This window comes from Phycodurus eques, chromosome 13, assembly GCF_024500275.1.
Source record: "Phycodurus eques isolate BA_2022a chromosome 13, UOR_Pequ_1.1, whole genome shotgun sequence".
Classification (NCBI taxonomy): Eukaryota; Metazoa; Chordata; class Actinopteri; order Syngnathiformes; family Syngnathidae; genus Phycodurus; species Phycodurus eques.
In genome coordinates, this window is record NC_084537.1 from 19,641,121 (window position 1) to 19,863,770 (window position 222,650).

Consider the following 222,650-nt stretch of genomic DNA (forward strand, 5'->3'; position numbering starts at 1 on the left):
ATCGTAAATATGTTTACCTATATAGTATATTATAAATATATTTATATATAAATATATTTGATATTTTGAATGTTTTAGTAGAAGTAATATCGTTCTTGTTATTATTACTATTTTATTGCAGTTTATACAGTATGTTATCATATGTATATATGTATCCCAAAATTATGCCAAGGAAGTAATGTGTTATTATTGCAATTCCCCATTAAAACGCTTATGGCGCTGTTGCGCTCGCCACCAATTCCTGTCTGACTGATTCCGTGTCACCCCCCCGAGTGAGAGGTAAGCGCGTGACCGGTCAGTGACGTCACGTCCCTCTCGGTCTCGCGGTGTTTTTGCTAATCATGTTGCTTGCGGTGTTGTTTTGACGCCGGTGTGTGTTTTTGCGTGAGGGAGATAATGAAAAACACACAATTCCCGTCAGATTTACGACGCTGCTCCGAGTCCCGACGACGTCGTTTGTGTTATCCACAATAACACTGCACAGCTTTGCCTCGTCGTAACTGCGGTACGTACTTAACGACGGACGGCTAGCTGTCAACAGACGAGTCGAGGCAACTCATGTTTGTGTTTACGAAAAGCGTGTGTGTATATACGACGGTGTCACACAACTCCGGGAGAAATGTTGACGTATTTAGTTTAGCTAATTGTTAAAGTTTATATGTTGTGTTTGTAGGATAACTATTTGGCGCCGTTGTGCAATTTTGGATAGTAAAACGAACAAACTCACAATTTAAGATGGAATTAATTTTTTTTTATATTTTCTTATGTTAAGGTAGAAACAATAAGGCCGTAATTAGTGCATTTTAAATTGTGTACTGTGCCATTTAAATGAAATGACTAACCATGATGGATGGCGCGTGATGATGACGTCATTAATAGCAATTTCCACTTCTGGGGCGCAATGAAGGATTATTTTGTCAAATTTTTGCACAATATGGATCCCCGAAATAAATTTTTTAAACATCCACATGCCAACTATGGCTAATATATTGATGAAGTGGATAATTTTTTTTTTTTTTAAGGATATAACCTTAGTAGAGAACTTTCACGCTTCACTACTTAAGGACAATTTAGTTTTGATCCTGACACATTCATTCATTCCTTCACTTTCCGTACCGCTTTACCTCATTAGGGTCGAGCCTATCCCAGCTATCTTCAGGCAAGAGGCGGGGTACACCCTGAACTGGTCACAGGGCACACAAAAAAAAAACATTTGCATTCACACCTACGGGTAATTTAGAGTATTCAATTAACCTACCACGCATGTTTTTTGAATGTGGGAGGAAACCGGAGTACCCGGAGAAAACTCACGCAGGCACGGGGAGAACATGCAAACTCCACACAGCCGAGACTGGATTTGAATACTGGTCCTCAGAACTGTGAGGCAGATGTGCTAACCAGTCGTCCACCATCCTGGCACAATCTTAAAAAAATATATTCCTCAGTCGTAGATCTTTTCCAGTTATTTTTGCTATTGTTTATTTTTTGATAGCTTACTTATCATTATTAATAATTTTTAGAGTTTAAAAATTCCTGTCAATAACCCTGATTTGATTCCAAAGTAATATTTAATAATACTAATCAATAATAATTAATTATTATAAACAATTATAACAAGTAGCTGTAGTATGAGTGTAGTTATTGTCTATTTTTAAGTGTTACATTTGTTTAATCATGCCAATAACACTGACTTTATTCAGAAGTAATGTTAAATGATTATTATTACTTATTGCAATGCTGTTGTTATTTTTTTTTAATTATAATTATTATTTTTGGATTTAAAATCCTGCCAATAACATTGGTGTTTTGTTAGTATTATTGTTGTTTATAAATAAATTAATATTGTTTCAAGTATTATTATTATAGTTAATTTTTGAGTTTTTTTTAAGTTAACTTTTAGAAATCCTGCCAATGACCCACATTTTATTCTGATGTAATGTGAAATTGCTCCTGTTTATCCTTATTATTACAAGTAGTGTTATTATGATTGTTTATTTTTTTACCCACAGCTTGCCCAGCCTTACTAAAGGCTACAGTAGTTAGTTATTTTCTTTTCATTTGGATAAAACTGCCTTGACGTTTTTGCTTTTGCCACGCCGCAGTATGGAGAACTCCGAGGGTGGCATATCATCCGAGCCCGACGGCTGCACGACGCGAACGTCGTCCCGCCCGGTCCGAGCGTCCGGGTCAGCGCGGGCCTCCTGCTCCTCCTCCGGGCACCGTGAGCCCAGGAGACGGCGTGAGGCCAAGCAGCAGCAGCAGCAGCAGCAACAACAACAACAACAACAACAACAACGGCGGCGACGGCGGCGGCGACAGGGGGATGGTCAGGAACAGCTGCTCCGGGAGACGGTTCGCCGGAGGTTGCCGGGCCAACGCGAGCACTCAGAGGCGTGCGGCTCAGTGAGCGACGCAGCGGAAAGTTCGCCTAAGAGGTTTGCTCGGGCCAAATGCCAGCTGGTCGCTCATGCCACTGGCACAGGTGGGTTGACTTGACTTCTTCCTTCTACCTCCGCAGGAGAGCTCACTTCCTTCATGGACCCTATCCAGCCACTCACTTCGGACCCAAAGCCTGCATTCTACCTAACCCCACTTCAGTCATGTAAGCGACCTCGTTTTTGTGCACTGAAAAAAAAAAAGTCATTTGAATTGACTTAATTTGTACATGTACTTTGGTTTTAAATGACTAAAATTTGATAAACTGATATAATTTTCCCCTCTTTTCCCGACTTAAGTAATGCTTGTAAATCCAACAAAAGGGAATCATGTTAATTTTACATTTTCTTTATCATATCGTCATCATGTCAAGTTAAAAGTAATTTCATCACATCCAGGCGACATGATTTTAACTCTCTATTTTGAATTCTTAATGTTGATTTTAATTGAATGTATTATGTGACTTTAAAGGATCTCTAGGCTTTAGTACCCCTTTTAGCTCTGTAAATATACTTTTATTTTTCAAAATTTGCTCACACCTAATGTATTGTTGACATAACACAACCGATTGCAAAGTCAGTCATCTGTCTGTCTGTTTACATCCACTGCTAAAATTGACAGAAATATATTGATACAAATCACATATTCCAAATACATTAAACAAAAAACAAAAAAAAAAAAATACTGCAGCTTTTTTTCCAGGCAACACAGAGTAGTAATTGTTACAAAACTCACAACCGCAGAAAAGGTTTGTGTAAAAAAGAAAGAAACAATTTCTACATTTAAATTTTTTGTTGTTGTTGTTGGCAGTGTGTGTGTGTGGACATTGACACCGAAAGCCTTGTGTAACCCTGTGAGATAAGATTAAAAAAAAAAAACCCCACACAACAGGACCACTGTGATTGGTCGTTTTGCCTCGAAATGGGAATGGCTCACAGAGGAAGCGCCGACAGATGCTTTATTATCACCTCGTGTCAGTTTATGTGTTTCCCTTGGAGTGTGCGTGTCTGTCTGTTAACACAATGCCGGTGAGCCGTCGCCCTAAGGAGGAGCGAGAAAAAAGGTAAAAGAAAGATAGAAAAGGTAGTTAGTTAGTCATTATGGTTAAATACTGAACGTACCCGAGGAAATCGAACTTGTATAACGGCTAAGAAATTCTATGTCGCGACGGGCACTAGTGACAAATGTGCGTGTTTGTGTGTCTCAGGCACATCCAGGACCCAGCAAGCCAGCGCCTTACCTGGAATAAACCTCCCGTCAATGTTCTGGTCATCAGGAAGATCCGAGACGATAGCCTGTTGGAGCCTTTCAAAGAGCTGTGCCGTTTTCTAGTTGAGGTACGTACAGCAACACGTGTCTGTGTTTGGATAAAAGAATGTGTGTCTGTGTGCATGACCACTTTGCGTGACTGTCGCCGACAAACGAGCCCTTTGTATGCATTTGTACCACGGCGGAGACATTTGCGGCTCAGAAAAATGTTCGATGCTGGTCCGCCTTCAAAAACTCAAAATTCTCTAAGGAATTAGTTGCTATAAAACTTTGTTCCTCGCTCAAACTGTGGCCATTATAAAATGTTAACAACATTGTAACAGACTTCACTGGCAAACGAGTGCAAAATGAAATCCACCATTATAATGTAAAATGTTCAGACATAACACACACGCGCATAAAATCACCACCTTTTGATCGCAAGTGGTAAACATATGACAGCTACCTCGCGACTAGTGCGGGAAACTAAATTGTAGTCTGCATCTTCACTCATTGCTCCTTCTTGACAAACAGATTGATTCACCGGTCACAGAAGATCCAAATCAAAGTCCTTTGTTCACAAAAAGCTAGTGATAGCGGTTCTGGCTGTGGGTCCGCTCGAGGCCACAAGAAGCCAGCAACTGTTCATCTATCAAACTAAAACTAGTCGCAATGCAAGAAAGATGGGCTGAAATGTCACCACAGCGGTCATAAAAGTTACAAATCAAAGTCTTTGTCGACAAAATGCTGGTTGATACCTGCTACGCCACAGAATTCCATCAAGCTCGAGGGGAAAACCGGAAGTAAAAACTTAACGAAATAAAACCAGTAGCAGCACAAACAAATGGACTCAAATGCACCACAGCTGTCACAGAAGATCCAAATCAAAGTCCTTTGACCACAAAACGCTAGTTGATACATGTGAGCCAACGAGATAATCCAGCAGTAGAAATCTACTCGAGACGAACCAATAACAGAAGCAACGCTTATGCCCAATGATTCATGTGACGGAGTCCTCTGTTTACAAAAAGATGGTCAACAGCACCTCTGGCGGAGATTCCTATTAAGCCAACAAGAAAACAGGAAGTACAACCCCAATTCCAATGAAGATGGGTCGTGTTTAACATAAACAAAAACGGAATACAATGATTTGCAAATCATGTTCAACCTGTATTTAATTGAATACACTACAAAGACAAGATATTTAATGTTCAAACTGATCAACTTGATTGTTTTTAGCAAATAATCATTAACTTAGAATTTTATGGCTGCAACACGTTCCAAAAAAGCTGGGACAGATGGCAGAAAAGACTGAGAAAGTTGAGGAATGCTCCTCAAACACCTGTTTGGAACATCCCACAGGTGAACAGGCTCATTGGGAACAGGTGGGTGCCATGATTGGGTATAAAAGGAGCTTCCCTGAATGGCTCAGTCATTCACAAGCAAAGATGGGGCGACGTTCACCTCTTTGTGAACAAGTGCGTGAGAAAATATTTGAACAGTTTAAGGACAATGTTCCGCAACGTACAATTGCAAGGAATTTAGGGATTTCATCATCTACGGTCCATAATATCATCAAAAGGTTCAGAGAATCTGGAGAAATCACTGCATGTAACCGGCAAGGCCGAAAACCAACATTGAATGCCCGTGACCTTCGATCCCTCAGGCGGCACTCCATCAAAAAAACGACATCAATGTGTAAATGATATCACCACATGGGCTCAGGAACACTTCAGAAAACCAATGTCAGTAAATACAGTTCGACACTACATCCGTAAGTGCAGCTTGAAACTCTACTATGCAAAGCAAAAGCCATTTATCAACAACACCCAGAAACGCCGCCGGCTTCTCTGGACCCGAGCTCATCTAAGTTGGACTGACGCAAAGTGGAAAAGTGTTCTGTGGTCCGACAAGTCCAAATTTAAAATTGTTTTTGGAAATTGTGGATGTCGTGTCCTACGGCCCAAAGAGGAAAAGAACCATCCGGAATGTTATGGATGCAAAGTTCAAAAGCCAGCATCTCTGATGGTAACCCACCAAAATAAAGTCACTAGCAGCCCAAACCGGTGGGCTCCGAACAACATGAAACTTATTTGTCCACAAAAAGCTGGTCAACATTCTGCATGCATGCCGTCACTTTTTAAGCGCACATGTTTTTGCTTGCGCTCTGGTGAGTAATGGGTGTGTGTGTGTGTGTGTTTTATGTGTGTGAATCAGGAGAAGCAGATGATGGTGTACGTGGAGCGGCGAGTTGCCGACGACGGGACGCTGTCCAAGGACGAGAATTTTGGCTCCATCAGAAACCAGCTGTGCACGTTCAGAGAGGGTGAGTTTGCGTGACTAAGCGAGTGAGGCTCAGCCTTGAAAGCATTTGATTTAACATGTATATTATTATAATAGACAGCATGATCAAATGATGGGTGTTCATTGCAGTACTTAAGATCTCAACATGGGACTAAGATGGTACCGCTTAATTCCACGTCTGACCAAATACGAGACAGCTTCTACGGTCTTAATGCTGCTTTCATACGCTGGAATGTACAGTAATCCCCCCTCCATGGTTTCCATAATTTTAGCTTTTTTATTTTTATTTTTGAAATTTTTGCCATAATTGTTATAATTATTTAAATGTTGTTTTCTCTTTTTTGTCTTTTTATATTTTTGGCCAATAAGTTTTTTATTTTTTTCTGAGATTTTTGTCATTTATTGTTTGAAAAAAAAAATATTCTTATCTTTTTGTATTTTTGACAGTATTTTTATATTGTTTATTTTTTTGTCATGTTTTTTGTCTAAAAATATTCACAAAGAGTATTCATATGTTGTCAAATAACATGAGCATGGGCTCTGAGTAAAACTGCACAAGTGTACCTAATGATTTGACTTGTCCCACTCCCATTAGAAAATCCTTGATGTATTTCTTTTAGGCATACCTTGATAATCTTGCTAAACCAACATCATCGTGCTCACTGTAATGTTGATATGAAATGATCATGCCGTTTAATCTCATAGATACAGAGATCAAGACAAATCATTTCAAAACTTTCTCCACCATTAATGTGACTTATCACCTGTATAACTCAATTTATTTAAAAATATATATTTTCAACTTAATGTGGTTGCACAAGTGTGCACACCCTTTTATAACTGGGGATGACACATTCAAAGTCATGTTAAATGGGAGTCAGCACACACCTGCCACCATTTAAAGTGCCTCTGATTAACTCCAAATAAAGTGCAAATCTTCTAGTTGCCACAAAAACCTGGCATTTGAACAGGGGTGTGTAGACTTCTTATATCCATAGTATTGTCTGCTTTTGTGACCCATCGCAGGCTACGACGACATCTCCGACTGCATTGACCTGATCATCTGCCTGGGCGGAGACGGCACGCTGCTCTATGCGTCCTCTCTCTTTCAGGTACGACGTCAACGTGGCTCTTTAGCGGCTCGTTACCAATTAGCATCCACGCGTCGCTTGAAGCCACGTCAAACGTCTCTTCGTCCAGGCCAGTGTCCCCCCGGTGATGGCGTTCCACCTGGGTTCCCTGGGCTTCCTGACGCCCTTTAAATTTGAGTCGTACAAGACCGAAGTGGACAAGGTCTTCGAAGGTAGGCTACACTTAAAAAATATATATATATATTTGTGTACCTACAAAGTCTAATAACATTTAATACAAAATGAAGTGCTCTGGAAGCAACATAATAAACAGTGTTGCACACTGTTGAGGGGACCAAGCCCTGCCATGAATAGCGAAAATCCGCACATGACACGCCCCTAAAAAGGTTTTTAATTGCCTATAGATGCCACTAGGTGGTGGCAAAGCACTACTTTTTTTCTATTAGACAAGGCGATTGTCTCTCTAAGATGAAGCTCCTCCCCTCAAGTTAAAGTAGTTCCGTGGCATTAAGATGCCACGAGATTGTGTCAAAGCACTATTTGTATATTAGACAGGGCTTTGGCCCAAGCATGAAAAAATAAATGAAGTCTTTTTTTTTTTTTTAATTTTTTTTTTTTTTTTTTAATTAATGAGTTGGCCGTACTCTATGCACATTTGCAGCTCATTTTTGGCTCATTGTTAGGCTACACTCCCCTCCAGAAGTATTGGAACAGCAAGGCCATTTCCTTTGGTTGTTTTTTGTTGATTTGGCATCAAATGTTGAAAATGACAAAGAGCCAACTTTTCAGCTTTTATTTCCATTTTTTCCCACCACGATCAGATACTCAACTACACCCAACTTTAGACATGAGCAACAATATTGGAACAGTTCGACTTAAATTCCAGTGAACCCCCGCTATTCGGAGGGGATAGGGACTGAACTCTGTTGCCAGTAGTGAAATTCAATGAATAACTGACACCATCCATCCATCTTCTTTACCGCTTATCCTCACAAGGGTCGCGGGCGTGCTGGTGCCTATCCCAGCTATCTTTTTGGCGAGAGGCGGGGTACACCATGAACCGGTCGCCAGCCAATCGCAGGGCACATATAAACAAACAACCATTTGCACTCACATGCACACCTATGGGAAATTTAGAGTCTTCGATCAACCTACCACGCATGTTTTTGGGGTGTGGGATTTGAACCCCGGTCCCCAGAACTGTGAGGCAGATGTGCTAACCAGTCGATCACCGTGCCGGCATAACTGACACCCTTTCCCCTAAAAGGGGTTTGTAATTGCATATAGATACCACAAGATGGTGGCAACGCACTTAAAAGGGAAAGGATCATCAAGCATCAACACCATGCATCTAGCATGTACACAAACATGAACCCATGTTACTTATAATCAGTAATTCAATTATTCAACAAAAACAAACAACCTTCACATGAGGTTCATCAACAGTATTCGCGTTAAAAGTCGCCCCCGCTCCTCCTGCTGATGTCTTCAGGAAACGCGGCCATCACTTTGCGCAGTCGCCTGAAGGTGAAGGTGGTGAAGGAGATGTTTGAGAGGACGGCCGCCGTGCCGCCGCCGCCGCAGCCGCAACGAGATCAGCAACAGGAACACAACGGCCTCGTTCCTCAGCGCTACACCAGCAGCGAGGCGGGCAAGGTCACCCTGCAGCTTCAGGTGAGCGCCTCTCGTCTTCCGTCATCGTTGAAAACTCTACATATATATACACTGTATAATGTATAAACAGAATGCTGTACTATATACGTAGAAAAAGCAGCAACTGTCGTCGGCAGCATTGCCCAGTCGACATCCATTGCAGCCTGGTCATCGTGAAACGGGGATTCCTCCATCTGCGGTCGCTTCTCGAGGTTTCGTATTTTGTCCCCCAAATGGGGTTCGAAGTTTTCCTTGCCCGATTGCGGGGCTTTAGATCAGGGCATGTCGTCAATCTTTGTCAACGGTGGGCCTGTGAAGTCCTTTGAGACTCTTTTGCGATTCAGGGCTAGTATGCAAATAAACTTGACGTATGTAACAAAAGCTTACGTATTTCAAATAGTCTATATAAGCATAAACTATACATGTATACATGATATCAAAAGAATATTGTAACTGCAGATGGGATAGTGAACAAAAAGCAACAAGAAGCATTGTCATCAGCGTTGTATGTCGCAAAAACTACACATCCAATAGTTGGTATAGAAGCAGGAATTGACAACTATACATGCATAAATATGTACACTGAATACAATCCTATGATGTTAGTTGCTTTCAACGCAACAGGGCGATTGTGTTGAAAGCGGCCTATAAAAGCATGTACAATTGCAGCGATATGTTCCGCTTCTGTCAGAGGCTTTTTAGTTTCCCGTTTCCTTTTGCTCCCCTCTGAATTGCTTGTTGTTTTTCTTTTTTTCCCGCCCCTTGTGCATATGCTGGCTGCGTTGCCGTGGAAACAGTCATAATAAAGCTGGCGGGTGGAGGAAGGTGGACGTTTTGTCGTGTGCTTGTGTTGAGGCCGGTTGCCGTGGAGACGGTGGCGTCAACCGCGTAGTCGACGCCAAATGGATGTTTAATGGAGTCTGCTAGCACGCGCGCACAGATGCACACGCACAGCTGCAGTGGATCATTTCGCCCTTCCTCCCCCACCCCTCGCCTGCGTTGCGTGTCTGGTCTCATCGATAGAGCGCAGACGCTGATTGATGATTCTGCCGTCACGGCCTCAGTCTGACCTCCTCCGGGGGGGGCCGCGCTCTGCGGTTGACGTCAGCGCACCTGTCAGAAGTCGTAAGCGTCTGACGCGCGGGACGCTGATCTGTATGCGCCGCACGCGGCCCTTGATGATTTCTTGTTTGGCTCAAACTAACACTCAGCGGGAAGGAATTTTCATGTGGAAGACTCCAGCTGTTTCTACTTCTTTCACTGGATCAAGTGTCCGTCTCTTCTCGTTCTAGCCAAGCTCAGTTTTTGCTCTAATCTATCCACCTCACAGGCGTGGTATAACTACATGCTGATTAGACAACAGGGATTTTGCACAGGCGTAGAGGTGCAACGATTCATCGACTAGTCGACAGCTAATCGATTATCAAATTAATCCATAGCGAATAATTGTTTTGGAGACCTGTCCAAATCCTTGGAATCTCATTATTCCATTATTTGTTGCAGCCCAACAAGTGACCATTAAGCAAAGTCTCTCCTGACCCATGTGTGTGCGCGTGTGCGTGCAGGTGCTGAACGAGGTGGTGGTGGACCGCGGGCCGTCGTCCTACCTCTCCAACGTGGACTTGTACCTGGACGGACGTCTCATCACCTCCGTGCAAGGCGACGGTGAGAGCCCACCTCCGCCATTATGTGCTCGTCTAAGTGTTTCCGCTGACCGTCGCCGTGACCGTCCTCCGCCAGGCGTGATCGTGTCCACTCCGACGGGCAGCACGGCTTACGCGGCGGCGGCCGGGGCGTCCATGATCCACCCCAACGTGCCGGCCATCATGGTGACACCCATCTGCCCGCACTCGCTCTCCTTCAGGCCCATTGTGGTGCCTGCTGGAGTGGAGCTCATGGTAGAGAAGAATAGGAAGTTGATTTCATACAGTACCCACATATTATTAACTATTTGTAACAATATTTTTTTTTTCTTAAGATCACTTTGTCCCCCGACGCAAGGAATACAGCCTGGGTGTCGTTCGATGGCAGAAAGAGACAAGAAATCCAACACGGTGACTGGTACGTTCACTACTTTGAACATAATCATAATCATGATTGATATGAAATACAGAAATAACAGCTACATAAAATAAATCATTTATTCATTTCTTTGAATGAATAAATATTTTTACATTGTAATGTTTCAGTAATAAAGTCAGATTTTTTTGAGAAAGCCGTAATATTACCAGAACAAAGTCATAGTTTCTTAGATAGAAAGTTCTATTTTTTAAGAAAAAATTTGTAATATTATTAAATTGTTTTTTTCCAGATTAGAAAATCTGACTCTTGCAGCAGTCTTTTTTACAGTAATGTTTTAAAATGTTAAGATAATATAGTTGTATTTTTGCTGTTACAAGAATAAAGTCGTAGTTAATTTTTTGAGAAAAACGTTACGAGAATTAAGTCATATTTCCCATTTAAAAAAAAAAAAAAAAAAAAAAAAAAAAAAACCCTGACTTTTGCAGCATAAACCTTTTTTACTGAAGAAAAATAAAAATAAGAGAATAGTGTTTTTTTTTTCCAAGCTTAACATTTTTTTTTCGGGTTTATTTTTGTTATGGTAAAAAAAAACATTCTCGTAGTTTGCAATAATAAATTCACTTTTATTTTTCAGGGTGGTAAAATGCTTGACTAACGAGGGGTCAGTGGTGTAGCAATATTTCCAGACACTAATTTCTAATAATAATCCACCAAAACCTTTTTTTGTGTGTGCGTGTCCTTAGCATCAAGATCACGACATCGTGCTACCCCGTGCCGTCCATCTGCTGCCACGACCTGGTGTACGACTGGTTCGAGAGCTTGGCGCAGTGTCTTCACTGGAACGTGCGCAAGCGGCAGACGCGCCTCACCGAGGCGTCCGACACTTCCGACACGGAGAACTGAACCCGGAACGCGCCCCTCCCTTCGCACCCCCATGTCCCCTCATCGCAGCTCCTGAGCCAGACGCCTTGCCTGTGACGTATTTTCCTCCCACGGCGTCGCCTTTTTTACATTCCACATGGTGTTGAATTAAGAGAAACATCTTCATGTATATATTTGTACAAATTAATATTTGCGTTCCTAGTTATTTAATGACATATTTGTATATTTTGAAAGAGTTCCACACCACCACATAGAGCAGTGTTTTCCAACCTTTGAGCCAAGGCACATATTAGAAAAATCTCACAGCACACTACCAAACCCAACAAAAAGTGTATACAGTGAAATTGGCGCTATCCCTAGGATAGCACTGCTCTGAATAGCTAAATTCGGTAAATAATTGAAGCGTTTTCTGAAAAGGGGTTGTAATTGTATATAGATGCCACAAGACGGCAGCAAAGCAAACGGAGCTCATAACGCATCAACACCGTGCTTCTAGCATGTACACAATCATAAACACATGTTACAAAAACAACTTTATTCAGTAGTTTAATTGTTCAACAAAAACAAACCACCTTCACATGAGGCTATCACACATGGGCAAATACATATGTGCACTAGATGCTATAAAGTGATTGAACTTGCCTTTTTTGGATTTACACACAATAAATGTTAGAGAGTATAGGAAAATTGTAATGGCAAAGGAGACTATACGGGCTATTAGCAGCTTCATCGAGAGAGATTTTGCATTTGGCGATGCATGGTGACCTCGTGAGGATAAGCGGTACAGAAAATGGATGGATGGATGGATGGATGATGTGCATTCACGGAGCGCCAACAAAACAACATTGCAAATGCAGATGAAAATTTTGCCAATGAATTCGACCTTACAACAACGCCAAGATTTCACCAGGTGGCGCTAAATTAATATTTTAATTGCTTTGGCCTACACGGACAAACAGCAAAGTGACATTTTCAAGAGTGGAGTATATTCCAAATATTCGAGAAATTCGCAAATGCCGAACTGCCAACGTGCGGGGGTTCACTGTCTGAGGAATGATCATGATCTTGTCTGAATTTACTTCCAAATGCACTTAGTGTGAAATCTCGTCCTGTTAAATCGAACACAAAGCAATTATTCTGTTGTATAATTGACAACAGGTGGCTACAGTCAACTGAGCTCTGCCACAAATAGTGGAAATCGGTGAGTACAGTGGATCCCCGCTATTTGCGGGAGATACTGACCGCAAAAAATAGTGTTAATCTGTTGCCTTTTTTTTTTTTTTTTTTTTTAATGCCCAGACTTTTTAATTACGGATAAACCGCCAATTAGCATTTTCAGGATTGGTTAGCCCCATAAAAGAATAAGGGAAAAAAAAAAAAAAAAGCAAATAAGTGGATCGATGGGTGCCGAACTGCGAATGTGCGGGGTTTCCACTGGTAATTGACACCCACTCAAAAAAGGCTTCTAATGCCATATAGATGCCACAAGATGGCAGCAAAGCACTTTTTCCCATTAGACAAGGCTATGATAAGACTGAACCTCCTCCCGTCACTCCAGATAGTTCCTTGGCAATATTTTTCTATTAAACGTCTTTGACCTGAGCACAAAAACAGTGAAAGGGTGAGTTTTTCAGCAAATAACGAAGGATAGCTTGCCAAATAAAGTCCATGAATAGGCAAATTCATGAATGCTAAAGTACGAGTTAGGTGAGATTTACTGTACAATGTAAATTGTACCTCCTGCCATCTAGTGGAAGAACCTTCCTTCTACAATTGCTCTTCCTGACAATTGTTGGGCAACACATTATTTGTTGTAAATTATAGTTTTTCAACCAATTAATTGAATAATTTACCACAGCACAGTAGTTGGGAATCATGAATATTGTCAGTAGAAAAATAACAAAAAAAATGAATAAAGCTGAAACACTTGGTGCTTAATGTTTTTACTGCAATATTTCCAGACATCCATTATTCTTTTTTTTTTTTTTTTTTTATTAAATTATATTCCAATATTGCATGATAATCTAATGTGAACAACTATAGGCAGTCAAAGAGGACAAAAGAGAACATTGACATCTACAACTTTTCACCCCCAACCCGCCCACTGTGCGATGAAGAGAGTCCTTTTAATAGAATGTCATATAATAATATCATACTACATTGTACGGAAGCAAGTGGAGAGAGAGAGAGACACAAGAATCAACACAAATGAGGACTACAAGAACAGAAACTGGTAAGAACAAAAAAAAAAATTGAATAAATTAAAGGGGCTGAAAGAAAAATGGATACATTTCTACTGTTATTGTAACAAGTATAAAAACCAAACAAACTTGGCAGCAGGACAGGGAATAAAGATGTATATTTATATATATTTAACACCTCCTAATAATAGAGAAGACGCAAAGAGGCAGTTACATGGACTGCAAACATGGTATGCATAATTATAGCTCATAGATCCGAATATTACCAAGAAGTAGGAGGGACACGCTGAATAACACCAACACAACAGTAGAGGTTCATTCTTCGGACTTCGAAAAATTTCTCAAGGAAAAGAAAGTTTCAAATTTGTATGATATTGAAAAAAAAAAAATGTCTGCGAAGAAAACATTACGAGACCAGTCATATTTAAGCAAGAAAAAGCCTAGGATAGTTTGTATTTTTTTTTTCCGTATTACAACTGTCTCAAAAAATGACCGTGAATGAAGTCATTTTTAATGAAAGTACTTTTTGGAATAATCGTAATATTGAGACAATCATATTTTTGTGAGACAATAGTCAAAATTTTACAAAAATAAAGTTTCAAAAAGATATAATATTTCAAATTTTGAGATTCTTATAGTAAAATAATCTTTAAAGGTACAATTTAACAATTACTATTCTTATATAATATTACGACTGTAATTTTTCAGGGTGGTAATTTTACGAGAATAAAGTATTTTTTGACCCCCCGCCCCCGGCGATTTAAATCCTAAAGTTTGACGTTTATGGTCGTAATTTTCTTCAATAATCCGCTAAAATTGAATCAAGGCAACTGGATTATTCTTATTTGTCGAAGACGTTTCACCTTTAATCCAAAAGGCTTCTTTCTTCAATTATAAATTTTAGGCATGGTGTCTCCCTATTTATTGCTCAGTGGTTTATTCAGGAATTCTTGTGAGCAGTCAGGTTGTTCTTGTAATATTGCAACTTTTCCCCTCAAAAAAAAAGAAAAAAAAAAAGTAACCATTCTTGTAATGTGACAACTAAATATTTCTATTATGATAATACTATTTATTTTAATTTTTTTTTAAGAATGCTATTATGAGAAAGAGCTATTTTACACAACTCATTCAAACTCCTGACATGCTTCACTGTGCTTGTAAAAATACGACTTTATTCTCCCAATATTCCTAATATTCAGACTTTGTTTCTTGGAAAATTACAACGTAATTCCTGTAATATTCCAAATTTATTCTTGCAAGATTAGGCTCTATCCTGAAAAAAAAAACAAAAGTGAAATTATCTTTTTAGAGATGAGAATTTGTTCATCTAAAAAAAGACATTATTCTCATAAGATTATGACTCCACTCATCCACAAAATGCTTTTTTGTGGTGTAATTTTATTCTTTTGAGTGTGCCCCAACTGCTCCTTAGTCAAATACAAATGATCCATTTTCAAATGTGATCCTCCTCAACACTTCCACACTGTGCTCGTTTGTTGGGCGACGTGAATCGTTTTCAGATTGGCCGACATCACACCCCCCCGGCGTTGTTTGGCACCTTTTTTAAATTTTTTATCTGGACTTTTACTTTGAAACTGTACTTTGTTTTTGGGAACCCCGCACCTACACAAAGAAAAAAAAAAAAATCAAGTTCACCTTACAAGACAAGTTCAACTCCCTGCTTGCCTTTTTAGGTTCCTTAAAAAAAAAAAAAAAAAAAAAAAAGAGTTTGGTCCCTCAAGGTGTGTGCTGTGATGACACCCAAAAAGAAAAGCGGGACAAGAGACCGTTGGACCTTGCTGTGTGAAATGTCCCGTGTTTTTTTGGGGGGGCCAGGTGAGATTCCGGTAAATTTCCAGGGGAAGATAAGAGGAAATTCTGGAAATACAGTATTCCAAATTCTAAACTTTCCATGGGAATTGAGGGAAATTAAATGAAAAAGTAACACATTCAAGCACGAATAGATTTTTTTTGTCATAAGCAGACATCTCAAATCGAGAGCTCTCCTTGCCCAGCGCATTACAGTAGCTTAATTGCTTTTTCCCCACTTCATTCGAGCGCCGGTGTATCTAAAGCTCAGTCCCAACTAAAATTTTGTTAACTGTGAATCCAATGTGCCCCAAACCTTTGCGCGGTCTATTTCTTTACAAAAACAACTTTTCTCATGATTTTATCATTATTATTATTTTTTTTAACTCTAAGATCTCAACCATTTGGTAGATGCTCATGTTTTAAAAACTATTTATGTTTGCTCTATCTGCCCTAAGGAAATATAAAATGCAAACTTTTTTTGGATTGGTTGTTAAAGGGTTACGACTAGGCAACCTTCAATTTAGTAAATTCCTACTTTATTCTCAATTAATTCCCATGAAAAGTTTCCACTTTTGAACGTGCTGAAAATTGAAATGACACAAGAACAGGATGGCAAGATGAGCCCGTGTGGGGCAGGAAGTCAGTCGAGCGCGACGGGATTATTTTTTGGGGGGAGGGGGAGTTTATGATTGAGCCGCGGGGACTTGAGCGTCTTTCCGCTCCTCTTTCCCCGCTTCTTCTTCGCCTTCATCTTCTTCCGTGTGCTGGTCCAGTTCCTCCCTGGTGATCATCTCAAAGTCGTTGCCGTTGCTGTGCTGCGAGCCGTCCTCCTCCCTGCGCTCGCTGTCCGTGTCCGAGCGCCGCCCTTCCTCTTCCTCGCCGCTTTTGCGCTCCTTGTCGTCCTCGTCGTCGTCCTCCTCCTCCTCGTCCTTCTTCTCGCTGTCCGACTTGTTGTCGTCGCTGTCCGACTTGCGGGCCTCGCCTCCGCCGCCGTCCTTGTCGTCTTTGGCCTTCTTGCCGCCTCCTCTTCGCGGGCCTTTGTACTTGTGCGTGTACAGCGGGCGGAAGGAGTCGATGAAGCCCACGTCGGCCGTCAGGTTGGGAAGGAGCCAGAAGTGGTGACGCCCGGCCGTCACCAGCCAGATGAACAGGAACAGGATGCAGCGAGCTGGGAGAAACCGGGAGAAAGCCAACCTGGTCAGAAGGGGCTTCGCCTCCAAAAGAAAAGCAGTTCAAATAGTGGGGACGAGCGTATGACCATCAGGCCAGATTTGAGCATATTTCCTCCTTTCCGGTCAAAGCGCGCAGACGGCCGATTGTCTGGTGTTTCCAAAAGATTATCCTGCGCGATTATCCAATGGTATGGGGTGTCTTGAGCCATTTCCCCAAAAGTAGGTTACGTACATACCAATAATCAGGCATTCTGCTTCCCTTGCAATCAAAATCAGCAAAGTAAGTAAGTAAGAGGGATTTTTCCTCCAAAGCAGGCTGCACACATTCTGCACAGTTCCAATATCAGGCCAGATTTGAGCTTTTTTTTTTTTTTTTTTTTTTTTAGGATCGCTTCCAATCAAGGTCAGCAAAAAACAGATTGTCGGATGTCTCTGAAAAAAGGACTTTTGGTGTGGGGTGTGTTAAGAGTGATTTTCTTCAAAAGTGGTTTCCACATAACAATCAGCCGGATTGAAGCATTTCAACCCATTTCTGATCAGTCAGCGCAGGCCTACCGTTGGGTGGCTCTGAGCGATTATCCTGTGGTGTGTGTGGTGCTTTTAAAAGTGATTTTTCCTTCCCGATCTGCTTGGAAAACGGTCTGGGATGACCATCGTAAACATTGCAACTGTTCAATAGTTAGCAATAGCAAATTCTTGTGCGTGTAGTCGACACACATACAGTGTTTGTATAATGTGTCTGAAGTCGCGCACCGCAGTAAAAATGACAATAGATTGCCACTGCAAAGTAATTACCAGACGAGCCAACGGTTAAGGTAGCGTATGCAGCTCAGATCAGGGTTTTAAACCAGGTTAGCAAAATTAAAGTTTGAAACCAAGGTACTCGAAAACTACCAACTCTACCTTTCAGCTGAGCTTCTTCTAATTCTTCTTTGTATTTTCTCACTGTCAGATTTGACCGCAACTGTAGACCTGCAGTAACTATTTTAATACACTTAGGGGCAGCAAAAACAAGCACTTGGCCTGACTGCTGCTAGCAAACTGGCCTACCTACATTCAGCTGAAGCCCTTTTTTACTTTGGCTCTGATTTAGGAGCGTTCGGAGGAGTTGTGCTTTCGACCTCTGTGCCTTTTCACCTCTTTCAGCTTCTTTTTCTGTGGGAAAACGAGAGTGAGGCGAGCGTTCCTACCGACGGCGAGGAGCAGAATGCTGGCCACGAAGCAGCCGGCGGTCACGCTCATGTAGTAGACACCCACGCGCATCTCCGCAGGCCACAGCGGGAAAAGCGTGGCGGCGATCACGGCGATCACTGACGACGACGACCACAACAACACGTTGAGACTCGCAAAGACATTCGGTGGGTAAAAAAAAGACAAGTGTGTTGGGCTAACTGACCCAGGATCAGCCCCATGGCGAATGTCTTGAAGTGGACAGGGTCGTAAATCCACACGTACACCTGAAGAGATGTTTGTTTCAGGTCTTTATTTACAAAATGGGTGCCTGGGTGACCGGCGGGTGGCTTTATACCTCGTTTCCGTCGAGGAAGAGCTGGTCCTCGTGCAGCTCCAGTTTGAACTTCTTCTTCACCTCCTTCTTCTTCTTGGGGCTGTCGTCCTGTAAGCAATATCGCGTAAATCAATCGCTCCCCTCGAAAGTCTGCCGCGATGGCCACGACACAAATAAACAACTGCAGCGCCGTCTTGACACACGCAGGGAACTCAATACAACTCACTTAACGATATTCAGTAGTTTGACCAATTGGGAGCAATTCATCAAAAACAAGCCTTCCAGTTTTGGGGGAGGGTGAAACAGATTATTAGCATTTCCATTCATTTCAATGGGAAAAGATGATTTACGATGAGAGTGTTTCGAGTTTCAAGTGTGGTCACGGAACAAATGGAACTTTTATCTGAAGGCACCACTGTACTAGCATGAATCCACATCTCCACAAACAGACCGCAGCTACCTTAATCACACACTGGGACAAACCACCCCAACGTGTCATATAATTCATGCAATTACTGGCGATAAGCGCCACCTCGCACAGAAGACATTTACACAAGAACGAGAAATAATTCAGAGTTTAATCAAAAAAAAAAAAGGTCCATCAAACGTACGCCTTTGTCCTTCTTAGCTTCACCAGCGTCTGCCGCCTCCTTCTTCTTGTCCTTCTTCCCCTTCTTGTCCTCCTCCTTGCCGCTGTCGCCTTTGGACTTCTTGTCCTTCTTGGGGTCCTTCTCCGACTTCTTCTTCATCACTTTGAGGGCTCGGTTGAAAAACTGCTTCTTGAGGAGTCTGCGGAGCCGGGGAAACGGCACATGCGGCTCAGCCGTTCCGTAGCGGTTCGGCCCAAAATGTGTCGGCGGCGTGCATGTCGTGTGGCTCGCTGTGCGGGTAACCTGTTGCAGTAGACGAGCACCGAGTCTCGGGTGGTGAAGACCGCCTCCTCGCCCTTCTTGACCTTGGCCCACTTGGAGTCCAGTATACAGTCTACCGCCTTGGACGCTGGTTGAGGGAACACACGAAACAAAACATTTATATATATATATATATATATATATAAAAAAATGTATAAAAATGTTTTGCATTGCCCACATATTGTTAATCCCGAGGGATACGGTCTGAGCCCTGTCGGGATTGGCGAACAAATTGACATCCCCGCACCCCACAAAAGGTTTATATACTAGGGCTTCAACCAACAAATATTTTAATCATCAATTAATCTGTCAATTTTTGCACTACATTCCTCTAGCCTGAGATTGACTTTGATAATAATAAAAAAACAAAAACAAACTCATTTGGTTGAAAGAATGAACAAACGAAGGAATTCTTTTTAAACCTTTATTTTTTTCTGTTTTCAATTGCCCATATATATTTATACCCACAAATAAATCATACATTGGGTAACCGAAAGCAGATCGGCAATTGCATTTTCCAGGAAACGACTTTCTTCTGGCCTCCGACAGGCTGAAAACAGCCACGGGCTTTGGGGTTTCTGTGGCTTTGGCGAGCACTCACCGGTGAAGTAGTCCACTCGGTGGCCCATCATGTTGGTGGACTTGGTGGGACAGTTGAAGCGCAGGTACTTGGCCACCGCCTTCTCCTCCTTGGTGGGCTCGCTCAACTCCTGCACGCACAAACAATAATGTTCACTTTTGATTGACAGCCCTCTCACTTTTGTACTGCCCTCTCAATGTGTTGCGCTTCCAAGCGTGAACAAAGATGGAACAGATAGCCAAACTCCTTTTCGTGAAGATGAGCGTCCTTGCTCCTTTTATAACTTCCACATGTTGGCAACAATGAATTGGGAGTGAAACTAGAACAGAAAAGTGGATAAAAGTAAAATACCACTACGATACATCGCACGTGATTACGATCATAATGTTTAGACAACGGTAATGTCCGATCGGCACTTCCCGCTACTACTGTGCTCGTATTTACCCGCAAACTTCACCAAATTGAACGCCACACGTTTCACATTAACACCCAGATTACGCAACACTCACAGTCATTGCGTTCTTGCTACTTCAAAGACGCAACGGATCGAAAGGGCCCATCAATAACCGACAGACAATAAAGAGCCTAACCACAACACATGACACATCACTCCCGTCAAAGGTGCATCAACAACTATGGGCACAATACACATTTCACAATGTACATTTCACAATATGCGGTGTGTAATTTGACTCTTGTGTTACCGCTCATAAACATGAAGACGGCACACATTAGGGTATGTATTACATGGATACACTGTAGCAGGCCGGCTGAGCGACATTCGTGGCGGCCACATTGGCGGGGGGCAACGTTCCTATGAAAGGCAATGCATGCACAGCGGAACCTCGTTTTAAGGGACCCCAATTCAACAGATATCGGAAGTAACGGACTGGCGCCGTGAACTACATAGCTAATTTACATGCGCCAGGACGCATGCAAATCACAGGTAAATTAGCTATGTTCTGGTGGGCTGGCTCGCTGCACTCTTGAAAATGGCAGGCCCGGGTTAAAACCCGGGCTGGAGGAGGTAAGTTTGGATAAACTTTTTGATTTTTCAAAAATGTTCAAGCTTTTTTTCCCCATATATATTTATAATAATTTTGTAGTGTATTGTGTGTTTTAGGCCACGAAAAAGTTTAAGACAATAATTTGGTACTGTATGGTTGTACAACCCCAATTCCAATGAAATTGGGACGTTGTGCTAAACAAATAAAAACAGAATACAATGATTTGCAAATCATGTTCAACCTATATTTAATTGAATACACTACAAAGACAAGATATTTAATGTTCAAACTGATAAACCTTATTGTTTTTAGCAAATAATCATAAACGTAGAATATTATGGTTTGACAAATTAGCTAAAATTAATCAGAACTTTCTCATTTCTCAACCAACTTTCATGAGGTTTACTTTTTTTTTGTCAAAATCATAGCATGTGCTATTAATACGGAACATAAAAAAAGCCCCCCCCCCAAAAAAAAACTATTGGGGTTATTCCCAGTTAAAAGTGCATCTAAAAAAGATAAAAGAGTATCGCCTTCATTTCATACTATCATACATAACAGTGTTGGGAATGCTGGTACAAGCTGCAAAGTTTATTAAAAGTTTGAGGCATGTATAATGACAGAATATATCTGTATATTATGTAAAATGACGAATTAGCTAAGCAACTTCATCAATAAGAAACTGTTCTTAATGTTCTATCTTGCAAAATAAAAGTCACAAATTATCTCATGTTTTGCATATACCTTGCACACTTCAAGCTGGAAGCTAATGATGGCTGTATAAGAGCAGCGCCTTCCTGGTGCGATAAACTGCAACTTACACATCACTGGCGTTGGGCAGAATCCCCATATATCCAAATCTTTCACTTTTCAATAAACCAAAAGAAAAAAAATGCATGTATGCTGTGCCATCCTCAAAGGGAGCAAGCCATTTTCAACACTTGAACATATATGGAACGAACCAAATTTGGACACAGGAGGTTACTGCACTGACGCCAGTGATATGATCCAATAAGTTGACTAACCGCAAAAATAATCAGTGACGAGCTGGCTAAAATAATAATTTTTAAAATTTGATCAATAATAAATCCATCCATCCATTTTCTGAGCTGCTTATCCTGACAAGGGTCGCGGGAGCGCTGGAGGCGGTGTAAACCCTGAATTGGTTGCCAGCCAATTGCAGGGCGCATATAAACAAACAACCATTCGCACTCACATTCACACCTACGGACAATTTAGAGTTGTTAATTAACCTAGCATGCATGTTTTTGGGATGTGGGAGGAAACCGGAGTGCCCGGAGAAAACCCACGCAGGCACGGGGAGAACATGCAAACTCCACACAGGCGGGGCCGGGGATTGAACCCCGGTCCTCGGAACTGTGAGGCAGACGCTCTAACCAGTTGGTCACCGTGCCCAATAATAAATCATAAAGGATAATAATTAATAATAAATCATTACATCACCATTAAATAAATTTAATGGTAATGGGGCGGAAAAAAAGAAAATATCACTGCAAAAATAATTAGTTTCTCAGCGTTTTCTATTAACAGATATATGTTTGAGTTAAATGGACATTTTTTTTATTCTCTAAAGTACAGACAACAAAACTCCCAAATTCCAAATACAAATGTCATTTGGAGCATTTATTTTTTACAAATAATAAATACATACTATATATTATGTTAAATAATCTTGTAAAAATTATTTAACTTTTTAAAAATTATTTGTATTGTATTATTTCGGGAAAATATGAACGCAGTAGTAGTGCTGGATAAATTTTGATTGTAATCACGTGTGCTGTACCGTAATGGAGCATAATAAATAAAATCAAATAATGATTTGTGGCATCCCTCGTCCACGTACACTCAAAGTGGCGCTAATCAATACATCATCAGGGATTCCTGGGGGAAATGGAGGCAGAGCTGGTACCATTGTGATCATTCACAGATGCCGTCCTTATATGGCTCAAACAAACATTCTTATTTTGAAAAAAAAAAAATCGTGTATTTTATATTACTGTTCAACTATATCATATGGAGCAAAATAACCCAAATATCACTAGCTTCTACAAATACTGTACTCTTCAGTGCACCTGTTGCTGTGACGTCTTCCTCTATATATTGCGTTTTCTTTCCTCACTAATGGTCCAAAATGAAGACAACGATTGCATATTGTTGCAACTGAATTGCTGCACAGAGCCACATGTTGCCTCACATTATGTAAACACGTCCCGCATTAACATTCGAGCTGACGCGGCTTTAGCCACCAAACACCGCAATTGGTCGCAAACAGACACGACAGACAGTAAGATAAGAGTCTAAAATAAACGAATTCTAATGCTTCCGGTGGTTAAATGAGCGTTTAAGTCAGTAGACCTGGCGTTTAAAGTCGCATTTGAGCCGAGCAGCGCGGCTGCAATGTAGTTGTAACGCAAGCTAACGTTAGCCACGTTAGCATCAGCAAGCTTCCTCTAGCCGGCAACGAACAGTCTTCGTTCGGGCTCGTGAGTCGACGAAAGGCGGTTGCACGTCGTCGCTCCACCGGCCCAGTGGCAGAGCTTCGAGACAGGCAGAGAGAAAAAAATTCATCCTACCTGGATCCGTTTTTTGTGCCTCCTGCGCTCCGCCATGATCGTCCACACACAGCTCAGCTTCGGCAGACCGAGATCGCGTGGCGACTATCGCGAGACTAAGACAACGCCGGTGGGATGCTTTTTGGCTTTCAAATGTGCTGTGTATGTATTTTATATTTAAATTTCAAGTTTTATATTGAAAATCAGGTGTAAACGTCCATACATATAACAGCAAGAGTTTTATTTCAATTAGTTCAATTTAAAAAAAATTTTTAGAGCTCTTTATTGAACGTTAGATATAAACAATCCTATAACACCAAGTGGAAGTTTGAGGAGGAAAAAGCCAGAATGCTGACAAGGTGCCAAAATGATATTAAACAAAATTATTCAATTTAAAATGAATCAAATAAATGTGAACAAATATTGAAATAAATTCATTAAAATCAGATTTTTTATTTCAAAATGTATCTACAATTTGAAGTCTGAATTAAATATAAACAATATAGCAACAGTACTAGTTTGTACAATAATATTTGCATATTTTTAGCTTTTATGTGTAAAAATAAATATAAAAATCACATATTTTAAAAAATATACAATTAAAATCTTAAGAAATTCAGGCATTGATGCGTGCGTTTAAGTTTGTGTATTTCATATATGTAACATTTAAAATCAATCTGAAGGTATCCAATGTCAACAATATAGCATGAATACTAGTTTATAATAATAAAAGTTCATTTTCACTGGATATTTTAAACATTTCCAAGTTTGTGGAAACAGTTTGGAGATGGCCCCTTACCGTTCCAAAATTCACGTCTGAGTCAAGGCAAGTGAGCAAATACTTATCGTATTTATCTTATTTCTGAAACGCTCCAATATAGTGTTGTTTTATAATGGCAATAAATATCTGCCAGTCTAATAAGGGAGGATCACACCTTCCAATGTAAAAAAAAATCCAAACAAACAACCTTTATTTACAATCCATTTAAACCATTTAAAAAGTTTAAAAAGCCAATTTCAATGACATTGCATAAATATGTATTCATTGTAGCAGGTGAACTTTTCAGCTTTGCTATTTGTGCCATGCTTTTGTAATGCATACAGAACCCAAACATGGACACACACAACATTGTCGCGCGACCACATGTCGGAGTCTACTGGAACGCTAATCGTGGTTGCATATCCACTTAACGCATGTCCGTCTTTAACCGACCACGCTGCTTGCGGTAGGTGCTGCTGTTTTGGTTAGCCATGGAGTTCAAATGTGTTCGGCGGTTAACTCTTTAGCATGAGGGGAATTGTTGCCCGGCTCGCAGAGGTGCTCGGCGGGTTTGAGGACGTCGGCGGCCTCCCGGGGGCTCGCCGCCGCCGCCATCATCATCATCTCCTCGCTGTTGCAGTTCACCGGGGAGCCCATCTCTGACGAACGGTCACCCGGCTTGTCGGGGGCAGCTTGCAGGGTGCTGGCGGGGAGCGGGAGGTTCATCATGTATAACATGTTGCTCATGCGCCTTGACACCTATTGGGGTGACAGTGTTAGTACACAAGATTGCGTGATTCATTGTTTGTATTTGTAGTAAAAATTGTGTTGACGTAAAGCACATGTGTCAAACTCAAGGCCCGAGGGCCACATCTGGCCCGCCACACCATTTTATGTGGCCCGCGAAACCAAATTATTTGAATCAACTTGTATGATTCTTGCTGAAATCTGTACCAACATTTCAAATTGTTGGATTTAATAACAACGTTGAGATATTACAGGTATAATCGAATGTTGTTTTACAGTAACTTGATCAGTAGTTGAACAAACAATTATTCCTGACTTCTGTTTTCAAATAGAGTTATCCATCAATTTGTTGTGTGGACCGGGCCAGACCATGACTAGCAAAACTTCACGGATAACTGATGTCCAGTTTTGGGAAAAAAAAAAAAAAAAAAAAGAAAAAAGCAAGATAGCAAAGAAAGTTCATAAAAATGTTATCCAACTATGTATAGTATTACATTTATACAGCTTCATGTTGTGGTCGCTGAGTTTATATTTAACATTTTGTTTAATTTAAGGAATTGTATTTTAAATTAAGAGAATTTTTGTTGATTTTAGTTATTGCTTATTTTATAATATTGCAAAATATTTATTGAGTGTAGTTTGTGCTTCATGTATTTTTAGTTAGTGTAATTTAATTTCTATGTTATGAATTATGTTTAATTGATTTCTGTTTACTTTTATCATCATTTATTTAATGCTATTGATTTGATTCGATGTAATTGTTATTTTATTGATTATATTATATTTTTATCTTAATTATTTATATTTATTATTATTGAGTTTATTTCATGTAATTTTTATTTTAATAGTTTTTTTTATTCATTCATTTTATATTTTATTTAATTTGTATCGTATGAAGTTTTGATAGATTTTTAAAAAATTCTATTTCATTATGGTACAATCTTTATATTTTTTATTTGATGTAAATATTTTAAGAGTAATTTTGATGTATTTTATTTGATCTTAATATAATTTTTGTCAATTTAATTGATTTTTGTGGAATTATTTTATGTTTATTTAAATTTTATTCAATTCAATCTGTATTATTATTTAGTTTGATCTTATTTTAATAAAATTTTGCTGTATTCCATTTATTTTTTGGAATTTGCATTCGGATTATTCTCGAGTTTATTTATTTCAATTCATTTAGTTTGTATTTGATCAGTTTTCTTTCATTTCATTTTGTTCCGTTTTCTTACTCTGGGTAATGTTTTATTAAATGTGTATTTTCAAAATGGTCTTTAGTTTAATTTTACTGTGCTAAATTTTAATTTTTAATTTTTTTATTTTACATTATAATTTTATTTTTTAAATTTCATTTTGTAACATAATTTACATAGCATTACATTACATTACCTGTGAGCGGATCTTCAGAGCAGGCCCCAGCTTTAGGCCCAGTGTGTCCAGCAAATGTTCCTCTGAGAGGAGCGGCAGCGTCTCGCCATCAATCATGTGGTCTTTAAACGTCTGCGCCGTCAGATGGTTTCTCACGTAAGCTTGACAACATTGACGCGATGACGACAATGCAAAGTGCAACACCCACCTGAGCGTACTCCGAACACGTGGGGATGTTGTTGATAAAGTTGTAAACGTCGTTGATGCTCCACTTTCTGATGTCCTCAGACACCTCATCACCATTTAGGAAGAGATTGGGCGGACCTGAGGAACGAATATTTTTAATTCCAAGAAACACAAAACTACAGAGCCCCAGACATGACATGGGTGCAAAAATATATACAATTTGTGGCCACAATACAGGTATAAAGTGCACACAAAATGTTAATTTGTGGCCACGAATTAGATATGATATGCGCACGAAACACTAATTTGTAGCTAGGAAATGGGTATAATGGTTGCACAAAGTAAAAATACTCAAAGGAGGTATAATTTGTGCAAAATTAGCATTTTGTGTGCATGTTATGCAGTATCTAAATTGTGGATACTGATTGAAATGTTCCCTCTCATGTCATGTGTGGCGCCCCATACAGAACAGAGCAAGGTTTGTTTTCCAAACGCACCAGGCGGAAGGAAGCCATTCCCGGCCACAGGGAACATGTAAGGCATGCCTCCCGAGGGGTACATGAACTTCTCCTGGAAGGCGGCACACTGGTTGGGAACGTCTTTGTCGTTGGCTACGCTGTTGCTGGCGTCCGCGCATTGGTCTGGAGCGCCGCCCTTCCGCAGGCCCGCCTCGCCCTCTTTGTAGCTCTTCCTTCCTCCCGCGGCCGCTTCAGTATCCGCTTTGGCCTGGTGGTGCGTCTTGCTGGCGGAGCACTCCTCCCCCACGTCCCCCTTCACTTCCAGCTCCTTCTCCTCCCCGCCGGACACGCACCCCGGACTCCGCTCCACGCTCTTGTCCTCAGCCGGGCCCTTTACGTGACCGACGGGGTGGTCGGCGCTCTTGTGGACCGCGGGCCGCCTGCCCACCCGCCGGCCCCGTTCTCTGTGCAGGGTGCCGATAGGGGGATAAGGGCTGGTCGACATGAGGATGCTGTTGGAGTGAAGGTCGTCCAGGGTGGGCCGGTGGACAAAGACGTCGTGGGCCTCGGGCATGCGCTGGCGACTTCTGAAGGCTATGGGGTTGGAAGGGTAGGACATGGGGTTCTCCATGCCCATCATGCCCTTTTGGTGGGCGTTCTCCAGCTCTTTCTGATGCAGAATGGCGTTCATCTCTATTCTGAACACAAGAAGAAGATAGAAGGTACTTTTTGGTCAGGTCTTTACTCCCACATTCCAAAACCTTGCATGTTATGTCAATTGAAGACTACAGTGTCCACAGGTGTGTGTGCGTGTGAGTGTGAGTGAACCGCTGCCCTGCAATTTTTTACAGATTTGTGGTGCTGGGTTTGCTGGGATTCAACACAATTCCATCCATCCATTTTCTACCGTCTGGATTGGGAGTCATCTCCTTTCTATGGTGAGGGGTTTAAGTATCTCGGGGTAGCATTCGCTTCACCGTACTCTCGTAATGAAGAGATTTACCGGTCGATCGACGCTCCCACCCTCACGTGTAGTCACGATCTTTGGGTTAGTGACCGAAACGTCAAGACTGTGGATACAAGTGACGGAAATGAGTCTGTCTACCTTGCTGGGTGTTTGATCTCCGCCATCCAACTGGGACTCTGATTACCGCCCCTAAATCTCCTCGTTGAGAGGAGCTACAACAGGTTTACACAGACTGGCGAGGTGGGTAGACCCAGATCGCGAGTCACTTCCCTTCGGAATCAGCTGCCCCCTTTTCAGGAGACACCACCGACCCAACAGGCTCATCTGACTTTTATTGTACTAGTTAGAATCTCAGGTCAGATGCTGACATAACACTCACCTGGCCATGTTTTGCTTGTGAATGAGCTCCTGTCGCCGGGCAACCGTTTCCATGGGCTCGGAGGGTAGGAAGCCATAGCCAGCTGAGGAAAGGAGAAACATCAATCTGTTGACCTTAAAAATTTCACACAAAGTGACTGCAAACTTTATGCATTATTTTACCTGCGCCTGGAAAGTTTCTCCCCGGTAGGACACCAGCATGTGGCGCCAGAGGGGGGCCCAGGTGAGGTCCCAAGTGCATCTGCCTGCCGTCGGGTGTCACCATCTCAGCCGGAGGGACCAACTCCCTGAGAGAGCCAGCAAGTTCATTTGTGACAAATGTACTTAGAAAAGGTAACCAAAATATTAGGGACAGATTTCCGAACCTTTCCATGAACCGGGGTTCAAACGGCGTCGGCACCCCCTGTAACCTTTGCTGGCCCTGGGCGAGGATCTGTGGCGCCATGGCCATCTGGTTCCTCATGATCATCTCCTGTCTCTGCCTCAGCTCTGCCACACACACACACACGCACAAGACATACACTAGGTCACCCAGTTGCCATTAAAACAAACAACACACACTCCCTTCCTTCCTTTCTTACCGTTTGCCGACATGCCGTTGACCAGGCGGTACCAGTGTTTCTCGTCCAAAGCTCCCTGCTCTCCGAGTGCCGTCATCTTCCTCAGTTGCTCGCGTGGGGTCATCGTACTCTCCTCCGGCCGCCACGGGGATGCTGGAGAAAAGCAAGAAATAAAAATAAATACATAAAATCAAATGTTTGAAATCCGGAGTCTGGAAAATGCGGCTCAAAGCGTACCAATGAGTACAATGTACTTATTGATGAAAAGAAAAATCCTTTTTTTCATACGTATAAATGTAAACATTGCAGTTCTCCACATGCACCACCAAGAGGCAGCAGTTAGACATAAAAAAACAAACAAAACCCGACTGAATGGATGAACAAGAGCAAAATAATAGTATGAAAAAAAACCTAATAAATATTATAATATACATACATATAATAATATTCAGGGTAAAACAGTTGCATGGCAAAAATATTGGTCAAATTTGTATTAGTTGTGTAATAGTAAGAGAATGCAATCGTTAATTAAACATTTATTCCTATTAAGATAAACGAAAGAAAATTTGAAATGAAAAAATGATGAATATAAAATAAATAGAAATATAAACAAAATGTTGCATTCAAAATACAACAATTTAAAAATAAAATACAAATTTAACCCAGGTTATTGTGACACCCTCTTGGATTTAAAATAACAGGCAATAAGGGGAGTGAATTATAATTATCCCCATCCCGGTTCCAAAATATTTTTTTAATATTTTAATACTGGCTCAGCAGAGAGCACCGTTTTCCTCCCCCCATTCAAAGCATGCAGCAACATCTCCGACCTCTTTACTGTTTAATTTAAGGGTGCCTTTACTACTGAACTAATAAATGTGAGTCTTTCATGTCAAGTCTACACCCTTTCTTTTAAAACCTTAAATTTAATAAACATAGGGTTAAAATCCCCATAACATTAAATATTTCATACATATATTACAGGTTGAAGTTGTTTTAAAAGACCAATTTATTTAAAGTAGATTCTACAATGCATATTACAGAAGATTTAGGATTATTATTATTTTATTTCTTTTCTGAAGTCTTTGCAGGATCCTCTTGAGCGAAATGAGCCACACTGCCCATTAGCGCTGGAATCCCATTTCCCAAAAATGACAGAGCCGTAATCCAATAATCCAACAAAAATGTGAATAACAGTCCACACTTGACTTTCTACTACGTTTACCTTTCCACACTGACATGATGTATATGTCAAATGCAGTAACCCTGCACCTAACCTTTTATTATGACAGCCTCTCAAATTCCCTCTGAAAGCATCTTATCTGAGGCTCGTAATCCACCACGGTAGTCTGCAACAGTCTGCCAGCTACATCTGCTGACCCCCTCTCATCCCATCCCTACCTTCCCCATGACACCCCCCCCCCCCCCCCCCCCCCCCACAGGATCTTATTAGCTAAGTCGTGGCTATACAGCACTTTAACGGGATGTGTCGGAGGTAATCCACACGTTTAGAGTTTTACCCCCAGCAAACCTTGCCTGTAAGCATCCTGGACAATACACCCTGAGTGCTAAGCCTATTAGCCCCCATTAGCACCCAGGATGTCCTAAAAACACCTCAGGGATAAATATGGGGGGACGCAATCGGTTTATGTGGTGCTATGTGGGCACCACAGCACACCTGTGCCCCCCCCCCCCTCCATCATTGCCGAAGACAAACGTCACATCACCACTAATGTACTTTTATGTACACTCCTTTCCTGTGAGGAAAGGCACCTCGCTTGTTTAAGGTTTAGCATCTTATCTCAACTGTTAAACATTCAAGTGGTGTTAATCCTGCCACATTAGTGTCAATAACAATTTGAAAAAAAAAAAAAAAAATCAGTATGAATACAAAGTAAATATTTCATGAACTCACAGGCAGCAAGCTTAAATGAGAAGCGCTTTTAATTCGGTTACAGGTGGAGTTCAGAATATTCAGAGGGATATGTTTGGTGTTGTTTAACTAGCAATGTTGTTCAAATAGTCATGATGGCAATTTTCACAAATAAAGTAAAAAATATGAATACAAATAATAATCCAATTATTTAAATGATTTCAAGTGTACACCTATTTTGTGTCTTTTGGTTACTATTTTACTCGCTTCACAAATTGAAAGAATTTTCATGAACAAATATTTACAAAATAAAATAAAAATTGCAACAAAAAAAAATCTACATTCAGAATTATTCTTTTAAGAATTTAAAAAAATATAAACATGAAGTACTGTGTATGCCCATTTTTTCATTTCTCTTTGCTTTATTTGCTTATTTTAAATTTTCTGGTAAATTTCAGAATATCGTAGCAAATTTAGATAATCTGCCTCAAAAAGAAGTTCAGAACAATAAGAGAGATTATTTAGAATTGTTTTTATTCAAATAAAATTGTTTGAATGGTGACAGATGGCAATAATTTCCGCTAAATGTTTATTTGAAAACAAAAACAAATCCTTTTCAGGGTCACGAAATACAAATAATCTAAAACCATTTAATATTACTTTTCTAATTATTATTTAAATGATTGAAAACAGGCCAATCTTTTTTTCCACTTGAATATTTTTTTATTCTTCTTTGTGCAAAATGAAGCTGTCACAGCGAGTTTTTATAAGTGGCACTGTTCAAAAACCTTCAGAGAATATTTATATTTTATTCAAATATTAGTGTTGAATATTGTTTAAATAGCCATAAATGACAAGACTTGTCAACAATTACAGTTCTTAAAACCCCCAATAAAAATACAAATACATGAAAAAATAAGATTGCTATGATAATTAAAAAAAACCTAATATAATTATTAGTAAAACGATTAAAGTATGCATCGATTTTTCTTGCTGTTGCTTATTCATATATTTTTGGGGCAAAAACACTGCCAGGCCAGAAACAGGAGTTCAGAACATTCAGAGCGCGATTCTCCCATTCCATAAGTAATATTATTAATTTAAAAAGAGAACATCGTAATGAAAGGTGAGCGAGCGCTCAACGTATTTGCGCGACAGGCTGCTGCCTAATGCGCAGGGGATTGGACTCCTTGGGACTTACTGTTGCCCGTGTAATCCCATTACAAGAATGAATTAAAGGGAAAAATTGCTGACGACTTAGCTGAAGCCTGAAGGAGGTCATATCAGACATTGTCTCGCCCCTTCTTAACCGCCCGCACCCCCAGACACACAAACACACACACACACACACACACACACACACACACATACACGCGCGTGCACACAAACTAAAGCCTCACATATTCTCAGTTACACATGGACAATTCCATTATACACAGCTTGTCAGTGGTAAGCACTGATTGAACAATTAAAGCAGGGTCAAGGCCTGGAATGGGTCGCAGGGTAAACCCTATTGCAAAACTCAGCAACATACTCTAATCTTCCATAGGGCATTCAATGAAATATAATTAAAGAAAAACACCCCTTTAACAATTTTCTTTTTTTTTTTTTTTTTTTTAAATCAAAATTGGCATGACTCAAATTTAAGTTATAAAAATAATCTTTCCATACAAAACGCTACCAAATAAAATTTTTAAATAAATAAAAAATACATGACACAAAGAACAATTTTAATACATTTGTGACTTTATCAATGTTTAGTATTTTTTAAATTTTATTTGCTGGGAGTAGTCACATGGTTCTCCTGCCTTATATTGAGGCGCGTGGCGTCTATTCTGACTCAAGTTACCAAATATGGTTTCTTGTCATAGAAAATTCAACACATTAAAAAAAAAAATATTTTAAGTGATCTGCAACTTTATAAATCTGTTTGTTTTGTGAACTTGCTGATTGGCTGTCACATGGTTGTGCTGCCATATATTGAGGGGTGTGGCATCCAGTATGACTTGAGTAAGCTTAGGTTACCAATATGGTTCCTTGTCATTCAAAATTATACAAAAATATTTTTAAAAAGACAATTATATAGTTTAAGTTGTGATTTTAAAATGTGTTCCAATTTCTCTTTTACCTTTGCTTATTGGCCAGTAGTAATCAAATGAGTGAAGTTGCCAAGTATGGTTCCTTTCCCTCTGAATTTATTCAAAAATAGTTTTTTGTTTTTTTATAATATAATTTTAAGTCTAGTTGAAGTTATTTGTGACTGCATAACGGTTTGTTTTTTCATCTGCTGATTGGCTGGAAGTAGTCACATGGTGCTACTGCCTTAGCATTCAGGCATGTGATGTCCATTATGGCTGCAGTCTCAGTTACCAAACGTGCTTCCTGGCCCTAGAAAATTATACATCAATATTTTTTTAATGATTAAATTCATTGCAAGTCATTTGTGACTAAATAATTTTTTTTTCATTTGCTGATTGACTGGGACTAGTCACATTGTTCAACTGAGTACAAATAAAACCCAGCCAATAATATTTTTCCTTTTCCTTTTTCCTTCATTTTCTTGCTCATTCTTTTTTCCTTCATATTTGTATTTATTGATTGGGGCAAATTCATTCAGAGGCCAAGCTTAAATGAATCTAATGATTTTAAGTTCACTTTACGGATCAATATGAAGTCAATTCCATAGATTTTAAGGTTGCTTGTCAAATTCCCTTGGCCTTTAGATCAATTAAAAGCAATTTTATCATCTACATTTATTCACGTTTGACAAAACATACCATCGGTGCATTATTAAAACAAAATAACAGATAAAAATGAGCAAAATTGAGTTTTTCGGTGAACAGGGATGAGTTGTAAGAGTTCGGAAGGCCTCACCTTGAAAATCCAGTGAGTAGATATTTTTTTTCAATTCAGTACGACCAGAAAACGATCAAAAATGTCAAATGAAAAAAAAAAAAAGCCTTGAACATCCCACAGGAAGCGTCCCGTCCCTTGCGTCAACTCTCCCAGCTTCCCGCCACATTAGCAAAGTGCCTGCCAGCCTAACTGCCTTAACTAAAAAAGACCTTTTAAATACCGATTGGTTTCATCTCCATTAGCGGGCCTTATCCGAGGCGGTAAGCCCTCCCTCCTCCTGACATCACCGTGATCTCCTCCGTCCAACTGCTCGGGCGCACCTTGCAGAAAAACTCATGTGTAATTACTGAAGCAGCACTGCTCTTTAAGCGCTAAACCTCTTTGTACGTTTACCTCACTAATCCCTTGTTAGCACTTTAGGCCATAGTTAAGACACCTAAATGCTTAGCTCCCTTTTTGCACCGGAAAAATAGGCAAAGACCTCCTGCTCGGAGGCCTGATGCCGCGACGCTTAGAAAATCCTTTGATAAGTTTTGTTTGTGTGTGTTTTTTTTTTTTTTTTTTTTTTTTTTGGAGTGTTGACCCAAACATGCTTGGTGGTCATTTATTAGAAATCCGTCTAAATTGGCAGGATCATGTACTCAGACCGCCTAAGCTGACAGTTTGTGCTCACCAGCCACTTACTGCCAGGGGTCTGTACTTTGAGGCACGTCTACATGGAACCGCTGTTGACGGTCTAGTTGGCCGCAGTTTCAGCAAAATGAATGCGTAATGGTGGAGTCCACATTTATTCACCCATGCCTTTCACACAGAACCCAGCGAAGCGGGACAAATGACGGTGGGCGGATAGCCATGATGGCCTTATACTGTATGCCTTATATGGCGGGCTGCAGTGGATAGATGAAGTCATTACACCTCCTTGATGCCAAGGTTACACAAAAATGGGTCTAACAGCAGAGTCTGCATTTATTTACATGTGCCTTGCACACATAACCCAGTGAGGCAGGATAAATAACGGCGGGCAGCCAGCCTCGATAGTCTTCAATAATAGATTGGGCTTCAATGGACAGATAGACATAATTCTTTCATGCCAAGTTTCAACAAACTGTGTAACAGCAGAGTCAGCATTTATTTGACTGTGCCGTTCACACAGAACCCAGCGAAGAGGGACAAATTCAGTAGCACTGAATAATAGGTAGGGCTCCAGTGGATGGTCATTTTGACTCTTACATGTCGAGTTTCCGCAAAAACCCCAAACAGGCGAATCTGCATTTATTTAGCCTCACTATCCTTTAATAATCAATTCTAGAGTTTCCACAAAATTAGCATCACAGCAGTGCCCGGAAAAAAAACATTAATGCACGCTAAAAGCCTCAATAATTTGTCGGGCTACATAGGATATGAAGATGGATAACTTTTCCGCAGTTTTGTCAAAACAGTAGCGTCCGTATTTAGTCGTGTCTCCTTTCATACATCAGCATGACTAATTACGGCATGCTAATGCCCTTCAATATTGGATCATTCTGCATTACATAAAAAACAAATGACTCTTTCATAGAAATTTCACTGAATCGGCGCATCAGAGGCGTAACAGTAGCATTTTTCTTTCACACAGAACCCAGCATAGCCCCCTTCATACAGAGAAATTGGACATAGGCTCTAAATCGGAATTGGTCACGAAATGGACTACTAGCATCGTTTTGCGCTCTGAATGGCCTAATAAAGGACTTTGGAACTAAGCATTAGGACTTAAAAACATCTAAACCAGTCATTTAGGAACCTTTGGGCTGCGTAAGCTTTTTATGAGGGATTTCTGTCCATCTTGTTTGCAGGCAGCATTATAGAGTCACAGCGAGGCAAAGGGATCACAGCGGGTTTAACCTCCATGGCTACAAATTGACAAACAAGACACTCTTTCTGCTTGGCCCTCTTCTAATTACAGCTACAATCTGCCGTCCGGACGTTTCACGCCAGGTCCTAATCCCGCTAAAGTGGAAGCCTTACGTCTTGATCAAATCTTGTTTAGGTCTTGTTGTCCATGAGCTGATTGTTTAGGTTGAATAATCCCAAAAATAAGCCTTCAATCTGAGAGGTGGCAAATTCAGGAACATGCTGTTGTCAACAGAATACAGCAGGAAATGGTAACAAAGGTTGAGGACTATTAGCTTCTCTGTGCTTGATGAGCTAGCACAGTGATAAGCTCCAAAATGGCGGACAAGTCAAATGCTCCATTTTGTTTCAGAAACACTATTTGACTACAAAAACAAAATACTTTGCCTTAATTTGAAAGGGGCTCATGTCTTAAGTAGGCTTTCTTCAGCTATGTTGAGCTCAACGTAAGCATCAGCTTACATTTTTTTGTTGTTGTGTTAGCAGGTTAGCATTTGCGAGCCAACACAAATTTGAGAAGATCAAGCAGCTAAGAGCTTAGCCATATTTTAGGACTAAAAAGATGTATTTACCTTAGCAAAACGTTTTCATTCACTGGTAGCTAGTATGTTATTAGTGTATTTTTTATTAGTTTAACAAGCTACTCAAACTAATAAACAGTAATCACAAGTAAGTTGTGGACAAGCTTGATTCATTTAGGCGACATTTCGGCACAAAAAGGCTATATTTCACCACCATTTTACCTTAATTTGAAGGGTGCTGCTGTCTTAAGTTATAGGCTATGTTGAGGCTAAACGTAAGCGTCAACATACATTCAGCACCATTTTGTGTGTTATCAGGTTAGCATTTCCATGCTAATGCAACAAATATGACCAGATTAAGTTAATGTAGGTGTAAGAGTTTAGCCATAAATTAGTCGGGATATTTACTAATTACTAATGTCACTAAGGTAAAGTAACCACATATGCTGATGATTTTTTTCTGCAAATGAAACCAATCATGGACTGGTGGGGGGAGCGTAATCAGATTTTTCCACCATTAAATACACTACCACGCATAACTGACGCTTGGATATATGTGACTGACTGGCCAGTGGGGTGGCCAACAAATGTATAGAGGGGACCGTGGCCACCCCTGGCCACCCCCTCATGGCACCCCTGAAAAGGGGCTCTCGGCAAAGGGCACTTTTCTCATCCAAAGCAAAAAGGGAGATCAGTCACATGAGCTGTGCCATTAATGGAATGAACGCTACCATTGGCACTATGGTGCGGGGGACGGGAGCAGGTGGTAAACGCACTTTTTATGAATGCATTTTGTTTACACAATAGCCGTTTTACAGCACTGAAAACATGAAATAGTCAAAGCTGCATTCACTGCAGCTGGAACAGAAATATTCCACTTGGAATTTCAGAGGTGGGCACTCAAACTGTAACAGTTGGGGGGGGGGCTGAAAATAATATACAAACTTTTTGCTTGCCCTGTTAGCTTTTGTAGCCAAAATAAAAATAATAATATCGATATTCAATTATATAGTGCAACAGGTTTATCTTGTATAAAGAGTTGATAGAATCTTTTAATTGACATTTAAATTGAAAATGGGCACCGCCACAAATTCAGGTTACACCAATTTGCCAGTTTTCATTTTGACCTGTCACGCTGCGTTTTTGGAAAAATGGAAAGTTGGAAAATTCAGAGTCCGAATTTAAAGTAGGACGTCGCATGCTAAAAAAAAGGTAGTCAGCAATTTTTGTTCCCTTTAAGACCCTGTAAATTGATTTCTGTTATTTGTTTCTAAATACTGTACTAATTTCCTAGCTGTCCTGAATGGAGCATAACATCAACGTACTGTCTCTAATGTTAACACGCTTGGAAGTTCACGAGAACAGCAAGTTCTTCAATTTCCCATTAGTCTTGAAGTAGTCCTAAACAGCCAGATCTTCAAATGTTTTTCTATCTTCACTTTCCACATAGTGCTTTAGTTTCCTAGTCTCCACCTGCCGTGAACACAGAATAGTCCAGCATCGTCTCTGCACAAGCACGCTTTAAAAATGCTGTGTAAACATACTCTAAAAATGCTGATTTTAGAAATGATCGTGTAAGTTATTGATCCATTTAAAAAGGGTACTCACAGTAGTTCAGTGTTGAAGACGCTCATGACTCCCGGGCTCATCAGAATCAGAATCAGAATCAGAATCCTCTTTATTGCCAAGTATGTCGTAAACACACAAGGAATTTGTCTCCGGTAGTTAGAGTCGCTTTAGTATGACAAAAGACAAGCATTTCGACAGTAAATACTTTTGAGATATAAAAACATAAAAAAACACTACAGAGAGTCACTTAGCTTCCAGTTGTGATTTTAATGTTAGCTCATAATCAAATACTCAAGTGAGCGCCCCCCCCAGAAAATGAAAAATTCAGCCCTGGAATCCAGTTTCACTCAGCAACATGAAATTCAGTCAGCACATCTTTCATAATGAGACCCACCAAAAAGTCTCAAGAACCAAAGATGTACTCTGATTGCTTTGTACTCAACTCAAATTTGAGTTGAGTTCAAAGTTTGAGCTAAAAGTATCTTCGGAATTTAAACAAATGTCTGTATTGGCACAGCAGAGGCCCAATCAAGATTGTTTCATAACACGTCGTGCTGTGTCCCCCATGACTCCAATTTGCTAATCGTTGCCTACAAGTCTGAAATAAAGTGGAGTCTGCAGCACAAAAGACACCATTGATGACGCAGACGCGCACTGTGGACCAAACCTCACTCGCTGCAACACTTCTGTCTGACCACCTCCGAGGTAAGCACTCACTCTTTATCTGTTTATCATCTTGAATTACACACAAACTGGCATACACTTATTTTTTTAATGATTGTTTACAACTGTGGCTTTTTTGTGAATTGTGTCTTATCACCAACGTCTCTCACAGAATGACACAAAAAGTGCACTGATGAATAAAAAGAATAAAAGGAGAAAAGCCACAGTTGTAAACAATCCCAGCGTATCCTTGCGAAGCATTCTCCACTTGTTTTTGATACTTCATAGTGTGTGTAAGGTGAGGTCCGTTCTACATAGGAAAATCTTTCATTAATTGAAACAAAATATAAGTTAAATAGTTTTTTTTCAACTCTATTAATTTATGATCTCTGTTAATGAAAATTTGAAAACAAAACGATTAATAAGATGAAAAGTATAAAGGCAAGGCTATTGATGAGCACAACATTTCCTACCGGATGTCTTCCAATTGTTAAGTATAGCATAAAAGTCGAGCAATTAAACTGTGAATGTTCCACGAAGAATCCAATGAAAAAGGGGGGAAAAAATGTTCTTGTTTTAACAAAGATTAAGCGACATTTACTGGATGTTTCCTATTATATGCTAATTGGCTTATTTCTGGTTTAGTCACGTTGATTCCTGTAAATTACGTGGGGGTTTGGGGCGTATTTGTGTTTGGCGACATGTCGACTGCATGCGTCACATGCAAGGATCTGCACACAAATTGACATGTATAAATTGGCTGCTTGGTGATGAAGTGCTGCTTCCACGAATGAAAATATATATATTTTTTGGAAGTCAAGGCTCAACAAGTAGCCCTGTCTTACCCGCCCCCATGGTAACTAAAATGGGAACGGTGAGCAGTGGCATATTTGCATGAGAAAATAGTCTACAAAAAATGAGGGGAAACTGCTGTTATTCTTTATCCTTCGGGTGTTTTGTCAAAAATGTGTCACAAATGTGTTTTTAAGAGACATGGGAACTGTTTTAAATTGTGAAATAAAGCACAATATGTTTTCTTTAATGCTTACATTCTTCATTTTTTGTCAGGCAAAGCTCACCATGAAGCTATTTTTGGCACTGGCGGCTTTCATTGTGCCACTTGTCAGAGCTCAGGTGCCTCATTGGGGTCCGTGTCCAGAACCGGATGTTCAACCCGCTTTCAACCTCAAACAGGTAATCTCTCCTTGTTTACGTAACTTTGTGTCGCCAATGGTAAAAGTGTTGTTCTGGAAGCTTTATTTCTACGTGAGTCTGCAGTCACATTGTTCTGCGTAGAAAAATGATCACCGCAAAGGTTCGAGGTAGAGATTTTGTTTTGACTTTTGTTTGGAATTGAATTATTCTACTTAGTATTTGAATAATCGACGTCAATGAGAGAGTGCCGCCCATATCGCCCATATCAGAAAACGCCCCTTCGTGGAGTTGACACAAGCAAAAAAAAAATACAAATAAATAAGAAAATGTGTTATGGCTGTTACAGTTCATGGGGAGGTGGTTCGAAATCGCCAGACTGCCGACGCAGTTCGAAAGGGGCCGCTGCATCGAGACCAACTTCACTTTCAAGGTGGACAAATCCATCCGAGTGGTCAGCTCGGAAATACTGTGAGTGGGGGGGAAAAAAAAGATGATTATGATAACATTTCCTGAAATTGAACAATAATTGTGTTAATGGACAGGAAAGGAGAGCTAAGGAAAATTGAAGGAACAGGTGTCATCGAGGATCAGAAGAATCCAGCCAAGCTGGGAATAAGCTACTCCTATGGTGAGATTTCGGAAATCATGTAAAACACTTTATTAACGCAACAGGTTTTAACAAACATTTTAACATCCAGTGGTTCCTTGAGATATGAGTTGAATTTGTTCGGTGACCACGCTCATTACTCGTATCGCGAGTCATCTTTCTCCGTTGAAATGAACGGAAATGCCATTAATCTGATCCAAGCTCCTTAAAAAGCCAAACCCAAATTTTGTAATGTGATTGAAACTAGCACTTTATAAAATTGTACATACAAAATACAGTACCGATAGAATTAAAATAATTGAATCCCCACCCCCCAAATTTCTTGCTGCAATTTAGTGGACATTGTAGTGCTCCTTCTGGTGTGTGTGCCTTGGTCACATGGGGGCAAAGAATATATGAACATTATCATATCGTATTATATCATACAGTATCTCAAGGCACAACAATCCATTTTTATTTTTTTTCCCGTAGCTTTTATAACTTAAAGGGCATTTTTCGCATTAAAAAAATATTATTATAATTTTTTTTGCCAAGGTTAATGGTAGGGAAAAAACAGTTTCAAAGATTATTTGGCATTAGGGGAAATAACAAAAAAAGCAAAACTTTTTGCTTTTTTTGTTATTTTTGCAAAATCCATCCTTGTATACTGTATGTATCTTTGTCCACCAGTGCTGCCATTTTCCCCCTACTGGATTCTGTCCACCGACTACGTGAACACAGCCCTGGTGTACTCCTGCACGGACGTCCTGCGTCTCTTCCATCTGGACTTCGCCTGGATCTTCAGCCGCACGCGCACCCTGCCGCAGTCGACCATTGACAGCGCCAAGGAGACCTTCGCCAACAACAACATCGACGTGACGCGCATGATCGACACCAAGCAGCAGGCCTGCGACAAAGAAGCGCCGTGGAGTGACGATCAGCTATTATAATACATTTTGTTTGAACTGCACTTTAAGTTAACAGTTAAAATTGTCTAAAAATATATATAGTACAGTACAAGTATACTACTGTATGACAGAATATAGCCACATGCTTCTACTGAATCACTGCTTCTACACAAACAATAATTATAAAAAAAAAACCTACACCATCAAATTATGCTAGAAATAAAAATAAAGTGATAGTTTTAGAAGGTTGCTGCGATACAATACACTGTATAAGTTATTTTGTTATCTGTCACATGCCTAGAGCCTAAACTGGAGACACAAAGCTGGCAATTAGAATGAATAAACCTTTTAAATGCAATTCATGTGAGAGCTCTTGTTAGTTTTCACTATGCATCATTGTGAAGCTTTGGCTAGTCACAGAATAATAACATCGAAATAAAATACACGAATAAAAGAAGAGAAAAATTGAAATTGTTAAAAAATGCATCATAGTTTATTATTTTAAAGGAGACATGTATGCATTTTTTAGAATTTAAAACAGCTCCCAGGTGTGTTGACAACATGTCTGCGTCATGTCAGAACATCTACTTCTGGTTTGGATGTCTCCTGCAGCCCATCAAGGCAATAAACATTTGCTTCTTCTTTGGATATCTTCTGCAGCCCATCAAGGCAATACACACAGAATTACACGTTGCTGGTTTCTGTTTCCTCACAACATAATCTGATTGCTTGACACCATTCGTAGTGATGTCTTCATCATGCCTATCACTGTTATGTTGTGACACATGTTTTGATCAGTCTGGCTCCATTCAGTGCTCACCACGCAATCCTTTGAGATGATTTCAAAAAGGTGCCTGAGCATGAGAATCTTTGAAAAAGATGTTTGGAGCCCAAATGGAAGCTTCTCGCGTGTTTGTGGTGACGCAGTGTCTGGTGTTTCGTCATAACTGCTGGGTTAGTCGGAAACGTTAAAAGCCAGAAAACATGTCAGTCTGACAAGCAAAATCAGTAAGATGCTTAAAACATCTGCTGCTCTAACGAAAGGCATCACATCAGTAGTTCCCGCTAATTGTGCCGCAGAGTGTGTGGTCTAACGCACGCTGGCATCGTGAAAATGCTTAACACAAACATGAAAGTCTCCAACAGCCTTACAGTAATCTTCACATTTGGTGCGCTTATATCAGAGTTTGAGATCTCAACATGGGCCAAAAATAATATCATTACTGTATGTTTCTATAAAGTCCAATCTTACGCGGTGCTATTTTCCTTATTAAAAACGATTGGAGATGCGAGTGTTGTGCGTTACGAACGTGATCGCAGCATGAATTCAATTTGTATCTCAAGGCACCACTGGAGTTTGCGGTTGAAATACAGTGGATAGGGACCGGGCCTGACCACGAATAGCGGAAATCCGCCAAACATTGACAGCCATTATAATTCGGCTGTCAAAAAAATAATAATTGGAATAAGCAGAGATGAATTGACAGTAGGCATTTTTGGGGTTGGTTCGCCCCAGGAAAGGAAAAAAGGAAAGAAAAAAAGGAACAAAAATTGGGGGAAAAAAATGGGAAAAGAATTCAGGGAATAGGTGAATCCGTGAATGTCGAACCGCGAGTACACAGGCGTCCACTGTATATCTTTTGTGACGGCAGTCCTGGCGCACCTCGTACAGTAGGAAGGGGCAGCAAGCATTCATCGTTTTCACTTGTGCAGATTTCGAGGAATCGTTCCTTGACGATGGCATCCAGTGGCAGAACGCGATGGATCCATCGAGTCCGGACTTCTGGGCCTCCATACTAAACATTCTTCCCGGTAAGAAACAGACCTGCCATTTTGCTCTGATGTCTTAATGATATACAATTTTCCTTCCGTAGTCACCCTGCTTTTTAAACCTCAGTCTGCAGATGTTGTTGAATTCTAAACGTCCCAAAGATTCTTCTGCGAGCGCAGAGCAACACCTGGCTGGTAATCATACATATGATGGGCTCCCGCAAAGCTGTACTTGACATGATGAGTGGCGTGCTAATACCGTGTGACGTACAGAATGTAAGATTGCATCGTAACATTAGAAAATGAAAAAAAAAAAAAATGGGTTTTTGTGTGTGTGGGTTAGGGTCAGGGTGAGCCCTCTCAACGCAGGTTGTCACAAAGTGTGCCTAATTCAAACCCTGGTTTGTGCCCCCCAATTTAAAACGCCAACCTTTCCTTCGGTTCCTTATTTGAAACATTAACCTTTGCTTGAAACCCCAACTCTCGTTTGAAACCTTAATTTGAAACCCTAAATAAAAGCCTAACGTTTGCTGCAAACCCCACTTGGAAACCCTTGGAAAACTTTGCCTGTGAACCTGAGTTTGAAACCGAACCTTGTTTGAAACCCTAATCTTGTCTTGAAACCTTAACTTGCAACTCTACCCCATCTTCAAACTTGAACTTGAAAGCCTAATTTCAACCCGCAGCCTTGGCTTTTAATAGAAATTTGAAACCTTAAACTTTGCTTAAATTCCTTATTTATTATTTATATTATATTATTTATAAATAATAATATTTATTTATTATTTAGCTAATATTATTTAGCCCTAGTTTGAAACCCAATTTGAAACCCTAACCCTAACTTGAAACCCTAATTTGAAACCTTTATCCTGGCTTGAAACACTTACCTTATTTTGAAACCCTAACCTATTGAAACCCTTATTTGCTTCAAACCCTAATTTGAAACCCTAACCTTTACTTTAAACACTAACCCTAGTTTCAAGCCCCAAATTGAAACTAAGTCTTAAACAATAACCTGGGTTTCGACCCCTAATTTGAAGCGCTAACACTGTCGTTTCAAACCGTAACACAGGCTTAAAACCCTGACCCAAAATTGAAGGCCACATTTGAAATCCCAGCCTTGGCTTCAAAGTCCTAGTAATCCTGCATTTTACACAATGGCACTCCCAACATCCATCCAAGGTCCAAATATTTAGTCAGACACAATGTGGAGTGGCGCTCCTCAGGGAAATGTGTTAGGTCCGTTCGTAATGTATAGATACTGAACTAAAACTGGCCGTGTGGCTCAACCCAGGCTTAGAAACCTAAATGAAATCCTAATTCCAACCACCAGTTAATTGTGTTATTGTAAATCCATGGTAGAGGTGTATAAGGACAAAATCATGAACACTCACTCTGAATGGTCCAAATATAAGAATTCTAGCACTTACTGAGCGTCTAATCCTATTGCTTTGATTTCATTCTCTATACTGCTCTCAGCCACTAGGGGGCACATTTGCCTTGTATCTGTGAGGATTCCTGTGGTATGCAATCATATACGGAACTGTATTATGAACTTTACTCGAGTAGTCCTGTATTTAGTTTACTCATTGTCTTTTTCAGCTAGCTTCACTGAGTTGAAGTGTTCAAAAACAAAAGACAAATTCATACTTAGGTAGTTGAGGAAATTAGCGAAGGTAGGCATCTGATTTTGCGCTACATATTCTTGGCAGGCACCGCGGTCGTGTTTACAAGAGTCTGTCTTTTCATGAGCGTCTCATTCACAAGCAGCGTGAGGCTGTTTTACAGGCTCCAAGCCCACCATTTCTTTTTTGGAGCGGTTGCCGTACACAAGGAGACACAACGTCTCCACGGAAGGCTACGTCATGGCAAAGAGGAAAAGGGTCATGATAAGCGCAGCACGGGCAATTGATTTTACTGCGACATAGTGGAACCTCGGCACATTTTTGGCAAGTGCTTAACATAATTTTAGCAAGCAGATGTTAACGTGATTAGCACGTAGCTGGAATCATAATGACTAGCATGGATCTTTGCGGCGAAGCAAACTTTTTCCTGCTCCCTAACCTTTGCTTTAAACCCAAATTTGAAACGCTAACCAACATTAGAACTCTTGTATGAAACCCTAACCCAAGTTTCAAGCCCTAATTTGAACTCTTAGTCCAGGTTTAAAAACCCTAATTTGGGAAATGCCATTAATCCACTCCAGGATCCCCCAAAAAACTACCGGTAAAAATGTTTGTAATTTGTTTAAAATAAAATGTAAAGAATTAAACAGTTTTGTTCCTTTTTTTTTTTTTTTTTGAGGGGGGGTTGGTTCAAGACGTACAGATATAATACAGACTTTCTGAGCTCCTCAGTGAGTCGCAGTAATATTAGTCATTTTTCACAGAGGATTAAGAATACAAGCCTGTGAGGATTGTCTGTCTCCATGTTACACTTATTGTCTGTCTACATGAGTTGCTTCACCGTGTTCCAATGTCTGTTGCTTAACACCGTGACACGGATGTTATTCATTAGCCCGTTTATGTGTTTGATAGCATTAAGCCCAACAGACTTCATTCTGACAAATCTATGCGGTTGTTTTAAATAACAACATGCAATTCTCTTCGTTTGATGTTATGTTTGACATAAACATTTAACTGGGAGTGGCAATAAACAGCTTGACGCCTCATTTTTTTGGAATAATTACAGTATTTACTATCTGCCAAACTGCTGCTCGCTGGTAACCGAGTTGAGTTGAGTACACAGCCAACCAAATGACGGCCGTATCTCAAATTTGACAAAGCAAAAAGAAATCTGCCAAAGGATGCCCTGATGGTCACTTGTATCTCAAGGCACCACTGCACTTTTTTTTTTTTTTTTTTTTTTTTTACAGTATACATATATTTTTAATCTATTAATGACCTGGCCCATCTATCCATGAAAAAAAAAAAAAAAAAAAAATTATAAAAAAAAATTATTATAAAATCATTATTTTTTTTAATAACTTTGCCCACCACCCCTGATGTGGTCAGAGCGGTCTGCGCAGGCTACGTGGCATTCCTAAGCATCGCGGACTAAACCCTAATGGCTCAACTTTCCACATAGTAGCAGCAGCAGCATGATTTAGCTTCATTAGCGTGCCTGGTTATGGGGTTTGCTTCCACTAATGACTCCTCAGAGCCTCCACGATAAAAAGCATGGCGGTGCTTCAAGGAGAATCATAAACATGATAATAATGTATGCGTTCTATATTTTTATAATGGGGTGATGGTTAACTGAATAGTTGTTTTACAGTGACTCGCGAATCTTACTTGGAAACATTTTGGACAATTGTACGCCTCTAACTTTGTGGTAACACTTACCTCAACCTGAATTTGAAACCCTCATTTGAAACACTAGTGCAGGCTTGAAAACCTAATTGGAAACCATAATATGAAAACTTAATTTATGCTTAAAACCCTAACCTCTGTTTCAAACCCTAATTTGGAACCCTAACCCTTGTTTCAAACCCTACCCTTATAAAAAATTCGGAACAATTCTAACCTAAATTTGAAATCCTAACCCCGGCTTGAAACTGGGGATAGGATTTGAAACCCTAACAATTGTTTCAAACCTAAATGCTTATTTAAAACTCTAAACCTGGCTTGAAACCCTAAGCTTTCAATAATTTTAATCAGAATCAGAATCATCTTTATTTGCCAAGTATGTCCAAAAAACACACCAGGAAAAAGCTTACACCGACTTGAAACCTGAATTTAAAATCGTAACCTTGGCTTTAAACCCTGATTTGGAAGCGTAAACCCTTGTTTCAAACCCTAGCCCTGTCTTAAAATCCAAGCATGAAACCATAACCCTTTTTTCAAGCCGTTACCCAGGCTTGAAACTATCATTTGAAACCCTCACACTTGTCTTGAAACCCTAATTTGAAACCCCATCCTTGGCTCCAAACCCTAACTTAAAACCTTAACCCTATCTTGCAACCCTAACTTGAAACCCTAACCTTTGTTTCAAACACTAACCTGAAACCCCAACCCTAATATGAAACTAAAGTTTCAAACCCTAACCCAGGCTCGAACCCCTAATTTGAAACCCTAACCCAGTCTTAAAACCCAAATTTCCAACCGTAACCTAGCCTAGAAAGTCTAAGGCCTAATTTGAAACCCCATCCTTGAATACAAACCCTTAGTAATCCTAAATGTTACACAAAGACACTCCCAACATCCATCCAAAGTAACGATAATCAGTATGTTACAATACGGAGTGGCGTTCCTCAGGGAAATGTGTTAGGTCCATTCATATTCTATAGAGCCTGAACTGAAACTGGCTTTGTGGCCCAATACTTTAGTGTTACCACCCAGTATAAGCACCATTTTGCAAGGCTCCTGTTTGGTTTTGACGGAGGTGCGCTCGCTGTGAAGCTGGCCCGCTTCCAGGTGGGCTTAATAGCTAACAGCTGTTCACTTCCACCCAATAAGCCCATTATGTAAAAGTAAAAAAATCAACAGATAGCAAAAATCTGCCAGGAATAAAATGTCCTCTTGTTAACGCGTCCCTCTGTTCAGCCCGACTGCTGATGATAGGGCTCCCATTGGTCGGGGCGGCAGCCAATCCGGCGGCACTCAACAGAAACCCCCGTGGCGTTGTCGTTTTTGTTTTTAATGATCCAGGGGGCCTCCTTAAAACCACCGCCCCTGCCCGCCTGTTCCATACAGGGCGGCAGAGAGGCGCAGGGGGCCACACAGTGAAGGCCACAAGCAGAGGAGGACGTAGAGACCGAGACCACTTCAGCACTGGTGCAGGTAAGACTTTCTGTCAAAAGTCCGAAAAATTCAGCGTCTCTGTGAGGATTGTTAACACTTTTTGTTGAACACACAGGAAGCCCCTCAAAGCAAAAATGGCATCACCTTCCCTGATCCACGCTGGGCTACTTCTGGCCGTCATTTTCTTACCAGGTGACAGTTTTTTTTTTCAAGCTTTTAAAATTCTTAGACAATTTCAAGCCAATACTTACGGTTTTAGTAGCTTGAGTGATCATAGGAGGGCTATAAAATGTAATATGCTTTCTGCCAGTCAATTGTGAGAATATTGTCAGCTTCCGAAAATAATGGCCTGTCATTTTTTAACTTTTTGATTTTTTGGGGCGACATAATCTCCTCATGATGCTGGCCACCTCTGCTGAAACCAGAATCCTCAGTTGGGATCTCATGCTACACATTATTATGATTTTATTATTAATAAACCAAATATATTTTGCGTTTGGTTCTGTTTTTTGGGGTTTGATGGAAAAATGAACTTATGACAAACCATATTTGATTGTTTTACACATAAAACCAAACAATATTGCTTTTGTGTTGGGTATGTATGGTATAATTTGTTGCCGACGGCTTTAAGGAAGAAGGAGCATCGATTTTTGACTTAGGAAAGCCTCACATGGCTTTAAATAAATGTTTTTCCAAATGATAAAAGTCAATAATTGCATTTAAATAATACAAATAATAATAATAAATAATAATAAAAAAACTCACTGACTAATTATTATTTGTATTTATTTATATTTTTAAAAAATAATTAAAAAAAAAAAGAAAGTTGAATTTAGCCTGATGTTCAAGACTTCATGAAGGTCAAACTGACTTTCTAGTAAAGCTGCACAGGAAATACACGCTAAAAAAAAGTCATTTTCTTCTTGTTTTAATTATAAATGTGTATCATTATTGTTGAATTTGCAATCACCCATATATGGTATATTAAATATGTGACATAAGAGGTTAAAGCGTGGAGGGGGGCTGGGGTGGGGGGTGGGGGGGGGGGGGGGGAAGGGGGTGTGGGTGGTTTTGGGGGATTTTCCAAAACAGTATTCACGAAAAACAAGACTTTCACAATATTGACAGAAATGTTCGTAATGAAGTGTCTTTATTTTTATTATTTTTTAAATTTATATATTTATTTATCAAATGTACAGCGGATCCAATTGACCCATTAACATTTCTGGTACAGTATATCAAATCAAAAACATAACCAGGAGGGTTCCATTTTTATTTGTAGCAGCCTAAATAGTTTGGAAGTACGGAAAAGGATGAAAAATGTATATAATCTCCTGTAGTTTATTTAGGAACTAAAAGTCGAGTTTTCATTTGCTTTAGGCCTCTAAAAAACCTAAAACCTTAGTTTCGCCTCGCATGGTTTTACGTTTGAAGTACATCTGGCAACAATAGGTTGAAAATGCCAAAAAGAGATGAAAAAAAAGTAAACTTCACTAAATAATTGGAATTTATTTATTTAAAAAAAAACACAGTAAAAAATAAGCACATTTATGACTTCTAAAAGCCCAAAAGCCAAACTTTTAAAAAAATAAATATATTTTTCTGGAATCATAAAAGTAATTGCATAATAATAAAAAAAATAATTAACATCTCAGTTAAATTTAACTAAATTGGAAAAACAAAGTATAGCGTAGCCTTGCAAGGCTTAAAATATGAATTTAATAAAATGTATTAAACAACATGAAATAAATTAAGATGTTAAAAATATTCATCAAAATAATTTCAGTAAAACAAATTAAGTTGAATTTGGCATCACACCACACCGCACCACATCACATCACATCTATTTCTTTAAATTAAAACAATTAAAATTAAATTCAAGTAAAAAAAAAAATAACATAAAATACATTCAAAGTTGATTTTAGCATCACATGGTTTTAAATCTGAATATATAATCAGAAGTAAAACTAATTCAATTCAAGTGTTATTCAAAAGAAAAAAATATTGTAAATAAAATAAAGCAGGGCGGCACGGTGGAGACTGGTTAGAGCGTCAGCCTCACAGTTCTGAGGACCCGGGTTCAATCCCCGGCCCCGCCTGTGTGGAGTTTGCATGTTCTGCCCGTGCCTGCGTGGGTTTTCTCCGGGCACTCCGGTTTCCTCCCACATCCCAAAAACATGCATTCATTGGAGACTCTAAATTGCCCGTAGGTGAGAATGTGAGTGCGAATGGTTGTTTGTTGGTATGTGCCCTGCGATTGGCTGGCAACCAGTTCAGGGTGTACCCCGCCTCCTGCCCGATGACAGCTGGGATAGGCTCCAGCACGCCCGCGACCCTAGTGACGAGAAGCGGCTCAGAAAATGGATGGATGGATGGAAAATAAAGCAGCATTAAATCAAATTCCGTTGTACCACAAGAGTCAATTCCGACCTAAGAGTAGTTTCAGGCTTTGGTTTGACATGTAATATTAAACATGTATTTTCCAAAATGTAGCACGGGCACTGGAAGAACTGCAATGGCGTCTGATCGAGGAAAATGTTCCCCTGCTTTAAAAGCTCACGAAAAGCCATTTCCAGATCCCAAGTTGGTGGCCTAATCAGCTGAGCAGACAGTTTTACTTTCACAAGTGCTAAACCTCAGAAGGAAACCCCTGGTGGAGCAGAGGATATTCCACACGGGAATGCACACAAACATCCGCATACAGTTCTTAATTATTTTCATTTTTTTATTTTTTTTTACAGCACAGCAGTAACTAGTTTGTGTGAGGGTCCGCACTTTGTAGTTTTACAGGTGGAGGTGGCCCCCGGTACGTGTATAAACACACAGACGCCTGTTAAAAGCGAGGGCGGGTGCTGCCAGGGCGCCACGGTCCGGGCACCTGCCGTGTTCTGCCCCCCGGGAACTCTTTTGGGCGGCTCAGCAATTTTTTCCTGTGTGTAGAGGGAAAGCGAGACATCTGGTCCTTGTCAGTGAAGGTGCCTGTTGCTCGCTAATGTGACTCCTGCTTGTGTTTTACAGAGTTTCTCGGGGCCGTCCCGCTGGAGCAGCACAAGGAGGAAGAACGTAAGGACCTTTGGACGTGTCACTGGGGGCACTTTAGTGGCACCACACCCCACTTTACAATATTATGAGGGCCTTTGATTTCAATTCATTCCATTTTGAAACGTTACAATAACGCAGACAGGCCAATGATAGTCGAGCAAAGTTCGAGTTCAAAGGTTTATGTTGATATTTGATAACAAATATTACATTGGTATGTAATATCAATGTAAAGTTTCAAATGCAGAACTGTACATTCAAATTAAACATGCAGTGGATATAAAATGTCTACACACATCTGTTCGAATATGGCAAAGTATTGCCATGTCAAGGTCTGTCACATTGAAAGTCTTACCCAAAAGGACCGAGTGCTATAATATGAGCCAAAGGTGCAGCAACAAAGTAATAGTTTGAGGGTGCGCATTTTTATGCAACCGCATTATCGTATGTTTTTTGTTTTTGTTTTCCACTTTAAAGGATTGTTTTTGCCCCCAGTTGAGTTGTAAAGGTTATAGGTCACATTAATGCTGGATAAAAAAAAGAATATATATATATATATATATATATATATATATGTATCTTGGTCTCATTTGTTTATATCACAAAAACATTTCGACTATATATCAATAAAAAAAATAATTGTATTCATTGAGAATAATTTCAAATTGAATTATAAATAAAAATACTAATTGAATCGTAAAAAATGTACTTTAATTATGAATGAACATATTATTCAAAGAAAAAAATATAAAGTGTTGTTACAATTAAATGAAGTAAAATTACATCAGAAATAAAAAAACAAATTTAAATTAGAAGCAAAAATTACATTTAAAGGATCGAGAAATTGCATTCAATTTAAAAAATATATTAAAGTGAATATGAACTCACATTTAAAATTACTGAATGTAAAATTTATTTAAAATAAAAAAATATGACTTAGATTTGATTTAAAATGGGGGCTTAAAATAAAATAACAATAATAATATTAATAATAGTAATTTAATATCAATGAAACATTAAAAATAAATATTTTCTGTACGGCCTATCCTCTTTTCTTTTTAAACAATTAACATTTAAAAATATATTCATAATATAAGACATGAAAATGTAATCAAAACTAAAAAAAGATCGCCATAGTTGAAGTGAAGCCTGCAATGTTCTATGGCCTGTACCTAATCCCAATATCAATTATGCATGTGAATTGGATCATCTTTTTCCCAGTCTTTCATCGCATCCGTGACATTTCCGCACAGGCTAAACAATCCTAATTAGGATCAGTAGCAAATCCTCATAGAAATCCACCGCCGAAGAGCCGTGCATTATTCATGCCAAAATGAAATCAAATGTACTCCAGTAAACAACACTGAGTTCTTAATGGTTATGTGGTGGTTGTTGTTGTTGTTGTTCATGCAGTGTCTGATGACGGGAAGGCTGACGTCATGGCCAACCTGAAGAAGTTGGTCCGCCACAGGAGGAACGCGCCCGTCATGGCCGTGCCCCAGTTCCAGCACCTCCCTGACTTCTGGGGCTGGTACAAGTACTTCATGGACAGCCAAAACCAGGAGGGGGTGAGTGAGACTAGTATTTATTATTTAGCTTTTACATGAGGTTTTTTCTTTTGTTGAATCACTTTTTGCTCATAGAAACTTTTAGCAAATGTTCCCCAAAAAAAAAAAAGAAAAGAAAAAAGAAAGTAAATTATTGTAGATTAAGGGCTACAACAACTTAACCCTTGATGGGGTACCCTAAAAAAATTCTGCTTTGGGATTGTGGGAAAATACAGTACATGGATCCTTGTGACCTAGAAAAAGCTCCAAACTAGGGATGTAATGGTACAACAAATATAAAGGCTCAGTACTTGTCTTAGTTTTAGGGTCACTGGCTCACAATGTAGTACAGTAAAAGGAACACAATGCAAAAAATATAAGTGATTTTCTTTTGTGTAAAGGGGATCATATTTAATGACATTTAAAATGAAACATAAAAAACTGCTAGCAGTAAATTCTCCGATAAATAAAAGGTTCTCAAATACAAAAAAAAAATTGATTCTTGCCTTGATTACGCCTTGATTACAATTCATTTAATTTTCAAATTTTCCAATCATGCAGACAGGCCAATGAAAGTCAAGCAAAGTTCGAGTTTAGAGTAAAGTTTAATGTTGATATTTGCTAATAAATATTACATGGGTATCTAATATCAATGTAAAGTTTCAAATTCAGAACTGTTTATTCAAATTAATAACACAGTGGATATAAAGATTCTACACATGCTAAAGGTGCAGCAACAAAGTATTAGTTTGAGGGTGCGCATGTTTAAGGAAACACATTATTGCACGTTTTTTTGTTTTTTGTTTTTTGCATGCAATGAAATAAAAACTCGTAACTTTAAGAAAGAGCAACTTCAATAGTTTGTTTTTGTTAGAAGTAATAAACCACATGAAAAACTACGAGCTGCTACCAGTAATTCCTCCTACAAAATAAAAAATGGCCATCACGATAAATTCAAAACAACCTATTATTATATATACCAGTTTGAATCTTTTCTTTGAAGAAAAGTGCAACTTCAATAGTTTGTCCTCTTTGTAGGAAACCGAGGAGGTTTTTTACCCCATGAAAAATTGCAAACCTCTCTACAGTAAATGAAAGATTGTCAAATGAACAAAAAATCTATCCAAAAAATATATAGCAGCTTAAATATCTTCTTTTTAGGAAAGTGCAACATAAGGAGTTTGTTCTCTTTTTAGAACATGAACATGGCAGTTTCAAAACGATTGAACAAATTTGCCGTACTGCTAAAAGCACATTGCTGGCAGAGGCTGAGTCGTGTTTGTTTATGACTGCAAGGTCGTTGCACTTCTTTGTGGGGGAACACGGTATGCCTCTGAACCGTGACAAATAATCCGTACAGAAACATCTGAACCTGAATGCATACAATGGCACTGTTGCACCCCCTGGACAAACAGTTACGCCTGAGTCCCCAAATTTTACAACGAGACAGAAAAGACCTTTTTTCAAATATTTTGTACTTTACAGGTTGAAGATTTGGACCGCCTGTACATGGCGCACCTGCAGAACAAGCACAGGTCCGAGGAGGGCCCCACCTTTAACCACTACCTCAAACACCTGAGCGAAATCTACAAGGCATGCGCCGACTCCGACAACCCAGAATGCATCGCCGAGTCCACCAGCAAGCCCAAGGCGGCCACGGTGATGCCCGCCCCCATCAAGTCCGCCGCCGTCCGGATGTGCAACCCCTACATCGACCCCTATTGCCTCTTCCCGCTGACCTCCAAGGCCGCCGCTCCCCGGCCGGAGCCGGCCCCGGCCGAGGCGCCCGCCCCCATCCTCACCCCCATGCTGCCCATGCCCCTGAAGAGCCCCACAGGCTTCTACTACTACGCCCCAGTCCTGGAGCCCTTCCTGAGCCATGAGCAGAAGGCTGAGCTGCTGCGGATCTGCAACCACGAAGACGTCGAGTGTCTTCAGTACCACCTGAGGGCAGCGTACGGGTACCGCCCCGCCGCCGGCCCCGCCCCGTCCTACGCCGCCCTTAAATGCGACCCCGAGGACCCTTACTGCAAGCCAACGATGGTGCAAAAATCCCCCACTGGGTACTATCGCCTACTCCACCCTAGCTGCGACCCGGCTACGGATCCCCTTTGCGCGGGAAACGTCGCCGCCCCCGCCGGCCTGGGTGACGACCCGCCGCCCCAGGAGCAGCGATGCAACCCCCTGTTCGATGCCGGCTGTAACCCGCTGACCGCCACCAAGCTTTCCGGCCTCACCAAGCCCGTACTGGAGTACGCCCCCAAAGGCCAGCCCGCCCACGTCGCCGCCCCCCTGAGCTGCGACCCCCGCTACGATCCCTACTGCATACTGGCAGCCGCCGCTGCCCTGCGCAAGGCCCAACCACAGCTCCCACAGCAACAGGTCTGAATTTGACGTGCGGAGTAATGTTTTGACGAGTGTAACCCTTAACCCTTTTGCTACTTTTAAATTGGCTTATTAAGTAATATACAGTGGTACCTTGACTTAGGAGTGCCCCAACTTACAACTTACAACTTTCTTACCAATTTGTTCAAGTTACAAGCCATCACTTGATCAATTTTGATCCTTAGTGTTGAGTCAAAAATTGCGTTACAAGTGAGCTTTCGATACACCGCTGCTCGTGAGAAGCAAAATAAAAATGGATGTGCATGTGAGCGAGGAGAGCCACAGGTGCCGGCGCACGTTCAGCCATTTATTGAACGGGACAAACAGGCAAACACGCTAATACAAAATGAGCAGACTCGCAAGGAGCTGCTGTGGGTCGTCGACTCATACCCAGACGCTCACATGAAGACGGAAAGACTCCAGCTGGTGACGTCACTCACGAGACTGCACGGTATTTACACTTTATAAAACCAGCTTCTTTACATTCTCTTTTATTGTTTTGTTAACAAAAAACACACCCAATAAAATGTGGTGTTTTATTTGGTGGCGGAACGAATAATTTTCGATGGGGGGAAAAAAAAGTAAATCGAGTTATGAGTTTGGTCACAGACTTTTGGGCACTCATAAGTCAAGGTACCACTGTACAGATAGGTTCCAGACCCGCAATGTCGGGAACATCTAAGAACCTTTTTAAATGTTTCCCCGTTCCCCCATGCTTTAAACACATTTAAACTTATTAAAACACATTTGAAACTAATTTGAAATATATCTGAACGCACACACAAAAACCCAAGTAGAAAATGTACATAAAATAATGTACCTACTGTAGTATCTGCGTGTTTGGTATGTCCGGGGTTTGGTGGGGTGGCGTGTGACGTCGGCAAGTCTGCGTGTGAGCGTCTAGGTGTGAGCTGTGGCCGACAGCAGCAACCTGCGTGAGTGTGTTCATTGTGTTAATGTGCTTACTGTTTTCTCGCGTTTAATAAATGGCTGAAAAGTACATCGCTGACTGTGGTTCTCCTTTTCAACTTGCGAGGACAATACAGTAAGTCAAATCCTATGAGAAACAATTGCTATAACCCACAAATTTCTGCGATCGAGTGAGGATTTCTGCGATCGACAAATACATACTGTATTTCCCCCCCCAAAAAATCAGTGGGGAAGCACAGGAGTGATTTTTTTGTTTCATAATGCTTTTACTTGCTGTCTGTTTTGAACAAAACCCATCAATCAATCAATCGATCAACCAGGTCCGCTACAAGCTGGGCATCCGCGGCAAGACCAAGGAGGGCTTCGATTGCTATGTGCACTATGACAAAGACTGCACCCCGGTGGACCCCCACTCGACTGCCAAAGCTCCAACCGAGCCCCGCTGCCACCCCTTCGACCCCACCTGCGTAAAGTTTACAGCGCCCTCCGCCGTCCGTGCCCGGGGACACGGCAAGGGTGGCATCATCCTCCCCGACCCGGACTGCGACCCCGAGCTTGACTACGACTGTCGCCTGCGTCGTGCCGATGACGCTGACGGAGAGAAAGCGGCGCTCCAGCTCGGCCAGAGAGAAACAAAGGCGGCCGCAAAATCCGCTGTCCCGCGTTTTGAGGACTTCCTCCGTGGCATCATGTTCCAGCACAAGTCGATTTAACCCAACAATCACAGAATTAAACGAAGTAGCTACGGAAATGTGAGTTTTCTTCTTTAAATCAGCAGTACAGTAGAATGATGTCAAAGGTGTTTGTATGTTTGTAGAAAAGAGTCATACGTATGTATCGATGTGTGTTACACAGGTTAGACATTCCTTTGTTGAGTTGCCCAAAGTGTATTTAATGTTTTTCATCTCCAGCCGCTTCTTTTATTCAGTTTTAATAAAAATATTAAAGCTGAACAGGCCCTGGAAAACCTTTTTCATGTGCCCTGTTATGACAGTCATGTCCACCCAATTCCGTTTCAGCTCAACACCAAAAGTGGTGGCGAATGCTGCGACTGCTTTTTCGTGGGGAATCATCGGAATGATCAAACTTTGACGCCATTCTAGGTGGCATAGCCAAAAAACTACAAGTTTGCCTTTACCCATGGAAATTGCCAAAATAACAGTAAGAAAAAAAAATTTAAAAATGGAAGGCTTCCTGTGTCTTGTCAGACGTCTTTTTTTGCAAATCTTTAAAACGATCAAATTTTGACGTGCTCCGCCCACATTGGATGGAGTGGGAAAAAAAGCTTTTCAATTTAGCATCACCCAACTGTCTGGGCTCATTTGGGCAAATTCCCTGGTAGTTTATCAACGGTACAGACATGCCCACCCGATTTCGTGTTGATCGGTGAAACTTGTGTCAGGCGCTAAGGGGTGCTACTGAGTTAGTTTTGAGGGGGCTCATGTTAGCGTCATCTTATGGATTTTCACCAGGCTACCAATGAAAATGGGCAACCCCCCCAAAAAAAAGATGATCCAAAGTCCAACGTGAAACCATCTGCACACACACACACACACACACACACACACACACCTACACGCGCACACACACGCACACATTCTGAGGCACATCCACAGGGTGACGCTGATGTCACAGACGATACGCTTCAACCACCCTGGGGTCACTTATTTGCCTGTAAAGAGTAGCTAACTGATGAGACCTCAAAATGAAGAAGCAGTAATCATCATCATCATCATCATCATCAATTAAACTCCCTGTTTCCCAATGACTGTGATCAAAATGATCATCGATTTAATGACCTCAGTGTGCATGTTTCAATCCACTCGAGTGAAAGATTTAAGCGCTTAAAGCCCCTCTGTGTAATTAAATTTCATCGAAGGTCGTCTCGGGGGAGTGGAGATCAAACCGTGTGGTGAGAAGGAGGACGAGGAGGAGGAGGCGAAGAAAAAAGTAAATGTTTGGGATCAATTTCACGCCTCCGTGAAGAATAATTGGAAACATTAGGATGTGAAAGATAAGAAGCCGATTTAGGCCCGACTGCCGAACTTGGCACGGACGCCTGCAGTTGGTAATAACGATAGATAGATAGCTAGATAGATAGATAGACAGAAGTAAATGTGAACAACTGAAATAATGTGATTGCATAAGTGTTCACACCCTTTTGTCACTGGGATGTGGCTGTGTCTGCATTTACTAATCACATTCAAACTCATCCATCCATCCATTATCTGAGCCGCTTATCCGCACAAGGGTCGCGGGCGCGCTGGGGCCTATCCCAGCTATCGTCGGGCAGGAGGCGGGGTACACCCTGAACCGGTTGCCAGCCAATCGCAGGGCACGTACAAACAAACAACCATCCGCACTCACATTCACACCTACGGGCAATTAACCTACTCCGCATATTTTTGGGATGTGGGAGGAAACCGGAGAAAACCCACGCAGGCACGGGGAGAACATGCAAACTCCACACAGGCGGGGCCGGGGATTGAACCCCGGTCCTCAGAACTGTGAGGCTGACGCTCAAACCAGTCATTCCGCCATTCAAACTCATGTTTTCACAAAAGCTTCAGGCAAAACAAGGTCAGGAAAAGCCTACTAAAACAACTGAATTTTATTAGGGGTTGATGAAAGGGACTTTAAATGGTGACTGGTGTGTTGACTCTCATATAACATGAATTTGGATGTGATTGGTTAATTCTGAACACACCCACATCCCCACTTATAAGAGGCTGTATTCGGTTGGGCAGTCACATTTTTTCAGTTGTTTATTTTTACTGTCCCTCTTGAAAAGGTTTATTTTCTAAGGTTAAATAAAGGTTCAATAAATAGATACAAAATAAATGAATGGATAGATGGATAGGTAGATAGACAGATAGGTAGGTATAGATAGGTAAGACAGTTGGGAGATAAATAGATGGATGCATGGATGGTTAAGTAGACAGGTAGATAAAGTAGGTAGGAAGGTCGGTTGGTTGCCTGCCAGACGGCCGGACAGACAGACATACATCGGTTGATCGAGAGATAGCTAGTTTGGAAGACAGATAGATTGATAGGTGTCGGTTTGCTTTTCTTGAGTGGGTAACAAGTTGAACGCCTTTAGAGACGCTCTTGTTTACACATGAACGAGTTAACCGCTGATCCCATTGGAACACTGTTGCTAACCAAAACAGCAAAAAAAAAAAAAAAAGAGAGAAGGTAGAAATACCCAGGAAAAGTTTCTTTTGGGACTATAAAGCAGCTGTACTTGCACTTATTTTTAAAGTTTTTAATGAGCACTTATGCACTAAATGTGCTGCAAATAAGCTACTGTAATTACAGTAAGCCCCCCCCCCCACACACGCACACACGCGGTGCCCCTCATTGCTTTTGCTAGAGTGCTCACCATGGACAAACTTTACTGTAATGATATTCCTGCGGCGTGGAGGCCTCGCCGAGGCACAGTCAGCAAAAGCGTCCGTCCGTGCTGACTTAAGCAGGTCCCGCAAGTCCCCCAGGAGCCCTCTCAGTGTCTCCCTGGCAGCTTCCACGTTGTAGCTGCAAGTCAGCCAACGTTGCTGGAATGCCAACGGGGGGGGGGGGGGAATGATGACGTGTGTGCAGCACTTTAAGATTGTTTATCATTGTTAAAAACAACAGTTTTGATCACGCCACGCTTTAAAAAAAAAAAAAAAAAAAAAGTCGTGGTTCGGGCTTTACGCTTGATACAGAGCAGTGACTAAATTGTATGTAAGATGAATTACATCCTAGTTTCAATGATCTTTGTGCTCAACTGAATCTGCCTAGCAACAAATGATGGACAAAGAAAAAAAAAAAGGATGTGAACACTGTACTTAAATCGCCAGATTAATCTGTAAAATATCCCTAAATTTTAACTTCCAAATCATACTTAATTACTAATGGGCTTTACAATTAATACAGAGCAGTGATTCAATTATGTATAAATCAGCCTTCTCTCACAGCCCTTTTGATTGTATATTTGGAGACATAACCTAGTACTACTGTTTATGCCAACTTCTTTAAATGGGCTAATTGTGCTCCACTAAATCCTCCTAGCAACAAGTGACGTTTCCAAGAAAGAAAATGGATTTGAATGCTGTACATCTGTTTAATTTATTTTTTTTAAATTCTTGCAATATCTCAATATCGTTACATTGGGACACTATTAGTGGTTTTGATTTGCTTTCGCGGGCCACATAAAATGAGATGGCGGACCGGATCTGGCCCCCGGGCCACCAGTTTGACAGGTTATGATCTTGAAACAAGACTCATACTTGTTGTGGTGGGTTGGATGTGTCTTTAAAACATACATTTTGTTTCGGGTGTTTTTTTTTTGCATTCCTTAAACACTGAGTCACTTGTTTTATACACGATATTAGCTGCTAGCTTAAAACCTGCCGGTCGGCGCATACGCCGCGTTAAGTGCCCATGTGCATACAATGGACATGCGTGTACTTCGACAGCGTACAACACGCATGCGTATGTATAAACGGTGTAGAACAAACAGAATTTTTTTTCTCTGGTCTTCATGTTTGCTTAACAGCAAATGCAGTCTGCACAGGTGAAACCCAAAACCAAAAACAAGCACTATCTAATGTTTAAGCAATCAATCTAAGAGCCAACACCCGAGTAACTCGAAACACCCATTAATCACATGTTCCAATACCTTTGCTCACTTAAAAAGTGGGCGCCTTCAAACAAAAGGTGCTCTGTCCTGAGCTGTTTAACACATCTAAATGTAAATACGATGAAATAAAAGCTGGAATTTTGGACTTTTGTCTCATATTCATCCTTTGATCTGAAACCCAAATGTCTTCAGTGTACAACAAAAGCAAAGGACCTCGCCGTTCCAATACTTTTGGAGGGGACTGTATGTGGTTGGTTAGGCATATAGTAACCTGCACCCTACCCTGTGTCCCATTTTAAGTTCCCTCTGTGCCTTCGTCTGCCGCTCATCAATTTTGGCTTGACACTGACATCTGGGGGCTTGTGCCCGCGGGCCCTGACGTGTGCTGGCACTTGGATCGATGACAAAGGACGCCAGGGTGCCGTTGAAGGGGAGTATTGGTGGGGGGGCAGTCAGCCTCTGAAGGAGCCGTGCAGCATGCACAATTAAATTCCCTGGGCATTGACGGCCGTTGAATTCAAATATCGGCAGTGAATGAGTTGTCGACCGACCGTTGATCACACACATCGGTTGACGTTTCTTTCTTTTATTTTTTTTAAAAGGGGTTTATGTCTGCTGCCCGACTCAATGTATTGAATAGCGGCAGACGTAAAAACACATTTTTTTTGTTACAGTGAAATATCTTGCATTATAAAAGCAGTGTCGCATTAAACTTTCATGTGTAGTTTAACAACTTGACAAGTTGAAGCCACATTCTCTACTCATGTATGCTAAGACGCGCCTGCTTGTAGTTACTGTTGCTAAATGTCGATCAAAGTGACCCAAGGAAATGACTGCAAACAAATCGAGAAACACATCATTGAGCAAAATTCAACTGCCGCACGGCCCGACGATATTAAGGACGCGGTTCCTGTAAAGCTAGCTAGCTCTGTAATAACGATGATCTAATATAATTCAAAAGCAAAAGAACAATAGGCCCGTACAAATGTTGCAACCGTGGGCATGTAGCGCCCCTCGTACGATTAGCTTGCTAGGCCCGTGGAAAATAACTAGTCCTCACTTAGTAGAAGAAATTGACATTTTAGGTAACAAGTTAAAAAACAGCATAGCATTATTTTATAGATAATACAAGTACATTACCAACCACGGGGTAGACAAAACTGTGATTGTTGATTTTTGATGGATTCAAATGACGATGCAAATGACCCGCATAGCAATATACATTCACGGCGTACAATTATTTCATAGCTACTAACGTTGCTCACCTCAGAACAGACAAAAAGATTGCCTGTTTATTTGTAGGGATTAAATGACTAAAATGAGCCTGTTGCAATGACTATGCTGACGACGGCATAACTTTATCCATTCTCAAGCTAACACGACCTAGCATTATTTTACAGGTAATAAAAGAAGATTGCTGATCTCATACAACAGAATTATTGCATGTACCTGAATTCATGCTTTAGGTCAGAAAAGGAATAAACGGTTGTTGCTGTTGTTCTTTGGGGGATTTGTGCGACTCATTCGGAGAATCTCCAGGCTTTTTCTTTTGGGAAATAAGCTAAATTTACCGCTTGATCTCAAGGCCATAACTCAGTGCCAGCTATGGCGGCCATTTACTCTGGCAAACGTCTTCCCAGCAAGCTGCACTGCATGGTCGTTTTAAAGATGTCAAACACTACAAATCTAACTGGAGTGGAGGAGTAAAAAAAAAAAAAAAAAAAAAATCAATATTTTACGACCCTGACTGAACATTTATCAGCGTATTGGCAAAACAACATTACAGAAGTTATAAGTTTTGTCTTATTTTCAGCAGCCGCAGACAATAGAATACATGGACGTGTTCTCAGTTATCGCCGTCATTATTTAAAAATACAAAGAGGGATGGGTTTTAAAATATCCAGCTGCAATTATTCTCCGAATAATAATAATACGGTGCAATTCCGAATAATTGCACCGTGGACAAAAGATTGCATTTATTAGACGCAATGTTTATGCAAAAAAATAAATAAATAAATAGAAGCAGCAGTGGCCCACTTGCCCATGTTGTTATGAATTTGATTATATCTCTTTAAATTGAAATAAAAAATGAGGTTGTGATTAATTTTTTGATGAAGAAAATTTGGTTTAGGTGTTTTTTAAAAGTTTGTTTTGTACTGCGGTTTCAAAAATCCAACATTAGGTGAAAAATACACAAATATGAGAAAAAAAATACACAAATAATCGACCAAGAATACAAAATACTACAGGGAAAAAATTGAAATAAACACATTTAAAAACTATATTACAAAATACAAAATAGTAAATGAATAATACAAAAATATGAGATATTTAAATATCTAATATTTATATGAAAATATATAATATTATCTAAATACAAATATTACAAAACCTTCAAATATTATTTGAAAAACAACAGTATTAGATGAATACATATATTAGGGAAGAATTTCAAGAATTGGACAAAAAAATACTAAATATACACAAATAATACCATAGAATTATATTACAAACACATTATGACGTAGATTATTTGAAAATACTTCCAATTATTAGATGACAAATAAAATAAAACATCAGAGGAAAACTACACAAATATTTGGGGAAAATAGACACATATCAGAGGAAAAAGTGGCAAAAATATGAGGCACAAATATACACCAATACAGAAATAGTAGGGATAAATCTAAAAATAAGTTGAGAAGTTAAAGAACTAGTGGACAAATAAATCGGATGAAAATACACAAAAATTTGAAATCAAAAGAAAAAAATATTTGGGAAAAACTTCTAAAATATTAGATGAACAATATATCAACATTGGGGCAAACTTCGCAACTATTAGATGAAAAATGTAAACATATTAAACACAAGTAGGAGATGAAAAATATGCAAATTCAGTCTAAGGTAAAAAATCCAAACATACCTGTATTGCAAAAAATACAAAGGAAAACATCACTGTCACTCTTATGTCATGCCATGTCTGATGTTACCCTCATCTTTTCTGTCTGAGTGGCGTCCTCTTCTTCAACTTTGTCATCCTCTTTGTCGTCTTTCACGCAGACTCATAGATTTCAGGATTTACCGGACACATCTGCCGTGTGAAGGCCTTAAATATGTTATTCATTCATTGCGCATCGTAAACAGGGACTTCACATTGTAATACAATTGATGTGAGAGCACAACAAGAACAACAAAGAATTCATCAAGTGGCCCAGAAAGTGTTGTTTCTTGCCTGTGAAGTCGCAAATATTCCTATCTCATGCATACAAAGTCACACAATTTCAAAGGAGTAAAAAGGGCTACTGATCAAGTTTGAAATCTTCCAGTCTCCAGAGCACAGTTTAAAAAAAAAAATATATATATATATTTCCAGATAGAAGACGGCAGATAGATATTGACTCGTCAACAGAAAGCCTTTGAATAAAAACAAATCGAATGGAATTTTTGAAAAGTCTTGGTAAAAACATGACACACTTCTCCGCACATACTTGGTTGTATCCTCGCATTTTAAAAGGCAGCATTGCTAACAATGTGCTCATCTGTCTCGGGGGTTGTATTGTATGATGAAAAGGTTTTGGAACCAGTGGCTGACTGGATAAAAAAAAAAAAAAGAGGACTCCAGTCAAATGGCTCAAAAAGTGTACAGTTGTGGAGCTTCATTAACATTGTCTGAAAACCTCCAAAGTTAAATAAACAACTCCACAAATGTGTTGCCAATGCTTTTAAGAGCCGTTCCCAAACTCGAAACCAAATCGACATAAAATGCAGACACTTGATCGCTAATGCGATCCTCCTCGTATTAGCTTGAAACCCTCCAAAAATCATCAGGCACACGTTTGTCTTCTTCAGAGAGTAAACAATGCACTTCTATTATCTTAAAACTAATGACAGGCTGTTCCCAGATCATTAATGGATAAAGCCGTGCCGTCGTCCTCACATCTCGTCAGCAATCAACAGGCACACATTTCAGAGCTTCTCGGGTTTGGAAGCGGCTGCCTCCCAAACCCTGAACGAGCTCAAATCGCTAACATTATATTCCTTCGGCTCCAATTACCAGAGACAAATTCCTTGTGTGTTTTTTGGACATACTTGGCAAATAAAGATGATTCTGATTCTGATTCTGAGTCTGCAAGATATACATTTTGGGGTAGGAGCGACATTCAGCCAACCGTAGCCAAGCTGTAGCAATAAAGTAAATACGGTACGTACCGTAGCTTTTGTTTTACAAGTATACTTAATTATATTTATAATTTCATATCTACCTGTGGCTGAAAAAGAGAAATGTCGAGAGTCTCCGTCACGGAAAGGCTCGAGTGCAGTCAATGAATGAATTCAAAAGCCTCCTTTTATTTCTTGCCCGACTACACAGCTAATACAGCTCCAGCGGCTAGCGCGAACTGCGTTTCCCTTCAGAATCGCGACATGTTGTTTGCGGTTCAATGAAAACATCATGGAGCACAGACTGGTACAGTTTGTGGCGCCTCAAAACGTTTCCCACGGCGGGCCCCCAAATTGCGGTCCTCAAAATCAAAACAGTCTTTCAAGGCGATTCCATTGTTGACGTTGACATCAAGAGAAAATCTACAATAAAGCAAACAAACCAAGATGGAGTTGGATGTTCGGAGAATCAGTCGCCTTCCACCACAGCTTGTTGAAATTCACAACACATTTAGTGGGGGGTCAATTGTTCAGAAAGGACAACAGTGGCGAGCCGACTTTTGTCTAACGCTTTTTTTTTGTATGTGTGCGAAGAAAGTAATTGTGTTTGTGTTCTTCTATTCCTACTACGAGTGAAGACCCCCGTGTAGCGTGTGTTTGCCTCGACTCACAGCGGGACGGCTCCGGTGCGCCGGGGGCCTCGAGGTACATACTAATCATATAGTTGCTGGCTCCTCACGAAACCCGTTTCCACAGTAACGCCAATGCGCGGCTCTATAATACATGCGGCACTTGTTCCGTTTTAGGTGGACTGATTGCAAGATTCTTTACTTGTAAAAGGGTTGATCTTAAAAGCCGACACTTAACGGAAGACTGCGACTTCGCTATGGATTTTCTATTCTTGTGGCGTTAAGCTCCATTCGGTAGCAGGCTTTTTATACAGATTCGGAATTTCTGACCCTCTCAAAACATTAGAAATACCAGAAGGACAGCATTATATTTGGTAACACTAACGGGTGTTCCTTTACGATGTTAATAATGGGTAAGAAATGTCAATAAAATGGTGGAAAAGTTTGAGAAAAAATATCTTTTGCTCCTACAATTGTCTTCAAGTGAATTGAATTTTGCTGAATTTGTTTGCATTTTATAAATATGGAGGGTTTATTGTGCCGAAAATAAATAAGTATAATGGCAATTAAATACAATAAGAAAATGTGAAATAGTCATTTAAATATTCATTAATTACCGGTAATTAGATTGGGAAATATAATATTGAATATTATATTAAACTTGCAGTATTAACAATTTATTTCAGGATCGATGTATATATTTTATGACCTTATTAGTTATTTAAGATAATTTATATTCATTGAATGGCATTATTTTATTCAAAACCTTTGAACTATTTTACACACACACGCTTTGACGATCTCGCTTGTCTGCTCAGTGTTGGATTCTTACAGATTCTTACAGATTCTCCTATAAAACCAACGACGTGGTAAATGGTCTGAATTAACAATCGGGTTGTTAAATCAATCCAGGCTCTTGTGTCGTAAATAGGAGGAAGTTAGAAAATAGTAGATTTGTGAGAAAATGTGATGCCTAAACCTAGGAGTTCATCTCTCTCCATATGTCAAAATAAATTCTTTTGACCTAAAGTATTCTACTCCTGTTATGTGATTGGTTGACACTGGTTGGCCGATATATTGTATACCCGGGTCCGATGTGCAATTAAAATCTCCCGCAACCAAAACATTCTCCAGTTAGCCGAGAGAGACTAAGAAATCATGATTTGAAAGATATTTCAACCTAATTTTAAACCCTGACACTGGATTGCAAACCTAATTTGAAAAAAAAAAAAAAAAAAAAACGACTGTCTTGGAAACCTAATTTGAAACCATAAACCTGACTTGAAACCCCAAAGCGCACTAATTTACAATCCTAATCCTGGTTTGAAGTCCTTAACACTGTCCTAAAACCCCAATTTCAAAGCCTAATTTGAAATCCTAACCCTAGTTTGAAACGCCAATTTTAAACCCTGACAGTGACTTACAACCCTAATTTAAAAAGAAATCACTGACCTGGACACCTAATTTGAAACCGTAACCCTGGCTTGAAACGCCCAACCGAGGCATGAAACCCTAAAATTGGCTTGAAACCGTAACCCTGGTTTAAAGCCCCAATTTCAAACCCTAATTTTAAACCCGAATTAAAAAAAAAAAATGACTGGCTTGGAAACCTAATTTGAAACCCCAACCCAGGCTCTAAACGCTAATTTCCAACCTTAACCCTGCCTTAAAACCCTATTATTAAAACCCTACAACTTAGGTTGAAACCCTAACCCTGACGATAAAGACCTCGCTACCACGCCGAATGCGCCGCATTGAAAAATGTGAACAAATGCACCGTTTCACGGCTACCCGGTGTTGTTTGGCTCCCTCTCTCAGGGACGTTCTGTGCGTTTTCAAAATCTTTGCGTGTGAGATGGCCGGATTGGTGCCGGAAGGCAACGGCGCAGTCAAACAGATGTTCGGCAGATGTCAAGAGCACGACACGCGAGCCGGCAACTCACTTTTCGTTTAACGGGCTGCCGAAGACGTGCCTCGCAGCGGCTGCCAGTCGACACGGAGCGTTGCCCGACACGGCCGAGTGTGCGTCTCCTTCCTGCGAATCTGCAGCACCTTTGCAACTCGGCCAAAAAAAAAAAAAAAAAAATCAAGTTATACTTTCTTGGCATGTTTCTCTTACAATAACAACTTATTGCCCAAAAATATATGGGTCTTTACATTGCCATCTAAATGTGATCGAGAGAAATGCACAGAAACAGAACACACAACAGAATCTACTGGAACTCTAATCGTCATAAAAACAAACAAACAAACAAACAAAAACAGCCTCTTAAATACTGTGCAGGGAACGCAGACATTAAGTCTCTGTTCTTGAATGAATCCGGAAGACTGTTTAACTGCGTTGTTACTCTGGCTTTCCAAAAAGCAGCATGTTGAATCATTCTGCCGGAGCAGCCAGGTCACCTCTCGTCTTATCTTACATTTAGCGTCAGCGCTAGTGTGACTGTGTGCTGTGCTTCTGACACAACTTTAAAAAAGATCTGTTACTATTCCTTTCACTCTATTATGGTGTTCGAACATTAACAAGTTCTGCTAGCGCTCATCATGTACCTTCATTAGCCAAGCTACTTTAGCTTTCCTGACCGTGCTTTTGTTTTATTTAGAAAACATTGCGTCTTCCCATGACGTCCACTGCGAAGTGAGTTATACGTAGATAAATGAAATAATGATATCATTTCAAGTTTGAAGGTTGTGAATTTGAACCGAGGCTTTGTTTATTTTTGAGCTGCTTAGTAGCCTTTGTCGGCTCAGTATGAACTTGTCAACAAATGCACGTTTGTGCCCTTTTAATAAATCACGTCACATATATTGAACATGTTTAACATTTACGATTGTCCGCCATGAGCGAATGAGGGAGGAAATATTACTCTTAATACACTCCAACACCACAGGATAATCCCTCCGGATAATATTTTAGAGGCATCTGAATATCGGGCCTTTGCTGACGTTGATCGCAAGGTAGGGAAAATGCTCCAATTTCCCCTTATGGTCGGTGTGTGTGTATCTTAACACACCCCGCACCGCAGCATAATCGCTCAGGATAATCATTCAGAGACATCTGACAATCATGCCATGTTGTACCCTGCTTTCGTGTCGCTTTAAACGTGATAAAAGCTTCTGCATACAAACCCCCCCCCCCCCAAAAAAAAAAAACAAGGCATGATAGTGTTATTTGAGCTGGCATTAGATTGCAGACTAACAACCGGGCTGTCAATCACTTTATAAGAGCCTGCTGATTATTTTTTTTTAAACAGAAAAAAAATCAGTATCGGTCTTTTTTCTCTGGCAGCATGATGGAGAAATGCACCGACACAGGGAGTTGAAGAATGCTGTCAGGAAGCATGCGAGCTCAGTTGCACCCTTGACAGACTTAGATTTGCATACATTACTGTTTCTCAGCACTTTTTTTCTGCTCATGATACGCAAAGGCGCTACATTTTGCGTAATCACACAGAAACAGTCGGCGCCGTTTCTGGCGTAAACCATCGAGTGACATTTGGTGAGAGACGGGAGTTTCTTTTTCATCTTTGACACTAACGAGTTCTCAGCAGCGAAGCAGCCCACCCATTAGCAGCGCATGCTCAAATCGGTCCTCATAGCTCGTTGGGAGGGCGAGGAAGCTGTTCTGTTGAAGATTTGTACTCTCATGTCATCTCTTCACGTAGCTCGACACGTGTGTTTTATTGTATTTATTTATTTGATGCCTATTTTGTTGCTTCTGTGTTTTATCATGACGCTGACAGCGCTTTGTAATGCTGTGCTATGCGTACCCCAAATGACCCGCCTTGCTGATTGCTGGCTGAACACGCACACACGCATGCACACGTGCACACGCACACGCACACACACGCACACACACAAGGAATTGCTTTGGTCTCTGATAATCAGTTGCAGCGTTAAGGGAACACAATAATAATGCCTGCAACACACACACACACACACACACACACACACACTCGTCTTCGTCCTACTTCTTTATAGGACACTCCTTAAAATTCAACCTTTCAATGACATATTATGAACATAACAAGACGATTAATATATTATTTACAGTATATTTCAAGCATGCTCATTTAAGATACTAAATATTTTGGGTTTAATGGTTCATGCATTGAGACCTTTCTGTTACGGAACATTTAGAATACAGTACTGAGTTCCCAAATGAGACATTAGGTAAGGCACACAGATGGACGGACATACAGGCAGCTATCTCAGTTGTAGTTGGTTGGTCAATTTCCAGACAGAAGGATGGATTGTAGTATGTAGGCTATTAAGTGGATGGATGGATAGACAGACGGACAGGATTGACTGATAAAAAGACGGACAGATAAAGCATATTAGGTCGGTAGGTGAACCAAAGGACAGATACATAGGTGGCTGGATTGCTGGACGGACATATTTAGTAGCTAGGTTGGAAGATGGATGGTTGGTAGGTGGTTGGAAGTTTGTAGTTGGTTGGTTGGTTGGTTGGTGGACCAAAGAACAAATGGACAGATGGTTGGATTGATTCACAGACATAGTAGGTAGGTTGTTAGGTGGCCACACAGATAGGTCATAATAAGGTTGGCAGGTGGATGGACAGGTAAGTCGTAGTAGGTTGGCGGGTGGACCAGAAGACATATGGACAGATGATTGATTAGTGGAAGAACACTGGAGTTAGCTGGGTTTGTAGAAGGACCGAAAGGCAGATGGTCGGATTGATGGATGGACATAGTAGGTAGGCTGCTAGGTGGACGGAGAGGCAAACAGATAAGGTCATGAAAGGTACTGTCACTAGGTTGTTGGGTGGACAGACAGATGGGTCATAGTTGGTAGGTGGGTTGTCAGGTGGTTAGATAGATAGGTCTTAGTAGGTTGACTTGACTAAGGTGGGGAGGTGGACCGAAGGACAGATATTTGGATTGATAGATGGACGACTACTGAGGGTAGCTAGGTTTGTTTGGTTGGATTGATGGACGATCATAGTTGGTAGGTGTATGGATGGACAGAAAAACAGTTAAGGTATCCAGTTTGGCAGATGGATGGACAGAAAGGTCGTAGGAGGTTTCTGGGGCGACCGAAGGACAGAAGGACAAATGGTTGGATTGATCGACGGACATGGTAGGTAGCTAGGTTGGCAGTTGGACGGACAGATAGGGCATACTAGGTACAGTAGGTTAGTCAGTAGTCTGCTATTTTGGTAGGCGAACGGACAGACAGATCGATCCAGTGGATAACACCACTCATCAATCCCTGTAATGGTCAGTGTTGACCTTCCCAGCATTGAGTCTTTCTTCAGAGTGACGCACCCCTGGTGTGTCCAGTCGAGAAAACATGCTCACTTTCATTTGGACCTCGTTGCTGTTGTCGATGCAAATCGGAGTGGACCTTCACGCTGATCGATACGCGCGAGAAACGATCTTTTCCCCGCAGACTCGTCAATGACATGGGTCTATTAATGCAACACTCCCCTCCAGTGCTTCTTCTCTCAATTGAAAATGTAAAAGCACAGGTAGCAAAAGTACTCACACACTGTACTTAAGTAGAAGTACAGATACTTGTCTAGTTCTGATTCAACCCCCGCACTCAAAAGTAAAGAGACTGACAGGTATTTAAGTACAAAAGTAAAAATCTACTTTTTTTTTTTTTTTTTACTGTCAGGTACATACAATAGTGATTTTGATAACTTGGCAAAAGGAAAACAAACCTCTGCACACAAACTCTTGCATTGACTTAGCCGACTATATATATATGAGACCTAGCGAGCATTGGCCAGAACTTTATGCTAGCAAAAACATAAAATGCTATGCAATGCTACGCTGCTGCTTAAAAGCAGGAAGCTGATGATTCCTCATGCATGACAATCCATCCCAGTGAGAGACGACGAATCACGGGATTACTGTGCTTTTATTTGTTTTTCTACTTCATTTATTTTGTTATTGTTTTGCCTCACAACCATTGAAACCTCCATTACGGAGCATCCATGCTCTAATTCTGCATCCGTTGAAGGTGATGCCGCATTCGGGCTGTGGATTAATTCAGTTAGTTCTTTTTGCATCAAAGCTCAAGTGATAATTGAGCGTCGCCTGGCGGATTCAGTGGCTGTGTTGTTAAAAACAAAAACGCCACTTTGTCTCACTTGTATTTACTCGAGACGTCCTGTTATAATCTATAATGGCTGCGCAAAAGCACCAGCAGCAGGTTTAGCGGAATAGATGCAAGGACTGGCCGGCGCTACCACGGACTGGCTCGGGCGCACTTACAATAGATCTCTATGCCGGTGACAGGTCATTTAGGTTCATTACCCGTCGGGGGCCGATGACGATGAGCTGTGAGAGCCCGTCTTGGCGGGGCGGGGGCCAAGGGTGGCGTCACTCTCTCCTTGTGTGTGACAAACGAGTCCCAGGTCTACACTCGGCTGTTTGAATTATGGAAGTGGGCGTGCAAGACTGCTGACCGCATGTTGACCCCCGGGGCAATGGCGAACGGTGAGGGATGGTCTGTGTCAAACCTTCAGCCTTGTAAGAGAGAGCCAGACGGACAGAAAGAGCGAGAGAGAGAGAGAGAGAGAGAGACAGCTCATTAGTGGCATCATGACTTTACAACCAACACAGTTTTCAATAGCCTATACTGAAGCGTTTGTATATTCTTTATTCACATACCTGTTGCCACATTGATGATAGAAGCAACATACTGTTGCTTCTATTTCCAACTGCATATTTGTGGTCGAGCGACTAAAGATATTTTGTAGCCGACTATACAGTGAAGAATTTCGAGTCGCAGGCGATTAATGGACGCCGTCCTCGGTATTTCTTCAGCATAGCACAGCAATGCCCGTCCTTTTTTCATGTAAAGACATATTTCAATAGAGAGGGATGTGAAAAAAATCAAAACATCCATCCATTTTCTGAGCCGCTTCTCCTCAGTAGGGTCGCGGGCAAAATAAAAACAAATGATGAAAAATACAACTGATCATCACGCCGAATGAAGTGATTGTAATTTGTGGGAGCCGTGGGCACAATTGTCACTTTTGTTCTGTGAAACAAAACATTTAAAAAAAATAAGAATAGCAAGTGGTTTCAACACAAATCAAAGTTATTTGTTGGCAGTTAACAATCATCACGGTGGGTTACAGAGACAGAGACACATCTTGTCTTCAATATACTATCGTTGCTCTTGGCGCTGATTGGCTATTACAACTGCAGACCGCTAAAAGAGCATTTCATTGTTCTGCCTACATAGATACATTATTATTTGTAGTCAATAAATAAATAAATAATAATTTTCAGACCATCCATTTTCTGGGCGCCGCTTCTCCTCACTAAGGTCGCGGGTGTGCTGGAGTCTATCCCAGCTATCACCGGGCAGGAGGAATTCAATGAAAATCGGATAATTCCCTTTGACAATCGCTGTTATATCTAATGTGGGTGTGAAAGCAAAGCAAGCTATGGCAGCAACCTGGGGGAGTGGGGGGAACAAACACAATATAGGTGACAGAACCGAACCTGACAAAATGCCGAAAAAGTGATGTTTGTTGCCATTTTTGCAATTCAAAGTAGTCTGTCGTAGACTACTATAAGTCAATGTCTCATTTTGATGTTAAAAAGTCAAAGCTACCTCTTCATTTTCATGCAGTTGCATTTAGAGCAAGCTTGTTTTGACTAGTTTGTCACAGCCCACAGAGCTGTGATAAATTCTGTCAGCTATTGTCTTTGGGATGTACTTTGGGAAGTCATGAGTGGAAGATGAGCAGCGTATCAAGCATTCAGCTCACACGGGTGGAACAATGATGCCTTCATGTCGCGCAAAGACAGCGGGCAGAACACTTTGTAGTCAAGCAAAGCAAAAAAAAAAAACAGGGCCCAGGTGCACGTTTGACAGGGAGGGCGACCGAAGCAGCGCATCTAATCTAATTAAGTCATTGATGGCGATTTATCTGATAAACGACGGCAGCTCAGCGGCAGCCTGAAGAATGTCACGGGTCTTAGTTTCTCAGAGGAACGCCGCCGATCTCGCAAACGTCAACATGTTAGCGCATTAAAGGTTACGCGCCGTCAACCGCGTGCAGGGGCACGTGAGTCGCATGTGCACATCCCCTCGGAAAATGCAACGGAACAAACGGCATACTCGAACGGCACTGAACTGTCCCAAGGCACGACAATAATGTTATGGCGTGCTATTCGCGGGGAATAGGGACCGAGCCGTGCCGCGATTAGGGAAAAAACAGAGCAATTGATGCATGGAAATTAGGAATTGTAGTGTCTGGGTACATGCATGTGCCTCTAAGAGGCGGGGCCCGGTGGGGTGGCGTATAATGTTGGTAAGTGTGTGTGTGTCTGGGCGTGAGCTGTAGCCGACAGCAGCTCATGCGTTTGTGTGTTCATTAAGCCTTTCGGTAACTTCCGCTAGCAACCCAGCAAATGGGTGAAAATAGGTAGTGAATTAGTGACTGGCGAACCATGACTAGGCGGGGCTTCACTATACTGTATATGAAATATTCATATATAAAAGTTTCAGCAATGTTCTTTGGGCCCAACAAAATGGCGTGGCGTTTGAAGTAGCTTCAGTTAATGTGGAAGGCAGCATACAAACAAATACATTCAAAAATGCTTATTTTTCTAAAGGTAAACTGCACGGCTACTCACCCACACAACAAACACTAACCTTCGCATAAGGCTCCCTAAGTGTGCTTTGCGTGCACCTCACATCTCACATTCTTCTTTTTTTTCTGTCATCTGTGGCAGCATAAGCACCACTCAACCTTTCGTGGGTAATTCAACATCCATTAAAATGCATTTCTTTTCCCGTCCTTGGACAGAAGCTATACATTCGCAAACATTTATGCACCACTCACATTTGGTTGTGATGCACTATTGGTGTTTGCCCACATACACAAAGAGGAGGGGGCGGGGGGGGGGGGGGGGGGGGCTCAACAGCTGCTTTGCCATTAATGTTGCATCGACTGTCCTGCTGCCCACTATATAATTACAGCTCTTGGAGCGTGCAGATTCATGACTCAACCCGAGGCTCTGAATAAGTCTGATCTGGCGTTATGAGGAGGAGACTAGGGGGCTTGCAAATGGTCCACACGCTGCAATCCCCCCCTTGCCTGAAGATGCATATCCGGGCCGAGGAAGATGAGCTGCTTGGGCCATTCACTCAGAGCTCAGGACGCAAGCCAGTGAATTACAACGCTTGCATGTGTGTGTGTGTTAGATAGAGATGAACGGATACTGTCCGGGATCTGCTTAGGTTGTAGCCGCAGGGAGTTTCTACGCCATTTCCGAGCTGGCATAAAAGACCAAACAATGCCAAAGGTAAAATCCACCTCAGCATTTCAATTGTTTCATTCCAGTTTGACGCCTGTGTTGGACAGTCCTTTCCTAAATCCCTGAGTTGGATTGTGTGTGTTCAGCATGCACGCCCCAGGATATGTGACTTCCAGTTTACTTCTCAGAATACATCGCTCCATGAAACAGAAGCCCGGATGGAGTCTCAGATTATTTGGTGTGTTCACCCTTGTGTTCATCGAACCGTAACACATTTTCCCACGTGCGTTTGGGATATTTCATGGTCCGTTGAAATCAAAGATGAATTGCCAATAATTCCAAAAGTTAGGTTAGGCACAAACACAACACTGCTCACCACTAAAAGAACACCATACCTGCTGTGAAGCATGTTGGTGGCAGCATCATGCTTTGGGGCTGCTGTTCTTCATCTGGAACTGGGTTCTTTGTCAAGGTGCAGGGAATTATGAAGAGTTCTGAATACCAGTCCGTGTTAGCGCAAAACCTTCCGGCTTCTGCCAGAAAGAAAGAAAATACCTGGAAAAGCCTACTAGAACATCTAGACTTTATTTGGGGTTAATCGAGAGGCACTTAAAATGGTGACAGGTGTGTGCTGACTCCCATTTAACATGAGTTTGAATGTGATTGGTCAATTCTGAGCTCAGCCGCATCCAGTCAAAAGAGGGTGTGCACACTTGTGCAACCACATTATTTCCTGTATTTATTTTTACTTCCCCTGCCCTGAAAACATTTGTTTCCAATTGAGTTGTAGGGGTTTAAAGCCCACATTAATGGTGGAAAACGTTTTGAACTTATTTCTCTTGGGTTTTATTTTTGTTTTTTATATCACAAAAGAATGGCAACCGGGGTGTGTAGAATCTTTGTATCTCTTGTAGATGCTATTGTTAACTGCTGAGTCCATTTGAATTCTGTTGTTAACCAAAACAGCAGCACAAATACAACAAACTTTGCAGTAGACTGACGTGTGGCCGCTCTGCAATGTTGTGTACCTCCATGTTGTGTACCTCCTCAGTTTAAAGACACGAGTGTTAACTGCCGAGTCCATTTGAAGTCCGTTGCGAACCAAAACGGTGGTTTCCTACTTTTCTTCTGGCATTAGTACCATCTTGTGGCATCGTAGCGCATTACAGAAAGCGCACAAAAATAGGCAAATAGATGAGGGCACGTTCAGCGGGGAAAAAAAATGCAATTCAGTGAATTCGTGAGTAGCAAAGCACAACTCGGCGGGGGGGTTGCTCTCATTGGGGACGAATTCTAGTCTTAAGTTTGTTTCTGTGGTCAACATGTACTCTCTCCTCGTTGCTGCACGGCTGCCAGATGTCATCGCAGCACATTGTGGACAGGCTGAGGAGAGCAAGCACAAGCAGAGCTGTTTCTCATCCGACCTGGCCTAAAGCCCCCCCATTGATTATCAACATTAACCCCGGGCTCCTTAGAAACTCACTTGATTCATTCTTTAAGTAGTTTTTAATGAGAGAGCCCCCTTTGTAGCCCAGAGGTATAAATGGATATATCGATTATGTGTGGAGACCCTCTTACTCAATTTGAGGGGAGGGTTGGGGAAGTGATGCTGCCTTCAGGGACCTTCTAATTAGCAAAAGCATCAAGGACACATCAGCTGGCAGAAGCACCGAGCTCGTAATGAAGACACCTTTTATTAACTGTACAGTACGTGTTTAAATGTATATTTGAGCTTAACTAATACATGTAATAAGTGAGACCGCGATACGATACAATTAAAATGAGGTCAAACCACTCACCTTTAGAGACATACATGAGGGATTGGTGCAGAAATTAATATACAGACATAAATTTTTTTTATGGCGCTTGTTTTCACTAAGGTGGCAAGTGAGCCTATTTTAGCTGACTTTGGGCGAGAGGTCGCTGGCCAATCGCAGGGCTCGATAGACAAACAAACATTCACACTTGCATTCACAGCAATGGACAATTTAGAATCGTTCACAGAACCTAACATGCAGTTTTCTGTATTATTAGTGATTTTCATAAAATATTTATTTATGTTTCCCGAATATTCTTTTTTAAAATCTATTGTTGTCATAATATATTTGCACATTTCTTAGTGTATTTTGTCCTACTTTTTGTATGTGTGTATGTATGTACGTGTGTGTATTTATATATTTGTCTTTTGTAATATGATTTTATTTTCTATTTTTTTTCAAATAGTTTTGTATTATTTGGCCAATATTTGCCGATTTATTTTATATATCGTAGTATTACTTATTATTTCTTGTCGTGATACCTTTTCATAATTTGTGTATTTTTTCCAGAATATATATATATATATTTTCTTTTCTTTTTTTCTTATATTCTTGTATTTTGTTTAAATCATTTTGTATTTTTGTGGTAATGGTTTTGTATGTCTTTTGTAGCTAGTGTATTTCTTTTTCTTATACCAATTTTACTATTTTTATTTTTTTCCAAATAGAGTATTTTGAATTATTTTGTCAATATTGACACATTTTTTATTTTACATTTTGTAATACAGTATTTTCTATTTTTCCTAATTTGTGTTCCAATATTTGTCTACACTTGGTCTATTATTGTATTATTTTCTCATATTTTGGCCAATATATTTGTCTAATAGTTATTTATATATATTTATATATTATAATTATTTTTCTAAAAATATTCTATTTTTAAAATGCAGTCTCTTATTATTTTGAGATCCAATATTTAATGTAATTTTTCTCATATTTTTGTCACAATAATTGCATGTTTTCAAATCTTATTTTTATTTCCCCCTAATATTTGTGTGCTTTCTTCCCAACATTCCTTAATTTGAAACCTAATCCTCAGAACTGTGATAACCAGGGTTGGGAGAGTTACTTTAAAACTGTATTCCAATAAAAAAATAAATATATATATTTTTGGGTGTATTTTCATTACGTAACACCAAGCCTGGTGATAATTGAATGGTACATATAGTGTCAATCAAAAGTGACCATTTATTATCTTTTGTAAAGGCTGATTTTTGTGTGTGTTTTGGCTCTTCTTATGTGTACCTAATGATGTGTCCAGAGGGTGTGTAGTTACATATCTGGATGTTCCGTCCATTCATTCATTAGGAGAGAAGGGGGGGGGGGGGGGGGGAAGACGACCAAATGAATCCACGTGCCTGTACCTCACAATCCACACAAGCGTGGCCCCTCCTGAGTCACGTGATGCCAGCGCCGGCTGATGCTGCGAGCAGCAAGCGGACACACTGGAGAGAGTGTCAGCCTGCCTGCGAGCCAAGCAACCGCCACGTTTCTTTTTCCATACTCCCGCTCGGTGAGTACATCATTTGATCTCACGTTTTCTTCTCTTCTTGTTTTTTTTCTTGTTTTGTTGTCGGTCTTCGGCCCACGGCTGTGTACGCATGCAATGTTTTCAATTCATCTTGCGCGTCCACGCAGGACACATACGTGCCCGTGGAACCGTTTTGGAGCTGCTCGCCTCTTTCAGCAGCATCCAGCTTTTGCTCCATCTTCCGCCCCTGGTCTCTACTGTGGCTCCTTTTGCGTTGATTTTGGAGGCAATTTTACTCAGACTTTTTTGAAAATTGTTTTTATTTTTTTGCAATGTCGGTGGTGGAAATGGAAAAGATTTTTGATTTTGGAGGATTTAATTATTTTCCAGCAGGTGACAATGGAACTTTGCTGGAGTTCTTCATGCCGATGCCAGGTGAACTTTTGTTGGATGACTGCACATTTTAACACATTCACTGCCATTGACGGCTTTAGAAGTCAAATATCCATGTTAACTGGGAAGGCTGGCAGTGAATGAATGAATTCGTTTTTCTTAAAGGTGAAGTGCTGCCCCCACAATTGAAAATATATTCCATGCTTTTACAGCTTTAATGGGCACTTGCTTTTTTCAGCAAACGCTTCTGCAAGTAGTGGCCGCAACCCCTAGCTGCGACCGTGGTCATCTGGATGATTAGCGCAGTACTCTCTGCATTGGCCCCGCAGTAGAATGGGACGGAGTGAGCAGTGGCAACACAGACTGATTTCAGCGAGACAAAAAAAGAAAAATAAGAAAGGAGTGTGCTATCATTCTGAATCATTGAGGTATTTTGAAATATGCATGTCAGCTGTTTTAAATTGTGAAAAAAAAACGCACAGTATGTATCCTTTAAAATATGAAAAATATAAACGAAGGAAAGTGTTCTTTTATTTTAATTAAAGATGGACATAATCGTGGTTTAATTGATTGTCATTTAATAGTGTCTTGAAGCAATGAGTTAATATGGAGCACAATACTTGGCTCGTTGATTCACTCTCAGTTAGGTTCCTGTCTAAGGAAGACCAATGAGATGTTAAACTACATCCATGCTACAGCACAACTCCTCTGGGCCAAATTATTATAATAGAGATCTAGGAATAATGTGTACATAATCCCCCCTCCATCGCTGGGGTTACATTCCAGACCACCCCTGCAATAACTGAAATCTGTGACATAGAAATACCTTATTTAAAAAAAATATATATATATATAGGCATGTTTTTATAGCATTTACGGCACTTATATCATATATTAAGAGACAGCAAGAGCAATGGATACAAATATTGAACAGTGTAAAAAACAAAAATAGAGTAACAACTTCAATAACACTTAAAAAAACAATCCGCATTATAGCGTGACTGCACAGTTTATTATGTTTGCAAAAATGTCAGAAAGCAGATGCGGCGTGCAGCAGTCTCAGGATATCTGGCCCAGAGGAGGTCTCAGGCACTGATCTTTATACCTGCCCACATGCAAATGTGCCAGCGTCATAAACATACCACAGGAAGAGAGAACCTAATGGATCAAGACACGTAAACAGCACAGGGACACACAACACCAGTGAGAGTCCTTTTTGTGTGAATTATTTTCATGCTTTACCAGACGCTTCCAGGTTGCATACTGACCTAGCAGTCACCTCCTAGTAATCCTATTAAAACAAGCTTGACTCTGCTACAATTCACCGAGGCAAGGGACGCAACTGAAATAACTTAAGCAATTATGCTATTAGGCTAATGATGTACAAGTCATTTTTTGAAGATTTTCAGAAAACACAACAAATTCAACAAGCAAGCAGAGTCTCGTTGCCATGATTCAACCTTTGCGGGTTACCATACAATGACCTGGATGACTGAGAGTCTACTCAGACATAAAGAAAAAACAACTTTTAGCAAGAACATTGTTTTTTTTTTTTTTTTAATTATTGATTTTGTGACAGTAAGTTGAAAACAGCTTAGGCAATTATCCTATTACGTTAATGACATGCGAGGTATACATTTTCCATTAAGGTGCTTTGGGCACCGTGCTGTTGCAGATAAAGTGCTATATAAGTGCATTTAACATTTATCATCACAGTCATGTTGTCTGTTTCTTAGTGGGAATTAAAGTCGCTAGCTCCTCTTTTGAAAAATAGTCGGAAAAGTCGCTAACTTGGTCACATGGACTGTGCTTTTGTTACCTCTCAATTCGCAGCCATGTTGTTAGTGCAAGCAGTGCATTTCAACATGGACACACCACAACTATGTAAGTTGCTAAGAAAAATCGATTAAAAAAAAAAACATCCTGAGGAATAAACTGGAAATAATCAATAAAAACGATGAATGGCCCAGCCCTACGATTAATCAATAGTTAATTTCCTCGATTAATCGATCGAGGAAATGTGGTTGCACGCCCTTAATCCTAATGTTCTATCGAAAGGTGATGGAAACATCACAGCGCGCATACAAAGTTACTGTGCGGTATCTGCAAATTGGACAATTTGCAGTGCAAATGTGTGCTGTGGCAAAACAAAACACTACCTGCCAATGCAGGCAGGGACAGCTGCGCTCCTCCTGCACACACAATCACACACACACACGTACACACGCAATGTGTGGCATTGCGTCTGGATAACTGACAACCGCAGTCAGACATCACACACTTGGCAACTTGAAAACTGTCTTAATGAGTTGGTGGTAGGGAGGAGGATGAGGAGGAGGGTGGTGTCTAGTCCAAATTCTGCACTTGTAAATTATGCAAATCATGCTGGTAGATTTGAGTAATGGCTTGAAATTGACCGTGCAGCTCACCTGCTAAACATGCACGTCTAGCGCGGCGGTGGGCAACCTGCAGCTTGAGGGCCATGCACTGTATCGGTCAACGTACACTAAAGCGTCCTTTATTGAGCCAAGAAAAAAAAAATACAGTATATATATATATATATATATATATATATATATATATACTGTAGATATATAGATGAACAAAGATACGTTATTTGTAAAATAATAACTTTCTGACTAATTAAGTGAATCTGGATCATTTCACTTGATGTGGCACAGTGGTCGGGCATCGCTGCACTTAACATTTAAGCCAAAAAGGCTCATAATCAAGACAAAAATCTAAATTGTGTCACTTGAGTGATCCATCCATCCATTTTTTTTAGTGCTTGTCGTCATTATGGTCATGGGAAAGCTGGAGCCTATTCCAGCTGACAATTGGACAAGAAGCGGGGTACACCCTTGACTGGTTGCCGGCCAGGGGCAGGGTGCTTACGTACAGAGAAACAAGCATTTGCAGGAGACTCACGTTCACACCTATGGACATTTAGGATCTTAAATGAACCTAAGAAGCATGATTTTGGCTTGATGATTTTTGATTCTCGTGGAATCAACGTTTTGGTTGATTCTAAAAAATACAAATCGTTATTAAAAATATTTTTTTACGTCCTCGGCGGAGGTAATGAAGAGACACAGAATATGACACCTGGAGGCTTAAGTCCAAAGGAGTTTGAATTTTTCCCATCCCTCCTCTAAATCATAGTAGAAGGACAGGACATTTGACATCGTTTCCGGCCCACAGACCTTTGCATGCTGGACATCAGGTCAGGCAAGCTGAGCATGAAATGTGCCGCTAGGCAAACAATGCTTATCTCCAGCCAGGGATGAGGCTCTGCAATAGCCAGCTTTAGGTGCACATGCACTGAATCACTATGAGCCACAAGGAGGGAATCGAGTTAAGGCAGGCAGGCAGGTAGGCATCACTAAAGCCAGACTTAAGCCTGTTTTCTGGCCCAGTGGAGGCCTGCACACGCAGAATAAAAGACGCCTCAGGGGTCCGGTGTTGTCTTGGCCTGGTTCTGTTGACTTTTACAACTTGGGAACATACTTATGTTCTTTTTGGCCCCTTGAAAAGGTACAAACGATTACCTTGGGAGTGCGGTCATTTGTCCTTTGTGTACACTTTCTGTCGTGGTCAGTGGACAGGTTCTTGAACATCTAAAATAATGGCGTGAGAAGTGGGATGTTAACAGTGGACCCACATCCAAAAGAGGAAGCTTGTGTAGCAGAACATGCAGCACTACCCGCTCTCCGTTATGTCAATTAGCCTTGCGCCACCCAGTTGGACGGACTCTTGGGACAGGTGAGACTTATGAAATTGAGGCATGGAATGGAACAGGGCCACTCCTGTTATCTACGTGATCCAGTTAACTTTGGTGTCAGAAGTGGGACGGTCTGTCGTAAACCCCTCTTTTAGGCGGCCTGTGAGATGGACCTGTGTGACAGTTGACACGAGTGCAATGGAGGCTCTATGAAATTGGAAATAGGGCTCTACTATTGCGTACTTGAGCTAGCTACCGCGCTCTTGGGTGTCAGAAGTAGGAGGATCAGCCGCAAGGCAACATACCTGCATGGAGCCATGGGACAAGTGACACCTGTGCAATACTGTAGGTGAATTGGAATGGAGGCATGACTACTACGTATGTGATCGAGCTACCGGCATCTTTGGTGTCAGAAGTGCTCCAATAGTGTACAGCACATCAGCCAAGTTACATGTCAACCAACTGGGAATATGTGCTACCAGGAAGCACGGGAAATGTTGCATCCCTATTTCTTCAGATTTGTATTTATTTTTTGTGCTGCCGTGAGTTGGCCATGACCACTAACCCTTCCGTTTTCTGCTGGGAACGTACGGAAAAAAAATATATATTCCTTTTGATCCAGTTGAAAGGTCAAAATAGAGATTAGTTTCTCGTTTCTTTTTGTACGCCTGCATGTGGAAGATAACGCGTAGGGAGTCCAACGACCAGGAAGGGAGGCATGCCTGCGATAGACGAAGAGGCTGAGAGAATGTCAACATTTACAAGCGCACCACTGGCATCATGTTCCATTATACATGTGCCAATGCCCACTGTTCCCTATTAGAGCTACTCTCTTCTTTCTCCACACTAAAATGTATCTTTCAACACGGCTCCCGGTCGTCTTTTCACAAACAACAGGCTCAGTGTGTGAGCGCCGTCTGTCGCGAGGCAGTGCCATTAGCCCCGCGGCGTCTTCATCTCAGCACCGGCATCTTTTCATTTCCCCCACTTCTTTTTTTTTTTTTTTAAAGAGGAAATGGCGTTTGATTTCAGCACCATGGGCAGCCGCCAGGACTTTATTACGCCCATTTTCGTCTGGAGCGTCTTTGCTCACTAACCCCTGCCCTCGCCGCCGCACTGCATGCACGAGTCTGATGCTATTTCAAGCTCCGTGACCCCCATTCACAGGGCTCAAAAAGAGTTTTCATCCCCAGATAAGAAACAAAATGAGAATTCACATGGACACAATGGCTTCTTGTGTTCCTTTTAGAATTTCTATTTCTTAATCTGACAATGGGGGAAACGATTCAGCCGTGTATATAGATGTGCCAGTGTCTAACGTCGATAATACAATGAGAGGACGTGCACAATACAGGCATGAGCCATACCTTTACAAAAACAACAGAAATCTTTTTTTTTGTTTTTGTAAAGCACAAGAATTTAACTACGTAGTCTACCTCTGGACTCAGTGCACCGCCTTGTTAAGCAGCACAAACGACAGATTGACTCAGTCAAAGTCAACTACTACTAGAAGATAATTTAGCAGTCTACATCTTTGCTTAAATACGCCACTCCAGTCACAGAAGTAGCGCAAGAAGCTAATGTCGAAGTCTATTGCTTTACTCATTGCTCTTTCTTGTCACACAGCACAAAAGGATGAACTTGAAGTGCACCACTTCAGCCAGTCACAGGAGAAAACTATTGCAAGAAGCTGTTTACTCGGTGCCGCTTCTTGTCAAACATCACAAACAGAAGGACTCAAATGCACCACATTGGTCATAGAAGATACCTTTAGCGCAAGAAGAAAACTAGCATTAAGAAGAAAACTACTGCTAGAAGCTAACGTCGCAGTCATCGCTCAGTGCACCTTGTCAACATCACTACTCTTGTCACAGAAAAAAAAAAACTAGTGCAAGAAAAAAAAAAACTGTCGCAAGAAGCTAACATCGCACCTTCATTCTGTGCGCCTCGTTGTCAGACAGCGCAAACAACAGATTTGACTCAAATGCACCACTCCCGTCACAGAAGGAAAATAGTGCAAGAAACTAATGTTGCAGTCTACATCTTTACTCAGTGTTCCTTCTTGTCAAACATCACAAACAGATGGATTCAAGTGTACCATACCAGTCACAGACGTTCTTTGCTCACAAAACGTTTGATAGTACCGGCTCCGGCTGACAGTGACATCAAACCAAGCGAAAAAAAACTTCATGTAGAAACCTATCAAAGTGAAATCAGTAGCAGCACAACACAGACAACAAACGTTTCAAATCAAGGTCCTTTGTTCACAAAGAATTGGTCTATACAGGCTGCATCTGACAGTCCTAACCAGGAGCAATAAAAGAGTCAACAAAACGTTGTTCAATACCAGCTCCGGGTGAAAGTCCTATCAAGTCCTTTGCTAACACAAAATCTGGACAATACTGTCCAGATTAACACAATCTGGACAGTACAACACAAAATCTGGACAGTACTGGCTCTGACTGAAAATGTCCTACGAGCCACAAGAATGTCAATAAAACCAAGAAGTAAAAGAAGAATAAAGAGAAGAATACAATCAAAAGCAGCATTTTGTTTACAAAGGGTACTGGTTTAGAGTCCTAACAACAAAAAGTATACATTTACCAGATTTAAATCGCTATTCGTATGTTTTTATGTTCTCATTTTCTTGGACGGGTGAGCCTTTTAATCTTCTTTGGTCTTTTGGACACGTATGTGGGCACCAAAACATCCGGAAAAGGTCATCCATCCCTGGATTAGCATTTTGTTGCACTTTTCTTCGTCTTTCAATGCAATGCTTTCTTGTGGTTGCGCTTTCATGGAAGAAGAATCCGTCTTAGCAAAATGGCCTCAGGGAACATTAGGCGGGAGCAGCCGTCGCCGTCAATTTTGATTCAGAAATTACATCATTTCAAAGGATATAGATTCTGGTTGACAAAGGAGAGAGACAGGGATTATTCCTTTTCTTCGTGCCAGTGTGAAAGAAGAGGGGTGGGAGACCTGCAGGTGAAATCCTCGCATTTCCCGACACGGAGCGATTTCTCCACTTTTGCTACCAAATACTGTATAACCTCTCCTCCACCAAGCTATTCTAAGTGGGTAGCTCGAGCAAGTGTAATAAGATCGTAGCCAAACACGTTAACGTTCCCAGTAGTAAAAAAAAAAAAAAAAGGAACTACAGTCTCTCTGCTAGTCATTCCTAATGTGGTTGCTAACCTGGCGCTAGAAGCTAATGTGGCAGTCTATATCATCACTCAAGTGTTAATTGTTCTTTGTATTTTTTAGTTGACCATTTCATACATTTATAATATTGGCACTGCATGTACATTTTAAAAAAACAAAAAAACAAAACTAAGGATATTTTTGTGTCAGAAGTGGGATACTGGCCTTATTATAGACTTATAGACTACAGTTCTGTATAGATAGGCATCTGGGTGTTTGTGCTGATACTGGTTGTACTTTGGTAGTTTCCAACTTCCTTTTTTATTCCCTCGATAGGACTCTCAGCCGGGGACAATCCATCTTTTTGTGAACAACTGACTTTGATTTGGATCTTCTGAGACTGCTGTTGATTTGTGTCCATCTGTTTGCGTTGCTACTGGTTTTATTTTGACAAGTTTCCACTTCCTTTCGTTTTAGTCCCATACTCATTGGCTAGATAAAACTATCAGCCAGATCCAGTTCAGAGCAACTTTATGTGAACAAAATTATTTTGATTTGGCGCTTTTGTGATTGGTGGCTTTTATTTTGGTAGGTTCCTACTTCCTGTTTTGCTCCCTTAATAGGACTCGGCCGGAGCTGGTAATGTCCATCTTTTTGTGAACAAGGGACTTTGATTTGGAGCTTCTGTAACTGGGATGGTGCATTTGAGTTCTTCTGTCCATTTGAGTGTGCTGATTTTATTTGAGTAACTTTCTACTTCCTGTTCAACTTTAGGCTTGATAACACTCTCAGCCGGAGGCGATGATGTCCAACCAAGGATTTAGATTTGTACCACCTGTGAAGAGTGTAGCGTGAGATGTTTTCGATTTCCCAGCTGTCTTGAATGCAGCACCAGTGTGGACCTCACAGATTAGGTTGGTGATATGTAATGAAAGACAAAACAATTCTGCGATAATCATCAAGCGGCTACGATGAGAAGGTGCGAGATAGCGAGCGGTGTCGCACAGATAACGATCCCTCTATAGGTCCCGCTGCTTTTATCTCCCGGCTGTCGTCGGCCGGGGCGAGGCTATAGGTTGCTTCCAATCAGATTAGGGCAACCCCTCCCCCCCCAACTCCCGTGTCCTCACGCCTCGCAGCGCTGCCATAAATTCAGCGGGAAAGTGACAGATGAGGCTGATTGAAATCATGATGTATTCTCTTTACGGGAGGTCGGCGCGGTCACGGGCCCACCTGCTAACGCGGCCAAACAGCAGCTCACTGCTCCAAAAAGGCAGTTCATTAAAGGTATAAGTAATATGGAAATGACTGGGGCTGATGTAGGGAACATAAAAAAGAAGAGAGTAATAATTTATAAGCTGATATCCACCTACCTCGCTTGATGTATGCCTTGGTTCTTCATCTTTGGTAGTCGACTTCTAAACTCGTTGAAGAAGCGCGGCATTGCAAATGTTTCGCCTTTCACCCTCCCCTATTACTCCCTTCCTTTACTCTTGTTCTACTGGTTTTGATCGCAAATGACAACACAAGGCAGCAAGTGAGCTAGTAGCTAATGTGAGAAGCTAATGTAGTCATTTTCGGTCACTGCTCCTTCTTGTCAAACGTTACAAACAGATGGACTCAAATGCACCACACCACTCATAGAAGATGTAAATTGAACTATTTTGTTGACAAAAGGCTGGTCGATACCGGCTCCGGCTAAGAATTCTGGCAAGTCACCGGGAATGGAAATGAACAGAAAGTATCAAACCTACCAAAATAAAACCTGTAGCAGCACAAAGCGATGGACTTAAATGTACCTCATCGCTCACTTAAAATCTACTTCAAAGTCCTTTGTTCACACAAAAAAGTTGAGTCCTACCAAGCCAACAAGAATGGTCATGAAAAACAAACCGGAGGTAGAATCCTACCAAAATAAAATGAAACCAGTCAAAGAAGATCCAAATTAAAGTCCTTTCCTCACAAAAAGTCAATTAATAACTATCCCATCTGAGAGTCCTATCAAGCCAACAGGAATAAGAATAAAAGCGAGGAAGTAGAAATCTTACCAAAAGAAAACTAGTAGAAGCACAAACAGATGCACTCAAATGCACCACACTGCTCCCGATCAAACCGACAGGAAGACAGGAAGTAGAAACCTACCATGATGAAACAAGTGGCAGCACAAATGGATGGACTTCAATGCTCCAAAATTATTCACAAAAAGTTGTTACATTTCGGCTTCAGCTTCAAATGCGTCCTCTTATTTTTAATGACTCAATGTTGCACATTAGTGCTCAACAGTCATGTCAGCGTTTACGTGGTAAACAAGAACTACAGCAGTGCCTTATTATATTCCCACAATAACAGGCAGCGTTGTTTCGTCCCTGCCGCATTAGCCGCTGTTTACCGTGCAAAGGGGGAGATTAGAATCCGCCGGGAGCGACACGGCTCGACGAGGGCGTCTATTCATTAAGCCCTAAATTGCTAATTGAGTGTCGGAATGTTTCTGCCATGCATTAGCCGAGTCATTTGCGCTTTCAGCAAGGGAACGGGAAACAAATGGATAATGCAAAAATGCTTAGTAGAAGGGCACTGGTTTTGTTTTTAACACAATGTAATGTATTTTTAAGCCCATACCTGAAAAGACATTGCCATGTTCATGTGAATCATCTATTTCAGTGTTAGTCATCCTCGAAATGTTTGTATTGTGTCCATTTCCAGGGGCTCTTCTGATGAAATTAACCACAAAGTTGGCCATGAGGGTGAATTCCAGTGCTTGTACTTTTACAAGCTCCTCCATGGGAATTCACTGAAATGAGCCACAATGGGAAAGCAGGCATTCTAGACAGATGACAAAAGTTGTTTTTTTTGTTTTGTTTTTTTTTTTCTTCCCTGGGCCTTCTAATGTGGGCATGGCATCAAAGTTTGACGATCATTTTGAGGAATGGTCAGTAAAAAGAATTAGCCACGACGCCAGTTTCACCATTTATTCATTCATTCATTCATCTTCCGTTCCGCTGATCCTCACTAGGGCCAATCGACACAAAAAGAGGACACATGAAAAAGTATAAAGGTTCCATGCAAAAAGTTTAAAGTCAGCCATTTTGGGCAAATTTCAGGTAGAACTTCTACTAGGATTTATTTATTTTTTATTTTTATTTTTTTTTGCCAATGCCATCAAATGTAACGGAGCATGGTGCCAAAGTTTGACTTTCCAGTATAAGAAGAAGTGAGTGGAAAAATTTGCCTCAGGGGAACAGTTTTGCCAGGTCACGAGAAATTGGGTGTACATGTCAATCATAATAGGACACACGAACAAGTCAACAAGACTCATTCCTGAAATTGGACGGGAAATTGGACAGAAAGTCATCCATTTATAAGCGGACACGTTGCGCGGGTCTTTTGAGGAATTCCTACGAAAGAATTAGGCCAAAAGAGGCCCATTTGGAATCAGGCATCCTAGACTGATGGCGACGCTAAAATTGCAAAACTTTTCCCCTGGCCATCAAATGTGGGCGGAGAATGGCATCATAGTTGATGATCATTTGGAGGATTCATCACCATTCATCACCGCTCTTAACTTTAATGCATATATGGCCCGCTGGCCAAAGTTTCCCCCACCCCTTCTTTGATCCATCATGCTCAATGATTACTTTTCATTTAGCGCTAATGTAGCTTAACTCCCCAATCCATTGTTTAATTTTGACTTAATACGTGTTGATCAGTTTCACTCCCTTGCCTTTGTGCGGAAGGTCACAAATTATATGCAGCCGGCACGAAGCACCCGCGCTTTTAATCACTATCCTCCGCTTTTATGTAATTTGCCGCAGGGTTTTTTTTTTTTTATAATACTTTGTCGCATTTTATGACACGTCAGTGCATAAAAGCAGAGCAAGCGGACCTGCGCAACGCTGTAGCTTTTAAATTAAGACAGTAAAAAAATGTAATTAGATTTGAGTCCCTAATGCATTTGGCTGCCATTCAAAGTAATTAGAAAAAAGATGATTATAGCCACGTATCCACAGTCTCTGGTGCTTTGATTCTTTACACTTATCTGTCACTGCGGTGTGTTGATAGCACAAGTGACATGTTTAATGTGTCACAGCAGACAGCTCATAAAGACGTCTGCAAATTAAACACAACCTTATTTCACACTAATGATGACAGCGCAGGTGAGACTATTTGCTTTAGCGCTTCGTTAAACACGGCATATGTACCAAGTTGACCCTAAAATAGCATCTTTGTGGTCATATTAAGGAGAGTAGTATCTCCGTTGTTGTCATGGCAACATCAGAAAACCGTTTTTGGTGTCTGTGGCAGGGGTCCTGAAAAGGTGGACTACTTCACTTCTTAAATGTAAATGTGTGTTTTGTCAAAATATATATATATTTTTAAATTTTTTCCCTGTCAAATTACCTTTCTATTCTTGCCATATTTTGAATTGTTACAAATTTTTTTGTTTGTTTAATATTTTGGGGGGCTACAATTGAAACTTCTTGAAAATATTTAATATTAATTTATTATAACACTTTAATGTATAATTTAAAAATATTAATAATTAATCTTATAAAATTGTCATATTTTGTCTTGTAAAATTTGTATTATTTTTTTTCCCTTAAAAGAGTTCACATAATGTTTTCACTTTATTCTCTGCAAATGGGAACAGTTTTGGACTGGACTTTTTTTGTAGAATGTTTTACATTGCCAGTTTAATCTTGTAAAATTACCTTTTTATACTTATAATATTTCGACTGGTTAAACTATTGGGGTTTTCCTGATAAAATGGTGATGTAGTATTTTACTTTTTCTGCTCAATATGAAAATGTTACTGTCATAATATTACCTTTTTTTTAAGTACAATTTTATTCTCATATTTTAAAAGGTAAAAAAAATTTTACCTTTTTTTTTTAAAATTAAAAAAATAAAAATGTGTACCTTTCTTTTTAAAATGATGACTTGTCCACTTGATAGTTATAATTTAATTTCAGAAAATGACCACTTTCTCCCCTTTAAAATTAAAACTTTCTATGTACAATACTTATATTTTATCATCATACAATAACAGGATTTTATTTTCTTGTAAATTGCCATAATTCAACTTTTTTCGACAGATGAATTTATTTATTTATTCATATATTTTTTCATTTTGTGTGGCTAAACCAGGGGTACTCAATAGGGGCACTCTGGTCCAGATCTGGACCCAGATGTCTTTCTTCGTATCACTAAACCAACACTTTTAATAGAACCTGTGCCATTTATATTGGCTATATTTAAAAATGCGTATCCTTTTTCATTGAGGACCACCTATGCTATACCAATACCAATATTGGTGGACCAGCTTGGACACCTCATCTCTTCTGGCATTCAGAAGATGGTAACAAATGTCAGCCTTTCAACTTTGCCATGTAGACGATTTTTTGCTACTCTGACACTGGAGTATATTTTAAACACGCCAGCATGACTCCCTTCTCCCACCTTTGCTGGCTGGGATGTTTACTGCCACAGTTGCCAGCAGTAACTGTAAGCAGCATACTTGTTTTTCTTTCTTCTTAAATAAGCTGTGAGGATCTCAGAGACTATGGCAAAGGATTTGCTTTTGATGAGTTTTTCCTTATGACTATGGCAAAGGATTTTCTTTTGATGTGTTTTTCCTTATTTTCTTTCAATGAGCTTGAAGCAGTAGGAACTTCTTTACTGCCATTATTTGAAGGCACATCAACGAGAGCGGTCAACAAATGGAGAGAAAGGGTTTAACTGCACGCAGACTCTTCATTAGGTACACATGCACACAGAAATATGTTAAGATTCTGCCAGATTTGTTTTGACGCAGCAAATTACATTACAAATCAAACAAAATATTGAACAATTACCATTGTACTCTTTTTTTCGACTTGTAAAATATATATTTTTTTCCCTCTCATTGTGGGTTTTCTCAGGGTACTCCAGCTTCCTCACACATTCCAAAAACATCCAGCCATCCATCCATTTTCTGAGCCGCTTCTCCTCACTAGGGTCGCCGAGGGCGTGCTGGAGCCTATCCCAGCTGTCATCGGGCAGGAGGCGGGGTACACCCCGAACTGGTTGCCAGCCAATCGCTGGGCACATACAAACAAACAACCTTTCGCACTCACATTCACACCTACGGGCAATTTAGAGTCTCCAATTAATGCATGTTTTTGGGATGTGGGAGGAAACCGGAGTGCTCGGAGAAAACCCACGCAGGCACGGGGAGAACATGCAAACTCCACACAGGCAGGACAGGGGATTGAACCCCGGTCCTCAGAACTGTGAGGCTGACGCTCTAACCAGTAGTCCACCGTACCGCCTATTCCAAAAACATGCTTCGCTAAATTTTCCCGAGTTGGGAATGTGAGTGTGAATAGTGTGCCGTGTGATTGGCTGGGTAAATAAAAACTTTACTTCAAAGTCAGAATCATCCAGGTCAGATTTTCTTGACTCAACTCATGTATTGAATCGCATCAAATACGAAATGTACCTATTGAAGTTGCTGGCGAGTGTAGCTTGCAATAATATATTTTTAAGCTAGTGAAAAGGTTTGCCGAGTTGAAAGACGCGTTAGATGCCTTGTAAATGTCTCATAAGCCCACACGGTGTGAACACACGGGACAAAGATCAGATGTTTTGACTTTAATTTTATGCCAAAGCAGGGCGTGTATTTAAAGGCAAGCAAAGCCTGTTAGAACAGATGGAATTTGCGATGAATAAAGCAGCATTTGTAGGATGATTAAAGAGAAAATAACACTCAACTCCGCCTCAGGCTCTTGATGCTACTCCTGCTGCTGTTGTTGGTGGTGGTGGAGAGCAGGCAGAGGATAGAGATCGAATGTTTTCGGGAGGATGAGAAGATTGGAACGCTGCAGGGAAATAAATGGGAGTGAGAGCAAGCACAGCCACAGGAAGGACGGCTACACCAACAGGAAGTGAACATAGAATAAAATATGGAGTTTTTCTCCACCCTTTGCACTCTCGTTGAAAGATGAATGTAAGGTGGATGAATGTATCGTACCTGGATTGAAGGTAGTTGGATTGGATGGATATATAGTGGGGTAGCTGATATATGTACCACGATGGATGGATGGATGGATGGATGGATGGATGACGTGTTCTTGCTCTGGCCTTTTGTTTTGGTTTGCTCACGATCCCTTAAAGTGTTGCTTTCCAATCATTCTTGATGTCCGTAGTGCGTTCACATTAATCTTCTGAAATGAATTTGCCAAGTTTGTTCTAAAGAAATTACAAAAAGTGATATATTCAATAAAAAAAATGACCCGTACAAAAGCATTAACAATTCTAATTAGCATACAAACGTGGACTGTACATTTTTTCACATTTCCTTCTTTTCAGCTGCTAATTAATGAGCAGAGGCCTTCTCTGTAACCCCCTTTGTGCTCAGTATGGGCTTCAATTCAGCGACTCCCAGTTTTGTCCAATTAGGTCTGCTTAAATGTGCTCATGCTTGCATAATCAACCGTCTAATGACCTCGCCGCTCGCAACTGCAGGCTTTGTCAGACTTGTAGGGTCAACCAGCTCCACAAAGCTGCAGTTGTCCTTCATTGTGTGCGTGTGATTTGGTTTCAATGTAAGAATGTGTGATATCCTGAAGGGAAATCTACTGTAGAGAATATTGCCAGGTTGAAATAGAATCTGTTCATTCTGCATGCTCCACTGGGAAATATATTCTTCTTACCTATAGGTATCACATCTTTCATCCTTCTACCGTTCTTACATTTCAATCCAGAGACCTCCGGTGTTTATCGGGATAAATAAATCATTGGCAGGTTGAGCTGACTTGCATTTCTTTTGGAAATCACATCGAGAACCCTTTGCGCAGCCACTTTACCGGTCCTTCGTGCTGTTATTGTCAATATATACATTGTTGCTCACAAGACGTTACACGTTACTTACTTTGGGCTACTTGCATTTGCATCTGCTGACTTTTAAGTTCTGGATGGATAGTTGGCTGGACAAAAGGGTTGATGGATAGTACAACCCCAATTCCAATGAAGTTGGAACGTTGTGTTAAACATAAATAAAAACAGAATACAATGATTTGCAAATAATTTTCAACCTATATTTAATTAAATATACTACAAAGACAAGATATTTAATGTTCAAACTGATAAACATTATTGTTTTTAGCAAATAACTTGGAATTTTATGGCTGCAACACATTCCAGAAAAGCTGGGACAGGTGGCAAAAAAGACTGAAAAAAAGACTCATCAAAACATGGAACATCCCACAGGTGAACAGGCTAATTGGGAACAGGTGGGTGCCACGATTGGGTAGAAAAGGATCTTCCCTGAATTGCTCAGTCATTCACAAACAAATATGGGGCGAGGTTCACCTCTTTGTGAACAAGTGTGTGAGAAAATAGTCGAACAGTTTAAGGACAATGTTCCTCAACGTACAATTGCAAGGAATTTAGGGATTTCATCATCTACGGTCCATAATATCATCAAAAGGTTCAGAGAATCTGGAGAAATCAATGCATGGAAGCGGCAAGGCCAAAAACCAACATTAAATACCCGTGACCTGTGATCCCTCAGGCGGCACTGCATCAAAAAACCGACATCAATGTGTATGGGCACAGGAACACTTCAGAAAACCAATGTCAGTCAATACAGTTCAGCGCTACATCCGTAAGTGCAACTTGAAACTCAACTATGCACAGCAAAAGCCATTCATCAACAACACCCAGAAACGCCGCCAGCTTCTCTGTGCCCGAGCTCATCTAAGATGGACTGATGCAAAGTGGAAAAGTGTTCTGTGGTCCGACGAGTCCACATTTCAAATTGTGTTTGGAAATTGTGGACGTCGTGTCCTCCGGAACAAAGAGGAAAAGAACCATCTGGACTGTTAATGGATGCAAAGTTCAAAAGACAGCATCTGTGATGGTATGGGGCGGTGTTAGTGCCAATGGCATGGGTAACTTACACATCTGTGAAGGCACCATTAATGCTGAAAGGTACATACAGGTTTTGGAGAAACATATGCTGCCATCCGAGCAACGGCTTTTTCATGGACGCCCCTGCTTATTCCAGCAAGACAATGCCAAACCACATTCTGCATGTGTTACAACAGCGTGGCTTCGTAGTAAAAGAGTGCAGGTCTGGCCTGCCTGCAGTCCAGACTTGTCTCTCATTGAAAATGGGTGGCGCATTATGAAGCTTAACATATGACAACAGAGATCCCGGACTATTGAAGAGCTGAAGGTGTACATCAAGAATTCCACCTACAAAGCTTCAACAATTAGTGTCCTCAGTTCCCAAACGTTGATTGAATGTTGCTAAAAGAAAAGGTGATGCAACACAGTGGTACACATGACCCTGTCCCAGCTTTTTTGGAATGTGTTGCAGCCATAATATTCTACGTTTATGATTATTTGCTAAAAACAATAAGGTTTATCAGTTTGAACATTAAATATCTTGTCTTTGTAGTGTATTCAATTAAATATAGGTCGAACATGATTTGGAAATCATTGTATTCTTTTTGTATTTATGTTTCACACAACATCGCAACAACATTGGAATTGGGGTTGTACTTCCTGCGGCTTCTGAGGAAGCATGGCCTGCCACAGGAGCTGATGAGGCAGTTCTACACAGCGGTCATCGAATCAGTCCTGTGTTCTTGCATCACAGTCTGGTTTGGTGGGGCTACAAAAAAGGACAAGCTCCGACTGCAACGGACAATCAAAACTGCTGAAAAGATTGTCTGAAGGATAGACTGATGGATGGATCTATGCATGATAGTTGATAGATTGGTGGATAGAGATGGATTGGTGGATTGATGAATGGAAGGATGGATGGATGGATGGATAAATGGGTAGATGGTACAAAGGATGGAAGAACGATGGATGGATCGATTTTCGAAGGATGGATGGATAGATGAAAGGATAGATGGATGGATTGAAGGATATCTGCGGGATGGTTCAAATGATAGATTGATCGATGAATGAAATAATGGATGGGTGAATGAATAGAAGTGTCATGGTCTGTGTTTTGGTTTGGGTTGTTTAGTTTTGTTCCATGTTTTCCTGTGTTCCATGTTTGTCGTGTGCTCATTTGGTTGTTGTGTCCACCTGTTCTTGTCTACCTTGTGTCGACCAATCAGCTCTCTCCCGCCACTCGTGTCTTGCCCAGGTGTTCCTCGTTGTCTCGTCAATCTTTTTGTATTCAGTTCCCCGGTTTCTTTCAATTCTTGTCGGTTCATTGTCGTTGTCACATGTCTTTGCAGTATGTCATTGTCAGGTGTCATTGTCTCTGTCTGTGCCATGTCATAGTCGCCAGTTGTCGCTCAGTTATTTCATCAGTCATGTCTTGTTTCTTGTTTTGGGTTTACTCAAGTGTTTCTTTGTTACTTTGTGTTTAGATTTTGGACTCTGTTAATTTAGCATTTAGACTTTTTCATGATACTTGTTTTCCTTTGTGTTTGGAATTAAATATAATTTTTTATATAGTCCTGCACTACCCCGTTGCCTCCCTGCTTCCCTGCACTTGGGTCCTCCATGTTCTTGCCTTGCCTTCCTCACCTTCGAACAAACCCCAAACGTGACAAGAAGGATGGATGAATGTTAGGATGATAGTTGGCTGTAAGGATAGATTCATGGAGGATGGTGTGATGGATAGATGGATAAATGGCAGAATACATGTATGGGATAATGGAAGAATACAGTAGGTGAGTGATAAATCCTGTTGATAGATAGATGGAATAATGGAAGGATAGATGGATTTATGGTTCAAAAGATGGATTGATGGATGGTTCAAAGGGTATATTGATGGGGTTCGATAGATGGATGAATGTTGAATTAGTATTTTTCTGTTGTTGTTATAGTTCTATGGAAAGATGGACGTTCATACAGGAGTTGAATGATAAGTGAATGGCGCATATTGTCATCATTGTCCTTTTGCTGCCAATTACGAAATGCTCATATGTTCTTCACCGTGAATATTAATGATGCTTGAATGTGGGTATAAACTCTGTGAGACCCCCAAAACTTCTTCTTCTCTCATGTCACAATCAGACCTGCTGAGCCCCTTGGCGGCGTGCGGCATGATGGGAACAAACACCTCGTGCTGCAGGCAGGATGTAAACATACAATGGAGCACTGTTAACAAGAAAAAAAGCATTAGCTGCTGCAAGGCGCAGTGCAGGTGATTTGTCTGACTGACGTGCACCTGCAGGAAAACCTGTTAAATGTGCCAATACATATATATATATATTTATTTATTTTTTAACCAAGGCAGTTCACATCTCATGGGGGAAGCATAACTATATAAAGGCGTGCAACAACTGTGAAAATGTGCTGTTTCCAAACGTGAGGCTTAGCATTTAGAGATGTGTGTGAATCTCTAAAGCACAATGTTCTCCTACCTAGTTGCAAATTCATTTTTTTAAACCCATCCTCTGTTACCCACTGACAACAGTCGCCGATCTACTGTTTTTCTGCCCACCTGAAATGCCCCAACATGCTGCAAGATGGGGACGAAGCACTGTCTAATATAAAAGTTGTGCTTCGGCACCATCTAATGGCAAATAGGCACAGTATTTACAACCCCAATTCCAATGAAGTTGGGACGTTGTGTTAAACATAAATAAAAACAGAATACAATGATTTGCAAATCATGTTCAACCTATATTTCATTGAATATACTACAAAGACAAGATATTTAATGTTCAAACTTTTAGCAAATAATCATTAACTTAGAATTTTATGGCTGCAACACGTTCCAAAAAAGCTGGGACAGGTGGCAAATAAGACTGAGAAAATTGAGGAATGCTCATCCAACACCTGTTTGGAACATCCCACAGGTGAACAGGCTAAGTGGGAACAGGTGGGTGCCATGATTGAGTAGAAAATGAGCTTCCCTAAATTGCTTAGTCATTCACAAGCAAAGATGGGGCGAGGTTCACCTCTTTGTGAACAAGTGCGTGAGAAAATAGTCGAACAGTTTAAGGACAATGTTCCTCAACGTACAATTGCAAGGAATATAAGGATTTCATCATCTACGGTCCATAATATCTTCAAAAGGTTCAGAGAATCTGGAGAAATCACTGCATGTAAGCGGCAAGGCCGAAAACCAACATTGAATGCCCGTGACCTTCGATCCCTCAGGCGGGACTGCATCAAAAAAACCGACATCAATGTGTAAAGGATATCACCACATGGGCTCAGGAACACTTCAGAAAACCAATGTCAGTAAATACAGTTCGACACTACATCCGTAAGTGCAGCTTGAAACTCTACTATGCAAAGCAAAAGCCATTTATCAACAACACCCAGAAACGCCGCCGGTTTCTCTGGGCCCGAGCTTATCTAAAATGGACTGATACAAAGTTGAAAAGTGTTCTGTGATCCGACGAGTCAACATTTCAAATAGTTTTGGGAAATTGTCCATGTCGTGTCCTCCGGGCCAAAGGGGAAAAGAACCATCCGGACTGTTATGGACGCAAAGTTCAAAAGCCAGCATCTGTGATAGTATGGGGCGGTGTTAGTGCCAATGACATAGGTAACCTACAAATCTGTGAAGGCAATGCTGAAAGGTACATACAGGTTTTGGAGAAACATATGCTGCCATCCAAGCAACGTCTTTTTCATGGACGCCCCTTCTTATTTCAGCAAGACAATGCCAAACCACATTCTGCACATGTTACAACAGGGTGGCTTCGTAGTAAAAGAGTGCGGGTACGAGAATGGCCAGCCTGCAGTCCAGACCTGTCTCCCATTGAAAACGTGTGGCGCATTACGAAGCGTGAAATACGACAACGGAGACCCCGTATGTAGTAAATGAGGATAAAGATGATCTTCCGTTGTTTGGTTCCAAATGCAATTGAGTCGGACGTGTTTGTTCCACAGTGTTGCGTGCTAACAAAAACAGCAGTACCTACCAATGCACATAAACAGTTGCTCCGATTAATTAAAATGTGGACACTTACCACATTACACACCAACATTAAATATCATATTACATTATGTGGCGCTGTGTTCCAGTAGACTCTGACACGGTTGCCCCACAATGTTATGTGTTTCCATGTTTATATTACCACTACTGTATATTGCATTATCAGCAATAACAGTCTCCTTTGTGTTTTCCCAGCAGGCACTGCGGCAGGTCTAGGATGACTGGCAAGAGCCAGACCAGCAACGTGACTAACAAGAATGACCCGCGCTCACTCAACTCACGTGTCTTCATCGGCAACCTCAACACGGCGGTGGTGAGCAAGGCCGACATCGAGGCCATCTTCGCCAAGTACGGCAAGATCGTGGGCTGCTCCGTACACAAGGGTTACGCTTTCGTCCAGTATTCCAGCGAGAGGAACGCCCGGGCGGCCGTGGGGGGCGAGAACAACAGAGTCATTGCAGGACAGTCGTTAGGTAACGTTGATTTCATGTTACAGTGTCGGTATTCATACAAAGTACCCCTCGATAAATCGGCTCCATTTGGATTTTAATAAATTATAGGGGCAAAAGAATATAAAATGTGTGTACCAAGCCTAATGCAATTATAATTTTCTGGCTCAAATTGAGGCCAACGTTGAACCATTCTGAACTGCCCCTCTTTCTGTGACATACTTACATTATCTGTCTTAAGTAACATATTACCCAGGACTGTTCCTGCTACAGCACCGCCCGTTGACTTAATAGCGCAATTTCAATTATAAATGACACGGTATGGCTGTAGTTATGCCCGTTGTTCTGTCGTCCCTCCCCCAGTCGCTCAGCCCCTCTATCTTGTTTTCGTTCTCTTCCCAGCCTATCCTCTATCCCTCTACTCTGTCTCTCCATCTCAACCCAACCTCCCCAGCCAATTTGTCGTCCCACAGAGTCTGCGTTCTGTTCAAGGTTTTTTCCCTTGGAGCGAAATTTTCCTTACCTGTCGTCAAATGCTTGCTTATGTGGGGTTCAGTTAGTTTTCTCATATACTGTACATACAGTACAATATATATAATGTATGAGGAGTGTGGTTCTTGGCCTGCTCAATGTGTAAAGCACCTTGAGATAACTTCTGTTGTGATTTGGCGCTATATGAAAACCCAATTTAGTGCAAAATAACAGTTTTGATGACGATCAGAGGTTTTTGGACTCCGTCTAATTCCAGGCTGCCTCCAAATTTTATATGTAGGAAAAAACCTGCAACAAGCAGGAAGGGTCGATTACCAATTATTCCAAAAGTGTAAAACACTTGACAGTTAGCATCTACATATTTCAGGATTTGTACCCTTATTTAATTTTTTTGACACATTTTTTGTTGTTGTTTGCAGTCTTTGTGACCTTGAATGTCTCGCAAATAGGAATATAAAGCAGACCGAAGAAGAAAGCGAAAGTCAGGGCGAGCTGGTGCACGTCTGTGCGTCTATGGATCCCTCCCTTTAAATCCTCTCAATATTACTTATTGATTTGTTCATCGGCTCGTCTATAGTCTTTGCCCTTCCTCTCGTTGAATACAAATGAACTTCTTTCTGCAGTGAGTAGTGTTCACTTAATTGGACTGAGGGGAAGTGTGTGTGTGTGTGTGTGTGTGTGTGTGTTTGTCATGTACATTAGGGACCAATCCCATTGACAACAGGGGTGAAAACACCCTTTCCATCGACATTGTAAAACCTTTAATACACTCAATGTTTAAGTCACATACAAATGCTAATTGCTAGTGCGCTAATGCGAATCGCGATCGCTAACCGTTTAGCATTTAGCACACCAAATTTATACCATACTCTCAGTACCAACATATGCAGGTTAAGTATCGAAGTCTTTTCACTTCCTGTCTTGAAAGGATTTATTTTACTTTTTTGGAGTTGTACAGACTATAGGTCACATTAAAGGGGGGGGGGGAAGTTTTGACATAATCTTGGTGTTTTTTATATCACAAAAACCCGGCATTTAACAAGTGCGTGTAGACTTTTTATATCCACTGTACTGAAATTGTTCAGCCCTTTTGTAGCCCTCAAGGAGTTAAAATTACCAAGACTTGTGTGGCCTGCTTCATTCCCACTGTGCACCAAAATATGGAAATTAGTGCTGGTTGCGTGGCACGGTGGACGACAAATCCAGCTTCGCCTGTGTGGAGTTTGCATGTTGTCCCCATGTCTGCGTGGGTTTTCTCCGGTTTCCTCCCACATCTCAAAAACATGCATGGTAGGTTAATTGAAGACTCTAAATTGTTCGTAGGTGTGAATGTGAGTGTGAATGTTTATATGTTTATATGTGCCCTGCGATTGGCTGGCGATCAGTTCAGGGTGTACCCCGCCTCTCCCCGAGAGTCAGCTAGGATAGGCTCCAGCACGCCTGCGACCTTAGTGAGGATAAGTGGTGTGGAAAATGAATGAATGAGTGCTGGTTGCTGGACAGGTGCCATCTCACTGCTGAGGTGCCCTTGAACCCTCGCACGCATGTGTGTGTGTGTGTGTGTGTGTGTGTGTGAGAGAGTAGAAAAATTTAATTTTCCCCTCAGAGAAGGTGGCGGCTCCTTTTACTTCTTTTGCTGTACAAGGTTAGGAGCTGTGTGCCGTTAAAGCAACTGAGCATATGATTTTTTAATTGAGCTTTTAGGCTGCACTGTCACAATTACTCACCCCGCTGTGTCTTTTTTGCCCACTTCTGTATTAAAAGATCATTATTAACTTGTCTCTGCAAAGTAAAGTAAAGAAGATAATAAGAGAGTAAAATGTGTAGCAGTCTGTCAAGAGTAAAATGAAGGGGGAATCGTGTGTTAAAACAGACACTGTGGAATTTGGTTAGGTTCAAAACGAAGATTCAACAATGACAATTTTTTTGTTCATATTGAGGAAAATAAATCCCACATAGGAAAAAAATTGAAATCCAAATAATGTGTGCTAGAGTCAAATAGTGGCCATCGTAAAACCTTCATTGAACTAACAACTTCTCTTATCTATTTTTCTGCTAAAAATAATGAAACTGGCAGTCATTTCCAATAATACCAATCGGTTTTGGAGCAATCGGTAAATAATTAATTGCCCTGGGAACGGCCATTTTTCATCACCAAAGTCAATACGCAGCCACGTCTTGGTTTGACATTAGCGACAATTAGCTGCATAGATGGTGTGGACAAAGGAATGTACTATACCATCATGCGGCAGTATTTACTCATATTTTATGGATTGTCACTGTTGGGCAGAATCCTCCCACCTCCAAAATGACAACTTTTGAGGAATTAAAAAAAACATCTTGCTTGAGTTTCCAAACACTGCTTTGTTCAATTTGGTATTATACCTTGTGATGCTTTCATACACTGTTGCACACTCAAATCAACACAACAAGCACCCTAAAATTATGTTCAATCACTAAATGAATACGGTGTCATTGATAATAATGGTAGTAACGTGGCGCCATTCCGCCGTAGTCTGATGACGCCACCACCACCGTACAAAAAGCCTTAAACTTCACAAAAGCAAGCGCCCGTGTCATGTCATCTTCCCAAACTCTTTTTCAAAGGTGAATGATGCAATCAATCAAAGAGTGAGCTGACAAAACCCTTGTATAACCCGGATCTGATCTATTTTTTTCCTTCCTTTCCTTTGTGCATCTTTTCTATATACTTCCTTCAACCCTCCTTCCAACCTCCTTACTTCTACCGCCCTTTCTTCTTTCCTTTTATCCTTCTTTCCTTCCTTCTACTCATCCTTATTTCTTTCCTTCCTTGCTTCCTCGGTTTCATATCCCTTCCCTCTTTCCATCTTTCCTTCCTTCCAGCTATTCTTCTTCCCTCCCTACCTTACACCTCTTTCCTTTCATCATTTCCTTCCTTCCTTCCTCCCATCCTTTCCTTATTTCCTTCCTTACAGCGACTCTTTGTCTATCCTTCCATTCATCTGTCCTTCCTTCTTTCTTTCCTTCCTCCCTTTAATACGTTAGTTTCAAAAGTGTACACAGTACCTCCTTTTGTCCCACACTGTCTATACAGTATAGCATAGACTAGTATTAAGAATGCACAGAAAGTGTGAGTGTAGCACCGCAGGTTTGAACGGGTCGCCTCTCTCAACATGAACTTGTGAACTGTGTCTTTAAAACATGAAGTTCACGTTAGGCTACGCTGTCGAGGGGTTACGCTTTCCTCTTGTGCTGATGACTCACAGGCCTGGAGGAAGTTGACGAGGTCACATCAAGATCACACTGACATATTACGTGTGTATATTGTGTGTTACGCTAATTCACTTCCGACGAGCTGATGTCCAATCCAGTCGGATGGCGACTGCTGACTCAGTATGTGTCCGTTTGTGTAGTGCTGAATCATGCATGTACTGTGTAATAGTCCTGCAGTGCCTCTTTGTGGATGAAACACGCCACTGCAGTTTCTAAAAACCAAGTACATGTCCAACTTTGAACATCCGCCATACTGACCTGATTTGGTTTCTTTAGATTACTATGTATTCCCCAAGGTGATCAAAAGAGCTCAGCGGTCAACATTTCGCCACAGATGATGATGTCATTGATGACGTAGAGGACTCAAGCTTCTATGGAGAGGGGATCCATAAACTCAACGACCGCTGGAATAAGTGTGTAAAGTTAAAAGAGGACTATGTTGAAAAATAAATGTTGCAATTTGCCGTAGAAAAAATGTACCCTAGGCCATGAACCTTCAGTGCCCCCTCTATTATTATATTTTATGTTCTATTTGTTTTATCTTATTGGTTATTTAAATTTTATCTTATATTTCTCATATTTCATGTTTTATATTTTGTTTTATTTTATATAATACATATTTGTATTATTTTGTATATTTGTATATTTGTATATACAAAAAAATATTTGATTTATATATATTTTTACACTATTTCCTTTAGAGTACATTATATATTTTTTTCTTTTAGTCTTCTCTGCATGCTTTTTTATGAATTGAACAAATGTACTTATTTTTCATATAATAGTATATATTTTGCATTTCTAGTTTAATCAATAAGCTGATAAATTTATCTCTCCCAAACATTTTTTTTTGTATTTTCCCAGCTCTGTGAACACTAGATGGCGCTAGTGGGGGGGGGGGGGGGTTAGGAGTTCATTTTTCAGCTGCAAATGTTTTAATTATGAGCACATTATTTTTCTCTCCTGTTATTATCGCTTATTTGCCTTAAGAAACCAAGCCAAAAACGTGTGTGTGTGTGGGGGGGGGGGGGGGTTGCTTGATAGCCGCAAAACCCATGTGATGATAATGAGACGCATTAATTATACAGTACCAAAGTGGCTTCATCTCCTGTGGCCCCCAAGGCAGCAACAGCTGTCAAACTGTATGTCTGTCAAGTGTTCAACGCTTTCAATTCATTGAAAGAGACGAGACGGATGAAGGGCGAAACAAAAAAACGAGCGACATTCCATTTAGAAGCGGATCAAAGTGCACATTTTCACTGAGGGAGGTCACTGCTCGTTTCTCGTCGCGAAGATGCATGAATTTTACAAGAGTGTTCAAACTGACTCATTTTATCGTAGACATTCTACATTAAATAGTGGCCTCCCCTCTAATACAGGGTATCTGCAAATTTTTAATCAACAGAGTATTCAATTAACTACTCATAAATGTGACAGTCCTTAAATCTGCCGTTTAAAATGTCCTAAAAATGCCAAAGACACGAAACAACATTGCTACATTTGTTAACAGAGTGCTATATTATCAGGCCCATTTATACGGCAGGTCTTAAATTAAGTCTAAAGAGGTCTTAAAAATGCCTTATCGACTTCCTTGACCCCCTAGATACCCTTAAACAGACACAGTGACTCACTTAGTCACTGCGTACATCCACTTGAACTCATTAACGCCTCACATCAAAGAGACGAATAATAATAATAAAGAGCTGATGCCACGAGTTAGCTGTACATATGGGACTCAAATCCAGCCAGACCGGAGGTGATGATTTAGGCTACATGTATTTGATTGACATCTATAAGAGGTAAAATATCACCAAATGTATTATAGGCATCAAGTATTTAAGAGTGAGATGCAAGTTGAGAACGAAAGTGAGATTACTCATTAGTTGTTTCATTTTGCGCCCAACATGAAAAATATATAGATTGAATAGGAAGAATACGATATCACTTTTTGCCAACCAACACACCGCCTGACTATTTGGTGATGACGCTCCTATAACGTAACCCACGGCAAAAATATAACAGAAGAAATGGCAAACGTTCGAATCTCCATTACCCACTCCTTCGTGATCACATGTTGCGAAGGGAAGGCCTTAAATGTTCAAAGTGTTGTAAATTAACATGCTCAAAGTGGTGTTAAAATGACAACTGTAAATACCCTAGAATAGACGCCGCGCCTCAGTTAGTCACTAGTTGGCCTTACAATTACTGGGGCGGCATGACGCAGAGGGGAAGTGTGCACCATGAAACCAGAGGGTCGCCGGTTTGTACGCCCACCTGACCTTTCGTCGTCGTGTCCCTGGGCAAGACACTTAACGCACGTTGCCTAAGAATGAATGAATGCGGTTGGAGGTTTGTTGCTGGTCGGAGGGGTCGTAGGTGCAGAATGGCAGCCGCGCTTCCATCAGACTGGGCAGATGTGGCAACACAAGTGCATAGCTTACTACAACTAGGGGGTGAGACTGTGGCGTAAATAATCGATGTGTGCAATTGTGCACTGTTTTTGAGTGCTTTGAATAGCGCTATGTAAGTGGTATGCATTATTTTTCGTATTATTTAAATACCACATAAGTATGCAAAACAGCGATACTCGAGTAAAAATACAGGTATCTCAACACAATATAACTGGTAGAAGTTCAAGCCACTTTGTAGAATATTACTTGAGTAAAAGTGTGAAAGTATCTGACAGTAAATGTACTTATCAAAAGTCCTTTTCTCACTTTGAATGTGCTTAAAATCTCAAGTATTTGAAAAAGTGAGAGGTTAGAGTTGTTTTTATTCAGTGGTTTAGTTAAAGATCTGCTTGTAGGCTAATGTGCGACGCTAGCATAAGTTAGCCTGGCTATCACGTTAACCATGCGTCTAATAGTAACAACAAGATCACTGACGTTTTGACTTCACTGGATTCATATGAATTCCACGTTTTCTGTCACGTTAGGTAGGCATAAGAAAAGAAAAAAAGAAAAGAAAAAACTGAAAGCACGTTTCCCATAGAAATGAATGACCGTCACCACCCCCCAAAAAAATTCCTCCACCCCCGAGGAAGCTTTGACAAATGGTACGGTCCGAAGCGGCTCGGCTATGAGTCTGGAGCTTGAAGCACACACGCAGGCTGTTTTGGGGGCGAAGGAGAGGTGAGGAAGAAGAGGTAAATAAGAGGTAAAGTTGATCTTGCATCTTTTTGCATCTTTTTCGTCCGTTCCTGACATGTACAAAGGCAGGCGCCGCCGCGTTCAGAGATGTGAGTATACATACTATACAATATGTGCTTTTGGTAGTCAGTGTTGGGTGAAAATGTGTTTGGCAATAGTCTTTCAAATTGATTCTCTAGCAGTTACTACTGGACATGCGAGGATATGTATGTCTTTTGCATGCAAATTGAGCACACTACAGTATATTACATTCCTACAGTACATTTCCAATGCTGACCAATGCACTTAAATGCTCCGTCAATGTTTAAGTCATGACAGTATATCCCAATAAGGGGGAACATGCATTGGATTCGTAGTCTCTCAAAAAGATTAGGTATCAGCTTTTTTATGCATCTAGTTGGAATTTTGTGTGTTTGTGATAGTACGGATCAAAAATGGTATCGCCTTGAGTTTAATGTATCATTGGGATGTAACTCTTTTGATGGACGTTTACGGTACATGTAGATCCAAATTCCTTTCTTTATTGTACTCTAGTTTATTTTTTTAATTCTAGAATTGTTTTTTAATATTTTTTTTTTTTACCCCCCCCCCCCCCCCCCCCCCAAAAGAAAAAAACATTTGGCTTCCTTAAACCTGTCGATACCCTTTAATAGGCACAGTGACTTAATTAGACAATGTAAATGTTTATATTATTATTTTATTCCTAATTAAAAAATATTTCGGGGGGTTTCTTTTGTCACCCAATCACGAACATTCTTAATAAAATTAAAATAAACCAATATTACTCACTTCTTCATATTGGAGATGTTGAACATGATGTAATTCAACATATTTTTATTGTTTAAAATACTTTAAATAGATCATGATACATGTAAAGTTGTATATATAAGTGTTACATGAAAAATAAAACTATAACTAAAAATATTTGGACATTTTCCTAAACAACTAAAGGATGCCTGTTAGGCTAAATTGTTGTCGTTTATCATCCTCCACTTCTAGATAATTCATAGTCTTATTTCCAGTATGAAATTGGACTGTTTTTCTCTCTCTCTCTGCACAATATCAATATCTCCCTTATTTTTAATAAATTGATGGAGGTTTTTCTTTGTCTTTTGGACTTGATGGCAGGTTTTATGCAGCTTTAAAGCAGTCCGCAGTGATTACTCGGTAGTGGAAAATGATATGCCTATTGAGTGTGGTGCACTCGCCTCTCAATTGCTCTGTGAGGAGTCGGCTTGCATAAGACGGCTCTCAGATGGTATGTGCAATAATTGGAATTATGAATATGTAATAACATCTGACTCAGGAGGATGCATTGGAACATTTGCTATTCGTGGTGGGATTGGGAAAAACACAACACATTACCACTAGCTGCAAATTAGCTGGATTGTTGTATCGTTTGGATATTAACGGAAGAAAATTTAAATAGCATAAAACTCAGAACTCAAAGCTGGAATCTCACAAAACTTTGCCAAATTTCGACCTTAGCATACCTTGCTGCAGGTCAGGTCAACAAGCGCTAACATTAGTTGCTAACACTTGCCACAAACTGGTCGTATTGTTGTACACTTTGGATAACGACTAAAATGATGGGAAAAAATATGACAAAACTGAGAAATCAAACCTGAAGTCTCACAAGACGTTAGCAAAGTTCGACCTTGGGGTACATTATCGGATTTCAGTTCAGCGAGCACATTATCAGCCAACGTTGGGCGCAAAATAGCTGTATTATACACTTTGGATAACAACTAAAACGATGCCTAAAAACATGCCTTTAAATCCAAAACCCAGAAATAAAACCTCAAAACTAATGAGACTCAAGGCAAATCTCAACATAGGGAGTAGCTCACGAGGACTCAGTTCAACGAGCTCTACAGTTGGCTAGTTAATATGAGCCTCACACTTTACCAAAAAAGTTTCGGAAAAAAAATGCCCTTTAAGTCGCAAAAACACTTGGAAAACAAACCTCAGATCTCACGACGCTTTCGTTGGCTTGTTTTGCGACACTTATTCCAATAGATGGCGCAGTCTGAACAAAAGGGTAAACAATTGCGAAAAGTTGCTGCTAACCCTTGCCGCAAACTACCTGCATTGTTGTATACTTCGGATACAACAAAGAAATTAATGGAAAAAATACGCCTTTAAAGTAGCATGAGAAACTCATAAATCAAACCGTAGACCTACTCAAGGTCACGTGAGACATTGGCAAATTTCGACCTTGCCTATCTCATTGGAGCAGACCGATTATTCAAATTTACAGATCAGTTCAAATTAATTTGCCTGCAAGTGTTTTTAAAATACATTTCCTAGCAGCTTCTGTAGTTCAAATTGTATAAATTGTTGAACATTTAAAATGTTAATTTATTTAGGATCACGTTTACATGCAGTACATGTTTTGACAAAAGGGGCACTTTCCGAAAGGAACCATTTGTTTTCACATGATCGGTGAAGAATTTTTTGGGGTTGGAACAAGCGTTTCAAAGCTTGTTTGGTATCGGGAAGAATGAACCAAATCCTAAAAGGTGAAAACAAACCAAAAAAACAAAACTTTTGGGAACAATGTCATTGTCATTTGCTTTTTCGACTGAATGGAAAATTGGTTTTGGATTTTATTGACAAAAAATGTGAGATTTTCTTTATAGCCCATATCACCTAGCACTAGAAACTTGCTTTATTCAATCTGCATGATTTCCATGTGAAAATGTGTTGACCAGCAGCACTAGCAAAGATCGAGTGGCAAGTTTTGCATGGAGCAGGTTGCCGTGTGTCTTCTGGGATGGATTCCAGACAGATAATTTTCAGCACAGTGGCAGCAGGCACGATTGTTTGCGCACAGATTGATGAGCATATGCTAAGTGTTGCACTTAGGTGCTGCGTATATATCATAAATGACATGCCAAGATGTAAGAGGAAGAACGTTTCCAGCACATTTCCATTGTGAGCTGGTTGAAAGTGTGTTGCCTTAATTATCCTATCACTTAATCTCTAAAATAAAAAAAATAAAAAACACACTGCTTAAAGGTCCTTAAAAAATGCCACATTGTTCCATTGTGTGGAAAAATATAATTGAAGTCAACAGTTCATTTTGCTCTCAATAATAATACAAAACAGACTGTCAGGTGGTAGCATGCATTAAAATATAAAAGGGGTTCATCCTTATTTGTAGTATTTCCTAATAATTTTGTTTTAGTCAAATATTCAAAACATATATTCTTTTCACAAACATACAACAACAAACCAAAAAATAAACAACAAAAAAACCTTTATTTGTATCTATTTTTGTCCGTCTGTAGTAGTTTGTAATATATGAAATATTATATATGAAAATATTTAAAATACCATTACCATGTACTATTTACCACTATCTGTCAAATTGCTGCTTGTTGTGAAGTGAGTTGAGTTCACTGCCACCATACAGTGCTCCTATGTCAAAAGGTCTCCCGTAAGTCAAAGCAAAACAATCGGCCAATCAACTGCTCGTATCTCAAAAACCTCATAAGTCGGGTAAGGCACCATTTAGGACATATTGAGCCCATATTTAGTGAATTAGAGCTCTTTAGAGTTGATTGAAATGGCCTGAAATTTTTCTTAAAAGTTGTAAATTGTACTTTTTTAAAGCTCAATTTTTGTCTTCAAATTAGTTGACACATAAACGGCAACTCTTTGTATCTGAGTCGTATACTGAGGGCTTTTTTGTCTCTTTTGCTTGCTTAAAAGGCCGTAGAAGAATGAATTATCATGAAAATGTTGCCCCATCAGCTTTTATCCAAATGAAACGGTAAACCTGTAGTGTGGCACTGCGCTCATGATGTATTTATCCCTTCAAATTACCATACTTGGGCCTATCTCATAAAAAATAATCACATTAGGAGCTCAGGACGAAATTTACGGGCTGCCAAAGTGGCCATTTTCCTCACGGGGGCTCGAGAGTAAAGTACAGAGAATTCATTAAGGAAGGACGAGGTGCTGATTAATCCACACCTTTTGAACATAGCGAAGATTATTCGATACAAGGTGTTCCCTGCCTCGGCATCCTCACACTGGACTTGATGGGAATGGACATTTTACAGCCTTCAACAGTGATGAATGTTCCAGTAGACGCGTGACGTGGTCACGCCACAATGTTGTGCACGCCTAAGTTGTTCGTCCTTTTTCCTCCTCTTTTTTTTTTCCCTTCCAGGCATTTAGCTGGAATCACTCATTGGTGTTGTGTGTAGTTACTGAAGTTAAGATAGACCAAAGATAATTGAGATAAACCACAGATTGCACAGGTGATGACTGACATGCAGACAGACCAACGAAAGGTACCGTAATTTCTCGTGTATAATGCACATTTCCCCCCCCAAATTTTTTTTTGTCAAAAGTCAATAGTGCACATTATGCATAGCTATAGGGCCAAATGAAAATAGCGTTCACATTTTATAAATGTATGCCGCCATCTAGAGGTTATGAAAAAGCTGTACACTTTCATTCCAATATGCCACCGCCACCTAGAGGTTATGAGAAAGGTGTAGCCTACACATTCATTCCTATATGACAGGGGTACATATGACTGCATATATGTACAGTTGTGCTCATAAGTTGACATACCCTGGCAGAATTTGTGAAATAATTGTTTTTTTAAAATACGGCTGATGACTGAACAACAGCCATCATTAATTTCTTTATGGTTATGTTTTGTTTAATGATAATGCTTTTCTGAAATGTTTGACCGTTTAATTTGAATCCCATTACTGGCCCTTCATATTTTCTTTAAAGAATTGTACCCATCTTATAAAGTCTGCCTGGGTAATCAAACATATGAGCACAACTGTGTTTTTTCTCATTTACGGAATACAAGTAGGCCTGTGAATTTCAAAATAAGAGCAAGTAAATAAAAATAAAGTATTACGTGTTCAAATTAAGTGCTTAACTTCAGAATAATACTTGGAAAAAAAACTACCAAAATACAGATGGTAATTCATGTTTGGATCATATGGGTAGAAGCAAAATCATGCATTGTAAAAATGCATTATACATGGGTAGAATGGTTTTCCAGAATTTCAAGATCAACTTTGGGGGTGCATATTATACATGGGTGCGCATTAGACACGAGAAATTAAGGTAAGTGACATTAGCAACCAATTGCTGGTGTTGAGGGTAACGATTGACATATAGACCGACCAACGACGACTGAGTGACTTAATTGACCAATAATTAGTGTTGTCGGAAGTGACTGACATGTAGACTGACCAACAAAATGCAAGTAACTTGCTGTGGTTGCTTGTTATGATGGACATAAAGACCGACCAATGATGAATGAGTGACTTAAACGACAAGTCACTGGTGTTGCAGGTAATGACGAGCGCTCAGACCCGCCCCCTAAAAGCCCATTCGCTATTCGTATTGACAGTAGCGAATGACTAGCGAATCACAATCAAATCGTTATTCCTTGTACTATTCCGAAATAATAGTCCAACAAATGGAAAAATCCAAATTGATCATTTGAAAACGAACCGGTAAGAGAGGACTCTGGCACGTTTTGACTGAGGTGTTTTAGCTACTGTGACTCCGTACAGAAAAGTTTGTGTTTTTAGTTTAAAATGGGCTTACTTTAACCAGGATCCCGCACTGTAACATGGCCACAGGTCGAGTGTTTTAAGTAGTATTTGAATTAGTAAATGCAGCGTGGCAGCATTGCAGCTCTTGTCAGAATAAAGTAAGTACTGTGTTATTCTTTGATTCGTTGTGATTCAAATCCAAAGTTTTCTGCCTCGGGATTAGTTTTTTTTCCCGGCCCACTTGAATGCAGTACTGAGTCACCAATGATTCGTTCGTAGCCCTTGTAATGACTAACGTGGTTCGAAACAATGCTGACTGAGCGATAAACCGCTAGTGTGCAAATTGTGATTGACATGTAAACTGACCAATGGTGAGCATGTGATCTAGTTATATGTCTTTAAAGGTGATTAGCATTCCAGTGGATACCTGACAATCCACAGTGTTGTGTGCAAGTAATTTGTTGGTCCCATTTTAAATGAGTTCTCAAGCATGTAGCCAGAATCACTCATCGAAACTGTCGGCTTTGTCATCCCGTCCTTCCGAGAGGAAATTTGCTCTCTGGCCTTATAAAAAAGAAAAACGTTGCGTGTGCCCTTGAGACAAGATTGGGGATTACTGAAGTCTGGCCTGTCAGATTTACAAGGCACGGAGAACACGGCGTAGATTGAACTCTCCGGAGCGCTGTGTTGTAGGATGATGCTTCTTAGAAGCGCATTTGTATTGGCGCAAGTGCCGTGCGTGATCGCATCATCAAATGCGCAGCGCTCACCCACTCTGAGGAACACCCGTCACAGCCAACGCTGACTTTGTTCTGACTTTCCCTGACAAAAGATTAGCTTTGGGGATTAACGTCATGTAGTCTCGCTTTCATGTGGTGTCATACATCACTGCCCTGTGAACACTCAGTGAAGTACAATCACCTGGACTCATCTAAAGCAATCTTATAGAGGAGTTACAGAAAAAGATATTTTTTAAAAATGGATATAGTGGGGACCAGACTAAAGTGTTTTTCAAGCCGTTGTCCAGATGAGTTTTGTGCTTTGACTTGAATTTTGAGATACAGGTGCCATATGGTGGCAGTGAACGCAACTCAACTCACTTCAGAACAAGCAGCAGTTTTGCAAATTTTTTTTTTTCATAAAAGAGGCTTCAAACTAAACACTAAATAAAGAGAATAGCACGTTCTGTATTTATAACAACCACATAACCTTAATGCTAGCCCACAATCGGAAACGCCATAGAAGAGCAAACGAATAGAATTGGTGTTGTGATGCTATAAACCTTTTAAGCAACGGATATTTGAACACAAATGGTTGAGCAGCACATGTAGACGGATGATATAACAATACAGGCATATTGTTTTCTTTCTTTCTTTCTTTCTTTCTTTCTTTCTTTCTTTCATTATTCTCCTTTTTCTGGGGAAAATGACTAATATACTGCAGTTTACTGAGAAACTGACTGTTCCTATGTATATCCATATGTCTGCAGTAGGCTTTACACGATCAGGACTTTTGGGGCCGTTCACCGATCAGCGAGTTTAAAAAAAACAATAACCGATCACCGATCCAATCCAAGATGGAGGAACGTGTCTATTTAAATGACCTGTTCATTTACTGTATATACTTGTGTACTTAATTGCTGCAAAAAAATATATATTTACAATAAATAATGTATCTTTGTCCCTCTATTTATGACAGTGAGGCATAGTGACAGAACAAATGAATGGTCTTCTATTAGATGGCAGGAAGTAAATACAGTAATTAATGTATCCACTTTGTGACATTTGTGTTTGTTGGTGTGCCGTGAGATTTTTAAATTCTAAAATATGATCTTTGGCTCCATAAAGGTTGGAAATCACTGCTCTAGTCAGATCGTGTATTCTAATCAGTCAGGTCAAACCAACATTACATGACAGAAATTATGGGTGCTAACATAAGTGTAATTAAATTACTTTATTTGTAATTAAATTACTTCATCCACACTGAAACTTTAGAGCATGATTCGACAGAACAGCGGCACGTTTACTTCTTGCTACCACTAGCTTGCTAGGCTACATAACATTTTATTGCCTGCTTGCGAGCCGTATCGTATTAAAAGTACCTGAACATACCTCAAGCAAGCCTTAAACGAACGTCCTCTCCAGTCCTGAGCACCGGCGACCACCAACACACGTTTTCCCCCATTTTGTCCTTGTAATACAAAGTCGACGCGATCCACTCTTGTCGTCGTCGCCACGGTAACGAGTGTATCCGGTTGCATTAGAGTTGACAAGATAAAGCCCAATGATCGTAAAAACGGGATGCGGTGGTATCGGAATACACAATTTTATTGCAGTAGTCTGACAGTGCAATCGTGAAAGAGCAAATTTGTCTTGTAGTCTGATGTGCGTCTGTAGTGTTGTCTTTTCCACACTACCGACATGTTTTTTATTTATTTATTATTATTTTATTTTATTTTTTAAATAACTTAATTGGCCGTCATATATTTACAGTACGACATCAAAAGACACGCGACAAGGCTAAAAATAAACTAGCTTTTGGATTCCAATATACTGTGCACGCAGCGACGCGGAGTAAATGTCTTTTGCGGATCGGATCGGCCAATTATGACGTTCAAGCCGATCAGCATAAAATGCTAAATATCGATCGATACCGATCAGCCCGATAAAATCGGTGAAAAGTCTAGTCTGTAGTATACATGATTATGCCCATAACCCATCTTTGGTCAGTCTGGATGTCAGTGCTTGGTCATTTGGTCACTCTTCATTGATCAGTCTCAATTAAATCATGACCCGCAATCATGACACATTGCATCAGTCACTTTTCATTGGTCAGTCACCATGAGTGACATCGACTGACCAGTGAAGAGTATTTCTCATTGTGTGGCTTAGTATGTCTGAGTGTTCTTGTGCTCTGCCCATAATGACTTGAGCGAGAGGAAACATTTTTTTTTTTTTTTTTTTTTTTTTTTTTTTTTTTTTTTTGCTTTAAATTTTTTTCTGCTTTAAATTTTAACGAACGCTCAGGTCAACAAGTAGACACTTTGGTGTAATTTTTTTCCCAACAAAATGACTGCAATTAATCAGGTGGGCCACAGTGAGGTGTTTCATTCCGGAATGCGTTTATGACTCGTGCGGTGGGGCGGACACAGGAAAGCGCCGTTTGTTATGAGAGCCATCCCTCACGTCTTCCTGCAGCCTAATTACAAGGATACAGCTGTCCCAGTTCACCTGAGAGCCACATGCAACCTCTCCTCCTCCTCCTCCTCATCCTCATCCTCCCCCAACATCCCACCGACTGCTTTAGGCCATCTGGGAGGTGGGAAGAAAAGACTACGACAAAGGAAAAACCATGGCGACTAAACAGCATGTTGTTTCAATTGAAAGAGAGGACTTTTTAGTTGTTGTGAAGCAGAGTTCACGTTGCATTCGAGACGGCTGGGAATTCTGAACTTACAAGGTCCAAAGTTTTTATCTAACACATTAATTTCACATTAATTTTAAAACAAACTGTCTTATGTTTTTGACTCCCAAATATTTAATAATTTTTTTCAAATGTTTTGTCCGTATGTTTTTGTATTATTGTGTATTTTCATAAGTTTCTTTGGTCTAACTTGTTTGTATTATTTCCTAATGTTTGTATTTTAGTTGACTGTTTAAAAAAAAATCACAAACATTTAGATTTTTATTTAGCACTTGTATCTGTATATATTAATATATTTGTTTTTTTCTAAACATTTTCATTTAACAATTTTCAATCTTTATACTCTATTTGTATTATTATTTGTCGTAATCCCTGTTTTTTATTTTTCTCCACAATTATTTACTTATCTATTTTTTCAAATCTTAATTTATTTTTTAATCTATTTTACTCTTTGGAATATTTCCTTATCTATCATATTTTTTGGTGATCTATACTTTTGTATTTCTTCTTATGCATATGTATTTTTAATCTAGTATTTTATATTTTTTCCATTATTTGGTTTTCTCTATTTTTTGCAATATTTGTGTATTTTTCCATTTAATCTTTTTTATATGTAGTATATAGCACTAAGGTTGTATTTTTTTGTCTTTTTATATTGTCTTCGTAATTGTTTATAACCTTTTTTTTCATTTTGTTCTAATATTTTTATTTTTCTAATCTTTGTATATTTTTTATCTACACGTTTTTGTTTTGTCTCAGATTTCTTTTATTTTCTTATTTTAGTTCAATGAAATATTTTAGTTTCTTGCCCAACATTTTCTATTATTTGTGTATTTTTCTCACATATTTATGCATTGCTTTCCAGAATATTTGTGTATTATTTTGTGAACTCCCAGGCGAGGGAATGATATTCTTACATAAAATGCAAATCCTATGTCAAATGTTGATCTGTCCGAATGATACCTGAAATGGAATAGAAAAAACAAAAGTCTATCGTGACTTTTGGGCCACCCTATATTTTGAGCATTCTTGCTATGCATGCATGTCCTGGTTAGTGTGCGGTGGGAGCAAATAACTCCCTCCAGCCTGATTGCCGAGCCAGTCAATATTTTATCGGTACAACTTTTTCCCAGGTGTCGGCGGCGATGACTCATCCGTCAGACGCACATCTTCGCATGTCGTGTCAGGCTGTCTGCCATTTGTTTGCGCCGTCATGTGCAACCTTGAGCGGTATATACACTCAAGGCTGATTGAGCAGGAGCCGGGACATTTTTGGAGCGTGTCGAATGAGCTGTCAATCATAACGATGAGACGGGCGTTGTGTACAGATTCATCTGGTAATGCATCGGTGTGATTCATTTGTTGGGATGAAGCGCTTTAGCGTTAAACCATGATGTGTTTTCATCCGATAATTGTTACGGTTTCAAATTGTAATTATCATTAATATCGTATTTAACATTTGCGAAAGTATTAGTTGTCTTTGGGCTTCTCCCATCTTGTGCGTGCTGTTACAGCAAACAAACAAATTAAGATGCAAACCATAGAAGTACACCTACACCTTGGAGTGGTCGCCAGCTAATCACAGGACACTTATAGACAAGCAAGCATTCACACTCACAGTCACACCTAGAGACAATTTAGTCTTCCGTTAACCTAACAAACATGGTTTTGAAATGTGCGAGGAAACTGGAGTACCTGGAGAAAACCCACGCAAGCATAAGGAGAACATGCATATTCCACACAGGAAGACCAGAGCCAGGATTCAAACCTGCAACCTCAGAACTGTGAGGCTGTTGTGCAAACCTGGACACTGTGCTGCATTTTTTAATAACATTTGTAATTTTTTGTGTGTAATATTTGGGGATTTTTCTGTCACATTTTGATTTTTGTATATTTTTATACAATTTTTTCATATTTAATCTTTTTATCTCTTATTTTCCAATATTTTGGGTTCAATCCCCAGCCCCACCTGTGTGGAGTTTGCATGTTCTCCCCATGCCTGCGTGGGTTTTCTCCGGGCACTGCGGTTTCCTCCCACATCCCAAAAACATGCGTGGTAGGTTGATTGACGACTCTAAATTGCCCGTAGGTATGAATGTTGAGTGCGACTGGTTGTTATATATGCCCTGCGATTGGCTGGCAACCAGTTCAGGGTGTACCTCGCCTCCTGCCTGAAGATAGCTGGGATAGGCTCCAGCACTCCTGCACTCATAGTGAGGAGAAGCGGCTCAGAAAATGGATGGATGGATGTTTTCCCTAATAATTTGAAAGTAAAAAATATTTTATTTTATTTATTAGTTTTTTTTTTAATGCTTTATTTTTTTCTAATATTTCTCTTTTTTTTCCTAATTAAAATATTTTGTCCCTCCGATTTGTGTAATTTTGGGGCCATATATATCTGTATTTTTAGATATTTTGAGCATTATTGCTATGGCTATCATCAGATTGTGGCTAATATTTTAACTTCGTCCCCCTCATATTAGAAAATTGGATAGTCATGATGTGAAATTTTCACAGTTTCACCTTCACCCATTTGGTGTGTTCATCTTGGCAAAGTGTGATTGAAAGTTTTAGAACAGTGGTCCTCAAACGTTTTACACCAATCACCACCTCAAAAAATATTTGTCCCTCCAAGTACCTACATCATGACATTAAAATACAGTGGTGTAGTAGGCTGAAATGTAGTAGGCTGAAATGTTCATCAAAAATGAGGCAGCAGTTTTATTTAATATTATTGTAAGCCACCGCATGAGTTTGAACATTAACACACTTAAATATAGGAAAATGAAAAACTGTCCTTGAATAAGAACGAATAGAAATTGTACCTAAATGTTTGAAAAGAAACAGTTCTAAAAGATTCAATGCAAGTGTATTGTACTTTAAAGTCAAATACAACTGAACTGTACTTATCAAATGTAATATATTGAATTATTATTATTTATTTATTTTTTTAAGGTGTTTTGAACATTTACTTCAGTGATTCTTTCACAGGGAGCCCGCGTACCACTGTTGGTACTCATACCACACTTTGAGAGCCACTGTTTTTGAACATTTATCGCGTGGCTCATCTTCTAATATTTGTACCTGTTGCGATTGTGGGAATGTGGTTTGTCTTGGCAGACATCAACATGGCAGGAGAGCCCAAACCATACTGGCCGAAGATAGCCACCAAGAGGCCGCTGTCGTCACTCTACAGGTTGGACCCTTGCTTTAATGGATTACTTGGATAATAATAACTTAACTAATTTGATTACAAAAAAATGAAAGTCGAAAGAATGACAATAAAATGTAATAATAATATTAATAGTTTCAGTTTAAGTTGCATTTCATTTAAAGCAGAAAGAAAATACAGGCATAATGAACAAACGTAATTGCATCTATTATAAGGACGTACTGTAACTGACAAAAAAACAATTTTTATGTTCTAATATTTTTGTATTGTGCATCTGTTTTTATATTTTTGTCAATTTATTTTAAATGTAACATTTGTGTGGGTTTTTTGTCTGTGAAATATTTGTACGAAATGCAGGATGCTTAGCTCAGCCACCAGTGAGCAGGCTTGTCCTGACATTTGCTATCATTAAATGACCTGTCAATGAAAGTGGGTTGTGTTCATGCGCGAGGACTCCTTTAATTCTAACTGTCTAACTTCACGTTTCGCTTGTTTTGGCAGTGGCTACGATTTTGATTACGACTACTACAGAGATGATTTCTACAGCAGGTATACAGGGGTGGGCAATTTGTGGATCATATACACAAATGCACATAATATACCTATGTATAATACATATTAGGGGTGTACCTGTACAGCCATTTATGTATGGGACATTCGGTGCGGCATGCAGCATGTAGGCTTAATGAACGTCATATCGGGAGCTTCTTATTCCTTCACTCCGGGCTTCCTAATCAGAATCAGAATCAGAATCAGAATCATCTTTATTTGCCAAGTATGACGCTTACATCAGAGTGCCGACTGTCAGATTGTCCCCCGGCTGCTCGTTCGTGTCTCTTTATCTTCCTTTTTGACATTTTCATTGCTTTGTTTACTTCGTGTGTTTTGAGTTTTCCGAGTGTTTGCATGTCTACTTTGAGTTGTTATCTGTATTATAGGGAAAGATGGAGACTCAAGTCAGCTTAAGTTACCGTTTTGATGACGTGAGACATGATGACTTGAAAGTGTTTGTTGTACATGTTCGGTTTATAGACAGAATATAAAATGAATTAGTTACGATATGCGAGTGCATGCTAGCAATGGCACTGATTGGAGGATTAGCCTATTCGATCACTCAAACACTTCCCTTGCTACGGAAAACTTCATCATTTTTCATCATTTGAAGACGCATTCTGCCCAGTAAATATCTGTAAATTCTTTAGCCTGTTCTTAATCAGCTAGTAGTTCGCTAACATTAGTTTGATGTGTATTTCAGGGTTGCTGAAGTTAAGGCATTGACTCTTTGCTACACATAAATATGCATAAAATGGTCTGTTAACAATTGAGTGAGCAAAGTAGTAAATGGTTTTAAATTGGGATACATTTAAAAGGTCAAGTGAATTCATTTGTTTGTAAATACATGATACGTTTGAAGATGATTGCTGAAAATGTACAAAGACTGGGCACAATGTAGTACTGAATTGCGTAGCTATAGCGTTGAACTGTTTTTCACGATTTCAGTTTTCCTGATACGGGACGTAGTGACGCACTTGGGTGTCCAGCATGAGTCGCCCCTCCCCCATTATATAACAATTGCGCGCCTTCGTTCCATCAGTGGACATGTTGGACGACCCTGCCGGTTCACAGGGTCCGCAAGCCTGTTAGCTCGTGAGCTAGCTGGTGGCTAGCGGCACTCGTCGCAACATGGAAAGCCCAGCGACGACCCGGTGGGATATATTCCAACCAGCAGAGGCTTTAAGCGGCTATATTTTTGCTGCTCTAACATCTAGGTATCGTATGTGTAGGCATAAGAAAGTTGCCAGACAAAGGAGCATACATTTTTCACCAGGGTGTGGTTTCACACATTTGGCGGACACGGCCTCAGCGTTTGGGAGATGGAGCCTCATTTACTTTGCTTATACTTTGAGCCATGTGTAGCCATCTGCACATAGGACAACACCGTTATACAGTATATGTTTACCCTTGATTTGTCTTGAGAGCTGTCCAAGAATGTCTTTTCAACTTTTCCTGCTAACAGGATTTAAATAATCTGACCAAGAAACTATAAAAGTCTCCTTTTTTTGTGCCCGCGAAGCTGCCGTGCTCGTATGCAAATGATTGACATCTCTTCGGACACGTCTTCTGTCTCGACAGTCTCTGATTGGCTATTCTTGTCGCGCCATGACAACTTTTAAAATAATAATTACAATTAAATTAGAGGAAGAGTATGGGGATGGTTGTATCATTAATATGTGCATATTAACTGGGAGGGCTAGCAGTGAATGAGTTAATAAACCAAATCATTTTCAAATATAATATTGATATATTTTTCAACTGCAACAACTTGTAAAAAGGAAATGACTCACTGAGATATTCTGCAGACAGACAGATTTTTTTGTCTCGCTGTCAGTTTTTTGAGGAGAAAAAAGTGTTGATTGACACTCAGATATTAAACTATACTCACATATGAAACTACATTGAGGTGGTGTTATGAATTGGTGTTGAATTTAAGTACATTATCTTAAGAGGTGTTTATTAGGGTTTGATAAATTGTCTGATAATACCATTATTTGACCTTATCGGTCTTCTCGCTTGATGAAGACCAAATGCAGCAGATAAGACTGCATTAATACGATAACTTGACTTGGGATTTGACTTGACTCATCACAGGACTTTACTTGACCTGTGATAAGCTGTGACTTGACTTGCCCAATACAAAAGACTTCAAACTTGTGAGTTGAACACATGCGACTTGATTTGAATTTGTATTGTTTCTCGTTGTTTGAATGACTTGAGGACAAGAAAAACATCCTTGCCTGGACTCCTAAAATGTGTTTGTGTTAGGATTGAACATTTCAATTCCACTTGATGGTGACTTTTGTGTCTTCAGACTGTTTGAGTACCACGGTCGCGTGGTGCCGCCCGCCCGGGCCGCCGTCCCGGTCAAACGCTCTCGACTCGTGGTGCCGTCCGCCCCGCGCAGAGTCAAGTCCTCTTTCTCCGTCCGGGCCTGTTCTTCCCCTTCCTCTTCCTCCTCCTCCTCTTCCTCCAGGCTGGTCAACGTCCCATCTTCTGTCACGGGACCCAAACGTATGTTCTCTTTTCAGCTTTCTTTTTGTATAACTACAGTGTAACTTTATTTGGGAAAAGAACGGGTGGGAAAGTATGGCTGGCGGGCTACGTGCAATGCGTTCCTTAATCCGGCCTACCGAGCAGTTACATTATCAAGAGTCAATACAACCCCAATTCCAATGAAGTTGGGATGTTGTGTTAAACATAAATAAAAACAGAATACAATTATTTGCAAATCATGTTCAACCTATATTTAATTGAATACACTACAAAAACAAGATACTTTGTTGTTTTTAGCAAATAATCATTAATTTCGAATTTTATGGCTGCAACACGTTCCAAAACTGCTGGGACACGGTCGTGATTACCACTGTGTTACATCACCTTTTCTTTTAACAACATTCAACAAACATTTGGGAACTCAGAACACTAATTGTTGAAGCTTTGTAGGTGGAATTCTTTCCCATTCTTGCTTGATGTACATCTTCAGCTGTTCAACGGTCCGGGGTCTCAGTTGTCGTATTTTACGCTTCATAATGCGCCACACATTTTCAATGGGAGACAGGTCTGGACTGCAGGCAGGCCAGTCTAGTACCTGCACTGTTTTACTACGAAGCCACGGTGTTGTAACACGTGCAGAATGTGGTTTGGCATTGTCTTGCTGAAATAAGCAGGGGCGTTCATGAAAAATATGTTACTTGGATGGCAGCATATGTTTCTCCAAAACCTGCATGTAGCTTTCAGCATTAATGGTGCCTTCCCAGATGTGTAAGTTACCCATGTCATTGGCACTAACACATGAGCAAACATGAGTTTGATGAGCATTCCTCAATTTTCTCAGTCTTCTTTGCCACCTGTCCCAGCTTTTTTGGAACATGTTGCAGCCATAAAATTCTAAGTTAATGATTATTTGCTAAAAACAATTATCAGTTTGAACTTTAAATGTGATGTCTTTGTGGTGTATTCAATTAAATATAGGTTGAACATGATTTGCAAATTATTGTATAATGTTTTTATTTATGTTTAATACAACGTCCCAACTTCATTGGAATTGGGGTTGTAATTGTTGTTGTCATTTTGCCATTTTTTTCCTCAAGATGAAATAAAAAAAATTTTATTCAGGTTGTATTTATTATTCCCAATACAATAACAAGTTAATGTATTTATGGTGAATAATAAAATATGTAAATGTTCCTAAAATCAATTTTACATATACATTAAAAAAAAATGGTTAATAATTGTTTAATTAATTACCATTTTATTACAGCATTCCCTTGCTGTAATGCATTTCACATATCATGGCCTTGCAACATTTTTGTGAGATTTTACACAATAACAATAACAAGTTAATGTATTTATGGTGAATAATAAAATATGTAAATGTTCCTAAAATCAATTTTACATATACATTAAAAAAAAAATTGTTAATAATTGTTTAATTAATTACCATTTTATTACAGCATTCCCTTGCTGTAATGCATTTCACATATCATGGCCTTGCAACATTTTTGTGAGATTTTTTTGCCCCATCCATTGATCACACTTCTTCATCTCAGGGACAGAGTATCTTCACACTTTGCTATTTAACTGCAGGTCCATATGAAAATATAAATATAGTTGAGTAATATTGTAAAACACAGTCTAGGGCTATTCACAGCCCTCATCCAATCTGTATTGTGCAGTATATTCTTCAGATTGCTCTATGCTTTAGAAAAATGTGATCCATGTGTTTTCCATGTGGTCTTTATCTGGTTTCTCTGTATATAAATTTTCACTTCTTGCGTGGAACGTATCCCCGCGAATCCTCGATAAACGAGAGTTCATTGTGTATTAATTTTGCATTTTGGTGTGTGTGCTGTGCAGTAAAGACAGAGCAGCTGCTGAGCATAAAAAAGGAACTGTCGCAGATCAAGACCAAGATCGACTCCCTGCTGGGGAGGCTGGACAAATTTGAGAGGCAGCATGGTGGGACATGAAAAATAATAGACCACCCCCACAAAAAATACTGTCATATGCTGCCTATGGTTATTCTTATTACGTTGAGGTTCTGGTGCTCTCTCCTTCACCAGAGATGCAGAGGAAAAAAGAGGAGGCGTGTGAGTGTCACCGCGGCGAGCAGGCCAATCACTCCGGCGGTGAGGACCTGGGGGCGGCGGTCGAGCCCGAGGCGGAGATGTCGGATGGCGCCAACGATTACTTTGAGGACGAGGGCGCCGGTGACATGGTGAGATGTCAGCGTAATGACAGCCAATGTATACAACCTGTAATAATAATACTGCTCACTTTTGATTGACTGTCTACTTTTGGTTTCCCATCGGAAATTCTGTAAAGTCATCATAAAACCTCTATTAACTGTACAGGCAATGTTTGAAGTCACATTTCAACATTACTGTCAAGTGTAAAAAAAAATAAAAAATAAAAGCAAGTATTTTTGTTATTGCAGATAGAGAACCACATATCAGATATCGACAACTGAATAAGGTCAGTACTGAAAGGACAACAATTACTGAACCACACACAAATGCCTTATGGAGAGTTTAACATGAACTAACGTGAGCTTGTAAATGTTGCCACAACAGATGATGAGGCCTTTATTGGGGGTCTTTCTTGATACACTTACACCAAAAAAGATGTTACCTTCTGATGCCGAGGAAACAAAACACCCCAAATAAAGGATTCTTCTATTTTTTTTATTTTTTTTTAGCACTACTTATTTTCATTGTTTAATGAGGTGTTTATTAGAGGGGAGGCAATTGTGTTGTTGTTTTTAAATAAAAAGCCTTTATTTGGGGTGTTTCTATTTTGTTTTTCCACCAATCTCACATGACAAATGACAATTCTTTTGACTGCAACTTCCCTGATGTGTTTTCCAGTCAAGCGAAGGGAAGCCTGTGGTGCACAAAGATTGCAGAAGAGTTAACCAGCACAGCCTCCGTGATCCAGGAGGACTGTTTAAAAATGAAAGATTAGCAACAGAAGGAACCACTCGTTTGTTGCGTGTTTGCCTCATCAGAGTAAAACAAAAAAACAAAAACATTGACACTCCTGATGTTTGTCATCCAAACTGCTGGTTTTGAACGGCAAGATCAAGCGAAAAGAGCATTCGACAACCGCTAACATGTTTGTGCTTCAGCCACTGTGGTCTGTATTGTCTTTAACTCTGTTGTACAGCAAATGTATGTTGAAAATATGGAATGTAAGAGGAACACTTAATGTGCTTTGCTTTAATTTACTTGTACAGTCGTTTCGTCTCTCTCGCTCTCTTTGTCACTCACTATCCATTATACACTGTCCTGGATACGTTCTGTCAAAAAGATGAATATTTTTTACAATCAGCATGTTGTTAAAAAAAAAAAAAAAAGTGAGCATCATGGATCATTTGTATTCATTGCTTTGGTTCTACAGCTATGGATAAGAAGAGTTTTTGGAATAAACCTATTCCTCCTAAACAAGTCCCTTTCATTAACAGGGTGCATTTACTATATTTATTAGGGTTGTTTTTTAAAAAAAAAAAGAGGAGGCCTTTATTTGGGGTGCTACCTTGCACAACTGCTGACAGAACCAGGCGTTAAATACAGATAAGGTGTTTTAAGTGTTATTTGGGGTGACAGTATGTGATGTTTATAATAAATTGTAGTTTTTTTTTATTATTAAAAGCTAATTAAGGTACGTTTCTTGGTCGGAAAGTGGCCTGTTTGTCAGCTGTATGTGTCATTGATGTTTCTAAATGGAACAAATATACATAACAGTTTGACAGAAACACGTCCTGTGCTTCGAAAACTGAAAAGTCGTTGTGCGCATGCGTCGACCTGAGTGGGTGGAGCCGCTACGGAAGTTACTCTATGACGTCACGTAAACAGGAAAGACGCGGCCAGTTCAACGCCAGAGAAGCTAAACCAAGCAAGCTCTCAGCGATGAAAAACAGTAACTTAATAAAAAAAGAAAAATAATATTTCACGGTATGTCGCGCGACTTGTTTACTATTCGTCTGAACTGTCATCCCCGTTACAAACGCTCGTGTCACCATGACTACCGACTCGATATTAACGCTAACTCCCTTGTTTGCTGGTGACTTAACGTTACGTTTGTGGCTTGAGAGTTTTTGTTTGAATCGTAGTCTCCGCGTGTTATGGAAGAAAAGGAAATAAGTCTCATCGACAAGAATATTTCCAGGTAAGCCCCATTTTTGTGTCTTTGTCCTACTCAAGCACGCAGTGTACAGTCAGTATCGTTAGATGTGTGACAGTGCCACACAAATGTTGTATTGAGCCATAATCAGTGGGATCATACTATTAAAGTGTTTTAATACTGTTATGGGTGCAGAAAGATTTAGTTGGTAATTTTCATCCATTTTTTTTCATCTACAAAGCAATGAGTCCTAATCGAATCAATAAAAGACATCATGTTTTTGTGTCTTTTTTTATTACACTACTTTCAAATATTGTTTTATCTTTTATTATTTTCATTTCACCCTTGTATTTGTTTGTAATATTAGTAAATTGTTCTTCATTAAAAACGATTTTTACGAGTATGTTTGTATTAAATATTTTGGGAATTATTTTCTTTAAATATATGCTTTTTCCAAAAATGTCATTTGTTTTGTATTCTAAAAATATTATTTCTGTAGTAATATTTTAGTATTTTGTAGTTTTGTTTTTCTTTCTAATATTTGTGTTCAAATATTTGTGCATTTTTTAGATAGTATTTTTTGGTCTAAAATTCTGTTTGATATCTTCATATTTTAATATTTTCTAATATGTTTGTATTTATTGAATTTTCCATTTTTTCGATTGTTCAGCGTGTTTTTCTCCTTTTTTTGCCGTAATATTTCTTGTTTTTGTCACGTTTTTCAATTCAATTTTTGTAATTTGCAGCAATTTGTATTGTCAATTTGTTTTCGATAATTTTGTAGTATTTTTATTATTTGTGGTAATATTTTTATTATATAAACATATATCAAAATTATATAATATTTTTCCTTTTTTCTCCAATATTTGTATAATTTATTGCCATTTATTTTGTTCTTCTATAGACTTTAAAGACCCTCGACACTACTGTTGTTGTTCAAGGAATAATGAATACAGCCTCTCTTCTCGTCTAGCTTGCTGGAGGTTCCCCTGCGTCCCACCGTCACGTCACTCAACCTGCACTGCAATCGCATCCCGAGGATCGAGGGCCTGCAGTTGGCGTGGCTCCTGAGACACCTGGACCTCTCCTCCAACTGCATCGCTAAGATTGAGGGTCTCGCTACTCTCACTGCCCTGAGGACTTTGAATTTATCCTGCAATGCCATAACCAAGGTTGAGGGTGAGCCCACTCCCATTGTACACTAGAACAACGGTTCTTGGACCTTTTACACCAAGTACCACCTCAAAAAATACTTAGGTCTACAAGCACCAATGACCAATAGGGATGCACTGGTACCGAGACCAGTATCGGTACCGATATTATACTTCTGTACTGTAAGAGAAGTGAAGAATGGTTTACTAAAGTATCACTTCAGTTCAAAAGTACAATAAGTACTTGTACTCTTGTCTCAAAAAAGTGGTGCGTCTATGCATCCCTAATGACACACATTAAAATACAGTAACATAGTAGGCCTAAGTGTTCTCAACGCAGCAAAAACAATGCAGTGGTTTTATCCCTCAAATGTAAACTATTATAAGCCACTGTAACATTACGCACAGTTTAAACATTAACAGTGCCCTTCAATATAAAAAAAGGGAAACAAATGATTCAATGACAATTTATTGCATATAAAAGTGAAATAAATGTTGTACCTAAATCTAAAAGCACGAACACTTAATGAGATTAAATGTATTGTACTGTACTTGAAACTTAAAACCTGTATTGTACTTGATAGTAAAAAAAAGTTGAAACAAGCTGTATACATAGCTAGTGAGCCCGCATACCACTAGTGGTGCTTGTACCACACTTTGACAATCACTGCAATAGAAGACACTTCCGCAGGAATGACTCTTGTTGCTTTAATAGCTTTTTTTCTGATCCACAGGACTGAACGGCCTTGTGAATTTAACAAGGTTAGACCTGTCCTTCAATCAGATAAATGACCTCAGCGGTGAGTTCATTCGGGTCTGTCCAGGAACCCAGTTGTCTTTTACTGGTGATAGTGGAGATTGTGATGTGCCCCCCAGGCCTGCTGCAGCTCCACGGCCCCGCACGCAAGCTCAAGCACCTCAGTCTCCATAGCAACCGCCTGGACAGCATCGAGCACCTCCTGCAGTGCCTGCTGGGATTGCAGGGGTTGAGAGAGGTTCTTTTGAGGCACGGCGGCAAGGGCAACCCGCTGTGTGTGACGCCAGGTGAGATCGTGATTGACATTATGATAAAGTGTCTCCTCTGAGGTCGATTCTGGGATGCTGCATCTCGGAAAAATAAATCATCAGTACTCTCACGATGCTGCTAAAAGAAAACCTAAGAAACAAAATGTAAAAAAAAAATCAACTAAAAAAAAAATACAAACAGATGAAAAATGTGCTCGTTAAATAAATAAAAATATATATATCAGTGAAAAATATTAGAAGTGCAGTAATAAGTACTAAAATAAATGCATTAAATAACACAAAATATTAGGTTAAAAATAAAAAACAAAGTATTAAAAAATAGAAACACATGAAAAAAATATGAATATTTCCAACACTGAAATTAATGAAAAATATTTCCTGTGCAACCCAAAAATATAAGCAAATTAAATAGTTACTAGGCAAAGAAAACATTTGATAATACGAATTCTTAAAAAAAATACCTAGATATTTAAAGAAGATTAGATGAAAAATTCACATTTAAAAAAACAAAAACAAAATTAGATAACGAAATCCGCCAAAAAAAGCCAACCTGATGTACATTAAAGAAATAACAAAATATTAGACAAAAGGAGGGACTTTTTGTCAAGTATGTAAGGGCTTATGCAAAAGTCTGAATTTTAAAGTTGTTAAAAATATAACTTTAAGGTCAGGGAGTTTGGTAAACTTTCCACACACAAATATAAGGATTTCCGGTGTGTCCCCAAAATTTCGAAATATTGCGCTTTCCCTGTGAGTGAATTTTTGTTAGTTACGTAAGGAGCGCAGCTTACGCAAAAAGTCAAATTTTTCAAGTTGCTGAAAAACACTTTTAGGTCAGTGAACACTGAGAAACCTACGCATGCATCAGGATTTCCGGTACAACCCCAAAACCTAAAAGTAGTGCGCTCTTCCGGTGGTTGAATTTTTCGCCAGTTACGTAAGGGCTTACGTAAAAAGTCCACATTCCGCACACACACATCAGGATTTCCGGTGCAACACAAAAATAGAAACCTATGTGTTTTGTTGTAGGTTACCGTGATATTGTGATGCAGTCGCTGTCGCAAGTGTCTGTTCTGGATGGCCTGGATCGTTTGGGACAGCCGTCATATTCCCTGACTGACAGCCCGTGTGACATTCCCGGGCTGGAGAACTATGTGGACCTCCTCCTCCTCTCAGATGCCAACCATAATGAAGTGGTGAGTTTAAATACCCCTACTATTTTTAACTCGTTAAGCTTCAAAATAATGTACAGTAATTAAACATTAATAGTTTCAACATAATGTCGTCACTCTTGGAAAACAGTACAGCAGGTCCTTAAATGGAATGGATGAAATGTTTTACCTATAAACGGTGGTAAAATTTCAGACTGTTAATATTACAATTTAAAATTTGTATTATCGTTGCTACCAACCATATTTAGGGCCTCTGAGAGTAGTCGTCCACAGGCTTTTCCTGGTTTGTTCCTAAAATTTGTGTAATTTTGTCCAATATTTTATTGTATTTTTACATTGAAGAAAAATATATATATTTGGAGTCTTATTGCTTCGGCTGTCGTTACTTGCGCAAGTGTACTTAACGTTTTGACTCGAGCTGTGATCTTTTTGGGTGTCAAATGATGAAAATGTTCACAGTGTTGTTTGTAGTTCAATGGATAAGATGCCTTGCTTTTGCAGGACGCTCTTCTGACCACACCCAGCATCAGGGAAGTTCTGACGCACTTCGGACAGAGCGTCGCCCCTGAAACCTTCGGAGCGGCTGACAGGCAGCGCGTCCAGCAGCAGCAGCAGCAGCAGCAGCAGCAGGTCCACTCCGCCGATGTCGACCGAACACTATCTGTTAACGAAGAGCGGGTTAAGAAACTGGAGCAGCAGGTGTCCCGCCTTGTGCAGCAGGTGCTTTTGTTTTTAACACTACACACTCTAATTAGGTAAGAATATTTTTTTATGATGAACATTTTATTTATTTATAGTTGTATTTATAATCGTGCTTATGTTTCTTTAGGGTATTGTAATGTATAAGAACATACAGTAACATAATTTAATAGAATGTAAAGAATTCAAGTTTGTGCATAATGATTATTCGATGGGCATTGTGCTGTCTATTGCGGTGTGTACATGTGTTGCTCCCGCCTGTGTAGAAGTCCTTTAACGGTTTAGAATGACCACAACCTCGGACTGGCTGGTGACCAGTCTAGGGTATCGTACGCCTTTCTCCCGAAGTCAACTGGGAGAGTCTCGAGCTCCCAGCGACCCTGAACCGAAGTACTACTGTATTGAATTAATAAGCGTACCGTAGTTGTAGTGAAATCATATGATCATTAAATCATACCTTGGAAGTATTTTAAAGAGGGTTGATGACCATTCATTAAATAATTCTTCATTTTTCTCATCTATTTTGCCTTACGTTATTTAGGCTTCTGCAAAGCACAAGTCCAGTCAACCTAGTGACTCTGCGGTAAAAGCACGGAAGGCCGTGAATGACGCGGACCGCACGTCGGAGAGCGAGTGCGACAGCGGCAAGGAAAGCGGAGCTCGCTCCGCCATCCCAAAATATCGTAAGATCGCACCGATGAGGACGAACAAGAAATCAGACAGGTGGTTTGTTCAGTCCGATTAATGATGCATTTTGCTGTGTAGTGGGCTTTTCTTGCCGGCATACCACGGATATTTTCATTTCACGTAATTCAGCTAATATCGTCAGGGAGAGAGGTATTAGAAAGAGAGAGAACATCCTCGCGCTGATTAATGATCGTGCCTCTTTGGTCAAGTCCCTCATCTTGCTTCACCAGACAGAGCTTAACACATGCGCTTTAGTAAACTTCAGTGAGCACATGTTGAAAAATCACTACCAAACTCCGTTCATAGTTAGCAAGTCACCCCTTTTCAACTCTACGGGCCTTATGTCTGGTTCCATACCAAAGATAATCCTTAACAAGATTTCAAAGTCTGACATCAAGTCATCTTCTCCAGACAACAAACCGGTGCCAATCCACAATATTTTTGTGTTTATATTTTTTGTCTCATTGTTGGTATTATTTTTTTTTTCTCTGATAATAATAATGTATTTTTCATCGAGTTCCACATGTTTTCATTTATTTTGTGCACAGCGATCAGGAGAATCCTAAACAGAGGGTGACAAAGCCTGCTGTCAGGTGGTCTTCATCCACCGCCAAAAGGGGTGTCGATGCTCCGGGTCTGCCGACGAGGGTCTCGCTGAGAGCCGGCAAGGAGCCGATCCATGCGAAATGCAAGTCCAGCGAGGAGGAAACCTATAAGGTAGTTGGCGGATGTTTCCCTTTATCCGCCTTATAGTTTGACTCCCTCTTGTCTGTATTTGCTATTGCCAGGCTATTGTGGAGGAGCGGGACCAGGAGAGGGAGAGGCGCTGGAAGGCCGAGCAGGCTGTCACCAAGCTGACGGACGAGCTCAAGTGCCTGAAGACCCAGGTCAGCGAGGAGAAAGACCTGCAGAGCATGGCCATGCACACCACCGACAGGTACGAGACGCGACGTTAGGTACACCTGCACAGTACAACAGCTGAATAGTTTTAATCGACACTGTCAGAAGTATTCATTTAACAGTATTGCTATTATTGTGGTTGTATAGTTGGACCTGCACAGCATCATGCTGAGATCGGTTCCTAATATTTTGCACTTCGATTGCCTTAGATTTGCCTCAGAACAGTGATTCCCTACCACCGTGCCGCAGCACATTTGTGTGCTGCGAGAGATAATAAATAAATGAATAACGTTATTTACCACGGCACATTTTTAAAGGTTTACAAAGTGCTTTGATAGGATACCCAAATGGACAAACACACGGGGGCAAAATTGTTGGTACCCCCGTCTTAATGAAAAACCCACCGTGGTCACGGAAATAACTTGAATCTGACAAAAGTAATAATACATTTAAAAATTAATGAAATTTAACCAATAGAAATCAGACATTGCTTTGGAATTGGGGTTCAACAGAATTATATTAACAAACATGAAAAACGCGGCGGACTTTGTGTCGTTCCATTGTGGTAAAGAAGGAGCTAAGCCGAAAGGCGACGCTCTCGATTTATCGGTCGATCTGTGTTCCTACCCTCACCTATGGTCACGAGCTGTGGGTCGTGACCGAAAGAACACGATCCCAGATACAAGCGGCCGAAATGAGTTTCCTCCGCGGGGTGTCCGTGCTCTCCCTTTGAGATAGGGTGAGAAGCTCGGTCATCCGGGAGGATCTCAGAGTAGAGTCGCTGCTCCTCCGCATCGAGAGGAGCCAGATGAGGTGGCTGGGGCATCTGATTCGGATGCCTCCCGGACGCCTCCCCGGTGAGGTGTTCCGGACACGTCCCACCGGGAGGAGACCCCGAGGACGACCCAGGACACGCTGCAGAGACTACGTCTTTCGGCTGGCCTGGGAACGCATCGGGACCCCCCGGAAGAGCTGGATGAAGTGGCTGGGGAGAGGGAAGTCTGGGAGTCCCTGCTAAAGCTACTGCCCCCGCGACCCGACCTCGGATAAGCGGTAGAAATTGGATGGAATGGATGAAACAGGCATGGACAAAAATTATGGTACCATTAACTTAATATTTTGTTACACAATCATTCGAGGCAATTACTGCAACCAAACGATTTTTGTAACTTTTTTGATAATCTCTCAGAGACGTGATTATCAGGCATGTGCTGACTTTGATTGGAATGGCGTGGAAATGCTCAAATTCAGTCCAATTATCTGTACGTGTGTGCCCCACTGTTGAGGAAAACGCACATTTAACACACCCCACACCACACGATAATCACTCAGTCTTTCAGATACGTCTGGAAATCAGGCCTTAACTGATTTAGATCTTAAAAGGGGGAAGTGCTCAAATTTAGCCCAATTATCAAAATGAGTTAACCCACTTTCCTGGGAAGATTACTCTTAACACACGCCACACCACAGGATAATCATTCAGAAACAATGGGGCCTGAGCTGACTTTAATTGGAAAGGGGTGGAAATGCTCAAATTCGGCCTGATTATTGGTATGCGTGTCAACGCCTTTAGCTCGCATCGTGACACAATGTTTTTTTTTTACTTTTCAAGTCTTCCGTAGGATTTTGGTTGAGCTCCCAAATTGTACCACTTTTATCGACTTCTAAAATGCTGTCTCTCTCCCTCCATACCGTGATGCCATTTGGCTGAGACTCTTCCAGCTGCAGTGTGAGAAAGCCAGAAAGTCAGTGTGTGTGCAGCAAAGATAAATCAGTATGAGCCTAATTAGACGCATGGTGGTAAGCATATGCCAGCAGTATTGCCTGCATCAGTCTTTGCCCTTGCTGTCTTAATGACACCATCATTAAGACAGGCCGCACGCGTTAATCATGTTCGCATATGTGAGGTGATCCTGCGTCTTCTTCCAGGCTTAAAGATTTGCTGCTGAAGGAGCGGTCGGGACGCAGCGAGCTGGAGACGCGCGTGGAGCAGCTGGACGGGAGGTGCCGCTCGCTGAGCCAGCAGCTGGAACAAACGCGCGGCAGCGAGCAGCGTCACAAGCACGCGCTGCAGCGACTGGGGGAGGACGTCGCCCGCGGGGAGGCTCTGCGGGCTCGACAGCAGGCCCAAGAGGTACACGAGAACACACTGAACAATTAGCCCCCCGCCATCTGTCCGGTCGTAGGGCACCGTCGCGGGCTCTCCACAAGCTCTGACCTTTCTGCGGCTGTTGCAAGAGTCCTGCCTCTCAAGACGCAAAAACAACAAGCGGCACTGTCGAACAGCGCCGACATTCTCCTCCTCAGAAACGGTGCTGCAGAGAGGGCGCAACCGGGCACAAGCGCCAACATTCTCCTCCAATGGATGTGCCCACGAGGGACAACAAACACCAAATGACAAAAAACATTCTTAAATGTATATTTTAGTTATGTGGAGTCATGGAGACATACTGGCCTTTACAGGGTTAAAATAATCATTTGATCAAAATGTATTTATAAATATATTTAAATATTTGTCATATGCCATTGAATGCGTCAGGCTTCCAAAAAAATATGGCTTGCTGCCTGCCCTTTCAGATGAAGCGGCAGCGGGAGCTGGAGAACAAGCTGGCAGCTCTTAAGCGCGAGTTGGATGTCCAGAGAGCCAAAGTGCAGCAGTTGCACGAACTGCTGGCATGCCGGGAACAAGAGCACAGGTGCGCCTCCTCCTGACTTTTCAAAAATCCTTCTTCATTTTTAAGCCCTTCATTTCATCATTTATACATACATTGTGTTCATAGAAAGCAGCTAGAGATGCGGCGACAGCCGGGCGAGAGGGACTTCCTGGCGGCGGTGGCGAGAGAAGTGGCATCCGACAGGCAAGCTCACAGTCAGAGGGAGTCTGAGCTGAAGGACAAGGTGGAGGAGGGCAAGAAAAAGTACGCCGCCCTGGAGGACGAATTCCGCATGGCGCTTACCATCGAGGCTGCGCGCTTCTCTGAGGTCTGCTAATAAATGCACCGTGGACGTCATACGATGAACTACCACCTTATTCAAAAGAAATGAACGCTACAGTACTACTAAAAATTACCCAGTCCCAAAAAAGTCCATGAGAAACTCTGCCACGTGTAGGCACAAATGCATCGTGTCAGTTATACAGTATTAATGCTAACCACTACCTTGAACAATAGAAATAAACAAAACGACTAGAAATAATCCATAGTAAAAATAGAAATCCACTACACGTGCTCGTGCATAGGCGCGCATAATAATTGTAATTAATGCCACTGTTCCTCTCGCTGGTTATTCATGATAACCGCCACCTTGCACAATAGAAAAAAAAAAGGACTATAAATAATCCATACAGTCAATAAAAAGTCCTTATGGAAAATTCCTAGTTGTTGTGAATGTACCTTTCACTGACAATGGCAATAAAATAGATTGAGTACATGTACGTGCTAAATATACGTCATACGATTAATGCAATCGCTCCTCTTGTTAATAATGATAACCAGTATAAATAATACAAGGATAAGTGGCTCAGATAACGGATGGATGGAATAATACACAGAATTTTAAAGAAATCCAGGGCATATACTTGTCATGCACCTCGATTGTGCCTCTCACCCAATTAGATATAATCTATGGCGTCAATAGTAAGGTCATGGAATGCAATGTACATGTCACATGATTGATGTTATTGTTCCTCATGCCAGGTAATAATGACAACCCTCACCTTACACAACAGAAATAAACGGCTAACAGTAATCCATACAGTCAAAAAGTCCATGGGACACAAAAGCACGAGCAAAGTACACGTCTCGATAGATGTGATTGCGCTTCTTGCCAGTTATTCAGGATTCTTCCGCCTTGCGCAATAGAAGATAAACAGAACGACTCGAAAAAAAGCCAGTGAGACGTCGATCGATAAAACAGGTAATTTAATGTGTGGGTGACTCATCCCAAAACTTCTCTCCACCTCTTGCAGGTGAAGAAGGCGTGCGATCAAATGACGGCAGAGTTGCCGGAGCTTCGAGCGACGCTGGCTCAGTCGCAGCAGACGGAGAAGAAATCCGCCTCCCTGGTGCAGGAGCTCACAGCGCTGGTTAAGGAGCAGAAGAACCGCATCTCAGAGCTCGTCAAAGCCAAGAAAGACGCTTTGACCGAGTTCAAGGTAGCGGAGGGCTTGAATCAAAAGATAATGAATACGAGTTTTCTGAATGGGTAGCATGGTGAAGTTGCCCGTCCTCCTCCATCTCTTCACAGAGGCGCGCTCAGGCTCTGGAGGCCGAGCTGGATCGGGACCGCCGTATGCGCCTTCAGCTGGAGGCGCTCAGGAAGGAGAAAGCGCGACTGTCGTCCCACCTCGGCGCGCAGGAGTCTGTCATCGACGGCCTCAGGGCAGAGAGGAAGCTTTGGGGGCAGGAGCTCGCTCACCAAGGTGAGGGAAGAACAAGGAACTGTGTTTGAAGAAGGATGCTGCAGGAAATGATCCAATTTCACTTAATTTGTCCAAAAAATGTTATTTATTGAGTAATTCATTGCATGCAAAGTTGAGTTTCCCATATTGCCAGCTGTTTTAGAGTATTCTGACTGAAGAAACACGCATGGAGCGTCGCTGACTGTGGCTTCTTTGCATACCGTTCGCCATTCGCTCCATGAACTGCGTCCTCTTTTCTCACAATTGCGATTCACCCTTTCTCCGACCTACAGCGACACCTACTCCGATTATACCATACATCCACATACTCTATTCGATTGTGTAGTGCCTAAACTTGCCCGACTTTCAGCGTGTTGACATTTCTGTCCTTCCATTCTTTATCTTCAACTCAAAACCTGTGCTGATGTAAAATCCACAACGACGCAACGTCGCTCTCTACAGGGATCTGTTTCATTACATTATTCATTGCAGCGGTTTACAAACCCGAAACTTCACGGACAAGCGGGGCAACACCCTCTTCCACGACGACTCAATAAAAAATGTACTTGACAAAAATATTCGGCAGTTGCTGTAAACGGCTGGATTTCAGTCAAATATAAAAATACTCGAATAAGAAACTTGCAATATTCAAGCAAAAATCACAGATTTTAGAGATGATGACACAATTCAATGTGTGGATTTTACCACAATTGACAGGTTTCTTTGAAGAATGACTTCTGCATTTGAAAAAAAGAAATTAAAAGAAGACCCTTCATAACCAAAACAAATTCAAACCCGAATTGATTAGATAAACGTTTCTGAACAATTGCCCAATGCCGAAGAGGGTGACAAATTTTCAATATCTTTGTTCGATGCTAGATTAAACCAGGGGGAGAATGGAGAGAGATTGAAGACTCCCCATAACATGAAAAGGGGTACAGTCCATAAAGTAGTGGTTAGACCAGCCATGATTTAGAAATTGGAAGCAATAGCACAAGAAAGTAGAAGAAAAGAAGCTCGATGTAATGGAAATGCATAGGAGATGCATGTCTGGAGTGATGAGAAAAGATATGAATACATCAAGGGCTCGGTGAAGGTAACCAAAGTTTCAAAGAAAGTACAAGAAGCAAGACTGAGGTAGTTTGGACATGTGATGAAAGGAACTGAAGGACAGCTGGTAGGAAGAGATGTGAACCGGATAGAAAGACCTTATTAAATCAGATCTGGATGAAAGGAGTGCCCTTAACAGGAATATTTGAGGAAGGCTTCTATAAAACGGTGACCTCCAATAGGAAAAAGCTGCGAAGAAATGTCTGAACATTTTAAATAAATGTGAATTGTCATGTAAAATCCAAATTGCTGTTCAATGTCACTCCGCTCTACAGTAATGTACCGCACATTTGCAGTACACTATTCACCGATAAAACCTATTATGATAACATATCCTCCTTGGTGAAGGTCTTTCATTGCCAACAGGATGCATCACTTTCTTGTGCATATCTTTCCCACAGGAGCATCTCTGGCTCAGGAAAGTGGGCGCCGAGAGGCCAGGATTGAAGCGCTGGCCGCTCAGGTCGAGGCACAGAAGAAGCAGATTGAGAAGGACAGCGACGCCCTAAAAATCAAAAGCAAAATCATGGAGGATCAAACGGAAACCATTCGCAAACTCAAAGAGGTGGAGGAAGATGAGTGATTGGAAGTGAAGGTAACATTGAGCAGGTACGTAACTGTCGCTTCCTGTTCCGTAGACCCTGCAGGAGCGCGACGAGCAGGCCCGCAGGCTCCGCGACGACAAGGCCCAGGGCGAGAAGACGTTCCAGCGGCAGCTCGAGGAGGAGACGTCTCGGCTGTCCGAGCTGAGGGAACGCGTGGAACACCTCAGCGTGCGCAAGGAGGAGCTGAAGCGGCAGTTGGAGGACAAGGAGGCCGAGGTTGACGAAGTGAAACAAGTTCACAGGTGAAGTCACCGTGACTTTTTTTTCACGCCGTGGATTTTGTTATATAAAACAGAAAAAAACTCTAGTACCGTGACTTATGAGTTTAATTTGTTCCGTGGCCATGCTGCTAAACTCAAATCAGTGGTATCTCAAACCCACTTTCTTTTTTTTTTAAAAAGTGGTACTATACAGTATTGTAATGCATAAAAACATACAGTAATAACATAATGTAAAGAAACTATTTTCCTTAACTGCCAAATTGTTTTCACTTCACATTTATTGAATTTAACTTCTTCACTGTTGTGTGTGTGCGTGTGTGTGTGTGTGTGTGCGTGTGTGCAATGTAAGATAAGTGGTTTGGCAGTCTGGTTTAATTACACATGTACAGCACAGCGCATTACAAATGCATTATAGCAGCATCCAGTGTAAACCTAACTACCCTAAAAAGGTTACATTCAAGTAGTTTATGAAAAAGAAAATTACTTTCAACTCAAAAAAGGGATAATTACATTATGAAATGACAGCGCCCAAAATGCCTTTCGCATTCTTCTTCTAAATTAACAATCCAGCTATGCATGCTTGATATTTTCTTTTTTCCCCCAATTATTCTATCACTTTTTCCCCAATCGTTGCCGTCGTTAAACATGCTTTTTAATAAACGTGTCTTTTTTTTAGGGGGGGGGGGGGTGCACCCTCTCAATTGGAAAGTCAAGGGGGTGCATTGCTTCAAAAGATTGTGAAAGCCTGCCTGCCCCTCTAGAAACAACAATTTTGTTGTTTACAGTGTTCCCTGCTACATTGCAGATTTTTTGTGGAAAGTGTCTACTATATACTTACTGCAATGCCCTCGCATGTGGGAAAGGCGAGCCATAGTTGCGATGCACTGCATTCCCCGGTCATTTTTGGAGAGTCCAAAACAAGAAACGTATGGTTGTATATGCACAATCAAACGAAAAAAGAGCTGTAACTTACAAATATAGACACTCATTAAGCACAAGTAGTACCTTAAGAACGCACAGCTTGATGTCCTGTTCATGTTTCATTCAACAGAATGTTGCACGATTCCTTTGTCGTTTCAGCGAGTCCAGTAAAAAGTGGCAGGAGAAGGCTCAGCTGCTCACTCAACTAGAGAGCCAAGTGAAGCGCATGAAGGACACCTTTGACTGCAAGGAACGCTCGATCCTGGAAGAGAAAGAGCAAGTGACCCTGGCGCACAGGTGTGTGGGCGGCGAGGTGTCGTAAAAGAGGAGCTCGCGCCATTAAACCTCCATCGTGTCGTGTCCTTCAGAGCGGCGGCGGAGAAGCTGCGCTGCATGGACGACGCTTTTCGCACGCAGCTGGAGTCTCTCCAGGCTACCCATCAGGCTGAGCTGCTTCAGCTGGCTAGTGACAAGCACGATCGGATAGAAGAGGCCAATCGGAAGGTAAAAGAAAACAGATTACTCGTCTTCTTTTCATCTGCTTCTCTTCCAACTCGGTATTTGATCTGTTTGACAACTTGACAGCAAAAATCACGGCTCTGTATGTACTTCAGTTTTAAGGTCACGGTTTGATTACAGTAAGAGAACAAAACGCAAATCATAAAAAGTATGTATCTTTTGTGTAAACAGGAACAGGCTGAATGACATTTAAAATGAAACAGAAAATGCTAGCAGTAAATTATCCAAATGAAAGATTGTCATATAAATAACATTTATACAATAATAAAATACTTCATTATAGACAGTAAACCCCTGCTATATTGCAGTTCAGTTTGTGGTCCCAGTATTTCTCTCTTTTGTTACAGTTGTTCGTACAATATTTTTGTTATCTATTCCCCTTGCGCTTTTTCAATAGATGATGTTTAAATGTGTTTGCATTGTTTTACAAGTGTGTTTAAAAAAAAAGAATGTACTGTAACTGTTATAAAAACATGTTTAGGATGTATTTTAAAGGGTATTTCTGTTTAGCAGATTTTCACTGAACTCATTTAATGCCAGCCATTTTCAAAAAAGACAACTCCTGGAATACTATTTTAGAGCCTTTTGACTGATTTTTCAAGACCCACAGAATATTGGGTTCTACCATTACATACACACTGAATCTACCAAATCAAAGAATCGACTCCTTTCTTTCACCAGGAAAAAAAAAAAGTTTGATTCTACCTTTTTCCGTTCTTAAGTAATCAGCAGTAGAACATAGGAACGAACATTTTACAAAATTCAGACTTTTCAGTTAAACTGGAGAGTTTTGAAGCAGAACAGCAACTTTTATGCTAATATTTGTTGCTTTTGTGACACCTCTAACATATGAACATTGGTTTGATTCAATAAACCAGCTAAAACAACATTTAGGAATGGCTTTTGATAGCAAAACAATAATGCATTTAGCAATGTACACGCACCGTGAGTGACGAAACTCACCAGAATGGCACGTTAGTCATGGGCTCGTGTTCTTCAGCGGCCTCTTACATGATGAACGTCAACCTCGTCATGTTGTACTTTGTCACATTTATGAGAAACACACACACACTTCTGGACGCATAAATACGTCTTTGGCCCTGAGGTTCTGGAACGTAACCCCTGCGATGGAGGGAGGTTTACAGTACAACAGCATATATCTTTTCTTTTAAGGCATTGCACATGGAAAAACTGCAATCAGTAAATTGTACAATAAACGTGCGATCTTCCGGTGCATCCTTTCAAAATAAAATCAGTCTGGAGGCCATTTATTTTCAAGGGAAATGTAAGATGAGTTTGAAATGATATTTAAGTGTTTTAGGAACAATTTTGTGGGATATTTATGGTTTAAACAACCAATATAATATTTCAGGTATTTGAAGTGGAGGAGGAGATGCGTCAGCTGCTGCTCGAGGTGGAAGCCAACAAGAGGATTACAGAAGAGAAAATGAAACGGTTTACCAGTGCACTAAAAGATTTTAACTGTTGAAATTTCATGGCGCAAATACGGTAATGTATGGGTTAAAAAACTGGATTTTTTCTTTTTAATCCAGTTTTGATTCATTAAATTATTTTTGAATAATTGTTTTGAGCGAGTCCTTTTTCCAAATCTGCAAAAAATGTAATTACATTACCAGAATCATCCCAAACTCAAAAAAACAATCATACAAATATTAGATATAAAAAATGCTTGGAAGAGTGATGGGGGAAAATACTAAACTTTTACCTCGGGTAAGGCAAGCAAGCCAGAAACATCCCTCCATCTATTTTCGATAGCGCTCAGGATTGTGGGTCAGGGTACACCCTGGGCTGGTCGCTGGCCAATCACAGAGCACATATACATAAACAAGCATTCACACCTATGGACAATTTTGCGCAGAGGTGGACAAAGTAAAGCAAAGCTGTGGGTCACACATGGCGTCTATGTTCTTTAATTGAGCATTTGTATTGTCGATTCCTGTGATTTTTTTTTTTATTATTATTTGATTTTTTTTTTGCATTTAGCTGTTTTTTGCAAAATTGCTTAATTAAAATGCATGTTATTATTTTTATTTGTTTTGTATTCATTTATCGATTTGTAAATAAATATTTGTAAAATAAATCATTTACATATTGTACATTTGACATTTTTAATCAAGTTACAATTAAATTCACCCTAAATCATTCTAAAGGAGCATGAAAAATTGGTTAATTAATGAATTAAAAATGCTAATACTTTGTATTTATTTTTAACTCATCTACGAATGACATGGCCCGTCTCTCCATGTAAACAAATGAGCACCACCCCTTCAATGAGCCTTAAATGTTTGTTTTTGTAATTCAGATGTGATGACTGTGCTGAAAGTCCTCCGTCCAATTCACTTGGGGGGGATTATTTGAATGTGACGTTTATCATTTCTAGATTGATCGAACTCGACACGGGGTCTCCCAGGCGGAAATGGGGGGCCGGGTCACTTTTCTTTTCTGGGAGGGGTGGGGCAGTGGTTACCATGGCAACAGCGGGCTACCATAACGCCAGTTCATTAAAAACCGACAGGTAAAGCGTTAGCCTAGTGAGGAGTGAAATATTCTAAAAAAAAAAAAAAAAAAAAAAGAAGAAGAAATGGTTATGAGCTAAAGTTTGACGTTTGGAAAGAATTAAGACCTTCCCCTACACACCCCTAGAAGAAGAAAAAAATGGAGTGTGAGATGACGGAGCCGGCTCGCTCGACGTCGACTCGCCACGAGAAAAGTTTGGGGCTCCTCACCATGAAGTTTGTCGGTCTTCTCCAAGAGGCCAACGATGGCGTCCTCGACTTGAAAGTGGTGAGTGAAAACGCGATGTGTTTTACCGGAGTTACGATGCTTCCCGCCCGCAGTAGATGTGAAACAAAGAGCCGTCAGTCACTCGCTGAAAGTGGGGCGGGTGCGGGGGCTGGGGGGCTGCAGGTGCACCGCTGCGGTCAGGTACTGGAGCCGAACAGGGCCGCCATTACTAGGACCAGTTTCATGCTAAATGTTGCCCTTTTAAAGGTTACATGACGCATTTAACTATGTGTAAACTTTCAGAACTGAAAATACATGGCCGTTTATCCATTCAAGAAGAAAAATTGTTAGTCGGCAAGGGCCATTTGGCCATAATGAAATGTTTTAAAATGTACTTCTCTCTGACTCTGATGCTATATACGTAATTGTGACCATTTACCACAAACACCTGTATAAAACATTGTTTTTGTTGTTTTGAATTTGGTCATTTTTAAAATTAATTGAATGATTGAGTTCATCATTCTATTGCTAAATCTGGTCATATCATATTTTATACTAGCTAGTGTTGGGTTGGGCAGCACGGTGACCAACTGGTTAGCAAATCTGCCTCACAGTTCTGAGGACCCGAGTTCAAATTCAGCCTCGTCTAGGTGGAGTTTGCATGTTCTCCCCGTGCCTGCGTGGGTTTTCCTCCCACATCTCAAAAACATGCATGGTAGGTTAATTGAAGACTCTGAATTGTCCGTAGGTATGAATGTGAGTTCAAATGGCTGTTTGTTTATATGTGCCCTGCGATTGGCTGGCAACCAGTTCAGGGCGTACCCCGCCTTTTGCCCGAAGATGTCTTGAATAGGCTCCAGGATGCCCGCGACCCTAGTGAGGAGAAGCGTTACAGAAAATGGATGGATGGATGGATGTTTGTAATACAACGTGCCACCTATTACAAACATTTCCAACGATTTATTGAGGTGTATTTTCAGAGCAACGTGACACCATGAACAAAAAAATAAATGACCTCATCCTCACCCTTGTATTCATAGGAGGGTGTTAAATGAGCTACCCTTTATTGTGCATCAATTCTTGTTAGTTTTCCCTCGCTTCTTGAGCGCCAAAGTTTGCTAATGTTTACACCACAGGCACCTGAGACTACTACTCCCCCCCCCCCCCCCACCCCACACACACACACACACGCACACTCCTCTGCCAACAGGTTTCATTTTATGTTTGTGCAGCTTCATTTGGCAAATCCTCTGTTTCAGCACCACAAGCTTTCTCTGATTTCCCCCACCCCAGGCAGTATTTGCCAGGTAGTCTTAGGGGGTCGGGGTAGGGTGATGCTGCCAGCTACATTTTTATTGACACTTGTGTTTAAATCAACAGGCCGCAGACAGCTTGGCAGTGAAGCAGAAAAGACGAATATACGACATCACCAATGTGCTGGAAGGCATTGGCTTGATTGAGAAGAAAAACAAAAATATTATCCAGTGGAGGTTTGAAAAAAATATTCTTTTTTTTTTTTTTTACTTTTTCATATAAGTTACCTCATTTACGCAAGTATAAATTATGCCTATAATAGACCCCAATTACGTGGGTGGGGTGGGGAATACAGATTTAAAAAATGTGATCAACCCCACACATGAAAAAAATGGTACGTGTTCTTACTGCTCTGATAGTGTGTGGTGTACTTTGGACGACCAACGCATCAAATTACACACAACAAGGTCTGTCGTAGTACCAAGACTGACCTTTAAGGCAGCACGGTGGCACAGGGCATCCATACTGCCGGAAAATACAAAGAAGAGAGAGAAGTAGAAGACAAAAATAGAAGAAGCTTGGCCAGCTGATAGCCTATCTGGTAACTAACTACACTGTGGTGTGAAACTCTATTCCTATTCATATTTAATGTGGTGAATGACTTGTTTAACACATGATGCCAATATACAGCAAGGTCAGTCGCTTCTTTGACGTTAACGTCTTTTCCTAATTAATGTCACAATGAAGGACTATGTGGTTCGGCCACACTCAGTTTTGGTCACGAACAAAAGGAGATTGTAAATATTTTAAGTTTAAGCCCTAACTGTTTTGTAAACAGATTGGTGAAGAAAATTTGCTCATAACAAACCCCCACATCACAGAAAAGCGCTCAGTATAATCTTTACAGACATCCTACAGTAAACGAGTTCCCTGCACAGCGTTAAAGCCGATCTTGCGTTACGTGAAGATGGCTTCGTTAACATCGACAATGTTGTGTGCTTCCATGTTTGAGTTGCAGGAAGCTATTGGCCACTGTTGGTGGGAGTACAGTAAATACTGTATGCTATATGGATTTGTTTACTCTGTAATGTGACTGCCAGTACTCTGATTAAATACATTGTAGTGGGCCATTTGATACTGGGCTGTGCTTCCCCCCCGAAAAAGCGTACAACAAAAGCCCGCCCCGTTGATTAGCATCAGATCGGGAAAGTTCGTCAGCACGCCACCCTGTCAAATGGTTGCTGGTCCGCAAAACATACTCTGTACTAGCATGAACCGGTCCGTGGTGGAAAAAAGGTTGGAGAGCACTAGTATAAAAGCTTATTTTCCTTCCTTATGGCTCTCTCGCAGGGGTGAGAACAGGAGAAGTCAGACCCAGGAAGTTCTTGACCAGGTGAGAGTTCTGCAAGCCCAAATTTCTGAACTGGAGGCCCAAGAGAAAGAGCTGGACAGGCAGAAGACATGGCTGCAGGAGAGCAACGAATGCTTGAACCGTGATCCTGCCACAAGAAAATATCCTTGCACGGTTGGCAATGTACAAGACTGCAGCGAATAAATGTTTGACACGTCTGCTTAACAGTTCTAAGGTTCTATGTTTGAATCCCGGCTCAGTATGGTATTTGCATGTGCTCCTGTGGGTTGCCCGAGGAAAAAAAAAAAAAAAGTGGCGCTTGTGCATGTTTTGGTACAAGAAATGGAGTTGTGAATTAGTCGGCAGTTTTTCTAGGAAGAGTCTATTCATTGATTTTGTCTGCTTGTCAGCGAACATTGAGACGAAGTCACTCACGTCCTTCTTGGGACTATCGACTCGCTCATTTCAATCTCAAAACAAAAATCCCATTTTGATCCTCTTAACAAAGAACAGAGAAAACGCACTGAGGAGCGGATTATCAATGTAATTGCTATTGTCAAGCAGGCTAATCCCAAATTGCTCTCGGTCTTGTTTTTCTGGTTTATTGTCTCTGTGTGTGTTTATTGTCCCCCGTACACCCTCTGCCACCCCCACAGTCGTTTGTAATCCTCTTTGCTTAACGCTCCCCCACTTATAAATTTGTGACTCATGAAGACATCTGCAATGCCTTCAGCGGCGACACTCTCCTCGCTGTTGTGGCGCCGTCTGGTACGCAGCTGGAGGTGCTGCTACCAGAGAAGGTAGCGAAACACTGCAAGAAGTATTGGGGCCCACACCGGAAAGAAAAAAATAATTACACTGCAAAATCGTAATCTTCAGGGAATAAAGTCATATGTTTTCCCAGAAAAAAGAAAATCTGGAAAATTGTTTTTTTTTTTTTTTGGTGTATTTTGGAGGGAAAAAAGTTACCATCACTCTCTAAAAAAGACATTTTCAAAAATAAATTTTTATAGTATAGAAAAGGTATTTGTTTTGAGACTATTCATATTTTTCTCAAGTTACAAACTTGCAAAACAAATGTAAAAGTAAGGTGAGTGTATTATTCTTAAAAAAAAAAAAACAGTAATATCCAACTTTTTTCTTTAAATATTTTTGAGAAAACAAAGTTGAACATTTTTAAGAGTGTATTTTTCAGCATTTTTCATGTTTAAAAGAGTTACTTTTCAAGAAAATTGCTGAATATTTTCAGTGCTTTTTTTGGTCTATTTTGGAGGGGGGGAAAATCACAAGGAAAGTTCAAGTTAAAATTTGTAAAAAAAAAAAAAAATTATAATAATCTTTTTAAAAAATGTTTTCAAGAAAAAAAAGACTAAGAAAAGTTGCAATCTTACAATAAAGTTGTACATTTTGGAGAAAGTAATTGTAAATTTTAAGTATTTGTTTTGTATATTTTGAAGGGAAAAAAACAAGTATTTTCAAGAATATTTATATTTTTTAAATGTTCCTTTTTTCAGGAAAAAGTCACGAACGAAAATTTTTTATATTTTCCAGTAAAAAAAAAAAAAAAAAAAGTAATCTTACGAAAGTAAAGTTGTATTTTTCTAGAAAAAAAGTGTTGTTTTTTTTTAATCTTCTTTTGTCCTCATAGGGCCAGACCGGTCACAAGAAGTACCAGGTGAACCTGCGCAGCAATGTGGCTCCCATTAAGGTCACGCTCATCAACCGGGACTCTGACTGCAGTGCGCCCGTGGTCTTCCCCGTGCCCCCCACCGACATGAGCTGCCCTCTGCTCACACCGCCTCTCGCGCTGTCGCCTGGCTCGCCCTGGCTGCCCTTCCCCACGCCCGCCTACTCGTCCGGTTCCAGCACCACCGCTTCGTCGTTCTGCAGCCAGGATTCGCTCAGCCCGGATCAGCAGATGGTGCTGCCGGAACACGATGGAGTGCTGAGGCCAGAGTCCACACTTGCACGCGTGGGTAAGAACTGTGTGTGTGTGTGTTTGTGTGTGTGTGGAGGTGGGGTGGGACGGGGGGGGGAATTCATTTACGGGGTAACCAGAATACTAAGAGTATGTGGTTATGCAGCACAAGAATGCTATTTTCCCCTCCCTCTCATAAGAACCCCTGAAGAGATTGTAAAGACATTTAGTACCATTTGTGTTTTGTTTTTGTTTTGTTTTCAGGCCATTTGGACTGTGTTGAATGACTACAGATCAAATATTGTTTTGGAATTGTCATCTGTTTCTTTAAATCATCCTAAAATAGCAAAATAACAGAGAGTGCAACACTTTTGTTCCTGGTGACCCAAAAATGTTGATGATAGCATTTTTGAGGTCAGATTTATCTGAACATAAACAAATGCAATCCCTTATGTTAACATTTCAATTTGGACTATTGGCGCTCAGTCTTTATTGTTATATTTGCCCACAAGAGGGCGGCACGCTTTTAAATTCAAAGTATGCAGCAAAATTTGACGCCTTTTACTGTGCTGCCTTGCTGCTGAAATAATAACTTAGGACCTCTGTCCTCCGTTTAAGGCTCTGCAATGTAACATATCCCGCCTTTTCTCCTGCAGGACTTCCCGATCAGCCGGTGACTGTGTTGGAGCTGGAGCAGATGGACCTGGCCGGCCCACAGTTCCAGTCTGTGCTGGACATGAGCAGCCTGCTGAGGCACAACAGCATCGGGGAGCACATGAAGGAGGAGAAAGACGGTATAGACATCTTAATTTGGTTAGGACAAAGGATGATGTAAAAACATAAACCTCAATCAAGCAGTCTATTCATAATGTTTAGAAATATACATATTCACAAAAACATGTTTTCATACCTTCTTGTAGAAGCTGTTGACTTTATCGAGGAGCTGATGTCTACTGATGGTAAGCTTCTTAAAGACTGAGTGACGCTCGCTGTTTTGTGTGCTTTGAAAACTTTGCAAGACTACGAAGGAGTCTTAGTGCCACCCTAAAAAGTAGCAAAATCACCCCGTGAGATTGCAATCCTGCTAAAGTAAAGTTGTATATGGTCAAGAAATTTGTTTTTATACTTTGGAGAACTTCAAGGGTATATTTTGAGAAAATAATTTCAATGAAAAAAAAAAAAAATACACAACAGGTATATTTTTAAGAAATATTGTAGAGAATAAAGTTGGATTTATTTTTTAGGAAAAAAAATCTCAATCTTACAAGAAAGAAGTTACATATTTACAAGTAAAAATGAATCTTATGAGAATAGTTATGTTTATTCTTGTAAGATTTTTCTTGAATGTGTTTCTTTTTTCTAGTTCTTGTATAAAATTGATGTTTTCTGTAAAAGATCCTTGCAAAGATTTTTTTCTTTAAAATATCAGGCTTTTTCCCAAGAACTCTTACAATTAGACACATTTTTCTCTTCTGTTTTTTTTTCTTGAATGTCCACAACTTTTTTCTAGAAATATACTTTATTCTTGTAAGAGCTTTCTTTAAAGTGGAAGATTTTTTTTCTCATCTGTTTTTCTTGAAAATTTCTGAATTTTCAAATTTTTTTATTGAAAATGACGTTTTTCTCCAAATTATATTTCTTAAATATCTAGCTGTTTTTCAAAAAAATAAGATTCTGAGTTTTTCCTCTCTTTTTTTAAATGTATAACTTATTGTCATAAAATTCAGATTGTTTTATTTATTTATTTAGTTTTTAAATATCAAACTTTTTTTTCTACAAGGTCTTTGCTAAAAAATAACTTTCTCTCAAGTCTAACTTTAGTTCAGGAAAACAAAACTGTTTCTCTAAAATATACCCTTTTTTTCTAAAATAAATAAATAAATAAATAGTTCTTTATTCAGAAGCTTTTTTCTTTTTAAAGTAATTTTTTTTTTAAATTCTTTTATACCTGAGTTGTTTCTTGTAAAATTATCTTATATATAACTTAAAATACAAAGTTTTTCGCAAACTTTTTCTCATTAAATATATTTTGTTTCTTTTTTTAATTATGATTTTACTTTTTTTCCTCAAATATACACAATTTGTTCCTAGAATGTATAATATTAAAAAAACAAATTTTTTTTTTTTTGTGAAAATGTAAACATTTTCTCTATCACTGGTGTCTCATAGTGACATTATGACTTATGAGTCATATATATATTAATTCTAAGTCTCCAATGTTGTGTGATGACTTGTCAGGCATGGACTACAGCTTCATCCTGGACGACAGCAGCGGCGTGTGTGACCTGTTTGACGTGGAGGTCCTCAACTACTAACAGGCTGAAAGTCAGGGAGTACTCCTCCGTTCCCTCGTCCTTGCCCTTGACTCGTTTTGGACTTTGAGGAAGTTATTCATGACGTTTCTGCAACTCCATTCACACGTTGAAAGTTTACAGGGTAAAAAGGGCTACAACATTCGGAACTGCAACAGTATTTAAATTATTTTGTTATTATGTCGCGAGTTCACATCGTTTGCGTTTGGCTCTTTATTATGTTGCGTTTAAAGTGCCATGAATCCCAAAAATATTGTTACACTGCCGTTTTAGGGCTTGGTGTTTTTGTTTGATGTTGTCTTAAGTTTTATTAAGTTTTATATTTGAAAAATCATTTTAACTACAGGTAATTTAAAATGCAATCTTTGATTGTTGCTGAATCTGCCTTATTTGTCATTTAATTGGCAATAGTTTTGATCTCAAGGGCCAGTTGAGTTGTTGATTGCAAGAATTCTTTGTTTTTTTGCACATTTTTTGTAAATGTTTTCAATAAATGGATGAAATCTCACTTTGCTTGCCTTCAAATTTAAGCATATGCGGGCATAGCACAATGCTAACTTTTCCAGGATTGCGGAACCTCACTCCATTCATGTAATCAGTCTGCATGTAAAGTTCTATATTTTTTAGAAAAAAAAAATGTTAAAATATTTTTGTAGGGTTTTTTTCAAATACTTTTTAGGAAAAAGTTGTACATTTTTTGAGGGGAAAAGTGACTTTGTTAATTGCATTTTGTAAAAAAAAAATATTGAGGGGCGGGGAGTTATGATTTCAATAAAGTTGTACGTTTCTGAGACGTGTATGTTCAAGGAAAACGTGTAGTTTTGAAAATAGTCTATTTTTACAAAAGTCCCATATAGTTGACGGGATAATGTGCATCTTTGCAAAAAAAAATAATTTCCAGGGAAAAGGTCTTCCATTTCCAAAACAATTTACTATTGTTGAAAAATTGTTGTATATTCTTAAGAAGAAGAAAAAAAGCTATATATTTTCTTTTAGTAAAAAGGAAAAAAAACTCTTGCTTTCAAGAAAAAAAAACCCTGTGTATTTTTAGAAGTCCACTATTTTTTAGGACATAAATATATTTTCATATTTTTGGAGGGGGAGGAAAAGTCTCATATTGTATTTCCAATAAGGCTTTATATTTTTGAGAAATATATTTTCCTCACTCCATTCACTTCCCATCATTCTGTCTTGTTTGAAAAAAATAACTTCAGAGCCACCATGAGTGCTTGTTCCATATGTGTTTAATCAGCAGCGCATCACATGTGATTATATACTGTATGCTTTATAGGATATGATCATACTTGATGGACATTTCCACTCCTCCACAGCATGACATCAGCATCACTGAAAAGCCAGCTCCAGATAGCAGAGACAAAAGCAGAACTTGGTTTCCTCGCATCATCATGCCAAGGTACTCTTGGTTTTTGCCAATTGGATTTCGAGTCCATCCTTCTTTGGCGCGGGCTAGAGACAAAGCAACAAAGGGTTAAATATAAATCAGTTTTTCCGCCCAAAAAGGTTTGAAAATATGGAATTTTAGAGCCACACTGAACATGAAAGTAAATAATTACAGTAAAAGATTGAAGTTGTCATCTTACGTTGTTTTCCAGGGTAGAAAAAAAGTATATTTTTTCCAAAAAGGGGTGAGGAGGGTGGGGGGAATTGGTTCAAGACAAATTTACAATATGTTTGAGTAAAAAAAAAATTATATATTTTTTTGAAAAAACTCATAAAATCTTATATTTTTTTTCTCAAATCAACGTTTTTCCTTAAAATATTAAAATAGCTTTTTATTTAGTAAACGACTTTATTCTCATAGGGTTTTAACTTTTTCATTACGATTATGCGTCTTAATACTTGTAAGATTATAGCTTCGAAAATATTACTTTTTATCTCGAAAATATACTGCCTTTTTATTGAAACTATCCTACTTTTTTTGCTCAAATATACAACGTCTTAGGAACGTAATAGCTTTTTCCTCAGAAATATGATTTTTTTCCCCCACAAACTTCTCAAAAACATGACAATTTTCATTTTCCTCAAAAAAAAGTTTTTCTTGAAAATGACATTTTTTTTGTGTAAGATTCTGATTTTTATTCCGTAGGATAATCATTATTTTTCTCTTTTTAGTGTGGCTCGAATATTCCTTGGTACAAGACAAATTAAAGAATGTGTTCATACCCTTATTAAAAGAGAGCATGCTCCTGGTCTCATGTAACAGTATCGATTATAGTGATACTTTGGTATTCTTTTGGATGTAGTTCTTCCCTATTAAACAAGACAAAAATAATTATTACCTATATGTTAAGTTGTAATTCACTGAAATGTTCAAGCACCAAAGACGAGCTTCTCACCAGATTTAGTTGCCGTTTGTCCGTCAACCAAGTGGCGGCGTCGGCTGAATCCAACGCAATGATGAGCAGGAAGGCCTGCAGACACAACAGGACCACTAGCACGCTTTTGTCCATGGTATTGGAGTGCCACGTAGCTGGAACGCCACAGAGCTCCTTATATATAGATACCCAACAACCAAAACAAATACACATTTCCCATCAGAAGCAAAAGGCAGCAGTAACAACTTCCCGTTAGTCCACATTTGCTCACATCACACCGCAACAGACGTCACATCAAGATTTCACATTAAAGGATATTTCCAATAAGAGGAAACAGTCAACAACGGAACCACCGAAATGCTCACTAATGGTTGAGAATGTTGAAAGTATTATAAATGTAAACTACATATAGTAATAACGTGCAAACGTGCAAAAGCAATAAGTTGTATATCTTGGGGGGGGGGGGGGGGGATTTTGTGTGTTAGGGGGATTTCTAGAAAATAATTATTTTAAAAAAAAATGCATTTCGAAGGGAAATAAATAGTCTATTTTTTGTTTTTGAGGGAAGTTAAAATATTTTTGAAGATATTTTTTTTATATTTGAGAAAAGTTTTATATTTTCCTAAAAAAGTGTATTGTAAAGAAGTGTATGTTTTTTTAGGAAAAACGTATATTTCTGATGATTTTCAAGAAAAAAGTTGTTTGTGGAAACATTTTTTTTTTAGGAAAAAGTACAATATATTTACACTTAATGGAAAGTTTGGCGCATCGCTGTTGACAAAGGACAATAAATCAAATTTAAGCAACATGTATAACATAATAATACAATCAATAAAAACATGGACCTGTGTAGTAAACAAACTATGTTGTGTTTTGAGCACATTTTAAGCATGACGCCTTCCAAGAAATTGCATGTATTTACAGAAACACACAAGAGGAAGTGGCACCATGAATGACACAACAGCACGAAGAGGTAAACAAGCTCCTTGTCGTCTTTCTCCACCTGTGATGCAACAACAAAAAAATCTTCCTCTTTATGACTACAAAAGATGGGACTGTATGTCTATCACATTAAGTCTATAGCCACCATTTTTGGTGGCATTTACCTTCAGCTAGCAACAATGTCAAAAATCCACAAATCAAAACACACCATGAACGAAATCGTATTAAAGGTGTCGGCGACTTTCCACATCTGCGATCACTTGGTCAATACATCCTCATATGATGACAACAACACAACCAATTTGTGAGTTGGCATGATGAGCCCAGCATCCAAGCACAGGTCATTATTATGGGCCATAACTTTCCATACATGCTTCAAGGTGATACAAATATGTATGTGACAGTTATTTGATTACAATAGCAAATTATTATGTTTCGGTGCAAGTGACAGATTGAATGCAAGATTTTGAAAAGATGATCAAAAGCATTGATTGACCAGCGTCTAGCCGAAACATGCATACGGAGTAGGACGAGGAGGAGAAGGCGGTGGTGGAGGTGGTTGAGGAGTACCTGTACCCCCCTTGGGAAACAGACAGATAGCGCAGTTAGCTTTATCAACAGAGGGCAAATTGGTGATGAATAACAATGATCACCGTCATACCCAGCTAGCCACACGCTCCAGGTCTCCAGCTGCAGTTGGAGTAAAGCTTTCTGAACCTCTTCCTTGGCCTCTGTCTCTCCTACAACACAATAACCATTACCGTGATAGGGCATAAGTGGAAAACATTTTATTCAAAGGTTATTTAAAAAAAAATAGATAGAAAACAAATACAATCATTCCCCTTTTTTTGAAAGCATTTTGATTATAATATTTTTTAAATGAATATATATTTTTTTGTTAGTTGTTGATATTTTGTTAGTTTTACAAATCCAATCCATTCCTCTTTTGCTGTGAATCAACATTTAAACAACCTGTAGCACAGCTGATGGTTTGGCCACAAACTTTCCCAAAGATAGGTTTTTTTTTTGTCTTATTTTGAGCAAAAAGTTCAAATATTATCAACGAATAAAATATATCAGAGAAAATTTTGTTTTGAGAAAAACGTTTTATATGTTTGGTAACAAATATGTTAGAAATAAAAAAAAAAGTGTATTTTTTAGCAAAAAACTTTGTTTTATAGGAAAAATATATTGTCACAGGAAAAAGAACATCATGGGAAAAAAATCATATTTTTCAAGAGCACAAAGTCTATATTTTCGAGAATAAGTTTGAGGGAAATTTGTTTATTTTGAGGGAAAAAAGGTATAATTAAAGGAAAACGTTGATTAAAAATCACATAAAAAGTCATTTTTTAAAAGAAAAAACAGTTAAGTTTTCAAGAAAACAAGTTGAATATTTTTGAGAGAAAATGAAGAAAAATTATTTTAGGGAAAAAAAAGTTCCAACTATTTTCAAGAAAAAAAATGTATCAAAGAAACTTAATTTTGGAGAAAAACGTTTTATATGCTTGATAACAAATATGTTACAAATTTGAAGACAAAAAAAGTTGTATTTTTAGCAAAAAAAAAAAAATGTTTTATAGGAAAAATATACTGTAAAGGAAAAAGAACATCATGGAAAAAAATCCCATTTTTCAAGAGCACACCGTCTATATTTTCGAGAATAGGTTTGACTATTATCGAGGGGGGGGGGGATTTATTTTGAGGGAAAAAAGGTATATTTTAAAGGAAAAAGTTGATTAAAAATCACAAGGGAAAAAAAGTTGAACAGTTCTGAGAAAGTTATTTCAAGAAAATAAGTTGAATATTTTTAGAGAGAAAATGAAGAAAAATCATTTTAGGGAATAAAAAAGTGCAATCTATTTTCAAGGAAAACAAAATTTCAGAGGAAAATGTGCATTTTAGAGTAAAAGGTTGTATCTTCCATCCATCCATCCATTTTCTTTACCGCTTATCCTTGAAAAAAAAAATTGAATGTTTGTGAAGAAATACAAAAAAGATCCGAAATGACCTTTGATGTTGTTGCGTTTGGAAATCATCACACGGCCCCTGTCGCACGTACGTACATACCGACTGATGCGGAGGCGTCACGATGCTCGACTGCGTGGCCGACAACAGCAGCAGCTGCACGCACAACAGCAGCGCCAGAGTACGAGACATCTAAAATGGCGTCTTCCTTCTGGCTTCCTAATAAGCCGCTGCCTGTTTACAAAACGTTTTTTTCAAAGTCCCAATTGGGTTGACATGAGAGGGTTGACATGTAAACAAAATATTTGTTTGTGTTCTGTGATGTGCTTTGTTTTTGCCTCTGGTGTGCTGTAAAAAGACAAGGAACCGCATTTGGTAACATCAGATCAAACCAAAATGGACGCCAGATGCCTCGTTATATGGCTGAAGAATTACGTGATGAATTAAGATTTACAAAGTAATGAATGTCTTGAAAGTTTTAATTTTATATTATGCATATATATATATATATATTTTTTTTTTTAAATCATAACTTTACAAGACAAGGAACCATTTTAGTTAACTAAAAAAAATGCTATCACTATTAAGGTGGAAGAACCATTTCAACAAATGCAAAAATTTACATTTATAAATAATACAAATTATAATTTGCATAGCGCCTTCTACTTAGCTCAACAAGTACTACAATCGGGACCAATATTAAAATGGCCAAGTAGGCCTGAGGCCCGTCACACACCAAGCAACGCGGTCGTAAGCAAGTGAAGCGGAACATCACGGAAAAAATTACAGTTGGCGACTTTGCTATACACCAAGGGACGGCGCACCACGATTCTACCGCCACGTTGCAACGGAAAAACTGCAACCCTGTATCAGGTTTTGAGGCTCCACATACAAGATACTGTACTTTTCATAGAACCACAAAAACATGGCACGATCATCATTGAAGAAGCAGATTGCTACAAAGAAATGAAACGGGTGACAATAAAGAAGAGAGTGGGATGTTTTGAGAGTGTTGCCAATAATCGATCGGCCATGCATTTCGGCCACAGAGACTCTCCATGCTTTGCTTTCTAGCTTTCTATAGTATATATTATTGAAAGCCGCTGAAATATTATGCACAGTTAGAACATTAACACTATGATTGAATTAAAAGAGAAATTAAAACAATGCACTAAAATATTCAATTAAAACGTATTGCACAAAAATGTTTGATAAAAATTGTACCTGGATAAATGGCTAAAAAAAGCAATTCTTCAAGATGAAGTGCAATGTATTGAACTTAAAAGTTTTATCCAACTGAGCTGTACTTAGGCAGTAATTATTTTTTATACCACTCGAGGGAGCCGGCAAAAGTACCACAATTTGAGAAACACTGATTTAGAATTGATCATTAAAACAGTCACTGCCAGCCTTCCCAGTTAACATGGATATTTGACTTCTAAAGCCGTCAATGGCAGTGAATGTGTTAATGTGATTTTTTCTCATTATTTAGTTGTACTTCCAAAACCTGTGTGTTGTTGAGTTCTGTTCACGTGTCTTTGGCCTGGAGGGATGAGCGCAGAGGTGGGCAACCCGCGGTCCGTGGGCCATATGCGGCCTGCTGTCCAATTCGAAAAAAACAAAACAAAAATAAAACCTCAAGAGGAACTGTTAGTAAAACCTCACGCATTACATTTTCTTTGTAGTACGTGTGGTATGGCCCTTGTACAATGGTCACCGATTCACTGCACCGCACCAGACAAAACAAGCTGGCGGTTATGTAAAGACTATTGTCTACTCCTAAAATATGTACCGCGTCGTAGTTTACATCATCACCTTGTTCCTGCTACTTTATTGTGCAAAGTGATTTAGGTGAAGGAAGCTTATCCTCATTTTCTTTTCTTTTTTTCCTGGAAAGGGATTAGAGAAGCAAGGCGGGCCTCAACTCACACTGTGCTACACTTTCTCATAAGCGGAAAAACACTTTTCAACACAGGGCACTTTACATGCCTATAACTTCACAAAAGATTAAACAAAAAGATTTATAATCTTCTCCGTTCTGACGAGCGAATCGGTAAGTCGATGCACATTTTGCTTGTGGGACTATCTACATTGCACCTCTTGTTGTACCTTCTAAAAATATCCCAGAATGTATGTATTTAAGATGCGTTGACAACTTAAATGCTGGCCACGACATGTTACACTTTTTTAATTTCGATTTTTAGTTAGATTATATTATATAAGATTATAGTTACATTTTGTGTTAAAAACATTCACTGATGAAATTTGTCCATGTTACAGCAACTAATTAACTATATGCATGCATATATATTTGTCAACCAAACTATATATACCACCAAACAAGAAAGGAAACATCAACACTGCCCTTTTTGTATTATCGTATTTAAATGTATTTATTGCAGAACAAATATATGTTCTCCATTTATGTTTGTATTCTAATTAAATACATTTCTTTGTATTTATCTTCATTCTATTATTAATATTTTTATTATTATATTTTATTCATCCTTTAATTTTAGTTTAGTCTATAGTTTTCTATGTTGTTTTATTTTCTTTTAAAATTCTAAATATTTTGATTAATTATAATTGTATTTTTAATTTTGATTTATTTTCCACTTGAATTTACTACCTATTTTTTAAATATATTTGGTTAATTTATTTATTTTAGTTTTATTTGTTTTTCTTTTCCAATAACTTTGTTTTATTTTAAATAATTGATGCATTAGTTTATATTTTTAGAATAAAATTTGTATAATTCTGTTTTGAGGCATTTCATTTTCTTTAATTTACATTTTTAATTTTAATGTATATATTTTATCTTCATGTTGTTTATTTTATTAGAATTTCAAAATTTTTTAAAAAGAGTTTATTCAAAGTAGCCTTGCACGTGGAGCAAGTAGTTGTGCGTAACTGTGTGTGTAACTGTTTTCAAATTTGTATTTTGCATCTATTATTGTAATTTGCATGTTTTATTTGAAGCTATCCTTTGAAAAAAAATCAATATTTGTTATTTGTTTAATTTTAATGAATGATTTCACTTTTTTCATAAACTTATTTTTAGTTAGCTTATTTTTTTAAATAGTTTTTCATTCATTTATATTTGTAAATTTCATATTTACGGCATTTTGTTTATTTTAACAGGATGTGTACGCGACGTAAGAAAGTATGACTTTTCGATATCAAGCTTCAATTTTTGTTCCCATGTTGCACGTTTGTGAGATGACGACAGCGGGCTGAGCGAACGTTTGAGCGCGTCCGCGATGGGGCGCAAGTTGGACCTGTCCGGCCTGAGCGACAACGAGGCCGAGCACGTGCTACAGGTGGTGCAGCGCGACATGAGGCTGCGCAAGAAAGAGGAGGAACGTCTCAGGTGAGCACATCGCACCTTCCCGTACGTTCTCCCACCCGCGTACGTAACATGTTGAAATCCATTTGCGCCATTTTACAAGAACTATTTTGGGGTCACTTCAAATTGACCCAAAATGGTTGCCACACACCTCACTAGTATTTCTTATTATATGCGATTTCTCCAAGCCAATCAGGAAAAAAAAAAAAATGTAATTTTTTTTTTTTTTTTTTTTAATCAATGTAAATTTAATATTTATGGCAATATCTTTTACAAAAGACAAATGTCTTTTGTAAAATAAATAAATATATATATATATATATATATATATATATACATATATATATATATATATATATATATATATAATGATGTATTGAAAATTTTGATTCTTGTTTTTTTCCAATTCTCAGACAATAAGCAAATATAAATAATATACCTTGAAAAGAAAATCTAAAAAAAATATAGCATATATGTTTTTAGAATTTTATAGGGCAGGGAAGCATTTTGGTGCAAAATAAATACAGAAATAAATAGCACTGTTGGATTTATCTCACCAAACATTATAATGAATAAACACAAAAGGAATGAAGACGTTGGTCATTTTACTCATGAGGAGGGCGCATGGGAGATTGTTCAGGTTACAGCCTCTCAACATGCTCTAAACAATCTCTCCCGTCGCTCCTGCATTTATTTGAAAATTGGGAGGTTTCTAAGTTTACAAGACATAACGTACTAAGCTACAAGACACAACACACTAAGGGTAGGGTTTCAAGGTGAAAACATGGCACCTGCCACGTCCCGGCCACGTCCTTCTCTCAGATGATTCCTGCTGAGTCATCTTCTTGAAGGCGAGACATCTTTCTTTCTAAACATTGTCCATAATACTAATGCAAGCTAAGCAAATAAATGATAACTTCTACAATATATCTAACAAGCACACAATTTGTAATTTTCGTATAAGACATTGAATTTCTCAAAGACGCATATCTTGTAGTCCTTGCAGTGCTGCCGTCTTTCTTCAGTCATTTACTCATTGGCGCAGTTGAGTGTATTAAAAGGCGAGAGGATTCTGATAGAATCCTAATTTTTGCTCTGCTGCTATTAGCGCTGGGCTCTGTTTGCATTCCAGGCCTTGTCAAGATTAGGCCAAGCGCTGGAATCAGCATAAAGGAAGCCACAGCCCTTTCCTGTTCTTTCCTCATCACGACAAACCATAGGTGTCCCACACTTCACTAAAGGCTGCCCCCTGATGGACATCAGACACAATGCAAATTTGAGAACTTTCACCACCGCTTGCCTGCCTCGCACACACCCACTCGCTCCACTCTCAAAAGTTGCTCTCAACGAGCCCAACTGATTGGTCAATTTGTATCATATATGAGGAGTTACAAGACACTATATTTTTTTGATGACACTGAATTTGAACACCGCTTTGCTTGCCTCGCGCACACCTACTCGTTCCACTTGCAAGACCATTTAATTGGCCGGGTCGTGTCAAGACTGACTTTGATCACCGCTTGCCTGCCTTGCAAACACCCACTCGCAAACTTCCTTTTAATGTACCCATTTCATTGGACGATTCCTGTTAAAGGAGTTACGTTGGAGGCCATTATCTGTTGACGCTAGACTTGAGTACGGCTCATCTGCCTCGCACACACCCACTCGCTCCACTCGCAAAACCATTCGATTGGCCGAGTCGTGTCACCTGAGAGGAATTACAATGCATGACATTATCTATTCATGCTGAACTTTAACACTGCTTCCCTGCCTCACGCAAAGCTGCTCTGGATAAACTCATTTGATTGGCCGAATTGCATCACACGGGACAAGTGACACTACATGATCTGTTGATGCTGAACTTGAACACCGCACGCATCCATCCGCTGGCCCCCCAAACTCTACTTTCCTGCATTTTGTTTCCAAATCCATCCTCTGCTCCCCCACCCCACCCCCAGCGAGCTGAAGCAGGCGCTGGACGAGGAGGGCAGTCGCTGCCTGCTGCTGTCACGCCAGCGTTGCTTCAACCAGCGCTGCTGCATCCGCTGCTGCGCGCCCTTCAGCTTCCTGCTCAACCCCAAGCGCCGGTGTCGCGACTGCCTGTACAACGTGTGCAAGGCCTGCAGAATCTACAGCAAGGCCGGCAAAGCCTGGCTCTGCTGCGCCTGCCAGAAGAGCAGGTAAGCGATGACTCTTGACACTGGCACTGTGTCCGCGCGTGCGTGCGGCGCCAGCGCGCATTAATACGGTCTTTGGCCTCTGCTGGAGAGATGGATTTTAAACCTATTACAAGCAACAGTAACAGTGAACAGCATGATTTTTCTTTTTTTTTCTATTGCCGTGTTTATTGCATGTACATTCACAGATGATTTTATATATGTTTAAATGATACATTTGCAATGTTTTTATCACGAGCTGAAAAACAATGCAGCCTTCGTAAAGTTTTTAAGCTGTTTTATTTGAAAATAAATCAAATTCGTGCAAAGAAAAAAAAAATAATTTAATTTAATAAAAAATAAATTAATTTTTTTTTTCCAAATTGGCTCCAGCATGTTCATTGTATACTGGAAAACAATAAAAAGAAATTGTTTTGTAGGATTGATTTTTTTATTTCATTTTTTTGTGCAATATTGTTGATGCTTCCCCTTTTTACAATTTTTGGGGGACCAGCTGCATTTCGCTTCGGCATTGTTGATTCTTTTTTTTTTTTTGATAAATAATTTGGTACCATTTTATAAATAAATAAATACACACACAGTAAAAAATTTCTTATTTTCTTGTAAATATCTCAACAAAACTGATGGTTTTGGAGATGTGAGGGTTCTATATATATTTCAGGATGTCGAAAAAACTAATTTAGTTCCTGCAATCTACAAGCAATGTAATACAGTAAACATGCTGCTAATTTAATGGCCAGTATTATTACGCTTGTATTGGAAGTGTACCTAATGCAGCGTCCACGGGGCTTGGATTGTCTTTCGTGAACATGCTGTTGTGTCTTTCAGGTCGCTAAAGAAACAGTCACTGGATTGGTTCTACGTGCACGTGAAAGGACGCTTCAAGCGCTTCGGCAGCGCCAAAGTGCTGAAGACCATCTACAGGAGACACTTGGCCGAGCACAGTCCAGTTTCGGAGCTCACGGGTACACTACAACACACATCCAACATGTCGGTATGCGAGCGGGGGTAGGGTATTAAGGATTAAACTCACGCAACTTCATCAGATTACTCGGAGCGCTGCCAGTTTCCCATTTGTTGTATCTTTGTTTTTGCCCTCATGTGGTGTGTTGAAATGATCGAGGCAAAGTTCGTCAGTGCTGCTGTGGCTCAATCATAATGAATACTGTATGTATTTACTGGGTATTTGCCCTTCACGGCAATAGACAGACACTTCACTCCAATCAAAATCTGACCCACCGCATTAATATAACTGTAAGTTGACTGCTCTAACCGGCCAGTCCGCTGCACAAATTTGATAATTCGCTACATTAACCACTTTACTGCATTCACATTCCATTTCACTGTACTGAACAAGGAGTTGACTGGATTTGACTGGAGGAAAGTCACTGACCACAGTGTGCTGTGCGAAAAGGACAATTCCCCACCAGCTCATTTCAGAAGTTGATTTCATGTTACTGGAAGTTCACTGCACTAACCCTCTAGTCCACTTCAATAATATGACAATTCACGGCACTAAAGAGTAAGATAACTGCACTAACCCAACAGTCCACTGAGCTAATATGATGATTCGCTGTTGTAAAAAAAACAACACAAAACAGTTAACTGTATTTGTTTCACAATTCACTTCACAAACCAGCCAGTTCACTTCCCTTGCCTGACAATTTGTGTACGAACTTTCCGGTTCACTACACCAAACTGTCAGTAGACAGGGAATAACATGCCATTTCAATGCATTTACCGGTTTGTTCTTCATACTAACTGACCAGTTCTCTTGGATTGCATGACACAATCAAGGGAGAGTCACTGCACCGTAACTACGCACGCCGCGTTTGACACCCCTGGTCTACAGTATATTTGATGTAGCCCGTTGGAAGCCTCCTCCCTCCCCACCCTTCCCAAACATGATTAAGAGTGACCTGGTGTTCTGCTGTGACCCAGCAACCAGTAATACCACGCACGAGGCCGAGCGCTAATGCACTTACATAACCACAAATGGCCGCATTGTTGCATGAATATTAACATGACGTGGTCAGAGCTCAAAGCTCAGTTGGAAGGGGAAACTGTCTCTATCGGACTCTCTCGCTCTTGACCCCCCCCCCACCGTCTCCCGCCCCCCCCTGGGAGGTTTCAGCTTAGTCTTTATGGCCTGGAGGGAGCGAACAACAATTGTTTCCCGTTTGACCCCTTGTATACGTGTGAAAAAGTGTATTTTCTGTGTTGCAGAGGGGAGTGCCTACGAGGAGAGCATCTGCAATGAAGGCAGCATCTGCGGCAGTGACGCCACTTTCTACAGACAAACTGAAGGTGGCTGACAATCCCGTTCGCAAACACTAAAGGCTTTTGTTGCATAAAACAACCAGTTCACCGCATTCAATTTCCAATTGCTCACCACAATAGCCGACCTTCACACAAACCTGTCAATTCCTTGTGATTACCTACGAGTTCTCAAACCTCCAGTTCACTGCATTCATATTTGAGGTCACTGCACAAAACGAGCAGGCCACTGCAACAATATACCCATTCACTCCATGTGACTGCTAGTTCTCTGTTTGTTACATCTCACTTTTCCCTGCGAAAACATGAAAATACACCGCGCTTTTTTGTGTGTTGGGATTCAGAGCACAGCATGGCAGAGACGCTCACTGTGGCCTTGCGGGTGGCGGAGGAGGCCGTAGACGAGGCCATTTCCAACGCAGAGTTTGACGCTGCCAGTCAGGTTAACGTTGCTTGTCATTCTTGTTATGCCGAGCGTATGCTAAATCTCCACTGTGCTCCCATTTTCAAACATTACTCATCTGTTTCGGTAACGCAAATCTTTTGACCTGAGATGATATGCATTTAGGAGGTAATCAGCTTATGTTTTTGTGTATTTATGTGTAATCAGGAGAATCAGAATGAAGCCCGCTACCTGCGTGAGCACAGAGGAGAGCTCATTGAGGAGCTGGCCAAAACAATCATGCAAAAGGTAAGAAAGAAGACGCAGGATTTACTGCGCACGTTTGATGCCGTGTGACGAGATTATCGCGTGTGTGAAGCCCTCATACTCGATGACGTCAGACAAGAACACCGGCTGATGTTGTAATCGTGCATGTAAGATCATCTCTAGGAGGAAGACCTCGGCTGACATGAGGGACGAGTACGAACAGGAGGGGTCGCTGGAGCAGGGCGTCCATCACCATGGCGACCAGGCTGACGCCGCTTTTAAACACCTCAAAGGCCTCTGGGTGAGTGACAACAGGTTTGACGGTTTGCTCTAAACGGTGACGAGCGCTGACCTCAACTGGTTGGTCTGACTTGCAGAGGTCGCAGTCTGCCTTCTCGCTGATGGACGACAACCGAGACACTCGTCAGACGTCACCCAAGGAAGGAGGATCGGCCGTGTCTTCCTGGACTAGCGTCGAGCGTTTGGAAAACGCTGGTACATCACATTTGTCTTTCGTTAAAACTCTCTTCGAGAACAATTCACTGCAGTCATTAACGATGAACTGCACTAATACACCGGTACACTGCATTAAGATGTCAATAAATTGCCCTAAATTCTACATTCACAGCACTAACCCACCAATTCACATCGGTAATGTGGAAATTCACTGCACTTAATTGGAAGTTTACTGTACCAATATGGCAATTCATTGACCTGAATTTGAAGATTACAGCACGAGACTCCAAGTCACTGCACTGAGCTGCAATGTTCATTGCGCTAATCCACCAGTTCACTGCACTGCACTAAACTGGAAGTTCACTGTACAAACACACCAGCCACTTGATGTTGTGTCCTCAACTTCATATTTGTCTCCACATGTGCGCGTGTACCTGCACAAGGATGCGTGTCCTCTGTGCTGAAGAGTCCAGACGGGAACTGGATCGCCCTGCAGAGTGCTCAGCTGTCGCGGCCAAGCCTGCTGGCCAAAAGGAAAAGTCTGGTCTACAGCGCCTTGGAGAGGGAGTCGGGAGCGGTGTCCGCTTACGAGGGCATGGACTCTGACAACGAAGCCAAACCTGAGCCCGACACCACCTGGGGCGCCATCCTGCAGGAGTTCCACAGGAAGCTGACGGGCTCCAAAGTCCGTCGAGATGCTGACAACAGAAAAGACGCTCGGTCGGACTCCGAGGGGAAACTTCAAAAGTCTCCGGTGGCTAATATTAAGAGGCAGATGCCTGAAGTCAGACGGCCGTCATCTCAAAGGGCCAGCATCATCGACATCAACTTCAACGGGAAAGCCACCGCGGACGAGAGTGGAGTGGGAAGTGAGGCGGCGTCTGGAAAAGCGAAGAGATCACGAAAGAAGAGAAGAAGTAAAAGAAGAGCAACACTTTCTGGACCTCTTCTGAAAGTGAGGCAAATTTTAGACCCAATCGGCCGAATTAATCACATAGAGCTGAACACACATTAAACCTAATCTGGCCGTCAACTGTGTTAATCACATTTCACTGTACTTATCTACCAGTTCACTAAACCAACCTGGCAATTATTTCTTATCTTTAACTTATTCAGAATAACTTAACTTCATTCAGAATAATGGAGCCTGTTAACCCACCAGCAAAGTGCAATACCCAACTAGTGTACTGCCTTTACTTGACTTTAATTGTTTCTACTGATAAACTAAAGTTGTGCCCCAATCTGACGAATGAAACACAAATTTCAAACATGCGTTTATTCACGTCATAACTTCTTCCCATCGACAGGATTACAACAAGAAAGACGCCCATTCCTGTTCTCACTGTGACGCTGACACTCCTGACACATTGACTCCTGATCTGCTCCACCAGGATTTGGACATCAGTCAAGTGAACCAGGACCTTACGTTGGATGCACCACAACCTGCAGAACACATCTCCAGCTCCTCGGGTAGGGATGAAGGTCATTGTGACACTAAAGACAACTGTGAGGCACAGGAGAAGGAAACAAGAAGCCAAGATGAAGAAGAGAAGATGGAGGAGGACTTGGCTGGAGAGAGAGGAGAGCACGTGAAAGAGGATGAGGAGGATGAGGAGGAGGTAAAATCTAGGTTGTACAAGCTGGTGGCAAAGTCCAGACTGGCGTACTTCTCGTCCACCGACAACGAACTGGACCGACCGGGAAGGAGTGAGGAGGACCGAGGGTGTGATGATGAAGATCAGAAGGAAGAGATCGAAGGACTAACACACAAACTCTGCCAGTTGGAGAAAGAAGTCCGAGCAACCATGTTCTCCTCCACAGAGGACGAGCTGGACCGAGTCACAGATGAGGAGGTGAAGAAGGATGAGGAGGAAGAGGAGGAGGAAGAAGAGGAGCTGGCGGTGAAAGTCTGCCGGTTGGCCACCCAAGCGGGCGCCACCCAGTTTTCATCTACCGAGGACGAGCTAGACCGCGAGGAAGCGGCTCACGAGGAGACGCTGTGGATGCTGCAGAAGGACAATGCGGCGCAGGCCACTCAGGTGCGCCACCTGGCCAGTCTGGTAAGCGCCTCACAGTTCTCCTCCACCGAGGACGAGCTGGATCGAGTCGGGGAGGAAGAGGGAAAGATGATGCGGGGAGAGGAGCTGTGGGGAGAAGCGGCGGGAGGACATTGGGAATCCATGCGAGAGGAACCAGTAGAAGAACCAATGAGCGATCATTTTTCAGATCCAATGGAAGAATTGGATGTTGATGAGATGTTATCAGAAGAGGAGGAGGAAATAATGAGAGAGAAACAGGATAAGTCAGAGGTGAAACAGTCAGATCAGAGAGGAGCACAGAAGGTGGAAGAAGAAGACCTCCGAGATGACGGCGTTGGGAAGTGGGAGAGCGAGGATGAAGATGTCGAGTTCGATAAAATAATCAGCGGCATGTTGACAATGACATTGGAGGACATGCAGCAACAAGCCAAGACCGAGGAGAAGAAAGAGGACAGAAAGACAGACGGGAAGAGGAACAAGGATGCAAAGATTGACAAAGAGAGGAAAAATATTACGATGACGATGAAGGAGGACTCAAAGACAGATGAATGGAAGAGTGAGGATACAAAGATAGATGATGAAAGGGAAGAGGATGAAAAGACAAACGAGCGACAGAACAAGGACACAAAGAAGGATGAAGAGAGGAAAGATGATACGATGACAAATGAGGAAAGGAACAAGGACACAAGGACAGAGGAGAACAGGAATTGGGATTTAAAGACATATAAGGAGACAGACAATGAGAAAAGTGTGGACTCAAAGAAAGACGAGGACAGGAAGGAGGATATAAAGACAGGTGAGAAGAAAGAGGCCTCAAAGACTGGTGAGAAGAGGAACAGTGAAGCAAAGATTGTTAAAGACAGGAAAGATTATATTGTGACAAACGAGGAAAAGAATGAGACAGATGATAAGATGAAAGAGGACGAAAAGACAGACAAGGACAGGAACGAGGATATAAACACAAACAAGGACAGGAGCGAGGAAATCAAAGACCTGGGAGGGGACAAAAAGACAGACGAGGACTGGAACAAGGATGCAAAGACAGCCGATGAGAAGAAAGAGGAGAAAAAGAAGGATGAGAACAGGAACAAGACTGATAAAGAGAGGAAAGTTGATAGGATAACAAACGAGGAAAGGAATAAAGACACAAAGACAGACAGGGACAGGAACAAGAATGTAAAGCGGGACAAGGAGACGGGCGAGGTGAAGAAAGAGGACACAAAAACAGGTGAGAACACAAACATTGTGGCCAAGACAGATGCAAAGGATGAAGATGAGAACAGGAACAAGGACACAAAGACTGATGAGGACAGGAATGATGTTAGGAGGACAAATAAGAAAAGCAATGAGGACACAAAGACAGACGGGAGGAGGAATGAGGATACAGAGTCGGATTATGAGAGGAAAGAGGAAGAAAAGGAAGATGAGAACAAGAATGTGAAGATGGACAAGGTGGAAGAGGAGAAGAAAGAGAATTCAAAGACAGGCAAGACCAGAGACACCCAGACAGATGAGACAAAAGAGGTCACAAAAACAGAAAAGGACTGGAACGAGGCAGTTGAGGACCTGAAAGAGGACACAATGGAGAGGAACAAGGATGAAAAGATGGGGAAAAAGGCAGACCGTGAGAAGAATGAGGACTTAAAGACAGGCGAGAACAGAAACAAGAATGCACAGACAGGTGAGGAGAGGAAAACTGATACAATGACAAATGAGAAAAGTAATGAGGACAAGAACAAGGCAGTTAAGGACCTGAAAGAGGACATAAAGGCAGATGAGAACAGGAACAAGGATGTAAAGACAAACAAGGACAGGAGAAAGTCTGCTGAAGACCTGAGAGACGATACAAAGACAGACAAGAAGAAAGAGGACTGGGAAGCAAAGACAGGAGAGCAGAAAGAGGACCTTAAGACAGACAAGGACAGGAACAACGACGCCAAGACCAACAAGAAGCAGAACGAGGACACCATAACAGTCATGGAGAGCAAAGAGGAATTAAACATGGACATGGACAAGAACAGGTCTACACAGACAGATATGGAGGGGAAAGATGATATGAACACTGATGATGAGAGAAAAGAGGACTCAAAAGCAGATGAGAACAAGAATAAGGACCTGCAGACAGACAAGGACTGGAACAAGGAGGCAAAGACAGAAAAGGAGAGAAAAGAGGGCTTGCAAACTGACAAGGACAGGAACACGGATGAACAGACAGGCAAGGACAGAAAGGAGGAAGCCATGACAGACAAAGACTTGAACAAAGATGCACAAACAGACAAGGACAAGAGCAAGAAAGGCAAGACAGACGAGGACTGGAACAGGTATTCAAAGACAGACAAGGACAGAAGCAAGGATGCAAAGAAAGATACGGACTGGAGCAGTGATGCACAGACAGACAAGGACAGGAACAAGGATGTGAAGACAGACAATGAGAGGAAGGAGGATTTAAAAAAAGACGAGAAGAACAGCGACACAAAGGCAGACGAGGACAGGAACAAGAAGGAAAAGACGGACACAATCTGGAACGAGGAGGCCAATACAGACAGGGAGAGGAAGAAGAACTTGGAGACAGATAAGGACAGCAAGGGAGTGACTAAGAACAACCAAGTGAAGGTAGATAGTCCAAAGACAGACAAGAACAAGGACAAGGATATGGAGACTAAAGAGGAAAAGAAGACAGACAACAAAAGGAATGAAGACAGGAACCAGGATGACAAGACCGACATGGAGAAGAAAGACAACTTGAAGACAGAAAAGGACAAGAACGAGGACACCAAGAGTGACGGGGAAAGGAATAAGAACGTGAAGACAGACGAGACAGAAGGTGCAAAACAAAGCCAAGTAGATCAAATGAGGCTACTTGAAAATACAGCGAAGCAAACTGTGGGAGAAATCGTAGGAGCGCTTCAGGGTGCTGATCTTCAGCAACAGCAACAAGAAGCTGCGGTGGAAGACCAAGACAGAAGAAACATGGCCACCACGGAGGCCAGTTTCCTGTCACCAGAGGAGAACGCGAACGTGAGGAACCTTTTAGTAGACCCGTCGCTTCAGCTTCAACTAACCAAGTGCTTTACTAACTTCTTGTTCCTCTTCCTGGTTGTACTTCCTGCACCCTGCAGGCTAGTGACAGTGAAGTGTACCATGCTGTACACTTCATATCAACGTTTCTGGAACAGGTGAGACGGACCGAGTACCAGCTGTTTAGCTGCGTTTCCACAGAGCGAGTGGTACAGTTTGGTTACAGTAAACCCTAATCCGGCTTGCGCCGTTGTGAGGATGGAAAGCGGGGAGCTAAGTACATACAGTAAATAGCGTTCGTCTCCAATGAGGTCGTGGGTGAGCCGAAATTGGGCGCAACTGACTTTCGGCAAGTGCAGCGGGGCCAGGCAACGTGGGGCACCTATAGATAAACAACTGTTCACACTCGCAGCCACACCGACGGACAATTTACAATCTTCATTGAGAGGATGCCGGAGTACCAAATAAAAATGAAATAAAACTATTGTTTGCCTGTATGTGCCCTGCGACTGGCTGCCGACCGATCCGCTGTGTACCTTCTCGCCCAAAAGCCAGCTGCAGTAGGCTCCGGACCATAATGAGGACAAATTGAATAGAGAATGGATAGATGGTATTTTATGTTCTTCCTAGTCCATCTCCATTGTAATAATAGTCTGTCTACCAATCGGTTTGTCCGTACCGGTGTCGCTGGTACACCAACACAAAAGTTTGGCATTTTGAACCGAACTCAATTTTCCAGCAAATCCAGGCAACTCTCTTTGCGCAAAATCTTCTCTTTGGCAACCAATCCACCCGAAAGTTCCCGTTCCTTCTTGTAACTGGGGTCTGTGTCTGTGCGCCGCAGAGGCACTCGGCAGCGTCCCTATGCAGCATAACCACCGAGGTCCTGAAGGTTCTGAATGCCACTGAGGAGCTGCTCCAGGGGCTGGAGGGCCGCGAAGGCCGTTGCCCCTCTGCCCCCTCTTTGCCCGCCAACGCAGACCCCAAGGAAATAGATCAGCAGTTCTCTGCGCTGGAAGAGAAAGTAGGTTCTAGTTCAGGGCTGACCAAACCTTTGTGTGCAAGGGAAGCATTGGATTTTTAAAAGGGATGGTCCAGGAGGTCATTGTTACCGTTAAAATATAGAAAATAGTCTATTTAAATTATTATGAAAATAATCCAGTCCTGTCTTTAAATTGTATTTCAAGTAATCAATCAGCCAATTATTTAATGAGATAAATGAACAAGGTAATCACTCCTATATCGCGGTTCAATTCAGCACTCTTGATTTAGTGTAAATGCTCGGTGGGCCACGTGGGCTCGCTTTGGCGGCGCTAGGTACTTTCAATATAGTCCTCTGCAGGTGTACATGGCGGCGGGCTCGGTGTACGGTGTGGAGACCGAGCTCGGCGAACTGGAGGAGCGCGCCAGGGGCATCTCGAGCGGCACGCCTGACACGGAGCTGTTTTTCCTGGAGGAGGAGGTGGCATCGGCCGCCGCCAGGGTTCAGCAGTCGGAGCTACAGGTGACTATTCATAGATCTCAAAACACCTCAAATCTTGCAGTTTCTAAAAAAAAAAAAAAAAAAGATGTTGACAATCAGTGCAATTATAAAAAAAAATGTAAATAGAATATCCTTTAATTCTTACCATTTTAGGGTTGATGAAATTGTAGCTCACAGATTTGTCCATAGGGTAAAGCAACTATGCTAACAATAAGAAGCTGCTACAGGGGGTGCTACTATGCTGTGCTCATTAGGATCGGCAGGAAATTGTTTTGTTTTGTAGAAAAAAACAAAAAAAAACTCACATTTCTCCAAGTAGTGGTTGTGGAAATTTGCTCACTCAACTGCAAATAGAGGGAGGAATCATTTGGAGATTAGGGGTCAGATGTCTGTTCGAGGGGATGTTACCGGTAAGTTACAATTTATGTCAAGTGGAAATTTAAAACATAACGTGACGTGACATAACACTAAGGCTGTATGACATAACGCCGCGTAACGTAACGTCGCATATCAAAAAGGCCACATATCATATAGCGCCACATGTGCAATACCACATAACGTAAGTCACATAATTTAATGCCACATACAGTAATTCTGCATCACATAATGTAACACCGTGTAACGTAACGTCACATATCAAAAAGGCCAACTAGCGCAACGCCACGTATCGTAGCGCCACATACGCAACGCCACATAATGTACCACAAAATGACGTAACATCGAATTATGTAACATTACAGAAGGCCACATATCGTAACATCACATAACACACACCACATAAAACTTAGCGCTACTTAATGTAATGTCACATAATCGCATAATAAAATGACATGACGCAATGCTGCGTCAGGCAACACTGCATAAAGTAACACCATATAACGATGCAACATGACAAAAATAGCACAAAACAGTCACATAATGAAAAGGCCGCATAACGTAACACCACATGACGTACCCCCACGACATAAAACCGCATAACGCAAAAGTCACGTAACATAACGCCAGATAGGATAACGTAACATGACACATCGCCCCATAACGTGTCACTACATAACATATTACCACATAAAATGACAAGCTATAATAAAAAGGCAAATAACAATGTAACGCTACATCAAGAAAAGGCCACGTAACGCCTTCCTATAAGACTCCGCACTTGAATTCACGTGAGAGACGTTGGTCGGCGCTACTGTTTTGGTCTGTGATCAATAGCGCCTCTGAACAGAGTATATGCGGTTTCCGACGCAGATCAGCGACATCTCGGCAAGGATCGCAGCGCTGAGGAGCGCCGGTCTGGACGTGGACCCGCAGTCCCGCTTCGCCAAGACGAGGACCGTCCCAGTCATGGTAAAAAGTAGCGCGTTTTTGCCTTCTCGCACACATGCGCGCGATGCGACCGGAACCCGCACGATGTCACGGGCCTCACACAAAAGACGGCGTTGTCTTTCCAGCCTCTCACGCTGAGCTCGTCCAGACAGCTGAGGAGACGACTGCCAGCGCTCCCACGTCCAGGTGAGCGCAACACAAAACCACACTGCGCTTTCATTCGCAGGATTCACATTGCTTAGCCACTCCATTGCTACCAGAACAAAATTGTATGGAGTGCACACAAAAATGAAACATTTAATTGTTATGTTTTCAAATGTTTGCATTTTAAAATAGCTCATTTGAATACCGTGAGTGTTACGATCTGTGCTGAAGCCCGGTACACTTCCCTGGAACCAGCGTGGTCGGAATTGGCGTGTTTGCGATCCGTCCGTCCGCCAGCTATTTATTCATCTTGCGTAATGACTCGAATAGGAAAGTTGCAGCGTTGTTTCGTGAAGCAACGGCAAGTGCAAAGACTCTTTGTTTCCGCTACAGACTGAAAACAGATGTGCCTGTCCCCCGATTTTATGGCAACTCGTTCGGGTTTAAACTGGACCACTAATATTTTAACAATTTCGGTTACATCAGCGGTGCGCTACATTCACTTCGATGCATCGAAGTAACTGTCCCGAACCGCAACCCCAAAGCCTTACCCCGACACGAACCTGAAAACCTAACCCCAATCCTAAACCTTTCCCCAATTGTAACTCTTACACCTAACCCTTAGCCCAATCCTAAACCTTACAGTAACTCGAAACCAAACTATAACCTTGACCAATTTGTATTTCCTGACGCAAATACGGTATTGGAATTATTATTATTATTTTTTTTATATTTGAATTTTTTTTTTTCCCCATTATGTTCCAGAAGACAACAAAAGCTAATTTAAGGACAGCTGACCTCTGCAGTGCCTTCGTGACTGATGCCTTCCTTTCTGCTATTTTGATGTTTACGAGAAAGACAATGCTACAAAATATTGCAAATTTGTCATCATTTTAGAGATCATTTTTATAACAGTACAGTCTAGAAAAAAACATGAACATGATTAAAGGAATTGTACATTTTGACTTTTGCCCTCTGTGTTTACATGTAATAGTAGTGTACATATTTGTGAAGCAGAATGATCAGTAGAAAAGAAAGTTATGCTTGAAGATGAATGGCAGCGAAGACCTGAAGGCAGACAACGTGAGGAATTTCGTTTGTATTTTGGAAAAGAGGAAATGACACTGGGCGAAGACATTCGGGAGGAGGACGTTTTTCCTGGGGGAACGCTGGCACATAAAAGCGATCTTGGCCACAAAGTGTATTTGTCTTCGCAAATAACATTAAAGCAGTCCACTGGCAAACGCAAAGCCTCCATAAAAATACTTTTGTTTCCTCATAGAGGTAGTAATGTAAGCAAGAGCTGCATCCCAAAGCATTCTGGGAGTCGTAGTCCGGGTCAGGAGCTCTCCGAGCAGAAGAAGCGCTCCCTCGGGTCGGGGACGCCGAAGCCTTCCTTCTGCTCGCTCTCTCGTCTGAGGGCCGTGACGAACGACCGCTTGGGGTCGAGGACCGCCTCGCCGTCTCTCTCCGCGCCGGGGGGGCTCCACTTCGGCATAGGAAGGGTGGCCCGAGCCGCGCCGGAACTTCATGGTGGGCCAACGGGCCGGACGCCGCTGCAGACGAGCACATGGATCGTGTCGTGTGTGCAAAACCGTGCCGACGTCATTTGCAACCTCATTGGAATTTTGGGAAAATTCAGTCCCTAAAGCCAGTTTCACTTAACAGCATGAACATTTGGTCGACATGTCTGTCATTAATGAATGAAGCAAATTGAAAGATTTCAATTTGCTTCATTGCGTCTGGGCGGAGAAATGGAGCAAATTTGGACCTAAAAATAAAATGGTTCGGTAGCACTTTCAGGAACATTTTGAAGGTTCAGGACCCAAATCCAGTTCCATTTAGCAACACGTCATTTTGGTAGACGTGTCTATCAAGAGTAAACTCGCCCGCCTGCCCTCAAAAAAGGCAAATCAACCCATGTCTGATGACATACAGGAGGTTTGCCATTTTGTTTTGAGGCAGCCGTTTTAGGGTCATTGATTTGGTCCAAATCGGATCCAATTTGAAGCATGCAAACTCGAGAGATGGGGGACGCAAAATTGTGAAACATTTCATAAAGGTTTTTTGTCTTCCTTGACCGATGCAAAACCTCAGACCGGGATGCCAGCGTAACGTCCTCAGCGGAGGTCACGAAATGAGAAGCGCAGCTGTACGAGTGGGCTGCCGTCGTAGTCACTGACCTCCATGAAGAAGAGGCTGGCGCCGGACGTGGGGCGATTGTACACGTAGACGAATACCAGGACGCCCGTCGCCATGACGACCATCACCATGACCACGCCCGCCAGCAGACCCGCCTGCTCCCGTTGGCCCGTGTCGTCGTCCTCGCCGCCCGCTGTGACAGCGCACGCGTGGAAACGTTACACGTGTATGTTACGTGATATAAATGTTTATATCACAGATTACAGAAGGCTTTATTACGCACAGCTACATAATCTGAATGAGATCTGAGACGCGCTATGCATCAGCGCTCCAGTTCTGTCGGCGGCGCTTCTGGACTTCAGCGTTCAGCAAACTTTTGGCTCATTGGCCTCAATGCTAGCAGATTCTTTCAATTCAGATCTGCACCAAAATATGAAGGATTCTCTCGCCGACCGTGTGCCTTTTGCTGCTTTTGTATCATCCTGCAAATAAACTAAAGAACGTAACTCAATAAGTAAAAACACTGAACGCAGCCTCTTGCCTAATATTTTTAACTAAGACTGAAAATGTTCCGCTCTTGCATCGGACGGAGTACTTCATGTGACTTACGTTTCTCATTGATGTGAAATGCCACTTTTGCGTCCTCTACAAACAAGACCATACATTGAAATAAATAACAGTACTTATGAAGTTTGCCTTTTTCACCCACGCAACAAGAAAACATCACATTGCAGTCAGCGGTGGTCGACAACAGCCTGAGTGGGGGCCCGTGAATAACTGCCCTCCGGCTTGTGAGGTAACCGGGAGGCGGCCACAAATCCGCACGTACATTGAGGACACGACGCAGTATTTAACGTGGCGCGGTAAAGAAAATGGATGGATGGACGGTTGTATACACTCGACTATGTGCTAACAGAGCACTGGCAAATAGCTCAACACTCGCCGCGCACGCACGTGCACGCACACGCATGGAGGGCTTTGACCACAAAGCACACACTGTACATGAATTATTTTTTTTTTGACATTGAATAATAGTTTAAAATACTATTTCACTTAGGTTTATTATTACAGTTGTTATTTCGGTTGTACGTTTCTTACATTTTTTTTATTGGTTGTTGTGATGTTTCCATGATTTTTATTTTTCTATTATTATTTATATTTATTTAATATTTTTCATACTCATCACATTTTCACAGTTTTCTTAATAACATGACAATGCTGCTGATATTTTCCCACTCATCACAGTTACGGTATGTGCTCTTAATAAGAGCAAAAGTGCTGCAAATATTTTATTTTCGAAATATGTAGTTCATCTTTTATCACAATTGTGTGTCGTTGTTTTTTTTTGAGCGACACGAAAAAATCAGCATGATGCAGACATGAATATTTTATTTATACTTCATATTTTTTGCACTAATTACAGTTATGTTTTCCTGAAAACATATAAATACAGGAAATAAATTATGATATTATTATTATACGTTTATTTTTTTTAAACCTTATTTTTTAATCACAATGAAAAATTCCTTGTGAAAAAAACTTTTACATATTACATTTGTATTTAATACTTTTCACACTTTGTTTTATTTCCAGTAAAAAAAAAAAAAATCTGCAATTTTTTTCCCACAGTTGTACAAGTTCTTTAATAACAGTATAAATTCTGCTTTAAAAGAACTTGTACATACTTAATTCATACATTTTTTCTTTTGAATGAACTTTTAACTTAAATGAACTTTCAGCTTGATTAAAAAAACAAATTGCAGAAAAAGAAAATATTTATAATAATATACATCACAAAAATGTGATGGGTTTTTACTGATGTAAATTCCCTTGCATCGCTGTTAAACGTAATCCTGGGAGTTGTAATTTGTTGCGTTACATACGATGATGAATACTTCAATTTATTGCCATGAATACTGAAGGGGAAAAAAAATACGTGGATGAGCGCTGGTGGAGTTTGAGGGAAAAAAATGAGAAGCAAACCCGCAGGTTGGCTGGTGGAGGAACCGGGAGCGGACGTCGCCTTCCCCCCGCTCCGTGTCGGCGAGTTCTCGGCGATGGATGACCCGATTTGAGGGGCGACCGTCGGACTGGAGTTCTTCTGCTGCCCAGACGTCGCCGTCGACGCCGCCGCCGGAGCGGGCGCCGCCGTGCGGTGGCGGGACGACGCGTCCGTGACGTCGGGCACTCGCTGACAACGGGGATCTCGTCTCTGGAGAGGGACCATTTGAGGGTTAGATAGGCTTTTTCTCACATCGTCATTCGAACTGACGTGAGATCATCAGCATTTGCCAGCTTAGGCTTTGCACATCATTCCCTTGGCTATGCCTTGCCGATGGACTTCAAAGTAGCCTTGCAAAATTGCCACCTGGCAAGACGTTTTTATGTCCCTGACTGCAGTTCAGTCCAAGGAGGGCCTACGGATGGATTTTCCCTGATGCCTGGGCTTCTACGCTTAGGTTGCTGACCCTACGACCCACCCTGGATAATAGGAAGAAAATAAATGGATGGATGGATGGATGGATGGATGGATGCCCACGCCCGTCTTAACTCGTGAATGAATGCCAACCTCCTCCTGGCAGCCGCGGTCCACCCAGTCCTGGCGGTTCCGGTCGAAGCCGCCGGAGCATCTGGAATAAAACAATATTTCAAAAAAGTTGACGTGGTGATGCAGGTGGTACGGAATTGTCCGTACCACCTGCCGGAGACGATGTGCCATGTGTGCTTTTCCATTTGACCTCTGCAGGCGAGAGCACCAGCTGCAGTTGAAGCCAATCTGAGAAGTGACACACGGGGCACAGCTGGAAAACTGCAAGCACGCTGAGGACCAACACACAAAGTCAGGAACCCCATATTTGCAAATATTGGTTTAACTTTATCATCATGATGTCTATTTACATGGTTGTCATTGAGTTTATGCTGTTTATTTACTTCCTGTTTTTTTTTCACCTTTTAAGGATTGGTTGATTTTTTTTTGTACATTTTTGTTACCTTTAAATTTGCATTAATTAACGAGCTGTTGAGTTTTTCTTTATTTTTCGTTTTTTTTTTTTTCATCTCATTTACAAAGTGTTTAAGGGACATTTATATTTACAACAATTATTAACAAAATCTGCATAGTATATAATTTTGTTTCATTTTATTATTCAATTTAATTTTGTTCACATTTGTTTATAAATGAAAATTCTGTGCAATATAGATTTTTTTTTATGTTCTTTTTATTGTTTTATTCTATTCATATTTCATAATTTTCACACTCATCACACATTTACGTTTCATTGAAAATATGAAAAATATCTGCCCATATTTTATTTTATAAATATGTATTTTTTCCCAATTGGAGGGGTTTTATTGATAAAACAATTCTGTGTCATATGGATTTGTAAATGTTTTTTCATTTAATATTTTTCACGTCCTTGACTGTTTTTAACTGGGGAAAAAAATGCCGAAGGTTTCATTTGATTGCAGAAATATTTAAATTCTTTCACAATTTATTATTACTTTTTTTTAATAACGTGAACAATTGTGCACGACAAGGACTTTTCCATATTTACTTTAAACCTGATTCTATATTATATACTTGATTAATCATTTAAGAGGTTTTTTTTTTTTTGAATGAACTTTCATTCGAATTTGACCCCCTGAATGAACTTTCAGCTTGGAGACTATCGACTTACTTGGAAGCGGTAACATCTCTATAGTGGTCGCATTGGAGATTTTGGACTTGAGAATGTCCACCTTGTGGTACTCAAAGATGGTTCTCCGCCGCACATCTACCAGATAGAAGAAGATGCTGCTCATCGGGAAGTGGTTTTGGTTACCGTGTCATCATATGAATGTGGAGATCTAAAGAGCACTCGTCAACGTCGTTGACAGCAAATTGTTGTTGTGAGCTTTCACCTTAAGGTCAAGGCCTTCACTTGCGCTTTGACAAGTCAACGACGAGAAAGAAACATATCTCGCCTTAGCTTTGCGCTTTTGGCAAGATAGAACAAGATGAACGGGTCGTATCGCGTTGCACTCACTGGGGATCTGCTCAATCTTGTGGAGCACCACGAAAGCGTCCGACAGGCCGACTCTGACCGGATGATTCTCGCTGCTGACGTCGCCGATGTCAACGGGAATCTAAAGGGGACATTTTTTATTTTTATTTTTTAAATTGCAGCTTAAGAAAAATGAAGAAAAAAAAGAAAGATGGCACAAGGTGAAGATGGTGGCCACCTCTTCGTAGGCGAAGACGATGCGTCCGTCGCTGTGCAGAGACGCTTGGAAGGTGAACGCGCCCGAGTGGACGTCGTCCTGCAGGTGGAGGCGGGTCCACTGCACCACCAGGGAAGAGCCTGGCACCACCCAACACAAGGAACATGGGCAGTGTGTAACATATTTTGTATTTAATACAGAAAAGGCTTTCAACTGACATTTTTTTCTTCGAAACTGTTTGTATATTATATTATATATATTTCAAATATATAATAATAAAAACTAGTTTCAAAAAATCTGTTGCACATCAAAATAAATAAAATAATATACATGTATATGACTAAATTTCCTCTTCTTGAAATTGCTTTCCAAATGAAAAAAATAATACAATAATGGAAATACACAACAATAAATAATACAGTAACATAAAGATAATATATATATATATATATATATATATTATATTTGAAAAGAAATTATGAGAATAATACGTCTTACCGTCATCAAAGTAAAAGACAGAGGAGTTGCTGGAGAGGCCGGGGTCAAAGTTGGTGGCGGCGAGCAAGCGGTGGATGATCTCTCCCGTATAAAGAAAGCCTGCCCAGGGGAACCTCGCACTTCATTGTAGCCTTTGCAGCAAAACGTGCTTCGTGAATGAAGGGGCGAATGCACTTGCCTCCGGTTGCCACGGTGACTTGAGATTGACTCTCTGGAAGGGACAAAAGTGTCATTTGGTATGGTATTATGGGATGTTCGATGGATGATGAAGAGATAGCGCGGCTTGGCGCTGCGCGTTGGACAGGAAGCCGCTGGTCTTCCACTCGTTCTTGTCGGCCCGCTCCGTGTTGACCCACGCGTCTCCCGGACCGACGATTTTAGACGTGTAGTAGACGTGATCCATGTTCTGGCCCAAATATATTCAATGGAGCATTATTAAAAAGTCATTCATCATTCTTGGCTATTTCTTTATATGGACAAAAAAGCTGGTCAATACTATCGCTAACAGAAAATAAGAATAATCCATCCGCTCCTCCTCACTCTTCTGTCCGCTTGCTCCAATTCATCTGTGAGTGGAATTCATATGAAACGAACGTTGTACTGAGCAAGCGGACGCTCCACTTCCTGTTTGTGTGGTTATCATTGCACTAGCTGAAGTAGTGTGGGGTCTCACTACAATCCGCGTGGAGTTGCCGTGGCCCTCCTCCGACAGCAGGTCGGTATCGGGGTCTTCCGGCAGGTGCCGGGCCCCGTAGAGGCCCCCGGGGTCCGCGGCCCAGCCGGGGGCTTCGGACGTGGGCCTGGACGGCCAGCTCCGCCCCCTGTTGTCTCTCTCGGGGCTTCCCGGGTGGGCTTTCCGCGATAGTAGACAGTGTCTGGCTCAAACCTGAGAGTGCAAGCACAAGACATTACTGTGCTTTTGGTGTGTGTGTGTGTGTGTGTTTTTTTTTTTTTTTAAACATTTATTAACAGTGAAAAGCACAAAAATATGTCCATGAAAATCCTCAATATAAAAAAAAATGTCAAAATATTTCTTTTACCATAATAGCGTGTTCGAAATGGAGGCTGCAAATGGCAAATGGGTGTGATTTGTCCCAGCCAATCAGCAAACACAATGACATAATGTCAATTATAATATATTGCATATGATAAATACAAATAAAAGACAATAATAATGACAAAAGACAATAACACACAATTAACAATGAATGTGGAAATTATATTGAACAAATAACTCAACAAAATGAATGAGGATATAGACTCTCCAAAAATGTATCAATTTATTGCATTTGCATAATTTTGTATTATACCTTTAGATATGATTAATTTCTTATATTTTTACTTATTTTTGCTTCATTTTGAAATGTGGAGATACATGTTCTTTAATGGACATGGAAAAATGTAAGATTTTTCTATGATATTTTACTTTTCTATATTTGTGTATTTTCATATACACATATATCATATGTAGTTATTATCTTTTCATTATATAACATATATATATATTCATCTATATGTTTCATTATTTCCTTAATATTTTCGTACCTTTTCACATTTTAGCAGTTTCGAATACTTTTGTTTTCATGTTTGTATTATTATTAATTTCCTTTACTAATACTTCAGTATTCTTTTTGTTCAATTTGTACGTATTTTTCTCTACTGTTATGTTTTTTTTAAAAACGTTTTCTGTTTTATGTTATTACTCTGTGTTGTTTTCTAATTTTGTGTGTTTTTTGTCTGATCCTTTTTTTTTTTTTTTTTTTATTAATATTTCTTTGGGTGCTATTCCATCTCATACGTATTATTCTCTGTTTGTTTATTAGTCATCAACATTCACATTTTGCTCGCAGCTTTAAGTTCCGTTCCAGGCTCAAACTGTCACCAGCGAGACATAGGTAGAAAAAATACAAAAGAAATATCCTGTGGATTTACTTCGAACATGTACGCCAGTTGCACGGGATTAAATTAAGCATTTTTTTTTTTTTCCAGTGTAGCAGTAGTAGCACTGTTCCACCAGCCCCATTGTTTTCCCAACTATCGTTGCATATTAAACACCAAAATGTAGCCAAACATTAGGGAGGCCTGGCTTTAGCTGGCTCTAATAATAATCCTAATACTGTGTGGTCCGTGAAGGCATTGCTCCTGCGGAGGCCAACATGCTTCGCTCATGGTGAGTCATTTTGCTCTTCACAGGCCGGGGTGAAGAAGGCAGCCTCCGCACATTCTTTATTACACCAGCAAAGCGGGGCACCCATGGGTGCTGCTCCAGCAGCTGCAGCTGTATTTTTGCCACATGCGAAATCAATGAGCTGCTGCTTGTGGGCATACAGTACAGGTACTTGTATTGCAATGCGACACGGAGGCTTGGAGGAAAACACTACGCATTGCAGTGAAAAATGTTGCATTTCATTGCAGCCCTTTCGACAAATAAAATATCCAATCAGGCAACCTTTATGCTTTACTGGGTGAGCCTTAACCATTTGCTGAAATTGATTTTTGGGGGGGAGTTAATTTAATATTTGTGTATACACGCACACACACACACACACGCGTATATATATATATATATATATATATATATATATATATACACACACACACAATTTATTAGAATCACAAATCTAAAACGAGGATCTTATATATTTTTTTACACTACAAATTATATTTTTAAAAAATCATGACAAAAAAAGAGAGGGAAAAAAATACCAGGATGTATTGATACATAGTCATTTTTCAATAAAAACGTATAACAAAAAAATTGTAATTTTTTTTTTTTTTTAAATGAATTGATACCGTACGTTTATTGTTAAACCTTGATTGTATGTTTTCACATTAAAGAAAATAACATACACGACTGTATGCGTAGTGCAAACAGAATTACGATTGGTGGACCCGTATTTCCAAAATGTTGAAAATTGATTGTTCAGATTTACTCGTGTCAATTCAATTAATGTCGAATTATTTTGGAATTTAAAAACAATAAAAATGAAAAAGTTAAACGCGTTCTGTAGCTTTCATGGGTAACTAATGGTAACTAACTCATTAACAAAATTATTTCTACACACACGTGTTTCTTTATACTGTACTACAAAATTTTTAAAAAAAGTATTTTTGTGAATTTGCTTTTATTCTTAGATTATATGCAAAGTCCACAGTATGTGTATACAAAAATAAAAAATAAAAAAGAAAAGAAAAGAAAAAAAGTTACAAATATTACCAAAAGCAGATATTGCCGTCACGTAGCTGACTTGAAGCTGGAAAACCAGCAATCCCGTAACAACATGCCTCTTCATTATTTTCTCCTGAAGAACGGTGTAATTTTTAAAATGCTTCTTCTTCTTTGTCCAGTTAAAGTACGGGACACGGAAGACGTTTTCTCGGCGAGTTGTTGAAAATGTCAGACAAACCAGCTGGCCGCCACTTGTATCAACCTCAGTGACGACGACAACCTGAGGTCTAACGCTGCCTTCATGGACCATTGGAATTGTCAATACTTTTACCCCCACGAGCAGACTTTTGTCTTCCACAAAACTGTGCTTCACTTTCTCTATTGTTCCGACAGTTTCAAAACTTTAAATTGCCAATTAATTTAATTCAGGGAAAATGACATTTCAAAGTCCCACCTGTTCCTGAAGGCAGCTGTAATTGTGCTTCAACTGGAGTTTTGACTTTTTTGCCACTAGATCTCCACAACAGCGAAACTGCACCAAGGCCTGTTGCAAAGGATTGTTGTTTACGACTGTACCGACATAAGGATTTGACACGTACATGGAGCGCTGTCGTGCGCTTTTAAATGTTAGATTTATACTTTTCAATTAAGTTTTTTTCATTTGTTTCATATTTATGGCCTAGAAGTGATTATCATACAGATATGGTTCTGTAATTATGATTACTGTGCTATGCTGTAGAATACTGCAGTTGCATAGTTGAATTTTTTTTTTAAAAAAGTGAAAGTAGTATAGTTTCATACATACGGAAGCGTACCGCATTCACTTGGATTAAAAAAAAAAAACTGTTTTTCTGCGTAATTTTTTTAGGGCTTTGTTTTTCTGACAATTGTTTTCCCATCTGTTTTTCTGACTATTTTTTTCTGTTTTTCGAACTCATTTTTTCCCACCTGTTTTTCTGACTCATGTGTATTTGAGCAGTCATTTTATGCGGGGAAAAAAGTTTTACTCGGGAACAAAAAAAAAAAAACTTACATTTGAGAAAATGTTCCATATTTTAAAAAGCACTTGAGAAAAAGGGAAAAGCAGTATAGTTGCGAAAATCATTTTTCAAGTCATATTTAAGCAGTCATGTTTTTTTAAGAGGAAAGGTCCTACATTTTCGATGAAACGTATTTAAAAAGTAGATTTGAGAACTCGTATATTTTAAGAATTTATTTTGAGGAAATCGTATATTTTGCGGAATAAATGGTACTTCTGAGTCGTGTGTGTGTATGAGAAAGTCAGTCATTTTCTGAAAAAAGTATATACACTACAAGAACTCAAATTGTATTTTAAAAAAAAAAAGTATACTTGAGAACATTGCATTAAATGGGTCCCCCGTTTGTGATGTTTTGAGGGAACCGTCATAAGCCAAACACTTCCTGTGTTACATTTGTACGCTGTTCTAAGGCACGTAGAAGCCCATCATGTAAGAAATGTGCCCTTTTGAAAATGTAATGGTCTATGGCATTTTAAAAACGTTTTACGTTATGGGCCGTTATTACGATAAGGGCATCTACAAGGTATTTCGTGCTCGAGTACATCAGACAGTTTGGAAAGAATTCAACATTTTCATGGCGGGGTGAGAAACCGGCAGCCTTCGGGCCACGTCCAAATCAACATCAAATGGTTATGTTCGAGCACAAACTCCCACGAAGATCTCCCCGAATGACAACAACGGAGGCGTCCAAATGGTGAACTCACTTTAATGCAAGAACAAGTGTGACTACTTCTACTGGTTGCCTGCAGAGGAACTAAAAGCGCAACATGATAACAAGGACACTTGAGATCCCGGTACAAACACAAGCGGTGCTTCAGTCAGAGGCCTAAATCGTTTCTATGCGTCCTAAGTCTTTTTTTTTTTTTTTTTTTTTTTTTTTTTGCGTGTGCGCCAAAGCTGTAAAGTACATCTGGTGTTTATCGCTAATTGATGGCACTGCGGAATGACAATAGCTCCTCTTTGTACAGCAAACTGCTTAGATGGGCACCTGAGTGTCAAGTCAAATTTAAATACAAACCCTGCTCTACTACAATATCCATCAAACAAACAGAAGAATATTTGGACGGTATGAGTCAGATTAAAAAGGGGGTGGGAGAAGACTGATGACTGTAAATGCCCCTGACAGCATCTTCATTTGTGGCAGATGAGGTGGGAATGAGGGAGGGGAGAATAAAATAAAAGCCCAAAACATTCAAACACCGAGGAGTTCCACTTCGAAGACCAAAGTGGCGTTGGCCGGGATGACGGGAGGGAAGCCCGAGCTGCCGTACGCAAAGTCCGGTGTGCAGGTCAAGCGCGCCACCTGCCCCACGCTCATCTGGAAAACAAAACAGAGGACGCTTCGCATAACATGAGGGAGGGAATTTCCCTTGAGGATGAATAAAGTAGGTGGGTCTTAATTATACAACCTGGACCTCAAAAGGTTGAGGTTCAAGCAAGATCAGAAACATTTATTTTGTTCCCATTCCTGTCAGCATGATGGGTATCAGACGGAGACCGTACTTCACATTTTGGAAGCGAAGGACTTTTTATGTTACGACCGCCGTTGTGCATTCGAGTCCACACGTTTGCGCTCCAACCGGTTTTATTTTGGTCTTCCCATTCCTGTTGGCACGGACCGGTTTTGACCAGCTTTTTATAAGCAAAGGACTTTGACGTGGATCGTCTCTGCAACTGGTGTCATCCATTTAAGTCCACCACAGAGACATTGCATACGGCTGTTAGCTTCTTAAGTCAATCGCAACATGCTTGACGCATGTGATCCAATGGCAGTGTGTGTGTGTGTGTGTGACATTATTTCAAATTGACAGTGCAGGAAAAAAGCAAAAACAAATTGGTTACGATCCAGTTACTAGTTTAGTCCGTAACGTGTCAGAAAACAGGCAAAAATGTTAATTTTGTTTTCCAAAGGAAAAGATAATTTTTCAAAGAAAAACCAAGACAATTATTATTTACTGTTCAGAGGCTGAAATTCTGAGTATTTGCACAATTTTTAGTTAGTCTCTAAATTTCTCTTTTAAGTCTCATTTAAACGATTCATCATTGCACCGCCAACTCCAACAGTATATTTATTTTTCCTTACCTGAGCTACACCTTCATCCCAGCCGGGAATGACTTCACCTTTGCCGATCTTGAACTTGAAGGGCTTTCCTCGGTCCCGGGAGGAGTCAAACTTCGTGCCGTTTGTCAGTTTGCCTAGAACACAATGACAATTTTCTTAACATGGCTGCGAGGTCAAATTTTGCCTTTGAAGAGAGAGGCAGCGGCAGTAGACCATGACAAAAGGCTGCCATCTTTGTGGAATCCCCCCCGCCCCCACAAAAAAAAAAAAAAAAAAAAAAAAAAAAAAAAAGAGGAAATGAGCATTTTAAACGCCTCTAAAATCCCCCGTAACAAATAAACGAATGTTCTATCGATTGCCAAAGTACATGACCTATTCTACTGCCCACAACGCTCTTCTCGTGAATAACGTTCTATTTATGCTATTTAAGTCACATTTTTTTGGACGAATCCCTTGGAATTTTGGTGCATTTTGAACTGATACTTGTCAGCAAATCTGAGAAGGGGTTTCTCCGAGTAGCACACAAATTGAAAGGTTTGAGGAGATGTTGAAAAATAATGAAGTTATACTGTTTCACTCTAATCTGAAGGTGTTTTTGACCAGATTTTATATAGCTGATATCACAAAAATGGTTCAGAAAAGGCAATTTTTCCCTTACACAAAAAAATGAAAAAGAACAATTCTCCAGAACCTCACCTGATTTTCAAAATTCTTTGTGCGTTATGACAAAATTGTCCACTGCCCATTTTAGATACACAAATTCGAAAGTGACGCACGCGAGTTGTGTGTGCTACGCCAGGCTGTAACGGACAATAGACAGCAAGGAGGAGACAAAGAACAAACAATGGCATACTGTGTTACCAAATTTTGCACAGTTTTGACCAAAAACAATCCAGTGTGCACACCACACTGGCATCTTTTTCCTGGTAAAGCGTTCTTACGCAGACAATGGAGCCAAATGCAGTCCACCTCCTGACAAGGACAAGCAAGCTTGTATGTAGTGAAGGTTTCACACACGAGGACTAGGAAAAACCTTTCCAGTTTGAGATGGGCCATGCAATGCTGCTGAGATTAAAACCCAATGCCGTGCTGAGTATTTTTTATTTATTTATTTTTTACAAGCCAAGGAGCCGATCAAGCCAAGGAAGAATCCGTGGCAGCTATCTTACATCAATCACGTCATCACGACTGCAAGATCCAAGAGAAGAGAGGCCAAACCAAAGACAAAGGTAGGCATGTTTAGAAAAAAAGCACTCCCAATTAGACTGCAAAGACAATATTTATTTTAGGTTGTAATTGGTGTAGTTATTGTTGCTTCTCATTGTGCCGCACTTAAGAGACTGAAGTTACAGGTTAGACCAGGGGTGTCGAACTCAAATTCACGGTGGGCCAAAATTTAAAATTGGGACAACGTGATGTGCATGTTTCCCTTCTCTCCAGAAATGTAGCGTTAATGTTTATCATAGGACAACAAGCTTAAATTTTGTTTAAACACTGAATATGGAATAAACAAACTAATATCATAAACACGAGAAATTTAATTTGCGATAAAAGGCGTGGTATTTGCTTGTTCTTTTGTATTTTAATAGATAACATGAATTCTTCTGTTTCTCCATCTTCTATTTATCTCCAACTACCTCTTTTTATGTAAATCTTTTTTCAAAGGCCAACAACAAAACAAGCCCAAAAAAATAAGAATGTCCTTCAATAAAAATCCAAACTTCAAACTATTAACAGTCCCTGCCTAGGAGTTGATAAAGGGAATTAAAAAAACATGAATTCAATAATGTTATATTCTTTGTTACAGCCACGCTGCTCCGCAAACGACAAACAAGTCTTCTACTTTAGTGGACAGATGATCTACCTCCCACCTGACTTGGAAGTTAAACGTTTTCCATCTTTCGTTTGGCCATTTTTGGGACAGGGAAGTGTAAATTTGCTTGAGGAGACTGGTAGCATAATTGCTAACGACTGCAACAGAAAGGGAAGAGGCACTCGCCAGTCGAGACTGATGGGCCAACACACTAGCAAAGCATTCTGGGATTTGTAATATTAGCGGCACATGTACTATATATACTAGCGAGCCAGCTCTAATACACATTTGATATGGTCTTGCGGGCCATATATAATTACACCGTGGGCCAAATTTGGCCCCCGGGCCTGAGTTTGACATGTACGGGTTATACGGTCCGGACAAATCGTTTTTACAGTTACTAAATGTACATAAAAAGTCACCATGTTACCATAGTCTAACAAAAATATGACATTTTCACTATTGGCAAAAAAAAAAAAAAAAAAAAAAAAAAAAAAAAAAAAAAAAAATCACCACCGTGACGTACAATATCTCTTTAAATGACGAAACCCACTTGCCATAAAAAGTATAAACATCAATTAATCAATTTATAAGAAAAATAAAAATTTCCCATACCTCCAAAATGGCGCTATATTGCTTATTGGGTTATACGGGCATTCATGACTATATTTAGACTAGCGTAATAATAGACAAACATATCGTTTTAGAGGATGGCTTCATGCAAAGCCAGTGCGCCAAGCCAAGTTTAATTCAATGAAAATACAGGCTGCTTTAGGTTAATGACAGTATCAACACACCGGTCGCTCACCATTAAAATAAGGACTTAAATATCTCCCCCCAAAACCCAAACGAATACATGAGCTAATTATAATGGAGATTTCCGATACAGTTACGTAATCTTGACCTAAAGCGGTTGATGTGTTTAAGATAAAATAATAATAATAATAAGAATATAAAAAAAAAAAAAACGGTATTTCCCTTCAGGGTAGAGGAGGTGTAGAAAACAATAGCAGCTCACCGACGTAGTGCACGGTGACGGTCTGGCCTTTCTGCGGAAACGTCACGCCTGAAAGGAGAAACACTAGCTTTAATAGTGTTTTCTTCTCTATTTGATGAAAACAAGTCACTGAAAGCGATTTTACCGTCTCCTGGCTTTACGACATCAACGGTAACACCCATTGTTAGCGAGAGAGGCTGAGGGCCTGTCTGTCACGCTTCGCCGGGGCGGTGGCCGTGTGGGTTGAAGCTTCCGGTGGCGGCCTGCTCCTTCTCGCTGAAATAGCGCCCCCGGTTTGCAAATTACTGACATCTGTAGTCCGGAGTATGAATTACACCCTCATGCGTTGACCCCAGATTATACTGCCTGTACTGTACTGTACTACTGTAGAACGGCAGGCCCTTCTCTTCGGGCCTAAACAATAGCAGAAGCATTGACCTACATTTACATCTTAAATTGTAATATTTGTTCCATGACATCGGATTTATTTACCGTGGGAGGAAAAAGTATCTGAAGCCTGTGGAAATGATTACATTTCTGCATGAATTAGTTATCAAATGTAGTCTGATCTTCATCCAAATCATCCATCCATCCATTTTCTGAGCCACTTCTCCTCACTAGGGTCGCGGGCGTGCCGGAGCCTATCCCAGCTGTCATCGGGCAGGAGGCGGGGTACACCATGAACTGGTTGCCAGCCAATCGCAGGGCACATACAAACAGACAACCATTCGCACTCAGTCATTGAGATTAATTTAGAGTCTCCAATTAATGCATGTTTTTGGGATGTGGGAGGAAACCGGAGTGCCCGGAGAAAACCCACGCAGGCACGGGGAGAACATGCAAACTCCACACAGGCGGGGACGGGGATTGAACCCCGGTCCTCGGAACTGTGAGGCTGACGCTCTAACAAGTCGGCCACCGTGCCGCTCATCCAAATCAAAAGAATAAAAAAACAGTCCTTAGTCTAACACCACACAAACAGCTATGTTTTCATATTCTTATTGAAAATAACATAAAAACCTTCACAGGACAAGGAGGAAAAAGTGAACCCTTGGATTTGATAATTGGTTGACCCTCCTTTGGGACCAATAACCTCAAGCAAAGGTTTCCTGTTTTTCAGGACCGATTATTAGTAGTTAAGAAGGCCGATAACCGATATTTGGAGCCGATATTCATTTGCAATAAAAGTGTAAAAATTGGCGTCCAAAAAATAATAATACAAACACTTAACTTCAATCAAATGCCTTATGCATGTTTATTTAACCAAACCAAATACAAATATGGCGGCACGGTGGACAACTGGTTAGAGCGTCACATCCCAAAAACATGCATGGTAGATTGATTGAAAACTCTAAATTGCCCGTAGGAGTGCGAATGGTTGTTTGTTTCTATGTGCCCTGCGATCGGTTGGCAACCAGTTCAGGGTGTACCCCGCCTCCTGCCCGATAATAGCTGGGATTGGCTCCTGCAGAAGCGGCTCAGAAAATGGATGGAAATGGAACTACAAATATCTTGCTATGGTTGCTCCCATGCTGACTTCATCATTGCATGTTTTGCACACAGCCTTCTCTGGTGTTGTTGGCTGATTGAAATACTGGCGGACTGCGCTTTTAGACTTTGGTCCATTCATCTGCAACAAGGGTTTGAAAAAAAAAAAAAAAAAAAGACAAAGGTGTTAAAGGTGGGCCACATGCTGACATATGCCAAACTGCTTAGTGCTTAATTTATTACAGCATTCGAGTAGCCTAAAGTTGATTTCATTATTAAATTTTATATTTTACCATGCAATAGCAGGGACCCTGTCATTTAAAACTAGGCTGCTACATTATTCATGATTAATATGACAAAATCTACATAAAAAGCATACTAGTTGCTATCAGTGCAATAAAACTCCTGACAGAACACAAACAGCCTTTAGGGCTTGAATGAGCTCACACAGTATTTAAAATGTTCCACCATTTTGTTCTGATAAATCACTGAATATTACTTTCTCACACATATACTTCTTACTACTGTCACTATTTCTATATCAATATTATCAGCAGCCTTGTTGCGAGAGATTAAACCAACTGTTACAACACTAAATAGCCTATAGAAGCTCATCTTCACTTTAATTTTCAGATCATAGGATCTGAAAGCTCAAAGCAACGTTAGTAGTCGTGAGTTGTAGAGTTTTTAATGTCTTTCACGCAGACTCATACTATTCTCAACATAACACACGATATTATCAGCAGCCTTCTTTCAAGTAAGTCATGTCGGGAGATACTCCGAGCTAGCAGAGCTGCCGCTAATGTTTACTCCACTCTTACGTTACTCTGCTGCTCACTGTAATGTTAGTAGTAGTTGTGTGATGTAGAGCACTGGCATGCTTATTACAATTTTGGGAGAGTTTTCTGCGTTTACCTTCGACGCATTGGGTTTTGCTCGCTTCGGTGTGTGCTTCCGCTTCGCTCGTGCTGCGGCTGCTTAACCGATCAGATGGCGCCGTGGGTGGACCAATGTTGGGGACAGAAACGTCAGGAGAGAGAGAGAAGCGTGGCTACATCTGAGCCGAAATAACCCAGTTTTAAATTCATTCCTTGATAGCGGCACGTCAGATTTAAAAAAATACAGATGCCGATATATGTAAAAACTCCAAATATCGGTGCCGATAATCGGTCGATCTCTACTAGTGAGGATAAGCGGTAAAGAAAATGGGTGGATGGATGAGTCCCGACTTAACAGTTGAGAACCACTGGTATTGAAAATGGATGCGTGGAAGTAATTAAAAAGACAATTCAGGGGTTCTTTATTTGATTAATAAGAAAAAGGACAAGATGCTCCAATCTGAAAGAAAAAAGAAAACACATCGACTCTTGATATATTCAAAATAATTGCACCTTGATGACTAACAGATAGATCATAACTATAACACACAACCAAAACTATTGTATCTTTTATCATAAAACTTCCCTTCTCCTCCTTTTACATGTTTGGAATAGACTGCTTAACCAAACAAAAGGATGTTGATGCTAGGCCCTCGAAGAGTCAGTGTTGGTTGCACTAGGAGAGCCATTGTACAGATTGTTAAAGAAGGACATGTTAGATACACTTCCATCCTCTGTGCCCTGTAAAGAAACGTGTTTTTACGTTTTATTATTAACTGTGGTTCATGGAATCCGAACAATTATCATCAAATTACTCACATTTATTCTGCAGTCAAAGAGGTCAAACACGGAGTTCTGACCGAGAACATTGTTGCTCGTCCCAGATGACCCGCTCCTGAAAAAATGGTCATGAATTAAAATAAAGAGAATGTACAGTATATTATGGGGTACATATATTTGGGTGTATAATCCATACTTTGCACAGTGCTTCAAGTTCAATCTAATAAGGAAGATCAAGATGGCTACTCCAGCAAGGACAGTCAGACCCACAGCGAGGCCCAAAGACAACATATCTGCACAAAGAGCACATGAAACCCCCCCGCACGCACACACAAAATATATACTACATATCCTGTCAAGCGTTTCAGTGTTACCAGTGTTATTATCGACAGGGTCAACGGTGGGCTCGGTGTAGCAGGGTCCACGGAGCACGGTGATGTCATCCAGGGCAACGTCCCCACCTGCGATCTCCCCCCTCTGATACACAAACACATACTGGGGCACAAAAAAAAAACACATTTGCTTTAGTAGAACGCACAATTCTTCCTGTTGCATGCAAATATACACTCCATGGAACACTCAACTCATTAGGGACATGTACCACCTCACAACAACCACATACATGCTGGATTACTTTGCATCTCTTTTCGGTCCGAAAAAGGAAACCAATTGGTCGTTCATTATAAAGTGAAATGTTTTATTTTCTCCGGTGTATTCATAATTGCTCATTAACCAATTAGCAAAAATACAGGTTACCTGACTACTCGATCAAATTCACATATAGACACGGATAACCATTCACTGAGTGGGAACTGAACCCACGCTGTCCGCGCCAAAGTCAGGTAATGGTACCACTACACCAGTGATTGGGTCTCTTTAATGTCACTTCCAAATAAAGTGAGAAAAAGCAAGCAGTTAAATTTTTCATAGAATAACTGAAAACATATTATATCGTGGTGTATTGTTATTGTTATTGTGATATAAAAAGTCCCGTATCATGATATAAGATTTTTTCCCGTGTCACACAGCACCAAAAACAAGTAACATTAAAAAAAAAAAAGATTCTTCTATAGATGGACTCTGTGTGTGAAATCCAAACCGCTCATGTCAATCAAAAACGGATCCCATTGGAGTGTGTGTGACCTAGTGAAGATTAAGCAACTTGTCAAAATATTACCCAGAATGCACTGTGGTGCTCAACAAACACACTGGCCTTCAGCCACTTGTCTCCCTTGTTTCCAATCTCGACCCACTTCTGAATGCCTTCCTCGTTACCGCTGTCGTGCGTTTTTCTGTAAGACAACAATGAAATCCGTTACCAATAAACAATAGTAAAGGCTAATACGCTTCTGAATGGGTGGCTACCTGTCATTAATGTAGACTCGAAGAGTCCCAACATCAGGACCAAACATGTGGTACCAGAACGTGAGACAATGCCCTCTAGTGGCCGGTTGGAGCACATCACTGATTAGGAAGGAGGCGTCGCCCCACTGACCAACCGAGCTGTCCACGTACAGATAGTAACCTGATGGAAGATGGTGGAATTTTGAACGCCAGCTGTGTAAAATGCACATAAAAAGTCACCATTTGACCAACCATATGGCACGTTTGTGGTGTGATCCATGTCAGGTCCCGTGTTGGGGTTCGGGGAGGCTCCCCTACCACGGAGCCAGTCGTTCTGGTCCACTCCTTCACCAACATTACTCCAGCTGCACATGTTGAGCTCGAAGTCGCAGGCGTCGTGCGGGGGGCACTTGGCGTCCGACACGTGGACATCATCAAAGGCCACGTCGCCCTCCTGGGTCGGACCGGCCTTCACACCCTCCACCACGAGCTGAGACAGAAAAAAGTAGGACACTAATCGTCACAATCATCTGAGTCTAACTGTCCGATGAGTCGGTTAACTTAAATCCGTACACAACCGAATCATCGTACTTCGCAGTTCTTCCAGTGAGGCTGTTAACTTTAGTCAGTGACCCGATAAAACGCGATCATATTGAGTCTGTTAAGTTTCTGGTAAGTCTGCTAACTTCAGATACAACTGATACGACAGAATCATCTGAGTCACGCAGTGTTTCCATTGACTCTGCTAACTCGAGCCAGTGAACCGATACTCAGTCTGAAGTGTTTCTGGTGAGTCTTTTAACTCAAATTATGAGTCTAGTAAATTAACAAGGAACTGATACACCCGAGTCCCTCATCTGAGTCACGCAGTGTTTCCGGTTAGTTCGTTACCTTGAATCAGTGTCCCTACATAGCTGAATCATCTGAGTGTGAAGTGTTTCCGGTGAGTCTGTTACATCATGTCAGTGAACAGATACAACCCCCTCATTGGAGTGTTTCCGGTGAGTGAAAGATTCTAGAAAACACTAGCTCTATTCGCTTCGTCGAATAATTTGAAGTTGAAGACAAATTTTGTGCAACATCTGCCTGCAGTATTTTATGACTCACCCTATATGGTTGAACCCGAGGCTGAAGCGCAGCCTGAGCGAACCTCCACAGGCTGCGTTGGTCACCTGCCTGGGAGAAAATCAGAGCTCGTACCCCGTCTTCGCTCTGCTGATAAACGTTCAGCGTGCCAACGCCCTTGCCGTACATGTGGTACCACATCTGTACGCAAGCTCCTTTTTCTAAAAGAGGGGAAAAACACTTGTCGGCTGGATGTCGAACTCCCCGGTTTATAGCCAAGACTGAGGGACTCACCTGGGGGGTAAACAGGTGACAACATAGAGGCGGTCTGACGAGAGATGTCCTGGTTGGAGGAGGGCAGGTAGTAGTAGTGCCCCACGGGCGTGTTGGTGGTGTGGTCGTTATCGGGGCCCGTGTTGGGATTCGGGGTGGCGCTCGAGTGTCGGATCCAGTTGGCATCGTCGTCGCTCTGCTGTTGCCAGTTACAGCTTCCCTCCTCGAAATCACATACATCTACAAAATGTTTAATATATTTATTTACATTCTGTATTCATCTACAGTATATATAATGTATGTATATGTATAAGTTTATGGATGGAACTTTTAGTGTACCGTATGTGTTTAGGTGTATGTACTGTGTTTATGTGTATGTGCGAAAGTTCATGCATGTGGATTTAAATGTATTGTAAGCCTGAGTGTAAGTTCGTGTATGTAAGTCCATGCATCTATACGTAAAATGATGTACGTATAGTACATTTATGTACTGTATGTAAGAGTATGCATGTCCATTTATATATATGCAAATCGGGGTGTATGTAGTTTTATGTAAGTTAATGCATAAAGGTTCATGCATGCAAGTCTCTCTCTCTCTCTGTATATATATGTGTGTGTGTAAATTTCTGTCTGCAGGTTTACATAGGTAAGTTTATATACTGTATTGTAGTTCATGCATGTATGTTAATATGTATGTAGAGTTATGTAAGTAGGTATAAGTGTATGCAAGTTTATGTTTGTTGTGGGCCATTCCACCTAAGTGCCATTTGCATCCCCAGGAAATAAAATGTATAAATGCACGATAACAATTACCTGTAAAATAGATGTTTTTTATTAAGCAAAGTATTCTCTACATTGATCTCAGTGCATATTTAATAAAGTCATTAAAAATAATTTAATATACCTTGGATACCTCCTAAAATTAAGACTTTACCATGAAATACATAATTTATATCCTTTGGAAATGTTATGTTTTACATACTTGTGTTATTTCTTATCCCAACTTTTTCTTAAAAGTGTTTAAATTCACACTTCAGACGTGTCACTGGCTTTACATCTAGTCATGTTAACCTAACATATTACCCGTATGCACATTTTAAGAATAGTCCACAAGTCACATGGTCCACATGTAGTTGCATATTAAATTCCATCATTTATTTTGCCGTATATCCAATAGTAAGTTCCATAATTTATTTTGCCATATACCCAATGATATTTGAACTCTGACATATGTGACTTATGTACAGTATGGAAGGCCATTCATGCCTATGTACTGTCCTTTTAGGCATTCATATATGTTTTTATGTACGCAAGATAAAGTGTATTTAAGTTTATGTGTACCCTAAGGAGGAAAAGCGGTATACAGTACAAAATCGATGGATGGTTGCAAGTTCATGCATGTATATTAGATTATTTGCTTGTAAATTTATGGATATCAGTTTATGTATGTGTGTCTGTTTAAGTGTACAGTTTGTATGTATCTGAAGCAGTGCAGTTGTACACCACAGAACTGCAATAATAACTACTGTAAGTTGTATTGGTCCATCCCAGTTACTTCACGCAATGTATTGAATGACTTGATTGATTCACTTTGCACTTTAACGCAGCCGTAAAAAAAAATAAAAAAAATAAAAAATACGAAAGGAATTGTTACAATAATTACCAGAGGCGGGGCATGCGCCGGGGAGAAGCGAGATGTCATCGATGGCAATGTCGCCCGCCTCGCCTCCCACGCTGGCCTCCACGATCACCTGGTGGACACGCTGCAGGGTCACGTGACTCTGCGCCACATGCCACTCATCCCCTTGGTTTCCTGATTTTTGCCACACCTACAGGAAAGACGGAGGTCTGAATCACTCCCCGCAATGAGGATGTGAGGAGAGATTTGTGCAACACTATAGTATGCACCGAAACTGCACAGAGAACAAATTGAGGCTCTTTTGTAACCCGGCCATTTCACAACCATGATAAAAGCATAACACAGAGAAAGTCTATGAGAGAATTCTAGATATTTCTCAATCCACATCACAGTGGAGGGAAGTCATGCATCTCAACAAACAAAATATGAGATCGGTCATCTAATTGTAAAACATACTGTATTATCCATCCGTCCATTTTCTATAGCGCTTGTCCCCATCAGAGTTCCCGGTGAGCTGGTGACTGTCCCAGCTCACATTTTGGGGAAGAGGTGGAGTGGATCTTGGACTGATCACCAGCCAATCGCCAGGCCACATTCAGACAAACAAGCATTCACACTCACATTCAAACCTAAAGGACAATTTGGAGTCTTCGATAAACCTAAAATGCATGTTTTTGGAATGGGGGAGAAAGCCGGCGTACCCTGAGAAAATCCACGCAAGCAGCGTGAGACTGTGCAAACTCAAACTCAGAGCCTCAGATCTGCGAGGCAGACATACCAACCACTAGTACTAGTGCTGCAATATAGAAAATACCAATATCAATAATGCCTGTGTGTTTTACCAGAGTTTTCTCCATTGACTCAGCTGTCAGTAGGAACAGTCGTAAAGAACCCACAGTGGCTCCAAACATGTGGTACCAAAACATGAGACAGTATCCCTGTTGAACTGCAGGTGGCAGCAGTGCAGACTTGAGCTGGGCAACGTCACTCTTTGCACTTGGAAGGGAGCCCTCTATGTAGATGTAGTTCCCTGTGGTACAACAATAACGACAATGAAGTGCATAAGAAAGCAACACAGTACAAATATATGAAATTTAATGTCAAATGCTGATTGTAGATGGTGTTTCTACTACGATTACCAAAGCTGCAAGGTTTTGTAGCACAGCTGAGCAAAGAATAGGCCCATGGGTCATCTACGGCCCGCTCAGTTCATACATCAGGCGCACCGAATATTTACAATATCAATAATCCTACAGGATAATATTTGATGCATTGAGTTATTTTTTCCCCTCAATTTTTTTTTATTAAAATCTATTTAATCATAAAATAACTGGTTATTGAATTTAGTATACATAACTTAAAAATAACAATAATCACATATACATTAATTATGAAACATGTAATTCAATTACAATTGTAATTAATAAAAAAAATAATTAAATAAACTCAACTAAAACTTAAATTAAATTATTTTACGACAACATTAAACTATTTGAAGAAAAAAAAAATCCTAATTTATGAATGACCTTTGCCCAGCTTTCCTTTTAAAAATCAAATGTGCCCCTTGAGCACAAAAGTTTGTCCAACTCTGTTTTATAGTGTCATAATAACCTTTTCCCGTCGTGTGGTCGCCTGCAGGCCCGGTGTTGGGTGTGTCCGTCGGACCCGACCTAGTGAGCCAGTCCAGCTGGTCGTCGGCCCCCTGCGTCCAAACGCAAAGACCTTCTTCAAAAGCGCAACCGAAAACGGAGAGGGCTGAGGAGGAGGCGGCAAACAAAAACAAGAATCAAGACTCTACCTGCGCGTTTCAAAATGAGAACTCACAACACCCAAATGTCATTTACCTGGAGGACGGAAGGACTGGTGGCAGTTGAGAAAGGAGATGTCGTCCACAGCGACAACGCAAGCATCAGTCGCGGCGGCGGTGTCTCCTCGAGTTCCATTATTCCAGCTACTGAACATAACCTGAGAAAAAGTGTTGATACATGAAGGCCTTAAATTGAAGGTTGCATTTTAAACTCTAACCTGCATTTCAAAGGAGAAAGGAAAGTATACGTAAAATAATTACATTAGAGAAGCAACAAGTTGACTTTTTCCACTCTTACATATGAAAATGACTTTTATATACTGTACTGTATGCTCTCATACACTAGTCATTGTGTGCAGTGTTACACGATTTAAACTGTTTTTTTAATGAAAAATCCACTCACAGGACATTAAATTGAAGGTCAGCGAAATTAACTCGTCTATGAAAAACAACACACTACACTGCATCATAACGAGTTGTAGAATAATAAACACATTAATTAATCCCTCATGCAAGGTGTCGAAGAGAACTAAGGATTATTTTTCCAATATTTTTTGAACAAATTATTCATTATTATATTAATTGTTAAATACCTAATAAAATATGTCATTATAAATATTTCATTAAATTGATTATTTGTCATTTTGTATTAAATCAATGAATTCAATTACATTAAAATAATAGCAGAAAGAACTAAATTATTTGTTTTCTCATTAGTTTCTAAAAAGCCAAATTCTCTTTAAAATTGAATTGTTGAATCAAAATCATATTAAAAATGTATTTAAAAATTAATTATTTGTACTTATTGTTATTGCTTTTTGAATAACAACATTCTCTTAGTTTTATGGCTACATTGATTTATCTAATAAAATGACATCAAAACATATTAATACAACAAATACGGTACTTATTTTGATTTGTCTTCTTATTGCTTTCTAAATACACTTTACTTATTTTGATTCATGTCTTCGTATTGCTTTCTGAAAAGTGTCGTCGCACATCTGAAAAAGGGCTATTTAAAACCAATGTATTATTATGATTAGCTTATTCTAGGCATTTGTTTTTGGATTGTGCAGGTGTACCTAATGTTGAGGCTTATCTTTTAAATGTGTGCTGCAAATTATACAATGAAATATAAATGTGTGAATACATTATTTTATGAATTACAATATTTGAACACAGTAAAGGAGACCACAGAGCCATGTTTACGTGTTGGGCACCTCGTACGACAGCAGGTGAGGCCCCAGGGGCAGAGATTCGGGCATCCAGTGGGGGACGGTGTTGCGGCTGCGTGACCACAGGATTGCTTCACTTCCACCGGCGTGCCGCGTCAGCACTCGAAGTGAGCCAGCACACTCGGCGCTGATGTGGAAGTGAAACCTGCACCGAGGAAGGAAGGGGTTGAGAGTGTTGGATTTGTGAAGGTAACTGGAGGGGGGTTGAGCAACTCGCCAGGGCGGACATGTTGAGCTGTGTGTTACATAAACATTCAACAACTGCATTGATGGCGATGAACATACATAATCTGGCAGTAGGGCGACGAGGGCGGGAGACGGGAGCTCTGGAGTCGGGCCTCGCTCGGCACAGACGCCTGACTAGAGTTGACGCTCATGTAGAAGCCTGAGAAGCCAGAAAACCACCATCAGTCATTGTCTGACTATTTCCCTCCACAAGACGCCCCACCTGTGTGTGTGGTGTGATCGGTGGGCGGCCAAGCGCTGCCGCCGGCCTTCTGCCTGCGCCACGTCCTCTGCGACTGACCAAGGTCCGTCCAGCCGCATTGGTCCCTCTCGAAGGTGCACGGACCTGCAACATGCGAGGGCCGAGTGTGAGTAAGCATGTCGGGAACAACAAGGGGAAGCGCACCTGAGTCATATACTTTTCGAGAACAACACCTAACAGAAGGGAAAGCTTGACAACAACAACGCAGCTGCTGTTTCCCGTTTGATGAGATGCAGCAGCCGATGGTGATTCACTTTGTTAATGTCTGATTAAACATACCGACAGTCAGACCATTTGAACATTTTCCCTCCCGTTCCATCAAGGTTAGCAAAGGCCCGCGAGTCAGATGTCTCTCACTATAATTATCCTCAGACATTATCCTGTGGTAAAGGATGAGTTAAAAGTGATTTTTCCTCCCCGAACCACTATGAAAGTGTTCGGAGGACAAAAACCACAAATGTTAACCCGGTAAAGATGTTTTTTTTTTGTTAACATTAACAGCACTTCATAAAATATTTGATGACAAAATCCAAGCATAGGCAGGACAAACGGTGCCCTGGTGAAGATTGTTGCTCTTTCGTGTGATCATTTCTCATCACATACATGGAAACACTCTCCTCTGAAATTATTGCAGCAGTGCAGCCAATTCATTTATTTTTGCTGATATTTTTGCACTCTCTGGAGTTAAACTCAATGCAGCATGGATTATAATTTTAGTAATCTCTAAGTATCTTCTAAATTGTGTATCCGACACATATGTAAATACATGGAAATTAAATCAGAACTGTTCACCTCTTCTCCTATATTCATCTTTTTTGCCTCAAAACCAAATGTTTTCAATCTATAGCAGAAAAAGGACTTGGCCTCATTGTTTTTTTGAAGGGGAGTGTATGCGCTTGGATGAAAAAACAAAGTAACTTCCTCAATCAAAATCAACTTCTCATTTATGTTGTCACATTGCATTTTACAATAAAAAAAGAAAAACTGTGGCTATAACATGCAACCTACCGCAGCCATCCTCATCCTCCCCCTTGGGACAGTCGAGGCGATAATCACACTTTAACATGGAAAGGATACACATTTCTCCTGCTGAGCGCCAACAAAAGAACTCATTATCCTGCAATGCATCAGAAACACAAATACATTCACACAAACTGCATGCTTTGTCATGTTGTAGCCATTACATCCATTCGAGATAGCCTACTTGACACGGGCTGGTGGGTGCAGAGGAGGTTGCAGGTGTGGTCGGGGAGGCCGAAGTGGGCGATGTGTCAGGCAGTGGGCTATTGTGAGGGTCAAAGGCACACTCCTTGGAGAAGGACACGTCGTCCAACGCAACGTGTCCTGTGTTCCCAGTGCCTAGCTCGTACCTAAACACAATCTTAGGGAGGAACATCACATTTTTTAATCTACATTAATTCCGACACTAAACAGTCCCTTTAAGTAACTGGAGCTTTCCACAGTAAGTTCCATTTCCAGTTCAATGGTTATCGTCACAACTGTCCACTATGTCATCAATGGGACCCTTTTGTGGTTACATCAGAAAAAAAAAAATAAATAAAATAAAAATGAAAGAAGCACGTGGAGTAAAACCTTTAGAAGCCTCACAACATTTGCTAAAATCTCACAATTGATACCAGCATTTTTCTGTCCTCTGGTTGGTCAGTGCAAAACTTGTTACAGCTAATTAAACAGTCTTTTGCGATCTGCACACATTTGTACATTTTATAATCAGCATATCTGGTAAATATTTATTTTTTTATTTGTGTCATGTTATTACATATATGTTGTGTCTGAACTGCTCTAGATGATGGTGTACGTGTCACAATTGCATGCTGTTATATTGCGTTTTTGTATAGTATTGATTGTTTCTATAATTGGAACATGGTCCCTACTGAAAGCCCAGGTACCAAATGCACAGCCTGCTACTATGTGTCAGGTACCAGTGCGGAACATTGGCCGGGGAATTCACTGGTCTACTGTAAAGGATACCAGTGAATTTGCCGGCATCCAACATCGTAAAAGAAAGTTTTACTTAAAAATATACAACTTTTACCCAAAAAGTCACAATCACAGTAAATATATTCGCAAACAAATTTGTGAAAAACTTTGCGGCCCATTAACATAAATACGGCAGTCATGAGCATGCCTTATTGTGCCACGTGACGACATATGCAAACTGCTTCATTATGTGCCATTTGTAACCTCAAAATGGCATAACCTGAGGACCCCCTGTAATGCCAAGTTTTGATTGGATCTCATTAAACTGTGCATGTGTACCTAATAAATTCTCTGGTAATTGTAAGTACAGCTGTTTTTACCAGTTAACATCAACTAACAACTTGTTGATCCAAGAATAAACTGCATTTGCACACTAAATGATGGGCAAAAGAAGTGGACATGAAAAATGTCAATATTATTATCACGTGTACGTATGTGCACATTCTGATAACATTAGCAGGCACCTCGTACACTCACCTTGCACTTGACAGAGGAGGAGAAAATTACGTCTGCCCTCTGCCAGTTGTAGCTGTGCAAGGTTGTCCTGAGCCACAACACGATGTCGTCGGTACCGGAGCGGAACATCCTGGACCGTGTTGAGAGTTTTCCTGTGGCGTCTTGCAGGCTGTAGTAGAAGAATCTGATCTATATGGACACAGTCATGCAAAGTTCACAACATTAATAGTTCACATCGGGTTCCAAACACTGAACAAATGCAACAGAACATTGCAAAATTTGTCTAATGCATAGTTATATTGATGCTAATACATTTTGTTCCATAGCATATCATGCAAAGTGAATTAATTTGTCATCATAAAACCTTTATCAACTGTGAAAACAAGTTAAGTCACTGTTGTACACAAAGAAGTTAACCACTGTATAATAAAACAGAACAAAATAAATAAAACTACTCATCCATTGAAGAAACACTAGCCTTTATGCTTCATGTTATTAACATTAGCATACAATTAGCATATTTGTGTATGTAATTTAGATGAAACCGACAGTTTTACTCGTATTGTCCTGAATTGCGAGACCCTTGTCTATGTCACAGCAAGTTGAAAGGCTGATTCTATTGTTATCATCAAACTTTTTCTCTTTGCCATCACCGGTACACTTTTGCTGTGGTTCTCTCTTACACACAAAAAGGTAGTGGAGTTATTCCTTTAGATGCTCACTGAGAAAATTTGCTGACAGACTGTGCGATGCGTTTTTCAGTTAATGTGCATTCACATGTGGTCGATTACTACATTTCACCACAATTGTCACAAAATAAAACATCAATTCCAATTGAACCCACCGTGCAATTTCTGCTAGGAAGTAATGTTTTGGAGAGAATCTCAACTATCTGCCCCCTCTCTGTAAGGTGAGTCCCTGGAGTTATATAGTTCCCTGAGAAAAAAACATTTTCCCCATTGGAGAAGAAATTTGAGTACTGGTAACAAAACAGACTTTTTTTTTTTTTTTTTTAAATCACAATTTCTTTAGTCACCCGCAGCATTGTTGAGGGTGTGATCCCTGGGGGGTCCAGCTTCCGGCCAAGCATCTTGACCTTTTCTTCGGGTCCATCTGGCTCCAGGTTCGTCCAAGTTGCTTTCAGTCCAAGAGCACAGGCCTTGTTCGAAGCTGCAGCGCTCAGTCACACCTTGTTGCTCTATGTTAATCATCAGGGACAGACAGTGGAGGAAAGAGCTTGTGAATGACAAATACGGACAGAAAAGCCAACTGAGTGAAGTAGCTGATATGCACTAGAGAGTGCTTTAATCTCAGCATCAAAGCTATGACATAAAATAAGTGTTGTTTGTCTTGTTTACTGACCACAGCACAATTTGATGGAAAATTGTACAGTTGTGACTGCAAAATAGCGTTTATTTATGTGTGTGAGTTCTGGCTAAATGTCAGCAAACTCACATTTTTTAAAAACTTTATACCATATGCGGATGTTACCTCAAATTAAATTTTCACCCAGACTGCTCTGGTTATAGGTTTTTCAAAATAAGATATAGGAAGTAATACAGTACAGTGATTGAATGCTTGCTAAAACATAGCCCCGAAACATACAATTGATTGATCAATAACAGTGCAGCACAGAACACGTTCCACACGTTCCTGATGGTGCTTCATTGAATTTAATGATACATTTTATATTAATTTATTTTAAACTATGTTCTAGATAGTCTTTTTTTCAAGGTAAATATGGCTAATCAATGTGCTTGGGGCAAGTGGGACAAGTCACATTCTGTGAGGTTGAAGGGTTTAACAAACCCTGATAGATGGAGGCTTTGGATAAAGCAAGGCAGTTGTTCCGAAGCATGTGAATTCCTCCAAAACCAAAAGGCACACCTTTGTCTGCTCTAAAATAGGCATTATACTTGTATTATCTGTCACTATGCTGTTGTTAGCTTGTTAATGGATAAAGCTTTGCAGACGTCCGGATAGTCATTTCAATTCCTCAAAATTTAACACGCACACCATTCTCTGCTCCAAGGTAAATACTGTACTTGTATTATCTGTAAAGTTATGCTATTGTTAGTTTCCCAGCCAGTGACAAGCATTTGTGACATCTCACCACAGTTGCTCTCATCAGTCCAATCGCCGCAGTCATCTGTGAAGTCACACACTCGGTTCTTCTCCACGCACACGCTGTTATTGCATGTGAACATATTTTCGTGGCACACAGGTTGGGGCTCTGGAAGACAGAAAAAAAAAAACAAGAGCCTCAGAACATCTTGAATCTTCTTGCTACAAAAGCACAGTGAGTGTCAGTACTGTCCATCCTTCTACCTGGCAGGTTGCAGCTGGTGAAGTTAATGTCATCGACGGCGACATGGCCTGGCTTCACGAAAGCGCGGGTGGCTTCAAAGAGGACGGTGAAGTCTTGACGCCTTCTACCGACTGTTACCTCACCGACCTGCCACGAATCGGCACCGCTGCCCGACTGCCACCACAGGACGGTGGTACGAGAGCTTTCGCTGAGTAGCACCTTCAACTCTGCAACAGTATGCACAGATTGGAGTGATTATGTTCTTAAACAGGGCAAGGTTGAAGGTTGAGGTTTTTATTGCAAGAAGAGGAGAGATTGCACAACGTAGATGCACAAAATGCAGTAGTCATAGTCTTACAACTAAGATGGCAGCTGTTGCCACAGTTAACACTAAACACGAGTAACCGCATGATCACAAACAATTGTTAACGGTAACTTGGAACAGAGTGTACAAAATTTTAACTTGGGCAATTAACCACTTGCTGCTTCACCTGGTCTAAAGACAAATACAGTATCTGATCACATGTTGCAACCTGCTGTGGTAAATTTGAAAACTTAGAAGATTTGCATCATTTTGTCAAACCCAGCCATGTTTCAAGTGAGCATTAGTATTGGAAAATGTGACCGACTGGACTCAGAGGCGTCCTATTACATATCATTATTATTAACAATAACATCTCTATCACTGTCGTGTGGAAACCTCCAATGTCCAAATTTGGTCCATTTCATATTTTTCTTCGATAATAGTGGTCAGTCCCTCCGTGGGTCTGTTATTTTTACAAATTATTCACCAATCCAAAGTGTTGAAAATTGCTTGCTTCGATGAACTAATTTTCATGGCTCAACAATTTTTTTTTTCCCTGATAAGTGATGGTTTTGCAGATGCGATATGTATATATAAGAAAACATTTGCCAATTTGATCAATCAAATATTAATGCTAGCACACGTAATTGTAACGAACCTTCTCCATACATGTTGTAGTAGAAATTGAGTGTGCAGGCGGCGCTGGCCTGTTTCATGACGGGACTCTTCAAGGCAGCAGGGCTTATGTGGTCACCGTTGTACGGGATCACCGAGACGTACCAGCCTGGAAGATACAGGAGATGATGATGATGTCGTCAGCAAACTAGGCTACTATGGCAGGTATTTTTAGAGCGCTTGCCATTCGGGTCACGAGTCAACTAGAGTCTCTGCCAGCTGATTAAATGCGATCGCACTGAAATGAGGCTACATTCAAATATTGTTACCAGTTTGAAAACTTGCCTATTGTCCCTTGAAGTTATTGGACTCTGTGGTGCCACACCAATGAAAAGCCATTGTATCCCTCAATATACAATAATGCCTGTAATAGTAAAGGCGACAAAAGGATCATTTGTGTGCACGGTCTCACCAAGCGCTGTGCCCAGTGTGTGATCGACAGACGGTCCAGCGTTCCCAGTGGCGTTCCTTCCTCTTTCCCACTGACCCTGGCCAACACTGACGTCCTCCCATCCGCATGTGTCGTTTTCAAACGTGCAGCCCTCGAACATCGAAATTGTTTCATTCACTGCAAGACCAAGTTATCGTTCCTTTAAAGTATACTGAGACACACTGTAGTAGATAAACAAAATTAAGGGACTACCTTGACAAGGACCTGGTGTGAGACTGATGTCGTCGATGGCAAAGAAGCCTCCTTTGTTCGTCTCTGCTTCGATCAGTAACTGAAAATAATGTAACAGATCGTCTACAGCACAATTCGCAAACATGATTAAATTAGGTATTAAATATGTAGTTGAGTGTATACCCAGAAAGGTTTGCTCTGCTTTAAACTTTGAGAGAAGCTCTTCCATTTGTGTCCACTGCTGCTGTTTATCTGGAAGATTACCTCGTCCTCGGGCAGGTCTGAGCGAATCAGCACACGCAAGGTCCCAGGCTCACTGCGTTCAATCAAATTGGGGAAAATATATACAGTACAGTAAGTATAACTGTAGGTTTGAGGAAGTCAAAACGTTAGACTGTTGAAGACCGTTTTTAAGGCCATATCAAAGGTAAAGCCTCTTATTGAGTAAATGTGACACGGGCACAATATTATAGTCCACTACTTTTAGGAATAAAGTGCAACCTTGGAAAAGTCAACATACAATTCAGTGTGAAAAGGGTTGAGGGTTTTGTTTTCTGCTGACCCGCTATCCATATGGTACCATAGGGCGAGGCAGGCCGGGGCGTCTTTGAGTTGGATCCATTCGGATGCTATCTGAGCCACGCTGCGGCCGGTTGTGTGTGGTGATAAGCTCAACAAGAAATGACCTGAAAGCAAACACACAGCAATTTATGCAGTGTTATGAGTGAATTGACAGCCTTACATCAGTTGATTGGATTGTCAATTCAGTCCCGTGAACTGATTTTCTTTCGGGAGGAAGTGACCACAGGATGTACAGTAAATTAGGAATAACTCACTCAGCACAATACTTGGCGTGACTGCAATTAATCATCTGTTGCACATTCTGAGGTTTTCATTACATCAGCAAGCAGATCTTCTTGTTATTTAATATGAATTGTACAAAATAGGGGTGAAACGGTATCAATATTTGTACTTTTTGGTATGGAATGGTCGGTTTATTCAGAGTTCCCACAATGAACATATTAGCTCAGGGACAGGAAGTGTATACTTCCACGCTCTCTAGCTACTTTGTGAACAAATATAGTGCAGCTCAGCTCTTCTGGCTATCAGACAAGTCAAGGCTAGCAACATCAGCAATGCAAATGCAACTTACAGCTGTATTTAAACAGCTGCTCCTTTTGCTGCTCGAACTTTCATGTTGTCATGATTCCTTTTTTTTGTAGTAATTGTTTCGTCTTGTTTCAGAAGGTTTATTTCCTGCTTGTGCCTCCTTGTCATGGTGATTGTCTCCACCTGTGACCCATTCCCCTGTGGATAGTCTGCAACTAGTCCTTTGTCAGATCGTCTCGTCTCCTGTCACGTCCTGAAGCAGCCATTGTCGGAAACCTGACTGTTTTCCCATGTTAACACGAGTCCATACTTTGGTATATTGTGTTTTTTTGCATCCCAGTCATTTTGTCTGCATCTCGGAGTTTGAAGACAGAAAACAATGCAAGGCTCTACCTTCTGGCGATTCAATGGTGTGGTCCGCAGGTGGACCATGGAAGCCCCCTTTGGCCAGCACCCAGCTGTGTCCGTCTTCAGTGGGCATGTTGAGCCAGTTGCAGGGTCCTGATTCAAAGTCACAGTTGGCCATGGGATTGCAGGCTCCTTCCGTCACAGAAAAATCATCTAGTTGGACTGTGGAATTCATGCCTGCTTCATGGGATGCCCTAAACACCACCTTGAGAGGGTGGAATTGAGGAAGTAAGGTTTGTGTTGAGTCCATCCATTCATTCTCTAATAGGGATGGACTAAAATTAAAATTATTGGTCGAAACCGAAAGTGAGGAAACCAAGGCCGTATTTGCATCTATGGCTATGGCTGTGTACTAATCTCACTAAAAGCAAGGCACTGCAAATGCATAAATTAATGCTCCAAAGATTAAATCGGTTCCAAAATGAAAATATTTATTAAGCACTGACACTCCAGCAATGGACATATGGGAAATAAATCGTATCACAATATGTTTTTGCTGTGGATATTGATATATACCACTACGTAAAACAAATTACATTTTTTTTCAATCTAAAACATTCCATGTTACTCTTAACCTTCTTAAATATTTATTATCTCTCAAAGTTTAACATGACATGGGACATTAACCAAGTGTGTAAGACAAAACATGTATAATCTGACCATGCAAATCCTTTCAGGTTTTCCAATGCCAATTTACACCCAGGGAGTTGAAACTGAGGGTCCGTTCAATTTTGCATCCACTTGAATTCCTTATTTTCAACTGTGCTTACTGGTAGCATGTCTTCTGCTATAGAATTTGTTGTTTTCGGATGGGGGGGAAGGGGGTACACACTACTTTGTTTCTTGTCAGACTTTACAAAACCAAAATAACTCCACACTGCTGAACCTTTCAGGCCACTCTTGTCAATAATGTCATCCGTAGAGCATTGGACTGTCTCCCATCATTTCTTCAACTCATTTTCTTTTTTTCGGCTGCAGCAGTAGGCTACAAACATTAGCAGCTGTTGCGTGTCAATGCTAATATGCTGTGTGTGTCAACGTAACTTGGCATGATTCTATTGACGCCACATGATTGGTTCAGCTCACATTATTATTGGCTCTTTGGCCAATGGCGGGGTACACCCTGGACTGGTCCCCAGCCAATCACAAGACAAATATTGTATCAGCAAACAAGCATTAACACTCACATTCACACCTATGGACAATTCAGAGTATTCAATTAAGCTAACATGTATGTTTCTAGGCGGCACGGTGGCCGACTGGTTAGAGCGTCAGCCTCACAGTTCTGAGGACCCGGGTTCAATCCCCGGCCCCGCCTGTGTGGAGTTTGCATGTTCTCCCCGTGCCTGCGTGGGTTTTCTCCGGGCACTCCGGTTTCCTCCCACATCCCAAAAACATGCATGAATTGGAGACTCTAAATTGCCCGTAGGCATGACTGTGAGTGCGAATGGTTGTTTGTTCCTATGTGCCTTGCGATTGGCTGGCAACCAGTTCAGGGTGTATCCTGCCTCCTGCCCGATGACAGCTGGGATTGGCTCCAGCACGCCCGCGACCCTAGTGAGGAGAAGCGGCTCAGAAAATGGATGGACGGATGGATGTATGTTTCTGGAATGTGAGAGAACTCCAGAGTACCCTGAGAAAACTGACGCAAGCACGGGGAGAACATGTAAAGGCAAACGTGCTCATCACTACCCCACTGTGCTGACAAAATGTACCATGACAATTCTCAACCGCTAAAAAAAGTCTTACCTTGAACTTTGTTGGCCAAAACACTGTGACCGCTGCCACCTCCCAGTCCGAAGAGGGAGCTCCAGACCGCTGCCAAAGGGCCTTACCCAGTTCGCTGCTCCGCACATGGACAGACAGCATGTTTGATGCTCCAGCGGGCAATCGGTACCTGGTTAAACAAATGACATGCAAGTATCTTCAATTATATTCTCTATTTTTAGAGAATAGTGTGTAATCTTCGCAGCACTCGACTCACCAGAACCGCGCGCACATCTCCACAGGCGAGTTGAAGTTAGGTGACAACAGCTGAGCGACTTCAAGTTGTTCCGAATTGGACTTTAATACAGTCATATAGTAACCTAAAGGAAAAAGCCTATTATCTTTCGTTAAACAGTTTTTTTTTTAAAGTTGTAAAATTTAACTTCAAGCATCAGATTGTGTGATTATTTGTATTGCAGTGATGGCCTTTCCATGCTCCTTTATGCCTTTATTGATTCAACTCGCCATTCTCGGTTCCATAGGTGTGATCCATGTTGTCTTTTGTGCCTCTTTCACGGCTCCACTGACCCACGTGACCAACGTCTTTCTCAAATCCGCACCAGCCAGAATCAAACCCGCAGACACCTGAAAATAATATAGAACAAAGATGAATACAGGAAATACAACATACCTCTAAATGAATGAATATAAGGTATCTGCATGATTACTTGAAGGGGTCTGACGGTAAGCCTAAAGTCAGGGAGTAAAATGCAGGACATAAAAGTGCTTAACGCTTGTGTAAACAGGGGAGCATTCAATTTTAATGAATTGTAAATTAAACCAAACACTGCTTGCAGTAAACTCTCAAATAAATCAGAGTATGTATGTATCTTGTTTTTAGGAAATTATTTATCCAAACAAGTGTAACAACAGTTTGAACAGTATGAATTATTATGCTTGAAAAAGAGAACATTTGTTTTTGCAGCGGGTGAACCTGAAGAGCACAAGAGAGAGGCTGTTTCAATGCTGCTGGAAGTTTAGTGTTTTTCCTTTTTAATTCACATTGGCGGGATGCAGTTTCAAATGATTTTGAAGCACTGCCAAAAGCTTATCGCGGTCTTTGTTGACGGTGTAGGCAGCACACGGACACAGCGCGAGGCAGTTATACTTTCTGACCTTTACCAAATATGCTCTGTGTGAGAACTTAGAATGTACGGAATGTTCCGAAGCTAAAAATACATGTACTGTTACACCCTTAATGGTTCCACAACTTGGTGTCCACGTACTCTGCTTCTTGCAGGCCCCATTGCTCACAGTGATGTCATCAAGCGCAAGAAATCCCTCACTGTTACTGTTTCTCTGACCAGTGAAGATCACCTATAGAAAGAAAAAATGCTTTCATTAATTTATCGTTAGTAAATCACGTCACTTTAAACCGCATACACTCCTTGAAGTCTCAGCGCCCTTTGCACAATGGTCATTGCACCGGACTATTGCAATATTAGTCGTTCGAACTGCTCTAAGTGCTAGAGGACTCTGCATCTTTTTGCACAATTGTTTTTTGTCAATGTCTTTATGTCCCCAAAGTGTTCTGTAAATTGACTGTTTGTTGTACTAGAGCGGCTCCAACTACCGGAGACAAATTCCTTGTGTGTTTTGGACATACTTGGCAAATAAAGATGATTCTGATTCTGATTCTGATTCTGAGTAGACAGTGTCATGTTTGGGAATACATTATGCACATTTCAGCTAAAACCCTACCCGCGTCATTTCCTCCAAGTTGATGGTTACTTGTGCATTGATCCATTCTGGATTCTGCGTCCCTCTGCGAGTCCAAACCAACTCTTTGGAGGATTTCTAATTTAAAAAAACAAAACAAATTGATTTACATAATACAAGCGTTACGAATTCTGTACAAGGCGACTTACTCTCTCAACCAGCAGATCAATGGTGGACACCGAAGGCCCCAACATGTAATACCAGAACCCAAGACAAATTTGTGATGTCGAATGGCTGACGTCAGCAGAGATGCTTGCCCTCTCACCTTCACTGAATCCAGAGCCATTTATAAGTAAATAAAATCCTTGGGAATGAAAAAAGATGAGAAAAAGCCTGATGACTTCTGGTTGTTCTACTGATGACATTGCTTGCGCTTATTTACTATATAAGATGTAACGAGTGCACTTTTCAAATCATCACAAACACATCCGGCAAATTTAATTCATAGACGGTGCTTTACAAATTTATTAGAGCACCACCAAATTAATAGTTTTTATGCTAACATTTCATTATTATAGGTATACATATTTTTCCAAATGTACTGTTTTCCAAAAACTGTAAAGAACTTCATCATTTCTTTATTATGATTACAAATAACAGTTATTGCATTACTGAACAGAGAAATCCGTTTTCATCATAAAACATCAAGAGAAAACTGAAATTGAAAGAGTTCACATTAAAGCACTTCATGGTGCTGTATGGTCTATTTTGTTTGCCAAGCACTGCACTGCAACATCTGGATGTTTATTTATTATTGTACTTGATCAATTAACTACTACACAGAAGGCACCAACAGGATTTTGAACACAAACCTTTCTTTAACAGGTGTTAGCAATATGTACCTTGGTTATTTCCTACAGTGTGATCGTACAGAGGTCCGTTCCATGGCTCGTCCACTTCCAGTCCTCTACTGAGGGTCCAGTTGAAATCATCGTTGACCTCTTGGAGCCAGTTACACAGATCTACGGTAAAGACACGTGTTAAGATGCAATGGTGTTATTAGTAGGATTTTGGCGGTCTATGATTAGAATCAAATTCAGGTTCAACCACATCTTTGCTGAAAGCATTTTTCTGTTGGATCTCTACACCTGTAGCTGTGTTACTGAAACCATTCCTGTCACCTTGTTCAAAAGTGCAGTGCACCCCAGACTCTGGAGTAGCAGTCGTGGTGGTGGCAGGATTCGGGGTGGTGGTGGGGATAACATCATGACATGACTTGTTCCTTATGATGTGGACATCATCAAGGGAAAAGCTTGAATGTGAGCTTAGACTGCTGGCTTGCAAGATAATCTGTTTTAAAAGAATGATAGTTCATGCACAACGTGGCATTGAATTATTCAGGTCTAGACACTTAACTGACTGTACCTGGTGAGGCCCCGATGCACTGTAATCAACCTTGTCTTGGATCCATGTGGAATTGAGGAATCCTCTTGTGTTCCAAATTTGACGCAGGCCAGAGGTCTCGTTCACAAATACAGTCAGCGTAACATCTGATGGTTCTGAAATGACATTTTTAAAAAGCCTTAAAATCTGGTGGCTCAGGATGATCTCTTCCATAGAGGTGTAACAATTATGTATTCAGTATTGGATATTTGTTGCAGTACAGAGGTGTACCGAGTTCTCAAGTATAAGTGTCACTGCATTGCACCCTCGCCACACACCTAATCTGTAAACAAACACAGTGCAGCTCAGCCTCTGACTGGCAGACTTCATGGATCGCGATATGCTTTTGGCATTTTGTCAAAGTAGTGAACTCATTTGAAAAACGGCTTGACATGTGGACATGAATGCAGAATAAAAAATAAAAAAACACTAACAGCCTACTCTGTAAACAAATACAATGGAGCTCAGATTCTGGCTAGTGGACATCATGGCATATCTGTTTTTGGCAATACAATACCTCTTAAAACAAACTAAAAAAAGAAGACAAGCTAATCATGTTGCACTTTCCTACAAAGAATACAAATTAAGCTGGTACCATTCATTTTACTGTACATATTACTTTTGGATTGATTCTATTTTGTTTATTGGAGAATTTACTGCCAGTATGTTTGTATTATGTAATTGTGTTCCTGTCTACACAAAAGATAAGCACTTTATGTTTTGCATTTTCTTCTCTGAAATGTACCGAATCGGAGCCAATCCTCGTATTTAAACCAAGGTATGTACCGAAGTGTGATTGTTAGCGTACCGGTAAACCCCTACTCATGAGACAAACAGAGTTATTGTGTCGTACAATTACAGGTTGGGCTTACTCTCTTCACTCCAGCCTCTGGCCCAGTGCCAGAGCTCAAGACAAGCTTGGTCGACACTCTCTATCCACTCGCTCTCCAGTCGAGCCACTTCCACTTTGTCAGACTCGAAGGACCTAAAGAAGACAAAGTGGCCTCAAGCCACAAGCAGAAATATCTTTTCAAAAAAAACTTTTAAAACAATTTATTAATATTCAACAGCAATACAAACAGGCTGCTAAGCATCCAAAGGCACAATACTATGAGGTTGTCAGAAGACTTCCAAGAAAAGGTATCAAAAATATGAGTATATAAATACACTGTTCCTATATCTACAAACTACAAGTTTTCCCATTCAATGTAATCGCTGTGGAGAATATCACTGTGACCTCACCTCTTTTCAGCTATTAAACGTTTTTCCACATGCTTTTATATCCTGTACATATCCTCTGTGTCAGATCATCAAACAATGAGCAGACTCGCGAGTGATAATGAGACCTGAGATCTGGCAGTTCCTGGTGAAGAACAACATCACCGTGCTGGAGCAACCTCTCTACTCACCCGACCTGGCTCCGTCTGATTTCTTTTTTCCCAAACTCAAGGAGGCATTTTGAAGACGTAGACGACTTCGAGATGGCTGTGACAATGGGGATGCGGGAAATCCTGAAAGAATCCTTCCATGAGTTGATGAAGGTGTGGCAGAGAGGGCTGGGAAAGTGCTCCAGAGGGATTAGTTCGAAAGGGAAAACTTGTAGTTTGAATTTGTAAGATATCTTTTGTGATACCAGTCCTGGAACCGTTCTGACATACCCTATTTGAAAAGTTAACCTTTTTAAAGGTCTTTCACCATATCTCTTACCAAGAGAGGACATTGTGGAGTGGTCCATATCTGGGGCAAAAATGTCTATGGGGCTTCCAGTGCTTCTGGAAAGCCAGTCCCAGTCGATCCTTGACTCGGCTGGAGGGTTATTCACCCAACCGCAAAGGTCCATTTCAAAGTCACAAAAACCTAAAAAGAAAAACACACATTATTGAACAATTAGTACTGTGTTTCTTTGAAATGTTTATTTGCATGGCATCGCTAACCTTCTGGAGGACACGCCCCATTCTGAATAGTCATGTCATCAATGGCAATATCGCTCCTCGGCCCATCGCCTGCCACTGCTTCAAACATCACCTGTCATGGCGAAAAACACGATTTTGGCAACATTTTGGAGGGTGGAGCGAGGCAGGCAGAAAGCTGTTGATTGGTTGACAAGGAATTGTGAGCAGTGAGGGAGAGTTGAGACCGTTTTACTGATGTGGTTCCTCTTTGTTTTAAAATATATTACGGTCGCACTGCTGTGCAGAGGCTGAGCTGCACTGTGTTTGTTTAAGGAGCAGATGTGTGGCTAGAGTGTGAGCCTGTGAAACTTCCCTACCTATCCCTTACCTAGTATGTTCCATGTAGGAACTTCATACAGCTCTGTACCGCACCAAAAAATCCAAATACCAATACAAGTATCTAGTATGTGCTGTATTTTCTCCACTCTAATTAATGCAGTGTCTTAATAATTAGTTGAACATTTTAACAAGTGGTAGACAACTCAGTTTTCCCATCTGGTAAAAAACACACACAGTACCAAACTAACAATTTTATTGGAAAATGCTACGAAATTTGCACAACTCTGTCAGGACTAACTAACTTAATTGTAAGTTAGTTAGTCCTGACAGAGTTGTGCAAATTTCGCAAATTTTACAACATGCTACCAAAACTGCAGATCTCTGTCAGGACACGTCTACATTACTCATGCACTCACTGGTTTATCACGCTGCACTGTTGGCATTGTGTTGTTGATTACTACTGGCCACTCGTGTGTTTGAGAGTTCTCTGCACCATTTGCACAATCGTCACTGTATCAGATCATTCAGGGATCGAGACTGCGACCAAATTGGTCACATATGTGAGCTTTTTTTCACCTTGCGCAATTGAAAACTTTCACCTTGTCGCATTTGCACGAGTGCTTGTTTTAATGGTTGAAAGTTGCCTTTTTTCCACTGTGAGAGCGAGAGAGAGAGAGAGAGAGAGAGAGAGAGAGAGAGAGAGAGAGAGAGAGAGAGAGAGAGAGAGAGAGAGCGAGGTTTGACCATGTGTCGCTGTTTCAACCATTGTTATGAATTCCATTTCAGTTAAAAGCGACCCGCTGCAATATGATTGGCTGCATGCTACTTCCAGATAGGACACGCTATTATCACAGCACCGTCGCGTACGTGCGCAACACATATGCACGCCACGGACAGTACGCCGTTGTGTCTGGCCATTTGTCTCTCGTTTTCATTTCACTCGTTATTACAAACACAGAGTCATGTGCAAAGGTTTTAATAACTTTGTTATGAAGCTAGCAAAGCTAACAAATCTGTCTGTCCAAACCCTGTTTATGGTATACACATATGAAGATACAATATGTACAAAGTTAAACAGCCCAGACTCCTTTTACAGAGGATCGTATAGGAAAACAAACTATCTTTAAAATAAAGTGCAAACATTTCAGTAGTAATGGTTTAATGGGTTTTCTCCAGGCACTGCGGTTTCTTCCTACATCCCAAAAACATGCGTGGTAGGTTGATTGAAGACTATGAATTGCCCGTAGGTGTGAATGTGAGTGTGAATGATTGTTTGTTTCTATGTGCCCTGCAATTGGCTGGCGACCAGTTCAGGGTGTACCCCGCCTCCTGCCTGAAGTTAGCTGGGATAGGCTCCAGCACGCCCGCAATCCTAATGAGGATAAGCGGAAAGGAAGATGAATGAATGAAAATCTCAAGTAGGGCTGGGCGATCTGACCCAAAAATAAATAAATAAATAAATAAATAATAATCACGATTAATTTTTTCATATTGTTCGATCTCGATGATCATCACAATTTTTTTTATATACTTTTTAAACTGTTTTAAATAGCCAGTTTTAAAGCATCTGTACTGAAAATTAAAGAAGCTCGAGAGTAGTTCAACATTTCATTAACGCCTTTTGTTAACACTCATAGTCAGTATTTAAAACAGTAGTCCCATCATGATAGCTCCACAATGTTGGGTGCGCCCATTAGTTCGACCTAGTCTGCCTCAGTTCTTGCAGTTTTGGTCCTTTTTCTCATAATCATCCTTTTTATTCCCGTTTCACTTGACATAAATTGTAATATACCATTAATATTCATCACCAATGGCCTCTGGACCAATAAAAGGCCTCTGCTCATGTGCAATTGAGTAAATAAAAGCCCAAGGCCACTTATTCCTACCTGATAAGGAGTATCAGGGCTAAGAAGGGAAACTCGTCCGTGACGCCAGCGGCTTCCCTGATCTCCGCTTCTGCTCCACAACTTGACAGAAGTGTCAGCAGTCAAAAGGTAAATATTGAGGTGGCCCACATCTTTTCCCTCCATGTAGTACCAGAACATTAAGCATTCACCGTCAGCTGGGGCGGACTCCATCAGTGCAGTCACTATTTGGCCTCTGGAGCCTGGCAAGTGTCTCCACAACTGAGCGCTGAGGTAATAGCCTACACAAGTGATGAAGGTGCTGGTTCTTATGCGTGAATAAAAGTTAGATGTAGTGATGGGTTTCTAACCGTGCTCAGTTTCCAAGGTGTGATCTGTGTGGGGGCCCGAGGAGTTGGCAGGCTGGGATGTCCCGTTGATTCGACTCCAGCTGAAGTCCGCAGACGGGACGTGCTGCAGACCACAGAGGGAGCCCTGGAAGGTGCACTCACGCTCGGCTGGACATGAGCCACTCTCCCTAATAGACACGATGATGTCGTCTATGGAGATGGTCCCTTGCTCACCACCCACCACAGCTTCAATGATGAACTGGAGAATTGCGAAAAACCTTATCAGTAACAGTCGAGTACAAGTTGGAAAGACAATCACGTTCAGGTTTCATTGATGCTATCAGATAAGTACAATTAGAATTGAATGAGCCTACGTTAGTTGCACAAAAGGGAAATTGTTTTTTACAGCAGCCAAGAGTCCCGTAGTAGCACACCGTACATGGACAAATAATAATGAATAGATACCAAATATAAAGAAGTGAATGTGAATAGCATCAAGAATCGTCAGCAGTGTTGTATGCAGCAAATAACTTTCCACCTGTCAATAAATAGTCTACAGTATATTTAAGCATGAATTAATAAAGCAAATACATACAATACATACTATACATATACACACACAACATGGATGTATACACAATATATATTTTTTAATTATTATACTGTACATCCTATAATGGAGAGGGTGAATGTGAGTAAATATGAGTGAATGAACAGCAGAAAGGGTAAAGTATAAATGAATAAATAAAATGTAAACAGATTATGATCTTGTAGTTTTCATACTATATAATGTACTGTATACGGATATGAATGTTAATAGCAGCAAGAATAGTCGGTTGCACTGTATGTTGCAAAAATTATCCATATATCAATTAATAGTAAACACCAACGCTACTAACGTTCAGTAGTGGAGTGACTATACATGAGTAAATACAATATCTATACTCTATATGCAGATATAAACATGAACAGCAGCAGGAATAATAATTAAGTAGGTGCTTTACTTGTATTAATCTGATGCACCACAAGGCTCAGTCTTATGTCCCCTATTATAGCTATTTAGATTTTGCCTATTATTGTGGCTAGCGAGTGTATGAAATAAGTACAAAAGACGGAACCTGTATTGGTTCTTCGCTGGAGAAGGCGAGATCAGCAAATCTCCATTTGTTTCCCTGAGTACCACTCCTTATCCACACAATGTCCTCTGCATCACCATGGCGTTTAACAATGAACTTCAATGAACCTGGTGATGAAGAAATATTGTTTCAGCCCATTTTTTTTTTTTAATCTAAAGAGGATTCCAATTCAATGATTTTAAAAAGGGGTGCCTACCAATGCTGTTGCCAAAAATGCGGTAGTGAAAGCTCACACAAATGACTCGGCCCACAGCAAAGCCGATCAGTCTCGCTGCAGATGAGATGTTAAGGTCACGTTTGCTGGATATGAGCATGTAATAGCCTGTGGGTGAGGGCAGAACACATGCAAAATCATGTGTATGTGGCAAGCTGAATTAATTACTGTATATAGCTAATAATACAAACCATTGCCCTGGGGGTATAGGAATCCCCCTGACACCCGTTGCCACAGGATGCTAGCAGTGTAGTCGTGGTACCATGAACAGGTGTCCTCTTCAAAATGGCAGGAGAGCTGCTCGGATCCAGCAGGAATGTCTCCCTCTGCACACTTATCGAAGCTGATGTCATCCAGCATCACGTTAGGGGATGCAAAGAAAGGACAACGGAAGGAAAACTGGAGCTGTCAGAATGAGAAGTTTTACTGTAAATAAAATGAGTTTTTATGACTTTTGACATTTCACTTTTCAGCAGAATGCAAACTGATTTACACAAAACTGTGAAAAGACGCAGAAAATAGCATGAGCTACGTCTTCTGTTGTTTGGCAGTTGTTACCTGTTACATAATTCATATTAGTGCCACCTACAGGAATGGAGTGGAACACTGTTGGCTGTATTTACAACTGTTCAAATGTGTAACTAGACTTTACACCGATGTTATCGGCTTTATCGGTATCAGGCGATAATTAGCATTTCATGCTGATCGGCTTTAATGTCATAATTCGCCGATCCGAACAAAGACGTCATTGATCGGCTCCGCAAAAGACATTTACTCCGCGTCGCCATTGTGCACAGTATATTTGAATCCAAAAGCTTGTTTATTTTTAGCCTTGTCGCGTGTCTTTTGGCGTAGCCCTGTAAATATCTGACGGCCAATAAAGTTATTTTTTTTAAAAACATGTCGGTGGTGTGGATTGAAAAATCTAAGGGCACACCAACAAATAAAAATGTCACAAAAAAGTGGATACATTAATTACTGCATGTACTTCCTGCCATCTAATAGAAGACCATTCATTTGTTCTGTCTGTCACTATGCCTCACTGGCATAAATAGCGGAACAAAGATCAATTATTTATTATAAATATAATTTTTGAGCAATTAAGTACACAAGTATATACAGTAAATGAACAGGTCATTTAAATAGAAACATTCCTCCATCTTGTGATCGGATCGGTGATCGGTTATCGTTTTTTTTAAACTCGGTGATTGGTGATCGGCCCCAAAAATCCTGATCGTGTCAAGCCTATGTTCAACCAGCCTTTGCATTTTGTTTTGTTAGTTTTGTTTTGATAATTTATAAACCTAGGGTTGGGAACTTGAGAAAATGTTCTTGTTTTTTTTTTTTTATTTTGAATATTCATCCATCAATCCATTTTCTTTAACACTTGTCCTTATTTAGGGTCACGAGTGAGCTGGAGCCTGTCCCAGCTGACTTTGGGTGAAAGACGTAGGGTTCTCCCTGGGCTGGTCACCAGCCAATCGCAGGCCACATATAGACAAGCATTAGCACTCATATTTATACCTATGGACAATTTGGAGTCTTTAATTAACCTAACGTATTTTTGTGGAGTGTTGGAAGAAGCCAGAGAAAACCCAAAAAGAAGATGAAAATTCCAAATACGAACCCCGAATGTCAGAACTGTGTGGCACACATGATAACCACTTGTTCACCGTGCTGGCATTTTGAATATTGTTTTTATAGTACAGTGCTTACTGTGCTAATTTTTACCTCAATGGCTTCAAGATGCCATTCATCAATTCTTATGTATAATTATTATTATTATACCCATCTGTACCTTGTACCCTCCAGGGTGATTTCCGATGACAGTCTGGGCATTCTGCCAGCCCTTCGTCGTACTCTCAGTGTTCAGCAGTTCGTGCGTGTCCATCTCTCGAACCATGATTACGTTAATGCGTGAGGATGATGTGGATGAGCTTTCATCATGAATGTGGTACCAGAAGCTGAAATCACATTTTATTGATTGTCTGGCATCATCATCATTGTGAAGTTGCAGTAGTACCTGAGCTGGCACCCCACAGCTGCCCTTTTCTCAACGGAGTATTCCAAAACTGCCTTGGAAATTAAACCACACTTTTGTTTGCTGTCAATATACATGACATACCCTGTTGAAAACAAACGAGAAGCTAGTAAAGCTACATAAAACACTGAACTCGGTGGCTATTGGGAACAGACTTTACCCCAAGAGCTCCCTGAAGTATGGTCCTGTCCGGGTATCGAGGTGACGTTTGCCCACTGCCTCGTCCAAGTGTACTTGGTGGTGCTGTTCCAACCACACGAGTGATCCTCAAAATCGCATGAGCCTAAAATGAGGAAAGTTCACGTACATTTGAATTGAAGAACGGGCCTCCTTAGTTAAGGATTTCAACGATGATAATGGTGCTAGGCCTACCGCAAAAGACCTCATCTGAACCATCCTTGCAGTCTTTCTTGAAATCACACACGAGTCCAGCAGCAAGGCATTCTCCAGTCGTGCACTCAAACATTTTATCGGGGCACAAGGATGCGGCGACAAAATAGACTGCAGGGGATGTTTTATTTTTATTTATTTTTTAAAATCACAGAGATAACTCAAACTCAATTCCCCAGCACTTTGAAGTCATGGTAAAACATGGATTTATCCTCCTGTTGTAATGTTTTCTATTCTGGGGAAATACCCAGAGTTGTCTGTCTATTTCATTCCTTGCAAGAGAGAGATAATACAGCTACATAGCGGATGTACTGAATGCAGTACACAAGGTCTTCTGACAAACCCAGCACTGCTGTCCCACTTATACTGAACATCACGTTGGGCAATTAACCACATGCTAAATGCATTATTATCTCATCACAGCATGTTCTGGTAAATGTTCATTACAATGAAAAGACATTACATTATTTTACTTTATCATATTAAAATATAACCCCAATTCCAATGAAGTTGGGACGTTGTGTTAAACAAATAAAAACACAATACAATGATTTGCAAATCATGTTCAACCTATATTTAATTGAATACACTCCAAAGACAAGATATTTAATGTTCAAAGTGATAAAGTTTCTAGTTTTTAGCAACTAATCATTAACTTGGAATTTTGAATCATGTTACAAAAAATCATGTTACAAAAGTTTGAATCATGTTATAAAAAAAGGTGGGACAGGTGTCAAAAAAGACTGAGAAAGTTGAGGAATGCTCATCAAACACCTGTTTGGAACATCCTACATGCTAATTGGGAACAGGTGGGTGCCATGATTGGGTATAAAAGGAGCTTCCCTGAATTGCTCAGTCATTCACAAGCAAAGATGGGGCGAGGTTCACCTTTTTGGAAACAAGTGCATGAGAAAATAGTCGAACAGTTTAAGCACAATGTTCCTCAACGTACAATTGCAAGGAATTTAGGGATTTCATCATCTACGGTCCATAATATCATCAAAAGTTTCAGAGAATCTGGAGAAATCACTGCATGTAAGGCCGAAAACCAACATTGAATGCCCGTGACCTTTGATCCCTCAGCCGGCACTGCATCAAAAACAGACATCAATGTGTCAAGGATATCACCACATGGGCTCAGGAACACTTCAGAAAACCAATGTCAGTAAATACAGTTCGGCGCTACATCCGTAAGTGCAACTTGAAACTCTACTATGCAAAGCAAAAGCCATTTATCAACAACACCCAGAAACGCCTCCGTCTTCTCTGGGCCCGAGCGCTTCTAAGACTGATGGACTGATGCAAAGTGGAAAAGTGTTCTGTGGTCCAACGAGTCCACAGTTCAAATTGTTTTTGGAAATTGTGGAAGTCGTGTCTTCCGGGCCAAAGAGGAAAAGAACCATCCGGACTGTTATGGATGCAAAGTTCAAAAGCCAGCATCTGTGATGGTATGGGGCTGTGTTAGTGCCAATGGCATGGGTAACTTACACATCTGTGAAGGCACCATTAATGCTGAAAGGTACATACAGGTTTTGGAGAAGCATATGCTGCCATCCAAGCAACGTCTTTTTCATGGACGCCCCTGCTTATTTCAGCAAGACAATGCCAAACCACATTCTGCACGTGTTACAACACCGTGGCTTCGTAGTAAAAGAGTGCGGGTACTAGACTGGCCTGCCTGCAGTCCAGACCTGTCTCCCATTGAAAATGTGTGGCGCATTATGAAGCGTCAAATACGACAACGGAGACCCCGCACTGTTGAACAGCTGAAGCTGTACATCAAGCAAGAATGGGAAAGAATTCCACCTACAAAGCTTCAACAATTAGTGTCTTCAATTCCCAAACGTTTATTGAATGTTGTTAAAAGAAAAGGTGATGTAACACAGTGGTAAACATGACCCTGTCCCAGCTTTTTTGGAACGTGTTGCAGCCATAAAATTCTAAGTTAATGATTATTTGCTAAAAACAATAAAGTTTATCGGTTTGAACATGAAATATCTTGTCTTTATAGTGTATTCAGTTAAAAAAAAGGATTTGCAAATCATTGTTTTCTGTTTTTAACACAACGTCCCAACTTCATTGGAATGGGGGTTGTAGACGGTATTGTGAAATTATTAAATAGAGATTATAGGCACAAGTGTCGTGTTTTTTTAGTTGATGGTTACTGGACTGGATTCCACTTATTTACCAGTCAGTTTTCGCCTGTTTTTCTTTATGTTGTTGGGTAAATTAAAGTTGCTGGTCATACAGAGGGCTAGTTTTTGTGGAATGCTCACATTGTCATGTATCAAACCGTGAAAATGCAACATTAAAATTCAAGCATTATTATAACTCTATATAATTCTGGTATAGAGCCTTAGAAGGTGCCATATAAATATAAGATATTATTACTAATTATTATAGTCAAGTGCTTTTCTATCCAAGACTGTGAAAGGCACACATTTTCATTCAAGTTTAAGCATGTCTTAAACTCTGAAAATGCATAACTTTCAAGCACTATTATAACTCTATAAAATGCTCCTACTGTTATAAAGCCATTGTGTAATAGTGGCATATTGCTTTAAAAAGCTCACATTGGCAAAGACATTGAAGGACTCAAACTATGTCTCGGTACGATAATTATCAAAATACACCATTAAAATTAAAGCACCATTAAAAGTCCGTTTTAAACATTTTGCTATGGCGCTGTAATGGAATTATGTCTTTATGGCCAACGCTGTGGCCAATGAGTGTGATTTTTGGGACCTGGATTTTATTTTTATTTTTTTTACACAAATATGAGGAACTTAGACCATAAAGTAAGGATAAGCAACAGCCAGGAAATGGGCAATAAGTGTTTCTGAAAAAAAAAAACCTTAGAGGAACAAGCATGGGCCTCGGAGGTCTTCATTTAAAAAAAAAAAAAAAAACTAATTAGCATCCCCGTTATAGATGAACACTAAGGCAAAGATCTTACCTGCAAGTACAAAAAGCAATTGTCTCATTTTGTGAAGAAACGCGATACAAAGTTTAATCCAAAGAAATGGCGAAACATTTACAGCACCGTTATCCAAAGCCCAGCTAACGCTCTGGTGAACAGTTTGTACCTGTGCTTGCTCTAGCGCAACTTTTACAGTATTATGACAAGGAAGCTATGAAAGTAGTGAGTCCATAACGGCAGACCCGGGCATAAAGTCCAGGACAAGGCAACTGAATGAATGACATTACGGTTTTGTGCTTCATCTTTATGGCCCTCAAGTGCTCAACTTTAATCTTGACACTGAAGAGATTTAGATTACAAGAAGTAACATTAGATGGAAAAGAAAAAGAAAAAAAATAAAGAAAAAAGACAAAAGATTGGGACTTAAAGGGGTCAATTGTGAAAATGTGAATTTCAAATTGCTTACAAATACTTCTTTGAAGTACCTTCCCACCCATCAATCGATACATTTTAACAATCCAAAAAACATTTTGTGAACTGCCTATTTCAAAAGTGTGTCTGTGAGCGAGCCGGGATTGTAATGTCACCGCCCCCAATGTCTATCTTCTCCATCCATGACTTGGAAGCTTGGTTTGACAAATATTGCCATTTTCAAGTGATGACAGGACGACACTATCATGTCAAAGCCAAAAGATAATCTGAGCTGCATTGTCAGCACAAATTACCGTTAGCTAACAGCATAATCAGCACTACTGATTCAAAGTGTAATTTAGTAGCTTGGTGATGAAATGCTGCCTCCACGAGTGAAAATACAATCCATGCTTTCACTGTCTTTATGGGTGCGCGTTTATTTTCTTCACACTCCGGGCTAGTTGAAGTTGTTCGCCTCATCGCAACGCCTAGCACCGGTCGGCAACAAAAAACAAACTCCAAGTCAGCACAGCAATAGACGCTGTGAGCAGTGGCTCATTTGAACGAGACAGGACCACCCTTAAAACTTGCTGAGTTCAACAAGGGTGTCAGGTTCGCACCTTTGACAGTGACTATCCCGATCAAAGGTTTGCATGTGTTTCTCAGGTCACGTATTGCAGAACACAATCACGGGATCAGCAATAACGCTTGAAAGGGGAAAGTGATAGCTGCTTCCATAAACACATGCTGGGCTGCACAAGCTTCAGGAATAAGTTATCATATTTCAGCACCATCCAACACACTTGAGAGGAAGTGAAAATACAAAATGCTATAACTGATGTTTGACAGCGTCAACTTGTGAATGACCCAAAACAGGATATTATGTTGCTACACTTTGGATGCACACAACATGTTCTGCTTATCAGCAACAACGCAATAAAATGTGGCTTTTATAAGATCTACCCAATTGACGTACGGTGAACAGCAAAAACCTCAATGGAACATTGCTAAACCCCTTTCACACTGCCAATAAAAGTCAACATTTTCCACCTTTTTGTCTCTGACCCTGTTCTGTGTAAACGGCACCAACACGACATTCATAGATAGTATCAGATCCATAACAGAGGCGGGATGGCCACATCTGTAAAAGAGAATGCTGCAATTCAAGGAGCACTGTGAAGTTTAACAACACCTTACACTCTTCTGCCCTGCCCTGTTTTCGAAAGCAATTGCTGACAACTATTTCATACATTACACCAGATGTTTGGTTGTTGTTGTTTTTTTCAAATCTAATCATCTGATTGTGCGATTATCTGCAGCAATATCCCACTTTGGTAGGTTTTTTATAAAAGGCAAAGGTGGATAAATCAGATGCAGAAATGTCAAAGCTCGAGCTGTATTGTTTCCAGTTATTCATTTGCATGTTTTTCTGTTTTATTAGTACCCTAAAGATGACATTTAACTGTGCTGTGTCAGTAAATGAGGGGCCATTCATATGGGAGGAGATATCTAACAGGAAGTCAGCTGAATTTATCCAGAGGAAGTTCCAATTGTAAGAAAAAAAGCAGATCTAGTGCACAAGTTCGACTGGAAATAATTCATCAATGAAAGCCCAAGGTACACTTGCAAGCAGTGCAGATGTGATATATTGTATAATGAAGTAATATGAAAAACCTGTTTGTGTGTGTGTGTGTGTGTGTGTGTGTGTGTGTGTGTGTGTGCTTGCTGGATTGCGCACTACTTTACAATACCACTTATAGCAAAAGGGCCAGAATTTGGGTCCTCCCTGGAATTTGAATTTAAGGAAATAAGAGCATATCATGCATTGCAATAACCAATGACCAATACATTGTATGCAACTCGTCTCTTGCCTTGCCTCCCACCCTGACATCTGGATTTTGGCCTGTTTTACTGCCGCTTCTCCCCCTTCCTGCTTCGAGAGGGGGCGTAGTAGCGCTGGATCCAAGTGAGAGTCTTGAACATGAGGTGGATGTGCTCACCAATAGGTCACTGTGGTGCATGCTTGAAGATTATTAAACTAACATTTAGTTGCATTACCATCGTTTCTGAGAACTGCTTTCACATCTTTGAACCCAGATGTCCTGACTGTGAGGCAGACGTGCTAACCGCTATATCACCACAGTATTTAATTGCATTACCACTGTTTCTGCAAACTTTTTAATCTTTGTGTTGTATGGAATCAATTGCTGGTACTTGTGAAATGCTATTCCAGGCAAGGACCACTGGAGTGCATACCACAATTC

General features: G+C 40.5%; 12 protein-coding genes across 28 annotated transcripts; 7 read left to right on the forward strand and 5 right to left on the reverse strand.

Annotated features, from left to right (window-relative positions):
- Nucleotides 1–304: 304 nt before the first annotated feature.
- On the forward strand, nucleotides 305–13,039 carry nadkb (NAD kinase b). Of its 2 annotated transcripts, XM_061693842.1 has the most exons (12): nucleotides 305–505; nucleotides 2,103–2,435; nucleotides 2,519–2,602; nucleotides 3,644–3,773; nucleotides 5,902–6,010; nucleotides 7,015–7,100; nucleotides 7,189–7,291; nucleotides 8,572–8,753; nucleotides 10,298–10,397; nucleotides 10,473–10,630; nucleotides 10,711–10,793; nucleotides 11,498–13,039. In XM_061693842.1, exons 2-12 carry the CDS (start codon nucleotides 2,104–2,106, stop codon nucleotides 11,655–11,657), a joined length of 1,527 nt encoding a protein of 508 aa, XP_061549826.1. In that variant the 5' UTR covers nucleotides 305–505; nucleotide 2,103; the 3' UTR covers nucleotides 11,658–13,039. The 2 variants fall into 2 exon arrangements, with proteins under 2 accessions (XP_061549826.1, XP_061549828.1); XM_061693844.1 differs by lacking the exons at nucleotides 305–505; nucleotides 2,103–2,435; nucleotides 2,519–2,602 and adding an exon at nucleotides 3,366–3,499.
- A 524-nt stretch (nucleotides 13,040–13,563) lies between these two features.
- On the reverse strand, nucleotides 13,564–23,496 carry sec62 (SEC62 homolog, preprotein translocation factor). Its single transcript, XM_061693845.1, has 8 exons — nucleotides 23,421–23,496; nucleotides 19,841–19,949; nucleotides 19,222–19,327; nucleotides 18,940–19,117; nucleotides 18,350–18,436; nucleotides 18,218–18,278; nucleotides 18,012–18,131; nucleotides 13,564–16,817 (listed from the first exon to the last, which is right to left on the reverse strand). Exons 1-8 carry the CDS (start codon nucleotides 23,454–23,456, stop codon nucleotides 16,333–16,335), a joined length of 1,182 nt encoding a protein of 393 aa, XP_061549829.1. The 5' UTR covers nucleotides 23,457–23,496; the 3' UTR covers nucleotides 13,564–16,332.
- Nucleotides 23,497–24,575: 1,079 nt separating this feature from the next.
- Nucleotides 24,576–33,830, reverse strand: samd7 (sterile alpha motif domain containing 7). Of its 2 annotated transcripts, none has more exons than XM_061694555.1 (9): nucleotides 33,577–33,830; nucleotides 28,851–28,982; nucleotides 28,635–28,758; nucleotides 28,432–28,556; nucleotides 28,271–28,352; nucleotides 26,964–27,622; nucleotides 26,489–26,604; nucleotides 26,302–26,412; nucleotides 24,576–24,918 (listed from the first exon to the last, which is right to left on the reverse strand). In XM_061694555.1, exons 2-9 carry the CDS (start codon nucleotides 28,951–28,953, stop codon nucleotides 24,658–24,660), a joined length of 1,581 nt encoding a protein of 526 aa, XP_061550539.1. In that variant the 5' UTR covers nucleotides 28,954–28,982; nucleotides 33,577–33,830; the 3' UTR covers nucleotides 24,576–24,657. The 2 variants fall into 2 exon arrangements, with proteins under 2 accessions (XP_061550539.1, XP_061550540.1); XM_061694556.1 differs by lacking the exon at nucleotides 33,577–33,830 and adding an exon at nucleotides 30,107–30,192.
- A 4,341-nt stretch (nucleotides 33,831–38,171) lies between these two features.
- On the forward strand, nucleotides 38,172–41,300 carry LOC133411818 (apolipoprotein D-like). The gene is made up of 5 exons (XM_061694523.1): nucleotides 38,172–38,243; nucleotides 39,270–39,395; nucleotides 39,703–39,824; nucleotides 39,899–39,984; nucleotides 40,633–41,300. The coding sequence occupies exons 2-5, from the start codon at nucleotides 39,282–39,284 to the stop codon at nucleotides 40,890–40,892; spliced, it is 582 nt and encodes a 193-aa protein (XP_061550507.1). The 5' UTR covers nucleotides 38,172–38,243; nucleotides 39,270–39,281; the 3' UTR covers nucleotides 40,893–41,300.
- Nucleotides 41,301–42,610: 1,310 nt separating this feature from the next.
- On the forward strand, nucleotides 42,611–55,976 carry and2 (actinodin2). Its single transcript, XM_061694428.1, has 6 exons — nucleotides 42,611–42,662; nucleotides 47,270–47,401; nucleotides 50,381–50,425; nucleotides 51,815–51,969; nucleotides 53,434–54,330; nucleotides 55,584–55,976. Exons 1-6 carry the CDS (start codon nucleotides 42,611–42,613, stop codon nucleotides 55,974–55,976), a joined length of 1,674 nt encoding a protein of 557 aa, XP_061550412.1.
- A 21,215-nt stretch (nucleotides 55,977–77,191) lies between these two features.
- LOC133411475 (RNA-binding Raly-like protein) lies at nucleotides 77,192–123,514 on the forward strand. 8 transcript variants are annotated; one of them, XM_061693913.1, is made up of 9 exons: nucleotides 77,192–77,252; nucleotides 97,565–97,842; nucleotides 116,798–116,873; nucleotides 117,351–117,398; nucleotides 119,719–119,918; nucleotides 121,764–121,865; nucleotides 121,970–122,124; nucleotides 122,344–122,381; nucleotides 122,774–123,514. In XM_061693913.1, the coding sequence occupies exons 2-8, from the start codon at nucleotides 97,587–97,589 to the stop codon at nucleotides 122,374–122,376; spliced, it is 870 nt and encodes a 289-aa protein (XP_061549897.1). In that variant the 5' UTR covers nucleotides 77,192–77,252; nucleotides 97,565–97,586; the 3' UTR covers nucleotides 122,377–122,381; nucleotides 122,774–123,514. The 8 variants fall into 8 exon arrangements, with proteins under 8 accessions (XP_061549897.1, XP_061549899.1, XP_061549898.1 ...); XM_061693915.1 differs by having other exon boundaries at nucleotides 77,202–77,252; nucleotides 97,568–97,842; XM_061693914.1 differs by lacking the exon at nucleotides 77,192–77,252 and adding an exon at nucleotides 77,360–77,645.
- Nucleotides 123,515–123,711: 197 nt separating this feature from the next.
- On the forward strand, nucleotides 123,712–139,340 carry lrrcc1 (leucine rich repeat and coiled-coil centrosomal protein 1). Its single transcript, XM_061694109.1, has 20 exons — nucleotides 123,712–123,859; nucleotides 124,018–124,073; nucleotides 125,002–125,207; nucleotides 125,914–125,979; nucleotides 126,056–126,223; nucleotides 127,235–127,401; nucleotides 127,879–128,097; nucleotides 128,618–128,799; nucleotides 129,312–129,480; nucleotides 129,552–129,700; nucleotides 131,593–131,797; nucleotides 132,241–132,359; nucleotides 132,444–132,645; nucleotides 133,631–133,816; nucleotides 133,909–134,083; nucleotides 135,574–135,737; nucleotides 135,811–136,019; nucleotides 137,079–137,216; nucleotides 137,288–137,423; nucleotides 138,811–139,340. The coding sequence occupies exons 2-20, from the start codon at nucleotides 124,030–124,032 to the stop codon at nucleotides 138,925–138,927; spliced, it is 3,021 nt and encodes a 1,006-aa protein (XP_061550093.1). The 5' UTR covers nucleotides 123,712–123,859; nucleotides 124,018–124,029; the 3' UTR covers nucleotides 138,928–139,340.
- Nucleotides 139,341–139,862: 522 nt separating this feature from the next.
- On the forward strand, nucleotides 139,863–147,591 carry e2f5 (E2F transcription factor 5). The gene is made up of 8 exons (XM_061694235.1): nucleotides 139,863–140,243; nucleotides 141,564–141,673; nucleotides 142,788–142,949; nucleotides 143,480–143,588; nucleotides 144,437–144,764; nucleotides 145,363–145,500; nucleotides 145,627–145,665; nucleotides 146,945–147,591. Exons 1-8 carry the CDS (start codon nucleotides 140,115–140,117, stop codon nucleotides 147,019–147,021), a joined length of 1,092 nt encoding a protein of 363 aa, XP_061550219.1. The 5' UTR covers nucleotides 139,863–140,114; the 3' UTR covers nucleotides 147,022–147,591.
- A 2,728-nt stretch (nucleotides 147,592–150,319) lies between these two features.
- Nucleotides 150,320–171,838, forward strand: myripa (myosin VIIA and Rab interacting protein a). 8 transcript variants are annotated; one of them, XM_061694307.1, is made up of 17 exons: nucleotides 150,320–150,327; nucleotides 155,484–155,634; nucleotides 157,569–157,790; nucleotides 158,616–158,752; nucleotides 160,014–160,094; nucleotides 160,409–160,506; nucleotides 160,675–160,755; nucleotides 160,886–161,014; nucleotides 161,091–161,208; nucleotides 161,613–162,124; nucleotides 162,477–166,226; nucleotides 166,328–166,384; nucleotides 167,071–167,250; nucleotides 167,569–167,730; nucleotides 168,958–169,056; nucleotides 169,161–169,221; nucleotides 171,277–171,837. In XM_061694307.1, exons 2-17 carry the CDS (start codon nucleotides 155,525–155,527, stop codon nucleotides 171,318–171,320), a joined length of 5,841 nt encoding a protein of 1,946 aa, XP_061550291.1. In that variant the 5' UTR covers nucleotides 150,320–150,327; nucleotides 155,484–155,524; the 3' UTR covers nucleotides 171,321–171,837. The 8 variants fall into 8 exon arrangements, with proteins under 8 accessions (XP_061550291.1, XP_061550290.1, XP_061550296.1 ...); XM_061694306.1 differs by lacking the exon at nucleotides 150,320–150,327 and adding an exon at nucleotides 154,206–154,317; XM_061694312.1 differs by lacking the exon at nucleotides 150,320–150,327 and having other exon boundaries at nucleotides 154,206–155,634; nucleotides 162,561–166,226; nucleotides 171,277–171,838.
- plxdc2a (plexin domain containing 2a) lies at nucleotides 170,422–179,813 on the reverse strand. The gene is given in 13 exon segments (XM_061694340.1): nucleotides 170,422–170,662; nucleotides 170,664–170,735; nucleotides 171,363–171,514; nucleotides 173,305–173,533; nucleotides 173,891–173,951; nucleotides 174,060–174,141; nucleotides 174,999–175,094; nucleotides 175,347–175,446; nucleotides 175,543–175,661; nucleotides 176,020–176,118; nucleotides 176,198–176,245; nucleotides 176,287–176,905; nucleotides 179,237–179,813. Coding segments are annotated over 12 exon segments (1,338 nt in total). The 5' UTR covers nucleotides 176,423–176,905; nucleotides 179,237–179,813; the 3' UTR covers nucleotides 170,422–170,518.
- A 1,105-nt stretch (nucleotides 179,814–180,918) lies between these two features.
- Nucleotides 180,919–185,357, reverse strand: LOC133411685 (peptidyl-prolyl cis-trans isomerase FKBP1A-like). The gene is made up of 4 exons (XM_061694336.1): nucleotides 185,246–185,357; nucleotides 185,122–185,169; nucleotides 182,312–182,424; nucleotides 180,919–181,546 (listed from the first exon to the last, which is right to left on the reverse strand). Exons 1-4 carry the CDS (start codon nucleotides 185,280–185,282, stop codon nucleotides 181,421–181,423), a joined length of 324 nt encoding a protein of 107 aa, XP_061550320.1. The 5' UTR covers nucleotides 185,283–185,357; the 3' UTR covers nucleotides 180,919–181,420.
- Nucleotides 185,358–187,861: 2,504 nt separating this feature from the next.
- Nucleotides 187,862–209,791, reverse strand: LOC133411755 (MAM and LDL-receptor class A domain-containing protein 1-like). The gene is made up of 39 exons (XM_061694429.1): nucleotides 209,722–209,791; nucleotides 208,832–208,965; nucleotides 208,588–208,756; nucleotides 208,309–208,428; nucleotides 207,616–207,770; nucleotides 207,449–207,544; nucleotides 206,974–207,064; nucleotides 206,213–206,332; nucleotides 205,965–206,067; nucleotides 205,730–205,877; nucleotides 203,966–204,185; nucleotides 203,025–203,148; nucleotides 202,646–202,778; nucleotides 202,484–202,562; nucleotides 202,253–202,408; nucleotides 201,824–201,949; nucleotides 200,882–201,088; nucleotides 200,667–200,786; nucleotides 199,590–199,751; nucleotides 199,398–199,489; nucleotides 198,575–198,742; nucleotides 197,301–197,477; nucleotides 197,065–197,213; nucleotides 196,058–196,347; nucleotides 195,895–195,994; nucleotides 195,595–195,754; nucleotides 194,412–194,532; nucleotides 194,179–194,322; nucleotides 193,410–193,597; nucleotides 192,592–192,757; nucleotides 190,950–191,168; nucleotides 190,698–190,876; nucleotides 189,843–190,080; nucleotides 189,612–189,771; nucleotides 189,424–189,538; nucleotides 188,621–188,741; nucleotides 188,443–188,539; nucleotides 188,286–188,361; nucleotides 187,862–188,207 (listed from the first exon to the last, which is right to left on the reverse strand). Exons 5-39 carry the CDS (start codon nucleotides 207,658–207,660, stop codon nucleotides 188,112–188,114), a joined length of 4,986 nt encoding a protein of 1,661 aa, XP_061550413.1. The 5' UTR covers nucleotides 207,661–207,770; nucleotides 208,309–208,428; nucleotides 208,588–208,756; nucleotides 208,832–208,965; nucleotides 209,722–209,791; the 3' UTR covers nucleotides 187,862–188,111.
- Nucleotides 209,792–222,650: the final 12,859 nt, after the last annotated feature.

Excerpts from the sequence above, each read along its gene's own strand:
- myripa (XM_061694307.1), top strand. The coding sequence starts at position 155,525 with ATGGGGCGCAAGTTGGACCTGTCCGGCCTGAGCGACAACGAGGCCGAG. Across the intron at positions 157,791-158,615 it reads TGCGCCTGCCAGAAGAGCAG|GTCGCTAAAGAAACAGTCAC; the intron begins GTAAGCGATGAC and ends TGTGTCTTTCAG. Across the intron at positions 167,251-167,568 it reads TCTCTGCGCTGGAAGAGAAA|GTGTACATGGCGGCGGGCTC; the intron begins GTAGGTTCTAGT and ends AGTCCTCTGCAG.
- samd7 (XM_061694555.1), bottom strand. The coding sequence starts at position 28,953 with ATGACCCCACGCGAGCAACTGAGGAAGATGACGGCACTCGGAGAGCAG. Across the intron at positions 28,353-28,431 it reads GAGAAACTTTCCAGGCGCAG|CTGGCTATGGCTTCCTACCC; the intron begins GTAAAATAATGC and ends TCCTTTCCTCAG. Across the intron at positions 26,605-26,963 it reads GAATGGCTTCCTTCCGCCTG|GTCCGCCCAATCTCTTCCTA; the intron begins GTGCGTTTGGAA and ends TTCGTTCCTCAG.
- nadkb (XM_061693842.1), top strand. The coding sequence starts at position 2,104 with ATGGAGAACTCCGAGGGTGGCATATCATCCGAGCCCGACGGCTGCACG. Across the intron at positions 2,603-3,643 it reads CCTAACCCCACTTCAGTCAT|GCACATCCAGGACCCAGCAA; the intron begins GTAAGCGACCTC and ends TGTGTGTCTCAG. Across the intron at positions 8,754-10,297 it reads AGGTCACCCTGCAGCTTCAG|GTGCTGAACGAGGTGGTGGT; the intron begins GTGAGCGCCTCT and ends GTGTGCGTGCAG.
- LOC133411475 (XM_061693909.1), top strand. The coding sequence starts at position 77,937 with ATGGGACGGAGTGAGCAGTGGCAACACAGACTGATTTCAGCGAGACAA. Across the intron at positions 117,399-119,718 it reads AGAGATGATTTCTACAGCAG|ACTGTTTGAGTACCACGGTC; the intron begins GTATACAGGGGT and ends TTGTGTCTTCAG. Across the intron at positions 122,125-122,343 it reads ACGAGGGCGCCGGTGACATG|ATAGAGAACCACATATCAGA; the intron begins GTGAGATGTCAG and ends TTGTTATTGCAG.
- LOC133411685 (XM_061694336.1), bottom strand. The coding sequence starts at position 185,282 with ATGGGTGTTACCGTTGATGTCGTAAAGCCAGGAGACG. Across the intron at positions 185,170-185,245 it reads TGTCGTAAAGCCAGGAGACG|GCGTGACGTTTCCGCAGAAA; the intron begins GTAAAATCGCTT and ends TTCTCCTTTCAG. Across the intron at positions 181,547-182,311 it reads GGGATGAAGGTGTAGCTCAG|ATGAGCGTGGGGCAGGTGGC; the intron begins GTAAGGAAAAAT and ends TTTGTTTTCCAG.
- and2 (XM_061694428.1), top strand. The coding sequence starts at position 42,611 with ATGGATCCATCGAGTCCGGACTTCTGGGCCTCCATACTAAACATTCTT. Across the intron at positions 47,402-50,380 it reads CCACTTCAGCACTGGTGCAG|AGTTTCTCGGGGCCGTCCCG; the intron begins GTAAGACTTTCT and ends TGTGTTTTACAG. Across the intron at positions 51,970-53,433 it reads ACAGCCAAAACCAGGAGGGG|GTTGAAGATTTGGACCGCCT; the intron begins GTGAGTGAGACT and ends TGTACTTTACAG.
- LOC133411755 (XM_061694429.1), bottom strand. The coding sequence starts at position 207,660 with ATGTTGGGGCCTTCGGTGTCCACCATTGATCTGCTGGTTGAGAGA. Across the intron at positions 201,950-202,252 it reads CACACTGGGCACAGCGCTTG|GCTGGTACGTCTCGGTGATC; the intron begins GTGAGACCGTGC and ends TGTATCTTCCAG. Across the intron at positions 194,323-194,411 it reads CCAGTCCTTCCGTCCTCCAG|CCCTCTCCGTTTTCGGTTGC; the intron begins GTAAATGACATT and ends CCTCCTCCTCAG.
- sec62 (XM_061693845.1), bottom strand. The coding sequence starts at position 23,456 with ATGGCGGAGCGCAGGAGGCACAAAAAACGGATCCAG. Across the intron at positions 19,118-19,221 it reads GTGCTCGTCTACTGCAACAG|ACTCCTCAAGAAGCAGTTTT; the intron begins GTTACCCGCACA and ends CCGGCTCCGCAG. Across the intron at positions 18,437-18,939 it reads AAGCTAAGAAGGACAAAGGC|GACGACAGCCCCAAGAAGAA; the intron begins GTACGTTTGATG and ends TATTGCTTACAG.
- lrrcc1 (XM_061694109.1), top strand. The coding sequence starts at position 124,030 with ATGGAAGAAAAGGAAATAAGTCTCATCGACAAGAATATTTCCAG. Across the intron at positions 129,481-129,551 it reads GCGAGGAGGAAACCTATAAG|GCTATTGTGGAGGAGCGGGA; the intron begins GTAGTTGGCGGA and ends TGCTATTGCCAG. Across the intron at positions 137,424-138,810 it reads TAGAAGAGGCCAATCGGAAG|GTATTTGAAGTGGAGGAGGA; the intron begins GTAAAAGAAAAC and ends ATAATATTTCAG.
- LOC133411818 (XM_061694523.1), top strand. The coding sequence starts at position 39,282 with ATGAAGCTATTTTTGGCACTGGCGGCTTTCATTGTGCCACTTGTCAGA. Across the intron at positions 39,396-39,702 it reads CCGCTTTCAACCTCAAACAG|TTCATGGGGAGGTGGTTCGA; the intron begins GTAATCTCTCCT and ends TGGCTGTTACAG. Across the intron at positions 39,985-40,632 it reads GGGAATAAGCTACTCCTATG|TGCTGCCATTTTCCCCCTAC; the intron begins GTGAGATTTCGG and ends TTTGTCCACCAG.
- e2f5 (XM_061694235.1), top strand. The coding sequence starts at position 140,115 with ATGGAGTGTGAGATGACGGAGCCGGCTCGCTCGACGTCGACTCGCCAC. Across the intron at positions 142,950-143,479 it reads CGTGATCCTGCCACAAGAAA|TTATAAATTTGTGACTCATG; the intron begins ATATCCTTGCAC and ends ACGCTCCCCCAC. Across the intron at positions 143,589-144,436 it reads AGGTGCTGCTACCAGAGAAG|GGCCAGACCGGTCACAAGAA; the intron begins GTAGCGAAACAC and ends TTGTCCTCATAG.